Source organism: Mustela nivalis (genome assembly GCF_964662115.1).
Source record: "Mustela nivalis genome assembly, chromosome: 1".
Classification (NCBI taxonomy): domain Eukaryota; kingdom Metazoa; phylum Chordata; class Mammalia; order Carnivora; family Mustelidae; genus Mustela; species Mustela nivalis.
This window is the reverse complement of record NC_139020.1, coordinates 123,522,552-123,766,344: the sequence shown is the minus strand read 5'-3', so window position 1 is coordinate 123,766,344 and position 243,793 is coordinate 123,522,552. Positions and strand designations below refer to the sequence as shown.

General features: G+C 40.0%; 3 protein-coding genes across 12 annotated transcripts; all 3 read left to right on the top strand.

The window, feature by feature from the left end:
* Positions 1–7,867: 7,867 nt before the first annotated feature.
* On the top strand, positions 7,868–48,941 carry SLC35G2 (solute carrier family 35 member G2). The gene is made up of 2 exons (XM_082690941.1): positions 7,868–8,212; positions 47,321–48,941. Exon 2 carries the CDS (start codon positions 47,339–47,341, stop codon positions 48,575–48,577), a length of 1,239 nt encoding a protein of 412 aa, XP_082547067.1. The 5' UTR covers positions 7,868–8,212; positions 47,321–47,338; the 3' UTR covers positions 48,578–48,941.
* A 4,717-nt stretch (positions 48,942–53,658) lies between these two features.
* NCK1 (NCK adaptor protein 1) lies at positions 53,659–136,318 on the top strand. Of its 6 annotated transcripts, none has more exons than XM_082690952.1 (5): positions 53,659–54,448; positions 109,049–109,292; positions 109,896–111,571; positions 132,201–132,913; positions 135,381–136,318. In XM_082690952.1, the coding sequence occupies exons 3-5, from the start codon at positions 111,322–111,324 to the stop codon at positions 135,573–135,575; spliced, it is 1,158 nt and encodes a 385-aa protein (XP_082547078.1). In that variant the 5' UTR covers positions 53,659–54,448; positions 109,049–109,292; positions 109,896–111,321; the 3' UTR covers positions 135,576–136,318. The 6 variants fall into 6 exon arrangements, with proteins under 6 accessions (XP_082547078.1, XP_082547080.1, XP_082547082.1 ...); XM_082690954.1 differs by lacking the exon at positions 109,896–111,571 and adding an exon at positions 90,339–90,447; XM_082690956.1 differs by lacking the exon at positions 109,896–111,571 and having other exon boundaries at positions 53,659–54,413.
* Positions 136,319–137,314: 996 nt separating this feature from the next.
* IL20RB (interleukin 20 receptor subunit beta) lies at positions 137,315–188,090 on the top strand. Of its 5 annotated transcripts, XM_082691033.1 has the most exons (8): positions 147,392–147,427; positions 151,847–151,990; positions 168,758–168,884; positions 170,584–170,774; positions 175,400–175,524; positions 177,263–177,413; positions 181,368–181,510; positions 186,432–188,090. In XM_082691033.1, the coding sequence occupies exons 3-8, from the start codon at positions 168,811–168,813 to the stop codon at positions 186,537–186,539; spliced, it is 792 nt and encodes a 263-aa protein (XP_082547159.1). In that variant the 5' UTR covers positions 147,392–147,427; positions 151,847–151,990; positions 168,758–168,810; the 3' UTR covers positions 186,540–188,090. The 5 variants fall into 5 exon arrangements, with proteins under 5 accessions (XP_082547157.1, XP_082547160.1, XP_082547161.1 ...); XM_082691031.1 differs by lacking the exons at positions 147,392–147,427; positions 151,847–151,990 and adding an exon at positions 137,315–139,727; XM_082691032.1 differs by lacking the exon at positions 151,847–151,990 and having other exon boundaries at positions 146,900–147,427.
* Positions 188,091–243,793: the final 55,703 nt, after the last annotated feature.

Below are 243,793 nucleotides of genomic sequence, written 5' to 3'. Positions count from 1 at the left end.
ATCTTGATCACTCTGCAACCCCTTATCTATACACTACATCTCTTCCTTAATCCTATTCAGTCTGAATGAGTATCTCTGGGTGATCTTTCCTGCTCCAGAAAAGCAGGAGCTAATAAATTCTCATTCAGGAACTGTTAAAAACAATACAGATTTCTTAGAAAGTTTTAGAATGCTGGAGGTGAAAAGTGTTAGAGAACATCAAGTTAAATATGCTCTTTTAGAGTTGAGGAACTGGTAGATCCAGAGGGTTTAATTGATTTGTTCAAGGTCACACAGCTGCAGAGGAGCAGAGCTAACAATAGAATTCAGGTCTACCATCCTCTAATCAGGAGCCTCTGCCTAGCACCACCTGCCATGTGGGCAGGTGGCCAGTCTTCATGTCCACATCTCCTTAAAGATCATTAAAGTGGCTCAGAAACTTCTTTTCTGCTGAAACAGAGTTTGCTCTAATTTTTATCACATTGATTATTTCTACACATAATATATAAAATGTGGGTCTCTCTGCTTAGATTGACTGTGAAAACACAACAAAGGAGGAGGGGAAGGTGCTGGAAGGCGGGGGGGGGGGGGGGGTTCACCATGACAGGGCCAGTGGAAAAAGGTGGCTTACCCTGGTTTCCTACCTTTGTTCCTGTGCTCACCCTTCTAGCCCCTCTCTAAACACAAAGAACAAGAGCAAACTGCCACTAAATTTCCTGTATGCAAAGTAACTTCTTTTCTTTCTTCATTAATCCTCAAAGAATTTTTCATTTTAAAACTTGAGATGTGATTACTTATACCAGGTATTTAAAATATATGTGATAATGATCAACATGAAGTCAGGTGAACCATCTGTACCCTCTACTCCCAGGGGGCATAGACTTGGTGACTCCCTCTTCCCAGCAGACCCACTCATTTTGTTTGTGAGTGTTTGCATAGCCAAATCTAAGCAGAAACTCAAACATTACATATATTTATATATATATAATAATCAATGTGATAAAAATTGGAGTAGACTCTGTTTTGACTGTAAGGTGGTTTATGAACCACTTTAATGATCGTTAAGGAGATGGGGACATGACTGGCAGCCTGCGCACATGACAGGTGGTGCTGGGTGCTGACTCCTGATTAGGAACCACTCAGGATTCAGACCAAGTCCTAGGGCAAGAACAGAAACTGATGGAGGAAGTGGCCCAGGACCCCCAGGAGACAGGTGCGTTTGGGTGCATGAAGTGCAGACACTAGGATATTATTTAGAAAGAAATTTCCCAGAACAAGAATCAGAAGTCAGAAATGTCTGTACTGAGAGGAAGAGGTTCTAAGATTAAGATGTTTCTGTTTTGCATTTAAAACAGTATTTTGTTCAATAAGTACTAGTTGAGCAGCTGGTCAAATCAGATCTGGTAGATATCAGCGGTAGGGGACATTGCTGTCTTTGGCCACTCAACACACATTTCCCCTTTTCTTGATAAAAGTATCTAATGTTTATTCTTATGGTCCACAGACTTCAGGGGAACCTGATGCATCCCTTTTCTGCTTTAGGAATGAGATATAGGATACAAGATATTGTGTTTATCTTAAGCAAATAAACACAGACTAAGATCAGAACTTTGGTTCAACAAGTTGGAGGGGGAGAGTGGCCTTCCTCCTTTCCTGTGAACGGGAAAGCATATGGGTCCTGGCATCTCTGCTTGTCACCTTGAAACTATCAAAAAGAGAGCTAACGATGAAGTGGATTTGAGAAACAGTGAGAAACTGGAACCTGACTCCATCATTTCAGCATTTGAGTTAAGTCTGGTCTGAAACTCCAGACTGTTCAGTTAATGAACCATTATATTTCTTTTTCCCCCAAATCATGTGTTTTACTTAATTTAAAATTATATACCTAAATGCTCTTATAGTTTAGTTTAATTTTCATTTCTATGTATATGACCTCTCTAGTCAGCCAAGTTGTCTACCAACTATGAGGGTGGGGAGGATCAGAACTCCTAAAAAAGGAGTTAATGAGAAAAAAAAAAGAGTCAAAGTTCAAATTTCTACTTGAGTGCACAAAAGAGAGTGTGTGGGAGTAAGCAGGCAGACTCTTGTATTGTGACTTTAACCTTCCTAGAAGAAATTCCAGTATGGATATTATTAAATGGACTGCAGAGCAAGCTGAAAGTAGAGGAGACTTGGGTCTACACTCCATTTCAAAATGTGGGAGCACATGTCCTCACAGGGTGGCTCTGCACCAACATAGGATGGTGAAAGCACACTGAAATCCAAGTGCAGTGTGATATAGACAAGATAGAGAGAGCTAAGTTGACACTCTGACTCTACTGATATTTTTGTATGGTATGGAAGGGATCCAGAGGTTCCTGCGGGTGCTGTGAGGGATACAGATAGTAAGCCGATGGTGCTAATTGGTCTGGCTAGAGGGTTGTCATAGAAGCAACAAAGTAACCTCGTAGCTGAAAGCTTCAGGCCAATTACCTGGTTGGTAATTACCTGGTCCTCTGGGGGTCATAGTGAAACACCATGGGATCGGCAGTGCCAGTGAGAACCAAGTAGGGCCAGAGATAATCTTCCCTGTTGCATCTGCTTTCTCTCCCTATTGGCAATTCCTTCTGTGATTTTTAGTTCTTTGTTTGGCATTAGGTATACTCACATTGTTGTGCAACCATCAACACTCCATTGCCAGAACTTTTTATCTTCCCCAACTGAAATTCTGTATCCCTTAAATGTTAAGTCCCCATTCTCCCACCCACCCTTCCCTTGGTACTACCATTCTATTTTCAGTCTCTATAAATTTGACTACTCTAGGTACCTCATATAAGTAGATTCATGCCATATTTGTCCTTTGTGACTGATTTATTTTACTTAGTCTAATGTCCTTAGGGTTCATCCAGGTTGTAGCAAGGATTAGAATTTCCTTTCTTGTGCTACTGCCACACTGTTTTGATTACTGTCGCTTTGTGGTAAGTTTTGAAATAGGATATATGAGACTACCAATTTTATTTTTCATTTTCTCTCCTTTAAAAAAAAAATTATTTGGCAGAGAGACAGAGAGAGAGAGAGCACAAGTGGCAGGAATGTCAGGCAGAGGGAGAAGCAGGCTCCACACTGAGCAAGGAGTCCAGTGTGGGACTCCACCCCAGCACCCTGGGATTATGACCCAAGCAGAAGGCAGAGGCTTAACCGAATGCTTAAGCATCTGAGCCATCCAGCTGTCCCTTGTTCTTCATTTTCAAGATTGGTTTGCTTATTTAAGATTCCTTAAGTTTCCCAACTGGATCCTATGGCCTGGGATCATGACCTGAGCTGAAGACAGCCCCTTAACCAACTGAGACACCCAGGTGTCCCAAGATAGATTTTTCCATTTCTGAAAAAATATCATTGGGATTTTGGTAGGGATTGCGTTAAATCTGTAGATCACTTTAGGTTTTCATCTTAGTAACTTAAAGTCTTATAGTCAACGAACATGGGATGTCTTTCTATTTATTTGTGTTGTTAATTTCTTTTAGCAATGCTTTATAATTTTTAGTGTATAAGTCTTTTGTTTTTGTTGTTAAGTTTAGTCTTAACTATTTCATTCCTTTTGAAGCTATTGTAAATAGAATTGTTATCTTAATTTCTTTTTTGAATTGTTCATTATTAGTATGTAGAAATGTATCTTTTTTTATTTTTAAAAAAATTTTATTTATTTATTTGACAGACAGAGATCACAAGTAGGCAGAGAGACAGACAGAAACGGGGCGGGCAGCAGGCTCCTGCTGAGCAGAAAGCCTGAGGTGGGGCTCGATCCCAGGACCCTGAGATCATGACCTGAGCCGAAGGCAGAGGCTTAACCCACTGAGCCACCAAGGCGCCCTTCATCTGTTTTTTAAACATTGGTTTGCATCCTTCAGTTTTGCCAAATTCGTTTATTAGTTCGAACATTTTTCTTTGGTAGAGTATTTAGGGTTTTATACACATAAACTCATGTTATCATGAATGAACAGAGATCATTTTACTTCTTCCTTTCCAATTTGGATGTTGTTTCTTTTTATTGCCTACTTGCTCTGTCTAAAACTTGTAGTATTATGTTGGATAGAAGTGGTAACAGTGGGCATCCTTGTCTTATTCCTGAGGGAAAACTTTCAGTCTTTCACCATTGAGTACAATGCTAACTGTGGGCTTTTCATATAGGGCCCTTATTATGTTGAGATACTTTCCTCCTATTCCTTGTTTGTTGGGTGTCTTTTTCTTTTTATCATGAATGTATTTGCATTTTTAATAATCAGAAATTTTCACACACACAAAAATCAAGATTTCTACCCCCTATTTAAAAAATCTTAAAATCTTTTAACACTGAATTTACATTTCCTTATGGTTTCTGAAGCTGAGTTAGCAAGTGTTCTCTTATGCATGTTCTTCAAACATAATCTCCATCTAGACTTTTCCACTCATTTTACATAACTAGAAGGATTTATTTTTTGGCCTCTGTTATTCTGACAGTGAACATTAATTTAGTGTTTATTGATTCCTAACACTGTTCTAAGCCTTTCTCATGTATTACTTAATTTAATCCATACAATAGCCCTGTGTAGTAGTTATTATGCCCTTACCTGATCTAAAGCACAGAATCTGATCTAAGAATCTAAAGCACAGAGCTAGTAAGCGGAGAAGTGAACAAATGTGATAATAGTAAATGGCAATGAACAAAGAATTGATTGGGAAAAACAGATAGCTGTGCTTATGGTTGGTGCCCTTCATTTTATACATAATTTGAAGACTTAGACAAATGCTTGTACTTTGTAATAGCAAGTTGCCTCACTTATTTCAAGATATGTGGTTATGTGCCAGGTATTTGAGGCTGATAAAAGTCTGAATGCTCCTGAAATGGGGTGTTTATTGTGTGCCTTCTTGTATGGGTATACAAATCAAATCTTAGTTGTTTAGGCCAAAGTGCTACAAGTACTAAGCTTTATGTCTGATTACAAGAGTGAAGTTGTAGTGGTGCTGATGGGAGAAGCAAATATTTCCACAATGGTAATCAGAAACTCTAGTAACTTCTCTGGTCTTTGAGGGATCTGAATTGTTTTCTGGGATTAGAAAAGGGACATTTTTACTTAAATAAAGGTTGTGTGTATATAGAAACTCAAAATAAAATATATTAAAGAAAATCTTTTCTGGTACCTCTTTCTATAGGAACAGCAAGACATTGCACCTTATTTTTTAGGTTAAAAGAACATTTCAGTCAACATGATGTCATTTTCAAAAGAAGCACTTATTGAGTATTTAAAGAAATTGAAAAGCAATATGAATCTTTACTGAAGTTTCTTTGAGAGATACCTATAATATACATGTCCTTTTTTCACCTGCCCATCACTATATGATTTCTTCTGATAAGAGAACCTTGATTTTCCTTTGGAGAATGAGCTCTCCTACATTCTTTGTCCCCAGACTAAGGCATATAGTTGGGTGTATGATTCAGAATTTGCTAATGAGACATAATCCCAAGATTTTATTGGAACTACCTGGAAGTAAATGCTCTGTTTCTACTGGAAACAACTATAAGGATGGCATAAATTGAACACTGGAGAAAGGTAGAGAGGTGGGAAGAAATCACTAAATGAGAATAAACTCTTTGAAGTCAAAGTGAATTGAGACCATATCCTGATGACACTGTTTGTACTCTGGATCCAGCCATACTTGAAGCTATCTATTCAGATATGGATTTTTCAATTATTAAGCTACAAACATTCCTTTTCTTAAGTCAGTTTGAGTTTGAGTTTTGACACTTGCAAGAAAAATCCCTCAATGCACAAAAGAATTCCATTTATTACATATAACAAAACATCTAAAAATCCTTTCTCCTGTTTCTTAGTATCTCTCAGTTCATTCAGAATGGCAGCTAAACTAACTCCCTAGTCTTACTCTCTCAGATCTCTCAGAAATCTTCTCTCCTAAACTTGGCTCACTCTACATCTTTGTTTTTCTCACTTCCAGACTCAAAACTTTTCTGGCCTTCTTCCCCCCACCCCTCCTTCCAAGAGAAACAAAATATAGCTGAGTTTTGTAGATAGGTCTGGCCTTCTGAGGCCCCTTTGCTTCTGTATCCCTTTTCCTTATCTAGATCAGTGCCATTAATGCCCAGGGTGCTTTCTGAACAACAAAGAAGCCTTTCTCTTCAAAAAGGTGAAAGACTGAAAATACATGTTAAATTTTCTGTTCTGGTGTCTTTTGTATTCAGTACAAATAGTGTGTTTGCTTGGATGTTAATTCTGTTTGCAAACAGCTACTCCTGGGGTTCCCTTTGGGTAAGTTTTGCTATAATAGTGCCTTGTTTTGTTTTGACTGTGTGTTTTTTGAAGGGGGAGTGGGGAAAGAATCTAGTTAAAGCAATTTAATTGTTTTTACAAGCCAGAGAAATGGTCAGGTCCACATTGATATGAAGGGCTGGGGGCAATGTCATGACTATTACTCTATTACCATTTATATTCCCCTTGCTTTGGGAACATTCTCTGGGTTTTCTACAGAAACAGCCAGAGACTCTTATCGACAGCTGCTTCACTCAGCAACTCCTTCATAAACACATTTTTCAGACACTGTGCCCAGGACTCTTTTAAATGTCCTAAGAATATTGACTCATTCAAAAGCAGCCCAGCTGCAGTTGGGAAAGCACCAATACTTGCTCCATAAAGATCTAGATTGCCTCTATACACCGAGAGGCATCCGAAAGTTCTATTATGCTGGACACTCCGATGATCTCCAGCTCCTTTGTGAACACATTGGTTATGAGTGGTCTGAATTCTCTTCTTGAGTCTATTCAAACTGTCCTTGGTGCCCTCACACTGGCGGACCCATCGGGGAGACTACCTCATATGATGGCTGCCTAGAGCCCAGGGAACTGTCAAGATGACTTTGGGAGACATCTCACCTTTTAAAGGCTTCATTTTTCTTTTACTTTTTTTTGTTTTCTTTTCTCATGAATTTTCCCAACCACATTGTAGTAAAATCTAATATGGTGTCCTGGAATGGTAGGAAAAAGATAATAGGGAGAAGATGCCATGGCACATCCAGGAGGTAGGTGAGGAGAATTTAAGGAAGGTATTTTTTAAAAGGCGTGGGAAGGGTTAAAGGAAACCTCTGGGAGCGATTACCCGCCCCATTCTTGAAGGGACAAAGGTAGCTGAGTGGGAGAGAACCAGAGAGAACGGTAGGAGAGGACTGCAGCATTGGAGTAATGGTTTCCAGATAAAGAATACAGACACTGCTAACAAAGTTGGTCCTTGGTGGTTATACAGCAAAGTCCTGAATACTATCTTGTCTTGCGATGTCCTGCAAAAATGCCTCCCATTGGCCAAGACCAAATCAAAGTCATAGAAGAACTGGTGTAGACCATAAAGGTTAGCCCTGAGTCACAGAGCAAGGTGGTGAGTGGATCTAGAGAGACAAGAGAAAAACCAGAAGTCACATTCCATCTTTTCCCACAGCTAGCACCTTAGCTCAGGCCTCACTCTTTCTTGCCTGGCCTAGGGAAATAACAGCCTTCCTGCTTGTCCTCTTGACCCATCTAGACCATTGCTTTTATTACCACGTCTGTTTCCAAGAGACTATATTTACTCCTCAGGGGATTGGGGTATATAAACCCAAACCCAGGAACCAGCTCTGCAATGTCAAGAAGACCCTTCCGTCAGAGACTTCATCGATAAAACGTCTGGTGGACTTGGGGATGCCCAAAGTCCTTCCCCAACCACGATTTAGGGATGCTAGACATATTTTTAAATATCTAAGCATCGACTTGCCGCTTCCAAACTCAAACAGAAAGCTTGAAACGGACTAAAGCTGCCTCCCTGCCCCCTTCCAGAAGACCACGTCACCCTGGCTGACAATCGATTGGCTCAATCCTGCTGTCTCCGAGGGAGTAGGCTAAAGGGGTCCGGGCAGGCAGTTTCCTGGAGCCTTAGACCCTCCCATCGCGCGGGTAGGGGGAAGTCGCTCAGCTCCGGCACAAATCTTGGGCGTCTCTGGCGGTCTTCGACGCTGGCCGGGGCAGCGTTGGGGGGCGGGCAGCAGAGAGCGCAGGCGCAGTGTCCGCACCCGCGGCGCCCCCTCCACGCCCCGCCTGGCGGCCGCAGCAGCCCTGACCGCGTTTTTCCTGGCAAAGCGCACAGCGGCCACAATCCGCGTGGAGGTTGGACTAGGCGCGCGGTATTGGGCATTCCTGGCCACCGAGCGCCGCGCGCACCTTCCTCGCCGTGGCACACAGGTAACTGGGCCCCGGAGTCAGGCGGCAGCGGCTGACCTGCGCCTTGACGCTGCCTGCCGGGCCGCCCCACCCGAGAGGAGTGAGAGCCGACCCCGATCCCCACACACCCACTTTTAGCCGTGGCTCCTAAGGGGCAGAGCCCCTCTTTGGGTTTGGGCGAGGCCCGGGGCGAACCACCCGCCCCCCTTTAAAAACCTTTGTAGGGGGTCTATGTTGGACGTCAGAAGCTCCGCGGTCCCCGCAGTTCCCTGCACTGCTTTCCTGGAGAACCGGGACAGTGGATCAGGAGAATTAGCATCAACGAGGGCCCCTGCGCCCCCGTTTTCTGTCACCCGAGCACCTATAGGCCCTTCCTCAGCTTCCATAATAAAGGCTAGGGTTGTTGCTTTCCTCTGGCCCAGGAACCCACCCAGACAAGGGTGAGTCCCTGCAGCGTCAAGAGAACGGTTTCAAAAACAAACTTTAAAAATAGCTGGTTTTAGAAACATGGCCAAGAATTAGTATTTTTCTTTCTTATGTCTATGACTCTTGTACGCCAGTCTATATGGGGTGAGATTTTCATGAAGAATAAATGGTTTGTAGAAATTCTTCTCCGACGAAAGCCCAGGGCAAGGAGTAGTGGTGGAAGGGCCGGTTATTGCCAGGTATGCTGGCTAGAGGCGCAGGGGAGGTCCGCCAGCTTCCCCAGGTCTGGGGAGGGAAACACGAACCCTTTCTGAGTCTCTGGGCGCTGAAGAGTTTCTATATTGTGTGCACCCCTTTGGCCTCTTTCGGGAAGAGGAAGGGGATGGAAGAGTCGCACAGGCCAGCTGGAGGAGACTCGTGTTGGGGCGAATGGGGCCCTGCATCTCTGTCCATGATTTCGCCGGGCTTGGCGAAGAGCGAAATGAAAATATTGCGACCGAGTAACGACTGAGGGTCCCGAGATAGCGCTGGGTGGAGAGGGCTGGGTGCGGCTTTGGAGTAATTCTGCCTTAAATGATTTTGATTGGGGTTGCCCGTGTCCTTGGTGCTGAAGTAAGTGCCTCAACCGCCTTCGTAGGCTCACTTCCTGGACGCGGGCCTACCTTGCCCTTCTAGTCTGCACCCTTGCCCAAAATGGCCCATCTCCAAAGCAGGTGCCAGAGTGGAGTCTGCAGACAGTGTAAACCTTTGTAGATGGGTTAGGTGCTGGTTTCCTGAAGATAAGGTGGGGGCAAATGTAGCTCTCCTCTGGGTGCAAATAAAGCATATGTATAACAGGTTTGATTACCTACATGCAAGTACTCACGGTGAGAAACATGAACTCTCATGCATGCATCTGTAGGATACTTGTATGTGTATATGCACACATATAATTTACATGTAAATATACTCATCCATTTTCAACACCATCACGTGCTACAAGTTACACTTTTTTTCAGAGCTTTTTTGTAATTCATTTTTTTGACACCTCTGGTTTTTCTGAATTCTTCAGAGCCACTCATTTTCATCATCCTCTGTTCCAAAGCAACAGAACCTGCGGATTAAAGTGTTTGATATTATGCTGAGCAGTCAAGTGTTTATATATATTTTAATTCTACACAAAAATAGTTTAGAGATAAAATTTATGTTGATACAAAAAAATACTCTGTTTTAAGGGGCGCCTGGGTGGCTCAGTGGGATTAAGCCTCTGCCTTCCGCTCGGGTCATGATCTCAGGGTCCAGGGATCGAGCTCCACATTGGGCTCTCTGCTCAGCGGGGAGCCTGCTTCCCCCTCTCTCTCTGCCTGCCTTTCTGCTTCTTGTGATCTCTTTCTCTTTGTGTCAAATAAATAAATAAATAAATAAAATCTTTTAAAAAATAAAATATTCTGTTTTTAAAAAATATTTTATTTATTTATTGGAGAGAGAAAGCTGGGGGGGGGGTGCAGGGAGGGAGAAACAGACTTTGCACTGAGCCAGAGGCCTGATTCTAAGACAACGAGATCATGACCTGAGTGGAAGCTAGACACTTAACCAACTGAGCCACCCGGGCACCCCAATACAAAAAAATGTTCTTAAAGGAAGTTTAAACAAAAAGAATTTAATAGAGAACAATATGTAGATAACAATCTTATAGAAAGTTATAATCTGAAGAAAATATGACCAAGATATATCATAATGCTGGCAGTTTCAAATATACTGCTGGTATATGGTTTGTGGACTCCTTAAAGATTACATATGTATTTTTCAAAACATTAATATCTATGGTTTTTTTTCCTATAAAAGGTATACTTATCATAAGAAATTTAGGTAATAGAGGAATGCATAAAACCAGAGAAGACCCTTATAAACGATTTTCTTATAGGGGAACATATATGCATTTTAAATGGATCTTGCATTTGCATTATATAATTTATCATTAATGTCATTATTAAGGGTTGCATAATATTGCACTACATGGATACATCATAATTTATTTAAATAATACCATAATAATGAACATTTATGTATTTCCATTTTTTTGCTATTACAATTCTGCAAATAACATATTTGAACAGATATTTGTGCACTTGTTTCATTGTATTCTTTGAACAAATTCCTAGAAGTGAAATTGTCAGTTCAGTAGGTAGGGACATTTTAGCGCCCAAAGCGAGAATCATCCCAGTAGACCAACGAGCCGCCCCAAGTAGGGACATTTTAAACACATTGATTTATTCATTTATTTGTTCAGTTATTTCCTATCTCCACTCTTGTCTTATTCTTTACCATGTTCTCAGCATCTGCAACAGTGCTGGGTATAAAAGTATTAATATAATATATATTGAAAGAACACTATTTCCAAATTGTGCTACAGAAAATGTGTACCAATATATACTACTATAAATACTGAATTAGAGTGTCAATGTTCTCATACTATCACCAAAATTAGTTTATTAGATGCTATTAATTTTTTAGAAGTATTTTCCAATTGGATAGTCAAAAAAGAACATATTTTCTCATATATACTAGTCCTACTTATCTCTTCTTTTGTGAGTTTCCAGCCTTATTTTCTATTGGTGTGCTTATATTGTTTATTATTTGTAAGAGCTCTTTGTATAGTAAGAACTTTGTTACCTATGTTGCAATTTTTTCTTGATTTTTTTTATTTAAAAATTTTATGGTATTTTATGCTGTACAGAAAATTTCAATTTTTCTGTAGTCTAATATATATATATTTTTTTTCTTTAATTTCTGGAATTTATTTCAGTATTTCACCCTTCTATATTGAAAGATAATCTGCCATTTTTTTATGGTTTTATAAAAGATTATATTTTAAACTCTAGGTTATACTCCCATCTTCCTTTTTAGTTAGTTCATTGGTAGATGTAAAATTCCATTGAAGATTGCTTTGTAAGAAGTATTGTTTATTTTTAAGTCACATTTACAGAGGCTTGTCCTCTAAGAGAGGTAACATGTTACTCAGTTTGAACCCTTTAATATGATGTATTTAATTTCTAAATACTTAATGGAAGTATATTTCCTTAAAATGCTGTATAGTCTGTAGTATTTTTAAACTGTTAGTATATAATCTCTTTAAAAAGGAGCTATTCTTTTTGTAGAGGTTTTTTTTTATAAGCAGAAAATATGACAAAGTCTACTTTTTAGTCAAATTAGGAATTCATGTCATTGAAGTTCATAAGAATGTGCACACATAAGGTTGATCTAGTACCTTAAAGAGAACAAAAAAAATTATATTTATATATAGGTGCCCCTGGATGGTATTTCTTAAACACTCCGATAAATCACAGTTCCAGGATGTTATGGACCACTACTATATCTTCCTTCATATTTCATGTTTCTCCTGAAAAATTTTGATTATAAAATCAGGCAAAGTACCCTTCTTATCACCATACATATTTTTTCCCTGCCATGCTGCCCTTAGCAATGATTCTTTCTCCAAGTAACTAAAGTGTCATACCAACAGTCACTGTCTGCCGGCCACTGTTCTGGGTGTGGGAAGGAGAATGGTAATCACTCCAGTATCTCTCCTTTCTCACTTTTCATCCATCTACCTTCAAGTCTAGACACAGGAAATAGCCTTCTACTTGGCAGGAAATGTCAGAGATAAGCTGAGGACGCAGAGTTGTGTTTTTTTTTTTCTTCTTTTGTGGACCAAAACTTTGTTTTTCCCTATAAATTTTAATATACATATATAATTTTAAAATTTTGGCTTATATAACATTGCCAAAGGTTAAATTGTTTATTCATTCTTTCTCTTATAGTCATTGCTGTAATAGAATTATACGTGACTAAGAGGCATATATAATGCTTTATGTGCACTTAGCACTATTTGATAGGTATATAGGAACTCAATTCATAAGCCTCTCATCTTTACTAAACTTCATTTAATAATTTCCTGACTGTATCAAAATCATTTGGTTTATAGCTTTTCCCTTTTATTTCAGACCCCAAATATCAGGAGCTTTACTGAACTCTGACTTTTGCTTTAAGAAGTTGATGAAGAAAAGTAGAAATATTGGGCAATTTCCCATTTTTTTGCCCTGGTCTCTGTGTAACTCTGGCTGAGCTCTTGCTCTAAATAGGGGTGAGAATCCCAATGGTGAATAAGGCTTCTGAAGTTGGTAGTGAACCAAAGCCAGTTACATTATTTCTTGGAGTCCCTTAAATTTGAGATCAGGAGTAGAAGATAGAGTCAGGTTGCAAAAGTGTGATAACCAGAGCTCAGCATCACAACTAATTAGACCAAGAATTAGTGGAGTCTGGATAAGACTGTGACTTTCTCCAGAGCAGGAGAGCTATGCCAGAGGACTTGTAGCATTTGTTGAGCCTGGAATTACCCCCTAGGACCTGGGGATACTGAGAAAAAGATAAGGACATATCTCTGTTCTTGGAATGTGAAACTTTATCAGGGGTTAGTGTTACATACACAGCTTACAGTGATACCACATGTCAAGGACTACAATAGAGTCCTGTAGAAAGTGTTCTTAAAGCCAGTGGAGGAACAGATTGTTCAGTGAGAGCCTCTCCAAGTAAGTCACTAGGAACATTGTGAGGATGTGTTTGGATATTTGCCAGAGATTTCTTTGTGGGATAGTTGATGGCCTCAAGCAGGGCTGGAAGCTGAGGGTTTAGATTTGAAGCCTGGCTGCCATGTTTAGCACCTTTGTAAGCTTGGGCAAGTCACTGTACATGGTTGAGTTTCACTGAAAAATTTTTAAAGATTTTATTTATTTATTTGTCAGAGAGAGAGAGAGCACAAGCAAGGGGAGCAGCAGGCATAGGGAGAAGCAGGCTCCTCACTGAGCAAGGAGCCCGATGTGGGACTTGATCCCAGGACCGTGGGATTATGACCCAAGTGAAGGCAAATGTTTAATCCAACGCTTAACTGACCGAACCATCCACGCATCCTTTGTTCTTCATTTTCAAGATTGTTTTGGTTATTCAGGATTCCTTAAGTTTCCATATGAATTTTAGGATGGATTTTTTTTTAATTAAAAAATTTTTTTAAAAAGAGATTTTTTCAGAAAAAGAGAGCGAGCGAGAGTGTGTGAGAGCACAGAAGCAGGGGGAACAGCAGGCAGAGGGAGAAGCAGGCTTCCCAATGAGAAGGAGCCCAATGTAGGACTTGATCCCAGGGCCTGGGATCATGATCTGATACAAAGACAGATGCATTTTTGTTGCTGTTTTTTCTTAAGATTTTATTTATTTATTTGACAATGAGAGAGACAGCAAGAGAGGGAACAAAAGCAGGGGGAGTGGGAGAGGGAGAAGAAGGCTCCTCACTGAACAGGGAGCCTGATGCAGGGCTCCATCCCAGGACCCTGGGATCATGACTTGAGCAGAAGGCAGATGCTTAATGACTGAGTCACCCAGGCATCCCATGAATTTTTTTTTTTTAAGAGCAAATAATATCAGTGTCTCCCTTGTTAGAGTTGTTGTGGGATTAAGTAAAACATTACAGGTAAATTACTTGGTATAAGCCCAGTGTATAGTGGCCTAGTTTATTTATTTTGCCTTTCTAGAGTTGCATGTAAATCACTCTGGACAAATGATTAATCATTGTATTGTCAGAGCTTTCGATGGTAAATGGACTGTATAAACTCTGTGTCTCTGACTCTGTATAATTCCCCTTATTTGGAATTTTCTCTTTTAAGATGGTCTAAATCCCAGCCTTCTGCTTTTTACCAATTCTCATACTATGCACAAACAAAACAGGCCTAGTCTGGCATTGTTCTGACTTTAGCTTTGTTCTTTAGTACTCTGATGTTAAAGCAAACACATATTTAATAGTATGATTTCCTTCCTTTAATGTATTTGGAACTTGCTGTATCTGTTTTGTGGCACTCGTAACCATGTATTGTTTCTCCCCAGTGAACATGTACATTATTTTTATATCTTTTAAAAATTATTTATTTATTTATTATTTGAGAGAGAGCACCTGTATGTGTGCATGGGAGGTGGGGTAGAGGGAGAGTGGGGGAGAGAGTCTTAAGCAGAGTCTGGGCTGAATCCAGAGTCCGACATGGGGCTCTTTTTCACAACCCTGAGCGGAAACCAAGAGTCAGAGACTTAACCAACTGCGCCACCCATGTGCCCTGAACATGGACATTTTTTTAGGAGAAAATTTATGTCTTCCTAATCTTATCTTCTATAATATCTTAGATAGTGCTTTGCACTTCCTGGCACTCAGGTAAATGTCGACTGAATGAAGGAATAAATGTGAACGCATGAAGCTGCCAGAATAGTTGGTGTGATCTCAGGCTGCTCCCATAGAAACAGAAACTCTGGAATAGGAGAGATTATAAAACCTGGCATATGTTCAGAGAAGAGTGGTTAAGATGGTGAGAAGACTGAAAACCACAATTACGCATGGAATAACTGAAAGAAAGAGAAGGTTTTCAGTTTGGAGAAGGAAAAAAACTCATAATAGGGTGGAATAATTTTTAAAAAAAGAGATTTTCAGTTTGGAGAAGAAAAAAACTCACCATGGGGCACCTACAATAGGAATTAGTTCTGATATTGAAATGTTGTCGTAGAAGAAGGAATTAATTAGTGATCCTAGAGGAACTACATAGGAACAGCCTCTGGAAATTATATGGAGAAAGATTCTGACACAATGTGAAAAAATAATTTTCTGATAGAATGACTCTTAAGTGGATGCTATGATAGGGATGAGCTTCCTGTCATTGCAGGTGTTCAAACAGATTTGGTACTATCTGTTGGGGATGCTGTAGAGGATATGCAGACAGCCCCTGACTTAAAAATGATTTGACTTACGATTTTTCAGCCGTATGATGGTGCAAGAGCCATATGCATTCATGAGAAACCATACTTCCAGTTTTGAATTTTGATCTTTTCCCAGGCTACCAATATGTAGTATGGTTCTCTCGGGTGATGCTGAGCAGCAGCAGGGAGCCACAGCTCCCAGTCAGCTACACAATCATGAAAGTGAACAGCTGATACAACTGTTCTGTTTTTCACTTTCAATGCAGTATTCAATAAATGAAATGAGATATTCAATACTTAATTATAAAATAGATTTTGTGTTAGGTGATTTTGCCCAACTGTAGGCTAATGCAGGGACATTTAAGGTAGGCTAGGCTAAGCTATGATGTTCTGTAGGTTAGGTGAGTTAAGTGCATTTTTGACTTACTATGTTTTCAACTTATGATGGATTTATCAGGATGTAGGACCATCATAAGTGGAGAAAGATGTATAATTATTTATAAAGGAATTGGAGTAGATGACTCCCCAAATCTTTTTCAAGTCTCATGGTCTTTAATTCTATGTATATCATTACATTATTATATATGGTTACCCTTTATTATATATACATATCAATGTATGCATTGTATATGTATATATATAAAGATAAATATATTCATCATCTTAATAGTGCTTAAATTAATGAAGGGTAAAAATGATTTTTCAAAGACTTGATCTTGATTACTTAAAAAATATTACTAACATGTTTTTTCCTTGAGAACACCAGTTTGTAAAATATTATTCTGCATGAGCACTGTGTTCTTGAACTGCAATAAACAGTATAATAATGTTGTTGGCATCTCAGACACTGGGATGGTGCAATCAGTTAAGCATCGTACTCTTGATTTCAGCTCAGATCATGAACTTAAGGGTTGTGAGATCAAGCCCCTGGGGCTCTGTGGTCAGTACAAATGCTCAGTGCAGAGTCTGCTGGAGATTCTTCCCATTCCCTCTGTTATTCTTCCTTGTTCTTCCTCTCTCAAATGAATAAATCTTTAAAAAAATAATGTTAGCATCTCAAACGCAAATAAATATCATTTCTGTTTCTAAATTAAAATGGCCTGATCCATCTAGCTGTTACCTTTTCCCAGTAAAAGTTTTTACTATTGGGGCACCTGGGTGGCTCAGTCAGTTAAGCATCCAACTCTTGATATCAGCTCAGGTCTTGTTATGTATCTTTAATCTTTAATTTGTGACAGTTGCTGATTCATTCCTTGTCTTTAATAACCTTGACATTTTTGAAAGTTCAGGCTAGTGCTTGTGTGCTCTCTCTCTCTCTGTTGCTCTCTCTCAAATAAATAAAATCTTTAAAACAAAACAAAACAAAGTTCAGGCCATTTTGTAGAATGGCCCTCACTTTAGGTTTGTCTATGTTTCTTTATGATTAGATGCAAGTTATACAATTTTGGCAGAAATATGGTAGAAGAGGTAGTGTGTTTTCAGTATATCTTATTAATAAAGATTTGTAGTTGATGTTAATTTTGATGACTTGATTAAGGTGATAACTTTTTCACTGTAAAGTTATTAATTTTCCATTTGTAATTAGTAAGCATTTTGTGGGGAGATACTTTGAGACTATATAAACATCCTGTTCTTCAACAAACTTTCAGTCACCTATTTTATGATTCTTGCTTGAAAAAATAAGTACTATGATGACTGCCAAATGGCAATTTTTCCAGTTTCAACATTTATTTTACATTTATTACTTGGTATTTTGTTTTAAGAGTTTTCTCTTTTCTTTTTATTTGTTAATTCACTTATTTACATAAGCATGAACTCTTTTATTCAATGGATTTTAATCCACTGTCATTATTGATTTCAGTGCTAAAATTGTCAGAGGTTTGGATGTTCAAATCCTGTTCAAGCTAGTTATTGTGTTCTTTGGACATTTCTATTCTATTCTCGGAGAACTTTCTGGTGTCAGATGTTTCCGGCTTATCTTGTTTCTCTTATTCTGACCCAACCATTTCAGTCATTTCAAAAGCTAATTTTCCTGGGAATGAATGGTTCCCGGGAGATCTGGGTGCTAGGTGTGGTTATTAATACTGGGGTGTCATTGATTTTAGACCATTTTAGCAGACAGAGCCAGGAAACTCACAAACACATATGGACATGCATCTATATCTATTTCTATATCTAGTCATCTATTCATATTAAAATCCATAAGTTTACTCTAATATCTTCAACTCCACTCCAACACCACAGGGTTCCTTCTAGTCTTCACTCTTTTTCTATTTGTAATTTCCTTTCTGATGATGAGAAATTTGGCCCTCATTATCTTTAATATTTAATTATAGGCTCATTCTCTCTTTATATAACTAATACCCTGGTCTCATGGGCCACCTCCTTTGCCCCAACTCCTTCTCAGACCCAGTCCTGCTGGCCTCCCTACCCCCCCAGCCTCCTCCCAGCCACACAACTAGAAAGTGGTAGAACAGGGAAAAAAATGCCAATTATTTGACAGATAGCCCCTTACTGGTCTTCAAGCTCAAGGGCATCTATTTGTGAAAATGCACCTGTGAAGATGCACATGGAAAAGGGGCCCTTGGGCTAGAAGGATGAAGATTTAACCAGGCAGAGTGGCAGTCCTCAGGGATGTCCCTTCTGTGAGAAATGGAGAATGAAGGGTGGAGGCAGCCAGATGCTGCCGCCTGCCAAGAACCACAATGAAGGAATTCTCCAAAATGGGTACGGTTCAGGGTTCAGTCAACCTCCTTCTCCAGTTCCACTAATATGCCACTGTGTTTTGTTACGATGTCTAGAACACATTCCATTTAACAGAAACATATCACTATGCTGTATTTGTAAAGAGGGAAATACTGCTTTTAAATTGAAATTCTCGGAGATGGATTGTAGTGTCTATTGTTTTAATGCTTACTTCATTTCCTGGTCCAGAAGATCAGAAATCTGTTTGTATTTTAGAAAACAGCATGAGGTCCATCTGTTCAGGTCATATTTTCCCACATTAACACAAAGATTTATGGAGTGTTAAACTTAGTAAGAAAAACCAATCATAGTTATATTATTTGCTGCCATTTGAATTGACATTTTTTTGTTAGCCATGAAAATATAGTAGTAAACACACATGTGCACAATGAATTAATTCTTTCAAACACCAACTATAATAAAGGAATCCTTCTTAGTTCATATAGTATTTCACCTTTGTTTTGGTTTGCATTCTAGACATCATCTATTCAAATTCTCTCCATGATACTGTTTATCCACAGTTTTGCTTCCAACAGAAGGCACAGACAGACATATAAGAGCTGTTTGGCTTCCTGGGTGACTATTCTGGTCTGACTGAAATACAGCGTAATTTTTTTTTTTCCTCTAATGAAAATAGCTTGACTCCCTCCCCTCCTCCCTAACCCCTCCAGTATATGAAATAAAGACACACTTAGGTAGAAAGTGAAACAAAAAGTAATAAGAAAGTACTAAAAGCCTGAAATTCTGCCATCCACAGTATAAATTGTTTTATATTTTAAAAAAGATACCATGAATACTCTTTTATGCCTTTCTTTTTACTTAGCAATGTGACATGAAATTTATGTTATTAGGTATACATATGTATTATCTTTTTGGATGACTGTATAATATTGGATTGATGTTTTCATTTTACCAGTCCCCTATTAGAGGATAATGAACTATTTTCAATTTTTTTATTGTGTAAAGAAAGCCATGATGAATATCTTTGCTTGCAATCTTTATGTACTTTATAGGGATCTATCTCTTTGGGATATATTCCTCCTGGAAATGGCATTGCTGGGTCAAAGAGTTCATATATTTAACATTTTTATACATGTCGCTGGTAAAAGTAACTCTTAATGAGATGGATTATATATATAGTGCTTGTCCGTTTCAGTGATGGGACTTTGCAAAGTCTCTTTTCAACTTTGTAGTAGCATTATATATGTGTGTGTGTGTATTCTCTAATAGACATTTAAGGGAGTGATTTTAATAAATCTAGGTATGCAGCTTAACCAACCAGGTGTTGTCAAGTTTTACTCAAAATATGATTTATGGTTTGGTTTGAAGCAAGATGATATTTGGTCCATTTCTTGTTTTTTCTTATTTGAGTTTAATGAATTATAGTAAATGGTATATGAGAGTGAGTTGTAATTTCCCTGAGTGATGTCTATAGTATGAAGAATCAGTTATGATTAAATGAAACCAAATTTGTAAAATTTTAATTTAATTCATGTGGCTTTTCCAGAAGTCTTGGCCTCAAGAGGGATTTCAGGCTTGGCTTTCTCGTGGATAAATAGCAAGAACAGTGTAAATGTAAGCAGGTGGTGTGTGTAGTGTTTGAGGGATTTGTGAGTAGACCCCATTGATCCTAGGTGTTCCTTTTTTTGTTCAGGGATTGGTGCAAGCCCTAGGGGTGAGTGTTGGTAGGTTTCTTTGAACTCACCTGGGCTGTTTGATCCTTTCTCATGAGAATTAGGTAAGGGATAAGCAGCCAGTCATACTTTAACAAGCATATCTGAACAGCCCTATAATCTGTTTTACATTACATTTAATTACAATTGAACCTAATTGGTGGCTTAACCATTTATGTACATATAAAAAAGATCATGGAAATAGAAAAGGATCATTTTATTCCTGCCCCTCCTCCTTCTAACAATGGCTCCCTGCCACTCTTAACAGATTCACTCAGCACAGCTGATTTTAAAGGTGCTGATTCACTGCTGACTGATTCTGCCTTTTTTTTTTTTTTTTAAGACAGTAGGAAAGTAAGTGGTAGATGATAAATATGTGTTCACTGAGAATGTCATAGTCTATGCAAATTGATAGGTCCACTGCCTTAGAGATTAGAAAAGCTCTTTCCTGGAAAGGGAAGTGTCGATTAAAAATGGTGAAAGACTCATTCCAGCAAGTTCTTAGCTGCCAACTGACATATTCATCACAGTGTGCCAGAATGGATTTTAAAATGGTACAACAGAAATTGCTCTGCTCCAAATCAGGCATCATTGCCTTCACACAAGCCAAATCAAACTGCTTGTTTGAAAACTGCCAAATAAGGCTTTCTTTCAACCTCAGTTAACTTTTTCCTTTCCTGGTGTGTATGGTTCATTACAGTCTACTAGTCGTCAACCACAATTGAGTATAGGGGAGCCAGGCTCCTCACCTTGATTTTGCCTACACAGCAACAGTCACCGCTGCTTCCAAGCTGATGGCAAGAGAGAATGTTCAGCCTACTTCGAACCAGATTGATAACTCCCTTCCCAACTTGCCCCTTTCCACCCCTTGCCCTTTTGCACTTTTTGCTTTCACTTAGTTCTTTTCTTCAGAATCGAATATTCACTCCTTTTCCTAGTTCAGCTAAGCAGCCTTCATTCCTAGCCCAGCCTGCTTGCTGTACCACAGGCTACATCCTTGCTCAGTCCTATCAAAGCAGCCTTGACCCATACCCACTGGGGCAGCTTCTGCTTTTCAGCCCAGAATAAGGATTCCTTCTCACCTAAGAATCCCTCTTTTGGGGTGCCTGGGTGGCTCAGTGGGTTAAAGGCTCAGCCTTCGGCTCAGGTCATGATCTCAGGGTCCTGAGATGGAGCCTTGCATAGGGCTCTCTGGTCAGCGGGGAGTCTGCTTCCCTTCCTCTCTTTCTCTGCCTGCCTCTCTTGTGATCTCTGTCAAATAAATAAAATCTTAAAAAAAAAAAAAAGAATCCCTCTTTTAAGCTTATGTTAGCTAACATGCTGAGGCAGCCTATGTGCCCAAATCTCTTCTAGCCTGGAATCAGTGAGCTGCCATGAAGTTCTGGTGCTGTTGTGCATTTATTAGCACTGCAGGGAATGACCCTCACAGTGGATGTTACCTCACTGATCTGTCATCAGCAAAGCATAGTGATGATGATGGATTTGGACTTATTCTTCCACATTCCTCCCTTGATTTTTCTAAGCAAGAAGATGAATTTGTGAGATGGTTAGCAGGGTCAGGAGGTGCAGTCAATGACTATAGAAAGGAAAGCTAGCTATTGCTACAGTAATACAGAATTGGACTCTATCCAAGGCCTGGACTAACAGGGTCAGCACCAATACCAGATTCCAGAGTGCAACAAACTTGCCATTCCTCAGACTCTCAGAGTAAATTATTTTCCCTCAAGAACAAGATGCCTGTGGGTAGAGTGAAAACCTCATATCCTACTAATTTTTGAGCTGAGATGTTTCTTACTGGTCAGTAATGTGAACATAAAAGTCAGAATTCATCCATAGCAACCCCCTAAATAACATTTTTAGGGTAAGTACCCAATCATGTCTACAAATCATGGGGGTAAAATTCAAGTTTATAGCCAATTTAAAGTCCATTCTAAAATTATAACACGGTTGCTATTGAGGATACGGGCAAGGGATGGGGTAAATGGGTGGTGGGTATTAAGGAGAGCACTTACTGTGATGGGCACTGGGAGTCATACATAAGTGATGAATCACTAAATCCTACTCCTAAACTAATATTACACTATATGTTTTTTTAAATTAACATATAATGTATTATTATCCCCAGGGTACAGGTCTGTGAATCGCCAGGTTTACACACTTCACAGCACTCACCATAGCACATACCCTCCCCAATGTCCACCACCCACACACCCCATCCCAACCCTCTCCTACCCCCCAGCAACCCTCAGTTTGTTTTGTGAGATTAAGAGTCACTTATGGTTTATCTCCCTCCCGATCCCATCTTGTTTCATTTATTCTTTTCCTACCCCCGAACCCCCCGCGTTGCATCTCCCCTTCCTCATATCAGGAAGATATATTATAATTGTCTTTCTCCGATTGATTTATTTCACTAAGCATAATACCCTCTAGTTCCATCCACGTCATTGCAAACGGCAAGATTTTTTCTTTTGATGGCTGCATAGTATTCCATTGTATATATATACCACTTCTTCTTTATCCATTCATCTGTTGATGGACATCTAGGTTCTTTGCGTTATTTGGCTATTGTGGACATTGCTGCTATAAACATTCAGGTGCATGTGCCCCTTCGGATTACTACATTTTTATCTTTAGGGTAAATACCTGGTAGTGCAATTGCTGGGTCATAGGGCAGTTCTATTTTCAACTTTTTGAGGAACCTCCATGATATTTTCCAGAGTGGCTGCACCAGCTTGCATTCCCACCAACAGTGTAGGAGGGTTCCCCTTCCTCTGCATCCTCGCCAGTATCTGTCATTTCTTGACTTGTTAATTTTAGCCATTCTGACTGGTGTGAAGTGGTATCTCATTGTGGTTTTGATTTGTATTTCCCTGATGCTGAGTGATGTGGAGCACTTTTTCATGTGTCTGTTGGCCATCTGGATGTCTTCTTTGCAGAAATGTCTGTTCATGTCCTCTGCCCATTTCTTGATTGGCTTATTTGTTCTTTGGGTGTTGAGTTTGCTAAGCTCTTTATAGATTTTGGATAGTAGCCCTTTATCTGATATGTCGTTTGCAAATATCTTCTCCCATTCTGTCAGTTCTCTTTTGGTTTTGTTATCTGTTTCCTTTGCTGTGCAAAAGTTTTTGATCTTGATGGAGTCCCAATAGTTCATATTTGCCCTTGCTTCCCTTGCCTTTGGTGATGTTCCTAGGAAGAAGTTGCTGCGGCTGAGGTCAAAGAGGTTGCTGCCTGTGTTCTTCTCAAGGATTTTGATGGATTCCTTTCTCACATTGAGGTCCTTCATTCATTTTGAGTCTATTTTCATGTGTGTGTAAGGAAATGGTCCAATTTCATTTTTTTGCATGGGGCTGTCCAATTTTCCCAACACCATTTACTGAAGAGGCTGTCTTTTTTCCATTGGACATTTTTTCCTGCTTTGTTGAAGATTAGTTGACCATAGAGTTGAGGGTCTATTTCTGGGCTCTCTATTCCGTTCCATTGATCTATGTGTCTGTTTTTGTGCCAATACTGTACTGTCTTGATGATAACAGCTTTGTAATAGAGCTTGAAGTCTGGAATTGTGATGCCACCAACTTTGGCTTTCTTTTTCAATATTCCTCTGGCTATTCGAGGTCTTTTAGGGTTCCATATAAATTTTAGGATTTTTTGTTCCATTTCTTTGAAAAAATGGATGGGACTTTGATAGGGATTGCATTAAATGTGTAGATTGCTTTAGGTAGCATAGACATTTTCACAATATTTGTTCTTCTATTCCATGAGCACGGAACATTTTCCCATTTCTTTGTGTCTTCCTCAATTTTCATGAGTACTTTATAGTTTTCTGAGTATAGATCCTTTGCCTCTTTGGTTAGGTTTATTCCTAGGAATCTTATGGTTTTGGATGCAATTGTAAATGGGATTGACTCCTTAATTTCTCTTTCTTCTGTCTTGTTGTTGGCGTAGAGAAATGCAACTGATTTCTGTGCATTGATTTTATATCCTGACACTTTACTGAATTCCTGTACAAGTTGTAGCAGATTTGGAGTAGAGTCTTTTGGGTTTTCCACATATAGTATCATATCATCTGCAAAGAGTGATAGTTTGACTTCTTCTTTGCCGATTTGGATGCCTTTAATTTTTTTGTTGTTGTTGTTGTCTGATTGCTGAGTTTAGGACTTCCAGTACTATGTTGAATAGCAGTGGTGATAATGGACACCCCTGCCATGTTCCTGACCTTCACGGAAAAGCTCTCAGTTTTTCTCCATTGAGAATGATATTTGCGGTGGGTTTTTCATAGATGGCTTTGATGATATTGAGGTATGTGCCCTCTATCCTTACACTTTGAGGAGTTTTGATCAGGAAAGGATGCTGTACTTTGTCAAGTGCTTTTTCAGCATCTATTGAGAGTATCACATGGTTCTTGTTCTTTCTTTTATTAGTGTATTGTATCCCATTGATTGATTTGCGGATGTTGAACCAAACTTGCAGCCCCGGAATAAATCCCACTGGTCGTGGTGAATAATCCTTTTAATGTACTGTTGGATCCTATTGGCTAGTATTTTGATGAGAATTTTCGCATCTGTGTTCATCACGGATATTGGTCTGTAATTCTGTTTTTTGATGGGATCCTTATCTGGTTTTGGGATCAAGGTAATGCTGGCCTCATAAAATGAGTTTGGAAATTTTCCTTCCATTTCTATTTTTTGGAACAGTTTCAGGAGAACAGGGATTAATTCTTCTTTAAATGGTTTGTAGAATTCCCCTGGGAAGCCATCTGGCCCTGGGCTCTTGTTTGTTGGGAATTATTACACTATATGTTAAGTAACTATTTTTAAATAAAAACTTGAAACATTATAAAAGATAAAATTGTACCCTTCAATTCCAAAAAATAAAAAATGTGGAAGATAATCACTTCTGGCTAGTACAAATGAAAAGCACTAAGTAATTAAGCAATCATATTTAACACAGTTTAGGGGTGCCTGGGTGGCTCAGTCTCTGGGTGTCTGCCTTCAGCTCGGGTCATGATCCTAGAGTCCTGGGATTGAGCCCCATACCAGGCTCCCTGCTCCGGGGGAAGCCTGCCTCTCCCTCTCCCACTCCCCCTGCTTGTGTTCCCTCTCTCTCTGTGTCTCTGTCAAATAAATAAATAAAATCTTTAAAAATGCTCAATCATGGGCACCTGGGTTGCTCAGTGGGTTAAAGCCTCTGCCTTTGGTTCAGGTCATGGTCCCAGGGTCCTGGGATCAAGCCCCGCATCGGGCTCTCTGCTCAGCAGGGAACCTGCTTCCTCCTCTCTCTCTGCCTGCCTCTCTGCCTACTTCTGATCTCTGTCTGCCAAGTAAATAAAATAAAATCTTTAAAAAATGCTCAATCATATTTAACAGTTTAATAAAATGTCATAATACTCTGGTAAATATTCAGATGATGACTTTGAAGTGTTTTGAAATAAATGAAGATAGCACCCTTATTTCATAAAGTTATGTCTAATATATTAACCTTTATTGCTCTTAAGAGAATTCAAAGTATAGCTTATTCTAGCCACCGAAACATTTTGAGAATGGAAAAAATGGTAACACCAATTTGGTCTTTTATATTTTTTGTCTTTTATATAACAAATACTCAATGCTGCTCTTCAGTAAATACCCTCACTTCATTCATTGGGTCTGATTTTACCACTATTTCCTTGTTTCTTTCTTTCTGGAGAGTTCAGGATCAGCTTCAAATGACAAGGAGATATGAAAAAAGAGGCTCAAGGGTTCTTAATTTTTAGGCCAAAAATTCTTTGATGATGTAACACAAATGAAAGTTCTCCCAACCCAAGAACTTTGCGGAGATGCTGACCCCTCTCCCAGGTGAATCCTTGCTATTTTGTTCTGACAATTCCGGGCCAGCATGGGGCCAACAGAGACTATAGGAGCAGCCCAGGTCAGGACAGGTTCCTCAGGGATCTGGAACCAGTGTCCCCAGCTAAGAGAGTCAGAATTGCAGCTGAGTGACAAAGATAATAGTCTGAGGGCCATCTCAAAGGTTAAATCAGGTCAGAAATAGGAAAATGAACCTATGAGAACTGATAACAACACAGGAAATAGTTGAAGAAGCAGTTACAAAATGCAGTTCAGGACTGAACTTTATTTTGTTCTGTCAACATTTATTAAATGTGTTTTAAGTGCCAGGAACGTAAATATGAATGAGTCCTTCATGGAACTCATAGGCCACAAGGCGATTCTGACTTTGGCATGTTCCCTCTAGATGGTATCTGGATCTGTTGAAGGAGTGGACATGGCAGATTAAAGGAGCCTCCTTAGGCTGTGCACAAACCAGAAAACTTGGGATGTGTTGACAAGTCCTGCCCAGCATCAATGTGTGAGGATGTAGAGTCATACTGTGGCCGCTTCCTTTTTCTGTGGCTCTAAGTCTTCTCAGAAAGAGCACTTTAAAAATTAGAGGTCTGAATGAATTTGAATACTTGCCCCTTGTCCTGGAATTTGCCAGCTGGGCCTAGATGAAGATTTGAGTAGAAGTGTTTGAGAGAGTAGACAGAGTGTGCAAGGGAGTTATAAGATAATTGCATTTTCAGAGAACTGTCTTAGTAATCACATAAAATTTAAAAGGTCTCCAGTAAAATGGCTTGAAGGAATTATTAAGATTCTGTTCTAATTAGCAGCCCTAAGTCCTTGTTTACCACAACTGACATGTATTTCTTCATTATGAGCTCAAAAGGCTATCTCCCATCTTTAAGAAAATCTTATATTATTATTACCTAGAATCTCAACCAATTCTGGTTGATTCTTTCAAAAATCTACTCTAATTTTCTTGATAAGCTGTAGGTTATTTTTCCTAAACAACAACTACACGAGGAGCAAAATGTAGGCAGATCATCTGCTGTGATTATTATATATTATATATTATTATATACCATCCTATCCCATCAATAAAAGAATTAATAGTGACTTAAGGAACTATGTTCAGTTTTTGATCATTTGACCAGAACTATGTGAATATTTTCCCATAAATTTTAAAATATTAATGCCTTATTAGCATCTGTAATAAAAATAATATTATAAAAAGCAGAGTAGGCAGGAAAGGTTCCTTGACTGATGGGATTCAACTTTAAATATTACATAGTAAACTAATATATCTGTGTATCAGACAGGGTTTAGTCTGATACTAAAATCAGATACTAAGTATCAGATACTGATACTTAGATAAAAAAAAAGTCACTCTATTTCTTTGAATCAGAAAGAGATATACAAGAAATCAGAAGTTTCTAAAACCTTTAGACTTCCTTGAATGCATGGTTTTTTTATCCTTTAAAAAATTCCTCATCTAGCAATTCATAAACTGTATATAATAACCTTCTTGCTATAGAAACAGCAGAGGAAAATAAGTCTTTCTTCTATGCTAATGTCAAAATCTCTGCAATATTTGACCAATAGGAAGTAAACAAGCTAGTATTTACTGAGCACTTGCTATGTACTTTTGATCTATAGTTTCATTAAATCCTTGTTAATAACATTTTCAAGTTGGTAATATTAGCCGATCTTACAGATGGTTTAGAAAGGCTAAGTGATGTATGCACAGGTAGAAAATAGAGACAGAATTAAACTTCAGATCTGCTGCTTCCAAAATTGGTTAAATTTGTTGCCCAGTATTGGTTATTAATCCAAAACCCTGTTTGATGGCATCCAGCCAAAGTAGTGATTCAATATTTAAAAACTATATCCATCAGGCCAGTTAGCTCAGCCATTAAGAGATATTTTATAATTCACTTTTTTCTAGATGATCCATGAGGATGTGGTTCTTAAAGGCAGACATTTCAGACAGTATTTCAGGGAGAAAGCAAGCCAGCAAGTAGTTTCGATCTTAGGCAAAAATAATCTTGTCCATGTCACTTGACCTAGAACTTTGTAGTCTTACCCAACACTTTGCTAGATCTTAAGAAGATAAAAAATTATTTTCTAAGAATACTCATGGTTTTACATGTAGGCAATTCTTTTGTCCATATATGTACTAAGCATGTGGGTCTTCTGAGAATACAATCTGATCTTTAGACATTCACAGAATGATGGTGTGTGAGTTTTCTGTTCACTGCTATAACAAATTACCAGAAAATTGATGGATTAAAACAATAGGAATATTACAATTTACAGTTCTGTCAGTCAGAGGTCCAGTACAGATATCATATGGTGTTGGCAGGTGTGTATTGTTTTCTGCAGACTCTAGGAGAGGATCCATTTCCTTGCCTTTCAGAGGCTGTCCACATTCCTGGGTTTATGATCCCCTTCTGTCTTCAATACTAGCAACAGCAGGCTGAGTTCTCATATTGCATCACTCTGACCTTGCTTCTGTGGTCACATCTCCTCTGACTTTTCTGTCCCTGTCTTCCACTTTTAATCACTTGTGTTCCATTAGGCCCAATCAGATAATCTAGGAAAGTCTCCCTGTTTTAAGGTCAGTTGATTTGAAGCTCAATTCCATTTGCAACTTTAATTCCCCTTAGTCATATAAGGTAATATATTGACAGTTTCTGGAAATTAGGATGTGGATATTTTGGTGGGGATGTTTGGGGGGTATTATTCTGCCTACCATGGATGATTAATTTGCAGTGTAGAAGAAAGGGCTTGGAAAGGCAGAGATGGATCTGAATTTTGCCCATACCATCAACTGGTTATGTCACTCACTAACTGGCAGACATGTAAACTCTCAGAACCTATTTCCTCACATGTAAAATGGAGATTATATTACCTACTGTACACAGTTGTTTTCTACCTTTAAATGAGGAAACAAAGTTCTTAGTACATGCCTGGCACAGAGATGGGGCTAAATAAATATAGCTTTCATCATAATTAGAGAATCTAGAACCACATTTAGGGCCAAACAATCCAAAAGAGTATGTCCCAGGTGCATGGAAGCATTTATGCTTGATATTTCCTGTGGTTTCATTTTTTCCTTTAACACTAATTAAATGGTTGCCTGAAATCCTTTCAAAACCAAACAGTGGATAGATCCTAAATAAACACGCAAAATATGAATGAAGATGCACTTTATTTTAGTTTTAGTCTCAGCTAGTTTCTTTCCATAGATGATGTTCTGAATGGAGAACAAAGAGACAAATATGAATAGTCGATTTATCTATTTGTTTCTGTTTTTGGTTTTTGTTTTACAATTTTCCCTTGGCCACCAAAACCCATTTCTTCATTTATATTCAGTGGGAAAACTTCAAACTTTTTATCTGTTCATTTTCACATATGTGGCTTTTCCCATGATGGTAATGGATCTATCCCTACACAAAGGATCAGTGGCAGCTGGTCATCCCATTTGCCTTTTAGCTCTCAGAAAGCTAATGAGTGACTTATTGTGTTCAAAGCCCTTATTAACTAGCCATTAAAAATGATGTTATAGACAATTTAGTGACATGGAAAAATATTTGCAATGTATTGATAAATAGAATAGGGAAGTCATAAACTGGGATATGGTGTTTGATGCCATTTTTTTTAAAGATTTTATTTATTTATTTGTCAGAGAGCGAGCGAGAGCGAGCACAGGCAGACAGAGTGGAAGGCAGAGCCAGAGGGAGAAGCAGGCTCCCTGCGGAGCAAGGAGCCCGATGTGGGACTCAATCCCAGGACGCTGGGATCATGACCTGAGCCGAAGGCAGCTGCTTAACCAACTGAGCCACCCAGGCGTCCCTTGATGCCATTTTTTAGAAAAAAAAATTCACAAAGAGAAAAAGGCTTGTAAGGATCAGTAGTTATCTCTGGCTGGTAGAATTATGAATGGTTTTTATTTTATCTGTTTGCTTTCCCATATTTCTGAATTTTCTATAATAAAACTGTATTGCTTTTGTACTAGGAATAAACAAAAAATAATTTTTTTTTATGTAGTGATCTGATCATGGTAAATAGCTCCTGAGTCAGAAGCTTGTTCAGAGCAGGGGCCCAGGGAAGCTTAATAAGGGACTTCTGTGACTTTGTGATGGTGGGAGTCACCTGGCATGGCCAAGTTGTGAGGCGTGCACTGGGAAGTAGGTACATAGCAACTAAGTTCAGCCTGGTAATGCTGAGACATGTATCTCCAGCACCCTTCCTCTTTGACTGACAATGGCTTCATTAAGAAAAGGAGATACACATTACTTAAGGAACACCTCCAGTTATGCCTGAGAAATTTAATATTAAAAGAAATATGGGAGACCTATCAGCAGAAATAGATCCAGAGGTAGAGATGCTAAATAAACAAATTCTCTAAATAGTCAAACTGCACACCATCATTTTTTATTATTCTTGAAATATTATTAAGGACTTTAAAGTGTTTTAGTGGATAAGCTTCCTTACTTGAATTATTTGAGCCACTTAAATTTGTTTATATATATTACTTAATTTTGTTCTTAACAAAGTTTGCTTCATTAAAAAAATCATTCATTCATTCAACAAGCACGTACTGAACACCTATCTCATGCCAAGCACTGTGCTAGGTGCTGAAGATATAAAAATTAGTAATACCTAATTTTAATACCTGTGAGCTGAAAACTCTCAAAGTTTTAGTGGGAGAGAAAGACAAAAACACAGTTATAGCTCAAAGCAATAAATTCTATGATTGAAGGTATAATGAAAGAATGAGGGTGGGCATCTAACTCAAATGGAGGTAAGAGGTAGGCCTAGGGAAGTTTTCCAGAGAAGGTGGTATTTAATCTGAGCCTTGAAGAATGAGCAGGAATTTATGAGGTGAAAAAACAGGAAAAGAGTGTTCCATGAAGAAGGAATAGCATATTGAAAAACCCAGAGGCATGACATTTTTGAAGGAGTTTCCTATAGTTTGAAATAGCTAGAACTTTTGTGCATGTGGAGGACAACAGAGGATGAGGCTGTGAGAATTCATTTTATGTATCAACTTGGCTGGTTGAGGACTACTCTACATGTTTCTGTGAAGGGGTCTTTGGATGGTATTTACACTTAAAACCCTGAAATTGAGTAAAGTGGGTTGCTTTCCATAATGTGGGTGGGCCTCATCAAATCAGCTGAAGGCCTCAACAGAAAAGCTAATATCCACTGAGAAGGGAATTCAGACTATTTGATCTTGAACTGTAACTCTTCCTGGGTTTCCAGACTTGACAAAACTTTTATTGGTTTTGTCAAGCACCACAATCACATGAATCAACTCCTTAAAATAAATCTCTGTATGTTTATGTAGGCATACTTCATTTATTGCACATCGCTTTAGTGCACTTCACAGATAGTGCATTTTTTACTAATTGAGGGTTTGTGGCAACCTTGTGCCTATTGGTGTCATTTTTCTTACAACATTTCCTCACTTCCTTTCTGTGTCACATTTTGGTAATTTTCATAATATTTCAGACTTTTTCATTATTGATATATTTGTTAATGGTGATCTGTGATCAGCAATTTTGATGTTACTATTGTAACTGTTTTATAAACCATGTCCATATAAGATGGCAAACTTGATCAATAAATGTTGTATGAGTTTCAACTGCTCCATTGACTAGCTGCTCCCCTATCTTTCTCTCTCTTTTCAGACCTCCTTATTCCCTGAGATACAATATTAAAATTAGGCTAATTAATAACCCAACAATGGTCTGTAAGTGTTCATGTGAAAGGAGGAGTCACATGTCTCTTACTTTAAATTAAAGGCTATAAGTGATTAAGCTTAATGAGGAAAGCCTGCTGAGAGCCAAGATAGGTTATAAGCTAGGCCCCCTGTGCCAAAAAGTTACCCAAATGGTGAATGCAGAGGAAAAGTTCTTAAATTAAAAGAGATACTCCAGGGAACACACAAATGAACAAGGCAAGACAGCCTTATTGCTGATACGGAGAACATTTAATGGTCTGGATAGAAGATCAAAGCAATCATAACATTCCCTTAAACCAAAGCCTATCCAGAGCAAAGCCCTGACTCTCCTCAATTCTTTGAAGGCCGAGAGAGGTGAGGAAGCTATTTTCAAAAGAAAATCTTGAAACTATCAGAGGTTGGTTCATGAAGTTTAAGAAAAGAAGCTGTCTCCATAATATCAAAGTGCAAGATGAAGCAGCAAGTGCTGTTGTAGCTAGAGATCCAGAAGATCTTAATGAAGGCAGCTGCACTAGACAATAGGTTTTCTTTTTCTTTTTTTTTTTTTTTAAGATTTTATTTATTTATCAGAGAGAGAGAGAGAGCGACCACAGGCAGACAGAATGGGAGACAGAGGCAGAGGGAGAAGCAGGCTCCCTGCCGAGCAAGGAGCCCGATGTGGGACTCGATCCCAGGACGCTGGGATCATGACCTGAGCCGAAGGCAGCTGCTTAACCAACTGAGCCACCCAGGCGTCCCTAGACAATAGGTTTTCATTGTAAATATAAACAGCCTTCTATTGGAAGAAGATTCCATCTAGGACTTTCATAGCTAGAGAGGAGAAGTCAATGCCTGGCTTCAGAGCTTCAAAGGACAGACAGAGTCACCCTCTTGTTAGGAGTCAATGTAGCTGTTGAAGCCAATGCTCATTTACCATCCCCAAATCCTAGAGCCCTTAAGTATTATGCTAAATTTACTTGGCCTGTGTTCTCTAAATGAAACAGCAAAGACTGGATAACAATATATTTATTTACAACATGGTTTCCCGGAACATTTAAAGCCCAATATTGAAAGTTACTGCTCAGAAAAAAAGATTCCTTTCAAAATAGTACTGCTCATTGACAATGTACCTAATCATCACAGAGCTCTGATGAACATGTATAAGATTAATCTTGTTTTCATGCCTGCTAACACAACATCCATTATGAAGCTCATGGATCAAGGAGTAATTTCAACTTTCAAGTCTTACTGTTTAAGAAATACATTTCAAGCAGCATCTGGGTGGCTTCGTTGGTTAAGTGTCTGCCTTCGGCTCAGGTCATAATCTCAGGGTTGTGGAATCGAGTCCGCATAGGGCTCCCTGCTTAGTGGGGAGTATGCTTCTCCCTCTCCCTCTGCTCCTCTCCCCACTAGTGCTCTCTCTCAAATAAATTTAAAAAAATTAAAAAATAAAGAAATATATTTCATAAGGCTATAGGTAACATACATAAGTGATTTCTCTGGGCAAGTAAGTTGAAATGCTTTGGAAAAGATTTGCCATTTTATTATCTATTTATTAAAAATAGCAGCAAGAGAGGGAATACAAGCAGGGGGAGTGGGAGAGGGAGAAGCAGACTTCCTGCTGAGCAGGGAGCCCAATGTGGGGCTCAATCTAGGACCCTGGGATCATGACCTGAGCCGAAGGCAGATTCTTAATTGGCTGAGCCACCCAGGCCCCTAAGATTTGCCATTTTAGGTGCCAGTAAGAACATTTGAGATTAGGGGTGTCTGGGTGGCTCAGTGGGTTAAGCCTCTGCCTTTGGCTCAGGTCATGATCTCAGGGTCTTGGGATCAAACCCCACATGGGGCTCTCTGCTGAGCTGGGGGCCTGCTTCCCCCTCTCTGCCTGCCTCTTTGCCTACTTGTGATCTTTCTCTTTCTGTCAAAAAAAAAAAAAAAAAAGGAAAGAAAAAAGAACATTTGTGATTCATGGGAAGAGGTAAAAATAACAACATTTACAGGAGTTTGGAGGAAGTTGATTCTAATCCCTGTGGATGACTTTGAGGGATTCAAGACTTTAGTGGAGGAAGTTAACTGCAAATGTGTAGAAATACCAAGAGAACTAGAATTAGAATTAGAAGTGGAACCTGAAGATGCAATGGATTTGCTGCAATCTCATTATAAAACTAATGGATGAGGAGTTGCTCTGATGGATGGGCAAAGAAATGGTTTCTTGAAATGGCTCTACTCCTGGTTAAGATGTTGTGAAGGTTGTTGAAATGGCAGCAAAGGGGTCGCCTGGGTGGCTCAGTGGATTAAGCCGCTGCCTTCTGCTCGGGTCATGATCTCAGGGTCCTGGGATCGAGTCCCGCGTCAGGCTCTCTGCTCGGCGGGGAGCCTGCTTCCCTTCCTCTTTCTCTCTCTGCCTGCCTCTCTGCCTACTTGTGATCTCTCTCTGTCAAATAAATAAATAAAAATCTTTTAAAAAAAGAAATGGCAGCAAAGGATTTAGAGTATTATATAAACAACTGATAAAACTGGTAGGGTTTGATGGGATTGACTCCAGTTTTTTTAAGTTTTTTTTTTTTTTTAAGATTTTTAAAATTTATTTGACAGAGCAGGGGGAGCAGCAGGCAGAGGGAGAAGCAGGGAGCCCCACGTGGGGCTAGATCCCAGGATCATGACCCGAGCTGAAGGCAGACGCTTAACTGACTGAGTCACCCAGGTACCCCTTGGCTCCAATTTTGAAAGAAGTTCTACTGTGGATAAAATGCTTATCAAACAGTGTCACATGCTACAGAGAAATCACTTGTGAAAGGGAGAATCAACTGATGTGGCAAACTTCATTGTTGTCCTATTTTAAGAAATTGTCCCAGCCACTGCAAACGTTAACCACCATCATCTGATCTATCAGCAGCCATCAACATCTAGACAAAAGCCTCTACCAGTAAAAAGATTAGGACTTGCTGAATGCTCAGATGACGATTAGAATTTTTTGACAATAAAATATTTTAGCATTAAAGTATGTACATTTTAAAAGACATAATGCTATTACACACTTACTAGACTACAGTGCAGAGTAAACATAACTTTTATACACACTGGAAAACCAAAAAATTCATTCGACTTGTTTTATAGCAATATTTGCTTTATTGTGGCAGTCTGGAACTGAACCCTCAATTTCTCTGAGGTTGCCTGTATATGCCCATTTTATTGATTTTTTATCTCTGGAGACCTTCCTTAACTAATAAGGAAGGTAAAGGCCAAAAATATGGAAAGTTCTTCTGAACACAAGGCTTTCAGTTACTTAAGACTACTGATGACTGAGTAGATACTAAGAGAGGGATATGTGGATATCTGGGCCTATAAGATTGTGTAGAAATGTTAGTATTCTTTTTTCTTCTTTTTTATTGAGGCATAATTGACACACAATATATTAGTTTCATGTATACACCATACTGGTTTGACCCTCACAAGTTTAGTTACCATCTGTCCCCATGCAAAGTTATTACAATATTATTGACTATATCCACTATGCTGTATTCTTTATCCTCATGAATTACTTATATCTGGAAGTTTGTACCTCTTAATACCCCTCACCTATTTTGCCACGCCCAACTCCTCCCCTCTCTGGGAGCCAACAGTTTGTATCTTGAGTCTGTTTCTGTTTTAGTTTGTTTTGTTCTTTAGATTCCATATATAAATGAAATCATATAGTATTTGTCTTTATCTGACTTATTTCACTTAACATAATACCCTCTAGGTCCATCTGTGTTGTCACAAATGGTAAGATGGCATTCTTTTTTAATGGCTGAATCATACTCTAATATATATATATATATGTATATGTACATATATATATGTATATGTATATATAAAATTTTTATCCATTCATCCATCAATGAACACTTAAGTAGTTTCCATTTCTTGGCTATTGTACATAATGCTGCAATGAACTAGGGATGCATATCTCTTCAGATTGGTATTTTTGTTCCTTCAAATAAATACCCAGAAGTGGGATTGCTGGATCATACGGTAGTTATGTTTTTAATTTTTTGAGGAATCTCTATACTGTTTTCCACAGTGGCTATACCAATTTTCATTCCTACCAACATTATTAGAGGGTTCTGTATTCTCCACATCCTCCCCAATAACTGTTATTTTTTGCCTTCTTGATAATAGCCAATCTGAATGTGTATGGGTGGTGTGAGGTGGTATCTCATTGTGTTTTTGATTTGCATTTCACAAACACAAAAATGTTTTGTTCACAAACACAGAAATGCCAGTTGGCCATCTGTATTTCTTCTTTGGAAAAATGCCAATTCAAGTCCTGTACCCATTTTTCAGTCTGGTTGTTTTTTTCGTATTAAGTTGTGTAAATTCTTTATGTATTTTGGATTTTAACTCCTTATTGAATGTATGATTTGCAAATATCTTCTCTGAATCAGAAGTTTGCCATTTTGTTTTATTAATGCTTTCCTCACAAATGCTTTTTAGCTTGATGTAATCCCCTTTGTTTATTTTAGTTTCTGTTGTCATTGCCTGAGGAGACTTTACCCCCCAAATATTGCTAAGACGAATGCCAAAGAGCTTACTACCTATGGTTTCTTCTAGGAGTTTTTGGTTTCAGGTCTTACATGCAAGTCGTTAATCCATTTTGAATTTGTTTTTTTATATGATGTAAGAAAATAGTCCAGTTTCATTCTTTTGCATATAGCTGTCCAATTTTGCCATCACCATTTATTTAAGAAATGGTCTTCCCCCATTGTATATCCTTACATTCTTTGACATAGATTAATTGATACATATGCTTGGGTTTATTTGGGGGATCTCTATTCTATTCCGTGGATCTATGGGTCTGTTTTTGTACTAGGACCATATTCTTAATTACTATAGTTTTGTAGTATAGTTTGAAATCAGGCAGCATGACACCTCCAGCTTTGCTCTCCTTTCTCAAATTTGCTTTTGCTATTTAAGATGTCAATAGACTTTTTCTAAAAAATTAATTAATTGATTGATTGATTTGTCAGAGAGAGTGAGCGAGTGAGCAAGAGTACAAGCAGGGGGAGCAGCAGGCAGAGGGAGAAGCAGGCTCCCCACTAAGCAGGGACCCTGAAGTGGGACTCGATCCCAGGACCCCAGGATCATGACCTGAGCTGAAGGCAGATGCTTAACCAACTGAATCACCCAGGCATCCCCAAGATGTCACTAGTCTTGACATCATTCCATATTCTTTTCCATGTCTCCCTCTTGGTTTTGAAATCCATTTCATTTTATCTGCATTTATTCAGTGCCAATATGTTTGAGGTACTGTGTTAGGGGCTGGGGATAAAATGGTGAGAAAGTCTGCTATCAAGATATACCATCTGGGGGCACCTGGGTGCTCAGTTGGTTAAAGCCTCTGCTTTCAGCTCAGGTCATGATCTCAGGGTCCTGGGATCGAGCCCTGCATCGGGCTTTCTGCTCAGCGGGGAGCCTGCTTCCCCCCTTCTCTCTGCCTGCCTCTCTGCCTACTTCTAATATCTCTCTGTGACAAATGAATAAATAAAATCTTTAAAAAAGAAAGAAGTATACCATCTGGTGGGAAAGACAGTATGTAAACAAATGAATTTAAGGACAGTGCGGGCACAGAGATGGGAGAGGCCAAGGAGGACTGCAAAGGAGGAAGTAATGCTTGAGCAAGCCATTAAAGCACAAATGTGAGCTCAACGGAGTGAAAAAGACAAAAAGGGGGAGGGCCAGGTCATTTCAGGCAGATAGAATGATGTGAAAGAAAAACTAAAATATATTGTGTACTTGCTAGATGCCAGATATTAAATGTTTTGTATTAGCTGATTTAATTTTTTATTTATTTGTAGAGATTTAATTTATTTATTTGAGAGAGAGAGAGAGAGAGACAGCCAGTAGGGGGAGGGGCAGATAGAAAGGGAGAGGCAGAGAATCTCAAGCAGACCCTGTGCTGAGCCTGGAGCCTGATGTGAGGCTTGATCCCACAACCCTGAGATCATGAACCAAGCTGAAACCAAGAGTTGGACATGCAACTAACTGAGCCACCCAGACACTCTGTATTAACTGTTTTAGTAGTCTCATTCTACCTTATGAAGTAGAATGATATTACATATATATGTATATGGTAGAATTATATTATATATTATATTATATTATATTATATTATATTATATGTTATATTATGAAGTAGAATTATATATATATATTTTTTAAGATTTTATTTATTTATTTGACAGAGAGAAATTACAAGTACACTGAGAGGCAGGCAGAGAGAGAGAGAGGAGGAAGCAGGCTCCCTGCTGAGCAGAGAGCCTGATGCGGGACTCGATCCCAGGACCCTGAGATCATGACCTGAGCCGAAGGCAGTGGCTTAACCCACTGAGCCACCCAGGCGCCCCATGAAGTAGAATTATATTATATATTATATAATCATTGTTGCAATTTTACAGAGGAGGAAATAGGCAAAGAAGTTACACAAGTTGCCCAAAGTCACATATTTAATAAGTTCTGTAGTTAAGATTCAAATCCAGGCAGTCTGGCTTCAGTATTCATTTTGTTTTGTTTCGTTTTAAATTTCCAGCCCTGTGCTACTCTGTCTTCTTCAGTCATGTAGCAGTGCATGGAACTGTTAAATCTTAAAGCCAGAAGGGCCCTTAGATAATCTATTAGGGGGTTCTTATACAAGAAAACTGTACATTAGGATTACCAGCAAGGTTTTAAAAAATACCAGTGCCTAGCATTTCCTCCTGTTCTCCCCCAAGCCACATAGGAGAAAAAACCACAACTCTGGTCCCCTGCACTTGCTTTTTAAAACTTAGAACTTGTGGTGAAATATGCATAACATAAAAATTACCATATTAGTCTTGTTTAAGTGTATAATTCAATACCATTAATTACATTCACAATGTTGTATAACCATCACTACTATTTCTAAACCATTTTCCTTACCCCGAACAGAAACTCTAAAACTATTAAGCATGATTCCCCATTCCCTCTCCTCCTAGCACCTGGTAACGTCTAATCTATTTCCTCTTTTTATGAATTAGCCTATTCTAAATACCTCATTTAAATGGAATTATACAATAGCTGTCCTTTTGTGTCTGGTTTATTTAATTAGCATAATGTCTTCAAGGTTTGTCCATGTTGTAGAATAGATTGGAACTTCATTTGTTTTTATAGCTGAGTAATGGTTGTATGAATATACCACATTTTTTTTTAATCCACTCATCTGTTGAGGCACACAGGTTGTCCTCCCATACTCCCAACCCCTACCCCACCAAACAAATGCTGGAGGAACCACCACTTTTTTTTTTTTTTAGACAGAAGAGACACAGGGCTCATCTCACAACTCTGAGATCATGATCTGAGCCTGAGCTGAAACCAAGAGTTGTACAGTTAACCAACTGAGCCACCCAGGCAACCTAGCAACGACTACTTTCTAAAACTTAACATTATCACACACAAAGAGAATAAAATGACAAGAGGAGACAGAAGCTGAGTACCAAGTGGCACGGGAAAAGACCCAAAGGAGTGAAAATGTGTACAATTAGTTTGGATGGCAGGAAGCCAGGTTTTAGGGTGAGATTCTCAGTGGCAGGGGTGGACCTGTGATTGAGATTTTTCTCCTTTCTATACAGGTATTTTGTCATCATCACCGCTATTACCTGTCAGAGAACTTACGATTTCAGGAGAATGAAAACATTTTTTCTATTCTGAAAGCAGAATGTGATTCTGACAGTGATAATGCTTCATTTAAGGCAATGAAATAAATGTTTTTTGTGAGATCATTTGCATGAATAAGTGATAGCTACTCCTGGGCTAGAATGTTAGACAGGATTCCTGCAGGAGATGGGAGTAAATTTGAGAAGATGACGTGGGGAAAGAGGGAGGGGATTGGGAAGTGGAAAAGAAAGAAGGGAGGAGAGACTAATCTGGGGGACTGTGTGACAAAGTTCTAGACAACACCCTGGAACAAATTCTTTTCAACAATAGAACCTACTGACCTGCTGCACACTACCTACCTGTGCCCTTCACATAGAGTGTTTAATAATGTCTATCAAATTAGTTTCCTAGAATGAATACCTTCTTTTACCTCCGTTTAAGTTCTTTCAGCTAAAAGTCAGGTGGGCCATTAGTTTTCTCCAAATTTTTAATGCTCTATCCCTCCCCAATGCTCTCCTTTTCCTAAACCTCCTAAGGCTTCATTTCCTCACAAAGCTGAGTTGACCCATATTTAGTGCTTAGCACGTTATCTGTAAAGTGTAAATATCAGTATGCCTGGCTAATGATGGTATTGCCATTATTTTCTATCATCTTTCCTGCTGTTTTCACTGGGTTTTAGAGCTATTAGTTTTGCCTTTCTTTATTGTATTTGATTTCCTATTCTTACTTTTTATCCTATTTCTGGTTGTTTTGGTTAGAGTGCTGAAAATATTGCCAATATAGTGTCAAAATAGTGTCTGGCCAAATCAAGGTCTTCTTTGTTTTCTTAGTCTCTTTCTGATAGTTCATTGCAAGTATGCTTTAATCTAAGTGTGTTACAAAAGGGGAAATGACTATTTGCCTTATACTTTTTTTCTGAGAGAGATGTAAATGGACTGTTCTTTGTCAAGCAATAATCTGATGCACTATAAGTGATAATTTTCTTACGTGATAATTTTTATTGAAAGTTCTGCCATTACATGTGGTACATATATCCTAAGTAATACTGATTCTGTCCAGAATTTGCTCTGAAATTTTATTTGATATTTCTATAGAGGTATATTCAGTTGGTTTATTGTAGGAGACTACAGACTATATGTCTCCTCTTTTATTATTTATTCTTCAATCAAATTTGCCTATGAGGGATTCCTATATAATCTGAGTATTTGTTGGTTTTTTTTTTTTAAGATTTCATTTATTTATTTGACAGACAAATCACAAGTAGGCAGAGAGGCAAGCAGAGAGAGAGAGAGGAGGAAGCAGGTTCCCTGCTGAGCAGAGAGCCCAATGTGGGGCTCTATCCCAGGATCACGACCTGAGCTGAAGTCAGAGGCCTCAACCCACTGAGCCACCCAGGTGCCCCTGATCTGAGTATTTGATTAAAGTCTTAACTTTAAAGTATTTGATTAAAGTCATTAACTTTTCCTGTAGCCCCTCTTTTATATCTTCATCAACTGTTCAGTTTCATGATTTGATTATATACTCGGTTCATTTTGATTACTTGCCGTTTACATGCAACATGAATATTATCACACCTTCTAAGAAAGCAAACATTTAATTCCTCATGATAAATTATTCAGTTCCTAAATGTGCCTCATACAAGAAAATGTGCCTGGTACAAGAAAGGGCATGTCCTTTACCTTTTACTCTTATTTCTCACTTATTATCAATATTCTTGTCTTTCAAACTCTACTAGTTTACTTAAGAAGTAATTTTCTAGTTTGAGAGGTGGGAATTTAGAAGCAAGTTCTTTTTCCTCTAAAGCAGTGTACCTTTACCCAAATATACAGGCTCAAAGAGTATTAATAACGTACAAGCAAACTTAAATGCTGCCTCTAGTCCCTCCTGATCTTTTGGAGCTTCAGTGGGAAAGAGAGCAGAATCCCTATTCGAAGAGGAATGTTAAGGGTCATACCATCCAGGGTTAGGCCTAAGGATAGGTAGAATCATGTTGATAGCCTTTGGAGTGTCAGAATGTGGGCCTCTTTTCATCAACTTGGAGGGAAGAATGGCTTCTCTCAGCAGGTCTCAGGAGGTATATTCAACAGTACAGAACCTTTGCATGTCCTGATGTCTCACGATATCCTGGAAAGGTGGTTGTTGTATCATCCCTCTTAGGTGATCAATTAGGTGTAGTCTTTTCATTTTTACTCAAGGACAAGACTGTCCAAGCAAATTGGGGTAATAAGGTATCTTAGAGCTAGACTTTTCTGATATAATGGAGTAACCTATCAGTTCTTTATACTTATTTGAAAGCCAATATTATAAGTTTTAAGTATCACATTAGTACTTACATTTAAACCACTATATTATAATCAAATTATAGTAGCCAGATTTATAGCTAAGGCTTTAAAAAAAAAAAAAGATTTCATTTATTTATTTATTTATTTATTTATTTGACAGAGAGACAGAGAGAACAGCAGTGGGAGGAGGAGCAGAAGGAGAGGACAAGCAGACTCCCCAATGAGTGGGGAGCCTAACACAGGGCTCAATACTAGGACCCCCAGATCATGATCTGAGCTGAAGACAGATGCTTAACCAACTGAGCCATCCAGGTGTCCCTACAGCTAAGACATTTTACCACTATAGGAATCATTCTGGTACTCTCACTATCAAGTAGCTTTTGCTTTAGGTATCATGAGGGGATTGTCCCAAGTATTCCTACCAAGTCAGTAGGCTACTCAGTGTTAATTTTCTCAGCCTTAGCAGAGAACTGATTGTGGGTCTTATGTTGTAGAATGTAGCTTAGGAAACAGTGCCTCTTTTGGACAAAAATATTGGTTTCAGGCTTGCCACACTGAATTGTACCCTTGTTCAAGCAGAAACCAAATTTTGTGTCCTTTTAATCCATTTGTGTTGAGCATTTCAGGTTGGTACATTTGTAGCCAGGCAGGCTGGTCCTCTTGTCCTATTGTTTCATATTTTCTCTACTCAGCTGAGTTGTTCTACACAACTGAAATGTACCCTTCTGCCTTGGAGGGCACCTTCAAACATAAACCTTTGTTAGAGGAGCTTGAAGCTGTGAGATTACTTCAGACCATTAGTCTCTATGATGAAGGAGAAGTAGTGCTGGCATATTGGTCAGAACAACTTTTTTTTTTTCAAGATTTTATTTATTTATTTGACAGAGAGAGAGAGAGAGAGATATCACAAGTAGGCAGAGAGGCAGGCAGAGGGAGAGGGGGAAGCAGGCTCCCCACTGAACAGAGAGCCCGATGTGGGGCTCAGTCCTAGGACTCTGGGATCATGACCTGAGCTGAAGGCAGAGGCTTTAACTCACTGAGCCACCCAGGCACCCCTAGTCTTCCTACTTTTAATGAGAGAGGATATAGGCTCTACCTCTCTATTTAATAATAGAGCTAATAATATCATATTAATTAATATAAATAATATTAAATTAATTAATAATGTTAAATTCACATTAAAAAAAATCCCAAACATGAATTACGGGAGATACTAGACTTGTGGTTCTCTTTGGAAAATACAGTCTATCACAGGGATCATATTATCTGTTACAGGTCTTTGGTTTAAGAAAAATGTTACACTTCTTCCTTATGGGAGAAGGGAGAGGCAAGTACCCCCTTCTAGCTGAGTGTGGAGGTTACCAGATCCTTATGTGCAATAATTGAATGTGTCTTCTCATTCTCCATTTGGAAGTCCGTTTAGTCAGCACATTCTAATTTGCCCTTTGCTTGCCTGAAAAAGAGAAATAAAATTGGAGAAAAGGGGACAGCAGTAAATGGTCCGTACACTCACTAGAGTGGTAAGGATATGGGAGTTTCCTGGGACCAAGTGAATACTGTTGGAGCCTGCCTGCCCAAAAGAGAAGTCCACCAGGGAAGAGGACTAAGCAGCAAAAATTTGTTGGCCATAAGCTCTAGGGCAGGAGGCACTCTCACATCAGGGACTTATACACTGGGGAGGCCCTACAAAACTTACCCAAGTAGTAGCCTGCATTTAGATACCTACAACCTAGAGAGTATCAGTGACCTATCAGAGTTAACAGAGAAACAAAAGACAATAATGAAGGAATTAATTCCAACTGTTATCAGAGTCACGTCGAACCTTAGGCCCAGAACCAGTAAGAGATTTATTACAAGGAATTGGCTAATATACTTCTGGAGCTGGATAAAAGAGTCTGAGGTGTTTAGGGTAGGCAATCAGGAAAAGAAGATCAAGGGCATGTTGGAACCCCATGAGCACAGGCTGAAGCTTGTTGTCCACAGGCAGTAAGGAAAAGATCATGCGCAGGCTAGAACTTCAAGGGCATCAACTGTTTGGAATCTCCAAACTCAAGAAAGGCCTAAGCCCTCTTTTAAAGGGCTTACCCAATCAGGCCAGGCCCATACAGAATAGACTTTTGATGAACTTAAAGCCAACTTATTAGGGACGTTTTTTGGGGGGGTGGGGAGCATGCCTGAGTAGTGTGGGGGGAGGGGGTGGGGCAGAGGGAGCAGTAAAAAGAATCTCAAGCAGGCTCCACACCCAGTATAGAGCTGGATGTGGGGCTCAATCTCATGACCCTGAGATCTCGATTTGAGCCACAATCAAGAGTTGGAGGCTTAACCAACTGAGCCACACAGATGCCCCCGATTAAGGACTTTTATCACAAATGCAAAATGCCTCCACAGCAACACCTATATTAATATTTGATTAAATAACTGGGGAATATAGTTCAACCCAGCCAAATGTATACATCAAAAAGCCATCAGACAACAGCAGCCAATATAAAACATGTATCCTTTTCCTTTTCCTTCTTCCCTGTGCCAATACACCACGGGAGCTGGAGCTTAGAATAGGGAGGTGGAGGAGGTTTCTAAAAGGCAGATTGCAATGCCCTCCTGAAGACTCCAAAGGGAGGGAATGAGAGGATTAAAATGGCAGACCACATCCTCTCCCTATCCATGTCCCTGGAGCTACAAATCTGGCCTATGATGGGAAATGAGAAAGCTTTGAATGGATATAAGACAAAATTTTAACAATAGACAGCCCATGAGAAGTTATGGGTTCTAACAGAGATGTCAGCAAGATACTGACTAGCAAGGAAAGGAGATTTAACATAGTAAATTTGGGTACAATGACTACAGACGACACTCTAATGAGCTGAGATACTAAATAATAAAATGACTAGGGGTGCCTGGGTAGCTCAGTTGATTAAGCATCTGCCTTTGGCTCAGGTCCTGATCCCAGGGCCCTGGGATTAAGCCCTCAGTTGGGCTTTTTGCTCAGCAGGGAGCCTGCTACTCCCTCTCCCCTCCCCCTCTGCCGCTTGTGCTCTCTTTCTCTCCCTCTGTAAAAAATGGTAAGTAAGGGCGCCTGGATGGCTCAGTGGGTTAAGCTGCTGCCTTCGGCTCAGGTCATGATCTCAGAGTCCTGAGATCGAGTCCCACATCGGGCTCCCTGCTCAGCGGGGAGCCTGCTTCCCTCTCTTTCTCTCTCTGCCTGCCTCTCCATCTACTTGTGATTTCTCTCTGTCAAATAAATAAATAAAATCTTTAAAAAAAAATGGTAAGTAAAATCTTCAAAAAATATTTTAAAAAAACGATTAGATTACAAAAATTAGAAGAAACTACTGTAGATGTTAGACAAGGAAGAAAAGAAAAGAGGCTAGAGTGGACAGGGATGTCTTGTTTCTAAAAGACAAAATCTGGACTGGACCTCCTTAAAAGATGAGCAGTATTTAGAAAGCTGGAGCAGAGGAAATAAGTAAGAATAAAGACTTGGAGAAATGACATGTACGTGTGGACAGTGAGGTCAGGGAGGGCACTGGACTAATCACGGCAATATTTTTGTTAAGGATTGATAGGGGCTAGATGAGGCAGGGTCTGGAAAGCCAGGCAAAAGAGCTGAGATTCAGGGAGGTAGCCAGAAGAAAATCACTCTAAGTTCTTAAATGGAGAAAGCATAAGGGAAGTTGTTTTCTTTTGAATCTTTTAAAGACAGAAGAAAGTAGATAGTGGTATAATATAGATGGACTTTACGGGAGAAGGATTGGGGCGAGTTAGGATGCTGTTGCAATATTCTAAATAGGAATTCACAATAACATGATCCAGAATCACAAAGGTTAAATGGAACTGGAGAAGGAAAAATCTGAGGAATATTTCAAAGACAAGAACAATATGATTGATGACCAAATGGAAGTGTGACAGCAGAAAGGATAATTCAGAGTATGCCTTGGTTTCTAGCTTAGGGGAACTGGAGGTGGTATTGCAAACATAAATTCAGTGAGGTATCATGGAGAAAATCACTCTAAATTTGGGAAAGAAAATCTGTTTGGAAGACCAAAATTATCCAATTTGGGATTACTGAGGCTGAGGTCACAATTTGATATAAATTGGAATAAAAGAACATCAGATTAGCTTGACAGTAATATGTAGGAAGAACTGCCAAGTGGGAGGTCTAGGTTAGGAAAATGAAGAATTTGGAGGCACAGGTGGTGTTTTTTAAAAATTATTTCTTCCACCTGAAGATAGTGTCATTTAGAAGAAAAAAGAGTAAAGAGTAATGAAACAGATAGTGTCAAAGAACAAAATAGGATTTGATTTCTAGACCATGGTTTAAAATCCTGGAACCATTGAGTTTTTGGCAAGGACAGGGAGGATGTCATAAGGACCAAAAAAAAAAAAAAAAAAAAAAAAAAGGTTTATTTATTTATTTTTTCCTTCATAGGGGAGGGGAGAAATCAAAGAAATTGTTCTTAGAAAAAAGGAACGAACAGGAAAGAGAACTGAGTGAACAAATACAAGTTTTGGTAACAATGTAGAAGATACCCAGTGTTTCAAGAAAGGTGAAAGGTGAAAGAAAGGAAGCTGAATTCTTCTTAACATTTACTGAGAGTTCACAATATGCCAGCACTGTGGCAAATTCTTTATATGCATTATTTTATTTAATCTGTATAAGTTTTTTTCCCACTTAACAAAATGTCATGCACATTTCTGTGTCAATAAAGATCTGCATCATCATTTTTTTATTAACATATAATGTATTATTAGCCCCAGGGGACAGATTTGTGAATCGTCAGGCTTACACACATCACAGCACTCACCATAGCTGCATCATCATTTTTAATGGGTGTATAGCATAGTATTACATTGTACACAGGGTCATTGTGATAAGCTATAGTGAACCCTCCTACTCAAGCATTTTTTTCTACAGTTTTTTGTATGCTCTTTTTCTTAATATATGAACATCTTATTTTAGTTTGTAATTTAATGTTTTGAACAATATTATGATTCTAAAATTAAAATGCAAAAATGTATATTGCATGTTTTCTTCCACTCTTATTCCCTGTTCCACGCTAACAATTATTAGTTTATTTTGTATCTTTCCATAATTTCCTTATGTTATACAAGCATATGTAAAAGCATATTATTTTTCTCTTTTTTTAAACACATAAGTAATATCTTTAGGATAAAATCTTAGAATTGATATTGCTAAATTAAAGGGTAGTTTCAGTTAAAATCTTAATGTATATTGACCAATTGCTTATCAGAAAGGTATTACACAACAACAATGCATGACTGTCACTAAATCCATTTTACTGATTTTCTAATTTTGATCTATCTATATATCTGAATATGTATGAGGAGTCCAGAATAAATGTTAAAAAGAATATAATTTGTTCTGCAGAGCTAATTGTGATATTATCACAAATTATACAAAAAACTTTGGACTTATCTATTTAAAATTGATATTATAGAGAGAAGACACAATGAAAAGTAAAGGTTTTATCTAAGTTGTTATTTACTTTTCTGTGTTTTTCTTATTGTGTGAGTGGGGAAGCAGGTAGGAATGAAAAATCTCAGTTGTTTGTGGTGCAAAGATAAGTAACAGAGCTGAATGAGACAAAGAATAAGCCAAGCAAGAAATAGGGGCAAGCATAAGATGAAGCTGAAAGGGGCGCCTGGGTGGTTCAGTGGGTTAAAGCCTCTGCCTGCGGCTCAGGTCATGATCTCAGGGTCCTGGGATTGAGCCCCACGTTGGGCTCTCTGCTCAGTGGGGAGCCTGCTTCCTCCTCTCTCTCTGCCTGCCTCTCTGCCTCCTTATGATTTCTATCTGTCAAATAAATAAATAAATCTTTTTTAAAAAAAAGATGAGACTGAAAAATGTAGTTTTTAAAATAATTTTTTAATTTAAAATAAAATTTAAAAAATTTTTAAAAAATTTAAAAATGTTTACAGTCTTTTACTCTACTCTCTATGATTAAATTGGTACATATTATTATAATAGAAATTAAAACCAAATTTCAACTGAATATGTACACTTGTCTTTTTTTTTTCTTAAATAGAATTGATTATCTGAAGAAATGGATACTTCTCCCTCCAAAAAATATCCAGTTAAAAAGCGGGTGAAAATACATCCCAACACAGTGATGGTGAAATATACTTCCCATTATCCCCAGCCTGGGGATGATGGATATGAAGAAATCAATGAAGACTATGGAAATCTTATGGAAGAAAATCCAAAGAAAGGCCTGCTGAGTGAAATGAAAAGAAAAGGAAGAACTTTCTTTGGAACCATGGATACTCGACCTCCGCCAACAGAAGACCCAATGACTAATGATACTGGACAATTCCAGAGCTTTGCAGAAAAAAATATTTTTCAATCCAGAAAAATGTGGATAGTGCTATTTGGATCTGCTCTGGCTCATGGATGTGTAGCTCTGATCACCAGGCTTGTTTCTGATCGTTCTAAAGTTCCATCTCTAGAGCTGATTTTTATCCGTTCTGTCTTGCAGGTCTTATCTGTGTTAGTCGTGTGTTACTACCAGGAGGCCCCCTTTGGACCCAGTGGATACAGATTACGACTCTTCTTTTATGGTGTATGCAATGTCATCTCTATCACCTGTGCTTATACATCATTTTCAATAGTTCCTCCCAGCAATGGGACCACTATGTGGAGAGCCACAACCACAGTCTTCAGTGCCATTCTGGCTTTCTTACTTATAGATGAGAAAATGGCTTATGTTGACATGGCTACAGTTGTTTGCAGCATCTTAGGTGTTTGTCTTGTCATGATCCCCAACATTGTCGATGAAGACAATTCTTTGTTAAATGCCTGGAAAGAAGCCTTTGGGTACACTATGACAGTGATGGCCGGACTGACCACTGCTCTTTCTATGATAGTATACAGATCTATTAAGGAGAAGATTAGCATGTGGACTGCACTGTTTACCTTTGGTTGGACTGGGACAATCTGGGGAATATCTACTATGTTTGTTCTTCAAGAACCCATCATCCCATTAGATGGAGAAACCTGGAGTTATCTCATTGCCATATGCGTCTGTTCCACTGCAGCATTCTTAGGAGTTTATTATGCTTTGGACAAATTCCATCCAGCTTTGGTCAGCACAGTACAACACCTGGAGATTGTAGTAGCTATGGTCTTACAGCTTCTAGTGTTACACATATTTCCTAGTGTCTATGATGTTTTTGGAGGGGTAATCATTATGACTAGTGTTTTTGTCCTTGCTGGTTATAAGCTTTATTGGAGAAATTTAAGAAGGCAGGATTATCAGGAAATACTAGACTCTCCCATCAAATGAATACTTGATTATTATTTTGTTAAGTTATTAATAGGTACACTGCCATTTTAATATTTACCTATAAATGTCTCGTGTTGTATAATTGACAGAGTGGTATATAAAATCAATATAGGCAGATGTAGAAAATTTATTCTAGTCTAATATGTTAAAAAACAAATGTTAAATATGTGAAACACCATAAATCCAGTGTTTCTATGGTTATTAACAAAAAGTAATTGTGGTAGGAGAATGTTAACTCTCATCACTGAAGAACACAATACTTGAGGAAATGAGCCCTTTCAGATGGAACTTCTGTGGCCCTAAAATAAATGTTTATGCCCAATGTTATACAAATGTTTAATAAAAATCCTTTAATAGCCAAAAATCTTCATTGGTGAAAAGTACACGGTAAGGTGAAATCTTAATACAATCCCTATTTTGTCATCTGCTTACATTAGAAACTAGAGGTGACTGGATTGGGTAAGGGAGCTTAAGTTGAGGCAAGAAAGAGGGAACAAAGGAAAACAGGTGGTTTTTCAATGACCATAGTAGTTGCCCTACTTTCAAACAGAAAATTGGTCTTTGCTATGGCTATATTAGGTAATGCATAGGATAATAGAAGTAGGGAGAAGACTGGATTCTTGACAGCTCTACGTAGTCTGTGCCATTTCGTACCTGATGGTGGGAGACTTAATGTTGGGACAAGGTCTATTTATCCTCAGTTTTAAAGATCTTTTCCAAAACTGTCCTTGTTTATGATTTTGTAGCAAGTGCATGTGTAAGCTGTAGTAAAGGTACTCCTTACCCTTGAAAAAAAGACACTAACAGGAATCATGGTACAGCAGAAATTTGATACAATATGGTAACTTGAAATTCTTTTCAAAAGGCATAAAAGTTGTAAAAGCATATAAAGTAGCATTAATTTGTGTCTAATTTGGGCAATTTTACTAATTTAGGACAACAAATGTTGATATAGTTATTAGGCTACTGTTATTATTACTGAGCTATTTTAACTTCAAATTCACTCTTCTGTATTTACCTCTGTGATGCTATGGCTCAGAGGCTATAAATTATATTTTTCCTATGCTGGCTGGTGTCTCATTAGGTTCCATCAATAAAGGACATTAGAGGGAGACTAGAAGACAGGAGAAGGGGAGAAAGGATTTCTTCCTTTCCATTTGTTTGCAGTTTGTCATTGTTACCCCAGCAATAAGCAATAGCCTTTTGCTCCACAGCAGCAACTGATCTCAGCCTTGAGCTTCTTTTGGCACTTCTCCATCCCTTAGCAGCCTCATCATATCCCTCTCAGTAGGAGGAGGACCAGCTAAACAGCATCCTTTCTGGAATCTGAGCTGTAGCTCAGCTGGGTCACTCCACTGAGCTTTGGAGACCTTATATTCCAACCCTGACCCCTCTTTTTCACATGCTCTAAGGGTGGTAGCTGCTCTGTTACAGTTACCATCTCTGGGCTACTGCAGTGCTCCCTTTTTGCTTTTTCAGTCCCTCAATACCCAATACTAGATTCTTTCTGTTGTAATATCTTGTGATTTCTGCCTTCTTGACTAATATATCTCTAAACCTTTCTCCAAAGAGCCCATAGCTATTAATTGGGTATTTGTGCTTCTGGGAAGATATTAATGTTCAGATTTTCCAGGAATTGCCAGACGCTGGCTCTTAACTATCCAAATTGAAGAAATTATCCAAACTGAAGCACAGAAAGAAAACGGTTTGAAAAAAAAAAAAATGAACAGAGCCTGGAATGACCTGTACTAAGGACTAAGAAGTCTAGCGTAAGTGTAAATGTAGTCTCAGAAAAGGAGAGAGAGGGGAAGGGACAGAAAAAAATATTTGAAGAAATATTGGCCAGAAGATTTCTAAATTTGATAAAAGGAAACTACGACATGAACCAGTAATCCACAGATCCAGGGAAATAACTGAACCCCAAGCAGCATGAATAGAAAGAAAACCACATGTAGAAACAGTGCAACTGCTGATAAAGGTAAAGAAACAAAACTTTAAAAGCAGCAATTATAAAAGGACATATGACATACAGGAAAACAGCAAGACAGCTAGCTTCTCATCAGAAACACTGGAGGCCAGAAATAAACAGAATGACATTTTAAAGTGCTGAAGAAAAGCCCTCTGATGGCTTCTTATCATTGTAGGATAAAGACTAAGATCCTTAACTTCTATAACCTGCTATTGCTTACTTTACTAGTCATCTTCTGCTCTAGCAATATTGTGTAATACCTTTTCAGTTGTGTAATACCTTTTTAAATGCAGGCTACTCTATGTGGAGAACCCATCTCTTCTTTGCCTACTTATTTGCCTGACTAGCCTGACCACACAACTTCCCCTGTAGTTTAATGTCTCCCTGTACATATCTATAGCTTATTAACTATATTAATAATAGACATATTTAAATCTTGTTCTCCGACACTGGATTGAGCTCATTTTAGGTAAGACTGAATCTTTAGATTTCTAGCACCTATTATAGTGCCTACCACAGAGAGGACTCAATCAATTTCCGTTGAATTAATTCTCATAAAGGCATAACAATACTCAGTCCAGAAATTAAATTTAGTTACCAGGGTCCACTAATTTCTGTACTTCACAATCAAGCTTGTTATCAGTTACTTCTTGTTGATTAGTAAGTAGGGCTTTTTTGTTGTTGTTGCCCTAAACAGTCCTAGTTGGCAGGGATGCTAAGCCAGATCATTTTCTAATCATTTCTAACTATAAGCTATCAAATTTCCTGGGAAAGATCTTGAGAACTGGAGACTCATTTTCCCCTTCCTTGTCTTCCCAAGTCCTGCCTGCATATTTTTATCCTAGACAGATTAGCTATCCCTATCAAAGCCCCATTTCCAGTCCATAGGTCATAAGTTTTGGTCTAAATAATATTGTCTCCTGATTCTGGCTAGTCCCTCGTCCACTCAGCACTAATTAACAGGGGTGATTCCCATTTTTGGTCTGCGTTCCGCTAAAAGAGAGGAAGAAGCCATGTGCATGTTTATATTTGGAAGTGGGGAGACAGGGTGTACGGAAGGAAGTCTCTCGGACAACTCCCACCCCACAAGAACTTGTACTCCATTCCTTCTAAGTTACTATCCTGCAACTTCATATATGACTTTTGTCTAGCTACCTTTCTATCCTATGCTTTCTTTCTTTTTTTAAAATATTTCCTGGTAAGAATGGGTGATAAGGAAACTTAAAGAAATAAAACTAAAATGTTTACACAGAACTAAACCCCCCCCTTTTTTAAAAAAGATTTTATTTATTTATTTGACAGAGAGAGATCACAAGTAGGCAGAGAGGCAGGCAGAGAGAGAGGAAGGGAAGCAGGCTCCCCACTGAGCAGAGAGCCCGATGCGGAACTCGATCCCAGGACCCTGAGATCATGACCTGAGCCGAAGGCAGCAGCTTAACCCACTGAGCCACCCAGGCACCCTAAAAACCCTTTTAAAAGGAAGTTCTTTCCCTCATTTCTTCTATTGCTTAAATAGGTGGCACACAGTAGTTAAGAGATCTAGATGAAAATCTTGTAAAGGGTCTGTTCAGACCATTGGTTCATTCAAAATACATATTCCCTTACAAAATAAAATCTAAACTTATGACTTCATATTTTTCTGGGTTTATTTTCCACACTTACAACAGTGGTATAAGGTGCCTGATGGCAAGAACCTGTTGTATTTTTATTAACACCTCCAACCCATCACGTGTTAAATATGTACACAGAATTGAACTGAGCCAGGTTTTGCTAACAGTTGTATGATTTTGGAAGAACCGTTTTCACCTCTGGACAATCATTTCTCCAGCTTAAAAAAAAAGAATCTAATAGCATTTTAATCCATAAACTTTATAAGATGTCTTAACAAATAAAACTATTGTATTAGCTTGAGTTGCCAATAACAAAATACCAATAACAGAAATTTAATTTCTCCTGGTTCTAAGAAGATGAAGTCCCACATAAGCATGTCAGCTTGGTGAATTACAGCTGAGAGCTCTCTTCTAGGCTTGCCCATGGCCCCCTTCTCAGTCCTCTCACGGTGGAAATAGAGAAAAATCGCTCTTTTTTTTACAGGAACACTAATCCTGTAAGATTAGGGCCCCACTCTTTTTTTTTTTTTTAAATATTTTTATTTAGTTATTCGACAGAGAGAGACACAGTGAGAGAGGGAACACAGCAGGGGGAGTGGGTGAGGGAGAAGCAGGCTTCCCATGGAGTAAAGAGCCTGATGCGGGGCTCGATCCCAGAACTGTGGGATCATGACCTGAGCCAAAGGCAGACACTCAACCACTGAGCCACCCAGGTGCCCCCACTCTTTTTTTTTTTTTTGCCCCACTCTTATCTCAGTTAATCCTAGGTAACTCCTAAAGGCCCTATCTTCAAATACAGTCCCATTAGGGGTTAGGACTTCAACATATGAATTCTGGGAGGGGACAACTCAGTCTATTGTAGCCATGATAAATATACAAAGGAATTTAGGCTATTAGAATAAATTTGAATTTCACTTATATTATTCACTTGGGATGCTAATAATGGGATGTGGACATACAATAGCTGTTGCCCAGAGTTTCATGATTTACTTGCCAGAGCCAACTTGAAGCCAGGAAGGGGTTCTGGGTGATTTGTGCTTGATGTTGTGACCCTCAATAATGGCAACCAAACCACATACGTCAAAACTCAAATGAATGATTTTGAAGTTAATTGCAGAAAAGTGTGACCCTTGGGACTTCAAGTTAGGGCCAGGATTCAAAGAAGGGAAAGGAAGATGTACTAATGCCTCAAACAATATTTACTTATCATTTATTATGTAGTAAGCAGTGAGGGAAAATACTGACATGGTTCCTGACTTAATGAGTTTACCATCTAGGTAGGGATACGAACAAATTCAGCAGCTTGTTTGGGGAAAATACTTGTGTTCTACGAAAGGTAACTATCCCAGCAGGTTTCCCTGAGGAGGCGACACCTAAGCGGAGCGGAGCCACAGAGATGGCTCAGAAGGCATGAAGCAGTTTGAGGTGGGGAGCTGCAGTACTGGCGTGGGGAGAACCAACGGACTGATGATCTGGCAGGTGGCCGTGACAGGGCTGCTGAGAATGGGCACACTTGACACCGAAGGTCATTGTCCTCCTCACAGCATGACTACCGCAGCTGAGACTGGAAGTTATTCACGTACCACGGTACTGGGAAGATCCTCAGACTCAGCTTATTTCGGTTTGTGGCTCAAATTAACCATACATCTTACTTTTTTTTCTCTCAGGTTCCCATTTCCAGGCCTTTTGATTTGTTTTTCGTTTTCTCTCTGCCCCTAAAAACCTTCTGTTGACAAGACCCACTTCAGGTGCGGAAACCTGGAGGAAGCTCCCAGAATCGTTGGGGCGGAACTCGGGAAGCAGTAATTTCTGCTCTGTAGTCTCTAATGTGGCGCTGAGGAGGGAGGCCCAAAGTAATTCGCCACAGCAACCGGAGTGGCAAAAACGGCAACGGTAAGGTCAGGCCAAGCACTATCTAACCCTTTCGCTAGCTTACTGCTGAACAGCCTCAGTTTGCTCCACGCCCAGCACAGCACTTGATTGACAGACGGGCCGGCCCAATCCGAGCGCGGCGCAGACAACTCTCGCTTCAGGGATAGGAGAAAAGGGAGCGACTGAACCTATCGGATTGGGCCGGGAGGGGGTTTCCTGCCCGCGCGGATCCGCCTACGACCTCCCGGCCACTCGACGCCGGAGCCCCGCCCGCAGGCCGCGCGCGTCCCGCCCCTCTCGCCAGAGCTACGCGGCGGCTGAACCGAGGCCTCGTGCCGTAACGGCCATCGCGGCGGCCGCGGCGGTCTCCCGGTCCCTTCCTCAGGTGAGCTGGGGCCACACGGACCCGGCAGAAGGAAGGTGAGACGGTCCTGCTGGTAGGCAGACGCACAGACAGCCTTTCCTTTCCCCATGCGTCCGCGCAGTCTGCCACTCGCTGCGTCGCTTCCTCTTCTCCCGCGAAGTTAGCCCCCCAGGCGCCGTCTGCCGGCCCAGAGCTGAGCCGGAGGGGGCGGGGAGGCCGCTCGGCCGGGCCTGGGCGTTTGCATCGCTGCTCAGCGCGACCCTCTAGCCAGTTCCCCGGGCCCCGCAGCCCCAGACCTCGCTCTGGCCGGCCGCTCCTTAGAGGCTGGGAAGTCGAGTGTGCGGCGCTCTCGCTCCCTTGGTTCTTTTTCTCCCTAAAAAGTCCTGTTGCCTGTTGTGGCGTAATCCGGGCCGGGGAAGGTAGGACGTGGTCGAGGATGGAAGGGGCGCGCTCACCTCGAGCCTTACAGGAGGGGAGAGGGTCGTAACCTGTACTGAGGGTGGACATCATTGGGATGCGCTCTCTGCCCCTCCCCCACCCCAGATTAAAATTTGGGTTATTTTAATCATATGGACCTGCTGTAGTTTCGTACGATTGCTTGTTGCTTCAGCTGTGAGCTTTTGACTTAAGTGTAATATATCCTGTTTAAAAAAAAAAAAAGAATCTCAGTAATTGGTTTTGTGACGTTTTGTGGTGTTTCCATAAAAGTTAAATTTGCCGTTAGAAGCTCGGGAAGCTGGATTTTGGTTAGGGATGAGAATTGTAACATTATAGGCGCTCGGCATTGTCGAACGATGAGCCGGTCACCGAAAAATAATTCTACCCGTTAGATTTGGTAAGAAAACATCGGAGTTAGGAAAGAATGAGGTTGAAGCAAAAAAGCTCCGTGTCTGGTCAAAACGGGTAAATATTGCAAGAGGTAATTCATTTTTAAAAGTCTTACTTTGGTAGATTGATGAAAAACCAACTATACAATTTACTAAGTACCTGGAAAGCACAGTTTCTAAAATCTTAATCTTCAGCGAGGTCACAAGGTAATGAGGAAAATAATCCAAGAAGAAGGTTTTGTTTGATAATTGTCAGTTATATTCGGTTCTTAAGTAAGCTTCCATTCACAGTTTGAACGGAACAAGAAATATAGATTGGTTGATGAATAGTAGTTTCATTCCATCTTGATCATACATTCTGTAATTTTCTTTTTTGGGAAAATTGTGATCTGGAGAAAATAGCTATAATATCTATAAGTCCTGTTCACAAAATGCTCAAGACTCAGCTGTGCTTGTTCACGTATTAAATTTTAAATTGTTCACTTTATTTTTCTATGCATTATCTTTTAGTCCGGATTTTACCAGCGCTTTCGGGTCCATGTAAATAAAATTTGAAGTGTACACAGGATGTTTTGTTAGATACTGAATGATACTTTATGGCTCTGGGCTTATTTTTATTTTGCACTTTGGAGAACTTTCTTGCCAAAAGTTCAAGGTAGATTTAATATAAGTATTGTTATAAATCACTCATCAGGAGGACTCCATTTAATAAATAGAGAATGCAGTCCATTGTTTCTTATCATAGTATCATACTTTAATAACTTTTACAATTTACTTACTTTTATAATATGGAAAAATCTAAATGTTCTCTAGGTACATCAGAGCAGTAAATGATTTCTTTAGTTGGTAAGTTGGAGGAAACTCGTGAAATCACTAAGCATTTAACAAATTCTTTTTTTTTTTAAAGATTTTATTTATTTATTTGACAGAGAGATCACAAGTAGGCAGAGAGGCAGGCAGAGAGAGGAGGAAGCAGGCTCCCTGACGAGCAGAGAGCCCGATGCGGGGCTTGATCCCAGGACACTGAGATCAGGACCTGAGTCAGGGCAGAGGCTCAATCCACTGAGCCACCCAGGCACCCAACAAATTCTTTATAAGTACTTGGGTATGCTATTTTAGGAAGACAACTGATATTTTAAAAACTTATTTATTTAGATAAATAGTGAGCCTACTCACTTGGTTGAGGGGAAGGGAGGGGCAGAGGGAGAGGAAAAGGGAGAGAATCTCAAGCGACTCTCTGCTAAGCACAGAGTGTGATTGGGGCTTAGGCTGGGTTTCATGACCCTGAAATCTTGGCCTGAGCCAAACTGACCAGGAGTCAGTTGCTCAACTGACTGAGCCACCCAGGTGCCTCAGGAAGACAACTGATATTTAAAGATTATTTAATTAAGGCAGTAATTCTACCTGGATGATCCTCATTTTACGATTCCATGGGCAGATTTTGTTTCAGTAGTGTTACAGTTGGAGCTACCGAGACACAAACCTTGGTTTTGTTTTTGACATCCTCTATCCATATAATATTGGCTAGTTTTTGTCAGCCATTTTTTGGAAATTTCTTTGAGATATGTTCTTTTACACTAGATTTTTAAAAATTAATTAATTTATTTGACAGGCAGAGATCACAAGTATGCAGAGAGGCAGCCAGAGAGAGAGAGAGATGGGGCGGGGAGCAGGCTCCCACTGAGCAGAGAGCCCGATGCGGGCTTGATCCCAGGACCCTGGGATCATGACCTGAGCTGAAGGCAGGGCCTTTAACCCACTGAGCCACCTAGGTGCCCCCCCCCCCCTTTACACTAGCTTTTAATTGGGTTTTCTGCCTACCTTTTCTACCTACTCAATATGTCCTGCCTTCTGCCTTAATCGTAAAATTGTCTTTCCCCTCTGTGAAACCAGTGATAGCTCCCTGTTATCTACAGAGTACTTCTCAGAATTCCCTAGTCTTCTAATAGTCTGCTCAAAACCCATTTTTTTTTTTTTTTAATGACAGCACTGTTTCTCTGTGGGAGCTGTCCATCCTAAACCAATCTCATTCTCATTTAGATTTTATGTTTTTCTACCTTTATCTGTTGAGAATTTGATTGCCTATGCATAGCCTGCCTATTCTTGAAAGGAAATTTCCCTCCCTCCCCTTCCCCCACCAAATTACCAAAGTAGCGGATGAAGTCATATTTTGTTGAAGTTTCATTTTTGGTCCTGAATTCAGTACAGCCTTCCAGATCATTCTGTTCTCTGTATTGTTGCTTTCCTTTGAACCCATTGCCCTTACTGTCTTATTATTCCTTTGGTTTTTTTAAGCTTATGTGAACTTGTTTTGTAATATCATGGAACAGTATTGTGGGAATGTTGGAATTACAACCTTTCGTTTTATAGGTAAGGAAAATGAAACAATAACGACACGGAAATTCGCACATCAAATGATGGTGGCAGAGCTGAAACTCAGACCTTGATTTCCTAACTCAAGGTCTGTGTATTCTTTTTTTTTATATGAAGATTTTATTCATTTATTTGAGAGAGATGGCACGAATGAGAGAGAATGCGAGCAGGATGAGGGGCAGAGGGAGAAGGAGACTCCCCACTGAGCAGGGAGCCCTGTGTGGCCTCCATCTTGGAACTCCAGGATCATGACTTGAGCCGAAGGTAGATGCTTAACCGACTGAGTCACCCAGGTGCCCCTTGGTCTGTGTGTTCTTTTTCTTTCTTTTTTTTTTTCCCCCAAGATTGTATTTATTTATTTGATAGAGATCACAAGTAGGCAGAGAAGCAGGCAGAGAGAGAGGAGGAAGCCGACTCCCTACTGAGCAGAGAGCCTGATGCGGGGAGCCGACTCCCTACTGAGCAGAGAGCCTGATGCGGGGCTCCATCCCAGGACCCTGAGATCATGACCTGAGCCCAAGGCAGAGGCTTAACTACACTGAGCCACCCACAAGGCAGAGGCTTAACTACACTGAGCCACCCAGGTGCCCTGGTCTGTGTATTCCTTAAAAAAAAGTTTTCCCTGTGTATTTCCTAAGAAGGTGTACTACTTTTCATCTCTTGGAATGCAGTTTTTTTGTTTGCTTCATATTACTTTGCATTTTGTGTCTTTACATCTTGCATAGATTGAAAACTTCTGTGTGAGGCCAGTGGGATCTTGATTTGGATTGTTCAAATCATTAAAATGGGTTTAAAGTCTTTTTCTTTGCTTGTTAGATGTATTAACAGCATTAACAAATCATATTGTCATCTCTGTAGTTGAGTCCATGATTCCTTAAAAGGTGAATGTATCTCTTAGAATTTTTACTCCTGGAGTTTAGTTTGTTTGAAACTCTTAATTCCGAGAGACTGAATATTTGGATACTTTCAAAGTAGATGTGAACATTTCAGTGGTTTGGAGGAAACCTGGAGGGTTTATCACATAACTGAATTTAATGATCCAGCCAAATGTTCTTTTTCTTTTTTAGGTTCTTAGAACAGCAGCACTTTTGCATTTTGCTACTTTGTCCTCTTGTTCATCTGTCAGAAACTTGATTATTGAGCAATCAGTTTATTGAGCAAAATATTCTGAAAACATTTGTTTCTTTTGGGAAGTCAGAGTTTTTATAAATTTGCTCTTGACATTTATTTTTCCTCTTAACTGTGAAGTTGCTGTTACAGCAGTAGCATAGGGTTGCCTTGGTTATTTTTGTTCGTTTTTGGGATTTTGGTTTTGTTTTTTGTTTGTTTTTTTGGGTTTTTTTACACTTATGTAGTAAGAGTTGCATAGTGTAAGGTAGCACAGAAAATTATCAGATGAAATGTTTCTGGAAGGAATGTTTTACCCTTTGGTTTTAAATAAAATTATCTGCTAAAATAAACTTTGTTTATTTTTGTTGATATTTTTAGTTGAAAACTTTAGTTATATTTGTTGAAACATTGATTCTCTCATTCTTTATTCCTGAAGTTGTATTTAAGGCTTACTGAATTGGACATATGGATAATTTCTGCTTTTTTTGAAATAGACCAATGGAATAAAGCAGTGAGAATATGGTTTTTAAAAAATGGATGCATCTAAAAAGCTTTTCTGTTGTTTTTTAAGAATTAGCCTTCCAAAAATTTCAGTATGTATTTCCAAATCATGTTGTGTTTAGATCAGCTCAGATAATTGATATAACAAAGAATTTAATATGCCTTGTATTTTTTGAGCATCCCAGCAAAACAAAAATTTATGTTTACCATAAAAACTTTCTATTAATTGTATAAGACTTGGAAAATTTTCCTTAGCAGTTCTTGACCAATTCCAGGTACTAAATGTTCTTGCATGGGAACATTTTTTATTTTTAGAAACATTTAGAATACTTTGTGTATAGCCCCTTCCCCCCAGAATTCTGCCCTAGGAAGTCAGTTACTTTAATTTTTCCATGGTTTTTTTTCCCCCATTTCTTTTCTTTATATTTTTTTCTTCTGAGATCTTATTTTTTTTTTTTTTTAAAGATTTTATTTATTTATTTGACAGACAGAGATCACAAGTAGGCAGAGAGGCAGGCAGAGAGAGAGAGAAAGGGAAGCAGGCTCCCTGTGGAGCAGAGAGCCCGATGCGGGGCTCGATCCCAGGACGCTTAGATCATGACCTGAGCCGAAGGCAGCGACTTAACCCACTGAGCTACCCAGGCACCCCTGAGATCTTATTTTTAAGTCATATCTCCTCCCACTGTGGTGCTTGAAGTCATAACCCTGAGAAAAAGAGTTGCGTGCTCCACGACTGAGCCAGCCAGTCACCCTTCCGTATTCTTAAAAAGGCCTATAAGGCCTTGCATGATTTGGCTTTTGCCTACTTCTATCTCTTGCTATTTTCCCTTTCTCCTCCTTTTCCCTTCACTAGCCAAGATTTTTTTTGCCTTGGAACCCATGAACCTGCTCTTCCTGCTGGGCAGATGGTTCCCTTAGGTTAATTAATATTAAGTTTGGCTGCTGGTAATTAAAAAAAGGCCAAATAATTTCTCTTCTCACACTAGAAAAATCCAGGGTTTGCATGGCAATCATTTATTTAAATATTATTTCCAGGTGTTTTTTTCCTTAGTAAAAATAATTCTGAAATAAAGATCTTTGTATATAAAGCCTTAGATTTTTTTTCTCCCTTGATTAATTCCTGTTGTGGGATGATGCAGTTGAAATGTCGTTGATTTATTTAAAAACTTGTTAGAGAAAGTGTCCTTTGAATTTTTTAAAATAGCAAAGTACACAAATTTCATTGTATAGTTCAATGAGTTTTTATATTTGTAGCCATCTACCTATCACCCAGATCAATTTTTTTATGACAGCAGTATTTCTCTGTGGGATCTGTCCATCCTAAACCAATCTCATTCTCATTTAGATTTTATATTTTTCTACCGTTATCTGTTGAGAATTTGATTGCCTATGCATAGCCTGCCTATTTCTTGAAATCTCCCTCCCTCCCCGTCCCCTTTCAAATTACCAAAGTAGCGGATGAAGTCATATTTTGTTGAAGTTTCATTTTTGGTCCTGAATTCAGTACAGTCTTGCAGATCTGGAAGTGTTTCCAGTGCTCCAGAAAGTTCTCTCATGTGTCCTCTTAAGCACTATTTCCTATCCCCAAAAGTTAATCACTATTCTGACCTGTATCATTTTTACCTGTTCTTGAACTTAATGGAACCATGCAGTGTATACACTCTTGTGAGTGACTGCTTTTGCTTATATTGTGTTTGTGAGATTCACCTATGATGTTGGTACAGCAGTAGTTGGTGTTTTTTTACTGATAATAGTTTTCTGTTGGATGAAATATACAATTTTAAAAAATTCATCATTAATGAATATTCGGTTTGTTTCTAGTTTTGTAGCTGTTGTGAATAAAGCTGCTGTATACATTTACTTACCTGTCTTCCAGTGGACATACACAGTCTTTTCTTCTGGGTATGTGTACCTGGAAGTATAGTGACTCTTGTCTACCAGTTTTTGAACCTACTGGGAGCAGCTTTCTGTCTTATTCATAGCAGTTTTCTAGGATTTCTTCCTTATTGTAAGACTAGTGACTCCCCTTGCCTTTCTTCTGTGTTAAATCACGTAGTTTTTTTTTTCAGTTTGACCTCTCATTTGGTGGAACATATCCCATAGTAGAATCCTATGAAGTTTGAGATCTTGCATTATTAATAAAATGCCCCCCCCCTTTTTTTGTCTCCCCTGGGAGACAAAATTTATTGCTGAGTAATAAATTTTAGGTTAGAAATAATTTACTTTCAGAATTCTGAAGGCATCTCTTCATTGTTTTCTGGCTTGTGATCCTTTTGAGAATTTTGAAAACCTTCTGATTCCTGATCCTAATATTTTTTTTCTTTTTTGAGATTTTGTATCTTTTGTATTCTGAAATTTCATGACGGTGTGACTTGGCCTGATCTGTTCTTGGGTGTTTTCCTGGATATTCATTGTGCACTTCAGACCTGCAAAATTATGTTAGTCAGTTCTGGGAAATTTTCTTAAATTATTTGTTGATGGCTGTAGTAGTAGTCTGCTAGGGCTGCTGTAACAAAATACCACAGGCTAGGTGGTTTAAACAACAGAAGTTTATTTTCTGACAGTTCTGAATGCTAAGAAGTCCAAGTTCAAGGTGCTATCAACGTTGGTTCTGTATGAGATCTCTTCTTGGCTTATATAAACAGCTGTTTTTTTTTTTTTTTCTTTTTTACTGTGTCCTTACAGAGCCTTTTGTTTTTTCTTTTTCTTTTTTTTTAAAAAATAATTTATTTTTTATTTTAAGATTTTATTTATTTATTTGACAGAGAGAGAGAGACAACACAAGTAGGTAGAGGGAGAAGCAGGCAGGCTCTCTGCTGAGCAGGGAGCCTGATGCAGGGCTTGATCCCAGGATTTTGGGATCATGACCTGAGAAGATAGCCCCTTAACCAACTAAGCTACCCAGGTGCCCCACAAAGTCTTTCTTGATAGAGTTACCTCTCTCCTCCTCGCCCAATGAGGATACAGGTTCAGTTGGATTAGGGCCCCACCCTTATGACATCTCATTTAACCTTAGTTACCTTCTAAAGTCCTGTCTCCAGATTCAGTAACTTTCAGGGTTGGGGCTTCAACATGAATGGGGGGGTACAAGGAGACATAATTCAGTCTACAGTAATAATTTCTTCTCCTTCCTTTTGTTTCTCTCTGAAAATTTTATGTTATTTCTGCTAGTTCTGTTTGTGTCTCAGACTAGACCTTGGTGTTTTTTTTTTTTTCCTTAATTTTTCATCTCCTAGTCTTTTTGCTCTGTATTATATGAGAGGTTTCATTAACTTTTATTTCCTAAGCCTTCTGCTGAAATTTTCATTTTTGCCGGCAAGATTTTGATTTCCCAAGAACTCTTTGTTCTTTAAAAATTATTTTTTATAGAGCGTATCCTTTGCTAGTTTCATGGATACATTTTCTTCTCTGATTTCTGAGGACATTTGCCTTTGTTTTTTCTTGGAGACTCTTTTTAAATTGGTTTCTAACTTTTATGTTGGAGGCTTGCTTCAGGTGTCAGTAATTCTTGGATGTTATCTTGAGATAATTTCAGTCATCAGATTGAAAGCTTGAATTGATGGGGTCTTAAAGACTTGGAATTTCATTGCATGGTGGTCCAAGTGAGCCCATTTTAAAAACAAAAACAAAAACAAAAACAAAAACCCAAAACAAAATCCTGATGTCCGGGAGGTATTTCCTCTTGAGGGAAAACACAATCTTCTTGAGGGCTGAAGGTTTGACTGGCCCCCTTCGTGTGTGTGTGTGTGTGTGTGTGTGTGTGTGTGTGTGTGTGTGACTGAATTTCTCATTCCCCACTTTTGATAAGGTACACAGATTTTTAGTTGTATCTGGTGACCCCAGTTCAGAGTTATGTAGTCAACCATCAGGTAGATTTGGAGAGGAAATGTCTAAGGATTTAACCACTCCTTAGCTTTCACCCATTCTTCCCTATTTAATCCCCTCTTTTCTCAGTTGTAGCGGTAGCCGGTGCTGCCAATTCCTGACTCTTTTGAGAATTCCAAGGTATAAATTGGGTTTTTCAACTCCTGGGTTAGGCTTTACCTTTTTGGAATTCACTGAGGTAGTAACCCATTGTCCAACTGTCTTTTTAGGTTGAAGAAATTAGTTTATTGCTTGCTTTCCTTGTATATTTTGCTTACTGTGTTAATTTCCTTAAAAACAAAAACCTGTAGTGTTAAATCCACTAATTGGAACCTCTCAAAAACTTTATTTGTACTGCCTAAGCAGTATTTGTACTGTCTTAAGCCAAGAATGATTTACATTTTTGAAGGTTTGTAAGAAAAGAAGAATATGCGACAGAGAGACTGTATGTGGCCTACAAAGCCCAAGATATTTATTATCTGGCCCTTTAGAGAAAAAGTTGCCTTACCCTGTCCTTGTAATATAAAGTTTCTGATTTCCTTTAATAAGGCTGTTTCTGGACTACAACTTTACTCCCACTCAAGCTTCAGTTTATAATCTTGGAGCTTCCGGAAGCTTTTTTTTTTTTTTTTTTAAGATTTTATTTATTTATTTGAGAGAGGGCAGAACGAGAAGCGGACTTGAGAGCCCGATGCAGAGCTTGATGCCTGTACTCCAGGATCATAATCTCTGCCAAAGACAGATGCTTAACTGACTAAGCCACCCAGGCACCCCTGAAGCTCTTTGTTTTGATTTAGTCTAGTGCATATTGTGAAGTTATGACTAAGAATTGATAGATTATACTCAATTATCAGAGATAGGAGATTTTTAATGTAAAATCTCCAAGAGTAGGATAAACAAAATGTTGAAGAAACAAGTAATGGAACATACTACACACACACACACACACACACACACACACAGATGCATTGTTTTTTGTCTTGTCATGTAAGTGCAGAGCTTAGGCATGTATACTGTAAAGAATGGGGAAAGGGGCAGTTGTTATATTGACAGTAGGTTCAAGTCATATTTTATTTTAAAAGATTTTATTTATTTATTTGACAGACAGAGATCACAAATAGGCAGACAGGCAGACGGGGGAGGGGTGCAGGTTCCCCATGGAGCAGAGAGCCCTATGAGGGGCTCCATCCCAGGACCCTGAGATCATGACCTGAGCCGAAGGCAGAGGCTTTAACCCGCTGAACCACCCAGGTGCCCCTCAAGTCGTATTTTTTTTTTTTTTTAAGATTTTATTTATTTGTCAGAGAGAGAGCGCAAGTGAAAGCGAGCACAGGCAGACAGAGTGGAAGGCAGAGTCAGAGGAAGAAGCAGGCTCCCTGCGGAGCAAGGAGCCCGATGTGGGACTCGATCCCAGGATGCTGGGATCATGACCTGAGCCGAAGGCAGCTGCTTAACCAACTGAGCCACCCAGGCTTCCCTCAAGTCGTATTTTAAATGAGTCATTTTCATCAGCCTTCTCTGTAGTTTAGAAGATTTATAAATCATAACTGGCAGAATAATTTTGGTTCTAGGCAAAAAGCTGTTTTAGGCAGTAATATATGTGTATAAGTGTGTGTGTTTATACATATATACAGATTTATGTAAAATTTTATTTTTCTACCTGATACCGCAAATGAGAGGGAGAATTAATTTAAGCCACATGTCAGAGTGGGAGAAACAGGATTACATTGTTACAGGAAAAAATAAATATATTTATTTTTTCTTAAAGTTTTGGCTACCAAAATACTCAGTTATGTTTACTCTTAATTGTATGAGCAGTCTCATCACAGATTTCTTGTATAATTATCTTCCATTCCTCTGAATGGTATTTATCACTGTTATTTTTTTGGTATGTATATTCCAGAATTGTTTCTGTGAGTATACAGACTCATGCTCACTTAAAAAAAATAGGTTCATATGCTTCATCTTGTTTTCTAATTTAGAGATTTTTGGAGTCAGCTTAAGGTTTAAGAGACATCTTACCAAAAGTGTTCAGTAAATAATTGGGGTGGATAGAAGGCAAGTGAGGCGCAATCAGCTAAGTATTATCAAAGAAATGATATTCTGGGGTGCTTGGGTGGCTCAGTGGGTTAAACCTCTGCTTTCGGCTCAGGTCATGATCTCAGGGTCTTGGGATCGAGCCCCATGTTGGGCTCTCTGCTTAGTGGGGAGCCTGCTTCCCTTCCTCTCTCTCTGCCTGCCTCTCTGCCTACTTGTGATCTGTGTCTGTCAAATGAATAAACAAAACCTTAAAAAAAATGATATTCTGTATATTAGTAAATTTTTTATAAATTTACTTGCTGAATATCTAGGCTGATGGTATCCATATATTCAATGAGGACTTCCACATTTTCCATTAACTTTATATCTTGGACATTAACAGTCAGGTCTTTCGTTACCTGGGGGTCATCCCCACCAACTTACCATTTACAATGCATGGCTCAGGGCACTCCAGAAACACTCCTTTGGCCACTGAATTCTCAGTTCGTCTTACATCCTGCTAAATAAAAGATTCTTTTGTTGTAGCAGGGAGTAATAAACTATGACAGCACCCTATCCTAAAATGCTGCTCCATCACTTGGATTTTTCACTGGTCTAGACATTTTTTTAGAGCTTGATCTGCATACTGTAATAGGATTTCTACCATCTGGTCTGTAACCACAGTCTTTGCTTACTGGCATCCCCTGATAATCCCACTACTGCTTTTGCTTTTCCTTCATGGAAAGACCATGCAAGAGCCAAGGCTTCTGTAAGACAGTCTTGTTTCAGGAGATGATCACTCTCTTACCAGCTTCTCAGCATTATCACATAAATGGATATTGTCCCTAAATAAAAGATTTGAGAACCATAACTGCTAGTGGATTGATAAACCTCTCCAACCAAAGGCAGTGCCTAGCTAACATTTCCTCCAGTGGCTAGTGATTTGAAATGGCTGCTGTTACAGACCAACTGAACTTCTGAGATCTCCACTCTTTCCAGTTCCTCAATCAGTTGATCAATCGAGGATCAGTTGATCCTGCTGATCAATCACGTGCAACTTGTTCACACTGTCCAAGAGCGCAACTGTACATGAGTTTATCCAAGTAAAGTTGATGAGGTCATAGTATAGGTGAAGATGCTATTGTTGATGATGAGGTCATAGTATAGGTGAAGATGCTATTGTTGATAAGTAATATGTATTGCTTCAGATTCATCTTTTAACCAGTAGCAGATGACATCTCTGCAGAAGTCAGGTATGGGATTCACATAATTAAGCACTACCACAAAGTGCCAGGCTGGCAATGGAACACTGGGAGAATCTGTCCATAGCGAAAAATCATCTCCATTTTCAAGGATTGTTCAATCCAGTGACCAGTATCTTTGTTAAGAATGCCATGACCAAGGAAAACTGTATGATGGGATGGTCTCTCAACTTAGGCTTGAATGGAGAGGCTCAATACAGCAAACTTCACCCTTGGAACCACTGAACAGACCCTAGATTCTCATGTTCTCACTCCCATCTCTCTCTTAAATGTCAGTTCAAAGGGCACTAGGGTGGCTCAGTTCTGTTAAGCGTCTGCCTTCGGCTCCCATCATGATCCCGGAGTTCTAAGATGGAGCCCTGAGTTGGGCTCCCTGCTCAGCTGGGAGTCTGGTTCTCCCTCTCCTTCTGCCCCTCCCTCCTTTCCTGCTCTCTCTTTCAGATAATAATAATAAATCTTTAAATGTCAGTTCAGGGGCGCCTGGGTGGCTCAGTGGGTTAAGCTGCTGCCTTCAGCTCAGGTCATGATCTCAGGGTCCTGGGATCGAGTCCCACATCGGGCTCTCTGCTCAGCAGGGAGCCTGCTTCCTCCTCTCTCTCTCTGCCTGCCTCTCTGCCTACTTGTGATCTCTCTCTGTCAAATAAATAAATAAAATCTTAAAAATAAAAAAGTCAGTTCAAAAACACACTCTGCTGTCATTGTGAATTATAAGAGTTGTATCATCTGTAAACTTAATGTGCAATATGCTATTCTTGGAGGATGAGCATCTCTTACTGATCTTAGAAATTTTCCACTGGCCAAATCCCACTTCATGATATGTCCTTTAGCAAAGCCACAGAGAAGTCTTGAGTAGTCATTGTTGATACTGAAGGCAGAGGTGGTTCCATACTGACCTCCAACACTAGTGTTCCTCAGACAATTGCAAAGCTTGATTCTGATCACATATTAAAGCCAATCCAGGAGATGTACCCCTTGCTATAGATGGGACACTGCAATTGCAGCAGGCAGGCCAGCATCCAGTTTGTCAGCTGCAGACACTCTCTGGTCAGAAATTTCTTCAAAAGTGAATGTCATCTAACTGATTGAAGGGGTGAAAAAGGATCTGGTATTTTCTTCCTTTTTAAGTTGGTGCAGTCTCCACTATCTGAACTTGGCACAGACAAAATATCATAGAAGTGAGAGTCAATAGTATCAATTTTTAACAGTGTAGGATCCTCAAGAACAAAAGACTCCTCTTCATCATCAGTTTGAGTATACTTGCCAGTGTTGGAGGAGTATCACCTTGAGGAATATCAAACTCCTTGTCATCAGTCAGATCATTTTGAACTCTAGTTTCTTGTCCAGATCTGTGTAAGAGAATTTTGAAAGCAAAGCTTCAAGATGGAAAGAAAGATGTATTCAGCTCTTCTTCAGCAGTCTTGGCACAGAGGATCTGTTGCACATTTTTGTGGTCTGGTTCATTTTCCATATTTTAATAATTGTAATTCAGTCCAAGCAAGTTTTTGTTTTTTGTTTTTTTTTTTGTTTGTTTGTTTGTTTTTATTTTTGGCCTTAGATCTTGATGATCTGAATGATGATCTCTGTGCTTGCAGCCGTTCTAGCCCAGGGCCTTTTATTTTATTTGTTTTAAGTAATCTCTGTGCCAAATGTGGGGCTCGAACTCATCACCCTGAGATCAGAAGTAACATGCTGTACCGACTGAGCCAGTGAGGCTGCCCCTAGGGCCCTACTTTTAAATATGAGCAGATAATCAAGGATCACCAGGGTTCATGAGGAAAGCTTTTCATACAAGAGACCAAAAAAAAATTTTTTTTTCAGAATAAAAAAGAATTTTTGAAAACTAGAGCATAATAGTAAGAAAAAACACCCCATAGAAGAAAGGAAATTGAAGTAGAGGAGAATATGGAAACAGGCTATAAAAAGATAAAAGGTCAGTTTGTGAGGTCAGCTTCATCTAAGAGAAGTGCCAGTGAGAACAGAGAGAAGAGTGAAGAAGAAATATTAGTGAAACAAGAAAAGTCCACAGGGTTGAAGAACATCATTTTGCAGATTGAGAGGCCCTTGGGTACTCAGGAAAATGGATGAAAATAAGTGCATACTCTCAAATCTGGGACTAGTTAGGAAAATGGAGATCATACCACCTATTATTACAGAATTTAATACAAAGAATTGTTTAGGGGCACCTGGGTGGCTCAGTGGGTTAAAGCCTCTGCCTTCAGCTCAGGTCATGGTCTCCGGGTCCTGGGATCGAGCCCCACATCGGGCTCTCTGCTCAGCAGGGAGCCTGCTTTCCCCTCTCTCTCTCCCTGCCTCTCTGCCTACTTGTGATCTCTCTCTGTCAAATAAATAAATAAAATCTTAAAAAAAAAAAAGAATTGTTCATCCATGTTATGAATTGAATTGTGTCACCCCAAAAAGATGTTGAAGTCCTAGCCCTTCAGTACCTCAGAATGTGACCTTATTTGGAAATAGAGTCTTTACAGAGGTAATCATGTTAAAATGAGGTCAGCAGGGTGTACCCTAATCCAATATGACTGGTATTCTTTAATAGTGGAGGAATTTAGACACAAATTTGGACACAGGCATAGAGAGAAGATGGCCATCTATAAGCCAAGGAATACCTGAGGCTACCAGAACTAGGAGAGAGTCCTGGAACAGATCCTTCCCTTGTGCCTTAGAGAGGGCATTGCCAGTGCCTTGATTTTGGACCTGTGGCTTCCATAACTGCGAGATGGATTTTCATGCTAAGCCAATGCAGTTTGTGTTTGTTAACAGCAGCCTTCAGAAACCAATACACTAGATAACTGAAGAAATGAAAAGCCAGTAAGGGAGCACTCAGGTAGTAGAGATAGTAACTATAGGAAGTAATTATTACCCCATGGGGCTGGGAGAGGAAAGAAAAGATACTAGGATTATTTAGAAGCATGAAGAGTGGCCCCAAGGATTTGAAACTCAGACTTCTGCCTGCTCAGAAAGTAAAGGTATTTTAGGAGACCTGATGAGGCTGGTCTATGAATGGCAGGAAAAACACAAGCAAAAAATTGCTGTCTGGAGCCAGTTGCTGCTGCTGGAATCTTTGCTATTGCCAGGGAGAAAATTGTTGGTCGATGGTTGATGCTTACCTGAAGGGATATCTCCCTGTTCCTTTCTTTAGTCTTCTGGTGTCTTTCTTGTGGCCCTTAGATGATTCTCCAAATCTAACAGGGAGTCAGCTAGCAAAGGAGAAATGTGATTTATAGGGCTCCAGCCCCCCAGTGTTACAAAGCAGAGTAGAGGAGTAGGTTTGAAGCCAGAGACAATAACTAACTAAATACTATAGACACTGAGGTTTGTTCTTCTGAAAATTTGAAATACATAAGACGAAGATCTTGTAAACTTCCAGAGGTGGAGGAAATGGGTCACATTACAGAGATTTGAGTATTCTCAGCTGCAGCCTCACAAGCCAGAAGATAGTGAGCAGTGCTCTCAAAATCTGAGGTAAAATAATTTCCAGGCTAGAATTCTTTTCCCAGCCAAATTTTTTATTTTCATTTTTTTAAGATTTTATTTATTTGAGACAGAGAAAGTGAGAGAAGGAGCAGAGGGAAAGGGAGAATTAGACTCCTTGCTGAGCAGGGACCCCGACATGGGGCTTGATCCTGGGTCTTGGGGTTCATGACTTGAGCCGAAGGCAGACGCTTAACTGACCGAGCCACCCAGGCACCTCTTAGCCAAATTTTTAAGCATAAGTTTAGAGGGCAAACATTTTCAGACATGCAAGGTCTCTAAAAATTTTTCTTCCTTACTTCCTTTTTTAGAAAGCTATTATGTGATGTGCTCCACCCACAAAAGGAAGGAGAAAACCTCCATAAAAGAGAAGGTGAAAGAAAGAGAAAACAGGAAATCGTGTCTAGAGAGACAGGCATCCCTAAGGTCATAGTAAAAAGGACTCACCAAATGCTGATTATCTGATAAAATATCAGTGAGTCCAGATTTGAGCAGTGGGATGATGTTGCCAGTTTTAGGACATTGAAATAATAAAATATGTGATGTCTGTATATCCAGTTTAGGCAATTGGCAAAAAAAAAAAAAGGATTTGAATTAGTGGATATCTTTCATTTGCTTAGTTTTTTATGTCAGCATTTTAGAACTTTGTCCTGGAATTATTTCTCTCTTTTAGTCTCTCACAGGTGATCTCGTTCAGTCCTCTGATTTTAAATAGTATCGATAGGGGGATGCTTCACAAATTATGTCTCTAAGAAAGATCTCTGTACCATTTTACATTCCCACCAACAGGGTACAGAGATTCTTAATTTCTTCAAATCTTTACCAGCCCTGGTTGTTTTTTCTCTCTTTCTGATAGTAGTCATTCTAATGGAGGGATATAGAGTACTAACCCATCATGGTTTTTATTTGCATTTTCCTAATGATTAGTGATGCTAAGCATCATCTACTATCTACTATATTGTCCATTTGTATCTTTGGAGAAATGTCTATTTAAGTTCTTTGGTTTTTCATTGGGTGATTGTTGAGTCTTAACTGATTTTTAAATTTCTGTTGTTTTCTTCTTTCCTTTTGACTCATTCTTGATAGAGCAGGCAGAGAATTGTTTTCAAGATTTCTGTATTGGGGCGCCTGAGTGACTCGGTGGGTTAAAGCCTCTGCCTTCAGGTCAGGTCATGATCCCAGGGTCCTGGGATCGAGCCCCGCATCCGGCTCTCTGCTCTGCGCCTGCTTCCTCTCTCTTCCTGCCTGCTTCTCTGCCTACTTGTGATCTGTCTGTCAAATAAATAAATAAAATCTTACAGAAATCTTTTGGGTTTTTTTTTTTTTATTACTGATGGTATGCTAACAACCCGAATAAGCAACAAATCTTAATGGTTTAACACAATGGAAATTTGTAATGCTTTCTCACATTACAGCCCAGTGGATGTGTGTGATGGAGTAGGAGTTGGGATACCTCTGTTGCATGCAGTCGTTCAGGGACACAGGCTCTTCATTCTTTTTTTTTCCTTTTTTTTTTTTTTTTTCAGTGGGCTCCATGTCCAGTGTAGAGGCCAGCGTGGGGCTAGAACTTATAACCCTGAGATCAAAACCTGAACCAAGATCAAGAATGAGACACAAAACCAATTGAGCCACCCAGGTGCCCCTCCTCTGTCTTTTTTAAGTCATCATTTTTACCACCATGTGTTTTTTGGGGTTGTTTTGAAAAGAGATGAGGGTACAAAAGAAGCTTTTAGACCCAGGCTGGAAGTGGCATGTATTGCCTTCACCCAACATTCCATTTGACAGAACTGAGTCACATGATCCCACCTAACTACATAGGAGGCTGGAAGATGTAGTATAGCCGTGTGCTAATGAAGGAGAGGAGAAAACAGACCTTATGGAGCACTAGCAGTCTCTCAGTGTTTACTGGATTAGAACACCCCTGCTTAAAACTCTTCAATGACTTTTTTTTTTTAAATGCATGGAATAAAATTGGCCTGTGTCTGTTTCATCCTTACTTTGTATCACTTTCTCCTTTATTATTCTCAAGTCACATTAGACTAGGTCATTTCCCAAAACATGCCAAGATTTTTCCTTCCTAGAATGTATGTGTTGTGGTTTCCTTTGCTTGGACCACTCTAAATATTTACACGACCGTCTCCTTTTCATTTTAAAATGTCAGCTTAAAATCCATCTCTAACTCAAGTATCTAAAGTAGCTCTCTTTTTTCCTTTTTTTTTTTGAAAGCACTGTTTATTACAACCTATAATTTTTTTATTTGAACATTTTCTTTGCTTTTGCTGTGTCCTATTCTCGAAGGCGGTGTCTCTTTCTCACTCTTCTTAGCACATGCCTGTCATTTTGTAAGTGTGTTGTATGAATGAAATACTATTTATTATATACAAACTGAAGTAGACTAGAGTGAATAATAACCAAGAGCTCTAATGGTAATTGAGTTGAACTGTTGAGGGTTTTGGTTTTAGTGGATGCAGTATCAGTGGAATACAAAAGAATGAACGAGGGACATTTCAAAGGAAAATCCAACACAAATTGCTGTGTGACTTAAGCAGGGAGACTCGGAGAGTGAGATGATAGTAGTTTGTAATGGACAGGGATTAATAAGGAGGTTAGCCATAAAAATGGATGATCTGTTGAGAGAGAGGGTACACATTGAGTACAGATGACTCAGGAGAAAAAAGAGGAGCCACAAATGGAGACCAGGAGGAGTGGATGGAGAGGAAGGAAGAGAACCAGTTGAGTACAGGCTTAAGGAAACCAGCAGAGTTAGAAAAGAGTGATGGTTAGCTTGACTGCTTCTAGTATGGCTATTCCTTGTGATATGTATTTGAAGATTCTGAAATGTTACCTTTCATGAAGGTTATAAAATGGTGATATTAATATCTTCTTCATAAGATTGTTGTGAGGATTAGTAACATACTATATTAAAAGCACTTAACATACTTCCTGTACTTTGTCCAGTAAAGTGAAGTGAAATAGAATGAGACAGTACAGTTAGGGATTAAGGAGGTATTAAGTTAGGCATTAAGGAGTTTGTGGTGGGAGAAAAGGTTTCTGGGCTTTTTTTTTTTTTTAAAATTTAAAGATTATTTATGTATTTATTTGACAAAGAGAAATAATGAGGGAACACAAGCAGGGGGAGTGGGAGAGGGAGAAGCAGGCATCCCACCCAACAGAGAGCCTGATGTGGGTCTAGATCCCAGGACTCTGGGATCATGATCTGAGCCAAAGGCAGACACTTAATGACTGAGCCACCCAGGTTCCCAGACTTCAGGGCTTCTATAGCAACTTTTCTTTAGAGGTATGTTCTTTTTAAATGTTACAATATGTTAGAATTGTACTAAAAGCTTATATAGAGATAACATTAATGAATTTTTATTGAAGTATTTTTAGTAGGAATTTTCTGATCTGAAAGTATGCAGAATCATAGCAAAACAATGGCAGTTCATGGGGCACCTGGGTGGCTCAGTCCATTAACCGTCTGCCTTACAGCTCAGGTCATGATCCTGGGGTGCTGAGATTGAGCCCCATGGGTCTTCTTCTCTACTGTCCCCCTCTGCTGGTGATCTCTTTCTCTTATTCTCTCTCTCTCTCTCTCTCTCAGATAAAATCTAAAAAAACCAAAACAACAACAACAAAAAAAACCAATGGCACTTCATCTGTTTATGCTACTTAACCATATCCTTCTACTGAATCATCTTCTGGAAGCATTTATAATGCATGTGCCTCTTTGAAAGTCATTGTCCTTTAAAATAGTTTGAGTAAATTATTCTTTAACATTGAAGTGAAATAAGAATATATTTAAATTGGAAGCATAATTTAATATGTCAAATTGCATTAACACCAATGAAAGCATCTTTTAAGTCAGTGGAACTTCATTTGGGATAGTCTGGAGAAATTCCAGTTGCCACAGGCTTCTGTCTCCAGGTAAACAAGTATGAGAATCATTAGCACAAGGGAAAGTGGGAGCTTTCTTGCATTCCTTTTTATTCTTACCTTTTAAAATTTGCTCATCTTTTTGTTTAGGGAACTTTGGTGGGTTAGCTGAGTAGAGTTTGGTACTAGTTCATCTTATACAAGGTATTTATATACAAGATACTTATTTGTTCATATCTTATACCTCAGTCACTTTTTTTCTAAATATCTATTATAATGGAAAAAATAAGTTATTATTGCCTTTCTCGTGATCATTAGCAGTCTAAGAATAGAACTTTGGAATAAAGGATAAGGTAAAAAGTCAGATGGATAAGGAAAGAAGACACAAGGGGAGAGAAAAAGAAGTTGAGAGATGATTGGTGAAAAGAGCTACTTGTTTATCTTTCCCTTGTACCAGGCTTCAACTGGCAGTGAATTACAGTTTAAAATTGCTTTGTTACCAAAATGTCCATCGATAGATAAATGGATAAAGAAAATGTGGTGTGTGTGATATACACACACACCATGGAATATTATCCAGCCATAAAAAAGAAGGAAATCTTGCCATTTGTAATAATATTGATGGAGCTAGAGAGTATAATGCTAAGTGAAAAAAATTCAGAGAAAGACAAATACCGTATAATTTCCTTACATGTGGAATTTAAGAAACAAAATAAACCAGCAAAGGAAAAAAAATACACAAGCCAAGAAACAGACTCTTCACTCTGGTGAACAAACTGATGTTTACTAGAGGGAAATTGCGGGGGGTGAGGGGGACGGGGAACGGGACAGGTGAAATAGGTGAAGGGAATTAAGGAGTACACTTGTAGTGATGAGCACTGGGTGATGTATGGAATTGTTGAACCACTGTATTGTATATCTGAAACTAATATTACACTGTATGTTAACTGTACTGGAATTAAAATAAAATGAATTGCTTTGTCAGTAGCATATAGTTGGTGATTTTTAGGTTATTTGCTGCCTGGGAGAGACATTAATTCTGTGTTGTAAATTTAGAAATAATAATCGCTGAATTTATATCCATAGAACTGATGGTGGAATTTTTAGCATTAGGTAGGAGGGTAAGGGTGGGAAGGACAACCATGTAGCATGTACCATACTAAGTATTTTAAGTATTCTTTAATTTTCATAGTCACCCTGTAGGAGGTGTTCCTAAAGCACAGAAAGGTTAAGTAACGTTAGCTCGTGTCACACAGATAATAAATGGGAGAGCAAGAATTTTATTTATTTATTTATTTATTTATTCAAAGCAAGAATTTAAACTGGTCTTTCTTTCAAATCATTTTAAAGATTTTATTTATTTATTTATTTGACAGAGAGAGACACAGCAAGAGAGGATACACCAGCAGGTAGAATGAGAGAGGGAGAACAGGCTTCCCGCTGAAGAAGGAGCCAGAGTCAGGGCTTGGTCCCAGAACCCTGGGGTCATGACTTGAGCTGAAGGCAGATGCTTAATGACTAAGCCACCCAGGCACCCTTAAACAGTGGTTTTCTATCCTTTCGTAGTTATCTTTTATTCATCCCTTTGCTTTATTTTATAGTTCCATTCAGTCACTTGTTGGCTTAAAGAAAAAAAAAAAGCTCTGTTGAGATATATTTCACATACTATACAGTTCACCCATTTAAAGTATATAATTCAGTGCCTTTCAGTATTTTTAGTTTTGCAACTGTCATCACAATTTAGAACATTTATATCACCCCTAAAGAAACCCTATTCCTGTTAGTCATCAACCTTTAGCCCCTCTACTCCCAGCCCTAGGCAACCATTAATCTCCTTTCTGTCTCTCTGAGTTTGTTCATTATGGACATTTTACATAGATGAAATCCTACAATATGTAATCCTATAATATGTAGTTCTTTGTGACTGGCTTCTGTCCTTACCATATGTTTTTAAGGTTCATTTATGTTAAAGCATGTATCACTACTTCATTCCTTGTTACTGCTGAGTAATATTCCATTGTATGGGTATTCCACATTTTATTTATCCATTCATTAGTTGATGAACATTGGGTTCTCCCTTTTGACTGTTAAGATCTTAATACTGCTGTGAACATTTATGGGCTTTTTTTATTTTTGTGGTAAAATATACATAACATAAAATTGACCATTTTAACCATTTTAAAGTGCATAGTTCTTTGGCTTTAAGTATATTCACGCTGTTGTGCAAACCATCACCATCATTTATTTCCAAAACTTTTTCATCTTCCTCAAGTGAACTGTCCATTAAACACTAAGTTCCTATTTCATTCCTCCAGCCCCCCCGGCATCTGCCATTCTGTTTTCAGTCTCTCTGTATTTGACTACTCTAGGAACCTTACATAAATAGAATCATACAATATTTGTCCCTTTTTAATTGGCTTATTTAACTTAATGTGATGTCTTCACAGATATACATATATTGTAACATGTAGTCAAAATTTCCTTCTTTTTTAAGGCTGGTAATATCCTGCTGATTGTATATATATACATTTTATTTACCCATACATCTGTTGGTGGACAGTTGGTTGCTTCTGCTTTTTTGCTGTTGTGAATAATGGTGTTCTGAATATGCATGTATAAATACCTACTCAAGACCCTGCCTTTTTTTTTTTTTTGCTAGATCATATGATAATTCTGTTTTGATTTTGGGGGGAAAGGCTAAACTGTTTTCCACAGTGGCTGCACCATTTTACATTCCTACCACCAGTACACAAGGGTTCTGATTTCCTTAGGTCCTCTAATACTTACTTTGTTTTGATAATAATTGTCCTAATGTGTATGAGGTGTTATCTCATTGTGGTTTTGATTTGCATTTCCTAAATATGATTAGTGATGTTGAACACCTTATTTGTGTTTACTGGTCATTTGTGTAATCTTGTTTTTATTGAGTTGTCAGAGTTCTTTATATATTCTGGATATCAATCCCCCATCAGATATATGACTTGCAAATATTATTTCCCATTCTACAATAGTGTCTTTTGAAGCAGAAAAGAGTTTAATTTTGAAGATGTCTAGTTTATCTGTTTTTTTCTTTTATTGCCTGTGCTTTTGTGGTCAGATCCAAGAAATTATTGCCACATCCAATGTTCTCATGCTTTTGCCTTATTCTCTTCTGTTTTATGCTTGCAGCTTATTTCAGTCTTTGATGCATTTTAAGTTATTTTTGTATGTAGTGTAAGGGTTCAACTTCATTGTATAAATTTTTATGTAAAAATATGTTTTCATGTATCTTAGTTGTATAACTAGGAGTGGAATGCCTGGGCTATGGGGTAACTTACGTTTAAACTTTGAGGAACTGCTGAATTGTTTTCCAAAGTGGCTCTATCATTTTACATTCAACCAGCAGTGTATGAGGGTTCCGGTTTCTCTATTGCTTTTGAAATCCAGACCACATTAGCTTCTGACTGGCTTATTTCAAAATTTCCTTGGCTGGCCTCTTTGGTGATAATCTCACAACTCTTTCTTCTGTCCTTTTACCAGTTCTTAATGGTGTTCATTCTATCATAAGAGATTCGAGATGGAAGGAACTAGAATCATGGAAGTTAAACCATTCATTTTTCAGTTGATAAATAAAATTTGAGGAAGAGATTTGACCCCTCTCTTCCTCAAATAGAGTGACATTGTCAACACTAGATACCATACTATGAATATAGCTTTCATTTTATTAAATCATCGTGTTCCCCATTTATGTGTGTAAAACACTTTTCCTGTGGTTAACTAGGTCTCCTCCCCATCATCTACCCTACATTAGTCTAAAAGCAAGGAGTTGTGTGCAGGTAATTTATTTGGCAGGTGATCCAAGGGAACAAGAATTGGGACCAGAATAAATGAAACAGGAAAAAAAGAAAAGCCAGTACAAGAATGTGTATTACTGAGTTACTCACTGCTGTGGCAACTAAGGCTCAATCCTAGTGGGAACTCCTGAGGATCTAGATGCTCTTCCAGTTGTCTACTTATGGATGGACAGGAGAAACTATTACTGCTCTTGTTCTCCATCACTTCACAGTTGTGTTAGTGGTGCATAGATTCTTTCGCCTTCCCTTTACCACTTAGGACTCCACACAAGAGCCAGACAAGTGGGTTGGTTCCCCATGGTGTCTTACTTTGTGGCTTCAAAAAAGCACAGGGCAGAAAGCAAATGAATCACAGTGAATTCTGTGGGGGTGGGGTAGTTGAAACTTGACCAGAAGCATTAGCTTTAGCTTATGACAAGTGTGATGCTCAGAATAATGATGTCTCAAAGATCCTAATCCTCTGAACCTGTTAGTATGTTACCTTGCATCACAAAAGGGATTTTGTAGATAGTAAGATTTTCCTGGGTTCTCTGAGTGGTTCCCCTTGTAATCATAAAGAACTTTATTTTATAAGAGGTAGGCAAGAATGTCAGTCCAAGAAAGAGATATGATAATGGAAGCAGAGGTCTTGATACGGCAGGGGCCAAGGGATAGGAGCAGCCTCTAGAGGTTGGAATGATAAGGAATGGATTTTCCTCTGGAGCTCCCAAAAGAATGCAGGCTTTGATTTTAGTTCTATAAAATGTGTTTTGAAATTCTTATCTCTAGAACTTTAAGATAACAGATTTGTGTTGTTCTAAGCCTCTAAATATGTGTCAATTTGTTACCCAGCAGTAGGAAACTACTGTTAAAGCTAGCATCAAAGGACAGATGGACAGCATGAGAATGGAGTATAAGAGATTTCTGATAGAATCTACCTCTTGCTGTTGGCCTTGCCTTTGATTCTAGCTGTATTAGTCTCCTACTGCTGTTTAGCAAATTACTACAAATCTACTTCTTAATCTGCTCAGATCTGCTTGGACCCCACAGTAATCCATCATTGAGTCACTGCCGGCTCTTCCACAGAAATAAGAAGGGTTAGTGGTGCATGCTAGTGCTACCTGCTGCTGCAACTGATTTGAAGCAGTAATAAAGACTCATTTCTTTCTTTCACCAACCATTCTAGATTTCCCTTATGCTAGGCCAGCAGTGCAGCTGCTTTAGGTTGCTTGTGACTTCTAGACTTTCATTTTTAAGGGATTTGAGCCCTTAGTTCCCTTGCCCTTTTTGGGCCATGATTGCTGCAATTTCCTGTTCGTTGTAGTTCCAAGCATGGAAACACCCTAAATTCCAGACAGACTTCTCCCTACCCCAGGTGTGTACCACCAGCTTAAATTAGATAACAGAAAAACTTTGCTCCTCTACAGCTCCAGTCTTACCCTCTTTCAGTTATTGATGTTACAGAAATACATTTTTAAATACTCGTTTGTCCAAACATATAGACTAGTAATTGTGTGGTTTTTTAAAAGACTTTATTTATTTGTTTACTGATTTGAGAGTGAGTGTGTGTATGTGCAAGTGGGTTGGGGGTGAGCAGAGGGAGAGGGACAAATAGACTCTGTGCCTAGTGTGAAGCCTGTTGCAGGGCTTGATCTCAGAGTCCTGAGATCATGACCTGAGCCAAAATTAAGAGTCAGATTGCTCAATCACCTGAGCCATCAAGGCTACACAGGCCACCCAGTTATTGCTATTTTTAATACATTAGTCTCTTACATTGTATAGAAAGCAAAGTGTGTACAATAATAGTCATTTTAGACTAATAAGTGTTTTTAAAAGTTGTTTATTAGTGTTTTAAGTCATATAGAGAACAAAAAAACGAAGTTACAAACTGAATTTTCGGTAATTCCATCTTTTATGCTCATGTGTTTACCTTTATTGAGATCTTTATTTCTTAATATGATTTTGAAGTATTGTCTAGTATCCTTTCATTTCAACTCAGGAAGTACTTCCTTTACATATTTTGCAGTGCAGGTCTGGTAGTAACAAACTTCCTCTGCTTGTCTGGGAATGTCTTAATTTCTTCCCTCACTTTTGAAGTCCAGTTTTATTGAAAATTGGGTTTTAGGTGACTGTTTTCTTCCAGTATTTTGAATATGTCAACCTATAGGTGACCTTGAACAACATAGTTTTGAATTATGTGGGTCAGCTTATATGCAGATATTTTTATAGTACAGTACTGTAAATGTATTTTCTCTTCCTTATTTTATATTTATTTATTTAAGAAAGAGAGAGTGGGGGAAGAGCAGAGGAAGAGGGAGAGAGAGAATCATAAGCTGGTGTGGAGCCTGGCACAAGAGTTCCAACTCACAAGCCTGAGATCATGACCTAAGACAAAATCAAGACTCAGGCCCCTAGGCGCCTTGCCCTCCCTTATGATTTTTTAAAATAACATTTTCTTTCATCTAGTTTAGTTTATTTTAAGAATATGGTATGTAATATACAAACTATGTGTTAATCAACTGTTTATGTTACTGATAGGCTTCTGATCAGGCGTAAACTGTTAGTTGTTAAGTTTTGGGGGTGTCAGAAGTTGTACATGGGCTTTTGACTGTGTAGGGGTCAGGGCCCCAATCCCTGAGTTGTTCTAGGGTCCACTGGACTGTCTTCTGTCCTCCAATTTCTCTTCTTTCTTTCTTTCTTTCTTTTTTTTTTTTTTTAAGATTTTATTTACTTATTTGACAGAGAGAGACACAGCGAGAGGGAACACAAGCAGGGAGAGTGAGAGAGGGAGAAGCAGGCTTCCCACTTGATCCCAGGACCCTGGGATCATGACCTGAGCTGAAGGCAGACACTTAACAACTGACCCACCTAGGTGTCCCTATCCTCTAATTTCTAATGAGAAATTTCTTGGTGATCTTATTGAGGATCCCTTGTGTGTAATGATTCACTTTACTCTTGTTGCTTTCAGGATTCTCTTTGTCTTTCTGTGTTTTCATTTATAGTTTATCTCAGTATAGATTTCTGAGCTTATCCTGCTTGGAGTTTGTTGAGCTTCTTTGATTTTTTTTTTTTTAAATAAAACTCAAGCTCACAGCCAGAGATCTAGAGTCCCATGCTCCACTGACCTTGCCAACCAGGTGCCCCTAGCTTCTTGGATGTTTAAATGCCTGTACTTCATCAGATTTGGGATTTAGCCATGTTTCTTCAAATAATCTCTTTGGCCCTTTAGTCTCCCTCTTTTCCTTCTCAGACTCCCACAAGGCATCTGCTGGTTCTTTTCTTAGCATCCCACAGTTCCTATTCTCTGTTTACTTTTTTTAAGTCATTTTCTTTGTGTTCTTCAGGCTCGATAATTTCAGTTGCCCTGTCTCCATGCTGATTCCCTCTTTCACCTGTTCAAATCTGCCTTTAAATCCCTCTGATGAATTTTTCATTTTTGTCATTGTACCTTTCAGCTGGAGAATTTTTTAGGTTTTCTATTTCTGCAGATACTACTATTCTGTTCATACATCATTTTCTTTACTTTCTCCACATCTTTCTTTAGTTATTTGAGTATCTTTAATATGTTTGTTTTAAAGTCTTTGTTTAGTGGGTTTGTTAGCTCTTCTTTCTCCAGGATGGTTACTGTTGGTTTTTCCCTTTGAATGGGCCACACAGTCCTGTTTCTTTGTAATCCGTGTGTGTGTGTGTGTGTGTGTGTGTGTGTGTGTGTGTGTGTGTCTTTGTTTCTGTCTTTGGTTTTTTTTTTTTTTTTTTAAAGACTTTATTTATTTATTTGACAGAGAGAGATCACAAGTAGGCAGAGAGGCAGGCAGAGAGAGAGAGAGGAGGAAACAGGCTCCCTGCTGAGCAGATAGCCGGATGCGGGGCTCTATCCCAGGACCCTGAGATCATGACCTGATCCGAAGGCAGCGGCTTAACCCACTGAGCCACCCAGGCGCCCTCTGTCTTTGGTTTTGAAAACTGCATACTTGAATCTAATAATACGATAAATCTGAAAATCAGATTGTCCTTCTGCCCCAGGTTTTGCTGGGTTTTTGTTTTTATTGTCTTGGCTGTCTCTTTGCCAGGAATCACTTTGAGGTATAAGCTTTCCTCAGCTCTTCATTGAGCTTGTGCCTTTTTCTGGATATGTGTTGTGTTGATTTTCTTAATCCCCTTATTACTAGTCCTTTATTATCTAGCTCCTGAAGGAGAAATTTAAAAAAGACACCAGCTCTTTAGGTTTCCCTCAGCCTGAGGGATAGGGGCTTACATAATGTGTGTGTGTGTGTACACATCAGTGACTGCCGCTTTGTCAGCACCTCAGTGATCAGATGCATCATGCAGCTGTCAGCACATAGATCCCTGATATTTTCATGACAGGATTCTTACTCTCACCTTAACTCCTGCAAGCCACTCTTCAAACTAATGTACAGCTACCTGGCATGTGCCTGGGGAGTGGAAGATGTGTAGCCCTTGCTGAGTTAAGAGCTGAAATTAACTAAAATTTATAGTCCAAGACTTCTCTGGAAGTTTCAAGCCTTGGAGTAGACTCCAGAGTTCTGAAATAGTTCAGTCAGACAGATTCTGCAAGTACAGTTGTTGTCTAGGTGAAGAGACAGATTCTTAGTGCTTCCTACTCCACCATTTCCCAGAATCTCATAACTTTACGAAAGATTCATTATAGTTTTGAAGACTTCTTAATCCTTTTCCCATTATTTTCCAGATTAAACCTCAAAGCAAATACGTTTGAGACCTTTTACTTCGTTTTCAAGTTTAGATAGCAAATACTTGAAGGAGGGATTCTTGTTTCTGATCCTTTTTTTTTTTTTTTCTCCCTAAGAAGAAAACTAAATGCTTCCAACTGGAAGACTGGAAGAGTGTGAGACTGGAAATGGAGAGACCCCTTAAGAGGCAGTTGCTTTCGTTACTACTACTAAGGCAGTGGTAGTGAGAATGGAGATACATGGATTCATTTGAGTCCTATGAAGGAGGTGAAAAGGACATGACTTGAAATGATGGGATTGACTGAGTAGACGTTCATTAATCCAGATAACTGTATTAATTAATGGTAATAGTGTTTTCTAAATTATAGAATACAGAAGCAGAAACTCCTAAGGGAAATGTAGTTAAGTGTGAGGTGCCTGTGAGATGGATAAGTACCGTACTTCAGAAAGAATTTTCATACGTAGGAATTTTAAATAATAGTGTACTGGTTCCTGGTAACTCCCGTGGGTCCTATTGCATGCATAAATAAGCCAAAAGGTAACAGGAAGTCAATAACATGGAGGGTAAGAGGGGGAAATAGATTTAAGCATAGCAGTTAAGGTGAAAAATAACTCCAGTGTTATGATTAATTGCATATTAAATATGTCTGAGTTCAGGTTACCACAAGTTTAGCATATATATGTTAGGAGAATATGGTTGCTGAGTAATGATATAATCTAAGCCTTATTTATACTGTATGGCATAGGGAAATGATTGTTCCACTGTCTCCTATGCTTTGTGTTTTCTTTTGGAAATATGTACAACTTGGAGCAACACTTTTAAGAGATACAGTAATTAGAGTCTATTAAAGAGTAACAACTGGAACAGCAAAGGATTAAGATGATGAAAAAAATCAGAAAACACAGTACAAATCTGGTTTTATTTAGTCCAGATAATTTGAGGAGATATTTTTAATATTGATTGTAGTTTTGATGTAAATCAAGAGACTTTCTTGATATAATCTGATTCAGTTCTCTCATTTTATAAATAAGAAAATAGAGTTTTAGTTAATATGACATTCCCTGACTCAGAGTTAATAGCAAGGCAGTTTAATGGCAATCCCAGTTTGTTAAGCATATTTTATCTATTGGAACAGTGAAGCAGGGCTGGGACTAGAGTGAGACAGCAAGTTGCCTAGGGTACAAAATTGAAGGAGGTTGTCATTCTTAGATGCAGACCCTGCACTTGCAAGTTCTTTATTTATCAGAGTAATATTTGAAGATGGTTTAAAATGTCAGATAGTTACAGGAGATACCTCCTAGCCCTGCAAATTAAGGATAGCCTGAGGAAGCTAGATGGAGTGATGATGGTGGAAGAGAATTATCCCTCAAGACCTAGCCCTCGGTGTATGGTAATCTGGCAGTTGGCAAGTACCTGTGAAGCATTACTTCACTTTTTGTGAGAACAGTGTGGGGTGCTCTATCTTTGGGCCAGGATTGGTTCCTATACTCTTTTCTTTTTTTTTTTTCCCCTTCAATCAGATCTCTCTGTGCCCTTTTTTTTTTTTTTTTAAGATTTTATTTATTTATTTGACAGAGAGAGAGATCATAAGTAGGCAGAGAGGCAGGCAGAGAGAGAGGGGGAAGCAGGCTCCCTGCTGAGGGGAGAGCCTGATGTGGGCCTCAATCCCTGGGATCATGACCTGAGCTGAAGGCAGAGGCCCAACCTACTGAGCCAGCCAGGCGCCCTCCTATGTGCTTTTAAAGCTGTTTTCATCCACAGCCTCTTGGGGGTTCTCAGCTTGGCTGGCGAGTTAGACAATCTAGACATAACTCTCATTCCTTTGCTTTTACAGCTCACACAGCCAAATAATGGAAACAATTTGGAGGTTAATAGTAGCAAAGACAGAAATTAACCCAAATCTGCTTTTACTGTCATGACCTTTTTCTCTAGTTTCTGACTTCCATTTCGGTTTTGAGAGTACAGTTACCTAGTTGAGCTGCATTCTCCTTAAGTAAAGGACATGTTTATTTATGAGGGTATTTACCCCCAGCACTTAGGGGTTAGAGGCTGTCTAGGCTGAATAAAACCCTCCATGTGTCAGGAGGATAATTTGTATTTCCCAGAACTTAAATGGATGACACATGAAGTATACAAGATGTCCTCCGAATATTAGTGGTTCCCTTTTTTGGCATTACCCTGTAAGGAGAATAAAACCAGAAAGTCCAGCCTTTGTCTTAGAACTAATGGGTATAAAGTTGTGCTGCCTCTCTGGACTTGTCCTTTTTATACCTGGTGCCTACCTTGCCTTAGGACCATTATATTATTTGTTCTTTAGGCCTTTGGAGTTCAAGACAGGACATTTGTTTTTATATTACAATTTAAAATAGGTGGATTCTGGGAACTAAGAGTTTATAAAGTAAAAAAATGGGTGATTTTATTGGCTCAATCAGAGGTAGCTAAACATATATAAAAAGTAGCAGTATATTGGATCTAGTTTACAGATGCAGTTGGCATGCTGATGGGAGCAGAATAAGTTGAAGTCAGCATTACAGATGAAGTTGTATTAGCAAGAAATAGAACTTTTCCCACTAGCCTGTAAGCTCTGTCAGGACAGATACAGCTTTGTAAGCTGGTTAGCTCATACTCTGCCTCGTACACAGTAGGGCCCAAAGATAAATAATAAATAAGTTGAAAGCTTGGTAAAATCAATTTTGTTGTTTATAAGCTCCACATAGTGTTCAGTTAGGCTACATTAAACCTGTTCCAGAGTTTAACCACATTCACACAGTTGTTAAATTTGGAAATATCTTTACTTGCTAGTATTTGGGTTTCCTCAATATCCATCATTTTTTTATCATTGTTTTCACATTTTTCTTATATGTGAAGTCTTTCTTTTAGAGTTTTCTTTTTTTTTTTTTTTTTTACATTCATTCAGCAAATATTTATTGAACACAAAGTAGATGTGAGGTACTGTGAGAGACACTTTCAGAAAGTGGTTGTTTTTCTGTTTCCAGAATTGCTGTTCTTCTTCTCTTCGATCTGCCGATGGATTTTCAGGTGTTTGCAATCTTTAGATAAGCTATCTAGCTGATCTCCGGCTAGCTGAAGTAGTCTCAGCCTGCTACTTCTCCGCCATCTTGACTCCTCCCTCTTTTTTCTTTTAAATTTGTTACTCTAGGGGTGTCTGGCTGACTGAGTTGGAAGAGCTTGCAACTCTTTGGATTTGAGTTGGGGCCCCATGTTGGGTATAGAGATTACTTAAATAAACTTCAAAAAAATAAATTTGATACTATCTGTTCAGGTGCCTGTTATCATATATTGACCCTATTTGTTTGTTTTAACAGAAAAGTAATTTTAGTTTATGAAATGAAATATCCCGAGATAGGTTCTGGGTTGACGAAAATTAGATTTGGAGGCTGAAAAAATGGACTCCCATCTCTGTGGCCCTCTCACCGTTCATGTTCTATATGGTGCCATTTACTTAGCTCTCAGGTTTAAGTCTTTTGGGGAAAGAGTAAGTACCTTTCCAATAACCCCTGTATGCATCCCAGGAGTCTTTCTGAATGAACCACTTGAGTTTTAAGCCCATTCGTCGCTAGTCACAAGAATTAAGGGAATTTAATATTATTGGCCATGTGTGAATTGCATATACTACTCCTGAATTCTTGGAACTCCACCTCAAGAATGTCAAAATAGAATTAGGATTGGGGATGAAGGGGATAGTTTCTGAAGAGAAAGTTGAGGTACTATTATGAAAAGAAGGGAAAATGGATACTGGTATAGCTTAAAAGTCAGCTAGCTATTTTAACATTTTGATTGACTTAGTTTTGATTTTCAAGGGATGAGTGAGATTTTCCAAATTAATTTTTTGAATTACCAAAGTAATACTTGAAATTCGATTAAAGTTTCAAATAGTGCTAAAAGGCCTAATAACAAAAAAGAGCAGTTCTTTGCTTTCCTTTTTCTACCCCCTTGCCTCAAGAAGTAATCACTAAACTTTTTGAGCTGTATCAGCAGCAACAGCTTAAAAAGTTGAAAGTGATTACTTCTTGAGACAAGCAGGAGGGAAAAGAGGGAGGAGAACAAAGGACTGTTACTTTTGTTATAGGCCTTATAGCACTATTTGATATTTTAAACTATGTTCATGTATTACTTTAATATATAAAAAACATATAATTGTTAGTATTATCTCCTGATCCATTAATTTTAGACATCTACTGATTTTCTGTTAAGATAAAGGGAGGTTTGTGTGTGTGTAGTAAGGAAGCTCTACACCCAACGTGGGCTTGAACTCACAACCCCGGGATTGAGAGTCAAATGCTCTGCCTACTGAGCTGGACAGGTCCTGCATTTATTTTCTTAATCTTTCTTAGCATCATTGTCTTGATAATGTATATTCATATTCAGCATTTTTATCATTATGACTATATAAACATATAGTTTATAGCTGACCCACCTCCTTCTGTTAACTTGTCTTTCTTGTGAATTTATTTTTTCTGAAATTTACAAGAAATTTGTGTGGTTCACGTTTAAAATTTTTTCATTGTTTTTGAATTTATAGCTAAGTCTTCCCACAACTCTCCAGCATTTCTATAAAATTTGTATTTGTATATAATTTTTCACATAGTCCTGTCAGATTAACTGTATCAGGTTTTTTTATTTATTTTTTTTTCCCCTGGAGTCTTACTCCAAGTTGGACTGTTTATTCTAAACTGCTTCAGATCTTAATTTACTTTTGCTAGCATTCTGGAAATTCCTTTTGCTTTTCTTCATTGGTTTTCCTGCTTCTTAGATCCTTTGTCTTCTTTTGTCTTGTTTTACTCTTTTGTTTTGCTGGAACATATCCTCTGGTTTTTTCTTAAGTCAAAATGAATTGGAATTAAATTTTTTGAGATTGCCTGTCCAAAAATGACTATTCTTCTCTTATACTTAATTTTAATTGGTAGCTTGGCTGTATTTAGGAGTTAAAGTGTATAGAGTTTCAGTTTTGCAAGATGAAAATAGTTTATGAGATGGATAGTGGTTGTGGTTGTACAATATTGTGAATGTACTTAATGCTGCTGAATTCGACACTAAAAATGGTTCAGATGGTAAATTTTATTTGTATTCTATTAGTTAGATAGGACTGCCATGACAAACTATCATGGACTGGGTGGCTTAACAGAAATTTATTGTCTCAAAATTGTGGTTGCTGGAGTCTAAGGTCAAGTTGTCATCAAGGTTGGTTTCTTCTGAGGGCCTCTGTCTTTGACATAATATAGATGGTTGTCTTCTCCCAGGATCTTCATATGGTCTTCCCACAGAGTGTGTCTGTGTTCTAATCACCTTTTCTTACAAAGACACTAATCGTACTGGGTTAGGGCCTACCCTGATGACTTCATTTTACTTAATTACCTCCTTAAAGACAGAGTCACGTTCTGAGGTACTAGAGGATAGATGTCAGCATCTGAATTTTGTAGGGGAAAAAATTCAGACCATATTATGTACCACAGAGACACCTGGGTGGCCCAGTTGGTTAAGTGTCTGCCTTCAGCTCAAATCATGATCCTAGGGCCCTGGGATTGAGTCCTGCATTGAGCTCCCTGCTCAGCAGGGAGTCTGCTTCTTCCTCTTTCTCTGCCACTCTACCTGCTCATTCAATTTGCTTTCACTCTCAAATAAATAAAATCTTTAAGAAAAAAAAATGAGTACAGTCAATCATCCACCCATTCGTGTTTAGGTGACTAGTAGTACAATAAGGATTAAATCAGTTAGTGGTTTACAGTTGTGGTATTAATTATGACATTGAATTCTTCATTATGTTATTTTTTTCAGATGGTTTATACCATAATTGCTCATCATTTAGCAGTTTTAGCAATAGTATTATATTCTTTTTACATTAGTAATAACATATGGCTGCTTCTTTAGATTATATAAAATGTAATATTCTTCAGATTATAGAATGGTAGTATGTTCCTTTTTTTTAAAGATTTTATTTATTTGACTGACAGAGATCACAAGTAGGCAGAGAGGCAAGCAGAGGGAGAAGGGGAAGCATGCTCCCTGCTAAGCAGAGATCCGGATGCCGGGCTCAGTCCCAGGACCCTGAGATATGACCTGAGCCGAAGGCAGAATTTTAACCTGAATTTTGACCTGAGCCACCCAGGCGCCCCTAGAACGGTGATAATGTTCTTAAGGTGATCTTGGTACAGATTATTGTAATTCAGAGTAATAAGTAAAATTTTGTGATACCTGATGAAATAATCATATAGGGAGTAATGCTTTATGTATTGTAGGGCATTAATTAAATAAGTTGTTGAGAAATAGAATTACAGTTGATATTTTTTGAAGATTTATTTTAGGGGGGAGGGGCAGAAGGAGAGAGAATCCTGAAGCAGACTCCCCACTGCGCAGGGAGCCCTGTAAGGGGCTCAAACCCAGGATGCTAAGATTATGACCAGAGCTGATATCAAGAGCCAGCCACTTAACCAACTTAGCCACCCAGGGGCCACTGCAGTTGATATTTTTTGAGATCATGTTTTGCTTGATACGTCTTTCTTTACTTTCAGGCCTTCACTGTATGTCCTCCTAGTCTATAACTACTCAGTAAACATTTTGTCAAATGAATAAATGATTAATTTTGATAATGCACGGGACTTTTGCCTGTGTTGTATTTTGTGTTTGCTTATATTGGATTTTCCAAAGGCTATTTCTAAAAATAAATAGAATAAGGGGGTGTTTTATTTGACCTATTCTTTAAAAAAACAAAAAAGGCTTGGGATGCCTGGGTGGCTCAGTTGGTTAAGCCACTGCCTTCAGCTCGGGTCATGATCCCCAGGGTCCTGGGATGGAGTTCTGCATCTGGCTTTTTGCTCAGTGGGGTGCCTCCTTCTCTCCCCGCCTCTGCCTGCCTGCCATTCTGCTTGTTATGGGTGCGTGCTCTCGTGCGTGTTCTCTCTCTGACAAATAAATAAATAAAATCTTTAAAAAAAACAAAAACAAAAACTTGATTTTTTTTAAAAAAGATTTTATTTATTTATTTGACAGACAGAGATCACACGTAGGCAGAGAAGCAGGCAAAGAGAGATGGAGAAGCAGCTCCCTGCTGAGCAGAGAGCCTTATGTGGGACTTGATCCTGACCTGAGCCAAAGGCAGAGGCTTTAACCCACTGAGCCACCCAGGCGCCCCTTGATTTTTTTTTTTTTTTAAGATTTTATTTATTTATTTGACACAGAGATTACAAGTAGGCAGAGAGAGGGGGAGGGGAAGCAGGCTCCTCACGGAGCAGGGAGTCCGATGCGGGGCTCGATCCCATGACCCTGGGATCATGACCTGATCAGGGCAGAGGCTTAATCCACTGAGCCACCCAGGCGCCCTGCAAAAATGGCTTGATTTCTTAAGGAGTCTTTATTTCAGACTAGTCTATAATTTTTTATTTTCCCCATGATGGGATTCTTACCCATTTTTTTTCATTCTCAGAGTGTTTAACAATTATAATTACTTACAAGATACTAAGGTTTAAAACATTGAATAGAATAAAATCTTATGAATTGCCTTGTCTTTTTTGAGTTACTTACAGCACATAGAAGTTAGTTATTTGGGGATATTTTCCCCCCTTCATTGTTTACCAAAAGATCTGTAACCCAACCAAACTTCCGGAGTTAGTCACTTGGGTATTGTCACTCTGCTGATTTTTATCAGAAACAGGAAATTGTCAGGTTATGTGTTAAACAATAAAAGAATCTAAAATTGCATTTGTTTTAGCATGAGAGATTTCTCTTTAGAATTTTTTTCTATTACTAGCTGGTTCCTTCCTTTTCCAGTGTAACAACTGGCTTGCCCAAAATGGTCATATTTATTATGGCCTATACACCCAGCAAACTATATCTTTCCTCATAGTTTACATATCATACACAATATGGTTTGGTAAAATGATACGACAAACTTAGTGTCATTTAATATATAGATATGCTGAATGGATTTGTAAAAGTTGGTTGGGGAAGAATGTGTTTTTAGGTGTTTGACCTGATACTATTTCTATATTTAGGTTAGCAGTTCTCTAGAGATTCTTAAAATACCTTTTAAGGAGTCTACAAGACTAGACTATTTCCATTATACTGAGATATTCATTTCCATTTTCACACTAGAGTTTCCAGAGGCTGTATGAATGCACTGGTGTTTTTATAATAAGATGTCAACATTTGAAGATCTGCAAAACTTAGTGAATATTTATTGCATGATGATACAGAATCATATGTGAGTATAAACAGGTCCATTTAAACTATAAGACTGAGCAGTGAATATTTTCTGCTATGTATTTTAGTTTACATTCAGTAAGATTGACACTTTTTGGGAGTGTGATTGAGATTTGACACAGTTATGTAATCACTACCACAATCTAAATTCAGAACAGATCTTCACTCCTCATGCTTTGTAGTCCAGAATGTCATACATAGCCTTTTGAATCTGGTTCAATGAGATCATAGATGGTTAATGTGTGTTAAACTTTATAAGAAGCTGTTAAACGTTACCCTTAGTAACTATATAAAACCGTAGCTATATTGTTTTGCATCTCCACAAGCAGTGTTAGAGTTCCCCATTGCTTTGCATCCGCACTGGTACCTGGTACTGTTTGTGTTTCCTCTCTCTCCCCCTTTACCTCTTTCCCCTCCCTCCCTTCCCCACTTTTTTACTACCTCTCATCTTTTGAAGCCATTTAATTCACTGTGTTGTGATATCGTTTTGTGGTTTTAATTTGCATTTCTTTAATGACTAATGATGTTGAAGATCTTCACATGTGCTTGTATATCATCCTTGTGCAGTATCCCCTCTTTCCAAAAGTTCGTATTATGCCACTTAAGACCTATGCTAGTATGGTAATGAACTTTTTTTACCGGGCGGGGTGGGGGTGGCGGGGAGTGAAAATCCTCTTCAGATTTTTTTTTTGTTTGGTGAAAATAGGTACTAATGTAGGTCTTTAAAAAGCAAAGTGGTGTGACTTGAACTTTCAGAAAGCAGGGGATACCTTCACTTCATCTTATTTTGGCTTCTGAAAGGTTTCGTAGGAATGCTCTGCTTGGAGATAGTGGGATAAACCTCTGTCATCTTTGGTGAAGTATCTGTTCAAGTGTGTGACCATTTAAAAATGTTAAATATTTAAATATTTTTGTTCCATTGCTTTTCTGGGCACAGCCTGAGGCAGTGATTTCTAGGGTGGAATAATACACCAGTGGCTCTGTTGGCCTGCCCTCCACAGCTTTGCAGTGGGAGTCATCCAGGCTGTTGAAAGCTACATGATGACCTCCTCTTCTGAAATGGGGGAAACGGGCTTAATGATCTCTGAGTCACCTTTTGGGTCCCTCTTCCCTTGTCTTGAAGAATATCTTGTGTTTGCAGTGGAGTAGCTTTCTGGTTTCATCCTATTCAATCAAGAAAACTTGACAATCTTTCTTAATTCCTTCTTGTCTCCTTCCAGTTCAGATTGGCTGCTTCTTGCTGGGGTGGCTGATTAAATCTCATGTTCACCCTTACTCTTTTCTATGAAAGGATCCATTGTCTCTTATTACACTCCTAGTGGTTGATTCTGAATGTGTTTCTCATTTCTTTGCACTACAGCAGACTGAGAATTTCCTACCTTTTAAATTAACTTCTTTTTGATTAACATTTCCATCTTTAAGGTATTTTTTCCATGTTTACTATAAGCATTCAAGAGAAGCCAAGCCACAGTTTCAACACTTTGCTTAGAAATGGCCTCAGATACCCAGTTTCATCCTCACAAGTTCTGAGCTTCCACAAAACACTAGGACATGACTATGGTTCAGCCAAGTGCCTTGCCATCTTATAACAAGGATCACCTTTCCAGTAGCATGCACCTCATTTCTGTCTGAGACATTATCAGATTGGCTTTTATTATTATTAAAAAGCAAAATTCAGCTGAGCAAATTTAAAGATTTATTGGCTTTATTTGATGATTCATAAATTGGACAGTATCTCAGCAGATAAAAGGGGTTACAGAGAGCTATACAAAATTAAAGGCTTTTATAGGAAAAGGAAGTTTCTAGCAAAGAGTGGATTGTTTCAGATAATGTCACCTTCTTAGGGAGAATGGAAGAGTCTGTTGAGTGGATTACTTTAATTGGTGCTGACCAGTTAATTCCAGATTGACTGGTTAAAGGTTACATTTCTGGGAGAGACTGAAACTGCAGTTAGGTTAGGGATTGAGTCTTACTCTTGGTTTGTTGATGTGGTTCTTAGCATGAGCAACTGCAGTTTGGGCCTATAGTCTCTTTTTTAACGTTGTCTGTATTTCAGCCAACATTATTTTGTTCATGACCACTTAGGTATTCTCTTAAGAGGGTTGAGGCTTGGCGCACCTGGGTGTGGCTCAGTTAGTTAAGCATCTGACTGCCGCTCAGGTCAGGGTCCTGGAATAGAGCCAGGCTCCATGCTCAGGTGTGTGCATGTTCTCTCTCTCTTTCTCTCTCTCAAATAAAGTCTTAAAAAAAAATTAAAAAAAGAGGATTGAGGCTTTCCTTACAGCTCTCCACTTCTGACCCTTCAGAATAATTTGCCCTTAACATCTATTCATGGCACTGTAGAATTTTTCTAGCATGTACCTCCAGGTTCTGCTCATTATCCAGTTGAAAGTCACTCCCACATTTTTTAGGTATCCCTTAGCAACCACAGCCTCAATTCTTGGTACCAGTTTTTTGTCTTAATATATTTGGGCTGCTATTGTAAGGGCCTGTTTAGCCAGAGCGGCCCTACCTCAGTTGGACAGCCATTTTGTTGTTTATGCAGTAAAACTTAAATTGACCCTGTTACCCCCCCCTCCCACACACACACACTAGTTGAACTTATTTAAAAGCAAGACCGGGAAACCAGTCCCAGGACAGAGCCCAGATACAGGGGTGGGTCAGGTCAGGTCGAGATAACAGCCCGAATGTAGGGATGAGTCGAATGTAGGGATGATTCCTGTCAGGTGGAGACATCCAATCAGTAAAGCTCGCATACTGTCTCCCTAGCTACCACGAAGTGTGGGCCCCGCCTTTTTGGGGCGGGGGCATTTCTCACCAAGGTGATAGGCTAGTGCGAATGTCTGCTATGGGGTGAATTGTAGTTCAGTTGGCCACCTGTGTGTGGCCAGGCTCAACCACACGGCCTTTGCTCTATAAAAGTTAGTCTGTGAGGCAGGGAGGGGGTGTGGTCGTCCTCTCTGTAAGGGGGGCCCCCGACCATTGGGTTTGATTCTTGATGCTTGGCGTGAAATAAAGCTTTGCTCGACCCTCCGCTTTGTATCAGTCTCGCTCCTTTGACCATGGACCCAACATTGGGGACCCAACACTATAACAAAATACCATAGGCTGGGTGGCTTATAACAGTAGAAACTTAACTTCTCATAGGTCTGGAAGCTGGAAGTCTGTGATTACGGTGCCAGCATGGTTAGGGGAGTCCTCCCTCCTCCATGTTGCAGGCTTCTTGTATCCTTACCCGGTGGAAGGGGCTGGGGAAGTACTAATCTCATTCATCAGAGCTCCAGCCCTTGGGACTAATGAGCTACCAAAGGCCCTGCTTCATAATAACTATCATCTTATGGGGGTTAAGATTTCAACATTAATTTTGGGAAGACAAAACGTTCAGACCATAACAATAGTATTTTCTTACTATGTTTTTATGTTTTATGTTTCTTTCAATTCAGACATTGGCAAATTTATCTTTTTAGTAGTTCTTGCTAAAGAGTTATCAATTTTCTTGATCTTTTCAGAGAACATCTTCTGGTTTCAGTGGTTTTTCTCCAATTTTTGTTTCAGTCTCACTGATTTCTGGTCTTTATTCATGTCCTTCCTTCTGTTTCCTGTGGGTATAATGGGCTTTTCTAGTTTCTTAAGGCAGAAGCTGACATTATTTATTACTATTGTTGTTGTTGTTATTATTTATTTATTTATTTATTTTGGAGCCTGGTGTAGGGCTTGAACTCATGACCTGAGCTGAAAACAAAAGTTGGATGCTTGGTCTACAGAGCCATCCAGGTGCCCCAGATGCTTACAGTATTGATTTGGGACTTGTTTTCTAACATCATTGGCAATCAGTACTATAAATTTCCTTATAAGTACTACTTTAGCTGCAGCTAACAAATACTTACATGTTGTGTTTTCATTTTTACTTAGTTCAAAATATTTTCTAATTTCCCCTGAGTTTTTCTCTTTGATACATGAGTCATTTAGTATGTTGTCTAATTTCCAAATACTTCTAGATTTTCTAGTTATCTTTCTGATACTTCTAGTTTAATTCTGTCATAGAGAATGTCTGCTATGTGATATTAACTCTTTCACATTTATTAAAATTTATTTTATGTTCCAGAATATGACCTGTCTTGGTGAATATGCCATGTGCACTTGAAAAGATGTTTATGTTGTTGTATAGTATTGTATAAATGTTGGTTGAGTCTGGTTTTTTTGCTGCTTTTCTACATATTTTATGGATTACTGAAAGTAGTTGCAGTTTTCAAGAATAATGGTTTTATTTACTTCTTTTCATACTGATCACTTTTACTTTATTAATTTTGCAACTCTGTTAAGTATGGATACATTTAAATTTGTTGTGTCATCTTGATGAATTGACCTTTTTCTCATTATCTCATGTCGCCCTACCCGGTGATTTTCCTTGTTCAGAAATCTCCTTTGTCAGATACTTATATAGCAACTCCAGCTTTCTTCTGATTCCTGTTTGTATGATCCTTTTACTTTTATGCTGTGTATCATTATATTCAAAATAGGTTTCTGATAACAGTTGAGTCTTTGTTACTTTGATCACCTCTCTGTCTTTAATTAAGACCAATTATTTAATGTAATTATTGATATCTTTGAGTTTAATTATGTGTTATCTATTTCTTGTGGGTTTTTTTTTTTTGGTGAAGATTTTATTTATTGTCTTTGGCTCAGGTCATGATCCTGGGGTCCTAGGATCGAGTCCCGCATCGGGCTCCTTGCTTGGCAGGGAGTCTGCTTCTCTCTCCACCTCTGCCTGCTTATGTGCTCGCTCGCTCTCTCTCTGACAAATAAAATAAATAAAATCTTTTTTAAAATCTTTAAAAAATAAAAAAAATTAAAAAAATTTTTAAAGACTTTTTAAAAAAAAATTATTTGACAGAGACAGACACAGCGAGAGAGGGAACACAAGCAGGAGAGTGAGAGAGGGAGAAGCAGGTTCCCCGTGGAGCAGGCAGCCTAGTGTGGGGCTTGATGCCAGGACCCTGGGATCATGACCTGAGCTGAAGGCAGATGCTTAATGACTGAGCCACCCAGGTGCTCCAGAGTACTTTTTTAAGTATCCATTTTATTGTCTCCACTGGTTTTGGGTTATGGGTTATATCTCTTTGTCTTACTTTTTTTTTTTTTTAAGTGATTGCCCTAAAGATTATAATATACTTTTCACAGTATATCTAGAATTTGCATTTTGCCACTTAAAATAGAACATAAAACTTTACAGCCATATAGGTCCCATTGCCCTCCCCACTTTATATAGTTGTTAATTGTCATATAGTTGTTAATTGTCAATTGTCATTGAATTCTACATATGTGAAACTCCCGTGTTAGTATTATAATATTCCTTTTCAAGAATTACGTGTGTTTTAAAGAATTTAAGAGATGAAAAAGAATCTTATTATATTCACCAAAATATTTACCATTTTTTTGCTCTTCTTTCATTGCTGAAGTTTCATGTTTCCCTCTGATAATTACTTGTCTTTTAGCCTTAAGACCTTCCTTTACATTTCTATTAGAGGCAGTCAACTGGGCAACAGAATGGCTTAGTTTTTCTTCATCTGAGAATGTCTTTATGTCATTTCATTCCTGAAGGGTATTGTCACTACATACAGAATTCTGGATTTTTGGTTGCTTGCTTTCAGTATTCTTTTTTTTTTTTTTTTTTAATTTATTTTCAGCATAACAGTATCATTATTGCTAACATTATTCTTAAGTTATGGTAATGGTTTTTGGTGAGAAGTCCTTAGTTACTCAGATTGCTCCTATGTCAGGTTTTCTTAACTTCAGCACATTGGGCTGGGTAATTCCTTATTGTGGAGGCCTGTCCTGTTTATTATAGGATGTTTAGTGGTATTCCTGGCCTCTCCTAGTAGCACAGTCTTGTCACCCTCTCCAGTTGTGACAATAAAAAATTACTTCAGGCATTGTTAAATAATCCCCTTGAGTGTGACATAATCCCCAGTTAAGAACCACTGCCATGTGGGCACCTGGGTGGCTCAGTGGATTAAAGCCTCTGCCTTCAGCTCAGGTCATGATCTTAGGGTCCTGGGATCAAGCCCCACATCGGGCTCTCTGCTCAGTGGGGAGCCTGCTTCTCCCTCTCTCTCTCTCTCTCTCTCTCTCTCCCTGCCTCTCTGCCTACTTGTGATCTCTCTCTCTCTGTCAAATAAATAAATACAATCTTCAAAAAAAAAAAAAACCACTGCCATGTGTATAATATGTTATTCTTCTGTGGCTGCTTTCAAGATTTTCCTTTACCTTTGGTTTTTAGCAGTTAGATTATGATGTGCCTGGACATGGTTTGAGTTTATCCTGTTTAGAGTTTGCTTAATTTCTTCAGTCTGTAATTTTAAGTCCTTTGCAGACTTTCAGAAAATTTCTACCACTGTTTTTCGAGGTATTTTTTTTCTGCACCATTATCTTTTCTTCAGGGACTTCAAAGAATGAATAATAGCTCTTTTCATATTGTCCCATTGGTCCTTGAATCCCTGTTCTTTTAAAAAATATTTTCCCTGCTCTGTTCTTCAACTTAGATATTTTGTATTGATCTGTCTTCAGGTTCATACCGTCCGTCTTCTCTTGTAGTATGCTGAATGGCAGCCTCCAAAAAGATATATTCATTTCTTAATCCCTGGGATTTATATTAACCTCACATGGCAAAAGGTGTAATTAATGACTTTAAAGATTTTGAGAGGTGGAATATATCTTGGATTATCTGATGAGCCAGAAGTACAGGGACGTGTGACCTAATGAGGCAGGGGGAGATTTTAAAGAAGAGGAGGAAGAGGCAGTGTGACCACAGAGGCAGAGTTAGAGTGATGTAGCCACAAGGAATACTGACAGCCACCAGAAGCTAGAAGAGAAAAAGAGCACATTCTTCCCTAGAGCCTTCAGAGGTAATACAGCTCTGTCAACACCTTGATTTCAGATTCCTTGATTGAATCCTATTGATACCATCAGATCTATGACAGAATTTATTTTAAACCACCTGGTTTGTGGCACTTTTGTTAAGGCAGCCATAGGAAATTAATACATCTGTCATCTTGATTCTGCTATTCAGCCTCTCTAATGAAGTTTTTATTTCAAATATTGTGATTTTTAGTTCTTTAATTACCCTTTGATTCTGTTTAATAGCTTCTTCTCAGATGAGACTTACCTTTCTCTGTTTTGAGAGTGTTCACTTTACCTTATAGAACATGGTTATAACAGCTGCTTTTAAGTCTTGTGATAATTCCAACATCTGGGTCATTTCTTGGTTGGCATCTCTTCATTGTCTTTTTCTTCCAGCTCTTACTGGCCAGATTTTCCTGCTTCTTTGTATTTTGGACAATTCTAGATTGTATACTGGACATTGTAAATATTATTTTGTGAGACTTTGGATCCTGTTAAAATCCCTTGGAGAATTTTTATTTTGCTGTTGTTTTAGCAGGTATCAATCTGACTAGATTCAAGCCAGTCTTTCTGCTTTTTGTGGGCAGTAGTGCCAGCATCCGTTTCATTTTCTAAACCTTTGCTGTTATGTTTGAATTTGTGTGTTGTCTGTAATAGTCAGGGATGGTCTGGAACTTGGGTGGTAGTTATTTTTGTACTTCAATTTTCAGTGCTTTTTTAACAGGTCTACCTGGCTATGCCATCTGGATTTGTAATTGACACTTATCCAGAGGAAAAACAAACTTATTTTTATGACAAGGGATGTGGTACAAACTAGAGCAAGGTGCCCACCAAAGTTGGACCCTTACTCTGTACAGGGACTAGGAGCAAGAATGAGTTAAGTCTTGTTGAATGTTTACATTTTATTTATTCATTCATTCATTTCTTTACTTGAGGGAGTATGTGTACACAATGGTATGGAGAGGTAGAGAGAGAATCCCAAGAAGGCTCCACATCCAGTGCAGAGCCTGATAATGGGGCTTGATTATACAACCCTGAGATCATGACCTGAGCCAAAACCAGGAGTCAGATGTCCAACCAACTGAGCTACCCAGGTGCCCCCATTGAATATTCACATTTTAAGGAGATGGCTCTCAGTTCTGAGAATACACCTCTAGGTGGTAGAAGATTTGTGGTAGAAGATTTATATTTCAAAGGGGCAGTGCAAATATTTATAATTTCAAGCTTTCTAAAGTAACTGCTCTACAGGGGGTTATAGGGACCTCTCTTCTTATCACTAAGTTTGGGCTGGAACAAACAGTAAATTCTTGCAATATCTAGCTTCCTAGTGTAGGAACTTAGGGGGCTGGAGTTGTCATCTGAGGGATGCGGCCTTTAAGGCTTTAGAAACAATGCTAGTGTTTGTTCAAGTCTTATAGTGTGAGAGTGTGGACAAAATCATTTAGCCTGCAATTTTTAATGGGCCCAAATTGAAGCCTAGTCAAGAAGAGGGCTTAGAGGAGCCTATTTGAGAAGAGAGTCTTTGTCATAGATTACCTTCACTGGCTCTTTTCTCATGGGAATTTTCCCCGTATTTACCTATGCCCAGCAACCCTCTTTCTGGTTCCTTTTACCAGAAAGGTTAGGTTCTCTTATTATGAGTTTGTCTTTCATGTTGTTACTCAGTTCTGGGTATGGCTGTGCTTGACTTCAGGTAAAGCGGTGAGATAGTGGGTATTTCCCTCATATTCTTTGTACCAACTAGTTACTTTTTCTTTTCCTTTATCCGGAGGAGTAGGTTTTCTTTTGGGGTCTTACTGTATGTACCATCTCCACCATTGTGGCAGTGGTACAGATCCACAGCTGAGGCTGGCCTTGGACCAGCACTGGAAGAGGGGGAAAAAAGAAGACATAAAACCTCAGGGATTTAACTCTGCTTTCAAGAGCTTTTTTCCCCCTTTTGTCCAAATGAGCTTCTCTTGAGCTTTTTCCTGACTGCACCTGCTGTGTAATTTCCTGTTATGCCTACCTTTGGGTCAAAGCCAGAAAATAAAGCAGGAGGGGGGAAACCAAAAGGAAATTTATTGTTGATGTATTGGTCTTTTTTCAGATTGATTTCCCTTCCCAACCTGCCTGTTACTTACTTTTCAGAGTCCTCAGGAGCTGAGTCTTTGTATTATTTCTGGAGATTTTAGTTGTAATCAGTTGGAGAGAGAGGCTGCAGTGGGCTTATCCATTTCCTCTGGAATTAAAGGTACTTAGGCCAGTGAATTTTAATATAACTGTGTGGAAAAGTTGACTTGGTAAAGCTTTAGATTCCACATTACAAACTAGTATTTAAGAAACTCTACCACTTGTCAAGTTTTAGTGAAGAATATCCACAATTATCTGAAAAGATTCTTGAAAGTACTCTTCTTTTTCCAGCTACATATTTGTGTGACATCAAGTTTTCTTATCAAGCAGAATAGTATGTTGCAATACATTAAATGCAGAAACAGATATAAGAATCTATTAAGTCAGACATTAAAAAGATTTGGAAAAGTGTAAAATAACACCACTCTTCTCACTAATGTTTTTGTGTGGGAAAACATAATTTTCATAAAAATGTTCCATATTGAATTAAATATCATATTTAATTGAATTTTAAAATATCCAAACATTTTTATCACTTTTAATTCCCAGTGTGGTAAGTGTTGGTAGATAAAGCCAACATAAACAAAACCTTTTTGGGTCTTCAGTTTGTAAGTATGTAAAGGGGTTTTGAGACTAAATAGTTGGAGAATTGCTGATTTAGTAGGTAGAAGATTTCTGTCCATCTATAACCTGTACCCTTATTTTCTGGTCTTTAAGAGGCAGCATGGTACTGCAAATTGTTAGAGCTTGAAGTTGAGGCCGCTGGCTGGTCAGTGAACTGTAAATTTTGTATTGTCCCAGTGACACTAAGCGAGTTCTTTACTTTCATTTTGGTCCTATTCTTGTAATATCCAGATCAGGAAAGGCCAGGAGTATGATCAAGTATGTATAGGTCTAGTTTGGGAATGAGATTGGAGGTGAATTTGAAAAGCAAATTGAGATCAGGAAAATAAGCCCAGGAGTAATAGACAAGCAGGATGTGAGCAGTGTACACAGGAACTTGATGTCAATTCCAGGGTCCATGATACTTGTATTATCAGAGCAGGGCCGGCAATCGGTGGGGATCAAGATAAGCATTTCCCATTCTATCAAAGAAAGGCAATACTTGATTTCAGGCAGTAATTGGTCACTGGTTGGTAAGGTTCAGGTGCCTGGGTTCAGGTGCCAGGTACAAGGACGTAGACCAAAGGACAGGAATCCTGTTCCTGAAAGCAAGAGTAGGGGCCAGGAGCAGCCAAGTGTAAATTACATGAGTGTAGTTGAAAACATGGAGCTGAAACTTTTATAGGAGAATATAGAATGTTAAGTGACCATCTTTACAACCAGGCCTCTTGGCTGGACCAAAGAACAGTGGGGTTATATCATATTCAGTTTATGTAATTTGAACTAAGCTTGGCTAAAAGAGATCAGGAGGGAAGTGGTTGTTAAAATAGTGCAAATGTTTCTACCCAGTCTACTCTTAGTTTATGCTTTAGAGTAGGCATTCTCATTTGGCCTCAGTTGTTGTCCCTCTTGTGTAAGCATGTCATTACTATTTCTTGCGTTTAAAGATTATTTTCCCTATTATCAGGATTCTGAATTCAAGTTAACTCTTTTACCTGCTGCTTACTGAAGAAATAGTCATCAAAGCAAAGTTTCTTTTTCATTTCTTTTTCCCTCAGTTCCCTATCATTTCTTTTTCCTCATACTATCTCCATGTTTCCGCACACCTACTTTGCGTTTTGGCTTCCAATTCCTGTTAGTTATAGCTTTCAGTTGGTTTTCTCTTCTTACAATACATTTTGTAAAAGTATAGAGTAATATTTTTGTAAAACACTCAAACCACACATATCTGTGGAGTATGGACTAAGTTTTATCAATCTCTGTACTAATGTAATCAAAAGCTGCCACTTTGACAATTTGATGTATATCTATCCTCCCAGAACTTTTTAATGCATATACAAATATATGTAATGGAACTTTTTAAAAAATAGAATTATAATGCTATTGTTTTAGAATTTGCATTTTTGCTTAATATTTATTGGTCATTCTGCATGCAAGTGCTTACAGTTTAGACACTGTCAGTGTATTTCATTCCTTACTTTTCACAGTTCCTAGCAGTGCCACAGCAAACATTTTTACATGGATACTTTGAATACTTGGATTATTTTTTCCTGTAGTATGTAGATTGCTGATTCAAAGAAATGTGCATGTAAAATTTTGACAGTTATTGTCAAGTTGTTCTTTAAAAATTTTATACATAAAATATAATAATCAAGTTAAAATGATAAATGACGGAGAAAAATTTATATCAAAGACAAAGGGCAAGTATTCCTACTATATAAAGGGCTTCTAAAAGTTGGAAAAGAAAAGCTATACCTTGGGAAAATGGGCAAAAGATATAAACAGGTAGTTCACCCAGAAAAACAAAAATAAATGTCCCTTAAATTTGGGGAAAAGTGCTTAATTTCACTAATGGAGAAATAATTAAAAACTGCTTTGAAATACCAGTCCTTATCTGACAGAAATCCAAGATCCATATTTAGTTGGTAATGCTGTGAGGAAATAATCATTCCCATATATTGTGGAAAATACAGAGGGATAAAGAAACTATAGATAGGGTATGTGGCACCATCTCACAAAATTACATAATTGTTAAGATTCAACTCAGCATTCTTATTTCTTTGACTCTAACCCAAAGTCACACTAACAGAAAAACAAAATGACATGTATATTAAACTGTTCATTGCAACACTAGTTATTATCAGAAGGCTGGAAATAACTCATTGTCAGTAAGGTCAAGTTGAGGAAACTGAGATACTTCTATAATGATGAAGTACTGGGCAGTAGTTAGTTACTGGAAAAGAACTCTGATCCTGCTATGGAATGATGTTCAAGATATATTGTTGAACTTAAAGCAAGGTTCAGACAGTACCTTTGTGTGTGTACATGATTTGTTGTGAGGGAGTGTGAAAATTAGAATTTCTAATTTATATATGTTTTCTTTTACATATTCAAAAAGCAATAATAGAAAGATAAACCAAAACCAATAAAAAATGGTTATCCTGTAGGGAGAGGGAGAGAAAAGAGAGAGAAGGTGAGTATGGAAGCAGAGCTCTCTGAGTGTACCTTGTTCGATTGTTACACTTTTTAGAACCATCCAAATGCATTATATAATAATGAAATAAAATTAAATTTTAGGGATGCCTGACTGGCTCATTCAGAAGAGCATGCAGTTCTTGATCTTGGGTTTGTGAGATCAACATTGGGTGTAGAAATTACTTACATAAATAAATAAACTTTAAAAAAGATTTTATTTATTTGACCATGAGAGACACAGCAAGAGAGGGAACACAAGCAGGGGAAGTGGGAAAGGGAGAAGCAGGCTTCTCGCTGAGCAGAGAACCCTATTTGGGGCTCGATCCCAGGACTCTGGGATCATGACCTGAGCCAAAAGCAGATGCTTAATGACTGAGCCACCCAGGTACCTCCCCCCAAATAATTAAATTATTAAAAGGAAAAATAAAGTGATCTCCAAAAAGTGGAAACAAATGAATCTAGTTTTTATATAGTTGGTGTTCTAAACACAGAGACATATATTCTGCCTTTCTTGTAGGGTCTCTGTACTAATGTAATCAAAAATGTTCTTAGTAAAACAGTCGCAATTTCTAAAAGCATGTATAGCTAGCAGATCATTTTGGAAATGGTAGATCTGGGCAGTGGTCATCAGTGGCTGATAAACCCATTAGGTGAAGGTTTGATGGGGAACATGGTGGGTGAATCAGTTTGATGTTACTGTATCCACTGTTCATCTTAAACATCAGCCAGACCAGGGTGTCTCCTGTATTATGCCAATAAGTATTTCTCGAGAATATCTATGAAGTATTCTTTTTTTTTTTTAAGGTTTTATTCATTTATTTGACAGAGTGAGTGAGTGAGAATATAAGCAGAGGGAGAGGGGGAAGCAAGCTCTCTATGGAGCTGGGAGCGTGGTGTTGAGCTCTCTCTCGCAGGACCCCAGGATCATGACCTAAACTGAAGGCCGTTGCTCAACTGACTGAGGCACCCAGGTGCCCCATCTGTGAAGTATTTTTGCATCATCAACAACAAAAGAATCTGGGGTGGGGTGGGGCAGTAAAGGCTCTAGTTAAAATTACCAATTTACAGGAAATAGAGGAGATAAAGGAACACCATGAGGACGCACCTCAATCAAATTCAGTGTGGGAAGTGCTATAGGACAAATGGAGGCAGGTTCTTCAACAAATAAATGGCATGGAAATAGTGGGGAAAGAGGACTGTGTTATGTAGATTAAGGAGATATAAAACATTAACCAAAGTGCAATATACAGACTTAGTTTAGATCCCAGTTCAAACCAACTATAAAAGACTTTTTATTTCAATAGACTCAGTGAAACTTGAATGTCATTATTGGATGAAATGAAAGAATTGTTTGCAGGTTCTCTTAACCTTAATAAAGAAACACATTTTTAACAGTACAAGTTTTTTTAAAAAAACCTTGATAACGGAATTTCAGTATAGTTTATTTTATTTGCAATGCCATGTATTTTTATGCACCTAAAACCTTATTCTGAGTAGGGGTTATAGGTTTTACCAGACTTAACTTTTTTGCTACAGTGTGGTGGCCCATGGCAAAAAAGGTAAAAGACCCCTTGATTTTTTTTGTGGGGTATGTGTTTTTTTTTTTTTTTTAAAGTATTTATTTGGGGTATGTGTTCTTATCTGTTAGTATTTATAGGTGAAATCATAGGATTCCAGTACTCCCACCAAAAATTAGGGGGGATAAATGAACTGCAAAGCCAGAGTATTGGTAATTGAAGTTGGGTGATAGCTGTGGGGTTCATTATACATTCATTGTATTTTCCTAATAGCTGCTGATGATGAACATCTTTTTATGTGTTTGTTTGCCATCTCTATATCTTCTTCATGTTTTTTGCTCGTTTTCTAACTGAATTTGTTTTTCTACTCTTGAGTTTTTCCTTTATGGATCTTGCTTTTGTTGCCAAGTCTAAGAACTCTTTGCCTAGCTCTGTATCCTGAAGATTTTCTCCTATATATTTTTCTTAAAGTTTCATAGTTTTACATTTAAGGTTGTCATTCATGTTGAGTTTATGTTTGTCTAAGGTGTGAGATTAGGTCTTGTACTTTTTTTGTGGGGGCGAGGGATATTGATGTCCTTTTGCTTTAGCATCATTTGTTAGAAAGCTTCCTCCCACCCCCACTGAATTACTTTTTGTACCTTGATCAGAGAGAGAGCCAGAGAGAGGGTGCACAAACAGGCAGAGGGGCAGGCAGAGGGAGAAGCAAGTGCCCTGCTGAACAAGGAGCCTGATGCAGGACTTTGATCCCAGGACCCATGGATCATGACTGAGCCAAAGGCAGACACCTAACTGACTGAGCCACCTAGATGTCGCCTAACTGACTGAGCCACCAGGTGTCCCTTGGGTTCTCTTTCTTTTCCACAACTGCTATTTGTTTCTTTGCAGATATCATGCAATCTTGACTACTCTAGCTATATAGTAAGCTTCCCCCATTTTTTTTTTTTAACTTTAATACATTTTAGTTACTCTAGTTATTTTGCCTTTCCATCTAAATTATAGAATAATTGTCTGGATATAAAAAAATAAAAATTCTGAGACTTTGATAAGAATTATGTAAACCTGTATACCAATTTGGGAAAAAAATAACATCCTCACTATGTTTGAGTCTTCTATTTCAAAAACACTTTTATTTAGATGTTTAATTTCTTTCGTCAGCATTTTGTAATTTTCAACATATAGTCTCCTTCATGTTTTGTAAGGTTTGTACCTCTTTTCATTTTTTTTTCCTTTTTTATTTTAGTAATTATAAGTGGTATTGCTTTTTTAATTTTGGTGTCCATGTGTTCATTGATAGTATATAGAAAGACAGTTGATTTTTTGCTTGTTGATCTTCTGTCTTGCGACCTTGCTGAATTCACTAGTTAATACTAGGAGGGTTTGAGTGGTTTTTTGTTTGTTTGGGGGGAGCAATTTTTGGTGGCTTTTAGGATCTTGTCTGTAATCAGTCATGTCATCTGTAAATAAGGAGAGTTTTATTTCTTCTTTTTCTGATCTATATGCCATTTATATCGTTTTCTTGCCTTGCTGAGCTAGCTAAAACTTGTAGCGCTTTGTTGAGTAAGAATAGTGAGAGCACATACCTGCCTTGTTCTTGATTGTAGGAGGAAGGCATCTCTTTTACCATTAAGTAGTTGTTAGCTGTAGGTTTTTGTAGATCCTATTTATCAGGTTGAGGAAGTTCCCTTCTATTTCTGTTTTTCTGAGAACTCTTATCATGGGGGTTGAATTTTGCCAGATGCTTTTTCTGCATTGAGTAATATGCTCATATGATTTTTCTTAGCTTGTTAATGTGGTGAATTATACTAATTGATTTTATATATTGAACCAGCTTTGCTTCCCTGGAAAAACTCTACTTGGTCATGGAGAATTAATTCTTTTTCTATACTGCTGAATTCTGTTTGCTAATATTTTGTTAAGGATTTTTGGATCTATATTAATGAGGGGTATTGGTTGGTAATTTCCTCTTTTTATACTGTTTAGTTTTGACATCAGTTAATATCAATTTCAAAGGTAAATTGGGCAGTATTTCCCCATTTCCCTTCTACTATTTTTTAGAAGGGATTATTTAGAATTGGTGTAAATTCTTTAAATAATTGGTAGAATTCTTGAGAAATCATCTAGACCTGGAGATTTCTTTTTGGAGGTGGAATTTTCAAGTTACGAATTTAATTTCCTGAATAGTTACAGGGCTATTCATATTATCCGTTTCATATTGAGTGTGTTTTGGTACTTTTGTTTGTTTGTTTTTGAAAAATTGGTCCAGTTCCTCTAAATTGTTGAATTTGTGTGTGTAGAGCTGTTTGTAGCATTCCCTTATTATCCTTTTGATTGGAGGAGAGAGCTTTGACTAACCCAAATACAGCTTAGAAAGTAGGGTCAGTCCCCACGAGTTGCATGGCTAATACAATAATAGTAAGTTGACAATTGGAAGGATAATTGGGATATTGATAGGAAAGTAGTAGTACAACCTACAGTGTCATATCAACTCTAATTTTCTATAGAATGTAATTTGCTGGTTTTATGTGATTACTCTTCTAGATGAATTTTAAAGTCAGTTTGTCAAGTTTCAAAAGAAATTCCTTTGGGGCCTAGGATTAAATTTCATTAAATTTGTAGATTACTTATAAGGGTGTGGGTGTACAGGTTCCCACAGGGAAGGAATCAGAGTCGGTGTTCAAGTATGCCAGAAAAAAAACCCTCTGCTTTCTCTTGCCTCAGAAAGTCATCACTCGTTGTAAATTTTTTGTATCATGAACTAGTAATTATTTATCCTTGGTTATAACTTTTTATTTGTGAGTAATTTCAAACAGAAAAATTATAAGAATACAAATTGATTTTTCTGGTTTCTCTATTCATTATTTTTTGAATACCACATCATCTTCTTATTTTAGCATTATTAGTTATTTCACTGCTGTATACACATGAGTCATTCTTTTAGGAGAATATGTGGTAGGTTTTGAGGCCTTGCAGTGCCCCCAAAAAGCATCTACCTTCTAACCACAATGTATCTGTACTTTAATGCTAGTGGATGTTGAATTCTAGATTAAAATCATTTCTTTGAAAATATTGAACAGCTTACTTTGTTGTTGAGAAAAAAGAATGCTGGGACTCCTGAGTGGCTCAGTTAATTGTCTGCCTTCAGCTCAGGTGATGATCCCAGAATCTTGGGATCCAGTCTCACATCAGGCTCTCTGCTCAGCAGGGGGCCCGCTTCTCCCTCTGCCTGTGGGTACATGCACTCTCTCTCTCTGACAAATAAATAATAAAATCTTAAAAAAAAAAAAAAAGAAAAAGAAAAAGAAAGGGGATTCTATTCAATATCCAAACCTGAAAGCTGAATTTATTTGCCTGCTAAGCCAAGGGTAGCTGTTATGTAAAATAAATCTCTCTGAAAGCATGGAGCTTATCTAATAAATTCAAGAGTGAGTTAGGCTTGTAATTTTCCTTTCTTTGTTCTGAAAGAGTTTGTATAAATTGGAAGTACTTGTTCTTTGAATTTTAATAAAACTTGCGTATAAATCATGTGGTCCTGCTGTTCATTATGGGAAGATTTCTTTCTTTCTTTCTTTCTTTGTTTCTTTGTTTCTTTCTTTCTTTTAAAAAAGATTTTATTTTTATTTATTTGACAGAGATTACAAGTAGGCAGAGCAGCAGGCAGAAAGAGAGGAAGGGGAACAGGCTCCCCACCGAGTAGAAAGCCCAGTGTGGGGCTTGATCCCAGGACTATGGGATCATGACCTGAGCTGAAGGCAGAGGCTTTAACTTACTGAGCCACCCAGGTGCCCCATGGGAAGATTTTTTAATGACTGATTGAATGTTACTATTTCTTTAATTTTTATTTTTCTATACATTTGTACATTTTAGTTTCAGATTTATTGGTAAAGTTGTTTTGAATATTGCCAGGTGATCTGAATGTCTGTTGCATCTCTAATTATGACTCCCTTTTTATTCCTGGTATTTGGGTGTGTTTTTTTTTCCTGAAATTTTTTCATTTATAAGTCTTGCTAGAACTATGTCCATTTGTTAGTCATGACAAAGAACTACCTTTTTGTTCTGTTGAGCTTTCTCCTGTGTCTTTGTTTTCTGTTTCATAAAATTGTACTTTATTTGTATTATTTCATTTTTTCTGCTTTATATTCTTCTACTTTTCTAACTGTTTAAGACATACTCAGTTCACTATTTTTTTTCTGATGTTCACCGATTTTTCTGATTTTCACTGTTTCTTTGATGTAACTATGTCCAGCTAGAATCTCTATATACTCCTTTTGCTGCATCCAATAAGTTTGGTTATATAACTCTTTTTATTATTTTACTCCTGTAACTATTTTCACAATGCTATTATAATTTCTTCTTTGACACATGAAGTTTTAGAAGTTCCCAAACAGGAGATTTTTAAGAAGCTCTCTGTGATGATTGTCAGAGAATATGGTTGTAGGATACCAAGTACATGAAAGTTATTAAGACTTTCTCTATCACCTCACATAAGTAATTTTTATATATGTTCCATTTCTATTATTCTGCTGGGAAGTAATATTTGTGTATGTTTATTAGACTTAATGGTTTTGATGTCAGTTTTTATCTAGCCTTATTAATTTTTTTGTATCTTTGATTTATTATTAAGTAAATATGTTAAAAATTGTCCTCTCTGACTGGATTTGTCACATTTTTGTGTGGTTCTATCAGTCTATTTTGGAACTATGTTAATAAGTACAAGTTTGGCTGTTATGTATATTTAATAAAACCTTCAATTGTGTAGTGAACTTCTTTATTACTGGGAATGATTTGCCTTGATGGTTTGTCCTTTTTGTGTATTAATATAGCCACACCAGTTTTTTTCTTGATTAATATTTGATAAATATTGGTATTGCCTGTTTCTGTTTTTCATATTTTTCCTTTTAGTCTTTCAGTTCTTAGGTTTTTACATGTGTCTTTTTTTGAAAAGCATGTAGACTACTACTAGACCTTATAAAAATGTTTTGTATGTGGTTACAGTGCTGAAGCTGCTGAAAGATGGCAGAAGAAGTGGTGGTAGTAGCCAAATTTGATTATGTAGCCCAACAAGAACAAGAGCTGGACATCAAGAAGAATGAGAGATTATGGCTTCTGGATGACTCTAAGTCCTGGTGGCGAGTTCGAAACTCCATGAATAAAACGGGTTTTGTGCCTTCTAACTATGTGGAGAGGAAAAACAGTGCTCGGAAAGCATCTATTGTAAAAAATCTGAAGGATACTTTAGGTAAGTTATTTTTGTATTAAAACACCAATAATGCTTTCTTTTAAGTGGATGCTAGAGCTTGGTTCTTTGTGTAGAATTTTGGAAGCATTGGGTAAAATAGAAAGGCCAAGATTAGAATTTCAGCTATGCCAGGTTAAGTTTGCTCATAGCAGATACTGAGCCAAGTCAGAAGAGCATTAAAGGCCATAAGTGTTAATGGGCAATTTCTGTAGATCTAGCTGGTGTTCAAGGGCCAGACCAGGGTGGTGCCAGTGAGCAGGATTGAATCAGATCCTCTAGCCAGGACCCCTTGAACTGTGACTGCCTGTTGAAGTTAGGTAAATTCTACGTCTAATAGAGAGATAAATGAGGGAGATTCAGAATTACCTCCTTCACATTAAGGCCATTTTTAAAATATGGAACATTGCTGTATTTTAACATTTAATAGCTTACATTTTGAATAATGCTTTTAAGAACAAACTATTACTTCATTTTGCATTTGATAAAAAGAGTTTTAAATTGATTATTACTGTAGGTTAGCATCTACAAAGCTGATTTCTTATTTTGTTTTTCTTTTTCCCCCCTTTTCTTTCTCTAACTGTAAAATTTGTTTGTTTTTACTAGCTCTCCATCAGGGCCAGAGATAATGGAACCCACCTCACAGAGGCTTGGCTGAGCTGATAGGAAGGAAATATGCACAGATGAGGACTGGCCTCTTTCTTTTTTCTTTTAATTAAACTCTCCTTGGCTGACAGGAAGGAATGGGAGGGACAGAATTTCATTTTTGGTATTCAGGAAAACAGGCTGTTACTTAATGGTTCTTTGTATATATGTGGACAAGAAAGTTAAATTTCTCTTTGCAAAAACAGTTTGGGAGTAATGTGGCATGGTTGACAAATACGAAATATTACTAACTACTTTATATTAGCTTTATTTTTTATTTGGCCTTATTAGTCTAGAGTGTTCTTTCAGTTAACATCAATAGAAGACAGATCTTTTATTTTTAACACTGTAAAATAGCCCAAACTAAAATATAGTACAACTCAAAGAAAATATAAAACACTGGAATATTGGTTTGTGAGTGAATAACATTTCTAGTATTTTAAAGGTAGTTTAATAAATGAAGTTACCAATCTGAGTTTTCACTATGATTTTTAACTGCTGTATCTGAGATTACATTTTATTTAGATTTTTAAGTTTTGCAAATAAGACCATTATTATTTTTTAAGTGAAGGACAAATCAGAAAGAGGTTATTCTTGATTATCTGAAGAGACCATAGTTAGAACCAGGAATACTTCTGATTTTGTAAATATTGGACACTTATTTAAAGCATGTAGATCAGAGGTATTGGAGAAAGTTAAGGTAACTTGGTATCAAGAAAGTATGCCTCATCTTTATGAAGGCACAACAGGGATTAGGACTTTACCTAGACTTTTTTATTCCCTTTTAAAAGGATACTGGTATCCTGGGACTGGATATGTTTAAATGTTTAAACAGAATACTGTGAAAAAACCTATTATCATAGAGCAAAATGGAAATATATCCCAGTTTTATATAGTACTGCATATAAACTTAAAAAGCCCAACTAGATAGGATTTTTATTGTTTGTCAATATGCCTGGGAAAGCTTCCATACTGTTTTCTGACATTATTGAGACAGTTTTGGAAAGATTTTTTTATCTATTTAAGTCCTAGAATATCTCTTTAAACTTTATTACTATATTACAGATATTGCAGGATACTTGAAAACATTCTGTTTTAAGTTACTGATCTTTAGTTCTCCTGTATAATGATGTGATTCCAACTTTTGTATCGGATAGCTTTCTGTTTCTCAGAATTTCTGAACCCCTTTTTGGTAACTTAAGTGTCCCATGTGGTTAATGGATTTGTTTCACAATGATTGTGCTGGTGGAGACATTGTTTGAAAGATAAGAAAGAGAGGGAGAAAACAAAGGAGAGATGAATGCGTGAATATATTTTTAACTATTGAAAATACATGCTTTAAAGCTTCTTCTAAAATAAGTCTGAATAATAAGGTAACTTTGTGGCCATGATGATGTACTTGTTTTACAGGTTGTATTGTAGTTCAGGGGGAGAAGTTTTAGACAGAAGCCTCAGAAAAACTTTCTGTTGCCTGAGTGTAGGCCAAGTCACATGGATTGGGCGTGGGGAGTTTCAGTGTTGCAGAACAGACCAGGAAGCTCACAGAATTATCCTGAGCTGTGTTGACAAACTGACAAAAGAGAACACGGGATTTTTATTCAAAATGGATTGGTTAAACGTCTTTAAAGATTTTTTCAGTAAGTTTATCTATTTATTAAATCCATAGTTTTCTTGTAGTTTTTTAATTAGATTTTTCACTTTTGTGAATTTAAAGAAAAACTGTATGGATCCTGATGTGTTTCTATAATAGGCTGGTGCTTTATGTTGTTTATGAAACATAAGCTAAATGATTGGTGATACTTCAAATAATACTAGTTTAGACTTGATAAGTAATAGGTTTTAAAATGTTTTATCATCAGTGTTTGAAAGTAAAGAGAAAGGATATAAATGAGTTTGCAGGCAGTTTTGCTTTGGTAACTTTGAACTTAGAATAGACATTTGAAGTGAATTAAATTATAAACATTAAAAATATGAGGAAAAGAAAGGATTAGGTGAGCAAGTTCTTCTGTCCTCAGTGTTTGAATCAACATAAATATTGTTTTAGTACTTTTTACTTATATTTTAGAGGAATGAAACAGAAGATAACATTTAATAAAGCAATATAGAGAATATTTTGATTTAATCAATGTAGTTTTGCTAGAAATTGCCCTTTTGGTGATTGCAAGATTTGATATTTTGAAATGAGTCTTGAGAGGAGCTGCATACAGAGAAAATAAAAACACTGAAACTTGTGAATTACTGGGATTGTTTTGAGTTCAGGTCAAAATGTAACACTGATACTAACTTAACCAGAGCTTAATGTGTGTTTTTGCTAATGGCCTTTTTATAATCTTATGAGAGTGAACTTGATTTAATCTCTTTGAATATTTGTTTGGTGTTTCTAGAAAAATGAATAGAGGGGTTGTTGTAGAAGTCTCATGCGTAAGGAATCTAAGGAAACCAAGAGTAACCTGTTGAGAGATTTCATTTTTAGGCAGAATGGAAAAGGAGCAAGTTCTTTATTGAGAAAGAATGTCATAATTGTAATATTAAGACTCATTTGTTTCTTTAGTTAATTTTGGTGGCCAAGTGAATTCTTCTGGAATATCTGTCTTTTGTTTACTTTTGGAAAGTTAATACATTTTTAGATCCACTTTTTGGGTTATTTTCCTTTTGGAAAGTTACTAATTTATTCATTTATCAACATATTTTCCTTGGGAGCCTACTGCAAGCCAGACAACAAATACAGAATGAAAAACTAAGACTAACTTTCATAGAATTTACATGGTGAGGAGGATGTTATTTTAATATTAATATGGTGGATTTTATATGTTGGTTTAATCATAAGTGTTGGTTGCTTTGTGGTCATAAGTGACCATAAATCAACCAGAAATGGTGTCAAAAGAATATAATAGATCATTGGTATGGTGATTCATTATATACCATCAATACAATGATAAAGTTATCATTCTCTCTGTTGTCTCAGAAAGTCAATAATCTTAAATACATTTGTAGACCTGAGGGTGAGGGTTTAAGATTTGCAACCAAGATACTCCTTTTTTTCATTAACTGCAGCAAGCCAAAATTTGTATTTATTTTGCTTTGCAGTAGAAGATATGTGTTCCATGTGTAGTGGCTAGAATAAACAAAGAGGGTACAGTATTTTAGATAAAACAATAATAAAAAATAATTTATCTTTCATGTAGATGAACAGATAAAAATACAAAAATTTAAATAAAAATTTGTGCTGGAAAGAACACCATATATTTGTATTTAGAATTCCCTAATTTTGCTCCCAGATATACCACTTTTAATCATGTGGCAAAGACTGTGTAACTAAACTTTCCTGATTTCTTGTTATTTGTAAAGGAGAGTTGGGCAAGACTAGATGATCCTGGAAAGTCCCTTCTAACGCTAAAAGTCTTATAGCCCTGGTAAAACAACTGATCAGTCTACGTGTGATAGAAATCAGGAAAGTCCATGAGGGAGAAACTGTGAAGAAGTAGGAACTAAAAACCAGAACTACAGTTCCTTAAAGAATTAGAATAAGTAATACTTGCTTTGGCCTCATTCTCTTGAACATTTATTTAGTCAGTGATTTAGATAGAGGGAAGATGACATGCTTAAAGAAAAGAAGACTAAGTCCGAAAGAAACATATATTTGAAAGGTAAAAACTAAAATAGAAATAAAGTGAATTAGGGGCAGGCATTATAATGTAAAATTCTACATTGAGTTTTTAAAGGGAATTGAAGAGATTGCTGAAAACCTGGCCTGGCAGGACTTTTTATGAGTAAAATCTGCTATGAGGTCACGATATGGGGGTCATGGGATTGAGCCCTGCATTGGGCTCCAAGATTCTCTCTCCCTCTCTCTGCCCTTCCCCCACCTCTAAAAAATTAAAACAAGACTGCTATGTTACTGTGGGTACTAAAGAATTTCAGTGCAGTTCATGATAGCATTGATTCAGATCTATGTAGTTAAAGTGAAAGTATACAAATAGCTACTTTATGTGTGTGCTGGCCAAATGAAACATGACATAGTTTATCTACTTTGGATAGATAGACTTTAACAGTGGCATTGAAAAACTTGGATACTTCCAAATACTGTATCTAGTATATCAAGGATTTGGAAACCAGGTTACATAAAAGTAGTTATGTGTACAAAGATTTGCTTTAAGGAAAAGACAACTGTCATGTGACCGGAATATTTACAGTGCTTAACCAGATTCTTCAAAACTTGGAGGAGTTAATAATACAGTGTTTTGGTCAAGAAATAGTGCTGTAGGAGGAGAGAAGACAGACCAGTGGGTAGGAGTGCAGGGCAGTTTGGAAGCTGTACTTTGTTCTTTGAACAAAGCTAATGATAAAAATGACTGCCTCTCTTTTGAGTGAGCACATCCTCAGTGCTCAGACCTGAACATTCCCTCCCATCCCTGGCAAAGTCTAGCTATAAAATGCAATAATAAAGATTTAAGTGATTTTGAAAAATTAAATGCCAGAAGCACTAGGAGTAATAACTACCATTGATTAATGGAGTGCCTGCTATGTGCTGTGTACTATGCTAGGTGCTTTACATATAAACTTCTTTAAACAGATGTTAAAAGGTAGGTTCCTACACACCACCATTTCACAAACTTGGAAACTGGAGTTTAATGAAGATTAAATAACTCAACCAAGATCAGATTAACTAGTAAGTACCAGGACTAAAATTTAAATTTAGAAGTTTTTGTTGTTGTTATTAGTTTGCCTTATATACCCATTAGGACTAAAGAGTAGAGAAAGAATTAGAATCAGATAAGCAGTGGATTAGAAAGATTTGATGCAAAAGGACTAAGATTAGGATGATTGTGGAGAACTAACTGTGAAGTCGAGAAGAATTTAGAAAAGTTAATACCTTGGTCTGGGGGACCCTCCTTGTTGTAGATGATCTCCTTGAAAGAGATACTGATGTAAAGCACTTTTCCATGTATTTCCTCATTGGTAACAGGAAATTGGAAATAGCATTTTTTTAGCAACAGAGACAAAGGGCAATAAACAGGTTCTTCTCAAAGAATTGTAAGCAGAGGAGAAAAAAGCAGGCTATCGATTATGCATGTATTTGTCATTCACATGATAAACACTAATAGAACACTTAATATGGGCCAGGCAGTGGGGGTAGAGAAGTGATTAAAAACTTGGTGTTTGAGGACTGGAGTCAAGATGGCAGAGAAGTAGCAGGCTGAGACTACATCAGGTAGCAGGAGATCACCTAGATAGCTTATCAAACCATTGCAAACATCTACAAATCCAACGGGAGATAGAAGAGAAGAAGAACAGCAATTCTAGAAACAGAAAATCGACCACTATCTGAAAGGTAGGACCGGCGGAGAAGTGAATCCAAAGCAATGGGAAGATAGACTGTGTCGGGGGAGGGGCCGGCTCCCAGCAAAGGGCGGAGCAACAGAGCACAAAATCAGAACATTTAAAAGTCTGCTCCACTGAGGGACATAGCTCCAGAGGATAAACCAGGGTGAAGCCCACACGGGGCCCAGCGTGGCCCTAGGTTCCGCAGGGTCACAGAAGGATTGGGGGTGTCTGAGTGTCCCAGAGCTCGCAGGTATTAGACCGGGGAAGCCGGGTACAGAGACAGAGCTGAGGAGTGAGCTCTAACCTCAGGGTTACCTTGAATCAGTCGCAGGCTGGGTGAGTTTGGAGCGAGGCCAGAGGCCAGGGAGATGGGAGTGATTGGGCTCTTTTCTTTGAGGGTGCACTGAGGAGTGGGACCCGATCTCTTGGCTCTTCTGGGCGGGAGACTGGGAGGCCACCATTTTCATTGCTGTCCTCCAGAACTCTATGGAAAGCGTTCAGGGGACAAGAGCTCCCGAAAGTGAACCCGAGCAGATTACTTAGCCTGGCCCCTGGTAAGGGTGGTACAATTCCGCCTCGGGCAAAAACACTTGAGAATCAGTACAACAGGCCCCTCCCACAGAAGATCAACAAGAAATCCACCCAAGACAAACTACACCTACCAAGGAGAGCAGCAGAATTCCAGGAGGAAAAGCAAAGCATGGAACTCATGGCTTTCTCCCCATGATGCTTTAGTCTTGCGGTTAATTTAAATTTTTTTTAAATTTTTTTTCTTCTAAATTTTTTTAACTTTTACCTTTTTCTTTTTTAATGTTTTTTAACTAGTTTATCTAATACATATACATTTTTCTTTTTTTAATTTTTTTTTTTCCTGAACTTATTTTTATCTCCTTTGTCCCTCCCACAATTTGGGGTCTCTTCTGATTTGGTTAAAGCGCATTTACCTGGGGTCTTTGCACCCTTTCAGTATTTTATTTGCTCCTTCATATACGCTTATCTGGACAAAATGACAAGGCGGAAAAACTCACCACAAAAAAAAAAAAAAAAACAAGAGGCAGTACTGAAGGCTATGTTCCTAATCAATACAGACATTGGTAATATGCCAGATACAGAGTTCAGAATGACGATTTTCAAGGTTCTAGCCGGGCTCAAAAAAGGCATGGAAGATATTAAAGAAACCCTCTCTGGAGAGATAAAAGCCCTTTCTGGAGAAATGAAAGAACTAAAATCTAACCAAGTTGAAATTGATAAAGCTGTTAATGAGATGCAATCAAAAATGGAGGCTCTTACTGCTAGGATAAATGAGGCAGAAGAAAGAATTAGTGATATAGAAGACCAAATAACAGAGAATAAAGAAGCTGAGCAAAAGAGGGACAAACAGCTACTGGGCCACGAGGGGAAAATTCAAGAGATAAGTGACACCACAAGACCAAACAACATTAGAGTAATTGGGATTCCAGAAGAAGAAGAAAGAGAAAGGGGAGCAGAAGGTATACTGGAGAGAATTATTGGAGAGAATTTCCCTAATATGGCAAAGGGAACAAGCATCAAAATCCAGGAGGTGCAGAGAACCCCCCTCAAAATCAATAAGAATAGGTCCACACCCGGTCACCACTAGTAAAATTTACAAGTCTTAGCGACAAAGAGAAAATCCTGAAAGCAGTCCGGGAAAAGAAGTCTATAACATACAATGGTAAAAATATTAGATTGGCAGCAGAGTTACTGACAGAGACCTGGCAGGCCAGAAAGAACTGGCATGATATATTCAGAGCACTAAACGAGAAAAAACATGGCGGCCAAGAATGCTATATCCAGATAGGCTGTCACTGAAAATAGAAGGAGAAATAAAAAGCTTCCAGGACAAACAAAAACTGAAAGAATTTGCAAACATCAAACCAGCTCTACAGGAAATATTGAAAGGGGTCCTCTAAGCAAAGAGAGAGCCTAAAAGTAGTAGATCAAAAAGGAACAGAAACAATATACAGTAACAATCACCTTACAGGCAATACAATGGCACTAAATTCATATCTTTCAATAGTTACCCTGAATGTTAATGGGCTAAATGCCCCAATCAAAAGACACAGGGTATCAGAATGGATAAAAAACCAAAATCCATCTATGTGTTGCCTACAAGAAACTCATTTTAGACCCGAAGACACCTCCGGATTTAAAGTGAGGGGGTGGAAAATAATTTACCATACTAATGGACATCAGAAGAAAGTAGGAGTGGCAATCCTTATATCAGATCAATTAGATTTTAAGCCAAAGACTATAATAAGAGATGAGGAAGGATACTATATCATACTCAAAGGATCTGTCCAACAAGAAGATCTAACAATTTTAAATATCTATGCCCCTAATATGGGAGCAGCCAACTATATAAACCAATTAATAGCAAAATTAAAGAAACACATCAACAATAATACAATAATAGTAGTGGACTTTAACACTCCCCTCACTGAAATGGACAGATGATCCAAGCAAAAGATCAACAAGGAAATAAAGGCCTTAAATGACACACTGGACCAGGTGGACATCACAGATATATTCAGAACATTTCATCCCAAAGCAACAGAATACACATTCTTCTCTGGTCCTCATGGAACATTCTCTAGAATAGATCACATCCTGGGTCATAAATCAGGTCTAAACCGATATCAAAAGATTGGGATCATTCCCTGCATATTTTCAGACCACAATGCTCTGAAGCTAGAACTCAATCACAAGAGGAAATTTGGAAAGAACCCAAATACATGGAGACTAAACAGCATCCTTCTAAAGAATGAATGGGTCAACCAGGAAATTAAAGAAGAATTGAAAAAACTTCATGGAAACAAATGATAATGAAAACACAATTGTTCAAAATCTGTGGGACACAGCAAAGGCAGTCCTGAGAGAAAAATATATAGCGGTACAAGCCTTTCTCAAGAAACAATAAAGGTCTCAGGTGCACAACCTAACCCTACACGTAAAGGAGCTGGAGAAAGAACAAGAAAGAAACCCTAAACCCAGCAGGAGAAGAGAAATCATAAAGATCAGAGCAGAAATCAATGAAATAGAAACCAAAAAAACAATAGAACAAATCAACGAAACTAGGAGCTGGTTCTTTGAAAGAATTAATAAAATTGATAAACCCCTGGCCAGACTTACCAAAAAGAAAAGAGAAAGGACCCAAATAAATAAAATCATGAATGAAAGAGGAGAGATCACAACTAACACCAAAGAAATACAAACAATTATAAGAACGCGCTATGAGCAACTCTACGCAAACAAATTTGACAATCTGCAAGAAATGGATGCATTTCTAGAGACATATAAACTACCACAACTGAACCATAAAGAAATAGAAAACCTGAACAGACCCATAACCAGTAAGGAGATTGAAACAGTCATCAAAAATCTCCAAATAAACAAAAGCCCAGGGCCAGACGGCTTCCCAGGGGAATCCTACCAAACGTTTAAAGAACTAATTCCTATTCTCCTGAAACTGTTCCAAAAAATAGAAATGGAAGGAAAACTTCCAAACTCATTTTATGAGGCCAGCATCACCTTGATCCCAAAACCAGACAAGGATTCATCAAAAAGGAGAACTACAGACCAATATCCTTGATGAACACAGATGTGAAAATTCTCACCAAAATACTAGCCAATAGGATTCAACAGTACATTAAAAGGATTATTCACCACGACCAAGTGAGATTTATTCCAGGGCTGCAAGGTTGGTTCAACATCCGCAAATCAATCAATGTGATACAATACGTTAATAAAAGAAAGAATAAGAACCATATGATACTCTCAATAGATGCTGAAAAAGCATTTGACAAAGTACAGCATCCCTTCCTGATCAAAACTCTTCAAAGTGTAGGGATAGAGAGCACATACCTCAATATCATCAAAGCCGTCTATAAAAAACCCATTGCAAATATCATTCTCAATGGAGGAAAACTGAAAGGTTTTCCGCTAAGGTCAGGAACATGGCAGGGGTGTCCATTATCACCACTGCTATTCAACATAGTACTAGAAGTCCTAGCCTCAGCAATCAGACAACAAAAAGAAATTAAAGGCATCCAAATCGGCAAAGAAATCAAACTATCACTCTTCGCACATGATATGATACTATATGTGGAAAACCCAAAAAACTCCACTCCAAATCTGCTAGAACTTGTACAGGAATTCAGTAAAGTGTCAGGATATAAAATCAGTGCACAGAAATCAGTTGCATCTCTCTACACCAACAACAAGACAGAAGAAAGAGAAATTAAGGAGTCAATCCCATTTACAATTGCATCCAAAACCATAAGATATCTAGGAATAAACCTAACCAAAGAGGCAAAGAATCTATACTCAGAAAACTATAAAGTACTCATGAATGAAATTGAGGAAAACACAAAGAAATGGAAAAATGTTCCATGCTCCTGGATTGGAAGAACAAATACTGTGAAAATGTCTATGCTGCCTAAAGCAGTCTACACATTTAATGCAATTCCTATCAAAATCCCACCCATTTTTTTCAAAGAAATGGAACAAATAATCCTAAAATTTATATGGAATCCTAAAAGACCTCAAATAGCTGAAGGAATATTGAAAAAGAAAGCCAAAGCTGATGGCATCACAATTCCGGACTTCAAGTTCTATTACAAAGCTGTCATCATCAAGACAGCACGGTACAAGCACAAAAACAGACCCATAGATCAATGGAATGGAATAGAGAGCCCAGAAATAGACCCTCATCTCTATGGTCAACTAATCTTCAACAAATTAGGAAAGAAGGTCCAATGGGAAAAAGACAGCCTCTTCAGTAAATGGTGTTGGGAAAATTGGACAGCCACATGCAGAAAAATGAAATTGGACCGTTTCCTTACACCACACATGAAAACAGACTCAAAATGGATGAAGGACCTCAATGTGAGAAAGGAATCCTTCAGAATCCTTGAGGAGAACACAGGCACCAACCTCTTCGACCTGAGCCGCAGCAGGGTTTTCCTAGGAATATTGCCAAAGGCAAGGGAAGCAAGGGCAAAAATGAACTATTGGGATTTCATCAAGATCAAAAGCTTTTGCACAGCAAAGGAAACAGTTAACAAAACCAAAAGACAACTGACAGAATGGGAGAAGAAATTTGCAAACGACATATCAGATAAAAGACTAGTGTCCAAAATCTATAAAGAACTTAGCAAACTCAACACCCAAAGAACAAATAATCCAATCAAGAAGTGGGCAGAAGACATGAACAGACATTTCTGCAAAGACGACATCCAGCTGGCCAACAGACACATGAAAAAGTGCTCCACATCACTCGGCATCAGGAAATACAAATCAAAACCACATTGAGATACCACCTCACAACAGTCAGAATGGCTAAAATTAACAAGTCAGGAAATGACAGATGCTGGTGAGGATGTAGAGAAAGGGGAACCCTCGTACACTGTTGGGAATGCAAGCTAGTGCAACCACTCTGGAAAACAGCATGGAGGTTCCTCAAAAAGTTGATAATAGAACTACCCTATATCCCAGCAATTGCACTACTGGGTATTTACCCTAAAGATACAAATGTAGTGATCCGAAGGAGCACGTGAACCCGAATGTTTATAGCAACAGTGTCTACAATACCCAAACTATGGAAAGAACCTAGATGTCCATCAAGAGATGAATGGATAAAGAAGAGGTGGTATATATACACAATGGAATACTATGCAGCCATCAAAAGAAATGAAATCTTGCCATTTGTGACGACGTGGATGGAACTAGAGGGTATCATGCTTAGTGAAATAAGTCAGTCGGAGAAAGACAACTATCCTATGATCTCCGTGATATGAGGAAGTGGAGATGCAACATGGGGGGTTAGGCGGGTAGGAGAAGCATAAATGAAACAAGATGGGATTGGGAGGGTGACAAACCATAAGTGACTCTTAATCTCACAAAACAAACGGTTACTGGGGGGACGGGGTTTGGGAGAGGGGGGTGGAGTTATGGACATTGGGGAGGGTATGTGCTATGGTGAGTGCTGTGAAGTCTGTAAACCTGGCGATTAACAGATCTTTACCCCTGGGGATAAAAATACATTATATGTTTATAAGAAAATAAAAATTAAAAAAAAAAAACTTGTCTCAAAGAAGTAAATGTTGGTATACAGATGGTCAAACATTACATTAAAAATATTTACAAAGAATAGTAGTGGCACAAAAGAGAAATAAATTTGTTTTGTTTTGGGGAGAGAGGGAAAGCTCTAGTGAGAAGAGAATACCTTGTTTGAATCTTGAAGAATGAGGGTGGGTTGTGTTTGAGGTTAAAAAAAAAAAAAAAGTAATGGGCATAGGATCAGAATCTTGCAAGGGCCTTGTTTTTTGGGGTACTGATGAGCTTATATTCCTTAGCATTAGTGTAAAGTTAAATTCTCAAAGATTACAGAGGGCTTTGTGTTGCATAGGAAACAAATATTCTAAGTTTATGTTTTTTTTCCCTGAAATATTTCTGACCTCTGCAATTTAAATAGGCTGTTTTAGGTGTTTTCCCACTTGGAAGTTTAATGGGTAGGTCTGTCCAAAACCTCTTCATTCACCTACATTTGACAATGTATAATTAGTCTTAGGCATCTTTTTCAGAATTAAAAAAATTAAATTTTTATTTGGTTATATCACTCTTCAGTTTTAATCAGCTTAACATATTGAGCATCTGATACATGCACAGTTCTTAATAGTATAGGAAACTCGAAAGATCAGTGAGACATGGAATGCTCTTCCTTTCTGGAAGCTGATGGCTGTGGTAGTGAATGAGGTTAAAAGACAAACACAAGGTATGCTGTGATTCAAGTATCTATGAAGTACAGGGTGCTAGGGTGCTTTAAAAAGGAGAGCTTACGTTTCTGGAGAATGATGGTGGGAAATAAAAGATGTTGGAAAACACAAAATGGGAAATAAATGAAATAAAATTGTTATTTGAAACAGTACTTCTTGAATTGGGTAGGTTTTTGATAGGCAAAGGTGTGTGTTTTGTTTTGTTTTGTTTGTTTTTTAAGATTCATTCATTCGTTCATTCATTTATTTGACAGAACACACCCAAGGGGAGCAGCAGAAGGGAGGGAGAACCAGGCTTCCTGTTGAGCATGGAGCCTGATGCCATGCAGGGCTCAATCCCAGGACCCCGGGATCATGACCTAAGTCTAAGATAGATGCTTAACCAACTGGGCCACCCATGTACCCCAACAGGCAGAAGGTTTAATAAGGTTTTAGGAAGAAACTAGCAAACAAGGCAAACAAGATCCTGAAGGTTAAAATACTACTTATTCCTGGGTTTTTAAGTGGCCCATTTTTAATAAGATTTAGATAGTTTCACTGCAGGGCATTATGGAAAGAATCTTTTATTTAACAATTACTGTATGTACTGTGCTATTATTTACATTATTTTATTCACTTTTTTAAAAAATTTATTCACTTCTTAGAACACTATGACAGTAAGTGGTGTTTTTTCCATTTCTAGGCTTAGAAAAGTGAAAAGTTTGTTGGGGTTTCCACAGTAAGTAGTATAGCTTGGATTTGAACCCAAAGGCTCATTGAAAAATCTGTGCTGTATTTTGGGACACCTGGGTGGTTCAGTCAGTTAAGTATCTGCCTTTAGCTTGGGTTGTGATCCTGGGGTTCTGGGAGGAAGTCCTGCATCAGGCTCCCTGCTCAGCAGGATGCCTGCTGCTTCCCCTGCTTGTATGCTCGCTCACTCTCTCGCTATCTCTTTCTCTGTGTCAAATAAAATCTTTCTAAAAAAATTACAAAGTCTTTGCTCTTTTCAGTACTGTCTATCATAATCCTAGAAAGGAAGAGTGTGGATATTCTGGAGACGGGTATAAATTCTAGAAAGAGTATTTCTCTTAATTTGATAGTCAATGAAGAGCCACTGGTGAGTTTTGAGCAATAATGTCATGTGATTACAACTATATTTATAGATGGTGGATTGGAATGGGACAGATTGGATTAATAAGGAAACTAGTCTGAAGGGTTATTGAAGACTCAAACACAACAAAATGGGCCTGAAATAGCATGGGAATAGTGGGAATGGAAAGTGTTGGCAGAAAGGAAGGAAATAGGATTTGTTGTTGGAATCTTTAAAGAAAGAAAATTTTTATGAGGTAAAATTCATATAACAAAATTAATCATTTTAAAGTATACATTTCAGTGGTAGTTATTATACTAAGAGTGTTGTGCAACTGTCACATCTGATTCCAAACCGTTTTCATCACCCAAGAAAACCCCATTCCCATTAAATAGTCAGTCCCCATTATACTCTCCCTTCATCCCCTGGCAGTTGCTAATTTTGCTCTCTATCTATCCTGGCCATTTCATGTAAATGGAGTTATACAATATGTGATCTCTTGTGTCAGGAGTCTTTCAGTTGGCATCCTGTTTTTAAGGTTAATCTATGTTGTAGCATGTGTCAGTACTTCATCCTTTTATGGGTGATCCATTATATGGATATATACCACATTTTGCTTCTTCATTAATCTGTGGATGAACATTTGGGTTGTTTCTACCTTTTTGTTATTGTGTATAGTGAAGCTATGAACATTTGTGTACAAGTATTTGAATGTATGTTTTTAGTTCTTTTGAGTATATGCATAGGAGTAGAATTAATGGATCCTACAGTAATTACGTTTTTAATATTTGAAGGGACCATTAAATTGTTTTCCACAGTAGTTGTACCGTTTTACATTTTGATCAACAGTGTAGGAAGGGTTCCAGTTTTTTCTGAATTCCCATGAATACTTTTTTTTTTTTTTTCTAATTTTGTTTGTTTGTTTTATAGCTATCCTGATAGGTATAAAATGGTATTTCATTGTTTTGATTTGCATTTCAACAAAGATGATGAACATCTTTTCATGTATTTTGGGGGCATTTGTATACCTTTGTTGGGGAAATGTTTGTTCATGTCCTTTTCCGATTGTTGAAATAGGTTCTTTTTGATTCTGGGTTCTAAGAGTTCTTTATGTGTTCTGGATATAGACTGTAGATTGTAATCTTTTTTTTTTTTTTTTTTTTTTGTAATTACTATTGCTTGTGCTTTTGGGATCAGATCTAAGAATTCATTGCTAGCTCCCAGGTCATAAGGATTTTTCCCTGTTTTCTTCTGATAGTTTTAAAATTTTAACTCTTATATTTAGGTAATTGATGCATTTGAGTTAATTTTTGTCATGCAAAGTAGGAGTCTAGCTTCATTCTTTTGCATACGGATATCCATTTCTCCCAGCACTGTTTGTTGAAGAGCCTGTTCTTTCCTCTTTGTCACCCTTGTTGAAAATCAATTGACCATGGATGTATGAGTTTATTTTGGGACTCTCAGCTCTGTTCTTCTGGTCTATATGCTTGTCCTTTTGTGCTAATACTATACTGTTTTGATTATTTTGTGGTTTAGAAGTGAGTTTGGTTTAGAAGTGAGTTTTGAAATCGCAAAGTATGAATCCTCCAGTTTTGTTTTCATTTTTTCTTTTTTGGTGGGGGGAGGGGTGGGCATAGGGAGAGGGAGAGAGAGAGAATCTTAAGCAGGCTCCATGCCCAGTATGGAGCCCAACACTAGGCTTGATCTCCCCACCCTAAGATCATGACCTGAGCTGAAATCAAGAGTCATCACTTTAACCAACTAAGCCACCCAGGTGCCCCATTATTTTCATTTTTTAGGATTGTTTTGGTTATTTGGTGTCCCTTGGAATTCATATGAATTTTAGCATCAGCATTTCCATTTCTGCAAAAAAAGAAGTATTGGAACTTTGATAAGGATTACATGGACTCGGTGGGTCACTTTGGATAGTATTGCCATATAAAAATACTGAGCCCTCAAATCCGTAAACACAGAATGTTTTTTCATTTATTTAGGTCTACTTTAATTTCAGCAATATTTTGTAGTGTTCAGTATACTGGTCTTCTGGCTCCTTGATTAATAAATTTAACCTATATATTTGATTATTAATGCTATTATAAATGGAATTATTTTCTCTTTCCTCTTCAAATTGTTCACTGGTAGTATATAGAAATGCAACTTTTTTGTGTGTGTTGACTGTATCTTGCAACCTTGCTAAATTCATTTCTTCTAACTTTTGAGTGTGTGGGGGGTCTTTTTTAGGATTTTCTCTATATACAATCATGTCATCTGCAAATAAAGATTATTTTACTTCCTCCTTTCTTGTTTGGATCTTTTATTTCTTTTTCTTGCCTAATTGCCCTGGCTAGCACATCCAGTACATTGTTGAATAAAAGTGGCTAAAAGGGCATCCATGTCTTTTCCTGATCTTAGTTTTCAGTCTTTCACTATTGAGTGTGATGGTAACTGCAGGTTTTTGTTTTTTTGTTTCATAAATGCCCTTTTTGATATTGAGGAAATTCCTTTATATTTCTAATTGGCTAATATACTTTTTATCATGAAAGGATGTTAGATTTTTATCAAGAGCTTTTCTGTATCAGTTGAAATAGTCATGTGTGTTTTTTTCCTTCCTTATGTTAATGTGGTAAAATGTAATTGATTTTCATATTGTTCAATAGGTGAACTACTCTTTCATTCCTGGGACAAATATCCCTTTATCATGATGTACATTCCTATTACTATGCTGCTGTATTATTGTGTTAGTATAGATGATCCCTATTTTTTACAGATTCCATATTTGTGAATTTACCTACTTGCTAAAGTTTATTTGTAAGTCCAAACTGATCATTGTGGTGCTTTTGTGGACATGTACAAAGTGGCAGAAATTTTGAGGTGCCTGATGCACATGTTGCCAGCTGATGTTGAAAAAGGTGATCCTCTGCCTTTTTGTTTCAGTTCTCATATTATAAATAAATGTCCTTTATGCAGCCTATTTAGTGCCATGGTTTTCTTACTGATATGATTTTTTGGTTTATGATTTTGCATTTAAAATGCCCCCCCAAGTATAGTCCTCAAGTATCATCGCGTGTTCCTAAGTGCAAGAAAGTTGTGATTTGCCTCATGGAAAAAAAATATATGTTAGATAAGCTTCATTTAGGCATGAGTTACAGTGATGTTGGCTGTGAGTACATTGTTAATCAATATTTTATATTAAATAAAGTATCTTTACAGGGCAACATGTTAATAAGCAAGGTTATGTATTGCTTGATTGACAGAAATGTGCACAGAGGCTTGCAGGATCTAACCTAGTGTCTCATGGTAATTTTATTGAATGTAACTACCATAAATAATAAGAATTGACTATTTTGTTGAGGAATTTTTAATTTGTATTCATAATGGATATTGGTCAGTACTTTCTCTGTGATATCTTTATCTGGCTTTGATATCATGGTAATGCTGACCTCATAGAATGAGTTATGGACTATTTCTTCCCTACTCTTTTTGTAGAAATATGAAAAGGAAATGTTTGTTAGAATTCATGAGTTAAATTACCTGGTCCTGGACTTTTCCTTATTGTGAAGTTTTGGGTTACTGATTAATTCTTTTACTTGTTATAGGTCAGTCCACATTTTCTAAATGTGTAAAGATACATTTTTGTGTCTTTTTAGCAATTTGTTTTTTTCATCTTGGTTATCTAATTTATTAGTGTACAAGTGTTCATAGTGTTTTTTTTTTCTTATTGTGTTTCTGTTAGGCGTCTAGTAATATCCCACTTTATTTCTGATTTTAGTAATTTGAGTCTTTAGTCAATTTTGCTATTTTCAAAAACCAACTTTTAGTTTCATTGATTCTTTGTTGTTTTTGTTTTCTCCTTGCATTTTTCTCTGCTCTAATCTTTATTAATAATAAACTTTCTCTTGCTAGCTTTGGGTTTAGCTTGATATTTCTATAGTTCCCTAAAGAGTAAAGTTGGGTTATTGATTTGAGTGAGATCAATTTCCTTTTTTAAATGAAATTCCTTTTCTGGGGCACCTAGGTGGCTCAGTGGGTTAAGCTGCTGCCTTCGGCTCAGGTCATGATCTCAGGGTCCTTCCTGGGTTCGAGCCCTGCAGCAGGCTTCCTGCTCAGCAGGGAGCCTGCTTTCCCTCTCTCTGTCAAATAAATAAAAATCTTTTTTTTTTTTTTTTTAAGATTTTATTTATTTACTTGACAGAGATCACAAGTAGGCAGAGAGGCAGGCAGAGAGAGAGGAGGAAGTAGGCTCTCCACGGAGCAGAGAGCCCGATGCGGGGCTCGATCCCAGGACCCTGGGATCATGACCTGAGCTGAAGGCAGAGGCTTTAACCCACTGAGCCACCCAGACCCCCCAAAAAAATCTTTTTTAAAAATTCTTTTTTTATCATAGGCTTTTAGGGCCATAAATTTCCTTCTGAGCATTGCTTTTGCTGCAGCCTTTAGCTTTTTTGGTTGTGTTTTCATTGTCATGTGTCTCTGAGTATTCATTAACCTTACCTGTAATTTTTTCTTTGACCTACCAGTTGTTTGAGCATATTAATTAACTTACATATATTTGTGAATTCTCCAGTTTTCCTTTCTGTTAATTTTTAGTTTCATTCCACTATGGTCAGAGAATATACTTTATGTGATTTCAGTCTCTTTAAATGTGTTTAGACTTGTCTTGTGGCCTAACATATGGTTTATCTTGGAGTGTTCCATGTGCACTTGTGAAAACTGTACACTTGGCTGTTGTTTATGAGCATTCTATATGTCTATTACGTCTAGTTGGCTTATAGTATTTTTCAATTTCACTATTTCCTTATTAAGTTTTTGCCTAGTTCCACTCATTATCGAAAAGTATTAAAGTCTCTATATTGTAGAACTGTCATTTTCTCCCTTTAATTCTGTCAACTTTTGCTTTGTCTTGAGGCTTATATAATATTTGTAGTTGTTATATCTTCTTATTGGATTAACCCTTTTATCAATATATAATGTCCTTCCTTATCTCCTGTAACAACTTGGTCTTAAAGACTGCCTCAGCTCTCTTTTGTTTACCATATTCAAGGAATGTCTTTTTCTATCCTTTCACTTTCAAATCTGTATCTCTGGATCTAAAATGAGTGCTTATAGATATCATAGAGTTGGATCTTGTTTTTAAATCCATCCTGTCAATCTCTGCCCCTTTAGTCCAGTATTTTAATTCACTTAACCTTTTTTAAAAGATTTTTTTTATTTGTCAGAGAAAGTGAGAGAGAGAGTGGCAGGCAGAGGGGAAGTAGGCCCCCTGTTGAGCAAGGAGCCCAACTCTGGAACTCAAACCTAGGACCCAGGATCATGACACTGAGCCACCCAGGTATCCCTAATTACCAGTAAGGAAGACCTTCTGCTCTTTTGCTATTTGTTTTCTGTATGTCTCATGCCTTTTCTCCCCTCAGTTCTTCTGTTACTGCCTTCTTTTGTAATGAATTTTTTTCTGATTTACCAATTTCCCTTCTCATTTCTTTTTCTTTTATTTTTTTAGTTTTTCCTTAGTGATTATCCTGGGAATTATAATTAATATCTTAACTTTTTAACAGTCAAATTTGAATTGATGCAAATTTAGCTGGTATTCAGCACTACTCTTTGAATTTTTTTTTTAAGATTTTTTTTTATTATATTAGAGAAGAGGGGCAAAGGGAGAAGAGAAGTTCTTTTTTTTTTTTTTTAAGATTTTATTTATTTATTTGAGAGATAGAAAGAGAGTGAACATGCAAACAGACAGGGAGAAGGAGAAGCAGACTCCCTGCTGAGCAGGTAGCTCAACATGGGGCTCAGTCCCAAAACCCTGAGATCATGACCTGAACCAAAGGCAGAGCTTAAACCACTGAGCCACCTAGGTGCCCGGAGGAGAGAGATTCTTAAGGCAGACTCCATGTTGACCATGGAGCCCAGCTCAATCTCATGATCCTGAGTTGAAACCAAAAAGCTTAACCAGCTATACCACCCAGGCACCCCTACATTTCCATCTTTATACATTGTGTGCCTGATTTAAAATTATTGTTGTATAAATTTGTATCTTAAATCATACAGGAAAAAAGGATTTACAAGCCAGAAACCTAGTATTACTGGCTTTTATATTTATGAATAAAGCTACCTTTACTGTTGTTCTTTATTTCCTCATATGGCTTCAGGTTACTGATTAGTGTCTTCATTTTAGCATGGAAGACCTTCTTTAGCATTTCTTGTAGCACAAATGTAGTGTGATAAACTCCTTCAGTTTTTGTTTAGGAGTGTCTTAATTTTTCTTTCAGTTTTGAAAGACAGTTTTGCTGGGTGTAGAATTCTTGGTTGACAGTTTTTTCTTCTATCAGATTCTACCCCCTTCCTACGGTTTTTGTTCCTTTTTATTATAGGTTATTTGCTTGTTTAGTGAGTTTTCTAAGCTGTTTTTGTAAAGTCTATATTCTTTGTCATGTGTGGGCTCTGAAGTTGGTGTTCCATCTTTTCCTTCCTAGGGTTTTCATTCTGTCTGCTCCTTGTCTCAGCTGTCCCTTTCCTCAGGCTGTTGCATCACTTAACTGATTTCAGTAAAAGAATGAGAATGTTCCAGGTCCAGTGAAACCAAGGCAAGCCTTTGTGCCAGTTCTTCACGTGGCTTCCAGATAGGTTGAAACCCAGTGTCACAGTTCTTTGAGAATAAGATTTGTATTGCTTTCTCTGGCATTAGGAGTGCCAGTTGCTGTCCTCAAAGCCACTACTGATTTAGGATGTAAGAGATGGTAGACAAGCAATCTAAAATGCCACAGCATCCTTCTACTACAAAGTGGCAGCTTTTTTCTTCACTAATCCTTGCTCTAGTTTTATAAGGTTTTTTTTTTGTTTTGCTTTGTTTTTTACTAGATTCCAGAGTTCTGCAAAGTTGATTCTGACATTATTTGCAAGCTTATTTTAACTAGTTTTTTTTGGGGGGGTTGCTTTTTGATGGATGGAGCCCTAGAATTCTCTACTCTGCCAGAAATCCCTGATGTGGGGATATTTTGGTATATCATTAGCCACAAGTAAGGAAGTTGGGAGGCAGGGAATGGATTTATGGCCATGGGAGAGGTTATTTTTATTTGGACATGAGTGTTGTATTTGCGATGCTAGTAGTAGATGTCTGTAAATGTCTAGTGACAGTTGGAATCATGGGGCTTGAATTCCAGAAAGAGCTTAGACCTGTAAAAGACCTCGCTTGGAACCTTCTCTACAGAAGTTATAGAAAATAAAAGTATAAGATATCCTTGAAATAGAAAGGAAGTCCAGGCATCATATCTAGGGAAACACTTTGAATGGAGGAATCTATACCCCTTTTCATTTAGCAGACATTCACTTGTTCCTATTGTATGGTTGCTGGAGATACAAGATCAGTTTTCTGCCTTCAGGAAACTCACTCGTATTAAGGAAGGCAAGAAAATAAGTACAGTACAATTTTATAACAAGGTTCAGAGGAGCCCAGACAGAGGTACACAAGAATATCCAAACAGGTCAGTAGGTAAGACAGGAGACTCTCAGAGAAGTTAAAGGAAAAAACAATAGAATAATCTATGATCTTGATTGCTGCATAGAATAATCTGTGATCTCGATTGCTGCAAAAGAATGAGGGCTCTAAAAAGTACTAATTTGGAAGTAAAGAGATGACACGGTTTTTATAAGAATGGTTTGGTAGAATGGTAGAGATTAAAGGATTAGATCATAAGGGGTTAGGAGTGAGAGTGAATGGTGAAGAAGTTGAAGGAAGAAAAGGAGGCAGCTTTTTAGAGAATGGTATAGTTTAGTTCACAGGAACAGCAGAATTGAAATAACCTTATTTTGGAATAGAAGTGATTGGAGTATGTTTTTAGACAGTAGAAGGGACTGAGTAGGAGGGAAACAAGGAAGGCCAAGAGTCCCAAAAGAGGCAGGAAAGATGATTTTTAAAAACCCAGGAGGGGGGCGCCAGGGTGGCTCAGTGGGTTAAACCTCTGCCTTCAGCTCAGATCATGATCTCAGGGTCCTGGGATCAAGCCCTGCATTGGGCTCTCCACTCAGTGGGAGCCTGCTCCCTCCTCTCTCTCTGCCTGCCTCTCTGCCTACTTATGATCTCTCTCTCTCTCTCTCTCTGTGTCAAGTAAATAAATAAATAATCTTTTAAAAAAGTTAAAAACCCAGGAAGATCAGAGATTGGAAACTTTCATGAAGAAAAAGAATGAGGGTAATAAGTTTTGAGATTGTGGGAAGTACAAGAAGTTTTATCTAGGAATGCCTCTGTTTTCTCAGTAGAAGCAGAACATAAAATCATGTGCTAAGAAATGATCAGTAGTAAAAACACATGACAAAAGTTGATATAGTGTACATTTATGATGTAGTATCATGTGATTCTTTTCTCATTTTTTTTAAACAAATATATATAGTAAGTATCTACAGTGTACTAAGCACTGGCTGAGATCTTTGTGTTACAGCTGTGAAAAAAGTAAACAAGTCACTGCTCTTCTGGAGCATGTGAACAGAGTGAGGGTAGACAAACAAGGAAACAATGTTTTATTTTAAAATGAACATAATGAGATAAACAGAGCAACATGGATCTGGGAACTAAGAAAGCAAATGGAAGGATTATCCAGACATAATTACAATCTTACATTGCATATCAAGTTGTAATTTATTGTTTTATTTTTATACAGCTAATTGCGGAATTTGGTTTATAAAGTAAGACAAGAATATGTACTTAGATTGTAGATATGAGAGAAATCATCTGTATTTACATTTGGAAGAAATTTTGTTAAATTTAGGAAAACTGTCATTATGTTACACAATTATTTCAACACCTTTGAGAGAAAAGGTGAGAAGGTAAACTCACATAATAAGTGCATTTACATGTTTGGTTATTAAAAGAATTTGTGAAGGAAGTCAAAAGGTACTAACTTCCAATTATAAATAAACAAGTCATGAAGATGTAAAATAAAGGAAGAAAAGAAGAAATTTGTTATCTATAAATTTAAAGCCTGAAGAACTACAGAGGTGAAGATCCTTTTTTAATAATGAATAAATTGGTTTTTTGGTTATCATTATCTTATATTCTCTTCTTATTACTCTTTTTTATGTGAACAGGCATTGGAAAAGTGAAAAGAAAACATAGTGTGCCAGATTCTGCATCTCCTGCTGATGATAGCTTTGTTGACCCAGGGGAACGTCTCTATGACCTCAATATGCCTGCTTATGTGAAATTTAACTACATGGCAGAGAGAGAGGATGAATTATCATTGATAAAAGGGACAAAGGTGATCGTCATGGAGAAATGCAGTGATGGGTGGTGGCGGGGTAGCTACAATGGACAAGTTGGATGGTTCCCTTCAAATTATGTAACTGAGGAAGGTGACAGTCCTTTGGGTGACCATGTGGGTTCTCTCTCAGAGAAATTAGCAGCAGTTGTCAGTAACCTAAATACTGGGCAAGTGTTGCATGTGGTACAGGCTCTTTACCCCTTCAGTTCGTCCAATGATGAAGAACTTAATTTTGAGAAAGGAGATGTAATGGATGTTATTGAAAAGCCTGAAAATGACCCTGAATGGTGGAAATGCAGGAAGATCAATGGAATGGTTGGTCTGGTGCCAAAAAACTATGTTACCATTATGCAGAATAATCCATTAACCTCAGGTTTGGAACCATCACCTCCGCAGTGTGATTACATTAGGCCTTCACTTATTGGAAAGTTTGCTGGCAATCCATGGTACTATGGGAAAGTCACCAGGCATCAAGCAGAAATGGCATTAAATGAAAGAGGGCATGAAGGTGATTTCCTCATTCGTGATAGTGAATCTTCGGTAAGTTGGTTTTCAAATAAATGGAAGTAGAGCTCTAAGTATTAAAAAAAAAAATGGAAGATTGGAAAGGTTAAGTTTCTTCCCTAAAATTAACCAGGTGATAAGTTGGGACTAAACTTAGATCTTCTGAACCTAGTTAGTGTTCTTTCCAGTCATATTTATTTTAAATAAAATACAGCCATAGCAGTGATAAGTACATTGGATTATTTGGTCTTGATTCTGTTAGTCTTGTGTTTCTGAAATATCTTCTGTCACGTTAAACTGAAAAATGAAGAAAACTGAACCAACTCTTCATTCAGAATAAAACAACATAGTGAACTAAACTGGGAAAATACTTTTTTTTTTCTTTTTTTGAGAGAGAGAATGGAGAATGACCATGAATAGGAGGAAGGGCAGAGGTGGGGGGGAGAGAATCTCAAGCAGGCTTCACACCCAATGCAGAGCCTGATACGGGGGGGTTTATCTCATGACCCTGAGATCATGACCTGAGGTGAAATCACAAGTCAGACTCTTAAGTGATTGAGCCACCCAGGCACACCTGGGAAAGCATTTCTTAAATTGCATATTGGATGTGCTATCATCCTTAATAAAGGAAATCCCTAAATGTAAAAAAAAAAAAAAACACTAAGATTTAACTTTCTTCTATAAATTGGTTGTTTGGAATTTGGAAACCCTTTAATTATTTACCTCAAAAACCTATTTTAACTCACTGTATTTGAAATGCATTTGCAATAAAAAATACCTTTTCCGAAACTAATAAAACAGTAATAAGTATAAAATCATAAAAATGGAATAATAGTTATGTGGGCTCTTTTGGTTACTGTTTAGGATATTAGAATTTGATGATACTCATTTCCCTTTAAAATGGTCTTTATTTTTCCTTTTAAAAGGATACCACTGGTTTTCCACTTTTCAAATCATTAGTATTGGTTTTGTTTCTGTGTATTTAGTTGTACAAAAGTGAATTTGTGATTGTGCAAAAGGTTGAAAGAAGAAAACCTATCTGGGGTGTGTGTGTGTGTTTATAAGAGGGGAGGAAGAAAGGAGAGAAGGAGAAATCGAGGTTAATTGAACTGCTTGATATGAAGTTCAGGAAACAGGGCCTGTACATTACCCCTAAGGAAGAGCAGGATCAATGATAGGGAAGAGTGGTGGGATTTGTTTTCTGTTTGATATCTGTCTTGGCCCTGCTTTCCAGGACAAGTAGTGGGCAAGTAGGGTTAGAAAGTGAGTGACCCTAGCGCAGGTGGTAAGAATAACCCTAGATATAGGATGTTTCCAAGAAGCTCACTGTTTGAAACTTTGTTAGTAACTATATAAAAGGAGACTTTTAGTCTGTTCAGAAAACTGTTAGGTTAAAATAAAACAAAAAACCTAAGAAAGTAAACTTGATTACAGAACACTATATTTTCTTGTGGTGGATAATTGAGCATAGATATTAGCCAAAATACACCATTACTTTTAGCAGTAGAATTTTTAAAGGTCTCAAACAGGTGTATTTTGTTTGAATTGAGTAATGTTTTTTATTTTTTTAAATTTTTTTAATTTTTTTTAAAGATTTATTTATTTATTTGACAGAGAGAGATCACAAGTAGGCAGAGAGGCAGGCAGAGAGAGGGAGAGAGAGAGGAGGAAGCAGGCTCCCCGCTGAGCTGAGAGCCCGATGCGGGACTCGATCCCAGGACCCCAAGATCACGACCTGAGCCGAAGGCAGCGGCTCAACCCACTGAACCACCCAGGCACCCGAGTAATATTTTTTAAACATTCAAATTTATTACCAGTATTTAGATACTGGGAAATATATTATAAAAAATCAGATGACAGACTTCCTTTTAAAATTGGAAGGCCTGCCAGCATTGCCCATATTTCTTCAAGGCAACAATCACAGCTAAGTGGCCACCTCCTTTAGATTGGCCATGCACTGTTCCTTCTGTGTAGCCAGCCTGTCACTTGTTTATGTGTCTTTTTACCCTTGCAGGCATTTGAGTTTATGACCTCTCATTAGTGTCTGTCACCTTGGAGAATTCAGAACATTATCTCAGCTAGTCTTTAAGATAGCTACTGTTAGCTCACATTAGCTCATGTTTTCTCGTGTGTTTCTGCAGTTGTCTGGCAGGAGAGAAGATAGGTGTTGTGCTTCAGCTGTTAAACTTTAAACTAAGGGATTTGCCGTGAGTGTTAGAGCATACTATTTAAGAGACTTTGGAGTCTGACTGCTTGAGTTTGAATTCTGGCTCTCTTGGAAACTAGATGGATGATTTTGAGCAACTTAGCTTTTCTTGGCCTCGATTTTCTCACCTCTAAAAAGGGGTTGGTTGGAGGTGTAAAGGAGATAATCTGTGTAAATAATTTAGCACAGTACCTAGTACTTAGCTAAAATTTAAGCACTTATTATTAGTAGTCTAATATAAAAATGCTAACAGATGTCTTTCAAAATGTTTACCCTACATGTTTTTTTCTCTTTTAGCCAAATGATTTCTCTGTATCGCTAAAAGCACAAGGGAAGAACAAGCATTTCAAAGTCCAGCTAAAAGAGACTGTCTACTGCATTGGGCAGCGTAAATTCAGCACCATGGAAGAACTTGTAGAACATTACAAAAAGGCACCAATTTTTACAAGTGAACAAGGAGAAAAACTGTATCTTATTAAGCATTTGTCATGATAATGCTGATCAGAAGTGACTGCTACACAGCTGTAATTCGTCATGTAATTGAAGACTGAGAAAATGTCAGTCCAATCATGATTGATTGGAAATCACTTTCTGACCCTACATGAGAATTGACTATAGTACATAAGTATTTTTATTATAACTCAGCCCATACACATATACTACATATGCAAAACATCTGCACAAAGTAGTTCCTTATCCTGGGTCTTCTGTTTTATTGTTTTCTTTGCTCTTTTTCTCTTTGCTTCTAATATTAAGGTTTTATATTTTGAAGAAATGATGCAGATCAAAAGTCTTTACATGGAAGAATTTATTGGTTTATTTTCTTTATTTCCTTGTAAGGGTACCATATTAGCCACTTCTGCAATGGTTTCTCTTCATATAAAATTATTATATCAGTATATGGCATATGCTAAAATAAATTTCTTGGACAGTGTTTTTTTCTGTGACTAAATAGCAATAATAAATGGAAAATTAGAAATTTTTTCAGGTATTTGTTGCAAGCCATTGTAAATATCAAGTATGTTATATCTGCCATTTTTAAAAATTTATTCGTGGTCTTCATTGTAAAGCAAAACAAATGGGACATACATTTGAAAATGTATCTTGTACACTTCTAATTTACACCTGTTGGAAACAAAAATCTCTAAATTTCTAGGATTTTTGTGGGGGTGTTTCTTATCTGGTTATTCAAGAAAATAAAGCAGTCTCTGAGATATTTAGCTTTTCAGACTACAGATGGATGCTCTAGTGCTCTATATCATTTTCTTCCCCTAGTGTTATTTTACCAAAGCTCTTGTATTGGGGTATGTTATATCTGTGTCAGTGTGGAAAAAGCTGTGGTCAAATGTTGGGGAAATAGGAGGCAATGAGATACTTGGCTTCCCTCCCACCTCTACACATCAGTAATTATCAGGCAGTAGTATTTCTACTATTTTCATTTCCTCCTGTCAGCTTTGAGTTTTGTTGACTGAGACACAAAAATTGATTATACCTGAGGGAAAGATACGATGTGCCAAATGATTAGACGGAGTTATTTTTAAAATCTTACTTTTGAAAGGTTTCTGTTACGTTTTTGTTTACCAAGCAGAAGTTTGGGTATAAGAGGCTATTAAGGAGTATTGAATCTACTTCTGCAGGTCACAGAAGAAAACTGTATTTTGTGAGCTCCCCTCCCCCCACATCATTAATTCTGGAATTTAAATTTAAGCAAAGTAACCTTCAATATTTTAATTAAAATACTTAATAAAACCATAGAACTTAGTAGGAAATAATATGGTATTTAAAAAATTTCCCCAATGCTAAGGAAATGAATGTTTCTGTTCTTTAATATACTCTAGACAGGTATTTAAAACATGAAAATTATTGATGTAAAAATTGAAGTCTAATTCCTGAAGTTTTTTTTTTTTTTTTTTAATTATGAATTTTTTTTTTATTCTTCAAATCTTAAAATCATTTAAAGTCTTTACATTACCACTGGGTGGCAGCCCTGGCTTCTCCCACTAAGCAACAGGGTCAGCAAATATAATTAAGGCATTGAAGTATAATTTTTCATTTTCATTATATCCTCATCTTTGTCAATCTCCCTTTGTTTATTGAATGATTATTAGTAGATAAGTACAATAGAAATAAGTTGTGTGCCTCCCTTTTTTGCTATAAGATCACTTGAGACTGTAAGTTGAAGAAAATTTCAGTGTTAAAATATTAGGTAGTAAACATCTTATTTAAACATTTGATGATGCCTTTTCTCCATTTTTTTTTTTTTGTTAAAGATTTTATTTATTTGACAGAGAGCGAGAGAGATTACAAGTAGGCAGAGCAGCAGGCAGAGAGAGAAGGGGAAAAAGGCTCCCTGCTGAGCAGAGAGCCCGATGTGGGGCTCGATCCCAGACCCTGGGATCATGACCTGAGCTGGAGGCAGAAGCTTAACCCACTGAGCCACACAGGTGCCCCCATTTTTGTTTTTTTCCCCCAGTATTACTTTTAAAAAAAATTAATCTTTGTATCACAGGCATGAACTATATAGTAAACCCCACTGAGGATTAAGGATTTTGAGAAAGCAGCTAGGAATGGAGTAGCATTGGAAGTAGACTACACATTTCTGTGCTATAATTAGATTTATAATAACTAGAGAGTTTCCAGATAGCCCACTTAACCATTTTAAAAAGCACTGCATTTACTTGTCTTCTACAAGGCAGAAGAGTTGGGCCATCTGATTGTTCAACAAAATAAAGCTTGAACAGCATGCAGGAGTTGAGGCAGGCAAACCAGGCTGTAGAACTCTTCCATTTGTTAAATCAGAGAAGAGAAAATGTATTACACACAGATATAAAAGGTATCATCACTCATCTTTTCTTTTTCTGTTGCCACATTTTTCTTCTTTCAGGTGTCCTGTAGTTTCTCATGTCCTTTAGTCCCTCTCATCCATGCACAGCTGGGCTGCAAAATGCCAGGTAGTTGATGAGCCAGTAATACCTATTGTGTGCTCTTATTATACTGGGATGAAAATCTCACTGGCACCTATGGAATTTGGTACTTAAACATCAAATTTTTAAAAGTCTTAAACCAGCCCTTACCTCAATAACTTTTTTATAAATGTAAACTTTACTTGAAGCAATTTTCTTAAGAGCTAGAACAACTTTAGCATCTACGTAGCTAGTGAGTAGCAGGACTTGTATTAGAAACCAGGTCTCCTTATTCCCAGCCTGGTACACACTGCCATCTCTGTGCTTGTTTTAGACTTCAGAGTTCTGGGGATAGCCTGGGTGGCCCAGCTGAGTGTCCAGCTCTTGATTTCAGCTCAGGTCATGCGCTCAGGGTCATGCACTTGAACCCTGCATTGGGCTATGCACTCAGCGGGGATTCTGCTTGGGATTCTCTCCCTCTTGCACTCTCATTTTCTCCCTTTCTCTCACTGTCTAAAATAAGTCTTCACATTAAAACAAACAGACTAAGAGTTCTGGGAAGAGTGGATTTACAGAAATTTTCTTCCATATGTGAGAAGACACTTAGCCATCAATTTAAACACCGAAAACACACAGAACCCAGCCCAACACACTTGTGTAAATAACTTCTCCAAAATCTTGGAAGAGGTTATTTGAGAACTGAAGTTTAGTAATGAAAGGCTGTTGTTGCAGTATCTATCAATTGGTCATAGGTCCTTAGGATTCATTTGAATATGTATGAACACATTTACATCACAGTAACAGATACCTAGCACAATTAAAGACCATGTCATGTATATATCACTAAAAACAGGAAAGCTAACTAATCCATTGCTATTGCTGGCAGATGGGCAACTTGGGTTGGTAGAAAAAGGCCATCCTTATAGGTGCAGGGCACATAAATTATCTTCAACTTCAAGCTCTCATTTTGTCTTCTAATCCAGAAATTACAAAGACACACGGGAACTACTGTCAGTGTAGATAATTCTGTGAGAATTAGGAAAAGGCACCTCTTAACCTCCATACCCTGCCCCTCTCCCACATCTTGGGATTTTAAAAATAGAACTACAGTAAAGCCCACATAGTACAAAAGTAATTGTTCATATTTAAAAATTGGGGAATTTCACAAAATATTTAGAGTTTTGATTTCCCCTGAATAATAAGCTGACAGTACTGGAGTTGAATTCCCACAAGGTGACTATTGGATGGAACCTAATATAAATGGTTTCCTTACGTTACTAATGTACATGGTTAAAAAGAAGAATTGTAAAAGTATCTTTTCCAACCCTTATCTCCCAGTTCACATCTCCAAATGCAGTTGTAGTTAATTCCTATCTTATAATGTGGATGTTTTGGTTTAGAATCTGGAAACTTATTTTTCAGAAACAGCTCAGATGCAATGTCCAAATCAACAAATTAGGAATGTAGCATTACAGCATGATTTAACCTTTCCACTTTAATATTTTGCTCCAAGAAAAGGGGGCCCTTTGTATTCTTGTGTATATAGATACATATACAGAGATAGATCTTTTTTAACTGTTTCCAAGTGGCTTCACAGTTACAATCACTTTTTCCTTAAAGGATATTGATAAAAGAGAGATGACATCTTCATTTTATGTTCCGAACAGCATCCAGTGGACTTTCTAAAAAATGCAACCTTACTGCTGGGGAAAACCATTATTTGATTCTACTGTGAAGAAAGGTAGGAAGCTTCTCCCCTCTGATAAGCTGGTTCTGTTGGTTTAGCAAGTTTATATGACTCAGCTCTGTCATCTAAACACGTGTCGACCAGCATACTGTTCATACTCCACACCCTAATTTCTTGCTGTTACATGATCTAAACAAAGTGACCAAGGAACTGAAATGTATTTTTCTAGTTACCATGGACATGTTTATTGATCAGAAAGTATACAGTTTGCCGAGACGTTTTTAATGAGTAGAACCTAAATTGAATGTTGTGAGGTTTTAAAGAATAGGAGTTTCAATCAGCCATGTTCATAGAGGTAAATTTTTTAAACCAAAATGTCTTTAAGATTATGTTTGTTGGCCAGAGCACGTTTAATTATCAAATATTTCAGAATTGGCCTGTTGCTCATAGTGGCTTAGCACAAACATTTATCTACTGGTCTACATTTATCTACTGTTTTGCTCAAATTACTTTTTAAGCTGTTGTTAAGGCTAGGTTAAAGCTAGGCTCAGTATTTTGGAATAATGTAAATTTCATTTGTAGTTATAACTGCAGAAGACAAAGAATAGTCAACTTCCTTTTTTCCATGTTTTGTGGTACCTTTCAGAAAAGTAATGACTTTCAAACAGGAAAACAAACATAAATAGACATCTAAGGTAAAATCCCTCGTTGCTTTAAATAAATTTCTGGGCTGATTCTAAGAAAATTTCTATCTGAGACTATGTAGAAAAGTTGCAGATGGCCTTTGGGTAATTATGGAGACAGTTGGGTTCCAAAATGAGACTGAACTCTTGTCTGTTTTAGAACTATTATTGAATTGATTTTCTTGGGCTCTTACTGAAAGAAATATGTAATCCCTGAATAAGCGTGTTGTTTCTAGGAGCATGTAATGCCAAAGTTTACTTGTTTTGATATGTTTTCTAAAGGGGGATGGTACAGAAAAGAAACACTGATTTCCTCAGGGCAAATGCTAATCACTTGGTGCCAAGATGAAAAGAATAGTATTTGAACTGTTATATCTATATGTATGATTATGTGTCAGTGTTTAGCTTTTGGAGATATTTATCCATCATCCAGCCATGAAGTCAACTCACCTCAACTCACTTCACAGGTGTCAGAGTTTTGAGCTAGCAATATGATACTGAAGAAAATAGACATAGCTGTCATAAAATTTATATTGGTAGTGATGAGATGCCTAACGGTGAAGTGCTCTAAAGAAAGAACAGAGCAGGAGGTTGAGGAGGTTGAGTGAGAAGTGGGGTGTTAATTAATATAGGGTGATCAAAGGATGCTTCTAATTTTAAAAAATTGACCTTTGAGCTTATTGTGTACTCCACTTAATAGAATCAGTGATGACTGACCAGGATTAAACTAGTGGTTGAGTGAAAATACAGCAGCCATAGCCATTTAAAAATTATACTACAATTTTCACTATTACAGAACATTGTTTCTGGTTTCCAGGTTTTTTAATTGAAAAAAATGGTATTTATGTATAGAACTCTTAACTCAAAGGGCTTTTCTGAATAAAGCTTGATTCTCCATCTTAAGAGGAGTTGTTGGGGGATGTCACATTGAAAAAAAAAAAAAGCAGGAAGAACTGTTTGATCACACCTAAAGGAAAAAATTGAGGTTAAGGAGAATTAAATTCCTGGTGCTCTGCATTGGTGGTCAGACAATAAACTAGGAAGGAAATTGAAAAGTATAAAATATATTGAAAGGAGGTGAAAAAGGGCTATGAGAACCCTGAAAACTAGAGCTTGAAAGTTATATAGTTATATCTGGAGCAGACTCCATGGAAGCAGGAGTTAGAAGAGTAAGACAAGGGGAATACCCTGTGTTTTTTCCAAAAAGAAAGGAGGAAAAAAGGGAGGGAGGAAAGAAAAATTGAGACTGGATTATAACTATCAGATGTGCTAAAAACTCAGGACATAGATATTTAGGAATCTGGGTAAAGGAAAGGGAATTCTGTGCTAAGTAGGGCAAGAATGGTTATTGGAATGGAGTAATTGACCACGTAGTCCATGCCAAGGTACCAGGACCTATCCTGCGCTTACACAACCCTAAGAGTGGTAGCCTCAAATTTTGCGCCCTACTGCCCCACCCACCCTTGGTTCAATTCTAGTCCCAGCACTACAGAACTCAGAGAGCTTAGGAATCTCTTCTTCGATCATCAATTTCCTTATCCCTCCCCACTGTCTCTTTACCTTTCCCTAAAAGCCTTTTCTCTCCTTGCTTTTTCTTCCATAATTAAATATCAAATACTTAAGTGGCAAATAATATAATAGGAAAAAAAATTCCTATTTCTAGACTGTACTTGCTTATAGTAGGAAATAGGTCCATACTTCAGCAATTCGTCTTCAGACATAAATGATCCTTCAACTCCGGAGAGCAGTAGAAATTAACCTGAAAAGTGCAGGAAACATGTTAGAGAATAGTTTGGTTTGGGCATGTTGCCTTAAAGAGACCCCAACTAGCTAACAAGAAGGTATAGAAGTACCTCAAAGTCAGAAGAAGGCATAGATCAGAGGGGGGAAGTCAAGGCAAAAGTAGGTGAGGCACAGCTGTCCAGAAGCTCTCAATGGCAGGCCCAAGCAGGGGTGATGGACTAAGTTCCTTGAGTCATGAACCAGTCCTGACAGGGACTATTGTTCAAAAGCTGTGGCAGGCAGGTGGCATTATCCCCCAGTGTCCCTTGAGGTGTGGTGTGACAGACTGTCCTTGCGGTGGCTTGTGAAAGCTCAGTAATACTGCCTTATCAACATGGCAGCGGGGCATCTTGCCAGGAACCCATGCCCAAGTAGAGCTAACTACCTTAACCCAAGTTCTGTTGAACAACTCTCCTGCTTCCCCCACAGCATAAGTAAATAAGTTGTTTCCTCATTCTCTGTTTACATACCTTATCCTTTCCATCCTCAGTGTATATTCCCTTCAACTTTGCAGTCCTTGAGCTTGGCTCATGCTACTGGCCCAGTTGGAATGCTCAACTGAATGTGTCTCTCCTACCCAGATCTAATTGGTAGATCCTTAGGATTCCATATTGAGGTTTGTCTATTTCCTAAAACCTTTGCTAATCTCCAGGATCACTCACCCCACTATGCTCCTCAGACACATTGTGGTACAGTTAGGTGAGTGAAAAGACTTGGAGTTAGGCAAACCTCGGTTGAAATTCCTGTCTCCATCCCGGACTAGCTCTGTGATGTATAGTAAATAAATTTCTCTGATCCCTATGTCCTCATCTGAAAAGTTGGAAATCAGTTCTTACCTTGTAAGTCTGTTATATAATACATGGAAATCTTTATGGAAAGACTTTAGGGACAATTCTTGGCATGTAGTAGATACCCAGTATGCATTGACTTTGACTGTTAGCTTTTTTTTTTTTTTTTTAACATTTTTTATTTTTTGAGAGAGAGACAGTGAAAGAGAGGGTGAACCAGGGGAAGGTCAGCGGGAGAAGCAGACTCCCCGTGGAGCAGGGAGCCCGATGTGGGACTCGATCCCAGGACTCCAGGATCATGACCTGAGCTGAAGGCAGTTGCTTAACCAACTGAGCCACCCAGGTGCCCCGACTGTTAGCTTTTAACACATGGAAACTGTGGGCAGAAATGGACTTAGGATAGAGGAATTTGGAAGCCAGGACTGGGAAAATAAGTGTCAAAGCTGGTATGTATGAAGCACTCCCAAGTTGGCATGTGTCCAGACCCAAGGGCAGAGGGGGGCAGGATCAGAAGCAAGGAGAGCAGTGAGAGACTATGTACAAGCATCTGGTGACCAGAAGTCAGGGCACAGATGTGGCCACTGACTCAGTACTGGGATCATGGAAAACATGCACCAAGTGCTCTTGAACATGATGTAGTAAAAAAATACACAATTAATATTAACACTTATTTTGCCAGATACCACTGTAAGTATACCATCCCATTTAGTCCTCACAACAGCCCTATGAATTAGGATGGTCTCCCAATTTACAGGTAAAGACAATAAAACAGACTATTTAAATGACTTGCCTAAAAAATTCAGCTAGTAAGTGGCAGAGCCCAGATGCCAACCCAGACAGTTGTTTCCAGAGCCACCTTTAAACTACCCTCTGATAGAGATCTTCAACTGGAAGCCTTTCTTTGCTGGTCCAGGGGCCAGACCATAAGATGGGGAGCCTGCAAAGGACCAGCCAAAGTGAATAATCCCCAATGGATTTATTGGTTGGTTTGTTTTTTAAAAGATTTTGTTTTTAAGTGATCTCTACACCTCACAAAACTCAAACCTATAACCCTGAGATCAAGAGTTGCATGCTCCACTGACTGAGCAAGCCAGGGGCTTCTGTATTTATTGTTAACATTATGAATATAGCGGGCGCCTGGGTGGCTCAGTGGGTTAAGCCACTGCCTTCGGCTCAGGTCATGATCTCAGGGTCCTGGGATCGAGTCCCGCATCGGGCTCTCTGCTCAGCAGGGAGCCTGCTTCCTCCTCTCTCTCTCTCTCTGCCTCTCTGCCTACTTGTGATTTCTTTCTGTCAAATAAATAAATAAAATCATTTTAAAAAAATATGAATATAGCAAATGGTTAATACAACATTTGTGAAAACTATTGTATTCCTGGAACTGGGCTAATTGTGCTTTGTCAGTATTCTTTAATCCCACAACTATTATGTAAGACATTACCTATTTTGTAAATGAAAAAAATAAGGAGTTGCTTATTTTTGCTTAAATAAGGAGTTGCTTAAAAAAATGGAGTTGCTTTCTTCCCATTCATATCAAAGGAGTACTACTTTTCCTATCCACTCCTCAACCTACAACTATCGATCTGATGAGCCAAGCTCTCCACTGAAACCCCATTACTGAGATTTAACAGATGGCCTTCCAGGTGCTAAATTCAGATGGCCTTCCAGGTGCTAATTTGTGATCAACTTAGTGACTCTTCTGCACTCCTTGATGACTTCCCCCATCCTTCATCATTTCCAGGACCACAGTTTGCCAGGGCTACCTCTCTGGCCTATTTTTCTCCCTGTATCTCCATTTCTTCTTTCTTGTGCTGGTCCTTATAGATAGGTCTTCTCCAGGAGCCTGTCCACATGTCTCCTTTATTTACACAATCTCATTGCATGCTCTCACCCATTTCCTGATCTCTGCTACCACTGGAATGCTGAGGGTAAGGGAAATGGTGCCATGCCCTTGACACCCACAGATTTGGGACAAAGATCATTAACATACTAGAGACTGCTGCTGCCCATAAAAGCATGTCAAATTGAAGTGTATGAAGGTGAACACATGGAACCTTCTGTACCACCCCCAACCCTGCCTAGTCAAACCTCACCTCTTCCTCCTCCTTTCCATTATTTTGATTAAGGACCTGCCATCCACCCAGTTATTCATGCCTAGACCTGAAAGTCTTGTTTTCTTCCTCCACCCTGCTAATCCATTCTGTATAATAGAGCTATCAGTTCTGCCTCTTTCATCTTTTGAATTTAGTCACTTCTCTCTACAGACCTGGGAAAATCTAGTGGGAGCCAACACTGTCTCTCACCTCACTGACTGACACAGTTTATTCATTGCCCTCCTGCCTCCAGTTTTGTCCCTTCCACTGTTTTCTCCACTCCAGTCATAAACTTTTTAAAGCTCCAATGCAGGGAATAACATGATGAGATTTGAGCTTTTAACCCTCATTGCTCTCAGGATAAACTCTAACCTCCTCAACAAAGCATTCAGAGCTGTCTGGAATCTTGGATCTATGAGCCTCGTTCCTTGCCACCCAGTCTTCCTCTCCTATATTCCCTTGTGGATATTTCTGTCACTTTATCTTCAATATTGATTTATGACTATTTCCATATCTGTCTTCTCCACTAGTTGAAAAGTTCTTGGATTAGGGCAGGGACTATTGAATTCCCAGATTCTAGGGTACAGTAGGCCCTTGGTGAATATTTGTTGAATGCATAAAAAATAGGTGATTAACTTTCCCAAAGGTTATAATGCAAATAAGTTCTGAAAGTGGAACCAAAATCTGTGGCACTCTAAAACCCATATTGGCCCACTAATGCATCCCACTAATGCTTACATCAAACAGTAACAAAAAGATATACAGCACCCAAAAGAATTGAAAACAGGGTCTTGAAATGATGTTTGTATACTCATGTTCATAGCAGCTTTATGCACAATAGCTAAGAAATGGAAGCAACTCAAATGTCCATTGATGGATGAATGAAGGATAAGCAAAATGTGTTATGTACATACAATGGAATATTATTTAGCTTTAGAAAGGAAGGAAACTCTATACTATACTACAATATGGATGAATCCTGAGGACATTATGAGTGAAATAAGTCATAGACAAGTAATTGCAGGATTCCATTTATATGAGATAGTGTAGTCAGAATCATAAAGGCAGAGAGTACAATGGTGGCTATCAGGGGCTAAGGGGACGGAGAAATGGGGAGTAACTGTTTAACTGGTATAGAGTTTCAGTTTTATAAGATGAAAAGATTTATAGGGATGGATGGTGGTGATGGTTGCATAACAATTTGAATATATTAATACCACTGAACTGTACACTTAAAAATGGTTAAGAAGGAACTCAGAAAGACAAATAGCATATGATTTCACTATGGGTGGAATTTAAGAAACAAAACAGATAAACATAGGGGAAGGGAAGGAAATATATAATACAATGACAACAGAGAGGGAGGCAAACCATAAGAGACTCAATTCCAGGAAACAAACTGAGGGTTGCTGGAGGGGGCATGGGTGGGGGCATGGGGTAACTGGGTGATGGGGATTAAGGAAGGCACTTGAAGTCATGAGCACTTGGTGTTATATTCAACTAACGAATCACTAAATTCTACTCTGAAACTAATACAGTATATGTTAATTAAATTGAATTTAAATAAAATGATTTTTAAATTGTTAAGAAGGTCAACTTTATGTTATGTATATTTACAAAAAAAAAAAAAAACCTTCAAAAAAAGTCCCCAAACAAAGATGTCCTGCAAGGAGTCTTGGTCCCATTTTTCTCCTCCATCTTGCTGATTCCCACTCTCTCTGCTCCAAGGTAACCAATCTTGTTAGTTTCTGTATCTCCTTCCAGGTTTTCTTTTTGCAAATATAAGCAAATATAAAGCTATATTCTTCACCTCTGACTTCTTAAAAGATATTAAAAAAAAATTTTTTTTTAACAACTTCACCTTTTCTGGAGTATGTAGCAAAAGGAGCTAGTAAGTACCCAGCTTGAATGAACTCACAAGATGGAGACTTGGAAGACAATAGCTATTTGAGGAGAGGGTAAAGTAATCTTGCTTGCTCACCACGAGTGAAGCCTTTAGGGACAGCCAGAGTCCTCCAGTACAGAGCTTTAGGTATCTCTCCTAGGCAGATTCTCAAGCTCCTCAGAGTTACCTTTTCTCGGGAACTCTTCTAGGCCACTCCCTCTGATGCAATATCTGGGTTTGGACAGAAAGGAGGGAACTGCACAGCCCGCCCCTTCTGAGCTGACTGGGCTGACTCCTCTTTCTAGAACAATTCAGTCTTCACGGCAATTCAAACCTCAGCTCCAACACCTGCATTCTGAAGCCAGGATGGCTGAGATGGACAGAATGCTTCATTCTGGAAGGAAACAATATTCCAGGTCAAGCTGAATCTGCCAAACACAGACCCTCTCTGTGGTTTTAGAAGAAGTCTTGACAAATCTTATCATGTGGTTTTTCTACGCCTTGATTCCTTGTTTACTCGTAGGTAAGTATGAATTAGAATATAGCCAGTAGCTTGGGATTCAAATATAGGTTAAGAAGGTGAAAAATACTTTAGCAGAGTTTGGAGTTGCAATATATATATAGAACATATTGTGTCTGTTTTTAAAAAAGTTTCTCAAATCTTAAACCTTCATCCCCATTCACAAAGCAACAGCCTGCATTCTGTTTGGAAATCTCTTTCCTAATGATCACAGAACAATTTGGAAAGATAAAGTATCAAAGCAGATAGATTAGCAGAGCTCCATGCATTTTATTATTAATCTCATCTGGGACACGTGGGTTGCTCTGTTGGTTAAGCGCCTGCCTTCGGCTCCGGTCATGATCCCAGGGTACAGGGATCGAGTCCTGCATCAGACTCCTTGCTCAGTGGGGGAGCCTGCTTCTCCTGCTTCTCCTGCTTCTCCCTCTGCCTGCTACTCCCCTACTTGTGCTCTCTCTCTGTCTCTCTGACAAATAAATAAAACCTTCAAAAAAATTTGTCTCATCTGGTTTTAAAAGGCAAAACATGGTTATCTGGGTCTTTCTGTGTGTGCCTTGGGATGTTAACTGTAAAGACAGGGTAAAGTAAAATAAAGATTCTAACAATATATACATGAATAAAAAGGCTTAATTTGCAACCTTAATATTGGGTATAAGACCTATAAAAATTGAATTTCTCCTGGTCACTGCAGAAAAAGTAGCAGCTAGGTACTCCATAGCATCTTAAAATAATTGGTTTGGGGCATTTTCTCTACCAGTAAGATTACATAATTTTCTCTGCTCCACTCCTGGCTGCTTGTACCTACATGCTTTGTTGTTCCAAAATTGAAGCTCCTTAGTCTTTGCTGTTTCTTCATGCCAAAACACATTTAAGGGAAATTTAAAACTTTAATACTCTGAGGTACTGGGCACTTTGCAGTGTTGGTGGGAGCCCTGAGTTCTTTCTGTCTTTCCTTCCTTCCTTCCTTCCTTTCTTCCTTCCTTCCTTCCTTCCTTCCTTCCCTCTCTCCCTCCCTCCCTCCCTCCCTTGCTTTCCTTCTCTCCCCTCTTCCTTCCTTCCTTCCTCTGAGAACTAATTGTTTTAGTTTAAATCAGGCAACAAATTATTCTAAAGCGATTTGCAGATGTTTAGAATTGGCTTTTTAACATCAAATTTATAGTGTCTCTTCCTAGCTCAAAAACCTTCACAACTCCCAATTGCTCAGTGCATGAATGCTCAGGGCATTCAGATCCACTGTTTGTTTCATGATCCTGCATATTCAGGCCTCAACTCTGTTCCCCATTTTTCTTTGACAACGGTATGAACCACGGGTAGCTGCTGTCTTTACCTATAATACCCTCATTTCCTCCTCCCAGCTTTTATGATCGTTATTTCCTACCAGAAGCACTCTGTTCCTTTCCTCAACTCAAGCCCATACTCCCCTTGTCATTCCTTCTACCTTTAGACTCTTCCCAGACTTCTCTCTCCTTTGACCCTTGACCGCACATACTCTGCTTCAGTGGGTTACTTCTGTTTCCTGTGCTGGCCTGAGGAAAGGGCCTGGACATCTTTTCTGGTGTCCTCACAGCTCTTAGCATAGGCTAATCATGTTGGTTATTTGGTTAGTTAGCTGACTGATTAGTTGGTGAAACAAGTTGCCAGAAAAACAAGCCCCCACTAAGCCAGAGGGAAAAGATGAGGAGGCCAAATGAGAAGGGGAAGGCTCAGCAATTTTTTCCAAATTCTTTTTCCTTCACTAAGGTATTGTTGACATTTAACATTGTATTACTTCCAGATATACACCATAATGATTTGGTATTTGTATTTATTGCAGAATGATTAACATCCATCATGGTTATGTATGATGATGGTTAACATCCATCATCATACATAGTTATGTAACCGAACCAATGCGAGTTGGCTCCTTGATGAGTCAGAAACTGCAAGTTAATTTGTTGCACAAGGAAAACTTCTATTTGCAACAAATAAGGAGATGACAAATGGCTTCCAAAGCGGTAACTCCCCCAGGGTGGATGGGTTCCTTTTGTTTAGAGTTAGAATGAATATTTTAGATAGGAAAACCCTGTCATGGTATGTAGAGGGGGACATAACTTTGCACATGTGCTGTAAGGAAACATGCCTAGGCACACATTGTACATTATGTAAATGAGACTTGTGCTTCTCCTTTACCATGAGGTAAAGGTAATTGCTGGTCATTCCACAGGTCACTCCATGGTCCATCTGCATAGGCCTTAGCCTAGGTTTAGCTCAAGCAGTCTGAGTCATCTGGGATAGTAGGAGGTGGTGCCAGGGCCATCGCCATCCCCTGGGGGTAGGTTTGGGTTTCATTTGCCTGAGTTAAGAGGTAAGCCAAAAAGAAGAGCTTAAGGAAAAATATAGAACAAAGGTTAGTGAGTACAAGCAGGTGGGCAGTGAAGGTCAGGTCTTGGAGTCTAGTTGGTGAGTTACACATTTTTTTTTTCTTGTGATGCAATACAGTGCTATTTAAATACCTTAAAATCTGCAAGCAGTATTAATAACTATAGATACCATGCTGTACATTACATCCCCAGGACTTACCTTTTTCACTTAAAACTGGAAATTTGTACCTTTTGACTCCCTTCGCCCATTTTTATTTTTACTTTTATTTTTTTAAAGATTTTATTTATTTATTTGACAGAGAGATCACAAGCAGGCAGAGAGTCAGACAGAGAGAAAGGGGGAAGCAGGCTCCCCGCTCAGCGGAGAGCCCGATGTGGGACTCGATCCCAGGACCCTGAGATCATGACCTGAGCCAAAGGCAGAGGCTTAACCAACTGAGCCACCCAGGCGCTCCACTTCACCCATTTTTAAATTTGGCATTTTCTTCAGTGAGACAGTCCAGTCTTTTTTTTTTTTTTTTAAGATTTTATTTATTTATTTGCCAGAGACAGAGGGAGAGAGAGCGAGCAAGCACAGGCAGACAAAGAGGTAGGCAGAGGCAGAGGGAGAAGCAGGCTCCCTGCTGAGCAAGGAGCCCGATGTGGGACTCGATCCCAGGACACTGGGATCATGACCTGAGCCGAAGGCAGCTGCTTAACCAACTGAGCCACCCAGGCGTCCCAAGTCTTTTAAGCCTTTCCTGAAAACTCCTGTTTCAAACAGAGCTGGAAATGAGTGTGGTCTTCTGCCACCTATAAACCTATACAGAGAACCAAAAACCAAAAAAAAAAACAGTAATGGAAACCACAAGGATGTCCCAATCAGAGACACCTGTGTGAGTTTTGACTCCATCACTTGCTAGCTCAGCGACTGTATCATACAACTTCATTTTCCTCATCAGTGAAATGGTTAAAAAAAAATAGCCACCTTGAGATTGGGAGGTGTTTTAATTAAATGAGATGATGCAAACGAAAGCACTCTGAAGATGTCCATGTGTGCCACCTCCAGGTTAATTATTATTATCTGTGGGTTACGTAAACAGATGGTGTTCTCAGCAAATAATTGCTTTAGTTGAGGTTGCCTTTATACAATTTTGACCATTTCCTCTGGATGGTGTAGGTGATTGCAAAGAATTCTGCAAATTCTAAATGAACTTCTATTACTCTAGATCCCAGGATAGGTGGGTAGAAATTCTTGCTCACCTTTATAGAATTCATTTGCCTTGCGCTGTTCCTTCCAAATAATAGTGTGTGATTCAGGAAACTGATCACTACTACTACTACTACTACTACTGATTCCTACTAGTACTACTACTACTACTACCACCACCACTCCTCCTACTACTACTGCCACTACTACTACTACCAACAACATTAATAGCAATAGCAGCAACAACAATCATAGTGGCTGTTTCTGAGCTCACACAGTGCTCTAGTTTAGCAAAAATGTTCTCTTGACTTCTCAAAATCCTGCAAAGTAGGTGGTATTACACCCACTTTATACCATGAAACAGACTCAGAGAGGTTCAGTAATTTGCCTAAGTATTTACATATAGTAAGTCAGAGAATTGGGATTTGACTCTGATTTGCTAGTTCCAGAGTCTGTGCCCTCTGTATCTCTCTCGAAAAGAAGCTGAGACACTGAAGCAGGAAGGGAAAAGGGAGGACAGACAAAGTACAGGGAATAAAGATGCTGCTACCTCTTCTGAGCATTTGCTATAAAGGCTGTTGGAGGGTAGAAGTGGCAGAAAGGAACCCAAGTGAGAGGAGCTGGCAGTAGACTCAGTGGTAGGAAGCCAGTATTGGCATCATTCTAAAGAGGAGATACAAGGATTTCTGTCTGGAAAATTTGCCCAAGGGCTTTGTGGTGGGCAGCCTTACTTAGTAGCAAAAACATCCTATATAAAATAGGAGATTAGGAAAAAGGAAGTAAGGCTGAGGCTAATTTTATTAAGGGAGCCAACACCTAATTCACTTACTTAATTTTCATTAAATGACATTTCTCTTACCTTCTATGTGCTAGGTTCTGGGCTAGGTGCTGATTATAGAAGAATAAATTGGAATCCCTTGTCTTCAGGGAACATAAGAGCCTGATGGGAAATATATTTAAGTCTTTGGCATTAGGGAATTGACCATTATAGTTTCAACTATTCTTTGGCAATAAGAGGTAAGATCTGCATTAATAGTACTCAGTCTCAAATGCACATTGCAATCATCTGGGGAGCTTTTAAAACTATAAATGCCCGGGTTTCAAGAGCCAGAGATTCTGAATTAATCTAGGGTGCTTTCTGGGCATTGGAATTTTTCAAAACTCCCTATCTGGGGCTCCTTAGAGAAGTGGTTTATTCCAGGACTGGGCAGAGAAAATGAAATACAAGTCTGGAGCATTTGTAGTGAGTAAGAAAGTACTCAAAAAAGGACGGAGCCCTAAGTGAAACGAGTATCCTGGATTGGATCCTGGATTGGAAAAAAGAACATTAGTGAAAAACCTAACAAAATTCAAGCAAGTGTAGAGTTTGGTTAATGGTAATGTACCAATGTTGTTGGTTTCTTAGTTTTGACAAATACATCATGGTTATGTAAGATGTTAGTATTAGAGGAAGCTGGGTGAAAGATATGTAGAAACTCTGTTATTCATATTCATGACCCCATACTAATGTAAGTAGTTAAATAAATGAATGAATGAATGAATGAATGAATAGTGGAGAAAGAACAGCTCTTCCTTACAGAATTCCAATTAATAAACAGTAAATCATGGTGAATTAGAACATCAGAGCAATAATTGTTACAAATAATAGCCACTAGTAAGTACTAAAACTAATGGATAAAAGTTTGAGAAGGGGAATAGTCACACAGTGTCAAAGTATGTCCTCTAAGTTATTTATTAATTATAAAAAGAGAAATGATAACTTTTATAGTAGAGATACCACCTTAACCAAGTCACCAAGGTTAACATCACCCATAAGACACTTACATCATGAACTCCCTGTGAATACATGCCAAAAATATATTACCTCAGTCAAATTATGGGAAAAATCAGATAAACTCAAATTGAGGAATATTCTACAAAACAACTGACAAGTACTCTTTTAAAATTAACATATAATGCATTATTTGTTTCAGTGGTACAGACCTGTGATTCATCAATCTTATATCATGTGCCCTCTCCAATGTCTATCACCAAGTTATCCCATCCCCCCACCTCCAGCAACCATGTTTGTTTCCTATGATTAACAGTCTCCTATGGTTTGTCTCTCTCTCTCTGGTTTCATCTTGTTTCATTTTTTGCTCTCTTCTCCTATGATCCTCTGCCTTGTTTCTCAAATCCCACATATCAGTGAGATCATGTGATAATTGTCTTTCTCTGATTGACTTAATTCTCTTAGCATAATACCCTCTAGTTCCATCCATGTCATTGCAAATGACAAGATTTCATTTTTTGATGGCTGTGTAATATTCCATTGTGTGTGTATGCGTGCACATACACACATGTACTTATCACATTTTTAAAAAGATTTTATTTATCTATAAGACAGAGAGAGAGAGAGCACGAGCAGGAGGAGCAACAGGCAGAGGCAGAAACAGACTTCCCACTGATCATGGAGCCCAATGCCGGACTCAATTCCAGGACCCCGGGATCATGACCTGAGCTGAAGGCAGATGCTTAACCGACTGAGCCACTCAAGCATCCCTACCACATTTTCTTTATCCATTCATCTGTTGATGGACATCTGGGCTCTTTCCATAGTTTGGCTATTTTGGACATTGCTATTATAAACATTGTGGTGCACGTGCCCCTTGAGATCACTACATTTGTATCTTTGGGGTAAATACAAATTTACTCCAGTAATACAATTTCTGGGTCATAGGGTAGCTCTACTTTCAACTTTCTGAGGAAACTCCATACTGTTTTCCAGAGTGATTGGCTATACCAGCTTGCATTCCCACCAACAGTATAGGAGTGTTCCCCATTCTCTACATCCTTGCCAACATCTGTTGTTTCCTGACTTGTTAATTTTAGCCACTCTGACTGGAATGAGGGGGTAGATCTCATTGTGGTTTTAATCTGTATTTTCCTGATGCTGAGTGATGTTGAGTACTTTTTCATGTGTGTGTTGGCCATCTGGATGTTTTCTTTGCAGAAATGTCTGTTCATGTCTTCTGCCTGTTTCTTGATTGGATTTTTTGTTTCTTGGGTGTTGAGTTTGATAAGTTCTTTATAGATTTAGGGTAGTAGCCCATTGTCTGATATGTCATTTGCAAATATCTTCTCCATTCTGTTGATTGTATTTTGGTTTTGTTGACTGTTTCCTTTGCTGTGCAAAAGCTTTTATATTGATGAAGTCCCAATAGTTCATTTTTGCCCTTGCTTCCCTTGCCTTTGGCTATGTTTCTAGGAAGAAGTTGCTGCAGCTGAGGTTAAGAGGTTGGTGCCTGTGTTCTCCTCAAGCATTTTTTTTTTTAAAGATTCTTATTTATTCATGGGCAGAGAGAGATCACAAGTAGGCAGAGAAGCAGGCGGGGGGGGGGGGGGGGGAAGCAGCCCCCCCCCCCGACCCAAGCAGAGAGCCCTATGCCGGACTTGATCCCAGGACCCTGAGATCCTGACCTGAGCTGAAGGCAGAGGCCCAACCCACTGAGCCACCCAGGCGTCCCTCTCCTCAAGGATTTTTTTTTTTATTTTTTAAATTTTATTTTGTTTTTTTAAAGAATTTATTTAGTTATTTGACAGAGAGAGATCACAGTAGACAGAGAGGCAGGCAGAGAGAGAGAGAGAGAGAGAGAGACGGAAGCAGGCTCCCTGCTAAGCAGAGAGCCTGATGCGGGACTTGATCCCAGGACCCTGAGATCATGACCTGAACTGAAGGCAGCGGCTTAACCCACTGAGCCACCCAGGTGCCCCTCCTCAAGGATTTTGATGGGTTCCTCTTCTCACATTGAAGGTTTTCAACCATTTTGAGTCAATTTTTGTGTGTGGTGTAAGGAAATGGTCCATTTTCATTCTTCGGCATGTGGCTGTCCAATTTTCCCAACACCATTTATTGAAGAGACTGTCTTTTTTCCATTAGACATTCTTCTGTACTTTGTCGAAGATTAGTTGACCATATTGTTTCGGGCCTATTTCTGGGCTCTCTATTCTGTCCCATTGATCTATGTGTCTGTTTTTGTGCCAGTACCATACTGTCTTGATGATGACAGCTTTGTAATCAAGCTTGAAGTCTGGAATTGTGATGCTGCCAACTTTGGCTTTCTTTTTCAATATTCCTCTTCTATTCAGGGTCTTTTCTGGTTCCACACAAATTTTAGGATAATTTGTTCCATTTCTGTGAAAAAAAGTCAAAGGTATTTTTTTTTTAAGATTTTATTTATTTATTTGACAGACAGAGATCACAAGTAGGCAGAGAGGCAGGCAGAGAGAGAGAGGAGGAAGCAGGCTCCCTGCTGAGCAGAGAGCCCAATGTGGGGCTCTATCCCAGGACCCTGAGATCATGACCTGAGCCTAAGGCAGAGTCTTAACCCACTGAGCCACCCAGGCACCCCAAAAAGTCGAAGGTATTTTGATAGGGATTGCATTAAATGTGTAGATTGCTCTAGGTAGCATAGACCTCTTAACAATATTTGTCTTCCAGTCCATGAGCATGGAACATTTTTCCATTTCGTTGTGTCCTTCTCAATTTCTTTCATGAGTACTTTATAGTTTTCTGAGTACAGATCCTTTGCCTCTTTAGTTAAGTTTATTCATAGGTATCTTATAGTTTTGGGTGCAATTGTAAATGGGATCAACTCCTTAATTTCTCTTTCTTCTGTCTTCTTGTTGGTTTATAGAAATGCAACTGATTTCTGTGCATTGATTTTATATCCTGACACTTTACTGAATTACTGTATGAGTTCTAGTAGTTTTGGAGTGGAGTCTTTTGGGTTTTCCACATGCCATCTGCAAAGAGTAAGAGTTTGACTTCTTTTTTGTTAGTTCAGATGCCTTCTATTTTTTTGTTGTTTTGTCTGATTGCTGAGGTTAAGACTTCTAGTACAATATTGAATAGCAGTGGTGATAGTGGACATTCCTGCTATGTTTGACCTTAGGGGAAAGGCTGTCAGCTTTTCCCCCATTGAGAATGATATTTGCTGTGGGTTTTTCATAGATGGCTTTTATGATATTGAGGTATGTACACTATGAAGAGTTTTAATCAAGAAAGGATGCTGTACTTGGACAAATATTTTTCCTGCATCAGTTGAGAGGATCATTTGGTTCTTGTACTTTCTTTTATTTATGTAGTGTATTGCATTGATTGATTTGCAGATGTTGAATCAGCCTTGCAGCCCAGGAATAAATCTCACTGGGTTGTGGTGAATAATGCTCTTAATGTTCTGTTGAATCTTTTTGACTAGTATCTTGGTGAGAATTTTTGTAACCATGATATTGGTTTGTAATTCTCCTTTTTGGTGGGGTCTTTATCTGGTTTTGGGATCAAGGTAATGGTGGCCTCATAAAAGGAGTTTGGAAGTTTTCCTTCTATTTCTTTTTTTTTTTTTTTGAACACTTTCAGGAGAATAGGTATTAATTCTTCTTTAAATGTTTGGTAAAATTCCCCTGGGAAGCCATTTGGCCATGGGCTCTTGTTTATTGGAAGATTTTTTTTTTTTTTTTTTTTTTTTTTTTTAAGATTTTATTTATTTATTTATTTGACAGAGAGAAATCACAAGTAGGCAGAGAGGCAGGCAGAGAGAGAGAGGAGGAAGCAGGCTCCCTGCTGAGCAGAGAGCCCAATGCGGGACTCGATCCCAGGACCCTGAGATCATGACCTGAGCCGAAGGCAGCGGCTTAACCACTGAGCCACCCAGGCGCCCGTATTGGAAGATTTTTGATTACTGTTTCAATTTCCTTCCTGGTTATAGTCTCTTCAGGTTTTCTATTTATTTGTGGTTCAGTTCGGTAGTCTGTATATTTCTAGGAAAGCAACAGTTTCTTCCAGATTGTCTAGTTTGTTGGCATATAGTTGCTCATAATATGTTCTTACAATTGTTTATATTTCTTTGGTATTGGTTGTGATCTCTTTCATTCATTATTTTATTTATTTGAGGTCTTTCTCTTTTCTTTTTGATAAGTCTGGCCAAGGGTTTATCAATCTTATTAATTCTTTCAAAGAACCAGTTCTTTGTTGTTCTTTTTGTTGTTGTTGTTTTATTTCTTCTACTGTTCTTTTGGTTTCTATTTCAATGATTTCTGCTCTAGATTATTTCTCTTCTGCTGGGGTTAGGCTTTATTTGCCTTTCTTTCCCAGCTCCTTTACATGTAGCATTAGGTTGTGTATTTGAGACCTTTCTTGTTTCTTGGGAAAGGCTTGTATTGCTATATACTTCCTTTTTAGGACCCTTTTTGCTGCATCCCAAAGATTTTGAAGAGTTATGTTTTCATTTTCATTTGTTTCCATTAATTTTTTTTTAGTCTTCTTTAATTTCCTGGTTGACCCATTCATTCATTAATAGGATGTTCTTTAACCTCCATGTATTTGCGTTCTTTCTAACTTTCTTCTTGTGATTGAGTTCCAGTTCCAAAGCATCGTGATCCAAAAACATGTGGGAACAATCCCAGTCTTTTGATACTGGTTGAGACCTGATTTCTGACCCAGGATGTGATCTATTCTGGAGAATATTTCATGTGCCCTCGAGAAGAATGTGTATTCTGTTGCTTTAATATGGAATGCTCTGAATATATCTGTGACATCCCATCTGGTCCAGTGTGTCATTCAAAGCCCTAATTTCCTTGTTAATCTTCTGCTTAGGTGATCTGTCCATTTCAGTGAGTGGGGTATTGAAGTTCCCTATTGTTATTGTATTATTATCAATATATTTCTTTGATTTTGTTATTAATTGGCTTATATAATTGGCTGCACACATGTTAGGGGCATAAATATTTATAATTGTTAGATCTTGTTGAATAGACATTTTAATTGTGATCTAGTGTCCTTCCTCATCTCTTATTACAGTCTTTAGTTTAAAATCTAATTTGTCTGATATAAGGATGGCCACCACAGCTTTCTTTTGATGTCCATTACCATGACAAATGATTTTCTACCCCCTCACTTTATTTTTAATTGTTTTTTAAAGATTTTAGACTTAAAGATTTTACTTTTTTATTTGACAGAGAGGGAGATCACAAGTGGGCAGAGAGGGAGGCAGAGAGATTGGGGCTGAGCAGAGAGCCTGATGCAGGGCTTGATCCCAGGACTCTGAGATCATGATCTGAGCAGAAGGCAGAGGCTTAACCACTGAGCCACTCAGGCCCTCCTCTACTCCCCCACTTTAAATCTGGAGGTGTCTTTGAGTCTAAACCAAGTCTCTGGCAGAGAGCATAGCAATGGTTCTTGCTTTTTTATCCATTCTGATACCCTGTGTCTTTTGATTGGGACATTTTAGCCTGTTTACATTCAGAATAACTATTGAGAGATATGAATTTAATGCTGTTGTATTGACTGTTTTGCCTATAAGGTGACTGTTACTGTATATTGTCTCTATTCCTTTTGGGTCTATGTTACTTTTTGTCTTTCTCTTTGCCTAGAGGGTTCCTTTCAATATTTATTATAGGGCTGGTCTGGAGATGACAAATTCTTTTTTTAAGATTTTATTTATTTTATTTAAAGATTTTATTTATTTATTTGACAGATCACAAGTAGGCAGAGAGGCAGGCAGAGAGAGAGAAGGAAGCAGGCTCCCTGTTGAGCAGAGAGCCTGATGGGGGCTCGATCCGAGGACCCTGGAATCATGACCTGAGCCGAAGGCAGAGGCTTAACCCACTGAGCCACCCAGGTGCCCCGACAAATTCTTTTTTTCTATTTGTCCCGGTAGTTTTTTATCTCTCCATTTTGAATGACATCCTAGCTGAATAAAGCATTCTTGGTTACATACTTTTCTCATTTAGCACCCTGAATATATCATGCCATTTTCTTCTGGCCTGCCAGGTCTCTATGGATAGATCTGCTGCCAATCTAATGTTTCTACCCTTGTAAGTTACAAGATGCTTTCAGGATTTTCTCTTTGTCTCTAAGATGTGTAAGTTTCACTATTATGTGTTGGATATATATATCCATTTTTATTGATTTTTGAGCCCCCTCAAAAATCTCTGTGCCTCCTAGATTTTGATGCCTGTTTCCTTCCCCAGATTAGGGAAGTTCTCAGGTGTAATTTGCTCCAATATATCTTCTGCCCCCCTCTCTCTTTCCTCTTCTTCTGGGATCCTAATTATTCTAATATTGTTTTGCTTTATGGTATCACTTATGTCTTGAATTCTCCTCTTGTGATCCAGTAGTTGTTTATCTCTCTTTTTCTCAGCTTCTTTTTTCTCCATTAATTGCTCTCCTATATCACTAATTCTCTCTTCTGCCTCATTTATCCTAGCAGTTAGAGCCTCCATTCTTTTTTTTTTTTTTAAAGATTTTATTTTTTATTTGAGAGAGAGACAGTGAGAGAGAGCATGAGCGAGGAGAAGGTCAGAGAGCGAAGCAGACTCCCCATGGAGTTGGGAGCCTGATGCGGGACTTGATCTCAGGACTCCGGGATCATGACCTGAGCCGAAGGCAGTCATCCAACCAACTGAGCCACCCAGGCGTCCCTAGAGCCTCCATTCTTGATAGCCTCTCACTGATAGCCTTTTTTATTTCAATTTGGTTAGATTTTAGTTCTTTAAATTCTCCAGAAAAGGATTCTCTAGTCTCTTTTATGCTTTTTACAAGCCCACCTAGTATCTTTGTAATCATTATTCTGAACTTTGGTTCTGACATCTTACTATTGTCCATAGATTAGGTCCCTGGCAGTCAGTACTGCCTCTTGTTCTCTTTTCTGAAGTGAGTTTTTCTGTCTTGTGTTCTGTCCAGAGAAGAATAGATGGATGAGAGAACAAAATGTTAAAATGGCAACAATGACTCCAGAGAAATATACACTAAACAAATAGGAAGAGACCCAAAACTAAGAGGGGGAAAAAAAAAGAATATAATCAGACAGGTGAGAAGAATAGAGCAATACACCTGATTCTGTGTATTTTGGTCTGTTTTTTTTTTTTTTTAGAAAACTAGACCCCAAAGTTGTAAAGAAAGAAAAACTTACATATGTACAAAAATAAAATGAAATATAATGAAAGGATAGAATATAACTATAAAAATGGAAATTAAAAGACAAGAAAAAAAAAAGAAAAACAACAAAAACAATAATAAAGAAAAAAAGGAAGGGATATAAACAGACAGGTGAACAGAATAGAAATACACTATCTCTTGAGTGTATTTTGGTCAGTTAATTAGAGGAAATTATACCCAAAATTGTAAAGAAAGAAACATATATATATATAAATAAAATGAAATACATTGAACACATTGAAAGGATAGAATGTAACTATAAAGATGAAAATTTTTAAAAATGTAACAAAACAGAAGACATCCCCCCCAAAAAAAATAGGGAGAGAGAGAATATGATCAGGCGGGTGACTAGAACAGAGCCATATACCATATTTTGGGTGTATTTTGATCTGTTAGAAGAAACTGCATGCCAGTTATATATATATGTATAGATATAGATATCTATCTATCTATCCCAGTATGTGTGTGTATGTGTGTGTGTATATATATATGTATATACACACAAATCAGATTAAATACAGCGAAGTGGTAGAATGTCAATGCAAAAATGAAAATTAAAAAATATTTTAAAAAAGAATTTGATAAAATAAGTTGCTTGAGAAAGGAAGGAAGAAAAATCTAAAAAAAAAGAAGACCATTAAAAAGATTAAACTTCAAGACTAAAGAATCATGGGAAAAAAGTCATGAATTCTATGGGCTATATTCCCTTAGTGCTGGTGTTCTGTAGTTCACTTTGATCAGTAAACTTGGTTTTGGCTAGATGTTCTTGTTGATCTGGGGGAGGGACCTGTTGGATTGATTCTCAGTTGTCTTTGCCAGGGGCTGAGTGACACTGCCCTTGCCGGGGGCCAGACAAAGTAATCTGCTCAGGTTTGCTCGATGCACCCTTTAAAAAAAAAAAAAAGATTTTATTTATTTATTTGACAGAGAGAGATCACAAGTAGGCAGAGAGGCAGGCGGGGGGAGAGAGAGAGAGAGAGAGAGAAGGAAGCACGCTCCCTGCCAAGCTGAGAGCCCGATGTGGGGCTCGATCCCAAGATGAGATCATGACCTGAGCCAAAGGCAGAGGCTTAACCCACTGAGCCATCCAGGCGCCCTCTATGCACCTTTTGTTTCCTGGAGGCTTTTGTGTAGCTTTAGAGGATGAGAATGAAAATGGCGGCCTCTCAGTCTCTGGCCCCAGAGCCGAAACTCGGGGCCCCACTTCTCCTATGAGCCCTCAGAAAAAAGCAGTCAATCACTCTTGGCTCCCTGGTCTCCAGCTGGACTCCGAGCTCACCCAGCTTGTGGCTGAACATTTCTATCTCGGGCACACAACCTGCTTTCGAGTCTCCAAACGCAGCAGATTCCTGTGGCCTGCTTCTACACCCCTACCCCTCCTCCCAGGGGAGGAAAGGGGGTCTTGCCAGTTCTGCCACAGACCAGGGTTTATGGCAACCATGAATTGAGAGCCCACTCCTGGGCTCACTCTTTGCAGCTGACTTCCGCAGTCTGATGCCTGGGAGCTCTGCCACTTAGGCATCCCTGGTCTTCCTGAGACCTAGAGGATCCCTCCCTGCTTAGCTGCCTGAGTGATGTCCCTCACCGGAGCAAACTTTTGAAAGTTCCGATTTCATGCTCCACTGGTCTCTCACTTGCTGGCTCCCAGCTGATAGAGGTTCCCTCCCCCTGCTGTCTGGCTTCCCAAATATTACCTCAGATTCACTTCTGTGCACCTCCTACCTTGCAGAAAGTGGTCGCTTTTCTATTTGTAGAGTTGCAGCAATTCTTTTCTTCCATCTCTGGTTGAGTTCGCAGGTGTTCAGAATAATATTATAGCTTTCTCTCTGAATTCCCTTTAACCAGATGAAATTTAGGTCTCTTGCTCCTCCACCATCTTGGACTCCTCTCCCTGAGTAGTACTTTTAAAGTTGAGGTCATAAAGACAAAGACTGAAAACAGTTTGGTGGAGACTAAATGCAGGATCCTGAATTGGTTCCTGGGAAAAAGGAAGGATATTAGGAGAAGAACTGGTCACATTTAAATAAAGACTGAAGCTTCACTAATGATACTGTACTAATGCTAATATCTTAATTTTCATAATTATGGTTATATACATATGGAAGGCTAAATTAGAGTGTATATAGGAGATTTCTCTACTGTTTTGGTAGCTCTTCTCTCTGTCTGAAATTATTTTTTCTAAGATTTATTTATTTGAGAGAGAGCACTTGAGTGAGTGGGAGAGGGGCAGAGGGAGAGAATTTTTCACGTGGACTACCTATTTAGGTAGTCTCACGACCCTGAGATCATGACCCTAGCTGAAACCAAGAGCCAGATGCCCAGCTGACTGAGCCATCCAGGTGCACCTAAGTCTGAAATTATTTTAAAACAAAACTTAACAGGACTGCCTGGGTGGCTCAGTATGTTAAGCACTGGACTCTTGATTTTGGCTCAGGTCATGATCTTAGTGTCCTGGGATCAAGCCCTGAGTCAGGCTCCACCCTCAGAGTGGAGTCTGCTTGAGATTCTCCCTCTCCCTCTGCCTCTGCCACTCCCCCTGTGTGTGCGTGCACGCTCTCTCTCTCTCTTTCTCTCTCTCTCTCTCTTGGCAGGGAGCCTGCTTCCTCCTCTCTCTCTCTCTGCCTACTTGTAATCTCTCTCTGTCAAATAAATAAATAAAATCTTTAAAAAAATAAATAAAAACTGAGAACCTATTCTGGATGCAGTGAGAGAGAGAGAGATGGGAAGACAGAAAAGAAAGTTGGAGAAATTTGAAGCATGAAAGGGACTCAATCAACCATTGTTGACTTTAAAGATGGAGGATGGGGGCCTTTAGCAGGAATATAGGGGGCCTCTGGTAGCTGGAATGGTAAAGAAACAGGTTCTCCCCTGGAGCTTCTAGAAGAAACGCAGTCCTGCCAACTCACAGGCCCCTGGAGACCTGTGTCAGACTTCTGAACTATAGACTGTAACATAATAAATCTGTGTTGTTTTATAAGATGCTTAATTTGTTACAACAGCAAAAGAACACTTAGGCTGCAAGAGAGAGAGAGATCAGCATTGTGAATGAAGCTCTATGCAAAATATGTTGCTTAGGTTTGCCCATGCTGAATCTTAAGTCATGTCACGGTCACCAGGCTCAAGTCTCTATTGGAAAAATTACCAAAGAGGCTCCACCCAGTGATCTTTCTGAAGATACTTCAGTCAGACTGCTAGAATGAGAACAATACAATATTCTATAGAAACAAAAGCATAAATGTTTACAAGGAACCAGAAGATTATATAGAGGGTTCCAGCATCTCTCTCCAACTCTGGTGAGAACCCTCATCCAATGTGGCTAAATGTATAATTCTTTGAGATTTTGTACCCTCCTCACTGTGGCTAGTCTGTCTGTCCTGTTCACACTTCAGGTTTACTCTTCTCTTTCCCCTTGGCTATACATACAGTTAAGCCTTGAACGACACACCAATCCTGGTATAGTAAAAAATCCATTATAACTTTTTTTAGATTTTTTAAAAAAAGATTTTTATTTATTTATTTTAGATAAATAAAATATTTATTTTATTTCCTAGTGATCAACTAGGAAAAGTAGGAGCAGAGAGAGAGAGAGAGAAGCAGACTCCCTGCTGAGCACAGAGCGTGATTCGGCGCTTGATTTCACCAACCTGAGATCATGACCTAAGCGGGAATCAAGAGTCAGATGCTTAACCAATGAACCACCCAGGCACCCTCCCATAGAACTTTCAACTTTTCTAAAACAATTATTAATAGGCTGCTATTGACAGAAGTCTTACCAAATGTTATCATAAACAGCTGATTAACACGTATTTTGTATGCTATATGTATTATATCCTCTATTCTTATAATGAAGTAAGCTAGAAAAGAAAATGTCATTAAGAAAATCATGAGGTGGGTGCCTGGGTGGCTCAGTTGATTGAGCGTTTGCCTTCGGCTCGGGTGGTGATCTCGCGGTCCTGGGATCGGGCCCTGCTTCGGGTTCCCTGCTCATTGGGGAGCCTGCTTCTCCCTCTCCTTCTGCCTGCCACTCCTCCTGCTTGTGCTCACTCTCTCTTTCTCTCTGTGTCAAATAAGTAAATAAAATCTTAAAAAAAAAAAAAAAAGAAAAGAAAATCATGAGGTAATATGATGAGTGCTGTGAAGTGTGTTAGCCTGAAGATTCACAGACCTGTACCCTGAGGCTAATAATACATTATATGTTAATAAAAAAAAAAGTTAAAAAAATAAATCTTCTCTTTGGGAGAAAAAATCATGAGGTAATAATTACTGTATTGTATTTATCAAAAGAGATCTGTGTATAAGTGGACCTGCATAGTTCAATCCCATGTTGTTCAAGGATCAACTGTATTCTTTATTTCTTCAATTGCACATTTACATCAGGTAGAGTCTTTTACCTGGTTTCTTCAGAGACTTGACTTCAATACATGTTGCTCCTGCCTGATTGATGACACTTCTTGTTAATAAGTATGCTGTGTGATAAGAGAGTTTTCTTTTTCCCCCTTTAACAGTGGGAGAGGATTTTTTAACCCTTTGAAGGTGGAAAGAGTCCTTTTGTGCTTGAGTTCCCATCTCATAGAGTCATTTCCTATTTTCTATTTAGTGTCCTAGCAGAAAATGAATCTTCCTCATGCAGTGCCATGATACTTTCTAGGTAATTCTATTAAATGTTGCCTGGCATCTGTAGCTCATGGGCATTACTGTCTTTCCATCTCATACCCAATGTACATGTGCTACATAAACATGGGCAAAACAAAGATGAAATTTGGAATACACTAAAAGAATAGCCTAAGGATATCAAAGATGCTGCCTTTAGGCCTCAGAAAGAAGCAGCAGTTTTCTTTTTCTTTTTAAAAAAATATTTAATTAATTTATTTAAGAGAGAGAAATTGAGAGAAAACACCTGTTCATGTACTTTTTTTGGCCATCTGTATGTGCTCTTCAGTGAAATGTCTTTTCATATCTTTCACCCATTTTTTAATTACTATTTGCTTTTATACTATTGAATTTTAAGAGTTCTTTATATGTTCTAGACATGAGTCCTTTGTGAGATACATAGCTTGCAAAGATTTTCTCCCATTTTGTAACCTGTCTTCTCATTCTCTTAATAGGTTCTTTTGCAGAACAAAGGGTTTTAGTTTTGATGATGTTAAATTATAAATTTTTCCTTTTATGAATTTGCTTTTGGTATCAGCTCTTTGCTTAGTCCTGAAGATTTCCTTCCTTCCTTCCTTCTTTCCTCCCTCACTCCCTTTCTCTCTCTCTCTCTCTCTGTCTCTCTCTTTCTTTCTTAAGATTTTATTTATTTATTTGACAGAGAGAGACACAGCAAGAGAGGGAACACAAGCAGGGGGAGTGGGAGAAGGAGAAGCAGACTCCCCGCCAAGCAGGGAGCCTGAATCGGGGCTCAATCCCAGGGCCCTGGGCCGAAGGCAGACACTTAATGACTGAGCCACCCAGGCACCCCAGCCCAGAAGATTTTCTTAATGTTTTTTGTTAAAAGTTTTAGAGTTTCACATTTACATAAAGTCTATGATCCATTTCGAGTTCATTTTTAAATAAGGTATGAAATTTAGGCTGGGATTTATTATAATTATTATTTGTCTTACAGATGTCCCATTGTTCTAATATTGTTGGTTGAAAAGGCTATCCTTCTTCTACTGAATTACTTTTGTGCCTTTGCCAAAAATCAGTTGAGAATATTTGTGTCGATTTATTTCTGGGAACTCTATCGTGAGTCATCGATATAAATGTCTATTTTTTCTCTTTTTTTGCCAATACCGTACAGCCTCAATTACTATAAGTCTTTAAATTGGGTAGATTTATTCCTCTCATTTTATTATTTTTCAAAATTGTCTTAGTTACGCTAGTTCCTTTACGTTTTCTTATGTATTTTGGAAAAAAAAAAAACACCCTGTCTATATCTACAAAAACCCTTGATGGGTTTTGATAGGAATTACATTAAACCTGTATATCAATTTGGGGGAGTTACCATTTTAATTATGTTGAATTATCCCATCCATCAACACAGTGTGTCTGTCCATTTACTTAGATTTTCTTTGAAATCTTTCACCAACATTGTGGTGTTTTCTCCATACAAATCCTAGATATGTTTTGCTATGCTTATACCTAAGTATTTCATTCTTTTTTTAGTGATTTTCAGTAGTATTTCTAGCTTTGGTGTATAAGTGTTCATTACTAATATGTAGAAGTACAATTAATTTTTTGTTTATCTTGGATCCTATGAATTTGATGAACTCACTTATTAGTTTTAGGAAGTTTTTGTCTTTCTTTTTTTTTTTTTTTTTTGTAGATTATGTGGGGATTCCTCCTCCCCCCGCTTCCTTCTTTCTTTCCTTCCTTCCAGCTTATTTTTTTTTTAAGTATTCTCAACACCCAATGTGGGTGTGTTGTGTGGGCTCAAACTCATGATCCTGAGATCCAGAGTTGCATGATCTACTGACTGAGCCAGCCAGGTACCCAATTCCATGGGATTTTCTATATAGCCTATCATGTTACCTGCAAACAGGAGGAATTTCATTACTTCATTTCCAATCTGTAATGCCTTTTATATCTTTTGTTTGCCTTATGGCAGTTGCTATAACATTCAGTACGATGTTGAATAAAAGTGGTGAGAGTGAACATCCTTACCTTGTTCCTGATTTTAGGGGGAAAGCATTTAGTCTTTCACCATTAAGTGTGATACTAGCTGTAGGTTTTTTGTAGATGGCCTTGATCAAATTGAGATAACTCCCTGCAGTTCTTAACTGGAAAAAAGATGTTTTCTTTTTTACATCACAAATGAGTGTTAGATTTTATAAGTACCTTTTCTGTGTCAATTGATATGACTGTATTCTTTAGTTTATTGATATGGTGGATTACATTAATTGACTTTCAAATGTTGAACTAACCTTGCATACCTGGAATAAATCCCACTTGGTCATGGTGTATGATCTTTTTTATACCAAATTTGTATTGCTGGTATTTTGTTGATGACTTTTGCATCTAAGTGCATGAGATATGTTGTTCTGTTGGGTTTTATTTTTGTTTTTAAAAATACATACTGTCTTTGTCTGATTATGGTTTCAGGGTAATACTGACTTTATAAAATGAGGTGAAAGTTTTTCTCTTATGTTTATTTTTTGAAGAGGTTGTATAAAATCGGTGTTTATTTATTTATTTTTAATAATTGGTGGCATTCTCCAGTGAAACCCTCTAGGCCTGGAGATCCAATTTTTGAGAGTTTAAAAATTACTAATTAGGGTGCCTGGGTGGCTCAGTGGGTTAAGCCGCTGCCTTCGGATCAGGTCATGATCTCAGGGTCCTGGGATCGAGTCCCGCATTGGGCTCTCTGCTCAGCAGGGAGTCTGCTTCCTCCTCTCTCTCTCTCTGCCTGCCTCTCTGCCTACTTGTGATCTCTCTCTATCAAATAAATAAATAAAATCTTTAAAAAAAAATAAATAAAAATTACTAATTATAGTTGTATATTTACATAGCTATATAATACCCATATATCTGACTAGAGAAATGTGTTATACAACACATATACTTTGCCAGAGGAAGGATGTTGGAGAGGACCATGTCTCACCCTCCTGTGCCATTCCACTGCAGCTGGCTCTTCTTCTTTTCATCTCTTAAGTGATTGCAAAGTTGAGTGGGGATGGCAGGAAGCCACCCTGTGGGCACCCCAGGTGTTTCCTTGCAGGGCAGGCTGTGGATGCTGAGAGTAAGATGGAGGTAGATCACCAGGGTCCTACATCAGAGAATCAAGGGCATTAGGCGGGAAGTCCCCAGGAGCCCCCATCTCCTCATGGTCACAGGGCTTGATAACGAACAACAGGTGCCAATCTGGAGACAGGCACAGAGATGAAAAAACCCGAGTGAGTGCCCCCGTTCTTCCCACACTCTTATCAATGTTATCGCTACAGTTGTAACAGCAAAGGAAGGCAGGTGTTAGGCATTAAAAGAGAAGTTTGTAAAAGTGGGAGGAGAAAGACCATAACAGAAGATCCAGGCTACACCCTGGGATGCATGCAAGGATGGACCCCAGGACTGCCCACCTCCTTAGGAGGGCAGGTTCACTTTTACAGTTCTCTTTGATACTGCATGAAAACCATAGACCACTCTGGGGCACACTCAGGGCAGACCACATACACCTGTGTGAGGAGATGTGTGGGGCCCAGCTGGCTTAGGGTCCTGCGGTCTACTGGGGGTGGTGCCCTTCTGGATTGGACTCCTTCCACAGAAGACCTGAGCCTGCACTTCCCGGCTGGCAGCTGATGCTCCATTTGGCTTCTTGGGGGATGTGAAGGGATGTGTTTTGGTATCTGAGGATGGCAATAGCAGGAGAAGGAGGTAATGAGAAAGTGGCAGGAGACTGCATGGCTTTGGTCACATGGATAGCAAGTGGCAGAGTCAAGGCCTGCATCTAGGTGGGTCTGACATAAAAGTTTAAATAATGTGCTTCAGTTTTTTCATTTGTACAATGGGGAAACCAATGGTCCTTACCTCCCAGTGTGATCATGAAGATTAAATGAGATAGTCATTTACCAATCTAACACATGGCCTAGATAGAACATAGTAAGTACTCATAATATTAGTCATTATTATTATTGATGTTAATATGCCATTAATCACCAAAGGCAGAGTTATAATGATGATAGCAAAAATTTAGCATCAACACAAGTATGATGAAATTAGAATTGTTTCTGATTCATTAACATGTGAGGCCTTTTAATAGAAACTGATTTGAAGCTGTGTCATTCCTCTGATATGAGCCCACATGTCAGCCTGTCTAAATGCTTCAATCCCAGATGGAGTGGCCATCCTGCCTGCCCCTCAGAACCTCTCTGTACACTCAACCAACATGAAGCATCTCTTGATGTGGAGCCCAGTGGTTGTGCCTGGAGAAATAATACACTATTTTGTCGAGTACCAGGGGTGAGTTTTTTTGTTTCTAACTATTCTCCCTTTAAAGAATATTTGATTCCTGGAGGTATAGTCCTCATTGCAGAGCTCAAGGGGACTTTGTGAGGCCAGGGACAGGTTATTTCCCATGATCTGCCTCCTCTGTCTGCATGGGCGTTGAGACAGTTGAAGAAGCAAGGAAAGCTGTCCTGTGGATTTGACACTGAACTCTCTGGGAATGTAAGTGTGTATAAACACATTTTGGTACAGGTTCTTTTCAACAGTGAGCCAACCGTCTAATCCTAAAGAAAATGCTATGAGTTTGACTCTGACTTGAGGTGGATAGATCACTGGAGATGCAGATCCTTTGGAGGTGGAGGGAGACCAGTTTTCCTGAATCGGAGCATGCTCGTAGGAACCAAAATAAATCATGACCTTAAAGGTCAGCTGGACCTGGGGCTAAGCAGGTTCTGCTCTTTTCCAGGTGTCCAGGTTCTGAGAGCTGTTGAGGAGGGACAGGGACACAGAAGGTGCTCAATCTGTTTCATGAACAGTAAATACAAACTGAGCAGTTATGTGTGTAGATGTTCCTCTGGGCTCAGGGGTAGAGTAGACAAGGTTCTTAGCTATAGGAAGCTTACATTTAGAAGAGAAGACAGACAGTAAAAAGGGAAAGAAATAAATACACTAGGTTTGTACTCTCCAGTGTGGCAGCACTAGACACAGATAGCTATTTAAATTTAAATTAATTAAAATTACATTAAAGTGTCTGTTTCTCAGTCATACTAGTCACATTTCAAGTTCTTGATAGCCACGTGTGGCTAGTGATACCATAGTGAACAACTGTAATATAGAACAGGTTCTATTGGGCAGCCCTGTTCTAATTGGCTTCAGATAGTATTCTGTGCCAGAGGAAGCTAAAGGCTGATGAGATAGAGGGTCGACGCCGAGGCTCCTTTTAATTAGGTGATCAGGTGTGATGAGCACTGGGTGTTATACTGAATCACTGAACATTATATCAAAATCTAATGACATACTATACCTTGGGTATTTGGGTAATTGAATTTAAATTAAAAAAATTAGGTGGTCAGGGAAGGTCTTTCTGAGGAGCTAATGTTTCAGCTGGTGTCTGAAGGACAGGAGGAGCCAACAAATGTGCAACAGCAGGGGTGGAACATTTGAAAAGTGAACAGGCCATCAAAGTTCCTAAGGGAACAAGAGCTCGGCATGTGGGAGGAATGGCAAGGAGGCCATGGAGAGGGAATATCGTGTTTAGGGGAAGAGTGAGAAAGAAGGCCAAAGAGCCTCACAGTCCACAAGAAAGAGTCTGTATTCCATTTTGAGTGCTTTGGAAGCCACTAAGGAGAGAAATGTCACTGTCTATTGAGTGATGAATGGTTTGAAGAATGGCAGGAGTCAAAGTTGGAAGATCAGTGAGGAGACCACAACAGGGCCAGGGATGACAGCAGCTGAGAGCAGCAGCTGAGGGGGTGCTGCACAGTGAGAGGCCAGGACAGACCGGGGTTTTCACCTACATTCCCTTGTTCAGTATTAAAAGGACTAAGAAAGAATGGATGGTTGTTGAGGGAAGAAGTGGAGGAACTGGAGTGTGGAGTGAATGCTTGTTTTGCTGACTCATAAAAAGTGGGTGAATGAGGCAGTTACTTGCTCCTGTCACTGAGCCTGGGTAAAAGGGACTGGTGTGACGCTGTGCCCTCCTTTCCTTGGCCAGAGAGTATGAGAGCCTGTACATGAGTCACATCTGGATCCCCAGCAGCTGGGGCTCACCCACTGAAGATCCTGAATGTGACATCACTGATGACATCACTGCTACTGTGCCATACAACCTCCGTGTCAGGGCCAGCCTCGGCTCACAGACCTCAGCCTGGAGCACCCTGCAGCATCCTTTTAACCGAAACTCAAGTAAGCTGCTTTTTACTTTTTTACTTTTTACTTTTTTTGCTTTTTACTCTTTTTACTCCCCCACCCCCACTGGCCTCACCTTCAGGAATCAAATTCACTGAGGCTTTCAGGATTCTTCTTAGCGTCAAACTGGCCTTGTAAACCCAGTGTACCATAAACACACACAATCCTAACTGGTCCATTTAAAAAATTACCAGCTGCTTCCCACATGCCCTCTCATTTTGAAAGAGACTTTGGAAGTCAAACCTGACTCTCTCTGTCGGGGTCTGCAGGTGGTGGGAAACATGGAAGGAAAGCTGTTCTAAGGTAGGGAGGTGGAGCTAGGACTGCTTCTTCCTACCTTGATAGTACCTCGATAAGTCTTACATTGCCTCCCATCTGGTGCCTCATTAACCTCATATTTGTTGCCTGTGTGAGCAGCTTCTTTGTGCAATAGGATCTATATCTTTATTAGACTCATCAGAAACAGTCACTGGGAAATAAATAACTTTTCTACAGTAATAGTACCTGGAAAATGATTGAGGAAAAAAGTATGGGAAGAATCCATTGGAAGAATTTGGCATGGCCAAATCTGGCAGAGTGCAAGCAATGGTCAGTGTGTAAAAAGGTGTGTTTGGGGAAGAGCAGGAGTAAGGGCTAGTCCCATGGTGAAGGGCTTTGACATGAAACTTGTTGAAATCAGTAGAGGGTAGTCATGGAAGAAGAAAGGGTTTAGGCCCTCTGGTCTGTCTTCTGCACCGATCACTCTGAATGCTGTGTGGAAAGTGAACCGAAGTAGGACAAGTCTGCAAGGCAGAGGAAGAGTGAGGAGGGCATTGTCATTCCAGCTGAGGCAAGACTGGTCTTGATCCTAGAAGTGAGGGACAGGACAAGAAGGAGAGGACACATTTGAGAGACATGGCTGAGTCAGAAAGGACAGAGCTTGGGAACAAGTTTTGGGAGATGGAGTGGGGAGAGACAGTGATGGTGTCTAGCTTCTAGTTGTGGTTGGTGAGAATGTCATCCAAAACAGAGAACCCAGGAGGAATAGGAGACACTCCTGGCTTTGGGCTCTTTGCAATCGAGACTCCTACAAGGTAGCATGCTTTGGATGTCTGTTTGGCAGCTGGAAATCAGGCCCTGGAGCTCAGACTTGTCAAGATCAGATACAACACTAAATTAACAGCTAAAGGCTTGGGAGCATATGAGATTGTCCAAGGACAAGTTATGAGGACAAAGAGAACTCAGGACAGAATCCTGAGAAAACTCAGGGTTTAAAAAGTGAATGGAGGGAAGGGCACCCATTGGTGGCCCAGCAAGTAGCAGCATGGAGGGGAGAGAGGCTGCTGATAGGTCTGAAGGAGGGTCCTGAACGGGACTTTGGGAGAATGACTTCATGGAATGTTAGGGGGACGGTGGTGAGGCTGCGAGGTGGAATATTGAGTGGAGAGGGGAAGGGGTAAAGCAGGTCCTCTTCTGAGACAGGTACAGACAAAAATGTGACCAGGTTGGAGTTCTGGGAAAGGCAAGGGAGAGGCCTTTGATGATCTCTGTTTTCTTGATGCAGCTGAAGGTCTTCTGCTGTGAGTGAGGACAAAGGAAGGTTTGGGACAGCATCTATAGTAATAGGGTAAGTCAAAGGTTACTGAACACTGTATAAGATTGGGTAGAAACCAGGAAGATTCAGAAGGTTAGGGAGCCCAAGCTGGAGGGGCTGAGTAAGGTGAAGACAGATCTGAAGGGGAAGTTGATCCCCTGGAGTCAGACAGGTATGATCCAAATTCCAGCTCAGCCACTTGATAGCTGACTCCCTGCCTCCTCACCTGTAGGAAGAACCTCGCTGGGTGGTTGCGGGCACTATAAAAGGTGAAATGTGTAACTGTTCAGGGCAGTGCTGTCCTATCATAGCTCTCAGCTATTGGTAAGTGTTCTCTTATTATTGCCCAAGGGATGCTTGGAACCAAGAGCCAGAGAGCAGAGGAGAGAAGAGGTGGGGGCAGGGGTAGGACCACTAGAATGGGTTACCAAGGGGAATTTTGGTGCCAAATGTGGGTTTCTCTGCCCAGACTTCTTTCCCCAGACACTGAGAGGGTAGAGTGGATCTCAGTGTGAGGCACCAGGGGAGGCTGGGGGGCACTGGAGGGTGCGGTGCCCCAGCAGCTTCCAGCATCACCTGTCTCCAGCTCCTGGGAGCCTGGGGCTCCAGCCCAGACCACTGCTGGGAATGGGCAGCCATTGTTGAAAAGGAAGGTACAGGTCAGTTGGAGATAAAGTGCTTATAAAACTACATGGGCAGGGCGTGTGCTTGAGAAGACCAGTATAAACAGGAAGGGGTCTCACTGCAGGAGAAGCTGGGGAACAGGAAGGAGCCTCTGCACCTGCACCAGAAGGTAGAAGATACTCTGTGGGATCCTGGTGCAGACAGAGTTAGCTACAGAGTGAGGATGGAGTTGCGACTCCTAAAGGGCTTTGCATCTGTTCTTTTGTCTGTGAAAAAGGCTACCCCAACTTCTCCACAGGCATGTGAAAAATCTTGTTTTAAGGCTCTTCTGAAAAGGCTCTCCTCCACTTCAGGGGAAGCCTTGTTGAGAGCAGAGTTTCCTCACCTTGGTTACACATCCCAGGCACAGCAGAGTCTAGAACCACCTGTCTGGGACTCAAACCCAGAGATTCTATTGAAAATGATCCATGTGCATTCTGTGACCAGGAGTTTGCAAATTTCCTGAGATGGTTCTCATGGATAGCTGGCTTTGAGATCTGCTCCTATGGAGGCTAAATTCCCCATGCAGCCGAGTCTGGAAATGTGGAAAGACGGGCTTAAATTCTGGCCGTTCACTGTGTGACTCTGGGCAAGTCACTGAACTTCTCTGAGGCTCAGTTACATCATGTGAACAACAGGAATAGTGTGTGCCTTCCCAAGCTTGCAGGAACAGAGGTTCCTGCCCCAACAGTGTCAAAAATTTTCCTCTGAACTGGAATGACTTTAGGCCATTTTCCTTAATTCTATTCTCAATACATTTGGAGAAGAGAGGATCCGGTTTTAGTCATGCTTACTTAAAACTGAAGCTTCTGACCTGGTTATGTTTGGCACAGTTGGCCCCTGACTTTTCCAGTTCTCCTGTCTCCTGTCCAGGCAGCTCTTCAAATGCCAGGAAATGCTTTGCTCTCCAAAAACTCCCTCCAGGAACTGCTTTTCCTCTGAGTATCCACTGACTCCAGTGCAGGGGATTGAGCCCAGAACGCAGCCCACTGTACTTCCCAAGCCAAGGCCAACCATTGCGGTGGCCCTTCTGGTCCCGCAGTGCTTAGATCTGACAGGCAAGTATGGACCCATCCTCAGTAGCCGGGGACTGGAGGCTGCCTGTGTGTGCCCTTCTGTTCTTGGTCTGCTGAAGGGAAAGAATCCACAGGGACTGCTGGTCTCCCTGTTTGGGATTCCAATAATGTGAAATATGGGTGTTTATCTGAAGCTTTAATTTCTAGAGTTGATTATTAGAATTTCTGAAGCCCTCTGACTTTCCAACATCCCCATTAGAAATATGAAGTGAAGAATTATTGGACCAAGGATAGAATGGCCAACCCATTCTCAGGTTGCTGATTTCCTAATGCTGGAGAATTATCAGCAGCCAGTATATGTCACTGATCTCTTTGAGCTACAGTGATACACATGTCCCTGCAGGTATATTCATTCCTAAGGGGCGAAGAAAGGACCCAACTGTTCAGTAGAGACCTGAGCTCATGCAGGTGTTTGGCAAGCATTAAGAAATAGCATCTGCTCACTTAGATGAGTCAAGGTGAGGAACAATCTCTGCCAAAAAAGTAAAAAGAGGAACGTGGGTTATAAAATTTTAAGACAAAAGGAGATGTTTACCTGAGTGTTCAGTCACTTTTCTTGAGTATATGTGCCTCCTGAAGAAGGAGCAGAGGACTTTATTATGGTCAAGGAGTGAAAAAAGAGAATTGTACTAAGTCTTTGTCATTAAAAAAAATTTGCTCATCATTCAAAAAGGATTTACTGAACACCTTCTGAATACGAGAGAGTATTGGTATACAGTAGTCCCCCTTATTTACAGGGGATTCATTCCAAGACCCCCAGGGGATGGCTGAAATTGAAAATAGTACCAAATCCCATATATCCTATTGTTTTTTCTTATACATATATACTTATGATAAAGTTGAATTTATAACTTAGTCACAGGAAGAGATTAATAATAATAACTAATAATAGAAGAACAGTTATAACAATGCACTGTAAGAAAAGTTACATGAATGTGGTCTCCTCTCTACAAGTTATCTTACTGTGCTGTACTGGCTGTCCTCCTCCTTGTGATAATGGTAAAATGGTAAAATGCCTACGGCAGGAGTCGGAGGAATGATGCAGGCACTGTGTACTGACCTTCTGATCATATAACAGAAGGAAAACCATCTGCTTCCCTCCTGATTTTAGATAACTAAAACCCCAGCAAGCAAAACCTCAGATAAGGAGGAGGATGATATAGCTTCTGCATGCTGGGAAGTTACATCCACCGCCCCTGACTTCCCTACCACCCCTGCCTATTTCTATTGATGACTTGGTTCTAATCTCTCAGGACAGAAACCAGTCCTGTCTGCAACCAGCTTTGATTCTCCCCCTGTCTTACCAACAGCTATCCTCACACCACCTGTGATGGAGGTCACCAAGGATGGCTTCCACCTGGTTATTAAGCTGGAAGACCTGGGGCCCCAGTTTGAGTTCCTCGTGGCTTACTGGAGGAGGGAGCCCGGTGCCAAGGTGAGACTTCCAACCTTGGCCTTGGAGTCAGGTCTCAGGGAAGGAGTCACAGACCTCTGAGAGGTGGGTGAGGAGAGCTGTTCCCTGAAGTGCTCACTGACTAGGGGTGGGCTGAGCACAGGCAGGCCTGGGTGCAGGGTGGGAAAGGAGAGATGGGAGCACACTGACAATCCTAGAGCCTCCTATTCAGAGAATTGCCTGGGTCCACCCCAGGCTCAGGCCAGATTTGCTGAAGTATGGGGGTTGCCTCTTTGTTCTAAACTCGAACATGGTATGACCCACAGTATCTTTCAGTTATTTCTTCCTCCTCAGCCTGGCTTCTCAGCCATTCTCCCTGGCAGCTTTAGGTGCAGCAGACCAGGGTGTTCCAGATCAGCTAGATGATTTCAAAAGCATGTGAAACTGGCACAAACCTCTTGAGGGTGTGTGTCTGGGTAGGGTGCAGAAGGAGGGGGGGGGTGGATAGCCAGAGCTGGCTTGTGAATAAATTGAATTATCAGCCAGCTGGTCACCCAAAATGCCTTGATGGGGCACTGCCCCAACCTCCTGTGGGGTAGCTGGCTGCAGGTTGGGATGTCCACACTCCCGGAGTGAATGGCCAAACAAACAGAAGGGCTAGGGCTTGAGCAGGAACTGAGGGATACCAGACTGATCGGAGACTCAGTCCAAGGTGATTTGCAAAGACTACTCCCGTCAGCCCAAGGAAAATGGGCTTTATTAAGAGTCTGGATAGGATGCAGTAGGGGGCTTTCATGGAATCTATGAACAGAGCAGGCCTAGGTTACCCCCTGACCTCATAAGCACTATGCGGGGGACAAAACACATGTCACCATCTCCTCAACAGGGACAACAGTTTGGGTAGCTTCCCTTGAAAGGTGAAATATGTAGCTGGGGCAAGCGATAACAATGGTTTCCGGTATTTACTCCTGCGGGGTCAGGGCCCAGCAGTAGGACAGGACATTGCCAGCTAGCCAGATGGAGGGGCAGTGTGGGGGGCAGATCAGGACATGGGCAGGAGGGAGCATGCAGCTCGCTTAGATTCTTGGAATGGAGCCCACTCCCCACCCTTGGTAACAGGCAGGGCCAGTGCTGAGAGAGGAGCATGTACCCTGAGTCACTGGGGCTCAGCCCAGACAAGCCTCCACAGGTTCAGATGTGGAGCACAGGCTTCTGTGGGTGGGTAGAGGTAGAGGGGAGTACAGATGGATGGACAGGTGGGTAAATGGACGAATGCGGGAGGAGACAAACCCCACTGGCCGCATTGCTACTGTGCACTGATCTTTGTGGCAGCACTGGCCACGCCAAGCCCTCAGGCTCATCAGAGCTCTGACCTTCAGGTGTTTGTGCCAATGTGACCCATCAGAGAGGACTTCCCTAACCATTCTGCTTAGTGCCTCCGCCTCATCCTACCCTTTGCGGGGCCGTCTTTTGTTTCACAGCCCCATCACCCTCTGCCGGGTGTCACACAGGGTCTGTCTCCCCACAGGTAAGCTCCATCAGAGCCAGGACTTTGCTTTGTTCAGTGCTGTATACCTCAGGGCCTACAGTAGAAACTGGCATGGAGGAGGTGCTTAATAAATAAATAAGAGTGAGTGAATGAATGAATGAATGTACGAATGAGAGGGAACATTCACTATGCATCCCAGAAAGGAATACCTAGAACTTCCCTTCCTTGGCTCTTTCTGCCCTTTCCTGTCCTGCTTCCCCCAGGCTGTAACTGTTTTCTGGTTTCCTCAAGGAACATGTCAAAGTGGTGAGGAGCAGGGGCATTCCAGTGCACCTGGAAACCATGGAACCTGGAGTCCCATACTGCGTGAAGGTCCGGACGTTGGTGAAGGCCATTGGGAGGCACAGCCCTTTCAGCCAGGTGGAGTGTGTCAGGGTGCAAGGTACGAATGGCCTGCCAGTTTCCTGGAGACCCGCACAGGCCACAGCCCCTCCTGGCGGATGGTTGGCTACCTGCTGGGGACCTTTGGTTCTGAGTTTCCCCTAGGATTCACTTACCTGCTCCCCAGCCGGGAGGGTGTCTGTGATAAAAGTGTGCTTTCCTCTAATTACCCTCAAGGGGAGAGTTCACCCTAGGACTGGCTGGGGTCCCTTGAGCAGCTGTGTGGAACACTTTCCTTCTGAAAGCTCACTAGGCCTGAGGCCAGATATTGTAAGACTGGTTTACCCTGATGGCAGTGGCCTGGGAACCTGACTGGGCTAGGGTGCCAGAGAAGCAGCCAGGGGTCTGAGAGTCAGACCTTGCAAGGAGGGCTAGGTCCCCTCCTAGGTACCTCACCCCCACCCACCGCTGTATGTCACTGCTGCTTTCTGCTGGAAGGGACTAGGTGCAAAGTCTACAGAGACCTCCTGTTTGACTTCATTTTTCTCCCTTCAATTTTTAATATTCATTCATTCATTCACTCACTCATTTATAAGATTTATTTATTTTGGAGAGAGATAGAGAGAGGGCCTGAACAGGAAGGGCAGAGGGAGAGGGAGAGAGAATCCAAAACAGACTCCATGCTCAGAGTGGAGCCTGACACAAGGATCAATCCCAGTACCCCGAGATCATGACCTGAGCTGAAAGCAAGAGTCAGATGTGCAACCGACTGAGCCACCCAGGGGCCCCATCCCTTGAATTTTTTATAGTCTAAGACCCCACAGTGTTCAAAAGTCCCTTGAAAAGAAACAAAACCAAACCCTATAACTACGATGTGCTCAAATACCACTGACATTTTTGTGTGTAAACTTTTCATCTTTAAGAAATTATTATTTAAAAAATTTAGTACTTTCATATGATTCAAAACATATCTAAGAAGCCTGTGGAAACTCTCCTTTCTATTCTTCCCCATCTTTGCAATTCCAGCCTCTCCCCCCTTGGTATTACCTTCTTGTATATACTCCAAAAGATTTCTATTTTTTTTAAATAAAGATTTTATTTATTTATTTGAGAGAGAATAAGAGGTCACAAGTAGGGAGAGCTAAGAGGGAGTGGGAGAAGCAGGCCCCCCAATGAGCAGGGAGCCAGATATGGGCTCCATGCAGGGTTCAATCCGAGGACCCTGAGAGCATAATCTGAGCAGAAGGCAGGTGCTTAACTGACTGAGCCACTCAGGCACCACATCCTTCTAAAGATTTTTAAATGCATAGCAGGTAAATGAGAATATTTCTATATGTATTTCCCTTCTCTTTAGCACAAATGGTAGCATATTCTATGCAATTGTTCTGGATGTTATCCTTTTTGCTTTATATATCTTATAGATTTTTTAATATGGATAAAGAACTTTCTCATCCTTCTTTGCAACCTCATAGTATATAGTTGTGTGGATAGATGACAAATTTAACAAGTCCTTTATTGATGGGCGTTTCATTTTTCCCAATATTTTGCTCTTATAGCCAATGCTTTAACTAATTACCATGTACATGGATCATTTTGCCGGTGTATGTATATTTAGAGGATAAATTCCTGGAAGTAGAGCTGCTTGCTGGTCAGAGGCATTCACATTTGAATTTGGACTGCTGTTCCCAAATTGCTCTGCAAGGCAGTATGATTGTTCTATCACTGTCCATGTGTAGACACACGTTGTAGTCATGTTGCACACACACACTGTGCTTTTTTTTTTTTTACAAATATCACATTCATTCCATTTCCACATGGGTTTTCTGATTACTATTTTATACTACTTTTTAAGCCAAGTTTGTTAAAGAATTCAAACTACACAGAGGTGCCTGAGTGGCTTGGTCGTTAAGCATCTGCCTTGAGCTCAGGTCACCATCCTGGGGTCCTGGGATCGAGTCCCATGGTCAGGCTCCCTGTTCAGCGGGTCCTTCTCCCTCTCCCTCTGTCTGCCACTCCCTCTGCTTGTGCTCTCTCTCTGTCAAATAAAAAAATAAAATCTTAAAAAAAAAAAAGAAAGAATTCAAATAACACAGAAGTATGTAAAGTGAGAGGTCCATGTTCTCCATTCTCTCCCACACCACTCAGGAGGTTTCCTCTGGCAGGTTTGACATTTAATCTTCCCATTGTTGTGTGATACCAATGCTCACAGGCACAAATGGGACTGGACTGGGCTTACCATTCTGCAGCTTGCTTGTCTTCACTTAGAAGTACATTGTGAACATCCTTTCATGTTAGTATATGTGAATCAACCTCATTTTTTTTTTTTACAACTTCATTTTTTTCCCTAAAGATTATTTATTTATTTATTTGACAGGGAGAGATCGCAAGTAGGCAGAGAGGCAGGCAGGCAGAGATAGAGAGGGAAGGAAGCAGGCTCCCTGCTGAGCAGAGAGCCCGATGTGGGACTTGATTCCAGGACCCTGAGATCATGCCCCAAGCTGAAGGCAGCGGCTTAATCCACTGAGCCACCCAGGCGCCCCTACCACCTCATTTTTAAAGAAGATGCATGATAAGTGAATTTATCAATGTGCCAAAATTTATGTAGCCATCCTCCTACTAATAGATATACTCTCTGCTTTCCAATCTTACCACTACATCGTGAACAAATTAGTGTATATCCCAATTCCTGTTTCAATAGATGACTTCTTAAATTGCTGTGCTGATATCTCATAATATGTTAAACCGTCTATCTGGGGGTATTTAGATCATTTCTATGTTTTAGGTTATTTATGCTTGCTTTTGATGATGATGTTTATTGATTGATTCATTCATTCACTCAGTGACTACTTACTGATCATTGACTCTGTGCCAAATGCTGGCCTAGTCACTGGGATGCAGAAGGGAAGTCCCTGGCCTCATAGGAGCTTATCCTCTAGCTGGGGAGATAGGATACAAACCAGTAAACAAACAAGATGGTTTTTTCTGGTGGTCTGTGCTATGAACAATGCACACCAGAGCACACCTGGAGGGGGAGGTCTGCCACTTTGGGTGGAGAAACAGGTTGCTTGTGAGGCTGTTGCCTTAGTCCACATGTTGCTAGGAACTGCTTTATGCATATAATTTTTTTGCTCCTCGCAATTACTTTTTGGAGGCCATTCAGAGAAGTAAATGAAAGGGTATGGACATTTGTTTATCTCTTGGTGTGTACTGCCAAAGTATTGTCCAAAAGCACTGAAATGGAGTACAGGGTCCCCTCCACCTATGTGATGTCACCATCTTCTGTGGCCTCCTGGGCTGTGCCTCCCTTCACATGGTGGGTGAGCTATCTGACCGGGGGGACTGCAGGAGTTGTTCCACATTACATAGAGCAGAGAGATGGGAACATAACCTGTCACCCCTTCTGCATCTCCAGATGCTCACACTTGGCACTTTCTGATACTTTGACTTAGTAGGCTGACCCTGGGTTTTGGAGCCAGAGTGACCTCTGTGATCTTGGGGAAACATAATGGTAACCGGGGCTCAATATATCGCAGTTACAATGTGACTGGTGTCTGAAGTCAGGATTTTCCTCCACAACGTGAATCAGTGCCAAGAGAAAATTGTGAAACACATTTTGTTTTCAGTTACCACCCAGCTCCCTTCTGGGTTGTTCTCTTCCGGCACCTCCCCTTCATCCTGCCTGGGTCCTGGCACTCTGCCTTCCTCCCGCCAGCTGCGCCAACGTGCTAACACAAGGAGTGGCTCAACACATGATGCTCCTCCCTTTCCCTTCCCAAGAAAAAGATTGCAGTCTTCCCTGAGGCTTTCGGGAAGCAGCGCCTTCATCTGGATTCTAAAAAAAATGGTTTTAATGGCGATAATTTTCGTCACTAAGGCATATATCAAATCTCAGGATGTTGACATCTGCCATCTTGGCTGGCATGCAGAGCCAACTCCAGGAGAGCAAGAGAGGCCGGGATGGGTAACTTCATCTTTACTATGGTCTCCTAAGCCTCCCTTATCTTTTCATTTCCAGGAGAGACTCTCCCCCTGGCACTGGCCCTGTTTGCATTTGTTGGCTTCATGCTCATCCTTGTGGTGGTGCCCCTTTCCATCTGGAAAATGGGCCGGCTGCTCCGGTACTCCTGTTGTCCCGTGGTGGTGCTCCCCGACACCTTGGTAATGCTCTTCTTTTTTCCTTTCAGCATGACGCTGACCAGCTGTAGTTCGAGCCTTAGTCTGGTATGGGCACGCACTTTGTGAGGCTTTACAAGCATTTGCACAAAGAGAAGGGAAGAGGATTTATAGGGATTCACTTCTAATCAGTGGGGCTGGGAGAGAAGCCCCTTCTCTGGCAGTGGTGACCTTCCTCAGGCTCCCGTCAGGCCACTGGTACTTACCCTTAGGACCAGGCACTGCCAAGATGGCAGGTATGTTACACCAGCCAGGATGCTTGGCATTTCAAGAGTCATGCACAGCCTTCCTCTTCTAGACTGGCCTGCAAGGATTCTGTCTCTTGCAGTAAGTAAAACAGCAGCTACATCCAGTAGTATGTTCCAACCCAGCATACTCAGTTATGCTCTGCATGCCAGCCAACCATTGGTCCCTCATTGGTTCCCACTGGCAAAGTGCATGTATGTGAAGCATGCACCAAGGACACTGGGCCACAGGTTTGAGTCTCCAGTGCAGACAGGTCCTATGCCCACCCCAGGGTGGAAGAAAAGCAAAAGCAGGCTTCCAACAGCTCCTTTTGTTCCATTTTCCTACCTCCTGTGCCCTCTACCCATCCCCAGACCTCAATACTTAAAGCAGGACAAAAGAAAACAAAGGAACAACAAATAAAACCCATCCCATCCCTGTCAGGCAGGGATTTCTCACAGTTCTCTCCTGGGAAGAGGAGTTTACAGTTGGCTTCTCAGAGGCAGCTAGAATCAGAACGTCCCCCAGTTCCTTATCAGCCTGGGGTCACTCTGGAAGGAGTCACTCTTGTGGTATCTTCATGGCCCTGAGGAATACAGGCTGTGTTCTCCCTGCACAGGGGGAGGAATCCTCCCCGTGACCCTCTCTCAGGACACCCCTTCACCTTGCTATCCTAACGCCCACTCTCTCTTTCCGGCACTTGTATGGAGTCCTACCTTTAGCTGATGCTAAAGCACCAGGCATTGTTCTTTTTCTTTTTTAATTAATTTTTAAACTTTTTAATAAACATATAATGTCTTTATATCCCCAGGGGTACAGGTCTGTGAATCTCCAGGTTTACACATTTCACAGCACTCACCATAGCACATACCCTCCCCAGTGTCCATAACCCCACCACCCTCTCACCAGGCATTGTTCTAAGGCTTGACGTACATCGACTCATTTCGTTTTTCCTCTTCCATCATTGCTTACCAATGTGCATTTCATCAGCACCCTGCCAGCCTCTCTGAAAGATTCAGTGTTCACTGCTAACTGGGAAGGCACCGTGCTGTGGTGAACACAGCGGGGCACGGTGGGCCTTTTCCCCTTCTTCAAGAACCCCCGGGGTTCAAAGTTGCCAGGACCATTAAAGGGTGTGTATTCACCATTTGTTGGAGTAGTGTTTTATAAGTATCAGTTGGGTCAAAGTGTTTGATGATCCTGTTCAGTGATTTTGGTAGATCTCTATTAGTCATTGGGAGGGAAAACACATAATCTCTAGCCAGGTGTGTGGATGTGTCTGTTTCTATGTTTGTCCATTTTCCCTTCATGTGTTTCGATTCTGTTTCGGTTGCATGGATTTTCTCAGGTCTTCTTCAGTGCTTTTATCATCACGAAGTGTCCCTCTTTATCTCTATTCCTTACCCTGCTACCAATATTGATCTCCACTGTTTACTGTTTGTGTGACATATATTCTTTCCATATTTTTCTTCTACATGTATCTGTGTCCTCATATTTAAAGTATATCTCTTGTAGCAGCATATGTTGGTCTTAAAAATTTTTTTAAAAAAATTAATCCATTCCAATAATCTCTGCCATTTAATTGGAATGTTTAGTCCATTAACAGTTAACCCTGAACCTCTCACTTTCTGACTTTTGTGTTTGTACCAGTATTTGTCAGTGTTGTGGCATGAAGAGAGAGACTTGCCCTCGGACAAGGAACTGTGAAACTCATCCACTGACGTTACCGCCTTCCAACTGTCAACTTTTGGTTGCTTGGCAGCGCCTTAAGGAAGTTGATTTTATATTCTGATCAGTTTTTATTTTATTTATTTTTATTTATTTTTTATTTTTTTATTAACATATAATTTATTATTAGCCCCAGGGGTACAGGTCTGTGAATCGCCAGGTTTACACGCTTCACAGCACTCACCAATATTTAATTTTGTTCTTAAAAAATATTTTATTTATTTATTTGAGAGGGACAGAGATATTGAGAGAGAGCACAAGTCTGAGGAGGGGGAGAAGCAGGCTTCCCATTGAGCAAGGAGCCGACGTGGGGCTCGACCCCAGGACCTTGGAATCATGACCTGAGCCAAAGGTAGTCACTTAACGACTGAGTCACCAAGGTGATCCTTGAACAGTTTTTAAAATTATTATCTGTAGGAGGATTGGTCTGATTGGGACTCCTCCACTGCAGCAGTCCTGGACCAACCCAAAATGATCATGGGAGGGAGGCATCCATGGCTAAGGTGATCACAAGCCCTTCTTTTCCACATGTGGTGAAAAAATTCAGCCTAACTCCATCAGTTAGTCACCTTTTGTCATTTTCCTCTCAACTCAAGTTACTCAAGCTTACCCTCTGTTCACAGGGTGTTCCATTCTTAACACTCTCTTGCATTTTTCCTCTCTCGGGTGCATATTCAGCAGCCCAGCAGAGGTTCCTCCCTGCCTCAGGATCAGGAGCACTAGCATCCTTCCAGGACCCAGAGTAAGGGACAGAGCAAAGAGCTAGGGAGAAAACCATGTGAAGGGTCATTTGCTTAGAGAATTTCAAGTGCACAAGAAGAGCCCTCAAACGGCAGGAGCTCCTAGGGATCCTAAGGGATTACAAGCCACAGTCTAAACAGAGCTTTTGGAGAAAACCAATTTTAGAGGAGACCAGAAGCAAGGATATTCTGTAAGAAGTGTGGCCACTTTAATCTGTGGAAGATAGATATCATTACCCTTGATTTGATTAGCTTTTGCTTTTCTGTTATCTTTACCAGCCTCTCTACATTGTCATTTCTTTCCATAAGGTTTTTCATTTTTACTGGTTCTCCCTCAATTTATTAAGTGGACAATCTCTCTGAGTATATGTATTTCCCACTGTGTCGTATGAGAAATTGATCATGAGTATCCATTACACCCAAACGGATTCTGGAGCTGTACATCCCCACTACCCTCTGCTCTGCCTCAAACTTTAGCACAGCCTAGCTGCACTTCAACATTCGCCTTAGTTAGAGATAATCCTCTAAGGTAACTTCCAGCCTTCCTTGCAAAAACCCACGCATCTTTCCGATTAAACCATGGGAAATTACCAAGTGGAAATCCTTGACAATTCTTTGAAAATCCCTTATTGAGTTTTTAAGTGTTTAATTTATCTGTTTGGATTAAACATTTCATGTCTACATCTATAATTTCACGGTTGATGATGGTTGCACTCTGAAATACACCATTAAGATTTTCTATCCATTCAAATTTATATCACCAAGTAACACTCTAAAGCAAAAATATATATGCAAAGAAAATCATACCGAGAATGCTCAGTGTATAGCCTCTATTTTAAAGCATTATTTCTTTTCCTTGTCTTTCATCCATAATTTCTTGATGGGGATAGAGGCTTTGGTGCTAAGGGGTCTTCCTTTTTTTTCTGTGACTCACTTTATTCTTTCTCTTTTTGCTGTCACAGTCCACTGTAACGTAGGTAGCAAGCATAAAGATGGCCCCACGTTAGTCATTCTTCAGTGGGTTGTTTGAAGTTTGGCTTTGTGTACTTCATAGAAGGTAGAGTTTGTGAGCTCAGATGCCTCTGGGGCCCAGACAGGTACAAAAAAAAAAAAAAAAATGCCCTGCAGTGAGCATAATTGGATAGGGAGAGATGGTGGGGACCATGGTGAACATGTTTCAGCTAAAAAGGCAGCTGTTTTTCAGTTTCAGCATGTTGTTGCTGAGAGGAAATGCGAGCCAATGCTACCAGATCTGTAAGGTGTTTTTTTTTTTTTTTTAAGACTTATTTATTTTATAAGGAGAAAGAGAGAGAGTGTATGTGTGTGTTGGGGAGGGGCAGAGGTAGAGAGAATTGCAAGCAGACTCCCCAATGAGCACAGAGCCTGATGTGGGGCTCGATCTCATGACCCCGAGATCATGGCCCGAGTGGAAGTCAAGAGTCAGATACCCAACTGACCAAGCCACCCAGGCACCCAAGTTTTAAGTGAGAAACCAGAAATCAAAACGTTTATGAGAAATCTCCTAATTTTTAAATGTTGAAAATATTTCAAATAATATCAACAGAACCTTGCTTGAAAGTTTATTCTAACCTATGGGACAGCAGTTGCACACCTTCTGAACTTCTGAGCTTATGTTTTATTTTCCTATTCTAGATATACACTGTCCAGTATGGTAGCTACTCTCCACATGTGACCATTAAGCACTTGAAATGTAGCTAGTCCAAATTGAGATGCACTGTAAATATAAAATACACAATGGATTTTGAAAAACTCCTTAATATTTTTATATGAATCATAAGTTAAAATAATATTTTAATAATAAAATGCATTATTAAAATTAATTTTACCTGTTTCTTTTTACTTTTAAAAATGTGCTACTGGAGAATTTTGATTTACATATATAGCTCAAATTAGGTTTCCACTGGAAAGTACTTCTCTAGAGTTAAAAAAAATAATCAGATATAATCACTGCAGATTTAGGTAGCTGGTATCCTAAGGATCTGACTGGACCAGCAGCTGGGAATTGATGGTGGGCTCCACACTGACACTCCTCCTGAAACAGGGGTTAGAATCCTCTTTGTGGTTTTTTGCTGCTTGAAAGTTGATCAGGTAGCTGGGATTTTTGCAACACTCTCTGTCATTGTGGCTACTACTCTACCATCATATAGTACTACCATTCCTCTAATGAATATTAATGGAAATGATTTTTTCAGAAAATAACCAATTCACCCCAGAAGTTAATCAGCTGCAGAAGGGAAGAGGTGGAACCCTGTGCCATAGCTGTGCTGTCTTCTGAGGAACCCTTCAGGGCCTGGCTTTAGCAGCCTTGGGGAGGGCCCAGCGGAAACGGAGACTCCGGTTGGCACAGCACAACAGCCATGAGGGGAGAGACCCTGTATCTGTTTTCCTCCATGGACAGAGGACAAGAAAAGCAAGAGGAGCCTGGTGTGTCCATGTCTAGAGGCAACTGTCTGAAGCAGACTGGTTTGGCAGACAAAGCAAGAAGTGGGGGTCAGGAGATGTGACCTCTAGAACTGTCTGCCATTCACTGACTGAATGACCCTAGAGAAAGTGGCTTGGTTTCTCTGGTCCTCAGTTTTCTCATCTAGAAAGGGAGAATTAAACATACAACCGTCGATCCACTGTATCTCTCTGGCCCTTGCAGAGATTTGGGAAATTGGCAGCGTTGTACATTGGGATTGGTTCAACTTTTCGGCAGAGCAGTATATAAATTGCAACAAGAATGATAAAAACTCTTTACCCCAGTTGGCTTGGAGAGCCACTTTCCTAAAGGAAACCTTGATGGGGAAAGGAAGAATGAGTACAACAGTGTTGACTTCACTTCAAACCACATGTCTGTGCAGAGGTCAATGGCTCAGCCAGCGCTACAACACATGACCTAGAAGGAGGTCACAGGCCCATGGAAAATGGGCAGTGCTGTGCATACAAGAGATATTGTAAAGGGTAAATAACACACGCACACTGAGGGCAGCAGGTAGAATGTATGTGTATGAGGAGAGGAGAATGCAGAAGGATGTTGATAATAAACGTGGTGTTTGCTGTGTTCCTTTTACCTGTAGAGGTGTTAAAGTATAGAATTAAAAATAAAAAGGGGTCACCTTCGGTAATCCTTTTGGTTTCTTCCAAAAAAGCGGTCTTTGGGATTCTAGTTACATCATCAACCTTGTGTCCAGGGAGGCTCCTGAAGGCCACCATTGGCCAGGAGTTGTGGAGGTGACCCCAGGTAGGAGATGCGGCCGGGAAGGAGAACCCTGACCGGTGCAGCTGGCCAAAGCCTCACCTGGTCAGGGTGCTCCACAGGAAGTCCCTTGGGGGTACTTCTCCTCCCTAAGACAGCTCACTCAGGGTGTCCTCAGTGCCTTCTAGCATGGTCATCCGGGACCCACTTTTGGAAGCCTCTTCCTGCCCCTCTCCCAACCAGGTGAGGAAGAGTCAGGGCTAGGGAAGGAATGGAGAGGTAAGTCTCTTGAGAAGTGAAGGGATTAATGGGCAAGGCCTGTTCGTTCCTTCTTAACCCCCAGCTTTGGAGCCTCTGAGTTGGTTTGTCTCCACACCAGCTTCCAGGACCCCTTCCAGCCAGCCCAGAGTTGGGGACAATGTAACTACTTCAACCAGGTGTTTCTCCTACAAAAGAGAGGCCTACAACCCCCCTCTCTACCCCAGTGGGGTCTCAAGGAGCCAGAGGGTGCACTCTGCAGGAGGGTGATACTGTCGAAGATCTTTCCTTTGTATAATTTGTATGCTTCCGTGTTGTTGGATTTCTTCATGAAAAGTATGTGTTAATTTTATATTTAGCCTAAACTGGACATATTTTCAATGTGCAAAAATAAAGGCTATACTACTGTACTGGTCTTCACTCTCCCTTGTCCCACTTCTTGCTCCTCCCCCCTGGGGCTGTTGTCCCTCTGTCACCTATCCAGGACTAGAACCCAGAAATCACCCTTCATTTCCCCCTGCCTGAATCCCTCTCACAATTTGTCCCAGTGCTCATCCATTTCTCCTGGCATATATATGTATATAAAAAATTATCTCAATTATTCTATTGTCATCCCAGTTCCCAAACAAGCATTTACTGGGGTCCAACCATGCAAAGACATTGAGCTAGTTCCTCATAGAGGGGGGCTCCCTCCTCTGTAGCTGGTTATTCCCTCCTGGAGTGCTTATATCCTGACTCCCCAGGCCTCCTCTCTTTTTGCCCCCATCACCTGGCTCTTTAAATTATGACACTTTAAGGAGTGAAAGGGGCACAGTCAATAACTACAACAGAACAGGAAGACCACACATCTTTGCACTCAATGCCCATAGAGAGCCCCTGCCCCCAGAACCAAGCCCACCTCTCAGCCTTGTCCTCAGGGAAAGCTGCCAGAGTCCAGTTGAACAAAACCTTCTGCTCCATGAGGTTTACATTTCCACTGGGGAAAGCAGAAAGAATAATAACAAAATAATACAAAACCAAATAGTGATAGTAATTACTTTTTTAAGGTGAATTATCTGGTATATTGGGAGTATATAAATCCTATGAAAAAGGCAAAGGTAGAGCAGAAAATGAGGAGTGGGGGCAGGTTGCAGCCTCCTCTAAATGAAAGTGAATGAAAACCCCCAGACCACAGCTCTCCCCTCAGTTCCATCCTTACACAGCCACATGGGATGGGGACATTAGGAGTGGCTCTAGAACAAAATAATTTGGCACCAAATCTTTAGGAGTCTGCAGCCTAAAACAAAAACTTCATTTAGTATTTGTCCAGTTTGTATCGATAATGTATTTTTGTTTGTTTTTGGAGCTATTCTCTTAAGTTTTCAGAACAAGTAAATAATTATGTTTGATAGGAACAAAGATTTCAGGATTGGTTAAAGAAGGCTAATTAACTCACAAATTTGAGTGGGAGCAGTGTATTGTTAGAACTGAACAGAGCATATCAAAATGAAGTCATGCCTTTGTAAAACATGTAATTAAAAATATATTTCTTTTCTGGCTCCCTGCCCCCCAAAAAATGGCCGAGTAGCAATGTTACCCCATAATGCACATAATGCATCCTGATGGCTACATTATGGTTTCTAATGCTATTTCTTTCCCCAAAGGAACCAGGATTTCTTAAACAATGTCTGATTCCATGTCTAGTCTGGGGCAGAAGAATATGAGGCGATCTCAGAACACCTAACATGCTGGGCCAGAAGCAAAGCTTTTGAAAGCTAAAAGGTCCCCACCAGTCAAGGTTGGGAGAGTGTGAGCATCAAAATGAGAATATTGGGGCGCCTGGGTGGCTCAGTGGGGTAAAGCCTCTGCCTTCGGCTGTCATGGTCTTAGGATCGAGCCGCACGTGGCGGGGAGGGGGGTGTCTCTGCTCAGCAGGGAGCCTGCTTCCCCCTGTCTCTCTCTGCCTACTTCTCTGCCTATTTGTGATCTCTGTCTGTCAAATAAATAAATAAAATCTTTAAAAAAAGAAAGAGAGAGAATATTGGCTGATGTCAGTACATTTGAAATGTCACAAGTCCATAATAACACATAAAAAGAGCAACACTAGTACAGTGACTTCTCAGAAAAGATGAATAGAATGCATTTCAATTGAGTCTTGTTATGCAGTCATGTTGGGTTTATTGACTCACCATGTCAATGAAGAATACTGGTAAGTGTAAATACCTCAGTCAGAAGGGTTGGTTCTCTACTGCCACCAATCCCTGGCCCAGGCTGCAGCCTTCTCCCCACTACCTGCAGTAGTCCCTTTACTGGCTGCTCTCCATTCCAGTCCTTCCACGCTTGCCTGTCTCCTATCATGCCAGGGAGTCCCAGGGACGTGCCTTTATTTTTCTTTTACAGAGGCTTTGTAGGTTCAGTTTGTCTAGCCTCTGTGCTATTCTTCCTCATCTTTTACATATGTACTGTGTGTATAATGTATATATCTTAAATATAATATTTATTTTCTTATTTTCCGTGTGCCCTATTTTATCCATAGGCTAATTCTCTGTGGATGCAGAGGTCTCAGTGTCCTTTGAATCTGGCCTGACTTGATCCATCCCCTTCAGGGAACCTTCACAAAGCTTCTGGAGCCTACTTGGAAGGGGACCTCATTAAGTCCACGGGTGTCTGGCGCCACCTTGTGTTGAGTACTGGAAAAAGTCCTGTTTCCCCTGAGCCAAGTTTCCTTGATGGAGAAAGGAAAACTCCCACAAGTTTTCCTAGGATGAGAACTCAATTACAAAACTTCCGCGGGCTTGGCCCCTAACAAACCTCCACTGTCATTAGTGGATTTAGAATTTAGTGGCCGCCATATCCTCACGCGGACTCGGCCTCCACCGCATATTAGGGGCTTTTTATTTTTTCTGCGTGTTCTATTTCTAGGCTATTCTTGGACTAGACCGACTTTCTGGGGGTGTTCCTCAGTCATGGTTCATGAGAGGGCAGTCATATCAAACCACTGTGGCACCTACTCTGAAATTTGAACCTGGCATACAAGAGTTGACCCCAAATTACAGTTTTGTCTTGTGGGTTCCAGGGACCCCCAAGTCCTCAAGAACCTAACAAAAAAGCTTGGAAAAACCCATTCTTGCCTAAAGTGGGAGCAGGCACATGTGGAAGTAGGAAGCTCCCAAAATGAAGACACAGCCCTTCCAGCCTCCCTCAGTGAGAATCTGCAAGCCCAGGAGAGGCTGCAAAACCCCATTAAAGATTCTGGAGGAAAAACTGAGCAGGAGCATTCCTGGGTGCCTGCAGGAAGTCTCAAGAGCAAAAGCACAAACCCTGTAACTGTGAAGGAGGCACTTGTCCCTGGTCCCTCCATTGGGGAAATTTTAAAAAGCTACTTAAAAAATCCTGGCTGTTAGAAAAATGAGTGTCTGTACAAACCTCAGTAACTGCTACATTTTGCTTCTGGATTTTAAGCCACTCCTCTCTGAAGTGGCCCCATGCCTCATTTCCTGGAGATGCCAGCCCGTCTCTGCCAAGCTGCCTTGGTGTAAGATGAAGCCTACAGACATCATCTTGGGTTTCTAGCCTTAGGAAATCCTACCCCAGAACTAGGGCCATCTGATGTCATCCCACTTACATTATTGAGGCTGAAGGGCCTTCGCAGGTGAGGCTCAGGTCATGAAGTTAATTCTCCACTCTCTCATCTTCACGTTTGAGTCTTGCCAATTGGAAACAGATCAAAATGGAATAGTGCCTTCTCAGATTAAGCCTAGATTGTGGAGCATGGCCAATGGGGTGAAGAATTACTGTATTTTAAATGAAGAGTCTTAAGTTAGCAGATGGCAGCAAGCAGATATTGCAGTTTAAATATGTGTAATTGTAAGCAGTTCTGTTTCAGTCCCTGAGAGAAAATGTTTGTCAGAAAAAAGGATTTGTCTCTTTTCTTCCTTTCCCCTCATTTTTTTCTCTTCTTTCTTTCTTTCTTCCTTCCTTCCTTCCCTCCCTCCCTCTTTTTCTTTTATTCTTTTTTCTAACAAAGTTTTAAACTCTAAAGGAGATGTTTAGTTTTGGGTTGGCATAGACAAGCTGCAAGTTGAAGAACTGACAGTCAGCATTTGGGTCTGAGGTGTGGTTCTAACTGTGCAGGTGCTGGGGATGTGGACAGTACCAGCGGGACGTGGGCTAGAGCTGGGGCCCACTCTTTCCTTTGGCTAATGACTTGTTTAAAAAAAAATCACATCCCCCCAAAAAACATTTATTCCCAAATCAGAGCTTTTGAATTAGATACCATTTAAAACTTTAAAAAGGTATTAATTATATTGATAATTCAAACCAGATAATGTATCTTTTTATCTTAAATTCAAAGAACGTAGTTTTAAAAATTATCTTGAAGTCATAAATGTGATTCCTATGGAATGCAAAGTCAGGGATTTAGGGCACAGCTTTTTTGATTCTGGGACAGAATCCAGATATCTCCTCTAACATTAACTAGTTGTGCCCCATGAGGCAGTATGCTATGGTTTCTAAACACTGATAGATTTTATGAACGGATTCTATGAGAACCCACAAAATCTGGAAATTTTATGAATTTGTAAAATTTTCTTCTTTAACTTTCTTTTTAAAGGTGAAATAATCTGATAACATTTTTCAGTTATTAAAAGGTTATAATATTATTTGATATATCTGGTAATATATTTTTAATTTTTTAAAGATTTTAAAATTTATTTTAGAGAGAGAGAAAGTGGGGGCGTGGGGGAAGGCAGAGGGAGAGAGTGAGTCCTGAGCATTGCCACGCTGAACACAGAGCCAGGCACAGTGCTGGATCTCCCAACCCTGAGATGGTGACGTGAGCCTAAACCAAGAGTCAGATGCTTAACTGACTGTGCCACCCAGACATCCATGGGTGGATATGTATTTAAATTCTCTCTCTTTTTAAAAAGATTTTATTTATTTATTTGACGGAGAGAGAGAGATCACAAGTAGGCAGAGAGGCAGGCAGAGAGAGAGGAAGGGAAGCAGGCTCCCTGCTGAGCAGAGAGCCTATGCGAGGCTCAATCCAGGCACCCTGGGATCATGACCCGAGCCGAAGGCAGAGGATTTAACCCACTGAGCCACCCAGGTGCCCCTAAATTATCTTTCTTTTTTTTGAAGACTCCGATTGTTTCAACTTTATTTTCAGGAATATTTAATTTTATAAAGCATTCTGAGTGGTTGTCCTCTTTTTTTTTTTTTTTTAGAAGATTTTATTTATTTATTGGACACAGAAAGAGAGATCACAAGTAAGCAGAGCAGCAGGCAGAGAGAGAGGGGGAAGCAGGTTCCCCCACCCCGACTCGCGGCTCGATCCCAGGAGCCGAAGACAGAGGCTTAACCCACTGAGCCATCCAGGCATCCCGTATTTAAAGTGGATATGTATATAAAGTGGATATATATATAAAGTGGATATATATATAAAGTATGGTTGTATATATATATATACACACATACATGTATTTTTAACAAAATGTATTGACGTATATCTTGTATTTTATGACATACACACACATACACACACATATATATATATATATATATATACACACATACATGTATTTTTAACTGAAAATGTATTGAAGTATATCTTGTATTTTATGACATACTTATTTGGCTTTGGCAAGTTTGAATTTTGTATAGAATGAAGGGAATTGGTAATTGTGTTTTCCAAAGACTTCAGAGAACTTGGAGTTTTACTCTCTGTTGATCCATAATTAAAATAAGGGCAATAATAATGTACATGAAGCAAAGTCTGAATTTTGACCCATGAATCAATAGAGATTTCAGTTAAACTCTAAAGATAATGTATTTATAGGTACTGTTCTTGGATAATTGTAAAGAATTTGACCCCCTTGTGAGAAAATTAAAAGCTTTGACTGGACTTAAGATACTGCTAATTGATTTTGATTCTTCACTGCCAACTTGAGGTAACAATACATAACGGTATATTAAGCTGGTAAGGGAATGCTGAACATTATAAAAGAAGGGCGGATTCATAGTTCATAAGAGGAGCAAGATAAATAAAAAGTTTAGATCAGAACAGGATTTTACAAAAAAAAGAAAAAACCCTGAATGTGTGAAAGTAATCGAGACTGGATAGGTTGGTTAATAGCAGGCAGAACTGGTTCTTTCAGCCAGAAATCCTGTGTACAAATCTTGATATTATACCTATGGGCTAAGCCACTGTAGATGAGCAGATAATGGTGAAATGCAACCATGGTGCAGAATTTCGGCCACTATACTGTTGGAGGTCTCTCCATCATCTTGTGTCAGAGAGGAACTTCTTTCTTTTTTTTTTTTTTTAAAGATTTTATTTATTTATTTGACAGAGATCACAAGTAGGCAGATAGGCAGGCAGAGAGAGAAGGGAAGAAGCAGGCTCTCTGCGAGAGCCCTATGTAGGGCTCGATCCCAGAACCCTGAGATCATGACCTGAGCCGAAGGCAGAGGCTTTAACCCACTGAGCCACCCAGGTGCCCCAGGAACTTCTTTCTTCTAGTGGCTGCCAGTCTTCAGCTCCTAAGAGCTTTGGTTGGTCGGCTGTTGAAACGCTATGGCTCTCAGACTGAAAATGAAAGAAAATTGTTGAAGCAAAACTCTATGCCAGTTAAGGACTCATAGAGCCAGAGTGAGAGATTATAAGTGACTCTTGAGCAAAGACTTTTTTTTTGTTCGTTTGTTTTGCAAATCCTTAGTGAAATGCAGCCTAAGAAGAAAAAAAAAAAAAAACATTAGAAAAACTGGACTTTGTTAGGTAATTAGATAGTTTGCATTAATGTTATAAAGCTATTTTAGAATTATTTTCTTTTCAGACAAAGAAAATAAGTAATTATATTTATTTTGTTAGGAATCTAGATTTTTTTTTTTTTTCGCATAGGAGAAAAGGAAATACCATTGTAGAATCAAGAATTTGAGTAGGAATTCTGTATTGTTAGTACTGAACTGGAAACATCCATATGAACTCATGCTTTTAAAAGAACAAAAATAGTAATCTGAAAACATGTTTTGTCCCTTCGTCTTTTGAAGTGGCCAGAGAGATGTGTCTGTCACCTGACAGCACATCAGCTTGCTCATTCTGGTCTGTAGTTCTCTTTTCCTACTGAAAGCACCTTGGGAGAAATGGCAGGTTCCGTATTTTGAGCTGAAAGTTCAAAATGAACCTGAACAACTAAATAAGTCAGGAAGCAGGAGAATTTAAACAGATTAATGGAATCAAAAGAACATAGGAGCCAATTTAGAAGGGGTTCCCACCAACAAAGTTGAGACAACTTGAACTTAAGTATTATTGCCAGGGGTCTATTGACACATAGTAAACCTGAAGTCTTAAGTCTAAAATGGAATGCAGAGTGCATCTAAATCATGTAGACTAAGAGAAGGTTAAAAAAAAAAGTATGTTTTGTTGGATTACTGTCTTCTTGATTGCACAGATGTAGAAAACAAACTAGTAAACAGGAGTACCTCAGTCAGAAGGAATTTTTCTGTTTCAAGGGAATGGAAGTGGATTCACCCTGTAAATTGTAAGCTGGAGTCAGACAGGGTCACATAAAAATATCAAAATTCAATGGAAGTATCTTTGATGATACTCATGTATTAAGAAAACCCATAAAGTTGAGGCTTAGGAGTTAAGCTTTAATGGCTTCTGGCCTTCCAAACTTCCTGAGTCTGGATTGAGTTTGCCTTTTCTGGCCAACTCTTGGGTCCCTCTGGGAACAAGGCAGGAAATAGGCATTATGTAATTCTGTTGACTCCATGGAACAGCTACATGTTCTGATTTTGCAACGTAAAAATGAGAGGTAAATTTGTACTGATTTAAATTTTGACTTTTTTTTCTTTTTTACTTAGAACACATTGAACAGCAAATAAAAACCACCCTGACAAGCATAGAAGAAGATCACAGAAGTAAGGGAAAAGATTATTATGTGTCTTTAATGACATTTTTTCTTCTTCATGCACAAGGGACCCCACAAATTATGCAGTTGACCCTGTTTGTAGTCAGTGTGCATAGCCGATGAAGGAGACAGAGGAGGTGGGGAATTACTCTGGAGTCCTGGGCCTGAGAAACTGGGAGAATGACAGACTGGGAGGGCAGAGTGGCCTATGGTTGGGGCAAGGATAATGATTTTGTTTTGGAATGTGTGAGGTTTGGGGTGCCACATGTCCAGAAGGCAGTGGGAGCCGCAGTCCCAGAGCATGAGGGGCTGGCTGTGTGGAGGGAGGTCTGAAGGTGTGCACAGAGAATTGAAGTCAATCAGTTTGTTCTGTCTCTTTATCTTTGCGGTTTCCTGGAACTCAATGGAGCTGAACTGCAAGGGCTGGGGGGGTGGGGTGGGGGGTTTGAGCTTCAGTATCCTGTGCTGTGCAGAGAAGAGGCCATTGGGTTTGGCAGGAGGGCTGTGTCAAATGTGGGGGTTGAGCTTTCCACTGCCCAGAGATTTGAATGAAACTGGAAGGAGTGGAAGAGGCAGCCTACTCCTTCCAAAAGTATGGGTCTAGGAGGAAAGAATCAAGGAAAGAAAGTCTGGAGTATAGCAGATGCCAGCATGCCAGGGTCACTTGGGGAATGCTAACAAGGACACATTTGTGGTCCTCAGACTACTTGAAGAAGGATCTCCTGGAACAGGTTGGGGGGTGGTGGTAATCTGCTGTTCAGGAAACAAATGAACAAATAACAACAGAAGCCTCTTTTAAAAGATTTTATTTATTTATTTTTTTAAAAAGATTTTATTTATTTGATAGAGAAAGAGAGCACAAGCAGGGGGAGCAGCAGGCAGAGGGAGAGGGAGAGGCAGGCTCTCCACTGAGCATGGAGCCTGATGTGGGGCTCAATCCCAGGACCCTGGGATCATGACCTGATCGAAGGGCAGATGCAACAACCACAAAAGAAAAGGAGAACAAAACGCTGCAGTTTTTCAGAAGCTCGCTGTGATTCAGAACAATGAGCTGAAGCCTGCTCCTCTTTAGAGGTACATTTTTGTCCTAATGTAGCTGCTTCCTTGCTATGACCTTGGACACAGGGGTTGAGGACTGGCCCTAGTGCCACAGGCCTAGAGTGCCCAGGCTACCCAAAGCTGATGGGGTTGGAATGAGCAGGCAAGGCCTTGCAGGTGCGGGAAGCCAGGCCTCCGGAACAGGGCGGCTGCAGGGAGAGGCTGGATCACAGGAGCAGGTACTTAGGGTCATGTGACATCTGCTTTACTCAAGCCTTAACCTACACAAATGTCCATATACCCCTGGAGGCATCTGGGCTGCCTCACTAGGGTGGGGCCGTGCTCTTCAACAAGAGTTAGGGGCAAGCCTTGAATGTGGGAAAACCCTTGGGCCCCATCAGGCAGACCAAACGGGGTCTAACTGTTGCAAGTTAAAGGCTATTGCCTCTGAAAGCTGTTTGAGGGTGGGATGCACCCATGCAGGAAGCTGTCCAGGTGGTTTGGGTCCTGACTGGGCTCCACAGGCCTGCAGGGCCCCAGCTGCATCGGGTGGGCTGATGGGGCGAGCACTGCACAGGCGTTAGCCGCACAGGTCCTGGGAGCCTGTGCTGCAAACACAGCAGCTGTAGGAAGAGGCTGGGTTCTGTGAGGCAGCTCCTGGGTTATCTGGTATCTGCCAAATTCCCAGTCCTAGCTACAGAAATGCACATATTCCACCCTCCCCTGCACCCCGACTTCGCCCTGCCAAAGAGAAGCTGGGGGAGTCTGGACTGCCTGGCCAGGATGAGACCTGCTGGGCTGCCCAGCTACTACTGTTACCTAAGAGACATCTAGGAGCTCCAATGACGGGTAAGCTGGGGACCCAAGCAGGCAGCTGTCCCAATGAGGACTGACTATCGCCCCTTTAAAGAAGCTGACTCAGAGAAACTTTGGGGTTTGGACTTCCTTCACCCAGGAGGCTGTGCAGGTGATTTGGGATTGAACTAAGCTCATAGGCCTTGAGGGCCCAGGCTGCCCCGGGCAGGCTGACAGGGTGTATGCTGGACATGTATGAGCCGGGCATGTCAGGGGAGCCAGGGACCTGGTCCGGGAATGTGCCCAGAGATGCCCTACAAAGTTGTGGTGAGGTGTGGGGGGCGGTTCAGGGCCCCAAGTTCTCACCTACACAAATGCACATATTCCCCTGGGGCAGGGCTGTGGCTGGGTGGGGAAAGTCAGTATATCTTCCAATAAGAGACACCTGGGCACCTTGACTGAGAGCCCGGGACACCATCAGGCAGCTGGTCCAAACAGAGCCTGGCAGTCCCCAGTTTTAAATGGAGTGTCAGAAATATCTTCGGGGTATGGGCCTTCTACACCCTGGGGCCATTAAGTTGGTGGGGTCCTGCCACTGTCCCAAGGGCCTGGGGGTGCCCCCTGTAGCCCAAGGCCTGCTGACAAGGTGTACTGTGTGAGCTTGGGACCGTGCATGTGGGGACAGAACGGGAGCCAGGGCCCTGGTACAGAAAAATATCAGGTGAGGTCGGCTTACAGGAATGGACTTCATAGACTCCATAGCATCTGCCTGATTTCACGCCTTCACCTACACAAATGTGAATATTTCCCTGGGGGGTGGAGCTGAAGGCATGTAGGCTGCTTTGCCAGGGTGGGGCCCCATACCGACTGGTTAGGAACCCTTCAATGACAGACACCTGGGAGCCTTGTTTTCTGGAGAAGCCGTAACCACATCAGGTAGCCATTCTGAGTGGGGACTGACTGTTGCTGGTATAAAGCTACTACCGAGCAAAGATTTTTGGGGAGCGGGCACTCTCTACACCCAGGGCTATGCAGGCAACATGGGTGGCTCAGGAACGACATTTGCTTGGCACAGAAATAGCCCTTACAGCCACTCCTTCCTCTTTGGGACTGGTCTGAACCCAAAAGGCCTGGAGGCCCCAGCACCCAGAGGCTGTCTGGCCCAGTGCAGGCTGTGCATATACCACTGCAGGTCAGAGGAGTGAGGGACCTGCAACCAGGCCACTGTAAGGAGAGGCTGGGTCACAGAAGCAGGCTACTGGGGTTACTTTGTATCTGCCTAATGCCAAACCATAAATGACACAAATGCCTATATTCTCCCTCACGACAGAGTTGAAGGCATCAGGACTGCCTTTCCAGGGTGGTGCTGTACTTGACCGTTGGGCTGCCCTCCAATAAGAGCCGCCTGGGAACTTTGATTTTAGGTGAACTCTGGGAACCCATCAGACAGCAAGTCCAAAGGGAGTCCTTGAGGGTCCTCTTGTTCTGGCTCTGTGGGGTTGGGGGATTGCTCTCTCCTTCCATGGTACAGCCTACCTTCACTCCCTAATGCCTGGACTGAGGTCCATGCTCTTCTTATCCCTCCCAGAAAGGTGGACACCACTCTGTGATAGCTGATGTGGGATGGACCAGCTTAACATCCTGGAGAACCCCACTGCCAGAGGCTCCTTCTGCCTTCAGACTGGCTGGGTTTGAATTATGACTCTATCACTTAATAGCTGTGTGATCTTTGGCAAATTACTTAACCTCTCTGAGCTTCAGTTACTTATGTGAGAAATGGGGTGACATTATTTCCCACATCAGGATGAGTAGATGAGTAAATGAGAAAAGTGAAGTTTTTAGTGCAGTGTCTGGTGCACGGCTGGCATGCGATGGTTCTAGTCAACTGAACTTCTTGCTGATTGGTCAGTTACTCAGCTCTTGGAGAAGGTGATGTATGGCTGCTGAGGTCTGAGGGGTGTGGCTGTATGGGATGTTTCTATATGCTAAGCAAATGTAGTTCCTGAGCCATCCATGTTGCCTCTCTGGGTCTGGACTCTCCACTGCCCCAGTGGGAGAGCTCAAGCCCCTCTTCTTGTTTTTCTTACCTTAATTGGTTGTTGGAGATTCAGGGTATGGGCTGATCAGCCAGGCTCAGCTGATGATGCTGCCCCAGGCAAGAACAAGAGCCTGAGCAGCACATTGGCAGTTTTGGATCTCTGAGCCTGTTGGAGTAGGAGGCTGACCTATGTGATATCAGCATCTGAGATTTCATCTGAAAGTCCTGAATCACCTCTGAAGTCCTTACTGTGAGAGGGAGGGCTTAGGGAAGCTTTGGCACTGGGGCTCTCCAGAATGTGGAATACTCTGTCCTACATCAGCTCTCATGAAGAGGTGTCCCCTCTTCTGGGCAGGCAGGACAAGAGAGGGAGGAAATTCTGCCAAAGCCAGTAATAATCAAGCAAGTTCTTCCCATCACTAAGGGAAAATGTAGTTAACTGTAGAGATGGGCTTGCAAAACTGAGGTGACGTGGGGCTGGGGTATATATCCTGCTTGTCTAGCTCAGTAGTGTCTGAAGCATAACTGGAAGAATCTGACCAAGATGATGGAGTGAGCACACATCAAACCTTCTCTAACCTCCTCCAAACACAGAGGAATGGTAGATCACACTCACATAGACACACACACACAATTTTTGTGGAACAATAGTGAAGACTAAACCTATAGAGTAAGCTGATGAAGGGTAGCCCAAGGGTAAAAGGAACTGGAGACACACACACACACACACACCTACCCACCCACACACACACACACACACACACACACACATGGCTTCAAAGCTCATGTGGGAATGGAAATGAGTGTATACCAAGCTTGGCAAGAGAATGGACCCATGCTCACTGCATGAAGCTGGGGTTGGGCTGGTTGTCTTGTCCATTTCATGAATGGGGACAGAAAATACTCCAGAAGTGTGCTGTTTGCCCATGGTGCAGAAGAGAAATAGGCATCTTTGTCTGGGTTGGTCCTACACAGGGAGACAGCATCAGGAGTTTTGTTGGCTTAGAGAAGATGCTTGAAACTCCATAAGACATAGTCCTGAGTATGTAAACTAGGAGGCCTAGGCTAAGACAGCTGCAAAAGTATCTACCAGAGAAGGACTTGTTCATGGAAAACTCTCCCATGCAGAATGAGCTATAAAAGAAAAATGACAAAGGACATATTTCAGACTCAGCAACTAGAAAAATTTGTAAGACAAGAGATGGAAATAATGGATACTTTGAAAGTCTACTGACTCATAGGGTGTCTCCATCCTCCCTTAAAATTTACCTGGTGGAGCAGTTTTTCTCCTTTTCAGTTGATGACTTTTCAGATCACTCCTAGGTGATGGAAAGCTCTGTAGTCACTTTAACTCAGTCACCTTAATTCAGTTCATAATTAAAACTGCATATTCCCAGATAGTAATAAAAACATTGAACTCTTATAAGAAAGCTTCTTCTGTCTTTAGCAGATTGGCTTCCTTACTTCAGGGAAGTATGTGATCTGTTCCCATCTCTTTTTTTACCTCCTCCTCCTTCACCTGTTGCCATTGTGGGCCCATTTGAGATTGGATTTCAAGAAGGATAGAGTGGAAAGGTGGCTCAGGAAGGGACTTTCTTGACTGGAACACTTGAAAGCTCAGTTTGGCTTCCCTGGTACTGGCTGAGGTTTAAAGCTGATTTTCTTCTCCTATGGACACTTTCATGAGCTCTTTGTAAGCTTTTCTGTTGAAATTCTCAGAATTTAAGTCCATGATGTAGGCAACGCTTTTGATGGTTACTTTTGTGTGTCAACTTGCCTGGGACATGGGAATGCCCAGATATTTGGATAAACTTTGGGGCGCCTAGGTGGCTCAGTGGGTTAAAGCCTCTGCCTTTGGCGTAGGTCATGATCCCAGGGTCCTGGGATCGAGCCCCGCATCAGGCTCTCTGCTCAGTGGGGAGCCTGCTTCCCCTTCTCTCTCTGCCTGCCTCTCTGCCTACTTGTGATCTCTGTCTGTCAAGTAAATAAATAAAATCTTAAAAAAAAAAATTATTCCGGTTGTGTCAATGAGGGTTTTTCTGAATGAGATTAGCATTTGCAGTCAAATGCTCTACCATGGAGCTATACCCCCTGAGATTAGCATTTGAATTGGTAGACAGAGTAAAGCAGATTGCCCTCTCCAATATGGGTGAGCCTCATCCAATCCAGTGAAGTCCTGAACAGAATAAGAAGATCGAGTGAGAAAGAATTCTCTTTCTGCTTGACTGTTTTCAAGCTGGGATATCAGTCTTCTCCTGACTTCAGACTCCGACTAGAACTTATACCATTGCTCTCCTGGGTCTCTAGTTTGCCAAGTACAGATCCTGGGACTTCTTATTCTCCATAATCACATGAACCAATTCCTTATTATCCATCTATCCATCCATTTCTAACTCCCAGACTAATACAGATTTTGGTGCTAAGAGTGGTTCTAGAGGAACAGAATTTTAAGGATGAATTTTCTGAATTGGTTTGGGGTTTCTGGAATTGGTTCTCTAATTAAATTTAAACATGCTAATGACTTTTATTTCTTATAGTAAAGAGAACAATGATAATCCATGGCAAAATTTGGCAATAAAGATGTGCAAAATATCATTATTGGACATTCTTATTCAACCACTAATAAGCAAGGAGTTGGGTAACTGTGTATTTAATATTTTCTAACATTTTTTGAAAAATAACAAATCTAATGAGGTTGGCTGGTTGCTTCTAATGTTGCTGGACAAAGTGTGAAAAGAAAAGGATGAGCTCAGGGATTTGAATTCCCATCTCAAATGCCACATAAATCACCTGAAAGCTTCTATGTGTGCCCTGAAGGAGGCTCTTATCTACTATAGCTGAAGAGTTCAAATTGCTGAAAATCAAATGCAGAATCTTACCCTGCAATTGGCTGAATTATCATGTAAATTGAATACCCAGCCTTGCAGGGTATTACAGTAAGGTCATAGATTGGGAAAGAATGGGACCCTGTAGGTTGAACTGGAGGTGTGTAGGAAGTTCCTGATGAAGCTGGGGACCTTGAGCCCCCAAATGTTGATGAATCTTTTTTCACTGTGGAAGAGGCGTCCTTACCCCCAGTAGAAGCTGCCTTCCCATCCCAGTGGTAGTGATTCCTTACTGAGAGAATTAACTCTGTTTTGGCTGAGGAAGCTATAATGCACCCCAGCCCCGCACTTCCATGCAGGACAAAGGTGCATTTCTTCGAGTCCCATAGCCATCTTTCCCTCCAGACCTATAACTAGACTCAAATCCCAGCAGTCCCTAAAGGTGAAGTACCAAGTGTGACCCATGAAGAGATGCACTATACTCTAAAAGATTACTTGAATTTTCTAATTTGTGTAGACAGAAATCTTGGGAAGACTTGGGAATGGATATTGAGGGTGTGAGGTAATAGTGGAAGGAACATTAATTTGGATCATGTTGAATTTATTGATATAGGCTCACTAAGCAGAGATTCTGCATTTATGTTGCAAGCTCAAGGAGTTAGGAAGGGCTTTAACAATTTGTTTGGTTAACACAAGCATGGACTAAAAGGTGAACAAATTAGAGTGAGCAAATTAGAAATGATAGACCTGCCTTGGCTTCATGTAGAGGAAGGGATTCAAAGGCTTAGGGAAACTAGAATGTTGGAATGAATTTATCATTTAAGATTTACTCACCTATACTGGGAAAGTACAGAAGACATACACTTTACTGTTGCTGTGAGAAGTAAATTTGAGAGGGGAGTCCCAATATACTTGAAGAGACTATGATTGCTCTTCTCTGTAGACCAGACCTTATAGTGAGAGCTGCAGTCATTGAATTGGGAAACCAAAATACAATAGGCTCTTGGGGTGACAGGGGTAAAGTGGTGGCATTCAGCTGATCTGTGGCATTGGCTAGTTGCTCATGGTGTTCCTAGAAGTGAAAGTAGATAGGAATCCTACTAAATTTTTCATTGATTTGTATAAGAGAAGTTCTAAGTCAAGTGAACAAGTTTAACCTGAATCAAAAAACAGAGTCATAACTCCTCAATCAATTCCCAAGCTTGAGCCAAATTATAAACCCAGAACCCCTTGAATGAAGTGAAGGCTAGATCCCCTTTAGGAAGGACTCTGGTACACAGCCAAAAATTTACACTATTAATCTTCCCCTCTTCTTCCCCAAGGAGACTTATAGCCTTTTTGAGGGTAGTTGTGCACTGGGGAGAAAGAAATAGAGCCATTAGGGACTACAGGACACTGACTCTGAATTGACATTAACTCCAGGGGCCCCAAAATGTCATGGTGGTCCACCAGTCAAGAATAGAGAGTTATGGAGGTCAGTTGATTTTTTTTTTTTAGATTTTATTTATTTATTTATTTGTCAGATAGAGATAGAGATAGAGAGAGACTGAAAGAAATAACGAGCACAAGCAGAGGGAGCAGCAGGCAGAGGGAGCAGCAGGCTCCCCACTAAGCAAGGAGCAGCATGTGAAACTCAATCCTAGAACCTAACCTGAGCTGAAGGCAGATGCTTAACCAACCGAGCCACTCAGGCATCCCTGGAGGTCAGGTGATTAATGGAGTTTTAATTTAGTTTTGACTCATATGGGGTCCACTGGGACTCTGAACACATCCTGTGTTTATCTCCCTTGTTCTAGAATGAATAATTGGAATAGATATACTTAGCAGCTGGCAGAATCCCTATACTGGTTCCCTGATTGGTGGAATGAAGACTATCAGGATGGGAAAGGTCAAGTAGAACTGCTCCTACATAGGAAGGAGCAGTTCAAAAGCAATACCTGAAGTTCCTGAAGGGATTGCAGAGGTTAGTGCTACCATCAAGGACTTGAAAGAAGCAGGGGTAGTGATTCCCACTATATCCCCATTTTACTCATCTATTTGACCCATTTGGAAGACAGATGGATCTTGGAGAATGACAGTGGATTATGGATTACTGTAAGCTTAACCAGGCGGTGACTCCAGTTGCAGCTGCTGTAACAGATATGGTTTCATTGCTTGGGCAAACCAACCCATCCTCTGGTGCCTAGCATGCAGCTATTGATCTTCCTATTGCCTTTTCCTCAATACCTGTTAGTAAAGATCACCAAAGCAGGTTGCTTTTGTCTGGGAAGGCCAGCAATACACCTTCACTGTCCTACCTCAGGGGTATATGAACTCTCTAGCCCTGTGTCATAATTTAATTCACAGCAATCTTGATCACTTTTCTCTTCTATAATGTATCATACTGGTCCGTTACACTGATGACATTTTGCCAATTGGCTCCAGTGAACAAGAAGAAGCAACTACTCTAGATGTATTGGTAAAATATGTGTGTGCCAGAGGGTGGGAAATAGCTCTTCTCTGGGACATCCCTGATGGACAGTGGTGAAGGGAAACCCTCCCAGGGGGCAGAACTTTGAGCAGTGTGCCTTGTGGTTCACTTTCCTTGGAAAGGAGGAAAGGCTAGATGTGCAATTTTATGCTAACTCATGGGCTGTGGCCAATGGTTTGGCTGGATGGTTAGGGACTTGGAAGAAACATGATTGAAAAATTGGTGACAAAAAATTTGGGGAAGAGATATGTGGATATGTGTTTCCTGCCTCTGAATGGGTAAGAAACATGAAGATATTTGTGTCCCATTGAATGCTCACTAAATGGTGACTTTAGAAAAGGAGGATTTTAATAATCAAGTTGATAGGACGATCCATTAGGTTGATTCAGTTTAGCCTCTTTCCCCAGTCATTCCTCTCATCATTCAGTTGACTCATGTATAAGGTGGCCATGGTGGCAGGGATAGAGGTTATGCATAGACTCAGTAACATGGATTTCTCTCACCAAGGTTAACCTTGCTGTAGCCACTGCTAGTGCTCAGTCTTCCAGCAGAGACCAACACTGAATCCCCGTATAGCACTATTCCCTGGGGTGATTAGCTTGTGACCTGGTGGCAGGTTGGCAGGTTGATTACATCAGATCACTTCCATGATGGAAGGGGCAGAGGTGTCCCCCCCCACCCCAAATAGACTCTTATTCTGCTTATGGATTTGCCTTCCCTGTATACAGAGCTTCTGCGAAAACCACCACCCATGGGCCTACAGAATGCTTTATCCATGGTCATGGTATTCCACACTGTGTTGTTGATTCTTCTCTTCTTCTTCTTCTTTAAATATTTTATTTATTTATCTATTTGAGAGAGAGAATGAGCAGGGGAGGGTCAGAGGAGAAGGAGAGAGAGAATCTCAAGCAGACTCTGTGCTGAGTGAGGAGCCTGACTTGGAGATCCATCTCACTTCCCTGAGATCATGACCTGAGCTGAAATCAAGAGTCAGACACTTAATAGACTGAGTCACCCAGGTGCCCCCAGAATTGCTTCTGATCAAGGAACTTTACAGCAAAGGAAGTGTTACAATGAACCCATGCTTATGTGGAATTCATTGATCTTACCATGTTCCACAACATCCCAAAGCACATGGCTTGATGGAACTATGGAATGGTCTTTTGAAGACCATTTATGGTACCACTTAGATGGCAGTACCTTTTCAGGACTAGGGCAAGGCTCTTCATAAGACTGTTTATGCTCTGAATCAAAGGTCCAAATAACATAGTACCCTTTTCCCCAAACCAAGATTCATGGGTCCAAGAGTTAAGAGGTGGAAATGGGAATGGCACAACTCGTTATTACCTCTAGTGACCCACTAGCAAAATTTTGGGGCTTCCTCTTCTCATGAACTTATGCTCTGCTGGCCTAGAGGTCTTAGTTACAGAGGGAAGAAAGCCTCCATCAAGAAACACATTCCACTGAACTGGAACTTAAGACCGCCATGTGGCTACTTTATAGTCCTCATGTCTCTGAATCAATAGGCAGAGAAAGGAGTGACTGTGCTGGATGGGGTGATTGATCTTGACCAATAAGGGAAACTAGACTCCTACTCCACAGTGGAGGTAACAAAGTATATATATCCTACATATGGAATATAGGAGATCCCTTAGGGCATCTCCTACTATTACCATGTGCTGTGATTAAGTTCAATGGAAAATTATAATAGTCCAACCCAGGCAGGACCACTAATGGCCCAGACCTTTCAGAATGAAGGTTTAAGTCACCTCAGCAGGTAAAGAACCAGCTGAGGTGCTCGTTGAAGGCAAAGACAGAAGATGGTTATAAATATCATAAGACCAGATACAGAAATGAGGAGTCTGTCACAGGTATTCCTCCTTATTGTGATAGGAATTGTTTATAGGTGTGTGTGAGTATATAAAGCAAGTATCTTTGTTTTCTTCTCTCTCTTATTCCATTATCATGCAACATAAGATATATTGACTTTATATCATAGTATTTAAACATTGTTAACTTTACATCATAGTATTTCAGTTATGGGATATCAGAAGTAAACAGTATTCGAGGACCTTATCTCCTCTCCTGGGGAAAGAGTGCAGTTTTAATTGTATGCAGGATAGTTATATCATGTTGGGTGGCATTATGACCTTGTTATTATCTTTATTTGGAGATAGAATGTGTTTTAAGGAGAGGCATATGAATGCCAAATTGACAAGGAGTGGTCTTGTGATGGTTAATTTTGTGTCAACTTGGCTGGGCCATGGGGTACCCAGATATTTCGATAAACATTATTCTGGATGTGTTTGTGAAGGTGTTTCATCTCCAGCTGGAGAAGACAGATTGCCCTCTCCAGAGTATGTGAGCCTTACCTAACCCACTGTAGGCCTGAATAGAATAAGAAGGCTGAGTAAGAAAGAATTCTCTCTTTGCCTGTCTTGAAGTGGGGATGCCAGTCTCCTCTTGCCTTCAGGCTGGGATTCAGACTGCAAATGACACCACTGCTCTCCTGCCAACTGCAGATCTTGGGACTTTATTTCCTCCATAATTACGAGAACTGATTTCCTTGTTATCTATCTATCTATCATCTATCTAGTTCTGTTTCTCTGGAGAACCCAAACTAGTACATAGCTCTACTTTCTTCTTTAGCATCTAGTGTTCCCAGATGTTGCCATTTACTCTGCTTTCACAGGCCCTTTTGTCTCCAGAGTGAGCCAGACACCTACCCTCTTCATTCCCCACAGCAGGAAGCACATTTTGGGCTCTCTGCATGGAACCCTAAAGCCCTCACTTCACCTTTCCCCAGCAGGGAAACTCAGAGCACTCCAGCAACGCTCCAGAGACATCCTCCTCACAAATCCTTTGGAATGTCTAACAAAATTAATAGGCTCTCGATGGGTGACAGTTGTAATATTTGGATATTACTTTTAAGTTTACATCATGTTTCATATTGAAGAGATAAAGAGGGAATAGCATCTTTACAATGATACCAAGAGATTATTAAATATGAACAGGGGGGTTAGATATCAAATATCAAGTTGTTATAGAACTCTTGAGATAAAGTTTGGGGACTTAGGAACGAAGGAATCAGTGATAAACCTTCGTTTGGAGATGTGAAGAACAGGCACCTTCCCTTTAAAACGTGATACGAGGGGTGCCTGGGTGGCTCAGTGGTTTAAGCCTCTGCCTTAAGCTCAGGTGCTTTCCCCTCTCTCTTTCTCTGCCTGCTGCTCTACCTCCTTGTGATATTTCTCTCTCTCTCTCTCTGTGTCAAATAAATGAATAAAATCTTAAAAAAAAATGTGATATGAGATAGGCCCCTAAATCTAAGGGCCGAGGTAAGGAAAGAAAACTTATGCATTGACTAAGTTTAAATAAAAAATTCCTGACTTCAACCTGGACAGACCACGATTCTATTTTCTGCATGGGAGGAAAGGAAACTTCAAATAAAATTGAATTATGTAACAATAACAAAAAAGTCATATCATGTATACTGTATACATGATATACACATATACACATGTATATACACAAACACATATACACACATTCATGTATGTTACATACATATTGTGTTATATATGTATATGGCCTTATTAGGTTCTGTTCTTTTTTCTTTTTCTTTTTTTTTTTTTTTGTTTATTCTAAAAAGATTTTATTTACTTCTTTGACAGTGAGAGAGAGGAAGAGCCCAAGCAGGGGGAGTTACAGAGAGAGAGAGAGAGGGAGAGAGAAGTAGGCCCTCTGCAGACCTCAGAGCCCCGACTTGGGGCTCCATCCCAGGACTGTGAAATTATGACCCCTGCTGAAAGGCAGATGCTTAACGGACTGAACCACCCAGGCACCCCTCTTTTTAAAGTCCACTTTAAATGATTACACTGCTGCAATGATTATCTTTGCACATTTATGTGAGTATATGTAGAACAGATTCCCAAGTTGGAGGGCTATGCAATGTAAAGTTGGATTCCATTTACAAGTTTGATTCACTTCCTCCATTTCTCTTTCTCAATGACCTGGCTTTATCCTGAGATGGAATGAGAGTTAGGGCTTCAACTTCTCTCTCTCCTTGTCAAGTTAAGATATTTAAACATGATATGTGGGTTTGTCTATCACCAAAGTAGTGTCGAAGTGAATATTTGTTTGCCATTCAGTCCTCTTGCTGGATATTAATATCTAGACCAGTGGCATTGTTCCCTTTCCGAGAGCGCCTGTAGTTCCCAGGGAGGCCACTAGGTGTCAATGTAGGTCTTGGTTGCGGCCAGTTCGCGGCGCTGTTAATTTGATTGGGTCTCGGTGGACCCTCAGAGTCCTCACTCGCAAAATAACAAATGTCCGTGGAGCAGGGCACTTTCCTCGGGAAGGACTCCAGGGAGCTCAGGAGTTTGCATACGAAGCCGAGGGAGCGAGGGGCTCTGATAATGATATTCAGCGTCTAACGGAGTCGCTCACAGGCAGAGCGAGGGTCTCTCCCAGCTTTGATATATGAGATTATTATGGAGAGGTAATGCAGACCGAGTGATGCTGTGCGCTGGATTGCGAAGTGGATTCCTGTGTGAATTGTGAGGCCTGGCGTAGCAGAGATGGTCGCTTCACATGCTGACGAGGGGGTGGGGTGGGGAGAGAGGGGTGAGATGGAGGCCGCCAGGGATCCAGGACTGCCATGGAAGGCCAGAAATTCTCTCAGTTCCTTCTCAGCAGCCAGGGACTGGGCCTCTCCCTGGGGCATAACTGGAGCCAGACTCCGGGGAGCATTTCACCTCAGTCCTGGCTCAAGTCAGTCGGGCAGAGGTGCTGCCAAGAGATGGCTACTCTGGGGCGCCTGGGTGGCTCAGTGGGTTAAGCCGCTGCCTTCGGCTCAGGTCATGATCTCAGGATCTTGGGATCGAGTCCCGCATCGGGATCTCTGCTCTGCAGGGAGCCTGCTTCCCTCTCTCTCTCTCTGCCTGCCTATCTGTCTACTGTGAACTCTTTCTGTCAAATAAATAAATAAAATCTTAAAAAAAAAAAAAAAAAGATGGCTACTCTGGACTTCAGTATCTTGACTGAATCAGTATTAAACTTATGTAGGGTAGCTCTTCAATCCAGGTCTTTATGCAGCGATAAGAGTAAACGGAGGAGTAGGCTGGCACTCTGGAATGTGGTCTCCCTAGAAGTTCTCTGCAATAGACCTCTAAGGACAGTGAGTTCAGGGCTGGTAGGAAGCTCTTGAGGGAGCTGGTAGACTGACCCCCACCCTAAGGGTTGCCAATAAAATAGGCTTACTTCTCCCTTGCAGCACGTGTCAAGCCTCTTTCATGGTCCACTCTACTTAGACTCAAATGTTGATCTTTTAAAGATTCTTATGTTCCAGCCCGATTACCATCCTGAAATAAAAATGTTATCCTCTTGCTTTAGTGTTTCTACCTAGCCTGTGAGTCCATCTTCCTTCTGAACTCTGCAGATCTAGGGGTCTCCGGCAAAGGCATGCCCTCATGGCCTATGCGGCCCTGTTACACTCCTCCAGGGCATCGCATCAGTTATCCCTTTTATCCCTATGGGGCCTCAGTGTCCTCTTCCAAAATATGAAATATTATATAAAGCCTTAATTTGCATAACTAAGAAGGGTCACCCAAGGGCCCCAAGGTGACTTGCTATCCTTATCCAGTAGAATAAGAGGCAGCTAGGAATTTAATTTTGAACTCACTTTGGACCAGTTATTTTTATTACTGACAGAAAGCTCCTTTGTATCTGTAGATACTCAAAGTAAATCTGTAAATATTGGCTCTTTATTTGTTGATTTCTATGGATAGGTACATAGGCAATTATTCTATTTTCAAATGAGTGAAAGCAGTGTGGAATGAATGGTTGTCAGCCTGACGGGAGAGGTGAGTGGAGGGGCTGTGTGGGCCCTGCTCACTCCCATTCTCTCATTTCTTTGCTCTGTCATTCCTTGGCCTCTCCCCTGAATGAGCTCTCAGCCCGTTTCTGATGTCTGGATGTTGGGGCCCCTGCCCTGCTTAGTGTTCTTTCTGCTACAATTTACAATGGGAGGGGCATTTTAAATTACATTGGGTAGAATCTTCCTCTTGGGTCTGGGACAAAACACAGGTACCACGGCCCTTTCTATGCAGCAAACACCATTAAATATATTTCAGGCACTAGCAGTTGAGGGTAAGGAAGAGGGTGTTGTGTAGGGGGCGGGGGTGGGGATATTGGCAAGCAATCAGTTGGATCATGGTATTACCAAAGAGGTGAGGGGGTTAGAGAGTGCTGGGAATACATGAGTTAGAGGCTAGAGAGAATTCTGGTGGTCTGGATCAAGCTCTGGAAAATATCTAAGCCTCTTTCCTAGCATTCATTCCTGTCTAGGACTTGTAAACTGATGCCCATTTGGAGGGTCTGAATTGTAGAAGGGCAGAGCTGGCCGTTAGGACAAAAGTGTGGTGCAGGCAGGAGAGAAGTACACAAATAGTGAAAGAAATCCTAGAGGGTCTGTGTGGAGCATTGAGAGTTCCCTCCATGTGTCCTCCCTCAGCCCTTGTGCATGAGCCATCAGTGTCCACCCTCTTGGGCAAGTGATGAACAAAACTCTCAGCCAGACTACACTGAATACTCACATTCCTTTTGGAGGCCCGACTCTCTAGGCTCTACCCATGTCCTCAAACCTAACTTTTTGGAGCTTTTATGCCTCATGGAAGATCCCTTCCTCTAACAATTACAGTCTGGGATTTGGGCTTTTCTTGGGGATGAGGGCTCAGCGAAAGCTTCACTGGGATCCGCAGCTAGCACCTCAGCTGCTCCCTGCTGAGGAAGGAAGCCCAGAGATGTATAGAGAGGACACACTATAGTGATGGTGAACCTGGTCCTTACGCACTGGACACATACAGCCAGCATGGAGGATATTACCGGATATTTAGTCCACTCTGGGCCTCTCATAGACAGGGACATGGAGACCCAGAGGCATGGTTACTCTTAATTCACTGGGGCTTCTTTAGCCCCATGGTCTCCTGGCCCTGGCTGCCTTGGGTGGTTTCATCACTAGTTACCATTCAAGTGTCTGCCTTCCTGGGTCTAGGGAAATGGGGAAATGTGCTATTGTCTTATCACTGCCTGAACATCCTTGAACAGTTTCCCACAACTCTGAACCCCCTTACCCCCTGCAGTGGGTCAGGGTCTTCAGAGGATGGTCAGCAGTTCCCTAACAATACAGCTGTGGTTCACTCTGCTGCACAATTGACTTCTATTGGAACAAACATCAGGTTGAGCTGCCTCAGTTTCCCTAGACTGACCTGTTCTTGGGTATTAAAGAAGAAATAGCCCAAATTCATACTGGGCCCTCACATCTTCTCCATTCTTGTAGCTAAAAGTACATTACCAGGGTCACCTGGGTAGCTTAGTTGGTTAAGCAACCAACTCTTGATTTCAGCTCAGGTCATGATCCTGGGGTCCTGGGATTGAGCCCCACTTCGGGCTCTGTGTTCAGTGGGGAGTCTGCTTGAGGATTCCCTCTGTCTGCCCCTTCCCCCACTTGCTCACATACGTGTACACATACTCACTCTCTCAAATAAAGAAATCAATCTTTAAAAAAAAATGTATTATGAAATCCTCTTTTTTCTTTTTTTTTGGCAGTGGGGGGAGGAAATTGCTCTGTACATTTTAAAACAGTAATGAGGGGGTAGAATCATACAGGTAGCATTTAACAAGTTTCTTCAACTCAGCTATAAAGCCCTGCAAGTACCTGCTGAATCATGCTAACTATGGAAAATCCATTCTGAAAAACCTCCAAATTTGATTAATTCATGTTTGATGTTCCAGTTTTATTTATCAGGGATAATATGTGGTATGGGTTGAATCTGTAGCATAAAGATTTTTTTCTTTTTTTAAAAATAACAAATGACATCCTGTGGTCTCTTTTCCTTTTTTATTTATTTATGTGTTTATTTATTTATTTTTTTACCACAAGTACAATGCACACCGATAAAGAAGATGTACGTCGCGTGTATCCGTGATAATAGCCATGGCAAAGGCAGTCTGAGGCATATTAACAACAGACTTATCTATGGAGCAGCACCTTATGTAAGATGTATTTTCCTCTAGAGCCAAGCAGCAAAGAATCTACCTACATGAACAGATAACTGGCCCCTGGGCCCACGTGCAGCCCAGCACCAGGCCCACGGCAGGGGAAGTTTTCTCACCTACATAATTGACACAAGGCTATGATTTCTTTCATTTAGCACAACAGAAGCTAACATGTAAATTGGCACTCGATGCTCTGCAGTCTGGCTATAGTAATGTCACCTATGGAGTCCAAGATAATTTCAGTGACATCTTTCTTTTCTCTAGGGAAGAAGTGTGCTTTCTGCCAACGTCCATCTGACAAGCATGGATAAATAGTTACATGGCAAGTGGAGACAGTGTATTTCAGGTTTTCTTGAATTGAATCATTCAAGATGTTTTTTATAATCATTCTCCCCCACCCCAGCAAAGAAAGATATGGAGCTAAATAATGATTGAAGCTGATGAGATAACCTTGGGTCCTTTTTTTCCCTGGTGGCCAGGGGCTCACTGAACTGTGGTAAGCAAATGGATCATCCAGGAAAGCCAGTGACTTTCATCCATGGAACTCTGTGGGCCTTAGAGGTGTGGCATGGTTAGTGATGGGACACTGTTCATCTCTAGCCTCCCTGTCCAATCATAGCTGCTTCTTTAGCCCCACATCCTACATCAAGTTCATAGACCAGTAGCACCATGCCTGTGGATTGGCTCTTCATTCTAATACACATCCCATCCCTCAATGAGTGTTGAAGGGACCCGGACTTTGGCTGCTGTCTCCCCATCTCACTTCAGTTCTCCACTCCCTGGCCTTTCCCAGCTTCTTGGTCTTTTCGACACCTGCTGTCTCTAGCAGCCTTCCATCGCTCACTTTCTAGATCCCCCATGAAACCTTTCTGCCTTACTCCTAACAATGCAGCTGTGGTTCACTCTGCTGCACAATTGACTTCTATTGGAACAAACATCAGGTTGAGCTGCCTCAGTTTCCCTAGACTGATCAGTTCTTGGGTATTAAAGAAGAAATAGCCCAAATTCATACTGGGCCCTCACATCTTCTCCATTCTTGTAGCTAAAAGTACATTACCAGGGGCACCTGGGTAGCTTATTTCCACTGTTCGCTTTCTTGTTCCTTATCCAGACCTCCAGGCCTTTTCACGAGAGTCAAGGAGGTTGAGTCAACATCTTACCTCAGCTGGATATGCTGAGAGTCATGTGGAACTTCCCTTCCTCTTGGGAGTCCCTAGATAAGCATTTCCATGGAGTGCCTTTGAACCTGGACACCCTAAGGCTTGGTCTGTTTCTGTTTCCCCATGACTCAGAGGGCTCTTTGCCTCCAACTTTCATACTTCAGTGACTCTGTCATTCCTTGTCTTCCTTAAGCCCGATTCTCCCTCAGACTATAGTCTTTTCTTCGTCTTCATTGCTGGATTTTTCTGAGTGAGAAGCATTTCTGCCTCCTTTTCTCCACCACCTGCACACATCTAATCTCTTCACATTTAATTTCCTCTCCTTCCATTTTGTGAAAACCAGTTTTTTGAAGGATACAGATGAAGCTTTTCAGGGCTTTTCCTCAGATGAGTGGCAGGGTTGCTCCTCTGTGACCATTATATCCTTCATATGATAGACAAATAATGACCTTCTTAATCTCTGGAACCTGTAAATATGTTGCCTTACATGGCAAAAAGGACTTTATGGATTTGATGAAGTTAAGGATCTTGAGATGGGAGATACTCCTGGGTTATCTAGGTGGTCCCAATGTGACCATAAGCTTTCTTATAAGGAAAAGAGGGAGACAGGAGAGTCCAATTTAGGGAGGGACCCAAAATGATGAAAAAGAGGCCAGAGTAATGTCAGGTCATGAGCCAAGGAATGCTGGCAGCCTCCAGAAGCTAGAAAAGGCAAGGGATGAAGTTGTCTGTAAAGCTTTCAAAAGGAACACAACTCTGCCAATATCTTGATTTTAGCCCTGTAAGACCCATTTCAGACTTCTGACCTCCAAGACTGTGAGAGAATAAATTTGCATTGTTTTAAACCACTAAGTTTGTGGTAATTTGTTACAGCAGTAATAAAAAAACCAATACACTTCTCAAGATTCTTTTCTCCCTATATGGAAACTTCTGCTTTTTCTGCTGGTTGTTTTGAGTCTATTCCTTCCAAAATGATAGAGCTATAAGCCTCAACCATTTTCTCTTGTTGTGCATTTAGCATTTTCACAAAGAATATTTATAGAATTAGTCTCTCTGTTTAATGATGCCACTGTATTTGGCACATATGAGGATAACTGTCTCACTAACACTCTCTTCTTAGAGAATCTTCCTCCACCCATAGTCCCTGTTACATAGACAGCAGGCCATCTGGACCTACCCCAGTCATAGCTGATTGGCACAAGGATGTGAACTTTCATTTGAGGGAGCTCATTGCTAACGTTGCCTGGAACACAAAAGGGGAGTTGGGCTGGTCAGATACCACTCAGGTGATTTAAGTAATACCAAGGAAATTTTAAGTTCATGGTAGGCACTGGAAACAGAAAGACTGTGCAAGAGTTGTGTCTGGGGTGGCAGTGAAGGGCTAGATGAAGTTTGGGAAAATGGGCAACTTAGAGGTACAGATTAGAGGATAGGGAGGGAACTTCAACAGAGAAGTTGAGGAGTCCCTAATTGGAAAGGAGGTGAGAATAGTCTTAGAGTGGCCTTGGTTTCTCCTTCCCTTCTCTGCATTTCTCTGAGATATTTTGTGTCCTCATAAAAATCCTTTTCTTGAGCTAGTTTAACTGGATTTCTATTTCTTGCAACCAAGGATGCCTAACTAGAATGATTTGTATTTATCCATTTGCTCAAGCCAGAAACCTGGGGGGTCTGCTTTGACTCTCCTTCCTTTTACTTCCTCCCTTCTTTTGTTCGTTCTTTCTTTTTCTTTCCTTCAGATTTATTTCTTGAGAGAAAGAGAGAGAGTAAGAGAGTGTGAGCAAGTGTGGGGAGGAGCAGAGGGAGAGAGAATCCTAAAGCAGGCTCTCTGCTGAGCAGGGAGCCCCAACACTGACACCGAAACCATGGGGCTCAATCCCAAGAAAATGAGACCATGACCCGAACAGAAATCAAGAGTTGGCCACTTAACCAACTGAGCCACCCAGGTGGCCTTCTCCTTGCCTTTTCTGTTGTCTTGGAGCCTGAATACATGAGAAGGAGGAGAACGTGGGCAGACCCAGAGGCATACCAATATTTAAGGAATGGAAGTAGAATCTTCAAAGAAGGATGAGAAGGAGCAGTCAGGGAAGTAGGAGGAAAACCAGAAACGCATCCTAAAGCATCCCTGAAGTGTTTAGAAGCCTTAAATATCATCAGATCCTAAACCAAATTACTTTTGTTTCAATGTCAGGAGGACTCTGGTTGATGAGAAAGTAAATAGCTTTTTGCAAATCCAATACCTCAAGACTGAGAGCTTAAAGAAGAGCATTTGGGTGCAGGAACACATAAGTCATCCTTTAGTGGAAGCCAAGGAAACTCCTTTGTTAACACCAACTGCAAGATACATATAGGGACAGGAAATGAAGGATTTGGACTAGGTCTGACCTTGAGCTCCTCAAGGTCAAGGTATGTGTCTTCACCAATTTATTTGCAGTGACACTTGAGCTCTTGGCATTCATTCCTTCATTGTTTCCACAAACTGTACATTTAGGTGTGAGGAACGTAGTAAGAATTCAGTTGGACAAATTCAGCTGTTTTTACATCATGTTCTGAAAACCATGCATTTTAAAAAACTCCAGATTTTCCTGGCTGACAACTTTAGCACACAGAATACATGGAAGGAAGAGACAGTTTGTTTAGAAATAAAGATAGTTTCAAATTCCAATGAAGGAATCCAGATTTTGAGCAAGTATTGAATTGTGTGATAATGAAGATAGTTCATGAAACATACTACTGTTGTTGGATGGATCCATAGAACTCAACTTTCAACACAGAGATAGCCGTCACTAAAAATGTTAAAGATAAAGTCCTCTCTGACATTAGGTTGGATGTGTCCCTGAATGAAGGGGGTGCCCTGAATTTTCCAGGTCACAGTGGCCCAGATGGATTTCATTGTCTCACCAAATGAGATTCAACACGGACCCTGGACCTTCGACAGTGGAAAATAAACTCCCTCCCTCCGTGACTCACTTTGGAAAAAAGAGGAGAGACACAATAATAAAATGTGCTCTTTTGTAGATTCTGGGAGCATAAGGACAGAAACCTTGTAGGCAGCACGCTTAGGTTGGGATGAAAACACACCGGAATGATTCTGTGTCCAGAGGAAGCCCTCCAGGTTGGCCACAGCCTGGTTTTGTGAGAGCTTATTAGGATGCAAGGCAGTCCTGCAGGCTTGTTCATGGAGCTTGTCTCACCTCTGTCCTCTCAACTCTGCCTAGGCCCATTCCTAAGTGTGAAAGTTCCGATTGTTATCTTGGTTACAGAATCCCATTCCTTGTCTGTTTTCTTTTGCCCTTATCCTCACATTTCTTTGAATGTCCTTTCATGGGACGCCTTGATCTGCTCCCATAGAAATGCAATTATCAGAAATCAACCTCTCTCACCCATTTCTGCCCTAAGCAGCTTTTGCCCACTGGTGAATTTCACATTGTACTGAGAAAGTCAGCAACTAATACTAATAACAATAAAATATGTTTGTATTTTTTAGATGACTTTTTCCACTGGGGACTCCCTGGTGAGAGCCAGGCGCCGAGCAGAGTGCGTGTGTATATGAGCTGGAAATAGAGAGCAAGAAAGAGACCTGGCCGGCTGAAGCCTTTCCTTGACAGCTAATTTCCATTTTTTGGTATCAAGGGGTCTGTGCCAGTAATTGGCATGCAGATTGTGTCTGATGGGCCTGTTATACAGAATAAAGGAATCTGCTAGTTAGAATAAGCCAACCCCAGGCTGATGGATGGGGCATAAGGAGGTCATTGCAAAAGAGAAATTGTGTGTGTGTGTGTGTGTGTCCCTGTGCGTGCGTGTGTTTCACAAGAATGCCTACCCCCTCCCTTCACCCTCTTTATCCAGCAAACTCTAATCTTTCATATTGCATTGAGACAAATGTTGCTCCATTTCTCTGCCTCTCTCTGTTTTTCCCTTGAAGGGATATTTGATGGAACCCACTCCAGGTTTTAATAAAGTGTGGGGGCAAAGGAGAAATTAAAGCAGTGTCATGGTTTGTTAGCAGCCCAGGATCTTCCAGGATGGGCCCAGGCTACAAATTATACTCTGGAATTAATTGGCAGAAGGTAGCTCTCCTGTCCATCATTTTTAATCCAAAGGCGTGGTGGAAGCAGCTATGGGCTATCAACAGGAAAACGTGGGCTGCTGTCCATTTCTCCTTTGCTTTGTCTAAGTCAATTGCCTGATTTAGTAGCTGTTGTCTTGACCCTCCAACCCATGCCTCCGTTAGGTAGGAGTCGTGCTGTTTGCTGTGAACTTTTAGGTTAGCCAGGCAATTTTAGGCCTGCTCCTAAGCTGAGTGCTTCTAGTTCAGGTACCCACTGGGAATTGCAGGGGTCCACAGCTGGGCTTCCTATAGCCTTGGGAAGCTGAAGAGAATTTAGTGTCCTTTTCAAAAGTTTTTATGTGTCTAAACACTATAGAGTTAACTCTTATTAATATGATATATGTGTGTTAGATAGACTACCATGTTTAGGGTAAGATTTAGGAAAACACAAAAATATAGAAAGAACTGACTTGCTTCTGTTTACCCATCCCTAGTTCCTCGCCCTCAGATCGGAATAGAGGATATTGACTCTTGCTTGCTTTGTCTGGCATGTCAAGAACATTGGTCTATAGCATTTAGACAGCTTAGGAAGTTTTATGCTGTCAGCCAGGGCTTAGCTTTCCCTAAGAGCCCAGATCCCCACCTCTTTGTATAAGGGAGAAAATAACTCTGTGCTCCATAGGCCTGAATCCGTCCTCCTTGACATGAAAGAGAAGCATTCCTCTATGTTGACCTCAGAAATCCTTGGGATGGGCCTTTCCCAGTTAGAAAGGAGTAATTTTCTAATGTCTAGCTCCCCTCTGTTTGAATATAAAACTTAACTTTATTACATTTGTTGAATGAATTTTTAAACTCCAATTTATAGTATTTGCGGTCTTCCTTACAGTGTTTGGGCCTTGTCTCTGACAGTGCTTTTGACAATAAGGTGTGTGAGGCTTTTAAAAAGACTTTTCTTAAAAAATTACATAAATAAAAAGACTTTTTCTTTAGAAAACATATTCAAATAGGAGCCTGTAATATTTAAAAAAAGAAATAGGTAAGTCCCTTATAGAAAATTCTTTGCTCTCTTATTTTTTATTAGATAAATTCAGTCATGTCACTGAGAAGACATCAGCAAGTGTTCTAAAATTCTTCCTTTGTCTGCTGAACTGATTCAGAGGGGTCCTGTGGGGCTATCTCTTTAGGCCATGTCTTCCCCCAAGGCTGTCTTAACAGGTGAATCCTGAAGAAACACTTCAGAGGGTCAAAGGCATTTCTGACCCAATCCTACCCTTCTGCTTGGCTCTGCAAGGTATTTGTCAGTTGGGCTCACCCTTTGGTAATCTCACTAACCCCTAAGGCTGGGGCCAATGTCACTTAATTCTTTTTCACTTTCAACAGCACGTGGAAAAGTGCTCTAACAGGGGTGCTGGAGGGAGAGTACAATGAGAAGGGAAGTAGAGGAAGAACAATGGTTAGAAGCTAAAGAGCAGGAAGGAGAAACAGGTACAAATGAAGGCAAAGGAAAGGAGAAGGGAGAAAGGGGAGACAGGAGCAGAGAGTGGAGGGAGCTGAATAACCACTTCCCAGACACCATTCTCCCCATGGAGGCTGTCTGTCTCTCTGCCACCTGCCAGAGGACCCGCTGCTCCAGGACATTGCTGCTGTGCTACCTCTGGGCCTGCAGGTCAAACAGGAGGCAGTAAATGCCAATATTTCTTCCAACTCTGCATAGCCTCCTGATTAATGCCACCCACCCCCTCGCTGAGGAGAGACCTCCCTGGTTTGCTTCTGCCAAGTGTACCAGAGTGGTACACTATGATGGTTGATTGCAGATGTAGATAGCATTCTCTGTCTCTCTCTCAGACACATCAGCATCTGGAGGTTTTTGCTTTGTAGCTGGAAGAACATAGAGGTTTTTTTTTTTTTTTTTTTTTTTTGGTGGCAGAGATGTAAAAAGGAATAGGAAGAGACTTGGTGGGTGGCCTGGTGTCTGCTCAAAGCTCAGCTTAATGGATTGTGGGCCCTGTGGGCTGAGAGTGGGGGACTGCTGGAAGACACAGAGGTCCTTGCTGATACCTCATTCCTCCAGGTTGCCCAGGCCTAGGGGTGGGGATGTAGGTGTTCTGGGAGTTGATGGGGCCACCTGGTGGGACCCTGAGTGCTGACAAAGTTGCTTTGGGACTCAGGTGATGAGGAGAGACACAGAGCTAAGAAGAGACCATTTCTCCACTTCTCCACTGAGCATGGGGCTCAGCACATTGAGGACACCTCTGGAGGCTGGCTTTGGGATCACCTGTCAGAGCACCTGTGGCCTGGATGGAGGCATCCCTCCATGGGCTGGCAGAGGTGAGGTTCCTTGCGGGCAGGGGGGATAGGGACAAATGAGATGTGAGGTCCAGAGGAAGGGAGGGCTGATGCTTAGTGGCAACTGCATAGCCCAACTTACAAGTACCTGGCAGGCTCCCCTTGAGGATGCCAATAATAACTGTGTGTGCTCTAGGTCTGTCTTGGTCTCTGGAGTACTGCTGCTTTATAGGGGGATTTACTAGTGCCAGCAGAGGTCAAAGCTGATTTTCTAATTTCTGAGGCCACCCTCTCGCATGACAGAGATAAGTAAAGAAGGTTGCAGCTATGGGGAATAGGCCACTTGTCAAAAGAATGGGTCTCCTTCTAACAAGGTGCCTTCTAGCAGGGGCCACTATAGTCACTGCCTCTAGCTGCCCCTCCAGAGGATGGGCTTTACATATTTTACTACCCCAGGCTTGCACTCTGGAGAGTGGACCTGGGGATGACGTACCCTGGACTTCAGCTCAGGGATCTTCCATGGGACACCACCACTATGTGGTTCATTCAGCAAGCCCAGCTGCTGTGTTTCTGCCAGGGGTCTTGGAGGAAGTCATTTCCATTTCCTTCTGGCCAAAAAAGGACACAGAACTTTCAATAGCCCACAAACTTCCCTGAGCCTGAAACTCAACAATGCACTCAAAGATCTCTTCTCTTTTCACTTGGGTTCTGTGATCTCAGGGCTGAAAAAAATGGAAAAATTTTAATGAAAAAGATGTCTTGAGGCAAGGACCCATTTTCTGTCTCTTTACTGATGATTTTCAGTCTGTGTTGGTTTTGCTTGTTTATCCTAAGCAGAGTGGGTAAGTGTAACTTGTAGAGGTGATGGGACGAACATCTTGAGCAGGGGAACTTGCTTCTCCCTCTGCCCCTCCCCGCCCTGCTTATGCTCGCATTCTCTCTCTCTCAGGTAAACAAATAAAATATTTAAAAAAAGTTCTTGAACAGTGGGTCCGTTTTGACCACCTGGAATGTTCAGTTTTGTGGCACATAAACCAGGCTCAAATACTCCACACACTGTTGGAATTTGGTCTCATTCTAACCAGAGTAAACCCTTTGATGGATTTTGGTTTTTCTTTCACCTTTTGTGTTATAAAGCTTTTCATATTTTGTCTTACAGCCATTATGTGACTACTTTCACATCTTGTTTTACAGGGCACAGAAGTTCTGAAGTTGATATAATTCATCATCATTATCATAACAAAATGTATGAGGGAGCTTACCATATGCTAAGCACTGAGTTAAGCACTTTCCCAAAACTAACTCATTTTAACCTCATAACAACCTTAGAAGCTAAATGTTACACATTGTATAGCTTCCTCCACTCAACTGTGTGTGTTCTTAGGTTTGTGAGTCTCCTCTTTCCCAAGTCTTTCTCTGAGGGGTCAGTGGGTTTTGTGTGAAAGTGGATGCAGGACTGGGAAGAGGAGGAAGCAACACAATGTGATCAAGGTGAGGTTGCAGCCTTGGCTGGATCCTTTGTGGTACTCTGAAGCACAAATTACCCCTCATTTTGCCTCTCACAGAGGCAAGGAAAGTGGCTCTCATAACAGCAGCAGTCAGGCACTGGAACCCCAAAGACATAAACTCCCAGGCACTTCCCTCTATCCTTGTGTCTGGATAAAGTTTCAGTAGCTCAGGGGTCATTCTCTGAAGACTGCAGGGTGAGAGCTTTCTGAAGCAAAGCACACACATAAGGAATCTTTGGTAATGGCACACTGTACTGGGAAAGAGGATCTAGGCAGAGTACTGTGTGTGTGTGGTGAGGAGACTGCAGGGAGCTGTGGGTGTGGTGAGATTTCTTTCAAGGAGCAGAAGGATGACCCAACGACATAGGGAGCTGCAGAGCCTGAGTATGGGTCCTGGCGCAAAAAGGCCACCTGAGCAGGGGCTGGAACAAGTAGCTCAGAGAGGGTGGTGCACTGAGCAGAGGCTATTTGCCCCCCAGTGTTGTCCATACCTCCTTGGCGAAGACGTGAGGAAGACCAAGGTCAGCCTTGGAATCAGCTGTAATTCTGTGCACCTAGAGGGAGAGGCAGATTGCCAGGAAGGCAGACAAGCTGAGGTTCCGGGCACAGGGCAATATCCCTCTGCTGCATGTAGTCCCAGGCTCTTGCCATACTTAGCAGCTTCTAGGTGGCTGCTGCTGTGTATCCAGTGGGAGGTGACGTGGGGTAGGAGGGGTCATTTCTTTGTTCATCCCCTTTGGTCAACTGGATTTCAGTTTCTATGTACAGAATGGCAGAGACCCCCCCACCCCGTCCAAGGTCAGGGACACAGGGAAGAACCTAACTAGTGGGTATTACTTTCCCCATTTTGAAAATGAAGAAACTGAGTCAGGACAGGTAAAGTGAGTTGGCCAAAAATCGCACAGGGGTACAGTGGTGGAATTGGGGAATTCAAACCCAGACCTGTGCTCCTAACCACTGGATTGTCCAGGGCCAGGGGCCTCTGGGATAGGGGCAGCAGTGACGGCAGAGGCAGCTCCAGGTGTGGAGTCCCAACTGACTAGGCTGGGAGCAATTACTAAGCTCAGGCTGGGACTGCTTTTCCTCATTGTGAGAAGACCAGGCCCGATGTTTCTTCTGGCATGAGCTGGTCTGGTAATCTACTGGGAAAAAACCCACTGGAGATAGATAAAAAAGGAAATATCTGTCATGAACCAGCAATAATTTTCAGGGACTGGACAGTTTAAATTCATATTTTAAAATAATTTATTTGCAAGGGCACAGTCCTGCTAAAGTATAAACCAAAATTTCATTAGCGAGCAGAATGCTTAACACCCAAAGTCCTGACTAGTTCAGGGCTCTTTGCAGAAAAAGGGGTAAGAAATTGCTTTATCTCTGTCTGCATGACTAAAAAGGTCACTGTAGAAAGAAGAAAGGGAAGACCTGCCCAAGGACAACCACCTTAAACTTTAGGATACAAAATCCACTTGGTTACCAAAATGACAGTTCCCCAGCTTCAAAAATGAAGCCTCACCTGTAGCTGTGGGGAGAAGCTGTTGGCAGTTTTAAAATATTAATTTTCTCTGCTATAAGCTGTTTACTTGAGAGTTGGTATCCAACTTTCAAGCAAGATTGTTGTCATCCTTAATAAATATTTGGCAATTTGGTTAAACAATAGCACTTTTAAACCTACCTTTGGCCTTAACATTGCAGGTGTTTGAGAGCTGATTCCTCAAATAATGGGAAGTTGAGGATTGAGACCCCACCACCTGGCAGCTCTTTCCCAGAGTTTTGAAACTGATAAAGAATAGCCATACTCCAAGATTTTGGACTTTTGTTGAGAGGGAGTGAGTCTAGAAATGTATTCATTTAAAAGAAAATATCTTACTAAGTTTGCATGAATTTTAAAAGTTTTTTTTCCATTAAACTTTTTGCTTTGCGATCATTGTAGATTCACATGCAGTTGTAAGAAATATGCAGAAAGACTGCATTAAAATGTGTGTGTACAAACACATTTTTTTTCACCTCAAGATGCTTATGAACACTATTTTACTTACTCTTTCTGGTTAGTAAAGAATTCTGTAAAAAGGTGAAGCATAGGGTACTGTAGCATCCTGAACTATGAGTTGCTCTGTACCAACCCACCATGCATAGAACTAAATGGCTTGGTGTTCCTATCCTCAGTTAATGCTCTCAGGAAAGAATTTGGCAGTGTAAAGTCAGAAGTGCAGGCAGTAATAAAATTTACCTCAGGTTTGCACTTTACAAATGACCATGAAACGAGCCATAAAAAATGGAGAGAAGATGAAATAGCATATTTATTTCTATAATGGAGGAGAAATATATTTGTGATATTTAAAGCAATAGAAGATATCATCAGAAACAAGGCAAATCAAATCAATTACAAAATACTTTTAACTTTTGGTAGCAAAATTACTAAATGAAATAGCTTAGAAAATGATTTTAATCATTATAAATAAAGCTTATGGTACAAAACAGATACAGAATTACGCAAATTTATGGTTAAGACCTGAACTCTACTTGAAAATTTATAAAAAAATGAAGATATTGTTTATATATAAAGAATGACAGATAACATCTTTCATTAGTATTGCCTTTATAATTTATAATGTCACCATATCATCCTAGCAAATCCTAAATTGGCTCCATCAAAATGCCTTTTTGTTTGTTTGATTGTCTATAAATAGGAAACTAACATGAAAAGTGTTCAGCCTGAATCATAACTGAAGAAATGCAGATCTGAACAGCTATGGAGTGCCAATAATAAATTAACAACAAAAAAATAAGATTGATAAAACCTGTTATATTAGATTCTGCATTGAAAACCCACGTGTTACTGACAGTCTGTAATTTGTTCCTATTTCTCTGAAGTGCAAAGTGGGAATATGAAATAGAAACTATGAAAGCATTCATATCCTTTGAGTTTTGGCAATATACCCTAAGACAGTAATCCAAATTTAAAAAAAGGTTGTTTATATGAAGATACATATGGCATCAAGTTCATAATATGAAAAGATGGAAAGTGACCAAAATGCCTACTAAGTGGGAATGCTTGAGAGAATCATAGTGTATCAGAATTCTCCGTGACCACTAAAACTGAGACATAAGTAATGGAGTCATATGTGAAAATGTGCATACATCCCAAGGCTAACTGTAAGCAAGAGAGATGCAGAACAAAATAACCACTCTTACATACTTCATATACATGGTGTCTGTGGTTTGATGAGTCTGGAAAAAACACAGATGTAAATATCTGGGTTAAAACACATTCATGGGATTTTTTTTTTCTATAAAATGATTTAAACATTTATCAAACATCTATTTGATAAAACAAAAAAAATTGTGATTAAAACTTCATTACACGTGTTAATCCTTTTGTAACACATAAGGTGCTTCTACCTTTCCTGGGAGAGCTGACCTTAGTATCTCTGTACTGCTACTGTTACTGTAGTTGAGTTATCACATGTGGCAGGGCCTGCTGCCTGTACAGCAAGCCAATATAAGGAGGTTGCAAATATCTGTGAGTGCCCTGGAAGAAGGGGAATGTTCCCCTCTGTTCCAGATACAGACTCTCACTTTCCCTGAAGTTAATATATGCTGTGAACCTTGAGGAAGATCAAGTTATCCTCTGCTCCAGAGTTCAGAGAATGAACCTAAAACAATATCGAATGAGAGCACATTTGGGTGAAGATCTGACTTTATGCCCCTGGTCTAGCAATCTTTTTGCCATGTATGTATCTTGTAAGGTATAACTCTTAGGTAACTTGACTGCAAGTTCCAGAAAGTCTTTCCTCAGTTTACTCAAAAAAAAAAAAATTATTATTCATTATAAGAAGAAGCCCATGGGCATGGCAGCTGCAGACTGCTTAATTCCATGGCTGAAGCTTCTTTCCATTTTCCCATTCTGTCAGTCTCAGAGCGTCAGCTTTAGTGGTGATTCCAGCATAGCTTCTGTGGCTTCTGTGGCTCTAGTCCATGGACACGACACCTAGGATCAGGACTTTTCTCTCTCCTCTGAAGAGAAACCTTTACCAAAACTGCCCTTCTGGCCTCACTATTGGCAGCCTTCCTTTCATTTCTCATTGGGCAGAATTGCTTTCTGTGTCATTTCTAAACCAATCACTGTCAAGGGGAATGAGACCAAAGGCGCGCTGAAGGTAGGCCTATCAGCACTTGTCCCTGTGGCTGCGAATTGGGTCTGCCTAGACACTGTTGGCTCCCAAAGTCCTCCCGTCCTGGTTTTTTGGCTCAAGAACTGGGCCACTCTGCCATGCACCTCTGGGTCTGTGTCTGCCTAGAGCCATGAAATGAAGGAATAGGGAGAGAGAGAGAGAGAGAGAGGCAGTGGCAATGGGGATTCTTCCCTTGCCATAGAGACCTCAGTTTTTCTGGTCAGAGAGAAGGGTTCTCTCTCTGAATTTTAGGTGCCTACCTGGCTACTGCTCCCATCTATAATATTGCCATAAAATTGCCTAGGGCCTAGGAAGTGAGAGAGTGGAAAAACAAAGCCCAGTGAATTTCTCCCACTCTATCAGATCAATAGGGACTTGTTTTGTCATGCCTCAGAACAGAAATACAGATGGTTTCTCTTTGAAGTTCTTTCTGTCCTCATCTAGTGCACAGTTTCAGTCTTTTGACTCCCTTTGAGTCTAGGATCAGAGATACTGAAGGGTAAAACCAGAAAACTCACCAATCGTTCCAGTGGTTCTTTGAGTTCTGCTTTCCTTTCCCAGTCTACTTACCACCATTTACTTTCCAGAGTTCTCAAACAATAGCTACTCCATGCATTCTGTTGAAGATTCTCTATTGTGTTTAGTGGGAGAGACAGACTGGAATATGTTTACTCTATCTTGACTGAAACTGAAAACATATCCTTTTTTAACTTCCAGTATTTGGAAGACAGATGATGGGTATCAGTCAGAGAAAAGGAATAATCTTTCAAAACCTGTAGAATCTGGAAGTGATGATTTTTTAGGACTTGATGTCAAAGAGGAGGAAAGAAACAATTTCTCTCTGAGATCTGAATTGCTGGTACATGAGATTGAAATAGGGATTAATGGAAAGGAAAGACCATCTGAAGTTGGAAACATGGCCATCTAGAGGAGGGATTTTTGCTGTGTTTAATTTTCTGAGGGTCCTTAGTAACAAATACAGATAAGTAGCATCTTCTTCCTAGACCTCAGAAGATTGAAGACATTTGCACATCTAAAAATATTTCTAAGTATATGAAGAGTACAGGCTTTTATCACAGTCTTGCTTCACTAGGACTATATTGGTTACAAGTGATGGGGACTCCTTTTGAGCAGACTTGGGCAAAAGGAGGGATTTATTGGCTCATGCACATCAATTAAGACTGAGCTATTATACAGCGAAAAGGGAAAGAGAACAGTGGGGTTTCAGGAACAATTCTGTCTGTGGTCTTGGACATGGCCATTGTTCTTTCTCTGGTTCTCTCTGTGAATGGGCTTTCTCTACATGGTGAGAAACAGCTTCTGAGAGCACCTGGGCTTTGTTTCTTTAAGTATATACTAATGAATAACATTCTGAAGAAGGGCTGTCATTGGCCCAGACCGTGGGTGTCTATCACTAAATCAACATAGGAAGGTGAATTCATGGAAGGAAATGGCAGCAGCTGAGAAAACCACATGGGTAGAATGTGGGGTAGGACCAGTTAACTAAGAAGGAGAATTCTGGGCAAAATCAATGGCAACATAAAGGAGAACCTTGCTTTCAGCAAGCCTAAGATATTATAGCCTTGTAATCATATAGTTCTGTTATGTTCTATTTTTCTTTTCTGGAATCCAAAGTTACCTGTATCCTCTGTCCTTCCTTTCTCCTAATCCTCCCTCATTTTTTTTTTTTTTTAATCATGGTTTGGAAATGTGCTAAATTTTGTTTTTTCTTCTCAAGTTCTTCCAGTTGGTTGCTTCTTCCTCTCAGTTTATCACCTCCTTTCCATTTTTCTTCTTGATTTTCTTCCTGAGCTCTGTGGGCATTCTTTACCTATAAGCAAACTGAAACATCAAGTCTTCCAAAGAGAATCTGGTCCCTAGTTCACAGGGGGAAATAAAAGGGAAGAGAATGAACATTGATCCAACAGTCATTGAGTTCAGAGTCTTGGGCTGCCTATATAGCCCAGTGATAAATGACCCAGGCCCTGTCATCTACAAGCATATAGTCAGCATAGAGTGAGAGACAAGTAAGCAGAAAGTCATGTTATTGACTGGGCTAATGGCAGAGGAAGTCTAGGGTCCTGGGGGACAACTGGATTAACTTCCAACCTGGATTACCAAATGAGAAGTTAATGATTGGAGAGACTAAGTGATTTGTCTTGGTTAAAATGTCTGGGAAGTGGCTAAAATAGTGATTATCCTTGGTCTGTTCTATAGATACATAAGAGGGAGAGAACGTCACAGGTCATTTATCTCAGCCCTCTGCATTCAGTCAGGTCAGTCTCAGATAGGGTATCTATAAAATACTTGTATTAGGGATATACAAAATTTCAGAAGGTAAGCTTGGCAGATAAGTGGAAAGACCTAAAGACACCAAAACCAGGGTCCTCCAACAAACAGTCCAGCCAGATCATCCTACCATGAAGATGATGGTTCATGAACTCTGCCACATACTTGGTGACTTCCAACTCACCTTTTTAGAGTCAGCTTTTTAAGCAGATAGTCTAGGATATCCATATTATGAAGAAATTTTACGTGTAAGAGAGAGACTAAAATATACAAGCATTTTTGAATAGTCTGTAGTAGGCAAAAGTGAAAAACAACTACTTTAATATCTTCAGAGTTAAAAGCTTGTTTCATTCATGAAACAAAATATTACTATTGAACAACTCTTAGAAATTAAAAATATGAAAGATTGGAAATAAAAATAAAAATTAAAATTAAAAATATGAAAGATTAAAAACTCAATAGAAGAATTAGAAGAAAACCATGGTGGAATTTCTCAAAGGTAGAAGAAAAAAGGCTGGTGCTAGAAAATAGAAAGGATAATACACAAATATTAGAGGACCACTATAGGAGGTCCAACATCCAACTAATAAAAGTCCATAAAAAAAAAGAATCGAGGGGCGCCTGGGTGGCTCAGTGAGTTAAGCCGCTGCCTTCAGCTCAGGTCATGATCTCAGGGTCCTGGGATCAAGTCCCACAAGGCTCTCTGCTCAGTGGGGAGCCTGCTTCCTCCTCTCTCTGTCTGCCTCTCTGCCTACTTGTGATCTCTCTCTGTCAAATAAATAAATAAAATCTTTAAAAAAAAAAGAATTGAGACAACAAAGAAGAATGCATCATTAAAGAAATAACTCAAGAGAATTTTGAAGAATTAAAAATTCAAGTTTCTAAATCCAGAGGTCCTGCTGACTATCAAACACAATGAGAGAAAATCAGTTGACTCTAAGACACATCATGACATTTCTGAACAATAGGATGAAGAAAGATTCAGAGAGAAAAATCAGGTTCTACAGTGAGGATCAGGAATTGAATCATATTGGACTTCTCAACAGCAGCACTGGGAGGTAGCATTGGATGCTGAAGTAATACCATCAAAACATTAGACTGAGAGGACTCTGCTGCCCAGCAGTATCAGAGTTCTTCAGAGAAATAGAGCCAGTGGGCACTATGTACTCTGTTGAGTATAGAAGTGTATAATTGTACATAGTTATGGAAATATATAAATGGATTTTTCTTTTAAGGAATTGGCTCATGTGGCTGTGGGAGAGCTGGTAAATCTTGTAATCTGTAGGGCAGGCTAGAGATGCAGGCAGGAATTAATGTTGCAGTCTTGAGGCAGAATTTCTTCTTCAGGAAGCCTGTTTTTATGCTTAAGGCCGTTCTACTAATTGGATGGGGCTCACCCACATTACTGAGAGCAGTCTCTTTTATTCAAAGTCAAAGGAATGTAGATGTTAACTGCATCTATAAAATATTTTCACAGCAACATCTAGATTAGCATTTGATTAAGTAACTGAGTACTACAGCCTAGCCAAGCTGGCACATAAAAGTAACACACCAGCCCAACCACCAGTTAAGTATGCCAGTAGAATAAGACATTTTCCAAACATAGAAGGTCAAAAAATGTTTATTTACCATGTGCTCTATATCAGGAAGCTACTGGAAGATGTACTCCAACAAACCAAGGGATTAAACCAAGGAAAAGGAGGATGTGTATTTCAGGTTGGGTCACCTTGACGACTTGGAGGTGTGGATTCTTGTGCAAGTGACTTATTAAGGAGATTTAGAAGGCAGTGGAGGAAGCAGGACAAGGAAATAGAGGAAGCCAGGCAAGGTGTGATTCCAGGCAGAAATCAGTCTGATCCTGCTGGAGAATCCTGGAGTATGTTACTTAAGAGTTGTCCCAACTGAACAAAGGTGCTGGCTTGCATGCTCTCATACTTGTCCATCAATAGATAAGAGCGGCTCTGGGGCGTGTTAGGTGAGGGATGAAAATTCCAAGATGCTTGGTTCTCTGACTGTAGGCAAAGAAGCGCTTCTGAAGAGCTGCAGTTTGTTGGTTATTACAAGCAAAAGCACACTGAGGCCAGAAAGCGTGTGTGTGTGTGTGTGTATGTGTGTACAAAAGATGGTGAAATGGGATATGGCGTTACAAACTGGGATACAGGAAACAGAGATTCCAACATGGGAGAGAAACAAAGGAATCTCCAGGTTGATGGTGAAGGAAAATCCCAAGATGATGGTCATGCAAACAGTTCAGATTGCTGGAGTGGGTCAGGAGACTGGGGGAGAATTATTCAAGAAGATAAAATGATAAAATGCCCAATGAGCTTGAGCATACTGAGAACAGATTTACATATAAGAAGGAGAGTTCACCGCTAAATTAATGATAAGGGTATAGGAAACTTAACAAATGAAAGACCAAGACAATCGTAAACTCCAGGGAAAATGAAATGTTTTAGAAAATAAAATAACCATATTTCATAAACCTCATGACTCGATTGTGGATAATGTTACATGGCATAAAAATGTAAACACTGAATGTATTGAATTTAAAATTATATATCAGGGGCACCTGGGTGGCTCAGTGGGTTAAGCCGCTGCCTTCGGCTCAGGTCATGATCTCAGGGTCCTGGGATCGAGTCCCGCATCCGGCTCTCTGCTCAGCAGGGAGCCTGCTTCCCTCTCTCTCTCTGCCTGCCTCTCTGTCTACTGTGATCTCTGTCAAATAAACAAATAAAATCTTTAAAAAAAATAAAATAAAATTATATATCAACACTACTGGGTAACTGGGACTAGGAAGTAGGTGTGTGTGGTGGTGTTGGAAAGAGTGGCAGAAAAAGTCTAGGTTTCTAGGTTAGGAAATAGTGGATAGTGTGTCCGAAAAATCAAGAAGTAGCAGCATCAGCATGTTACTTAGAGATGGAGAGGAAAGAAGTCCAAAACAATCTTCTAGAAGTTGAAAGTAGATTCCCCTGGGTGGTGAGAAAGGGCGTGGGATGGGGCAGTGTGTGCAACTACTATTTTTCATACAAGTCTTACCAAAATGGTTTGACTCTTGAAATTGTGTGCATGTGAAACTTTCTTTAAAATAAAAGAGTAAATTAAAAAAAGAAGGAAAGCCCTCCAGGCAGAGATGATGGAGATGCCGGAAATTAGGAGGACTAGGAGTCTGATTCAGATACATTTCAGATATATTAGTTTGTGTTTCTCCCACTCCCAAGTAGGGCCCAGGAGATAACAGTGCCAGCAGGGAGACTTTGATCTTCAGAATTCAGCAAAAAAGAATCTTAGACTTGGAAAACTTAAATTCATAGAATCATAAGAGTTTGGAATCTTGTATTTATGGAATCTCACATTCATTTTTCTTCTAAAGCTCAACTCAGGTGTCACTTCCTCCAGGAAGCCTTTACTGACCTTCCGGGCACATCCCCAAGATCGCTGCCTTTCCTGCTATTCCAGCCCTCCTCAGTCTGCAGAATTGTTGTTTACCTGTCCTCCTCTTCCACTGGTGGCAGAACATGCATCCTAGTCATTTCCAGGCAATTGCAGCCATTTCCAGTTTGAAGAGAATTGTTCAGCCTCCTTGCCCCACCTCCTATCCTGTCCCTGGAGTGGCGTGGAGTCCAGGCAGTTGGTGATGTCTCAGCTTGATGGAGAGCTCTTGGTCTTTAGTCATAGCAAGAGTCCATGCTGTGTCTGGGTATATAACTCCACCCCTCTGGTGTGGTTCTTGGTGCCTGCAGAGATGTCTGTGTTATTGGCCCTGTGCTTTCTTTGTTCTGACCACAAAGCTTCTCTCTGTCTGCTGTTCCTTCTCAGTTATATCCTTGATCCTCTTAGATAAGCCCTGGAGCTTCTCCAGGGCTGAGGAAGACTCAGGAGCAGCTATGGTGGCCCTGTTTGCTGAGACATGCCCTCTACCAGTTCCTTCTGCTGGGTCTGTACCACACCCAGACTGTGAAAGTGTCTCAAGGACCCCACTTACCCTGTTGGGCCTTAGCTGGGAGTGACGTGCAGCCCTTCTCCCACAGATTCCTGAACTAATCTGTGTAGTTTTCTGTTGCATTAATGCAACAAGCATTTCCACAAACCTAGAGGCTTAAAACAAGACCCGGGTGTTAGCTCCTGATTTCTGCGGGCCAGGAGTCTGGCTATGGCTTAGCCAAGTCCTTCGTAAGGCTGCGGTGGAGGCGCTGAGGGGCTGGGCTGTCTCTCACCTGAGGCTCAGTAGGGAGAACATTTAGTCCAAGCTCATAGACTCTTTGGCAGCACTCAGTTCCTTGTAGGCTGCCAGACTGAGGGCTTTAGTTTTTTAACTGGCTGGTGGTTAGAGGATGAGCTTGGTTCCTCTCCACAAGGAAGCTCACGGCTGGACTGCTGGATTTTCAGTTAGCAAGGGAATGTCTCCTTACAAGGTGGACACTGAAATGGTATGCTGTGTGATCACATACACATGGTCGTGTGCCTTCTGTCACCTTTGCCACATTCTATCATTTGCAAGAAGGTCACAGGCCCTGCTCACTCTCAAGGGGAGGGGATTATGCAGGAGGTGGAGATTGTGGAAAGTTACATCAGAGTCTATGCACTGCCAGGTCTAGCTCCTAGACCCAGAACACCCACCTCGGGTGCTGGGCCCCTGCCTCTGCATTAATCTGTGATTCTCCCTCCATCTCTCTGCCTCCTTCTGGCCTGTGGGGTTTTGGATGGAGAACTGACATTCCTCAGGCATGTCTTCTTAATTTTACTGTTTATAGAATGCTGCCTTTTTGTACTCAGAAGCCAGATTTTGAGATCACCCGCTCTTTTTGCTGCCAAAAGTTCCAAAATTCTATTTTCAACTCAAAAGCTGGAAACTCACTTTTTTGTTCTTTCTTCTTATCCTCTTCCTTTCCAATGCAGTAGGCCCAGACTGTCCTAACTACTGCCTTAGGGGAAGGTCATTGGCAAAAGTGAATGAGTAGGGAATAACATCACTGTGCCCTGCTGCCATCCACAAGGGTCTAATGGAATAAGAACAGGTACAACATCTGGGACCTGGGTTCAAATTCTGGCTCTACCATTTACTAACTTTGTGACCTTGGGCAAATCACTTATTTTCTATGAGCCCCCATTTCCTTCCCTAAAAAATAGGGGTCATGGTACCTGTTTTTATAATGTTGTGAGGATTAATAGGAATGAAATTGGGCAATGTGCGTTTGTAAATTATGATAAATTATGATATACCATATATGTGAGCATTACCATTCTAGTTGACAGGTACAACATCTGGGAAAGTTGCAACTACTTTAACTGATTGTACTCCATCCCTGTTGACATGGCTTTTTTGTAGTTCTGGATCAGGGACCAAAGCCTTTGGTGTGTTATATGGTAATAGCAGGTGCTGACCGCAGGCTTGTAGCTGTGTCTTGGGCAAGGGCTGCTTTGACTTGAGATTTTACCAGATCCTTGGTACAATAACCAGATGGTAATATTATGTGTGTGGATGCTTCTGGTAAATCACAGAGGTGGAATGAATGAATTGTCAGATTCTAAAACTGGGAGTGTTAGTCCTAAAGGCCATTTGGACAGAGTTTATTCATGCCTGGACAATGTTCTTTCCATCACACCAGCATTATAACCCATCGTGTAATGCTATCATGGATGGTCCCAGGCTCTGTGCAGGGGAGAGTTATGTTATGCATAGACTTGCAGAATTGGTTTCTTCTCTTTTGACTTGATCAAACAATATTAATTTTAATAAGTATTTATGGAGGCCAGCTGTCATCGGGTGGTATGGATGACAAAAGCAGGCCATAAAACTCCTTTAACTTTCTCCGGAAAATCTCATCTTCTGCTGCCTAGTAGCTCATCATTTTCTGGAAGAAAGAAATTGATACATCAGATTGCAGACCCAGCTGAAGGCCTATAAAATGACGGAAGCAACCTGTTACATGGGTATGAAATTAGGGCCCTCCTGATGGTAGAAGGGACTTCTCAACAGGACTGGCTCATTCTGGCCCCAGATGTATTGAATTTGTCTTTCTGCAGTTGGGGTCATTCCACGTCATCTCTTTAAAGTAAGCTGAATTGAACATACAGTGTCTGGTAAACTGCATTATTTATCTAACATTCCTAGCTGAGTGACTGTGGGTGTACCATAGGCTTCTTATTGAAATGGGAAAAAAAGAGAGGATGATTCAGTGAACCTAAATGGTGGTATTCTGGGCAAAGTGAGTGTGGTTGACAGAGGGAAAGCATTAGTCTATAGGGGCCAGAGCCAGAAGCCCAGCTTGGCCTGCTCTGTAGGAAAAAAAAAAAAAAAAGTGGGGGCAAGGGGATCAGTGTCTGGGAACCTTCCCCTGCCTGGAGGATACAGGCAAGAAGGGTTAAACACTGCTCCCAGGTTGAAAGTGTATGGTCCCTGCATTATTTTTCTAGGCACACTAGTCTTAACTCTGGAAGGGGTAGGCAAAGGCTAATGGATGTTACCAATGTTTTTGATTTCTTTTTATGTGCCAAGCCCAGTATTAGGGACTTCATGGACAGAACCCATTTAATCATAGTTAGAACTTACATGAAGCAAATATAATGGCCATGACTTATAGTCACAATAGCTTATAAGACTCAGATGAGAAGAAATTAAACTTTAAAAATTTCTCCAACATTGAGCTTAGTTTGTAAATCCTTACTCCTGCTGCTAGGAAAAAAAAATGTAATGTAGCATAGTTTTAAGACTTTTCAACCCAACATATTAATTTTTTTGTCACTTCTGATTCAAAATTTAAAATGCAAATATTTCAAGGTCTGCTGCTCCCCCACCCCCATACTCATGCATTTTGTTCAAGGGAGCCTTTAGGACTTGGTAGCATGGAGCTGGTGAGCATCTGGTCTGTGCTTGCCTCACTGATATGGTCTTCCCTACAAATGTTCCTTTTTGTCTCTCTTCCCATCTCACTTTGTGCTTAGTCTGGAAGTAGGGATACCTTCCTCTGTTTATATGGCTCTACTTCAGGTCTTGTCACTCTGAGCTTAGTTGTAGAGAATTTCCTCTGTTCTGTCCCCTCAGCCTCACTTATGGGGCCCACTTGCCTGTGCTATGTTTACTTCCAGGTCAGCTCACAGATGCTCATTCTCAACAAGACTGCTTTCCCTTTATACCCATGGAAACTCCTGGGACTTCTAAAGCCACCTATAACTTGTCACTGTCATCTCCAGAAGGCTGCTAGCCAACTTTCAGAGCTCTACGATGAACAGGGCACAGCCCCCTCCACTCTCAGAGCCTCTCTGCCCAGCCTGCACGCAGTTAGGTTCCTAAAGGGTATCTCCTTTCTTCCCAAACTCTTTTCCTTCTCCTACATCTTGGAAATCTTTCATTTGCTATGATGTACAAGGCCAAATCTGCTTTCCCTGTTGCATGTCCATTTGCAAGTGTTCTTGTCTTGCTCCAGGAAGTGTCCTTTGACCTTAAAAGATAAAGAATGCAACACATTTGTTCCCAAAGGCAGCTGTTGCTACATCACTGGATGTCCTTCCCTTTAGTTGCAGAACATGGGTGGGAGAGTAGTCACTGAATCCTATACAGCCACACAACAACTAATGGTTTTGAAATATGACTTCACTATATCAATATCGTCTCCATTTCATACATGAAGAAATTAAGTCTCAGAGAGGTTGAATATTTAATCAAGCTGGGGCAAAACCCAGAGTCTTCTTAAAGCAGATGCTTCTCATTCCCCCTCCCCCAAATCACCCTATTTCCCACAGGAAGCCCATGCTCCTTGCCAGGTTCTGGGTGGTGGCAAAGAATGGCCCCACAATGCATGACAGCCCCAGAGTCACGCTGCAGGTGGCACTGTGAGAACCACGCTAACTATACAGGCAGTAAATAGGTGTGTTCTGGCAAGCAGATCCCTGCTGCTTCAGCTGAAGCAGGAGGGAGGAGAGATGGTGAGTCAGTTCTCCAAAATGCTGACTATTTTCTGCATTCAAAGAATGAGAAAAACCAGAGAGAATCCAAAAGTGGGTTCTACCCAGTGAGATGGCTGCAGAGACACAGAAGGGAAAGATAAAGGGCCATCCTCAACTTCTGAGGGCTGATTCGCCAACAGGCAGAAACACAGTATTGGAGACACACAGGAAGCATGTGAACTCTTATTTCCTAGAAAGAAATATTAATGGTCGCAGTACTTTCAGCTCAAGGTGTGGGTGTGCATGCTTATTTCTTTTCTTTACTCAAATCTCACTGAAATGCCAGAAGACATTAAAAAGGTACAAACCCACAGGACAAAGAATACAAGAGAGAAAACAGACCTCCAGACATTGGTATTTGGAATTCTCCATACAAAGTGCCTGGGTCACCACCCAATCCCTTGCTGGAAAGACGGGAAGCCAACAAGCTGCACGTAAACGCACAGAGCTTCCCGTCAGCTTTTTCAGACTTCACATTTAGATCAACAACCAAAGACCATCAGACATTTGTAAAAAATATCTCATAGAAAAGATAATAACCAAACAAATAGAAAAAAGTAACTCTGAAGAAACACAATTGAGAAAGAATGAAGAGAACTTAAAAAAAAAAAAAACCCACTCCCCATAATTAAATACCCTTAAAGAGATATGAAGTAATGTTATATGAGGTATCTTTAGAGAGACAAGAGGGGATATGACATGGATGTGCTCCTGGGATTTAAGATAGGATAAAAATGACATATTTAATAAGTGAGTTAGAAGACAACACTGAGGAAGATAACGTGGAAGATAGGTTTCTCAGAAATACAATAAAATAAAAGAGAAAATAGGAAAGAGGATGGAACTGGAGAACCAGTTCAAGATGTCAGTATTTGACTAGATCAAGCCCTAAAAACAGAAGAGAGAAACTGGAGGAGAGGAAACTATGAAAGAAATAATATAAGAGGAAATTTGCAGAAATAATACAAAATAATTTCCAGGTCAGGAACTTCTGGATTTAAAGGCTCAGAAAAATGAAGGAACAGAGTTTGACTATAAAGTACATCCTCAAGTAATTTCAGAGTACCGGGGATACTGAGAAAGGCTTAAAATCGTCTTAGGAGAATAAGCAGGTTATGTAAAACACATCAGGAATCAGAGTGGCATGGAACTTATCAGTAGAAACCCTGGAATAAGGAAGACAGCATTTTCAGAATTCTAGGACAGGTACATTTGAATCTAGAATTCCATATTCTGCCAAACCACCGATCAACATTGAAGATAGAAGGACATTTGCAGACGTGCAAATTCTTACAAATTAATCTCCTTTGCATGATGTTCAGAGTGCTACTGGGTGTGTACTCCACAGAATGGAGACTGCAAACCAGAAGAGGAGAACATCAAGTCAATGTGGGGAGAAGCAGTACAGGAGAGGGGCAAAGGGAGTTCCCGATGATGGGGACGAGAAGTTCCAGCATTGCAGCCGGTTGGTAAGTCTAGAGAGCCCCAGGTAAAATTTGAGCAGAAGGTTGGAAATCTGGTAGGAATGTCTCCAAGAAAACTACTGGAACTGGTATGTTATCTGATATGTTTGATGACATTGAGTTGTTTCATATCATCCACAGGAGGAAGCTGACATATAAAATATAAAATGGAAATACCAAGAAATAAGAATATATTAATATTATTTAGAAATAAGCAATCAGAAGAAAACATTCAAAGAGCTGAAATTGGTTGTCTCTGGGAAGCCAGGATTGGGGTGCAGTGGTAATAGTCCTGAGGACTGATAAGTCTATAGTTCTTTTTAAAAAGATGTGTGTGTATTATTTTGAAAAATATTATTTTGAAACTGCTGATATTTGTCAGTTTCAGCTTATGAAAATGGCAATTACACACGGTTCAACTTAAAATAGAAATGTGGGGCGCCTGGGTGGCTCAGTGGGTTAAGCCGCTGCTTTCGGCTCAGGTCATGATCTCAGGGTCCTGGGATCGAGTCCCGCATCGGGCTCTCTGCTCGGCAGGGAGCCTGCTTCCCTCTCTCTCTCTCTGCCTGCTTCTCCATCTACTTGTGATTTCTCTCTGTCAAATAAATAAATAAAATCTTTAAAAAAAAATAAAATAAAATAGAAATGTGAAAGAACCATTAACAATAATACATGCATATCATATTTATTAGTTCTGTAGTATTATGAAAATAAAGAATTTTTCATCAAGATAGAAAAAGGAAAACAAAATTATAAACACTTTTGTATAATCGGTGGATGAAAACACTTCAGTTATACCATCTCTACCCTTCTAGTGTTCTGCACGTCTGCATGTGAATCGTTTCTTGATGACAGTGCCGCATTTCCCCTCTAGCTGTCTAAAATTTCAGGCATGTTTGGTAGTGGTTTCTTTCTTGATGATTGATTATTTGAAAACCAAAATACTTGTCTTGCTTTTTCATTCCTTGGCATCTCTTGATCTATCTGTATCTGTCTTTTGAATCTCTTTCCCAAACATCTCCTCTTTTCTCACTTGGCTCAGATTTCCAGGCAGCTATTGGACAGGATTCGTGCTGTGTTAGGTTTAGGTGAGATGCAGTGGTCACTCTACAGTGCTGGTTCTGGACCTTAGTGCACAGACACCTCTACCCTAGGAACTACTTCCAGATGCACTGGGTGAGCGCACGGAAACTGCATACCCTGCAGGGTGTACCTCTTTAGCCAGAGTTGACTGGGACAGGGATGGTAACCAACTCAAGCTATGCCACATTAGATTCTCTTCCCCAGCCATTTGGAATTGAACTGAAGAGAGGGCAGCCACTTATTTTATTTCCTTTTGGAGCTGGAACAAGACCTTCGGAGACGTGGGTTACACAGCCTGCCCTGTGGGCTAAGGATTAGGAAATGCCAGTCTTCAGAAACAGGACAGGTAAGCAGATTTGCAGAGAGAATCAGAGATGTGGGATGGAGTTGAAATAATGATGATTTCTAGTTCCACCTTCCAGTTCTTTCCTGAGATGGGCTACATTTTTCCTCTTGGGTTCTGTGAGACTGCTTAGTGGTCTTAAGATAAATAAAACCTCCCCCTCGCTTTCCTTTGCTTAAACTAATTTGAGTAGGATAGTTACTTGCGACCAAAAGAATACCAATGGGGACATGTTAATCTCTATGATTTTTATAATTTGGTGACACATAGGACTGCTTGTGATTTCAGGGGTAGGGAATGTGGGAACGAGAGCCCTTGGCAATGGCGAAGCTAGGGGAGGGACTTGAAGGGGTTCTGGGTAGAGTGCATTATATTGGGCTTAGTGAATATGATAAGGAACCCCCCTACTTCATAAGCATACCGGCGGGGAGGTGGGGGAAGTTTGACTGGATAAATATTCTTTTCCTTCAAGTTTTGATGTTTGTATTTGAAGTGGAGCAGATAGTTAAAAACCCTAAATAAATCCAGCTGGTATTTAACTGTGGTAAGAGGAGACTCCTTTTTTGAAGAAGATTTTTCTTTCTGGTCTTTAGTGTGTGCAGTGTGGAATCCATTCTAGAAAGCTCCTGTCTATATTAAATCCTTCTCATGCTCAGTATTTTTCTTCCTTCCTTCTGCTCTGTCTGACCTGATATGATGTCATTTGGGCTGTATTAAACATTTTTTTTGAAAAAGAGTGAACATTATACATTTCATCCAAAAAATGCTATTTCTGGGTCTACAATTCATCTCTGCCACGGCATTTTCCTGGTTCCTAAAGGACTCTGGTACAGACGTAGCTTCTCCCCCTCCTCCCTTTCACCTTGGATTGAGCACTAAAAAATGTAAAAGACGTTAATAAGGCAGGAGGTGCTTTATGCCACAGGGTATAGATGATACTATTGGAAATGAGGAATCTTCTTCCTGAATGTTGTCAATTTGTTACTTTTCTGAGTCTGCTGGTGGCAGCTCAGCATGGGGCCCTGTTATCTCTCGGCCCAAGCTGCTGGCTTTGGGCGCAAGTCTGGACTAGGAGAGATTGCTTCTTGGCCCCAGTGGGGCATTTCACAATTTTCTTTTCCTTGAGAAACTTAAAAAACCCATCTAGGCTACCCTACCTGTGTACTTCGTTTAGAGCAGCGGTCACGTGACTTGGTTCAGGAAAGGCAGCCGCCAGACACCCTGCTGTGGGCTGGGGCCTGGGACACAGGGTGCAGTGGGCCTGCGAGTCAGGCCAGCTTGGCTCAAGCAACACTTACCTGACACCTACTGTATGGGAGCAATCACGTTAGGCTTGGGGGTACGGTGGTCAGTCAGAGGTGGTCTATGCCCTTCAAGAGCTCACGGTTTAGTGATGACGATGAGTAAACGAGTATCTGATGTATAATGGGTTAAGTCAGAGAGAGAAGGGAATCCAGGAGCAGGAGAAGGAGGAGGGGGAGAGGTGGAACATGGAGGAAGGCAGTCAGCTGGTCTGAGTCTCAAGGAACAAGCTGAAGAAGCCAGGATAAAAAGTGGAGGAAAAGCATTCGAGGCAGAGGCGACAGCCTGAATGAAACATGGACGTATGAAACTGAGTGGCCTATTTGGGAGAAAAGTAGAATGAGGGCCAGAGTGTTGAAGACAGACGGGGGAATATAGAAGACAGGGCTGGGGAGGTAAGCGGGGCCCAGCTGCTTGTGTGCTGTGTTGCTGGGGAGGGCGTCGACCTTTCTTTTATACGTGTTGGGGAACCATCGACATAGGGGCATGCCTCACAAGGGTGGAGGGTCTGAGCCTGCGGAGCACTCTGAGGGGGCGAGGCTCAGGCCCAGAAGCTCTGGGAAGGAGCTGGCAGTAGGGGCAGACCTGAGGGCTGGCAGCAGGATACTGGACACCTCGGTAGAACCAGTGGGTACAGAGTTCTTGAGGGCCCTGCATCTGCTTTCTGTCCTGTGAGGTCAAACCCAAAGATCGAGGCAGGTAATGAGGGTCAGAATAAGTCTACATAAGTCAAAATTGCCCAAAAGCCAGAGGCCCACTCAGCAGCTGGCACAGGACCTGTCAAAAGTTGTGACCCCTGCCTCTTTACCACCTGCCCCTAACCACCCCTCTCCTGTTTATCTAGCTTTAGGCAATTTCAGGTTTCCAGTCAAAGGTCCATTCCTACTCTACTAGAGGTGACTGACAGGAACCATGCTGAATTGTCAGGCTGCTGATACCCTTCCTGTCCATAGATATGGTAGCTTGGGCCAGGGGGTGGCAATGGAGAGCAGTAGATAGACTGAGATGTATTTTGTAGGTTGACACAACAGGACTTGGTTATAGGTTGGATGTGAGGGTAAGCAAGAAGGCATTTCAGGACTGTCAGGTTCCTGGCTGTCAGCTACTAGAGGGTGGTGGTACCAAGTGCTTAAATGGTGTATTCACTTACTTGGGCTGCTGTAACAAAACTCCAAACACAAGGTGGTTTAAACAACAGAAATTTATTTTCTCACAGTTCCAGAGGCTGGATATCCAAGATCAAGGTGTTGGCAGGGTTGGTTTCTTCTGAGGGAAGAATCTGTTCCTGGCCTCTCCTTGCTTCGTAGGTAGCCATGTACTCCTGTGTCTTCACGGTGTCTTTCCTTTGTAAGTGTTGGTGCCCCCATTTCCTCTTCTTGTGAAGATACTAGATTGTTGGATTAGGGCCCTAATAATCTCACTTTAACTTAATTTTCACTTTAAAAATCCTAACTCTGGGGGCGCCTGGGTGGCAGAGTCAGTTAAGCGTCTGCCTTTGGCTCAGATTGTAATCCTAGCATCCTGGGATCAAGCCCCACATCAGGTTCCCTGCTCAGCAGAGAGCCTGCTTCTTCCTCTCTCTCTGCTGCCCCCCCTGCTTGTGCTCTCTCTCTCTCTCTCTGTCAAATAAATAAATAAATAAATAAATAAATAAATAAATAAATAAATAAAATCTTAAAAAAAAAAAGTCCTATCTCCAAACATAGTCACATTTGGTGGTACTAGGCATTAGGACTTCAGTATAACAACCTGATGGGAGTGGTGTACAGTTCAGCCCAGAACAGTGGAGATGGTCAGAATTCAAGAGTGTAGTAAGGCATATATTAATTTTGAGATTCTTATAATATACACAAGTGAAAATATCAGAGGCACCTGGGTGGCTCAGTCAGTTGAGCATTCATCTTCAGCTCAAGTCATGATCCCAGGGTCCTGGGATTGAGCCCTGCATTGGGCTCTCTGCTCAGTGAGGAGCCTGCTTCTCCCTCTCCCTCTGCCTGCCGCTCCCCCTGCTTGTGCTCACTCTGTCAAATAAATAAAATCTTAAAAAAAAAAAAGAAAATGTCAGGCAGGTAGTTGTATATACAGAATCTGCAGCTTTTAGGTGAGGTCTGGGTTGCAGAGACAAATTTAGAAACTGTTGGCAAATTTAAAATTTATTTAAAGCCATGAAAATTGGCCCTGTGTGTGTGTGTGTGTGTGTGAGGGCACTTACATACAAGGAGCAAAGAATCCAAGTTGAATCCCATAGAAGTCCACAGAAATTTTTCCGCCTACAAGGCTATGGTCCATGTCTTCAGGCCTGCCACGTAGTCTGTTCTCAACGTCTGTTATAATGTAGGAATTAACTCAAAAAGAATTGTAGAGTACCTGGCAAGGGACTCCTCCTTTGCAAATAGAGATTTATTTTAAAAAAGAAGCCTCACTATATGTTATCATCATGAATATAACACATGCTTATTATTAAAAAAATCCATGCAAATTAAATGGTATGAAAAAGGAAAGTGGAAAAATTATCTCATATTGGACACTTCATATTCTCTTACTTTCATTCCTTATTACAGGATCAACCACAAAAATGGCTTCATACAGGTCTGACTTCCTTCCTTTCACAGCACCATGGCTCAAGCAACGTCCTGAGTATTTCTTTTGCTATAGAAGCCTTGGGGCTTCTATGTACGTACACAAGACTGATGAAAAGTAGAAATAAATTTATAAGAATGAGATAATTTTTTCTCTATTGAGGTATAGTTGATACACAACAGTGTGTAAGTTTAAGGTATACAACATGGTGATTTGATCAACTTACATAATGTGGAATGATTACCACATTAGGATGTTAACACCTCCATCCCCTGATTACCATTTCTCTTTTTGTGGTGAGACTACTTAAGCTTACTCTTTTAGCAGCTTTCAGTACAGGATATGGTGCTGCTAACTATAGCCACCATGCTGTACACTAGATCCCAAAAGCGTATTCATCTACAGCTGAAAGTTTGTACCCTGTGACCAACATCTCTTCATTCTCCCACACCCCGCAGTTTCTGGCAACCACCATTCTAATCTCTGTTTCTATGGGTTTGGCTTTTTTGGATTCTACGTCTAAATGAGAACATACAGTATTTGTCTTTCTGTCTCCGATTTGTTTCAGTTAGCATGTTGCTTTCAAGGTCCATACATGTAGCAAATGGCAGGATTTTCTTCTTTCTCAAGGCTGAGTTTTATATCTCTACTATCTCTGTGTATCTCTCTCTCTGTCTCTCTTTTTCTAGATCTAGAGATCTAGATAGATAGATGGAGAGATAGAGATAGATCTAGATAGATAGATAGATAGATAGGGATAGAGACCAAATCTTTATCCATTCATCTTTATATGAACACTTAGGTTGTTTCTGTGTCATGGCTATTGT

Bases quoted from the DNA above. Each gene is read 5' to 3' on its own strand.
- IL20RB (XM_082691031.1), top strand. From the start codon at position 139,676: ATGCAACCTTACTGCTGGGGAAAACCATTATTTGATTCTACTGTGAAG. The intron at 170,775-175,399 runs GTAAGCTGCTTT...TCTTACCAACAG, and splicing joins TCCTTTTAACCGAAACTCAA to CTATCCTCACACCACCTGTG. The intron at 177,414-181,367 runs GTACGAATGGCC...TTTCATTTCCAG, and splicing joins GGAGTGTGTCAGGGTGCAAG to GAGAGACTCTCCCCCTGGCA.
- NCK1 (XM_082690952.1), top strand. From the start codon at position 111,322: ATGATGATGTACTTGTTTTACAGGTTGTATTGTAGTTCAGGGGGAGAA. The intron at 111,572-132,200 runs GTAAGTTTATCT...TTATGTGAACAG, and splicing joins CGTCTTTAAAGATTTTTTCA to GCATTGGAAAAGTGAAAAGA. The intron at 132,914-135,380 runs GTAAGTTGGTTT...TTTCTCTTTTAG, and splicing joins TTCGTGATAGTGAATCTTCG to CCAAATGATTTCTCTGTATC.
- SLC35G2 (XM_082690941.1), top strand. From the start codon at position 47,339: ATGGATACTTCTCCCTCCAAAAAATATCCAGTTAAAAAGCGGGTGAAA.